A 280,420-nucleotide genomic window follows, 5' to 3' on the forward strand; every position below is an offset into this window, starting at 1 on the left:
CTGGATTGTTTTTCCCCTGTGTGAGTCTGGGTATGGAACCCAGGGTTTTTGCACATGCTAAGCTGAACATCCCCCTAGCACCTACTCTTGAATGTTTAGGCTCACCCGAGCTCATCATTGAAATGAAAGTACTTAATTCTCATGCATTAAAGAATGTTTGTATCGAAGGTTCTTGGGAACCTACTGCTCCCCAGATCCTCCACAGCACAATGGAAGAAACTGTACTGCAGAGACAATATGCTCACAGATCCTCTTTTGAAATAGTATGCTTCCTAGCACAAGGGCTCACACCTGTAATCCCAGCACATAAGAGGTAGAGGCAAGAGAGACAGGATTCCACCTACATAGCAAGTTTGACACCAGCTTAGGCTACAGGAAACTGTCTAAAACAAATAACCAAGCAAAAACATATTAGGAGTGAGGAAAAAGTTGCCGGCCCATAATGGCACACACATTAACACAGCACTAGGGAGGCAGAGGCAGGCAGATCTCTGAGTTCTAGGCCAACCTGGTCTACAGAGTGAGTTCCAGGACAGCCAGGGCTACACAGAGAAACCCTGTCTCAGAGAGAGACAGAGACAGAGACAGAGACAGACAGAGAGAGAGATTGCTGATCGTGGTGACTCACGCCTGTAATTCTAGCACTTGATAGACTGAGACAAGATGATCACAAATTTGAATCCTGGGCTACATTGTGAGTTGGAAACTAGATTTGGCTACATGAGACCCTGACTCGAACAAAACAAAGCAAAAAAACTCCAAAACAACAGCAACATAACAAATGCTATGGCCTCTCTACCATTGTTTTTCTGCTGTTTTGTTCGTTCATCTTCATCTCCCGTGAAGGAACAGTGAGAAGCAGATGGGTTGAAGGAGCTCTGGGAACCTTTAAGTATATTTTTGCATGAGGTGGGTGTTATGGGTTGAATTATGTTACCTAAAATTCATAGACTGAAGTCTTAATTCCCACCCCCTAGGAATGTGACCGAATGAAGAAATAGGGTCACTGCAGATACAATTGCTTAAAATGAGAACATCAGGGAGGAGAAGGGACCCTAATCCAATATGACTGCTGTCTTTATAAGAAGGGGTAATTTGGACACAGACAGGAGCGCAGAAAGAACAGCATGCCAAGATGAAGGCAGAGACTGAAATAAAGTGTTCACATGCCAAGAAATGCCAGATTGCCAGTAAGCGACCGGAAGCTAGGAGAGAAGCTTGGAACAGATTCTCCCTATCAACCTTGGAAAGAATCAGTGCTGCCCTTAACCTTCAAGTTAGACTCTGGCCTCAAGAACTGAAAGATTGGGTTGGGGTTGTAGTTCTATGGCACAGTGCTTGCCTGGTATGCATGAACCCCTAGGTTCAATTCTTAGCAACACACACACACACACACACACACACACACGATTCTCAGGGGCTGTTGAGATGGTAAATATGTCTGTCATCAACACTGAGGATCAGAATTAAATCCCTGGAAATCCACATGATGAAAGATGACAAGTGACTTGCACAGTTTGTTTGTCCTCTAACCCCTTAATGCACACCTTGGTATGCACTTTCTTTTTGTTGTTGCTTTGTTTGTTTGTTTGTTGTTTTTTACATTAATTATAAACTGATTGGCCTATTAGCTCAGGCTTTTTATTAACTCCTTCTTACATCTTATATTAACCCATCATTCTTGTCTGCGTTAACCACATGGCTTGGTACCTTTTTTGGTGAGGCAGTCACATCTTGCTTGCTCTGTGTCTGACTTCCTCTGTGTCTGGCTGATGACTGCAAACTGAAACTTCCCTCTTCCCAGAATTCTCGTTGCCCCACCTATACTTCCTGCCTGGCTACTGACCAATCAGCATTTATTTAAAATAAAAGTGACAGGGTACAGACCCAAATTGTTCCACAGCACTCCACCCCCCTTTTTTAAAAACAAGAACTCTGAATCGAATCTCCTTTATTTAGCTTTTCTACTGACCATTATCCGTAACAACTTATAACCAACATTCTAAACAAAGGCAAATATCCATAATCCATTTTTTGGGAATGTGGGTGTAGTTTTCCAGGATACTTCTTGCTGAGTGGAGGCACTGATAATCTTACGGAAACCTAAAGAAAATTTAGAATTATGATCAAGTCCTGACTGGAATATCCTCTGAGGCTTGATCATCTCAGGCAGCAGTCTTTGAACTTTTCTGGATGTAGAATTCGGACATCTGGGTCATCCTCCTATTGGAGATTTCTCAGGGAGTCTTCCTTGGTCAAACCTGAATTTTCTTAATGAATCCACAGTCCCTCATTTCCTGTGGAAACAAAAGCAAAACCTCTTCTCCAAAGTAACATATCTTTTGAATTAAATTTTAAATACAAAGCATTTTCACCATATATATATATATATATATATATATATATATATATATATATATATTGGATTAATCCAGCAGCATTTATAATCAAATGTCTTTTAGAAGCTTTGGCTCCTTCTTCAGTCATCAAACAATTTAAAGACAACACAATAACATATAGTATTCAGGATCTCTGTGTATTTTTCATCTTTATGTGGCTTTATTTTAAACTCTATTTCTTTTATTTTTATTTTTAATTTTTGGCTTTTTGAGACAGGGTTTTTCTGTGTATCTTTGGCTGTCCTGGAATTCACTCAGTAGAACAAGTTGTTCTTGAACTCAAAGAGATCCATCTGCCTCTGCCTCTCAAGTGTTGGGATTAAAGGCCTCTGTCTCCCAAGTGTTGGATTTAAAGGTGTGTGTCACTACACCCAACTACTCTCTTTTTTTATTTTAAGGACTTTATCATTTTTTTTCTCCCAAGCCTACACATATTTTTAAACACACAGTAAACCATTTAGAGGTTTTCTTCATCTCTGAATCTATTTTTACTGTATATCTCTCTTTTTCTGGCTACATGAGTCTTTAATTTGCTAAGCAATATGGCTAGGATTAAAGGCGTGGCTTTGACAGCTGGATCCAGCCCATTCTTTAGTTTATTCCTGAGAGTCTCTAGCTTTATGGCAGAAGTACTGCCTGGAGCCATGTTTATTGCCACAGCTCTATGACATTTCAAGATCCATGCCACCACCAAGAAGCATGCTGTAAGCTATTCATGAACACCATTTAAGTGTTTTGTGGCAGAGAATCTTAAAAGGGTTGCAAATTTTTGCAGGTAAAGCTAAGTCAGGAAGCCTCTCTTAAATAAGACACATTTGTCTCTAGCACACAGAGCCCACCAGAGAAAATGCTGTTATCTATAAGCCATGCTTGACTCTATTCTTTTCTGCCTAGAATTACTTCCCAAGCTCTCTCAGGCTTTCTGTGGATGCAGTTGCCCACATGTTGGGCACCATTTGTTGACTGAGATTTCTGTTCCACCCAGTCCTGCAGCTGTTCAGTCCCAAAGAAATACACAGAGGTCTACATTAATTATAAACTGATTGGTCTATTAGCTCAGGCTTCTTATTAACTCTTTCTTACATCTTATTTTAGCCCATTATTTTTGTCTGTGTTAGCCACATGGCTTGGTAGCTTTTTTGGAGAGGTAGTCACATCTTGCTTGTTCTGTGTCTGGCTTCCTCCATGTCTGGCTGATGACACGATATTCACTTTCACACATACAATTTTTTTAAAAATTTATTTAAAAGGTACTCAGAGGGTGGTAGTTACTTTGTTACAGTTACCTAAACAGGGTAAAACAGTGAAAGAGTGTCCTCTCCCCCACTTCTTTGTTTGGGATGTGCCCAAGCACAGAGGGACTGCAGGTTTTACAGGGAAGTGCCCTTCCTGTTCAAGCCTTTCTTTGATGGAGGGGAAGAAACAAGAAGTGCATGGAAATAGACTGGTCCAGGCCAGCTGGCTCTGACCAAAGGGAGCAGGCAGTAAGATTGTTTGTTTTTAGGACTGAGCAGGCTTAGGAGCTGGGAAATAATGAGAAATGAGGTCACAGAATGGAACAGAAAAATAACTCAAAGTAAATGAAATTGGCTTCTGATGGATTTAGTTATGGAAAGAGGAATGTGGGCATAGGGAAGACTAGTACATCATATGTAACCTCATCAGGGTTTACCTCCATGCAAGCTACTTTAAATAGCCATACACTGTAAATAAAATTGATTGATATGAACATACAGTATTTAGAAGAGGCAACCAGTTTGTTGCCCTCAGTTCCTTGCATTGTTTTGCTGGTGCCACAGAAATAAAATACTGCAGGCTGGGAAGCCTTGACAGCGAAAGCATATTTTCTCACAGTTCTGGAAGCTAGAAAGGCAAGATCATGACGTTTGTAAGTTTTGTCTCTCTTGAGGCCTCTCTGTTTGGATTGCAAATGGCCTTCCTCTTCCTGGATCCTTACATGACCTTTTATATGTTAGCACATCCCTGGGGACTCCATCTATGGATGAAGATACCAGTCATATCTGATGAGAGATTCACCAGAAAGTGACTCATTGAATCGTACTTACTTTCTTTGTACAATAAAATTTTTAGATTTATCTTATTTTATATGTATAAACATTTTGCCTTCACAGGCACTACATGTGCATGGCAGAGGTCAGGCAGAGGAACTGTAGTTACAGATGGCTGTAAACTACTGTGTGAATTCAAGGAACTAAACCCAGGTCCCCTGTGAGAGCAACAAGTACTCTTAACACATGAACCATCTCTCCAGCTCCCAAGTTATTCCTTTACAGGCCCAATCTCCAAATACAATTACAGTGATGAATAAGGCTTCAACATACAAATTTAGAGACAGCACAATATGATCTAAAACACGTTTCCTGTGAAAACCGTGGAACCCACCTTTGTAGTAAAGTATGAAAAATTGTTAGAAACACATCTGGCTTATAAAACAGCTGGTAAGAGAGAACAAGAATTGCTAACAGGTGGAACTATGTGGGACAGTTTAAAGGGGAGAAAACCAGCCTGGAAACGTTACTCATTTGGTAGAGTACTTGCCTAGCATGCACAAGATCCAGGGTTTGATCTGCAGCACCATGTAAACTGAACATCATGACTCATTCCTGTAATTCCAGCACCAAGAAGTGGAGAGGAGGATCAGGAGTTCAGGATCATCCTTAACTATATAGGGACCACCCTGGGCTATGTGAGACCCTGAAGAAATAAGAAAAGGAAGGAAAGAAAGAAGGAAGGAAGGAAGGAGGGAGGGAAGAAAAGGAAGGAAGGAAGGAAGGGAGGGAGGGAGGGAGGGAGGGAGGGAGGAAGAGAGAGAGAGAGAGAGAGAGAGAGAGAGAGAGAGAGAGAGAGAGAATTAAGATTGATTGCTTTTGTAGATATTTTATTTTGAAGGAGAGGTTAACTGTGTAGACCAGGCTGGGCTCCAAGTCTCAAGCCTCCAACCTTGGTCTCCTGAGTTCTGGGATCACAGGTCTGTACCACCACTTCTAGCTTGTGAAATTTATACATATATATTTAATATTAATCATATATGCATTAAATATACATACAAAGAATGTGGGATTTAAAGTTTTCCTTTATGTTTTAGGGACTTAAAAGTGAGAAATCTGTTGCAAGTTAGAAAGTAGAGAAAAGTGGGCTCTAAGAAGTATTATGAGGGTTACAAACTGGGCCTCCCCGACACCCCCTCAGGGAGGCCAGGCGGTGCCTTGTGGAGGCCCGATGGGTTGTGGGAATGATTTTCCACATGCAGAATGGATTGCATAGAGAACCACTTTCTCTCTGGGTTTGCAAGTGAAGTGCTCTGAACTGGAAAGGGAGCATGTGTCAAGGGTATACATTCTTACAACTCAGGTTTGTGAGGAACAGGTACCAGTGCAGCTGGATACTTTTGATAGAACAAAACGGAAAGCAAAACTAAAAGAATATTTCAAGCGGTGAAGTATAAACAAGGGATTGTCCAACAGCTGTCAATATGGCACCTTTGTTTCTTGAAATTATACTCTCTCTCTCTCTCTCTCTCTCTCTCTCTCTCTCTCTGTGTGTGTGTGTGTGTGTGTGTGTGTGTGTGTGTGCGTGTGTGTGTGTGTGTGTGTTTGTGGGGGGGACAGAGGTTTAGGCTGTTTTTTTCCTTTCTTTGGTTACTGGCAACCTTACTTTTTGAGACAGGGCCTCTCTCATTGAACCCAGAGTTCTCTGAGTGATTCGGGTGATTTTCCAGTGAGCTCTTTGGATCTTCTTAGTTCTGTTCCCAGCCTGCACTCCACCAGAATCAATCTAGTCCTGGAATTACAGATGTTTATCACCACACCTGGCTTTTATGTGGGTGTTGGGGGATCTGAATTCAGGAACTCATGCTTATTCAGCAGGCTCTATACTGACTGAACCATCTCCTCAACCCAGGGTCTCAGTTTGTGAGTAGTATGTGTGCTTCTTTAAGACTGGATGGAACAGTTTAGACTTGCCTTTTACTCCGACCACAGCTGAAGATGGCCTTCAACTTCTGATAAGGCTGCCTCCACCTCCAGAGAGCTGGAATTAAACGCATGCGTCACCACACCAGATTTATTCAGTGTTGGGCCTTGAACTCAAGGCTTTTAGAATGCTACACAAGTTCTCTAACAGCTAAACCACATTCTCATCTCTAACTCTGACTAATTCTTTCCCAGCTGAGTATCACAAAACAAACCTTTTGAAACAATGGTAGAAGGACAAGGAAACCTTTTGATTTCTGAATAAATATAGGCCTATATGCATTCGTTTGTCATTGTGGTAACACAGTCTCCCACTTTGTGAGCTCTAACTAATCTTGAAGAAGTCAAGATTCGACACTGTGAACATAAGAGGCTGGAGGTACAGCACACGGTGTAAATCACTTGTCCTTGCCACGCCTGATGTCCTGAGCTCAGTCCCTGAAAGCCACATGATGGAAGGAGAGAACCAACTCCCTCAGGTTGTCTGCTGACCTCCACTTGCACACTATGGCATATATGTACCCTGCTCCACACCCTACATACACCATAAATAAAAGATTATTTGAAAATATAACCCCCCCTTTTTTTAAAAAAAAAAAAGGAGGGGTAAAGATAACAAGGTATAGTGGCACATGTCCACAATTCTAGCACATTGGGAGGTGAAGGCAATTAGAATCAGAAGTTCAGGGTCATGTTCGGCTATACAATAAGTGTATTGGTTGTTCTGTCTCTTTAAGAGACAAGCCACGCCCACTCTGCTGGGCAGGCAGGTCTTCCTGTTTGCAGCCTTAGTCTCTCTCCTTTCTGTCTCCCTCTTGGAGAGGCAGCTTCAGTCTCTGTCTCTGTCTCTGTCTCTCTCTTTCTCTTTCTCTCCCTCTCTGCTCTTCTCCCCTTCTCCCTTCCCTTCCATAACCACTAAATAAATATCCAACCCCATTCTGCATGGCATGCCTATCCATGTCTCTGTCTCTCACCACCTCGGCCACCATGTGTCTCCCTGTCCTGGACCAGCCACCGCTCGGGGACCTGCAGTCTTCCCTGCCTGGGACTGGCTGCTCTCAGGGTCCACTGCCTGCTGCCACGTGGCCCGCTACCACTGCTTGGGGACCTGCAGCGTTTCTGCTGCCTGCTGCCACCAGAGATCCTTCAGCATTTTTAATTTTTCCATTACAATAAGTAAATTTGAGTCTAGCCTAGAATACATGAGACCTACTTTAAAAGGAGAGAGAGAGAAAGAGAGAGAGAGATGAAGTTGTTATTAGAAGCAAAATCTGAACAAGGCATGCCTGTAGCAATCAGGACAACTTTTGGGAATTGGTTCTCTCCTTCCACTATGTGGATCCTGGGAACCAAACTAAAGTTGTTAGGGTTGGCAATAGGTATCCTTGACCTGATGAGCCATTCTGCCAGCCCAGGAATTCTTTTCATTTTTTCATTTTTTAAATTGTTTCTTCCTAGATAGTTAATGGAAAATAATTATCTATCTATAGTTATTGAAAACCTTTCCCTGAAGACATTCATGCAAGTAGCAATTATATGGACTGAGCAGGACATATTTATGTATATAAATATATATATATATTAATATATGTGTGTATGTATGTATCACATGTATATGCATGCAATAACTTTTTTTAAAAAAAAGGAGGCCATGAATCTGCAGGAGAATGAGGAAAGGTATATAGGAGGGTTTGGAGGGAATGAAAGGAAGGGAGAGATGCAGTGATTATATTATAATCTAACAATTAAATTAAAAGGCCTTCTAATCCTTATTTTCTCTGATAGTTCCTTTTTCTGTTGAATGTAAAATGAAATTATAGTGAAAATTAAAATAAGAATTTTGGGTTGGAGTAGGCTACAACTTCAAAATGAGTCTGGAATATATGAAACTCTGTCTTAAAAGGGATGTGTTTGTGGAGAGATCGTTCAGTGATTAAGAGCAATAGTTGCTCTTTCAGAGAACCCATGTTTGAATTCCAGCATCTACATGGAGGCTCACAAACACCTGTAGCTCCAGTTCCCAGGAGCCCTCTTCTGACCTCCACTGGCATTGCATACATAAGTGGTATACAAACATTCAGACAAAACACCCATATCATAAAGAATAAAAACAAATAAGGAGACAGACAGACAGAAAGAGGAAGAAGGAGGAAAGGAGAGAGGGGGGGAAGAAGAGAGAAGAGGGAGAAGGAGAGGGAGAGAGAGGTGAATTGAGCTTGTCTCAGGTTGGCTTTCCCAGAATGCAGACCCTAACACAAGCACAGGATGTTTATTATTAGCAGTGCCCTTAGGGTCAACACCTGTGGAGGAAAGAAGAGCAGTGCAGGAGGAGCAGGAGCGGGAAGCTGCCACGCAGGTCCAACTACAGCCTCCAGGAAGTTCGCTTTTAGCAAGAGTTGGCCCTTCCGACCTTTATTGCCTCTTATCTTAATTATCAAGGATGCAGGTCCTCAGGGCCCAGCTCCTCTTTGCAGCTGAGCCAGCTTTTGAAAAGACTCCTTGCTGCGGGGGAAACAAGCCTTTCACCAAACCTGGCTCAAGATTATGCATCAAAATATCTAGCTCAACACTTAAAAATGAATGACAAATACAAATTGACTGTGTAAAAAAAAAAGGGGTGGACTTTCTTAAATTATTATTCCTGGTTTCCCTGATTCTTACTCAGCAAGATTTTATAAAGAACCCCAAATCCGTCACTGATCTCTCTTCGATTCTTCCCAACCCTAGGCCATGATCAGTTTACTCTCTCTGTCACTGTGGATTTGCTTATCCTGGCTATTTTATACAAATGAAATCATATAGTATGTGACCTTTTATGTCTAACTTCCTTTATTTAGAATAATGCCAAGGTTGATTCATACTGTAGAATGTATTACATGGGGGTGATGTTTGTGGCAGAGCAGTGACACCCTGGATTCAATCCTCAGCATTGTAATTGTTATTCCTTTGCGGTCACTTTAAGAGCTAGCCACGCCCACCCCCAGCCACTTCTGACCTCCCTCGTCTCCATTCCGTTGTCTTGTGTTTGTCTCCTGTCGTGTGTACATGTGTCTTTGTTTTTCTCTATGTTTTTCTTATGTCTCTCTGTTTTCCTCTTCTTTAAGCAATAAATGTCTCCCTCTTCTTTAAATAATACTATGTCCTGTGAGCCTTTTATCCACCGTAACCGCCCGCCTGACTCCCCCGGCCGCATGGCACTGCCACCCTGGAGATCTTGTAGGGACCCACAGTGATCCTTGTCGAACTAGAAGCTGCTCTGCGAGCTGCCTGGGGCATCCCATCATCATATTCTTTTTAAAGAACAATAGTAATAACAAAACAAAACCAAATACTTGGTTGTATTGCCTAGTGATATTTCATTGAAGGGATAGACCACATTTTGTTTAGCCGTCCATTAATTAATTTATAGGCATTTAGGCCAGGCAATTGTGGTGCACACCTTTAATCCCAGCACTCTGAAGGCAGAAGCAGGCGGATCTCTGAGTTCGAGGCCAGCCTGGTCTACTTCCAGGATAGGCTCCAAAGCTACCGAGAAACCCTTTCTCAAAGAACTAAAAACCCAAAACAAAACAAAAAAACCTTTAGGCATTTGAATTGTTCCTGCTTTTTTACTGGTATATATAATGCTAAATGTTGGATTATTGTAATGGAATTTTTCTTATTTTACTGATTAATTGGTCACTTTGCTGTTAAAGAGTCAACTGTCAAGAAACATTACACACATGACATAAACACTAATGGTTGGCTTCAATGAGTCTTTTAAGTATTTTTCTCTGAATTACTTTTGAAAGAGAAAATATCAAATCAACAATGAAAAAGTGGGTAGTGGGTAGAAAGAGAGTCTGGGACCCCTAAAATAAACACCATTGCCTAGACTTTGCCTGGTGTCAATGAATCCATTGGTCAGACTTCTAAAGGCATCTAAGACATTGCAGTCATTTAACCTTTGTGTTTAGTTAGGCATTCTTTTACTTGGACACTGGTGAAAACACATGAAGCTTTGAAATATCTTATCCACAAAGTTCTTTGCTCTGTTTTGTATTATTTGGGTTTTTTTGAGACAGGGTTGTACTATGTAGCACTGACTCGCTTGAGATTTTCTATGTGGACCAGACTGGCCTCCAAATTGTTGATTATTCTGCTATGCCTGCTTCCTAAGTGATAGGATTATAGGCATGAACCACTATAACTGATTTGTATACACAAATTTAGAAGTTACTTACTTTATGCTAGTGCAGTTAATTCCTAAGGAAACAAATTTTTTATTTTTTTATTTGGTTAGTCTATATAATGTTTCATGAGTTTATTGCCCTATTTACAAATGATAAAGTAACCAGGTTCCCTTGCCCCTTGGTGTTTCATGATTACTTTTTGATTGTGTCTATGTGTGAGCATTTTAGAAGAGAACTAATCAGGAAAATATAGCTTAAGATGATTGGCTGCTCTTTTCCTGCATCTCCACTGTGATAAATACAGTGTTCTCTATGGAAAAAGTACTTATTAGTCTTTGTTGGATGGGTGAACTCAAGCCAACCTGGCCATTTGCTAGAGATTCTTGTTGGGGAAGAAAAATTTAATATGCAAGAGACTAACAAAATTGGTTTTAGTGAAATGGTTGTATTGTTGATGTCAATTGGTTTGAAATTCTTTGTTTCCTACTTGGACAATAAGCACGGCTTTTCTTTTGATTTTGGAAACTGGAATGTGCAAATGAAAGGTTTTGTTCTAAATATTGTTAGCAATTACCTTAAAAGAACAATTCATGTATGGGTGTATGAAGTTCAAGTGGGCGAGCGCAGGTGTATGCCTGTGGAGGTCAGAGAACAATTCTAAGTTTCTGCCTTTGCCTTCCACCCTGTCTGAGACAGGAGGTCTTTGTTGTTCACTGCTGCATAGGCCAGACTAACTGGTCCATGAGCCTCCAGAGATTTTTCACCCTCATCTCACTTCAAAGTGAGATTACTAAAGATGTGTGCTGCTATGTTCCATTTTACATGGGTTCCAGGGATCTAAACACAGGTTCTCATGCTTGTGTGACATGTGTTTTACTTGCAAAACCATCTCCCCAGCCCTTGGAGCAGCTGTCTACCACTACATAACAAACTCCCTCTAAAGTATAGTGGCTTCCAATTGTTTAATTAGGAGCCTGAAATGTGAGCAGGTCTTGTATACAGAGCTCATTCTATTCCAGGAAGCACCAGCTAGGGTGGCTGGACAAGGGTTGGCAGATACACTTCCAAAAGTGGCTCTTTCACCTGGCTGGTAAATTGGGAGTAGTTGTCAGCTTAAGCTTCCACATGACCAAATAACTTTATAAAATAATGAGCATCCCAAGAGAATCAAGTGGAAGTTAAGCTGTCTTTTATATCTTAGACTTGGAAGTCAATGTCATTTTTTTTTTTACTTCAGGCACAACATATCCAGATGCAAGAGGAAGGAACTCAGATACTCATCACCGGATGGGAGTGATTTGGACATTAGTTGTTCATTGTACAAAAGACTTGTGTGATGAAATGTATTGTTCTGGCTATTTTGGTGAAAATAAAGTCTGTCATAGGGCTTATTTATAATAATTACCCCATGTTCCTATTTGCTAGTTATAAAGTTTTTTCCAACAAAATTTCATGTTTTCTTGGCTGACCTCAAACAACTTACATAGCTGAGGATTATTTTGAACTTCTCGTCCTCCTGCCTCCACCACTCATGTGCTGGGATTGCCAGTGTGTGCCACCAGGTTGGGATTATGCAGTGCTGGGGATCAAACTCAGGGCCTCATTTATGCCAGACAAGCACACTGCTAACTTAGCCACATTCCCCAGCCTCATAAAGATGTTTTGTTATTGTATTGTCATTTAATACTTTTTCTTAGTATACAAGGAAATTCATTTAGCTGTGACATTTTCATACATGTAATTGTCTTGCTGATATTTTTTCGAAGTTGTCTCCAAACTTACTAGTTATAATATGTGGAAGGTATTTATTTACTGGCTTATTTATTTATTAAGATCTAGATATTGAATCTAGAGCCCTGTGCATTGTAGTCAACTGTTCAATTACTGAGCTACATCTCCAGCCCTGAAGCTAATGTTCTTCGAAATAATTTATATTTGGCAAGATTGTTCTTACAATGCACTAAAAGTTCCAGCTGAGCAGCTTTCTCGGGTGGAAAAAAAAGGAGTATGTCTTGCTAGGTTTGTTTAATTATTTTTTTAATGAGAGACAGGATCACATACCGTGCAGGCTGGCCTCAAGCTTGTTATACAGCCATGTGGCAGAGGCTGATACACCTGAACTCTTTGTTGCGCCTCTACCTCCCAAGTGCTGGGATTGAAGATATGCACCACCATGCTCTGTACCAACTAAGGTTTTCAATCCATATAATTCTAGCTTTCCTGTGCTGTGGAGAAGAGAATACAGATAAGCATGGATATAAATAGAATACACAAGAAAAAGTCTGTAAGTATATACATATGTAGAGGTATTTTTAAGTTAGTCGTGGAGAAGTATATATTCTATACTATAAGTAATGATGAGCGCAAAGGTGAAATCAGATAGGATACATAGATAGCTTTAGCACAAATCTTACAGGCATGTGGGGAATAGTAAGTGATCTCTGTTTCAGGATTGTCCTCATAAATTATGAATGTTAGAAGAGTTATGCTTTGAGCACCCATGTACCATCCACCCAGATCCTACAGATCCCACAATTGTCATTTGATTTGCTGCATCATGTATCTATTCATTCATCAAATTCTGTCAATCAATATGTGCACGTGTGTGTGTTTCAAAGTAACTTGTAGTAATTGATAAGAGTGTGTTTTAGTTCAGTTTTGCAATGTAGAGAGCCTTCAATTGTAATCTATCTCAAAAAATGTATATTTAACAATTTATAAAATCAGGTATTGGGTGGACCCAATATTTTCTTATTACACTAAAATTGAAATGTTTGAGAATTTAATGGATAAATTTCTGGAGAAACCTATTCTGTAAAGAGAATTCTCTGTGGTAATACTTAATGTGCTTCAGATCACATATTTTTAAGGACTTCTTTTTTATTATTTAATTTTTTTTATATTCTGATCACAGTTCCCCCTCACCCATCTCCTCCCAAATTCTATCTACTCATTCAATTTCATGCCTTCTTTCTCTCTCTCCCTTTTGAAAATAAGTAGGCAAATTAAAAAAAAAAAACAAACTAGTAGGAAAAAAGACAAAAATGGGTAAAAGAAAAGAAAAATACTAGAAGCATATATACACATAGAGACAATTGAACACATAAAAGATCCATAAAAATACAAAATTGGAAATCGTAATATATAAACAAAAGACTAGTAAGATAAAATGCCCAGACAAAACAATATGAAACATAAATATCCTAAAATGCCTTTGATTTCATTTTGTGTTGACCGTCTATTACTGGGCATGGGGGCTACTATTAACTGTGATTTGTACACAGTGAGACTACTTTGAGGAAAATTTTTTCCTTTATGAGTAGTTGTGAATTGAAGATAGTGTTTTGGTTTGGGTTGGAAGATCAGGTTCCTTTTTCAGTGCTGGGACCCCATCTGGCAGGCCTGCATATTCTGCCACAATCTTTGTTAGTATATGTGCTAAATCCTGATGTATTTGGAAAACACAAAAAGACAAATATTGTACCATTCTGCCTGTATACCATGGGATGGTTAGTGAGTCAGGCAAGGGGCTGAAGATTGAAACACACACACACACACACACACACACACACACACACACACACACACAGAGAGAGAGAGAGAGAGAGAGAGAGAGAGAGAGAGAGAGAGAGATCATCCTTGAAACAAGAATGCCCCCCTTATTGTGTTCCAGAGCAGCTTATATAGGCCTCTCCTTGACTAATGGCCATGCACTAGCTCTTGGGATTTTTCAGCTGCAAGCCCACCAGAAACCACTCCCCGGACATCAAGGAACTCACGAGGGTCTTGTACCCAGGGCAGCTGCAAGCACAGGAAAACAAGTTGTTTACTCTGGAAGGCAAGGGGTCGCAGAAAATTCAGGGTCTGAGGGTTGGCAGTTCCCCAAAAATATGGTATGCATTTGTTTATGTGTGAATGTATGGATGTTAGCTTTTAACATTTGTTATGCCATTCCATAGGCATGCTACCTACTATCTACCCATATAATCACAGAGATTAAGTATAGAATAAGGGACTAGGGACAAGGGAAAGATTTTCCAAGAAGGAGAAATAGAATATACTGTTTTAAGGATTTCTTTGGGGGGAGATTTATTTATTTATTTTAAAAAACTATCTTTTTTCATTTTACATACAAATCCCAGTTCCCATTCCCTCCTCTCCTTCCATTCCCTCCCCTCTCCTCCATCCCACCCTTCATCCACTCCTCGGGAGGGTAAGGCTTCCCATGGGGAGTCAACAAAGTCTAACACATTGTTTTGAGGAAGAATCAATGCCCTCTCCACTATATCTAGGCTGAGCAAGGTATCCATCCAAAGAGAATGGGTTCCAAAAACAGTAGGGATAAATCCTGGTCTCACTGCCAGTGATGCCACAGTCTGCCCCAGCCATACAACTGACACCCACATTCAGAGGTCCTAGTTTGGTTGTATGTTGGTTCCTTTTCTGTATGCTTAGAGGTTTTGAGCTCCCATTAGCTCAGGTAACCTGTTTCAGTGGGTATTCCCATCATGACCTTGACCTCTTTTCTCATATTCTCACTCCTCCCACTCTTTGACTGGACTTTGCGAGCTCAGTCCAGTGCTCTGCTGTGGGTCTCTGCCTCTGTTTCCATCAGCTGCTGGATGAAGGTTCTATGATGGCATTTAAGACAGTCATCAATCTGACTACAGGGCAAGGCCAGTTCGGGCACCCTCTCCTCTATTGCTTAGGGTCCTAGCTGGGGTCATCCTTGTGGATTCCTGGGAATTTCCCTAGTGCCAGGTTTCCTGCTAGCCCCATAATGGCTCCCTCAATCAAGATCACAGTACTTGAGTATTTCTTGATGTGTGAGTGCATTGCATGAGCAGGTGCTCCTATCTGTACAGATTGAGAGGACAAGAGGAGGGTAACGATCCCTCAGTGTTGGAGTTACAAGCTTTTGTAAGACATCTAGTTTGTCAGATTGGTCCTAGGATTTGAACTCTGATCGTCATCACTGCATAGCAAGCCTTTAACTTCATAGTCATTTATTCAATATCTTATCTTTTTTATTTTTATATATAAATTTTATTTCTTGAGTTTCTAATTATATCATCCCTTTCCTTTTCCTCCCTCCAATCCTTCCCTTATACCCCTCTTTTCTGTCTTTCAAATTCATAGCCTCTTTTTTTCATTATTTGTTTTTATATACATATACATATATATTCTTAAATATAACCTGGTCAGTCTATATAACATTACTTGTGTATGTTTTCAGGGCTGATAATTTGGTATTGGATACCAATTAATGTGCTTTCCCTCCCCAGGAAGACTATTTGTCTTGATCTCAGCATTCCTTAGTTACTTGTAGTCCTTTATATAGGGTTGAGGTCTCCTGGCTTTTCCCGTCCACTTTGACACATCTATTGCTGTTGTTCTTCTTCAGTTCATGTTTAGGTAATCATGTTGGGGAAACTTGATGGGTGTGACTTCTGACATTCCTAGGAGAAACATTCTTAGAAAACTCCCTGATTCTTGGGTTCTTACAATCTTTCCACCCCCTCCCACAATGATCCCTGAGCCTTAAGTCTAGAAATTGTATTGTAGATAAACTTGTTAGGACTGGCTTCTACAACTCTGCATTGATTTGTTGTGGTTTGGGTTTCTCTAGTGGTCTCTGTTGCCAAGTGAAGTTTCCTTAATTAGGGTTGAGGACTACACTTATCTGTGGGTGTAAGGACAAATATTTAGAATGTACTTAGGGAATCTGTTGCTTTAGTAAGGTGGAGATTGTAGGCTCTCCTCCAAAATCCATGACTGTACTAGGTCTGGGCTAGATTGGCCATGTTTCCAATACCAGGCATGATTTTCCTATTGTTGAACAGGTCTTAAATACAATTAGGGAGCTGTTAGTTACTGCCAAGGGTGCCACTACTGCACCCTTGGATTTATGATGCCATGTTGGTTGTTGATGTGGTTTATAAGCATCATAGCTGGGTAGGACTGTTGGTTGCCTCCTTCGTTGGAAGCTTGCATGGCATCTTCTTGGACAGACTGTACTAACAACTTCAAAGAGCTTTTCATGTCTGGTGTTGGGGTTTTTGTTAGACGGTCTTTGACCCTTGGAGGGAATATCAGCACACATGAGAAAATTCTATTTAAACATTTTTTTGCCTGTTTATACATAAAACCACATGAATTATAGGGTTGTTTAAAAGATTAATAGCTAGCAGTATGATTATTTATGACTTTTCAGATATTCGTATTGCTATTTTAGCTTCCTCCATCCTTATTATGATTTTTCCTCTCTTCTCCTCCCTAAAGAGCCCCCCTTTTCCCAATCAGATCACTGGTACCCTACTACTCCCTTTCTATTGCCACCTCAGTCCCCCACCCTAGCAATGGTCCATTTAAAAAATTCTTGTCTCTCTCAGAAAGACAGTTATCACATGTATTCACTCATAAGTGGTTTTAAACATAAAGCAAACAAAACCAGCCTACAAAGCACAATTCCAGAGAACCTAGACAACAATGAGGACCCTAAGAGAGACATACAGAGATCTAATCTACATGGGAAGTAGAAAAAGACAAGATCTCCTGAGTAAATTGGGAGCATGGGGACCTTGGGGGTGGGTTGAAAGGGGAGGGGAGAGGCGGGGGGAGCAGAGAAAAATGTAGAGCTCAATAAAAATCAATTTTAAAAAAATGCTGGTCTCTACAGTTACTCCAGGGTATATACTCAGACCTGAGGATTTTGAGTTAGGTATCTCAGATAACAGAGAACATGTAAGATTTGTCTCTCTAGGTCTGGGTCACCTCACATAATATAATCTCTTCTAGTTTCTTCCATTTATCTGTAAAGTTCATGATTTCATATTTCTTTACAACTGAATAGTAGTCCTCAGTATATATTGCCAGATTTTCATCATCCATTCATCAGTTGAAGGATTTTAAGGTTGTATCCATTTCCCAGCTGTTTTCTGATGCTTTTGCTCTTTTGGCTTTTGGGGGGAACTGCCACCCAGTTCCCAAATAAATCACACATGGAGCCTTATTCTTAGTTATGAATGCCTGGTCTTAGCTTGGCTTGTTTCTTGCCATTTTTATTTATAGTGTTCTAAAGGTTTTATTGTTTAAGCTGCTTTCATTGCTATTTCATTTTTCAGACAGTGTCCATTAAAAACAGGTGTGCTTTTGAAATGCAAAGCCTATGAGAATTTGAAGGTATCTCAAGAGAATGCCCCCAAATTCTGTCCTTCAGTCTTATGACATACTTCAATGACTTTATAAATTTTCCTTTTTAAAAACATTTTCTTCTATTTTATTTTTTAAAAAAGAAAACAAACTAACTTTTTCATTTCAAATGCCATCTCAGTTCCCACTCCCTCCTCACCTCCCATCCCCATCACCTTCGGCCCACCCCATCCCCATCCACTCCTCAGAGAGAATAAGGCACATTGCTTTGAGGAAGGACCAACATCCTCCCTACTATAGCTAAGCTGAGCATGGTATCCATCCAAAGAGAATGGGTTCCAAAAAGCCAGTACAAGCAGTAGGGATAAATGCCAGCGGCCCCGCAGTTTGCCCCATCCATACAACTGTCACTCACATTCAGACAGTCTAGTTTGGTCCTATGCTGGTTCTTTCCCTGTCCAGCTGGAGTTAGTGAGCTCCCGTTAGCTCAGGTAACCTGTTTTAGTGAGTGTCCCCATCATGGTCTTGACCTTTTTGCTCATATTCTCACTCCTCCCATTCTGCAATTGGACTTTGAGAGCTCAGTCCAGTGCTCTGCTGCTGGTCTCTGCCTCTGTTTCTATCAGTTGCCGAATGAAGGTTCTATGGTGAGATTTAAGATATTTATCAGTCTTACTAGAGGGCAAGGTCAGTTCGGGCACCCTCTCCACAATTGCTTAGGGTCTTAGCTGAGGTCATCCTTGTGGATTCCTGGGAATTTCTCTAGTGCCAGGTTTCCTGCAAGTCCCATAATGGCTCCCTCAGTCAAAATATCTATTTCCTTGCTCTCATCTCTGTACTTCCTCCATCTTGACTATCCTGTTCCCTCTAGTTCTTCTCCCTCCTCTTGCCCCCTCCTCCTCTTCTTATGCTCTCCCTTCTCCCCCTACCCCCATGTTCCCAGTTTTGTCAGGAGGTCTTGTCTATTTCTCCTTCCCAGGTTGATCTATATATGTTTCTCTTAGGGTTCATCTTGTTACTTAGTTTCTTTAGGGTCATGGACTATAGGCTTGTTATCCTTTGCTTTACAGCTACTATCCACCTATGAGTGAGTACATACCCTGTTCACCTTTCTGGGTCTGGATTACCTCATTCAGAATGGTGTTTTCTAGTTCCATCCATTTGTTTTTTACTGCTGAGTAGTACTCCCTTGTGTAAATTACCATATTTGTTTATCCATTTTTCCGTTTGGGGGGCATCTAGGTTGTTTCCAGGTTCTGGCTATTATTAATATTACTGCTATGAACATAGTTGAACCAATATCCTTGTAGTATGACTGAACACACTTTGGGTATATGCCCAAGAGTAATATTGCTGAATCCTGAGGTAGGTTAATTCCCAATTTTCTGAGACACCACCATACTGATTTCAAAAAGTGGCTGTACAAGTTTGTACTCCCACCAGCAATGGAGGAATGTTCCCCTTACTCCATATTCTCTCCAGCATAAGCTATCATTGGTGTTTTTTGATCTTAGCCATTCTGACTGGTATAAGATGATATCTTAGAGTCATTTTGATTTGTATTTCCCTGATGGATAAGGATGTTGAACATTTCCTTAAGTATTTTCCAGTCATTTGAGATTCTTCTGTTGAGAGTTCTCTGTTTAGACCTGTACCCCATTTTTAAGTGGATTATTTGAAATTTTGATGTGTAATTTCTTGAGTTGTTTATATATTTTGTAGGTAAATCCTCTGTTTGATGTGGGGTTTTGTGAAGATCTTTTCCCATTTAGTCGGCTGCCTTTTTGTCTTATTGACTGTTTCCTTTGCTTTACAGAAGCTTCTCAGTTTCAGTAGGTCCCATTTATTAATGGTTGCTCTTATTGTCTGTGCTACAGGGATTATATGTAGGAAGTGGTCTCCTGTGCCCATGTGTTGCAGACTACTTCCCACTTTCTCTTCTATCAGGTTCAGTGTGGTCACATTTATATTGAGGTCTTTAATACATTTGAACTTGAGTTTTGTGCATGGTGATAGGTATGGAACTATTTTCATTCTTCTACATGTTGACATCTGGTTATGCCAGCATCATTCATTGAAGATGCTTTTTTTAATTGTATAATTTTAGCTTCTTCGTCAAAAATCAGGTGTTCAGAGGTGTTTGGATTAATATCCGTGTCTTTGATTCGATTCCATTGGTCAACCTGTATGTTTTTATGTCAATACCAAGCTGTTTTCATTACTGTAGCTCTATAAAAGAGCTTGATGTCAGGGATGGTGATGCCTCTGGAAGTTCCTTTATTGTACAGGATTGTTTTGGCTATCCTGGGTTTTTGTTTCTTTCATATGAAGTTGAGTACTATTCTTTCAAGATCTGTGAAGAATTAAGTTTGGATTATGATGGGGATTGCATTGAATCTATAGATTGTATTTAGTAGGATTGCTATTTTTATTATGTTGATTCTACCTATCCAAGAGCATGGGAGATATTTCCTTTTTCTGGTATCTTCTTCAAATTCTTTCTTTGAAGACTTAAAGTCTTTGATGAACAGGTCTTTCAATTCTTTGGTTAGTGTTACCCCAAGATATGTTATGCTATTTGTGGCTGTTGTGAATGGTGATGTCTCTCTGATTTCTTTCTTAGCTTCCTTATCATTTGTATATAGGAGAGCTACTGATTTTTTGAGTTGATCTTGTATTCTGCCATGTTACTGAAGGTATTTGACAGCTGTAGGAATTCCGTGGTCACTTATGTATACTGTCATATCATTTTGCCAACTTTTCTTAATTATCCCAACTACCTTTTGCCTCTGGGATTTTATCTTTATTTCTGTATACGTTTCTTTCCTTCTTACTCTGTGACTTGCTGTGTGTAGCTGGGTGGCTCACCTCTGATGTCTTCCCTTCCTTGTTCTTTCGTTGTTCCTCATTCTCCCTCCTGCAAGAGTTCTCCTTCTATTTATACTCTCTCCTGCCAGCCATGCTTATCCTTGGCTCCTGCCTCACTATTGCCTGTTCATCTCTTTATTAGGACCATCAGGTGTTTTAGACAGGCACAGTAACACAGCTTCACAGAGTTACACAAATGCAGCAGAAACAAAAGTCACACGCCTGAAAATAATATTCCCCAAAACCTAGTTGTTGCCAATATAGCAGCAATAAACATGACTGGGCAAGCGTCTTTGGAATAGGATGTTGAGTCCTTTAAGCACATGCCTCGATCTGGTATAGCAGGGTCATATGGCAGCTTTAATTTTAACTTTTTGACAATTCTCCACACTACAGTGACTGCACCAGTTTGCAATCCTACCTTTCCCCTGTCCCCCTTCAGCATTTTCATTCAGTTGCTTTGTTGATCTTCCCCATTCTGAATCGTGTAAAATGAAATCTCAAAGATGTTTTGTTTTCCATTTAGTTTGTGGCCATTTTTTTCTTTTAAGAACATGCTGTTCAGGTCGCAGGGCTATTTTACTTTTTAAATGAGTTGTTTGGTTTTTTTTAGTTCCTTATATAATATGGATATTAATTCTCTGTCAGATGTATAGTTGGCTCAGATCCTCTCCCATTCTGTGAACTTCCTCTCCACCCTGTTGATTGTTTCTTCAGCTGTGCAGAAGTTTCTTAGCTTCATAAAGTCCCACTTCTTGGTTGTTGGCTTTAATTCTTAGGCAAATAGTCTCCTACTCAGAAAGTCCTTTCCTAAACCTGTCATTTAGGGTAACCATTTGTGTTTTTTCTAGTAGGTTCAATGTCTTAGGTTTTACCATTTAGGTACTGGGGTTATTAGGAATTAGGTTTTGCACAAGGTATAAATATGTGTCTATTTCATTCTTCTGCAGATGGACTTCCAGGTTATTTTCAGCACTGTTTGTTGAAGATGTTTCTATTCTCCAGCATATTTTTCTGAATTTTTGTCAAATATTATGTGGCTGATGTTGTATGTACAAATGCTTTGGTCTCTGATTTTGTTTCATTGGTCTACATGTTTGTCTTTGTGCCAGTACCATATTGTTTTTATTGTGGTAGCGTTGCAATATATCTTAAGATCTAAAATGGTAATTCCTTTATGGTCATTCCTCCAGCATTATACTTTTTGTTAAGCATTGCTTTGGCTATTTGGGGTCTTTTTTGGTCCCATATAAATTTTAGTATATTTTTTCTATTTCTATAAATAATAAGAGGGAGATTTTGATCGAGATTGCACTGAATCTGTAAAAAGCTTCTCCTAGATGTTAATTTTCTCCAGATTAACTTTACCAGTCCATGAGCATAGGATATCTTTCTAGTGTATTTCTTTATCCCCTTTTTTAGAGGTTTAAAGTTTGCATTGGAGAGGACATACACTTCCTTGGTTAGGCTTTTCCCGAGAATCTAGGAATCTAGGACCTAGATATTTACTTTACTTTGAGACTATTATGAATGGGAGTTTGTCCATAATCTCTTTCTCTGAATGTTTGTTATTGGTTTATAGAAAAGCTATTGATTCATGCAAATTAAAACTGTATCCCACCATGTTGCTGAAATTGTTTATTATTTCTAGAAATTTCTGGAGTCTCTATTGTATACTATCACGTTATCTTCAAACAAGGACAGTTTAACTTCGTCTTTACCTATTTGTATCCTTTTAATTTCCTTCTCTTGCTTTACTGTTCTATCTAGTGTATCAAGCACAATATTGTAAAGGAGTGGGGATAGTAGTCATTCTTGTTTCATTTGTCACTTCAGTAGGATTGCTTCAAGCTTTTCTCTATTTAGAGTTTTGTTAGCTGTGATGCTGATGTTGAAGTATGTCTCTTGTAGTCCATATGTAGGACACTTATTATGAAGGCAAGTTGAATTTTGTCAATATCTTTTTCTGTATCATTGAGATGATAATGTGGTTCATATCTTTATGTCCATTTATGTAGTTTATTTCATTTATTGACTTGCATATGTTGAACCATCCCTGCATTTCAGGGATTAAGTCAAGTTGGTCATAGTAGATAATCTTTTTTGATGTGTCTGTATTATGGTTGCAAGCACATTAGTAGGTATTTTGAGTCTATGCCAATCAGAAACATTGGCCTGTAATTTTCTTTTCTGGTTGTTATCATGTATTTTCTGGTTTTGATATTAGAATGATACTGGTTTCATAGGAGGAGTTTGGGAATGTTCCATTTCTTTTTTTTAATTTTTTTTTTTTAGTTTTAAAAGGATTGACTGTAGGTCTTCTTTGAATGTCTGGTAGAATTCTGCTGTGAATCCATCTGGCCCATCTGGCACTGGAGGTTTTTTTTTTTTTAAGTTGGAATGCTTTTTATTACTATTTCAATCTCCTCATTTGTTATGGGTCTGTTTAAGTTGTTGATTTCTTCTTGGTTTAATTTTCATGGTTTGGCCAAATCTAGAAATTCATCTTATTTTAAAGGTTTTCCAGTGTAATGGAGTACAAGTTTTTAAAGTATCCTCTTGTAATATCCTCAATTCCTTTGGGGTCTGTTGTAATATTTCCCTATTCATTTCTGATTCAATAAATTTGGGTCCTTCCTTCCTTCCTTTCTTCCTTCCTACTTTCCTTCCTTTCTTTCTTTTGATTAGTTTCACAAAGACTCTGCCAATCTTGTTTATCATCTCAAAGAATCAGCTCTTAGATTTGTTGATATATTGTATTGTTTTCTTTCTTCCAATTTCACTAATTTTGACTCTGATTTTTATTATTTCTTGCCATCTACTAGGTTTGAATTTGTTTTGTTTTTCCAACTTTTGGAGTTGCATCATTAAGTCATTTATTAGTGCTCTTTATGGTTTTTAAAATGTAGGCACATAGGAGTATAAGTTTTTCTCATAGGATTGCTTTCAAAGTTTTCCAGAGGGTTTGTTGTATTGTCTTTTCATTTTCATTTAGTTCCAGGACTTTTTAAGATTTCTTTCTTGATTTCTTCTTTGACTCATTTATTCTTCATTCAGTAATGAGTTGTCTAATACTCATAAGCTTTGTATTTAGTAGAGATTTCTTTGCTGTCAATTTTGAATTTTATTGCTTTGTGGTCAAAGGGATATGAGTAGTTATTTCAGTGTTTTTGTATTTCTATGATTTGTTTTGTGTGCCAGGATATAGTATATTTTAGGTAAGCTTCTGCATGCTGCTTAATAGAATGTTCATTCTTTGGAGTTTATATATATATGTTAAGTTCATTTTAAAGAAGAGCTAATTACTAATTCTCCTCAAATTATTCCACAAAATAGAAACAGAGGGAATGTTGTCAAATTCATCTCATGAGGCCACAATCACCCTGATACCAAAACCACACAAAGATTCAACAAAGAAAGAAAATATAGACAAATTTCACTCATTAATGCTGATGCAAAAATACTCACCAAAATGCTCACAAATTGAATCCAAGAACACATTAAATAGATCATCTACCATCATCAAGTAGACTTCATCCCAGAGATGCAGATACATTTCAACATATGAAAATCTGTGAATGTAATCTACCATATAAACAAGCTAAAGGAAAAAAAACTCAACATGTTCATCTCATTAGATGCTGAAAAGTCTTTGACAAAAATCCAACACCCTTTTATGATAAAGGTCTTAGAGAGATTAGGGATACAAGGGACATACCTCAACACAATCAAGGCAATTTATAACAAGCTTATATTCTCCGTCAAATTATATGGAGAGAAACTCAAATCAATTTCATTGAAATAAGGAACAAGACAAGGCTGTTCATTCTCTCCATATCTATTTAATATAGTACTTGAAGTTCTATCTAGAGCAATAAGACAACTGAAGGAGATAAAGAGGATAGAAATTGGAAAGGAAGAAGTCAAAGCATCACTATTCACAGATAATATGATGGTATATATAAGTAACCATAAAAATTCTACCAGGAAACCCCTACAGCTGATAAACACATTCAGAGAAGTGGCTAGATACAAGATTAACTAAAAAAAAATCAGTAGCCCTCCTTTATACAAATGACCAATAGGCTGAGGAAAAAATCAGAGAAATATCACCCTTCACAATAAACACAAATAATATAAAATATTTTGGGGTGATTCAAACCAAGCAAGTAAAAGACCTGTGTGATAAGAACTTCAAGTCTATGAAGAATGAAATTGGAGAAGATATCAGAAGATGGAAAGATCTCCCATGCTCAAGGATTGGTAAGATTAGCATAGTAAAAATGACCATTTTACCAAAGCAATCCACAGATTCAATGAAATCCCCATCAAAATTTCAACACAATTCTTTACAAGCCTTGAAAGAACAACACTCAACTTCATATGGAAAAACAAAAAATCCAGGATAGCAAAGAGCCCTGTACAGTAAAAGAACTCCAAAATGTATTACCTTCCCTGACTTTAAGCGCTGCTACAGAGATATAGTAATTAAAAACAGCTTGGTATTGGCATAAAAATAGAGAAATTGATCAATGGATTCAAATCAAAGACCCTGACATAAATCCAAGCACATATGGACACCTGATTTTTGAGAAAGAAGCTAGAAATATACAATGAAAAAAGAAAGCATCTTTAACAAATGGTTCTGGTCTAACTGGATATCAGCATATAGAAGAACACAAATAGATCCTTGTCTACCACCCTGCACAAACCTCAAGTCCAAGTAGACCAAAAATCGCAAAATAAAACTACATACACTGAACCTGGCAGAAGAGAGAAATAGATTTGAATGCATTATTGGCACAGGAGACAACTTCCTGAACAGAATACCAGTAGTGCAGCTGCTAAAATTAACAGGTAATAAATGGGACCTTGTGAAACTGAAAAGCTTCTGTAAAGGCAAAGGACACAATCAATAGGACAAAATGGAAGCCTATAGAAGAGGAAAAGATCTTCACTAAACTCATATCTGACAGAGGGCTAATTTCGAAAATATATAAACAACTGAAGAAGCTACACACTACAAAACCCCCCAAAAATCCAATTAAAAAAGTGGGTTACGTATCTAAACAGAGAAGTCTCAATAGACGAATCTCAAATGGCCAAGAAACATCAAATGTCCAACATCCTTAGCCATCAGAGAAATGCAAATCAAAACAACTCTGAGATTCCATCTTATGCCTTTCAGAATTGGCTAAGATCATAAACACATGTGACAGCTTATGCTGGCGAGGATGTGGAGCAAGAGGAACACTCCTCCATTGCTGGTGGGAGTGCAAAATGCACAGTCACTTTGGAAACAATATGGTGGTTTCTCAGAAAACTCGGAATCCACCTACCTCAAGACCCAGTTATACCATCACTGGGCACAAAACAAAAGGGCACTCCACACTACCACAAGGACACTTGCTCAAATATGTTCACAGTAGCTTTATTTGTTGTAACCAAAAACTGAAAATAACCTACATGGCCCTCAAATAAAGAACGAATAAAGAAAATGTGGTACATTTACACAATGGAGTATTACTCAGCTGTTAAAAGGTAACATTCTGCTGGGCATTGGTGGCACACACCTTTATCCCAGAACTCAGGAGGCAGAGGCAGCGGGATCTCTGAGTCTGAGGCCAGCCTGGTCTACAGTGTGAGCTCCAGGACAGGCAAGGCTTCAGAGAAACTCTATCTCAAAAAACAAACAAACAAAAACCCCCAAATCAAAATTTGTAGGCAAATGAATGGAAGTAGAAAAAGCATCCTGAGTGAGGTAACCTAGACCCAGAAAGACAAACATGGTGTGTACTCACTTACAAGTAGACATTCCCTTTAAAGTAAAGGATAATCATGCTGTCATCCACAGACCCAGAGAGGCTAGGTGGAAAGTAGGGCTCAAGGGGGAACACTGGAGTCTCCCTAGGAAGCGGAAATAGAAGAGATTTCTCAGGTGGACTGAGAGTGGATGAGGATGGAAACCAGAGGGATCAGGTAGGGTAGTGGAGAGTGAGAGTATTAGGATAGGTGACTGGAATTAAGGGGCATTTTGGAGGTGAGGTAGAAACCCATTGCAAGGGAAACTCCCAGAAATCCACCAGGGTGACTCTTTTGAAGACTCCCAGTATTGGGGGATATGGATCCTAAACTGGCCATCTCTTATAAGCAGGCAAGACTTCCAGTGGAAGAACTGGGACACTAGCCCAGCCACAAAACCTTCAACCCACAATGTGTCCTGCTTGCAAGATGTGCTGGGGTAAAGGTGATGCAGAACTTGTGGGAGCAGAAGGCCAGTGACTGGTCCAGCTTGAGACCCACGCCACAAGAGGGAGCCCACACCTGACACTGCCTGGAGGGCCAGGAACCAGAGTCTGGACAGCCCAGATAACTAGAATGAAACCAAATAAGACCAGCAAATAGAAAAAAAAAAGGCAATGAAATATTTCCTGAAGTTGCTCTATTATACTTATAGACTGGAGCCTAGCATAATCCTCACCCGAGAATTCATGCAACAACTGATGGAAACAGATGCAGAAATCCACAGCCAAACATTAGGTGGAGCGTGGGGAATCTTGCAGAAAGAAGGCAAGGAAGAATTGTAGGAGTCAGTGGAGTCAAGGACACCACTGAATAGGGCCACGGAATACAGCCCACAGAATCAGCTAAGCTGAACTCATAGGGGCTCATAGAGATTCAAACGACAGGAATGGTAACAGTATAATTTAGTTAGGGCCCACTAGTGTGTGTTTCAGACTCCATAGGACCAAGCTCTAGTGTCTAAGGGCAAAACTTGAGTACTTCAGTCGGGGACAAAGACTGAAAGTTCTCCCTTCCTCTCTCATTGTGTTCTATCTGGACTCTCAACAGATTAGATGTTGCCCACTCCTATTAGGGAGGGTAGGTTGTCTTCCTTCAGTCTAGTGATTCAAATGCTAATCTTGTCTGGAAAACACTCTTACATACCCACAAATACTGCTTTACCAGATATCTTGGCATTCTTTTGGCTGTTCAAGATGACACATGAAATGAGTCATCACATTTGAGGCAGCTGCACAGAAGGGTCAGGTTTGTTCCGCAACTCTCATGCCTTTTGTTGTGATATGCTTCCTGTCACTGTGATGAACATCACAAGTAAATAGAATGTGGGGAGCACAAGATTCATTTCATTTTACTCTTCTAGGTAACAATTTACCACGGAGGCAAATCAGGGCAGGAATCTGGAATCAGGAACGGAAGCAGAGGCACAGGAGGAAGGCTGCTTACAGGCTTGTTCCCAGGCTCATGTTCAGCTACCTTTCCTATACAGCCCAGGCCCATGTGCCTAGGAATGGAACTGTGCACACAATGACCTGGGCTTTCCTACATCGGTTAACAATCAAGAAATTGTCCCACAGACATGTCCTTATGCCAATATGGAGCAAGAAATCATTCAATTGAGTTTTCCTCTTCCCAGCTATGTCGAACTGACATCCAAGATCAGTCATTGCATGTTTTGGAATAGAATATTTGCTTAACTATGTAAAGATGTGTTACATTTGTTTATGCTATATATTTGTTTAACTATATAAAGATGTATTGCTCTTTTATCTTGCCTACCTAAGATACCTGATTGGTCTACTAAAAAGTAGAATGGCCAATAGCTAGACAGAGGAATGATAGGTAGGGCTGCTGGGCAAAGAGTAAAGGGGAGCCAGCCAGCCAGCCAGCCAGCCAGTCAGCCAGCCAGCCGGGGCAACCAGCTGGGGACCAGCCAGCTAGTCATGGAAGAAGCAGAAAAGCAGAATGAACAATATGTAGATTGAGGTAAAGGAGCCTTGAGCCATCACATAGATGAATAGGAACAAGTTAAAAAAAAGGCTAGCTAGAAACAAGCCTAAGCTAATGCTGAGCATTCATAATTAAAAAGTCTCTGTCATGATTTGGGGGCTGATGGTCCAAGAAATCTGACTACAATTCCACCTTTTCATTCCAATCTATTTCCCACAAGTGGGATGACCCCAAATTGTATTTATCTTTCTTTAACTTTTTTTTTGTTTGTTAACATATATTTCTCAGTCCATTGCCTGGATCCCTGACTTTCCTTTGTGTATGCCAACATAGCCTGAAATGAATGAATGTGTGGGAATACAGATGAGCTAATTAATGGATTAATTCAGCAGATGCTTATTGATTGTCATGTCCCATGCTAGGCATCAGGAAAACAACTCAAAACGAATAAAGCTCAACTCATACTCTTTTTTTCCCCCAATTTGTACTTGTTGTTTATTAAGGATTTCCCTGGCCGGGCTGGAACTTGTGGGCAGTCCTCCTGCCTCTGCCCCTGCAAACTTGTACATGGGTGTGTATCACTACATAGGGCTACTTTTTGTTGATGCCGCTCTTTTTTTTTTTTTTTTTTTTTGTAGTCCAGGATGGCTTTTCATTTGCTATGTATCTGAGAATGATTTTGAACTTCTGATCATTCTGCCCCCACCCTCCCCACCCTGAGTGCTAAGATTACTGGGGTATGGTGCCATGAGCAGTTTATGAACTTCTGGGGATTAAACTAAGGTCTTTGTGTGTGGTAAGAAAACGTTCTACCAACTGAGCTACATTCCCATGCCCATTGTATGTGCTTTTATATAACTGTCCTGGAATTCTAACATGCCTTACAAAGAGCATGTAAAAGTGCATTGAGTCATGTCTGTTATTAAAACGAGAAAAGAAAAGGCATAGCCATTTTATTAATTTTTGCACTTAAAATGGGTGGCTTCAAACAACAAATGTGTGTCATCTCATAGTTTCTGTGGGTTATAAATTCGTTAGTGGCTTAGTGGAATGGTTCTGGCCTGGGCCTTTTGTGAGGGTGTAATCTAGACAGGCTGGAACATCTACTTCCAAGATGGCTACTCTCATGCCCTCTGGCAAAGGCTTCAGTTCCTCACCCCATGGGCATCTTGAGTGTCCTAGTGACATGCTCCTGCCTTCCCCCATAGCGAACAATTTAACAGATTGAAAAAGAACACTGTTTATGACCTAGAGTTCCATCAGGACCACACATGACTACCACTTCTGCCATATTTTATTAGGTGAGATCAAGTATATTATAGCCTAACCAAAGGGAAACCCTCTTTGTGGATTATTTTTTATATTAATAAAATGATGTGTGTGTGATAAAGAACAGCTAGTAGGAACTGGTCTTTCATTCCATCAGATCGATCATGGAACTTGAACTCAAGACATCAGGCTTGGCAGCCAATGCCTTTACCAGCTGAGCTAATTTACCAAGTCTCTTTTGTGTGTTCTTAAAGGCCAGTGACTCTTTCTTCCCTTTTCTTCCTACAAATTCTCTCGTCAGAGACATTAGGTATGGCGAGGGAACTGAAAATACACTTTAAGGAGCTGGTGTACAAAGGAAAGACCGATCACAGCTCCTGATCACTTCATTTGCCTTTAGTCACAAGCCTGGTGGGGCGGTGATGGGGAGGGGGAAGGGGACATTTTTGTTGTTGTTTACTTACGATTTAAAAAATGTCTCTGTATGTTTGAAATTTGTAAAACAAGCTTTTCAGGACAGGGTTTCTCCATGTAGCCTTGACTGTCCTGGAACTCACTTTGTAAACCAGGCTGGCCTCAAACTCATTGAGATCCACCTGTCTCTGCCTCCCCAGTGCTGGGATCAAAAGCACCACTATGATTTTTTTTTTTTTGAGACAGGCTCTGTTGTATTGTGAAGCTGTCAAACTTGACGTGTAGCCAAGGATAACCTTGAGTTTCTGATCCTCCTGTCTTCCCTCCTGGGGGATGGGATTCCCGGTGTGCAGCACTACATCCTAGTTATGCAGGGCTAGGAATCAGATGCAAGGCTCCGAGCAAGCTAGGCAAGCACTCCAAGTGAGGGATAGCTCTGGCTTCCAAAGATTACTTTTTAAAGTAATTGTTTCCTGCATTATGGCATTTTCATAGTATATGTATAATTTGTTCTCACTTAGCCCCTTCTCCAACTGTCTCTACCACCTCCATTTGCCACCATGAGCTGTTTCCCTCTAAGTGGTTCCCTTCCTCCCCCCAGAGATTCTTCCTTCTCCTCTCATGCCACACTGGGGGTTTCGATCCAATGCAGCATTCTAATATTAAGTTGGATTGATGTTTTCATTGTTGTTTCTGTTGTTGTTGTTGTTGCTTGTTTTGATTTTTGAAACAGGGTTTTTCTGTGTAGCCCTGGCTGTCCTGGAACTTGCTCTGTGGACCAAGCTGACCTCGAACTCAGAAATTTGCCTGCCTCTGCCTCCCTAGTGCTGGGATTAAAGGCGTGTGCCACTACTGCCTGGCTAAATAGGATTGATTTTTTTAAGATCTGAAAAAGACCCAAAAGTCAGAAAAATCAGCCAAGATGTACAGGGACACAAAAGGCAAATCTGTCATAAAATAGGGCTCAAAGTATTAATTATGGCAGAAAAATGCTCCAAGTTTATATATAGCCCACAGAATGGAGTCTGTTGAAGAGCAACTAAAGCTTACAAAATTCTTATTTTGGGCCAGGTAATTTGCTAGGCATTTCCTAGTTACCCACCTACATGTGAGACAGGCACAGATATTGTATTCATTTTCTAGAAGAGGAAACTGGGGGCACACAGGCACCGAGTAACTTAAAACGCTGTAATTGAAGCTAGAATTCAAACCCAGGAAAACTTTCCTTCCACAGTTTTAGCTAAGGTGGCACTCTGTTCTGAGGTTTGCTTTTACTCTCTCCAGCCCTTTCTTCCTTCTGATTTTAATCTTAGCTCAGGCAGGCCTGGAACTAGCTATATAGCCAAGGACGACTTTAAACTCCTGATCATCTGGCTTTTCCCTCCAGCGTGCTGGAATCACAGGTGTGCGCATCAGCCCTAATTTATTTGGTGCTGGGGATCCAGCCCAGGGCTTCATATATGCCAGGCAAATTCAACTCCAACTGCATTACATTCTCAGCCCATTTTTAAATTGCTTTTCTTTTTAGACAAGCTCTCCCGCTATAACCCAAGCTGGCCTCAAACTGTTAAGTCCTTTGCCTGTAGCACGAATTCTAATTGGCATTAATAATAAAAACTAGAAGTCAGCTATAGGGGTTAATGCTGCAGATCGGAGGAGCAGAGTTGGCCAGTTTTTACCTCTACCAGTGCTCAGGCCAGACAGGCCATCCTATCTCTACAAATCCCCAGACTGCTCTCCAGACCACAATGAGCTCCTGTCTCTTCGCACCTTATATTCTTCTCTCCGCTCAGCTATATCACTCCTGTCTCTACCTCCCCAGTGCTGGGATTACAGATTTGAGCCACCACCACTTGCCTTTGTTTCTCTTTTAGACTGACTGAATCTCGTGTAGATCACGATGGCCTTGAACTCAGAGGTCCGTCTGCCTCTGTCTCCCGAGTCCTGGGATCAAAGATGTGTGCCACCACTGTAGAGCCTTAAGTAGCTTAGCTTTGCACTCAGATCTTCAGGAAAGCTTTATTTGTTAAAACACAAACAAAACATTACTATATTCATCAATCCTCACAAGTGAAAGGATTATAGTCGAGAAGGTCATCTTTTCATTTTTAATTTAGAACAGGTGACAATGTTTTTACTTCCTCTGACATCAGCATAACTCTCTGGTCAACTTTCACTATCTGTGGTAATTAAGGCAGAGTATACAGACACAGCTCAGAAAAGCTAAATCTTAAAACATTTTCTTCTTGTTGTTTAATTTTTTTTTTTTTGAGACAGAATCAACTATGTAGCTCTGGCTGTCCTGGAACCAAGGTGGTCCTGAAAAGCAGAGATTTGCCTGTCTCTGCTTCCCAAGCACTGTGCTTAAAGGCATGTGCCACCATGAACTGCCTGTTTCATTTTTGAAGTAGAGTTGGAATTTATTTAAAGGGGATATTTTCAGTGTGAGTGTATGAATACATGTGTGTGCACATGTGTAGAGGCAAGGGTATTGTTAATCAGGAGTCAGGAGATGTGCACGTTTTTTGAGCCTAGGACTTGCAAATTAGGCTAGGTTGGCTAGCTAATCAGCACAGGGATCCATGTGTCTCTGCCTTCCCAGCCCAGGACTACAAACCCTTGTCACCAAGCTTGGTTTTTTTATGTTGTTACTGGGAATGAACTCAGCCCCTCATGCTTCAGCAGTAAGCAATTTACATACTGAGCAATTTACCACCTTCCCAGTCCCAAAAGGAGATCTGAAAGATAAATTTAAACACAGATGTTAAAATAAAGAGAGAAAGAATAAGACCCACCCAGAAATGTGAACTTGGGCTTCTCAGAGGAAAGTTGGTTCTTGAATTTTTTTCTTGAAGACGTAATCACAATTTAAGATGATGTGTTAAAGGTACAGAAGAACATCAGGGTGTTGAGGCTGGCATTCATGTTCTTTCCACACTATTTGTGGCTAAACTTAGTGCCTAGAGAACAAAGATGGAGACTTCAAAAGCTTAAAGTATTGAACTTGGATTTCTAAAACGACATCTAAATAGCATAAACTTTATATTTAGTTTTTGTTTCGTTTGTTGAGACAAGGTCTCATCTGTGTAGCCTCAGCTGACCTGGAACTCCCTATGTAGATGGTGAGTGGCCTTGAACTTGTGATCTTCCTGCTCCTGCTTTTCAAATGCTGGCATTGCCCAGATGTGCTACCATACCCTATTTTGTTTATGTGTCATAAACTTTGAAGAAATCGATGTAAGATTTGGCATGATTTGCACTCTGAACAGTGTGCCCTTCTGCCTACGAGCACTACCAATTCAGCCATTGGGTTGATTCTTCTGCCTTGCAACAGACCTAGGCTGTATCATGAAGCTTAGGCCCAGATGGGTAGTTCATAAATGTTCGTGTTGTTAAGAACCTACTTTTTAATTTCCCTGTGTGTCTTTTGTAAACTTTACCTTAATTAGTATGTAGGCTTTGGTTTAAGGGTGGCTTTCAAAATGGCTGCCTGTGGTATTTGGGGTATTTAAGTTTGTTGTTCATCCAGAAGGTATAAGGGGGAAAATCTTTCTTTCAAACCATGGGATGCTAAGCTTTATTCTTTGAGGCTAATCAAGCCACATATGGATTGACTGAGACAAATTTGGACTCAGCCTCTCTGTGTGTGGAGGGGCTGGATATCTGCAAACAGTGGGGGTTCCTTTAGTAGGGAGAGCGAACAATTAGATGCTGAGGAGGCTCTGAAGCTGGTTCTCCATCTGGAAGTGGGGAGACTCTTGCTGAGATATGTGAGAATTAGACATAATGTGTCTAACAGTATTGGGTTGTCCAGTGTAGCAAATAAAAACAGAGGATACCCACTGTGATGTGAATTTCAGATAAACAGCAACTTATTTTTCAGTTTCTACAAAGCCTACAAATTTGTTTAGTTTGCATAGAAGGGCATTTCATAAGATTCCTTTTGGACAGGGATTAAAAGGCTTACTCATTCTTCTAGCCTTGTCCTGAATGTATTTGGGATAAAAAATAGACGTATCAAAAGTTATTTATTGTTTATCTAAAATTCAAATTTATGGGAGGTAGCCTCTATTTTCTCTGTCAGCTTTAAATATCTGTAGAATTTTTAACATAGCAGCAGGCATTCGCAGGGAACTATTACTGCTCTTTTAACATAAGAAAAGACCTCAGGTAAATGACAGCATGGTATTTCTGAAAAACACTTAAAATGTCTAGTTTTCTCTCAAAAGAAGAATTAACTGAACTGGATGTGCTGCCATAAACCAGTGCTGAAAACCAGATCGAAACAAATGCTCCGCAGTGAAAGGCCGTGTTTGCCCATGGTATCACACATTGGAAAACATCTAATATAGCTACATAAAATGACACTGAACTTAAATCTGTTGGCATTCTGCCTTTTTTTCTTGCCTTCTTCTCAGTCTATTCAGATAAACCATCCTATATTTGATTCCAAGGCACTGCTACTGAAATTTCTAGTACAAAGGCATTGACAGGGGGTGATAATGCAGCGATTGTCCCAGGAATTCTGGCTCCACGTGGGTGAAAGTGAAGCATGAGGTCACAGCACTGTTATTTTGCAACTGGAGGAGGCAGGAGCCTCTGCAGAGCCTGACTCCATTTTCACCTCATTGTTAATCCACCGCTCCTACCTGGAAAATTGGCTAATATGCTTCCTGAGAAAGTAGATGCCTTCAATTGCTTATGAAATATTCACCATGTTATGAAAAAGGAAATCTTATTGACTTGGAATCGAGTGGATAAATCCATTACATAGCTACCTGTCATTACCAGATTCAAGACAAGAGTAGATTAAATAGATTTTATCCAATATATCTATTTCCTGTTACAAACTGCTATTTCGTATTTGGTGGCATCTTCGACCTCATACACTACTTATTTTCTGTCCCTTCCTAAAACCCAGAAAACCCTTATCCTTACTCTCTTCTTTTAAAAAGTGTTTCAAAATCATCATGCAGCTTTTCGTAGATTTGTCTGCAACGTCTTTAACAAAATCATTTCTTCTTTTTTTATTTTTTAAAAGTGCACTGGGACTATATTTGTATCTCATCCCCTATTCATCCTCATTGGAAACCTTATCCACAGTGGGTATTAAGATTTTTACATTTCTACTGGCCCGACAATGACTTCATTGCATTTTTACCAGCTGGGGAATCTTGTAAGGCAGAGCATCGGACCGGAGTAGAGTTGTGGGTTGATGCCGCAGCCGCTGCCGCCGCGGTTTGCACACGTCCAGCTGCTGTGTAAGGAATCCTCTGGCTGCCAGTTCTTTGCTCTTAAGTCACCCCAGGGGATCGCAGGCTGCTAGATGAACGTGCATAAGAATGTGTTTGCGCGCGCGTGCACGCACGGCTGCAACAGTTAGGGAGCAGCAATAGACTTCGTTACCATTTTTTTTTCTAAACCAACGACCGAGATGAGCCAACCTTCGTCCTTTATTTTCAAGCAGTGCCCGGGCTCCCGCCCGAAATGCGCTCCCCGCCCTCCGCCCACTCCGCGCACGGGTCTCCAGGGAGGGAGGCGAGGATAACTGCGCTGCAGGCAGGATTCCCCCTTTCTTTTTCCACTGCAGTGACAGGTGGATTCCCGAGCCTCCTCACCCCGCCTCAACCCCTCTCTCAGTCACGATTCCGCCCCCCCACCATTCCTCCCTCACTTCCCCCTCCCCAAGTAAGCTCCTAGCTCGAGCACCGCCCCTCCTATTCTCGCAGCCCAGGTTGTAATGGTCTGGCTGAGCAACCAAACCTGGTGCGCCAGGAGGAGCGTCGCGAGCGCGCAAAAGCGCGTTCGTGTAGCAGAGAACAAGTACAAGAAACTCGCGGTCTAGGATTTCGGGGATTCGAGAACGAGCGGCGTGGGCGGGGCGCGCGAGCCCGAGCCCGAGCACGAGCGCTTTCTCTTCATTGGCGCCTATCAGAAGTAGGCGGGGCCAAGGCGGGACCTAGCGGGATGAGCAGAACTTGTCCATTGGTTCGAATGGGCAGACCGGGGGCGTGGTAAACAGCAAATTAGGCTGCGCGTTCGCTCCGGCAAGAGGGCGGGGCCGGAGGTTTCGATTACTTGTCGCTGCCGCTAGGGAAGGTAAAGCGGTGACGGCTGCCGCGGGAGTGGAGGCTTCCCCAGTAGTGGTGGGGGACTCAGCACGGTGAGTAGTTTTGTCCGCCCGTCAGGTCGTCTCACATTGGCGGTGTGTCTACCAATTTGTCCCTAGAGAGAACCCAGTTGGTCCACTCAAGAGAGTGATAGAAGGGGCACCGGCGCCGGTCCCTCCACAACGGGGCGACGAGCCGAGGGCGTCCCAAGCTGGAGTCTCTCTAGACGACCCACCACGCGTCTCGAGGGGCTTCCCGGTAGGGCTGGGGCTGCGATTTTTTGGAGCTGGGAGACAGAGGGGCTATGCTAGAGGGACAGTGAGTCGAGGCTGGACCCGGCGGAGCTCCCCTCTGCTGCAGGTCTGCGGTGTCCCCACCCCACTATCCCCGTGGCCAGGGCTCTCCGGGGCTTGCAGCGAGGGGAAACCCTTTTGCGCTAGCACTGAAAAGGGCCCCGAACCCCCGCCCAAGTTCCTAAAGAGCCGGGACCCGCCAGCAGCTGCGACTCGTAACCCCGGTCCTTCTGACCTTGGCTGCCCGGGAGGGTGGGCGAGCGCCCTGCCTGCAGCCCCGCAGGTTTCTGCCACCTTCCACGGGACAAGTTTTTCAGGCGTTGCTGTGAAGTTCACGGCTGGCGTGCTGGCAGGGAAGCAGAAATTGACCCCTTCTCAGACCTTCCTACCCTTTGGACCTTAATAGAAATTGAATCCTGGGGTTTGAAACCATCTGCCAAAATGAACAGGTCTTTCTCAAATTGACACGTTTTTTTTCTTTTTCTTTCTTCTTTCTTTTCTTTCTTTTTTCCCTTCTTTCTATCTTTCTTTCTTTCTTCTTCTTCTTCTTTTTTTTTTTTGTGCCCACGTTGGGATAAAAAATAACCTGGGCAGATTTCAGTGTTAAAGCAGATCTTTCTTGAGGGTTTTGTTTTTTCGCTTCACTTGAGTGGTATGGCACAGATGCTTGAATAAGAAAAGCCTGACCTTATATCTCTCCAGACAGACTAGAAGGATGCTGTGATATTTAAATAGTTGCAGATCAGTATTCTGTTAACACAATTTATTTTTAATTGGCTGAAATTTAAGCTGATTTTAGAAAGTATTGACACAGAATAATTTCTTTCCGCGCATCTGATTTAGGCTTGTTTGAATGTAATGGTTATGTAGGCAGTATAAAAGATTACACAAATTAATTTGTCTGAGAGCATTTGAGTGAAAACAGGAGGCATAAATATGTATAGGATATAGGATTAGGGTTTTAGGTAACATCTGCTGGAACACTTCCAGCTAATTTCTTTCTTGCTGTAGGGTTACAGAGAGAGAGAAAAAGAGAAAGAGAGAGAGAGAGAGAGAAAGAGAGAGAGAGAGAGAGAGAGAGAGAGAGAGAGAGAGAGAGAGATTTTTACCGGTGACACTTTGGAATTACAAAATGCATAATATTTGAATGTAAATTCATTTTTAATTCTTTTAAGTATTTTAAAATATTTTCTTAAACTGTGAAGAGGCTATGTTTCCTTATCCCTGTATATCTGGTCTTGAAAGGGAGAGTATGATCTTACATTTAACAACCCAACTAGGATTCATTAATAATAAAAACATAAAAGGCCTCCATCTTCCGAGAAGATGGTATTTGAGTACCTAGGAAGCATTTTCAATTCTTTATTAAAAGTACTATTTTAGGTTGGTGCATTTTTGGCATTGATGCTAGAACGGGAGTAAGGAAGCCTGCAGCAGTATTACCAGTTTGACACCGCCAGTGGGTGTTTCTGTTGACAAATGCAGAGAGGAGAACATTTGGGAAGGAGATTTTTTTTTGGGGGGGTGGGATGGGGTGGGGTAAGGAGGGTAGGTGAGGGGAAAAGGAGCCAGAAGAGAGAAGCTGTAGAATTAACGCTGCCAACATTGTGTGTGCTGGGCATTGCACAAGTACAGGGGAACCTAATTAGGGAGAAAAATACCATTTGGCTGCATTAAAGAATAGAACTCCAAAAGAGGCATACTAAATAAAGTTAACCATTCCAAGAGTGATTAATAACCCGCCATTTCTGAGTACTTGGGAAGAGGGCTTCTCTCTTGAAAAGGGCATCAAATCCTTTTGAGTTGGCTTGCCTTTTAAACATAATCAGTGCAATGGTTCATTTGATAGGTAGAAATAGAAACAGTTTACTGTTCTTATTGTGTTGATTTAGCATAGCCCCTAAGCCTAATTTTTTAAATGAAAATAACTTGATGTTATTTTATAATTAGAAAAATTATTCAGAAATAAAATCCCTTTCACTGGAAGCATTGCTTTTGTCATTGCTCAGTCTTATAATTTATTAAAGATTAGGGACTTCTTAAAGCCCCCCCCCCCCCGTGGTTTTGATTCTTTTCTTGTTTATGCAAGGGTCCTAATTAAATCTACCATTATATGTTCTTGGAGTTATTTAAGTCACAGACATCTACTCTGCTCCCTGGGGTTTTATAAAGGAAAGGTTTCTATTGAGAGAAGTTGCAGGGCCATCTCACATAAATAATAGAAGGTTGACTGATTGCGAATTAAATGTATTCTGTTCCAGATATTCTACAGTTGAGAAGAATCAGACTTTACGAGGCATTTTCTGTTTCAAAGGTGCAGTATTCTTATACTACAAACCTTAACTACAGAGGTGGAGAAATTCCTATCAGTATGCATTTCCCCCAACTTGTTTCTTCACAGTGGCTAAAAACCTATGAGAGATTCTCAGCCACAGTTGAATTATTGGAAATGACAGCAGCTCCTCTTACAGAAAGTTAGCCTTTCAGTAGAATTTGCATTTCAGTTTTCTTAATAATAGGAAGTTGAGGCATAGCTGGGAAATCATCTGGTAGAAAATTTGTAAAGAATCAAGCATGGGAATATTTTCTTACCTGCTTAAAATTTCATCTTTTTCCTTCTTCCATTTTGACAGTTTTGGTGGTTATTTCCTTCATTTTAGTAGAATTTTTAGTGTTTGACTATTTAAAGGTGTGCTAATATAAAATCGCATTTTTTGGCAGTTATTGTGAGAGTATGATACTCCAGTATAACAAATTGATGTCAGATAATAGCATGAGGCATTTACAATGAACAAAGCAATCAACTTGCATGGATCTGAAACAGGAGGGAGATCTTTTATATAATCCTTAACTTTAGTACAAAAGCAGCAAGATTTGAAGTATTTGGTTGTTTTCTGATTAGAAAAGATTTCACTCAGAATCAGATAATTTTGGATCTTAAGGTTTTATTCTTGGCAACATCAAATTCCTTGACAGAGGAGAAGATAAAATGTCAGAGGTTGTCTGGTAATTGTGTCAGTTCGGACAATAATGCCATCAAAAGACAGTATTTAGAGCTGGGGATGTGACTCAGAAGAAGAGTACATGGCCCGGTGTTGGATCCAAGTGGAGTAGGACAATAGTCAGCATTTCAGCTCTCTGTAGAGTATCCACTCTGCTTTCAATCTGAAACTCAACATTGATTTTTTTTTTGATTATTCACACTTTTGGCATTTGGATTTTTTGTTTGTTTGTTTTTAGATAGGGTCTCATTTTTAGTCCAGGTTGGCTTAGAACTAACTCACTATGTATTCCAGGCTGGCCTGGAACTTGTAGCAATACCCTGCCTCAGCTTCCTGGGTGCTGGAATTGCTGGCATGAGCTACTATGTTTGATCTAGATTTAATTTTTTATATTTTTGAGAATTTTTTCTTTATATGGGGCAGTGAATGTGTCAGTGAATTACTCAAAGATTGGGTCTCATTTCTGTTAGAGTTTATACATTTCTTAATTCGGAGATAGGAATTTGGGAGGCAGTTCTGTCTGTGGATATGAAAACCGGGACCAAGGACTTTCAATCTTAAAGAGATGTTTATCAGTTAAACATTTCAGATTTGGGGATTAACAGAAAATTATTTATTGGGTTAAATGGACCAGGCTCTTGGAAATTTGTTAACACTTCAAATTAAGGTTTTTACATAAAGACATTTGTTTTGGGGGGTCGTTCTCATCAGAGTCAAGTTTGGGGTGCAGTCTTTGTTTTGTATAGTCTGCTCTATAATTCTCACAGTGCTATGCCTATTGAACCTTTCTGCATACCAGATGCTGTGGCAAATTATTTATTCACACACATGCACGTGTGCTCACAGCCTTTCTCCAAGGTAGATATTTTCCTTATTTCTCATGTACATGTCAGACGGGGCGCAAAAATAATTTGCACATATTAGCTAGCTAGTCAGCAGAAGAGGCAAAATTGCCATCCAAACCGGTCTGACTTGAAATTGTACTTTCCCAAGCCCTGTTTTCTGCTTCTCTATAAGAGTGTGGTTCCTAAAGCCTGTTTTGAGTTCATTCTTTATGTTGTGCCTGGGGAGTCCTGGATGTATAAATTTGTTTTCTGGGTTTGATGGGCCTCATTGGCAAGGATGCCTGGTGTTTTGTCACGTAGGGGACTGGATCTATCAAAGCTGCTGGTTAGGACAACCGTAAGTATCGGGTTTTTGCAACACAGCCTCATTGGTTTGATTCCTTCATAAATGAAAGTCGTATATGTAATTATATATGTCCAAAATGAGATAATTGTTTCAGTTAAACACTGGGTGCTTCATGTTTATGCATATTCATTGTAGCTTTTCACTGTCTGATTAAATTTACTATACTAATAAAGGCTTTGAGGATACCCACTGAATTCAGTTTTGTCTTTATGTGTATGTGTTGCTAGGGATTGAACCCAGGGTATTGCACATTCTAAGCAAGTACTCTACAACTAGCTGTAATCCTAGTAGTATCCTCCCAGTCTCCCTTTCCTTCCCCAGTGCAGGTTCCCAGTAAGTTACCCAGGTGATCCTTGCAGTCACCCTTTGTATCCCAGGCAGAACTTGACCAATCTTTTCTTGCCTTGATGCAGAATTCTGCCCATAGCTGCAATTACAGGCTCGAACCACCAGAGGCCTGGCTAGATGTACTTTTGAAGTGGCAGCTGTTAGAATTTACAAATGTACATCTTTTTAGGAATTATAATGACTTAAAGTAAAATAAAATTGAGAGGTAAAGTTTAAAGAGGTGCATTATTCTTGTTTAACTTTTTTTATTTATGTGTATGTGTCTGTGGATATCCAAGAGGCCAGAAGAAGGTTTCCAGATCTCTGGAGCTAGAGTTAGAGGAAGTTTGGAATTGGCTGAACTGCCTGATATGGTGCTGGGAACTGAACTCTGGTCCTCTGGAAGAACAGAGCAGCAAGCCCTTCCAACCACTGAGCCATCTTTCTGGGCCCTTATTCTTGTTTCTTTTTTCTTTTTCCTTTTTTTTTTCCTGAGACAGGGTTTCCCTGTGTAACAGTTCTGGCTGATGTGAAACTCTCTCAGTATACCCTGCCAGCCTTGAACTCACAGAGATCCACAAGCCTCTGCCTTCTGAATGCTGGGGTTAAAGGCATGCGCCATCACTCCTGGAGTAATTCTTGTTCCTTAATAAAAAAAAAACCAATAGTAAACAGATATTGAACTCTAATGAAATCTTTTCTGTTGAAAATAGAATTTTGGGCCTGAGATGTAGCAATTTCGGTAGAATTCTTGCCAGATTTTCCAAAAGTGCTAGGTTGGATCCCCAGCACCACGTAAACAGGAGGTGGTGGCATAGATCTGTATTCTCTAGCTTTCAGGAAGCTCCAAGTTCTAACCCTCCATAAACTGTGCATGGTGGCATATGCCTGTAATCCCAGGACTTGGGAAACATGCACATTAAATCATCAAGGTCCTTAGCTACATAGTGAGTTTAAAACCAGCCATATGACCTTTTTAAAAGGTAGTTTTAGTTTTTTTGGGTTTTTTTGAAAGATTTATTTATTATGTATACAATATTCCTCTTGCATGTATACCTCCATGCCAGAAGAGGGCACCATATCTCATTACAGATGGTTTTGAGCCATCATGTGGCTGCTGGGAATTGAACTCAGGACCTCTGGAAGAGCAGCCAGTGCGCCCAACCTCTGAACCACCTCTCCATCCCTAACAGATAGTTTTTTTACTTAAAACTTTGTGGTGGTGATAATAGTGGTGATGATGATGAGGAAGAGGATTATTGATGATGGTGATTTTTCTTTACATTTTTATTACATTTATTTAATGGGGGGGAGTAGGTAGTCATACACATTCCATGGCATTTGTGTGTAGGTTGAAGGAAACTTGGCAGGAGTCTCTTTTCTACTTGTACCATGTAGGCCCCAGGAATTGAACTCAGGTGGTCAGGCTTGGTGGCCAGTACCTTCATGGGCTGAGCCATCTCACCAGCTACATTATTTTTAAATCAAGACCCATCAATCATTATGAGAGCCAAATTGTTGAAGCGTAGTTTCAAAGAATAGTTAGAGGTTCATGTGAAAGAATAAAACATGCCATCTTTGTTTTTCAGTTGATAAAAATCACTTTTGTCATTTAGAGATGAATATTATAGAGTCTCAGGACCAGAAATCTGCTTGGCCAAAGCAAAGGGATGTTGTGCATACATGGAGCCTTGACTTTTTTTTTTTTTTTTGATTTCTCTACAGAGTACAGCTTTCCAACATACAGTTTAACACTTTTGTTTTTGGAAGGCAGACTTTTTCTGTGTAACTCTGGCTATCCTAGAACTATCTCTGTCGACCAGGCTGACCTTGAACTCACAGAGGTGCATCTGCCTCTGTCTCCCAAGTGCTGGAATTAAGGGCATGAACAACCACCCCAGCAAATTTGTCTCCTGTAAAAGTATGCTAGTAAACATTTTAAAACCAACTCTCCTTCAAATATGGTTTTTGTAACCTCATTTACCTGCTTCAATGTCACCAGACACCAGTAACCTCTTAAAGATACCTTCAAAACATAACTTCTTACACATCACAATTCTTGTGTTTCAGTTGTAAATTTTTATTACATTTATTTATTTCGTGTGTGTGTGTGTTTCTGTGTATTTGTGAATATGTGAACATGCATGTGAAGGTCAGAGGACAACCTTCAGCAATCATTTCACTCCTCCACTGTGTGGGTCTTGGGGATTGAATTCATTAGGCTTAGTGGCAAATACCTTTACCTACTGAGCCACCTGTCAGACCTTTTTCTAGTTTTTGCCCAAGCATGATCCTTAGTAGACTATGAAGGACCATATTATAAATGGCACAAGTTGCCTTGTGTTTGTGGTTTTATTTTATTAATGATTTTTTGAGATAGGATATCATGTAGTCCAGGCTGGATACTAAATCTCTATGTAGCCAAAGCTGGCCTTCAATTCTTTTTCTTCTGGGTGCTGGGATTACAGATGTGCACCACCCTATTTATGTGGTGCTGGGGATCAAATCTTGGGTCTCAACAAGCTGGGGAAGCATTCTACCTGCTAATGAATAAAATAACATTGTTCTTAGTGGTAATATTAGAGATACATAGAAAATAAATTGGGGGAAATCGTACAGTTATTGTATAAAGAAAAATCATTTTCGGATTATAAGATATATGGGCAAAATAATTGGTTTTCTTGATACTGAGCAGTGATATTGTTGAGTTTACCATTTGAGATCTTGAGCTCCGATTGTCCTTGACAGATCGTCTCTGCTGTGCTTGCTGTAGCGCAGCCATCATTGTATTCAGATACACAAACATTTTCTACTTTCTGCGTTGCTCCACACTGGGTCGTGGTGGAATTTAGACATGGTTTTCTTACTTGCATCATTGTCTTCTCAGTTATCATTTATGTGAACTGGAGAGTAAAGCCAGGTTGGGAGCATCGATTATGGTAAAATTGTACAGCATGGCTACCTTCGGCCACATTGTGAGGTACTGGTTTTTGCGTAGTGTGTTGATGTAGGTGGGGACTGCTCGTGGGATAGTTTATATGTTATCTTTTGCGTACCCATAATAAAGAGTAATGGTTTGGTTGAAAGTATTTAGAAAATGGTGTCTAAGTTTTAAATAAACAGTTCTTGTGGGAAAGTGACCCTCAGAAGTGCTAGGCAGGTAAATCAGTAACTCTGTATGGTAGGTTGTGTCTGGATTTGAAATAATATATTAGACAAACAATGCTGGCCTGGTATTAATAGCCTACTGTCAGTTCAGTCATAACTGGTTTGAAATAGTATTGATTTTTGTTTTTGACAGTTATGAATATGTTTCTTTTTGATATCTAATATCAAATAGTAACATGTGAAGTGAATTCTGGAAATAACTTGTTTTATGTTTTGTATGTGTGTGTATGGGGGTTTCTAGGTGTGCCCTGTTTATACGGTGGCTGCAGAATCCAGAAGAGGGCATCAGATCCTCTAGAACTGGAGTTGCAAGCAGCTGTGAGTCATCTAATATAGGTGCTGGAAAAGGACCCTGGGTCCTCTGCAGGAGCATCAACAAGTGTTCTTAACTGCTGAGCCAATTCTCCAGCTGTGCAATAGATTTAGATAACTAGTGATTTTTGAGAGCAAGAAAACAGGTTTCTGGGAGCTAATAAAATATAGATGAACATGTTTTAAAATTATTTATTCTTGAAATATATATGTATATATATTACTTTTCAATTTTGTGTGTGTGTGTGTATCAGTACATGAATATAGATGCCCGAAAAAGCCAGAGGAATTGGTTTCCTAGGGCTAGAATGTAGGTGCTGGGAATTGAACCCATGTTCTGTGCAAGAGCAGCACTGCCTCTTAACCACGAAGCTATCTCTCCAGCCCTTATTTATTTATCAATACATAAATATTTATAAAGATTCTGCGTGACTGTGTGTATGCATGCACATCAAATGTGTAGAGGTCAAGGAGCAGTTTCCCGGGGTTGGTTCCTCACTCTACTGTGTGGGTTTTGGAGATTGAACTCAGGTTGTTAGGCTTGGTGGAAAGCACTTAGACAGGCTGAGCCATCTCACTGGCCCACTTAAGAAAAAAAAAAGATTGCCTGAAATTATTTTAGGTAAGTTGCAGTTACAGATCTTTGTATTGTGCCTAAAGGTTAGATCCTTGGCAAAGTGAAGTTAAGTTACAGTAATCAGATTAGACATACAGGAAGATATGGCAGATAAAAATGGTGATAAATGGAGCTAGGGAGATGGTCAGTTGGTAAAATACTTGCCATACAGGCATGAGAATCTGAGATCAGTCTCTAGCAAAAAAAAAAAAAAAATGAGTTTTTTTTTTAATGAACTCAATTGTAGTTTCTAGAGGGTTTTTTGGTGTGATAATGCTGTCTGTTCCCATTCATTCATTCATTCATTCATTCATTCATTTTTACTGTATAAGGTCTTTTGGTTTCCAATTTTGTTTTTATGGGTTTTCAAATGTGTGTGACTTTGTGTGTTACTTGTGATTTTTTTCTTTGGCTTCTTTTCTGTTTGTTTTTGCCCTAATCTGGTTTTTATTTTGTTTTATTATTATTATTAGATGTTTGTTTTCTAATGAGAGAAAGGTATGGAGTTGAGTGGTAGGGAGGTAGGGGGGATCTGGGAGGAGCTCAGGGAGAGGAGACTGTAATCAGAATATATTATATGGCCGGGTGGTGGTGGTGCACACCTTTAATCCCAGCACTCAGAAGGCAGAGGCAGATGGATCTCTGAGTTTGAGGCCAGCCTGGTCTACAGAGCTAGTTCCAGGACAGCTAGGGCTGTTACAGAGAGAAACCCTGTCTCGAAAAGAAAAAAAAGAAGAATATATTGTATGAAAAAAATCTATTTTCAATTAAAAATATAAATTTAATGAAGAACTTAGAGTAGTGTTGGGGTAGAGACAGGTTGATCCCAGATGTTTTTGGCCAGCTAGTCTAGTTGAATCAATGATCTCCTAATTCAATGAAAGACTTTTCTCATAAAGTCCCGAATGGTAAAGAAAATCACCAGATTTCGACCTCTGGCTTCCATACATATGTGAACACTGAAGTGAACACATGTATACACAAGAACATGTACATATGCATATCCCCTACCAAAATGGTGACAGATGAGAGCTGAAGAAAACTTGTTGGATTGGATTTGCCCAATTACCCTGACATTGGTTAAGTAGACTCTTTCAGAGATTGGTCAGTTGATTCAGATGTAACATACCCTAGAATTTACCCACAATTCCCAGAAACTACCCTGCTTTCTCAGCTTCTTGTGGGACATATAGATTTAATTGCTAGTCATTATTAGTAATAATATCACAACTGGATTCAAAATTAAAGTCGCACAATCCACACATGAAAAGGGTTTTCTTTAGAAATAGAGCTGGAGTTTATTTAAAGGAATGTAAAAGAAGATATATTTTTATGTGTGTGGTTATTTTGTTTACTGATATGTCTGTGCATCACATGCATGCTGGTAGAGACCAGAAAACGGCAGCAGATCCCCTGCAGCTGGAGTTCCAGATTTGCACCCAGGTCTTCTGGAAGAACAGCCAGTGCTCTTAATCGCTCAGCCATCTCTGCAGCCTCCAAAGGTATTTTTAAGCATAGACTTAAGTGTGGTGGTGGTGGTGGGTGGCGGGTGTCTAGGGAGTGCTTAACAGAAAGGCACTCATGGAAAAAAATAAGATATGTACCAGTGAGGGTCTTGGCTTCTCAAGGGAGCGTCGCTGAAAAGACTGATCCTAATTGTGCTTATTGAAATTGATTGAGGTAAACAAAAGTTAATTTTGTGCAAATTGGTATTTCATACTACTTCAGTTGTTCGTAAAATAACCTATCTTACATCCTGAAGTCTGTCTTTGCTTCATTTAACAAATGCTTAATGAGCACCCACAGTGCCCCTGCCCTCTAATTAAGTGTTTCGTCTTGAGCTGGAGACAGAGGTGTGAAGAAGTCACCTATAGGAACACATAGCATGGGTAAGGTGGACAGTCTATTCTGAGAGTTGCTAGGAAGGCCACTCTGAGGTGACTTTTAAGTGAGTTTAACGATAAGAAGGATTATTAATTGGGGGACTAGTTTTCCAGAAGAGTAGGTGCAAATACCCTGAGGCACAGTGAGAGACTTTGAGGCTCTTGAAAAACAAGGTCTTTGAATCCTAGCTTGTTATGTGCATATGTATGGAAATAAATGGATAAATGGGTAAAACTAGAAAGGAGACCTGGCAAGGTAAAAAGGTGCTGATGAGGGGGTAGTAAAGGGGGTAGTGAAGGGGGTAGTGAAGGAGGTAGTGAAGGGGGTAGTGAAGGGCAAAAGGACACATGTGACCTGACAGCTGAAAGGAGACGGTGGGGTGGGGGAGGGGATGTAGAAAGAGGGTGAGAAGGAGAAGGGGAGACGGGGGAAGAGAATATACTAAAAAGACTGTATTGCTTGAAAATACCATAAAATGAGGGGCTGGAGAGATGGCTCAGTGGTTAAGAGTACATAGCACTCCAGTTCAGTTCCTAACACTGATGTCAGGTGACTCCAAACAGCCTGTAACGCTAGCTCCAGGGGATCCCATTCCTTCTTCTGGAATCCTGGGCACTCATGTACACATGCCCCCATGTATGTAATTAAAATAAAATTTAAAACATCTCAAAGGAAAGCAACATAATGATATCTAATGCCCTTGCATGCTAATTTTTTGTTTTATTTATTTTATATGTATGTTTGTTTTTGCATGTATGTGCACCACATTCGTGCCTGGTGCCAGAAGAGAGCTTCAGATTCCCCGAATCTGGAGTTACAGATGGTTGTGAGACACCATACTAGGAAGGAATCCAGGTCCTTTGCAAGATCAACAGAGGGCCTTAACTGTTTGGCCATCTTTCCAGCCTATTTTTATGCTAATTAAAGGTAATTTTGAAAGGAAGAATTCTAGCCAGGTGCACCCCTTTAATCCCAGCACCAGGGAAGGCAGTGGCAGGTGGGTCTCTGTGAGTTTGTGGTCAGTCTGGTCTACAGAGTGAGTTCCAGGACAGCCAGGACTGTTACACACAGAGAAACCCTGTCTCAACCCCCTTTCACCCCCCAAAATGAAGAATTCTAAGATGGCTAGAAAGGAGAAAAGCCAAAGCTTAAGTAGGCAGAGGTGAGACCTTGAAGATTTTAGTCGTTCCGCTCCTCCTGCCCTGTCTCCTGGGAAACTATTGAAGTTTAAGCAGGGGTGTGATGTGAAATGCAGGGCTGCCAAAAGCCCAGAATTTCAGCTCAATGGAGTCTTAGCAGTTTGTCAAAAAGGTCATAATCTCTGCAAGGTAAAATATTCTTCTCATCTCATTAAAACTTTTGCAACTGCTTCCTTGATTGATTGTCATCTGTGGTACTCTTTTCCTTGTTTTTTTAGAAACTACCTTTACTTTCCTTCCTCACCATGCTGTTAACCTTATATAGGAATGTCGTTTCTATTTATAACTGAATTAAAATATTTTTTTTTTAACAGTTTCCTCTCTCCCTTGTTTAAACTTAAAACTCTCCTGGTTCTCCTTCATCCCATTTATCTGCTGAAGATATTTAATGTCTTAATGAAGCATTTTTATTAAATACCAACATTAAATTAGAATTCTTTTGTCTTTCCAAATACAACGTCTTGGATCTGGCTTAATATTTCTCAACACGTATGCTGTTTTTTTTTTCCTAGTTCATGTTTTTTTAATGCACTTATAGTGTCTTTAGGTAATTTTGTTCATGTTGTTTAAGGGCATCTGACTTCAGAAGAATACCATTTCAAACCTGGTTCCTTTGTGACCTTGTCTTTTCTATTAAACTCTTCTGTGCCAGACTTTTATTCTTCTTTACTTTCTGTGTGTATACATCTGTGTAAGTATGTGATGTAAGCCAGAGGAGAATTTCTGGCATCCTGCTTTATCACTCTCTACCTTAACCATGGCTGGCCAGCACCCCTGATCCAGTCTTCTTATCTATGATCTCAGATCCCCACCCAGCAGCAGTGAAGTTAGGGACAAGAAGGGTTACCTCTGGCCTTTTTACAGGGATGCTGGGAATCTGAACTTAGGCCATCCCCCAGGTCCATGTTGTTATGATTATGCTGGCCTTCCCAGTCAGTACACTGTCCCTTTAAAAGACAGGCTCCACCAACTCCTAATCTCTCCCTTCTGCAGAGGCAGGCTGGTCTAGGCTCTCTCTTCCCTGCTCTTGTTCTGAAGAGGCTGCTCTCTGCCTCTCCCTCCCCTCTCCTCTCTCTTCTCTCTCCTTCTTTCTCTCTGTCCTTCTCTCTTCCTCTTCCTCTGTCTCTATCTCTGCCTCTCCAGCTCTCCCTTCCTCCCTATACTCTAAATAAAACTTCATACTCTCTGTATGGCACATTCTGTGTCTCGCAGAGTCTCCCACCCTCCATGGGGCCACGGGTCATTCGCACTGTATCGTTCATTGGTGCCATATAACACGTGTCCGACTTTATGTGTTCAGGTTAGTTTAGGCAGGCACAAGCTCTGTAGAGGTACTATGTTGAGTATCCTGATTTATTCCATTCGCCTACAGTAAGCATCCTAACATGTTTAGGAGATGTTTTTTGAGACAAAGTCTCAAGTAGCCTTGCTTTTAGCAGAAGATGACTTTGAGCTACAGGAATGTACTGCTATGCCCGACATTTTTTTTTTTAAAGGATATCTTCAGCCATGCAAAAAATTTTGTTTGCCTTGCTGACTGCATAAGGTTCAGGTCTTCCTTAGTTTAGAATTGTTAGCTCCTTTATGTATTGAATGGTGTTATTGCCCCCTTCCCCCTTCTACATATGCAAAGAATAACCACAGCATAATCACCTCCTCCTAGGATTTCCTTTGCAACCTACATTTCAATGTAGCCTTAAACTTAGCTTACTTTTGGCGTGAGTTCTTAGACTTTATTGAACTGTCTTATACCTGCTCAGTCTGCCTGCCTGCCTTCCCTCCCACGTTGATTGGTGGCCCTCCCTTGCTCCTTTTCTTGGTGGTGTTGAAGAGCTGGAAAATGGTTTATGTCATTTTTTTCCAGTTTCGTTCAGCCCACGGCATGTACTTGAAAATAATTGCCTCTTTTCCAAATTAAGGGCATGAAACCAATGTTTTTGTCCCAGTGGTTTCTCTAGTCTCCAGAATTAATATCCTTGATTTAGAGGTGTGTTTTGAAGTCTCTCTATGTGCTGGGTTGGTAAAAGAAATGGAGATTTTCTTGGATGACCTTATGCTAGAGTAACAGTTTGAGTATTTTAATGTCATTGTTCTTGTTCGGGCAACTGAGGGAGTGTTGACATCAATCTAAGCAATGGTGACGTTCTGTAAGCCAGCAGGAGAGGCCAGATGCAGTGACCAAAGCACTGGGTTACAGCACATTCAAATGGAAAGGCAGGGTACAAGTGGCCTAGGCAGACTTAAGGCAAAATAAATAAGGGACAAAGTGGTTTGAGAGTGGGTGCAAAGAATCTTAAGAGAGGCCCAGAAAATGTCAAGTAAAAGGAATGGGCCTTAAGAGGTTATATTCACGACATGGATCTACAAATAGATCTGTAAACCTGGGAGAATTGCAAAAACAGCACCAAAGATGGCAGTTCATGTATTGCAGGCCTGACATTGTCCTAGGATTTGGGTTTTCTTTCAGTTGTGGCTCGGGAATATATGCATATTAAAACTAGTAGTTTAAATAGTGGTGCATCTTCGGGAGGTGGACAAACCCATGGTATGTGTTTTGAGCTGTGAACTCTGGTGGCATAGTGTGGTCTCTGCATGTGGCACATAGGAAATGCTCCAGAGACATTTCTTCTGTGAATGATGATGCTTTTCTGACCTCTCCCATCCTCTCATGCCAGGACCACCTTGGTCGCTGGCTTCTCTGTATTAGGTACCTATCTAGTGACTGTTCCTTTCTGTTCCCCCTGTAGAAATGCCTGATTAGTTATCTGTCTATGGGCATGATTGTGCCATCCTTGGCCCCATGTGTTGGTACATGAGTAGGTGCCAACGGCTCCCTATGGGGTGCTGCAAACTTTTCCACCTGTGTTTATAGTACAGCGTATGGAAAGGCCAAAGCTGATAACTGTAAGAGTGACGTTTAAGAAGTTGTTCATGATTTATTATACTAGTTCATGTAATTGCAGAGCCCTCCTCATTCATAATAAATTTTCTCCGACCCCATCTCTCTCCCTCCTTCCTTCTCCCCCTTCCTCCCCTTTACCATCAAACAAAGCTGGCATTTGTTGAACATATCGCTTATTTATCATGTGTCTTCACACACTTCTAGGCTACTACTTAGGCCTTATAGACTGGCAAACTAGTTTGATGTCTTACCACACTGAGGTAAAATATTGTTACATAAAACCACTCTGAGGCTAGGCGGTGGTGGAGCACGTTTTTAATTACAGCACTCAGGAGGCAGAGTTACGCGGATCTAGAAGCAGGTCAGCCTGGTCTACAGAGCTAGTTCCAGCTAGGGCTGTTACACAAAGAAACCCTGTCTCGGAATGGGGTTGGGGAGGGGGCCGGGGGGAGCCATCACTATAGGAATGTAGTGACTTAACCAAAAAATTAATTTGCTATGATATAAATTAGATGGATTTCTGCCATGCTTTACCAGAAAATGTGCACCCCAGCCTCTCTTGCTGGGGTATAGGCTTGTGACATAGCTAAGTCACTAGTAAGTTACACAGTGGAGACTTGGATGCAGAGTGAGCGTTGTATAATGGTGATCACTGTACAGCAAATTAATAACCTGTAAATCATGTTGATGGAGAACTTTTCCTTTAAAGAAATGCTAATTTTTTAATTTTTGTGTATGCATGCGTGCCTGTGTGAGTTTTTGTGTATCTTGTACATACAGGAGCCCATGGAGGCCATCAGAAAGTGCCAGATCAATTCGGAGCTAGGCCTCCAGGCAATTAGGAACTGTCACGTGGGTCCTGGGAATCCAGCCCAGGTGATTTCCAAGAGCAGGAAGTGCTCTTGGAACCACTGAGCTATCTCTACAGCCTCGGGCTTTGAAGGCATGGCAATGGGAAGGCTTTGGAAATTTAGTCTTTAGTGTTACTAAGTTATGATGCTAATGGAGAAGCGTATGTGATTTATGGCATTTTTAGTTGTTTATCTTTCTTTTCTTGGATTATCTTGAATTTGTGGTTAGATGCCTTCTGATCATTTGGGGGATATTTTTAGCCATTATTTCTTCAAGTACTTCTGTCCTATTCTCTCTTCTTTCCATGATCCTAATTATATTGTGTCAGGGCCTTAGATACTGTCCCATAGACCTTTCTTATTACACCCCCCCCCCCCCCCCCCGCCTCGGCATTACTCTCTCACCTTCAAGTTCACTAATTGCTTTCCCTGGCTGAGTTGAGCCAAGGCTGGAGAGCCTCTTTCAGTGAGCCTTCATCTCTCTTACACGGTAGCATTCCATTGGTGGCAGTTTCAGGTGGATTCCTCTGTCCACTTTCCATTTCTCTGCTGGAATTAACCATCAGATTTTTCATGTTGTTCTTTTTTGGGGGTCAGAGCCCCCAGCATACTGTTTAACAGTGAACCATTCCCAATGTCTCCTAATGTCTGGTTCTTTATGTTTTCTGAGCATTTGTTTCTTTGTGTTCTCTTATGCCTTGTGGTTTAATTTTCTTAGAAATCATTGCAAGCCCGACTTACTGTGTACAATGCTAGAGATGGAGTCTGCTAGGCCTTTAATGCTGGGATCTGAGTTAATCCAGTTAAGAGTTGGGCTGCCCCCCCCCATCATTATGGTTTCTCTCGGAGTACCTCAGGCTTCAAATTCTCTTAGTGATATTTTGCATTTGAGCGGGAGGTAGAACCTATTTCATTCAAAATTTTCAGTCTCCTCTTTGATTTGTGCCTTGGCAAGTTTCTTTTTTACAGGCTCTTGTTTCTCTTTTTCCCTTGAATTTTGCCTTACTGTTCCTGGGAGTTCTTTAGTTTGATGGAGTCGTAGAATATGGTCTCTGTTTGTTTTTTTTTTAATTAAACCTTAGATTTATGTTGAAGTCCTGGGGTCTTGCCTCTCTGACTATTTTATTGGCCTCTTTATGGAATCCTGTCCCGCTCCTGAAGTAGGATATGGTACCCCCTAGCCCCCCCTTGCCGGGAGATTTCACCCAGGTCTTAAGGATAGAAGTGGATAAAGGTAATATTAACTGTCTTTACTTTCTCTGTTGGACATGGGAATGGTCTTGGGGGAGTGCCCTGCTCCCAGGCACTGTCGCTGTGCAGCCTCCATCATAAGACTGCGTCACAATGGGCAACCTCAAGGCTCTTTCTTTTGCCTCAGTGCCTGTGGGATATGGGCCAGGGTTGGTGGCCTGGAGGTGTAAGATCCTGCAGAAGATTGGGGCTCCTCAAACTCTGCAGCCCCCAGTAGTTTCATACTGCCCCTTCAGCAAGCTCCACCAGGCTTTTACAACTTTACCACCTGTTTCAGACTTCCTTTTTGGTCTTCACCTGCAGTCTACTCCAGGTAAACACCATATTGTCTCCTGTCTCCCCATCTCTCCACCTTTTCAGCCAACTGTTCGCTTTGTATTGGGTCAGAAGTGTGGTTACATACATGTTTAGTCAAACCTGAATTAAATTTGTATTCTTATTCTCCTAAATAGGACTGAGATTTTAGAATGCTTAGTCCCAACCCTAGTGGCCTCTTCCACGATAATGTTTCTTTTATGTTAATTTTGCTTCAAACTACCTTAATCCTATAAAAGTAGTGAATATGTTTTCACCAGTATGCTCTTTGCATTTCTTTGTTCAGCATTCTTCATTTACCCCATTTCTTTCCCGTTGGTTCAGTTTCCTTCTGTCAACATGCAAAGCTTTAAGGAAAGGAGCCACATGTGAGTAGCGTGTTCATGTTACTCCAAATGTCCTGTTCTGCTGTAGAAAAGAGGGCATGAACTTTTATAGCCATGGAAAAGAAACTTATGAATTGATTTGCTTATAGAACACATAGGTGGGTCCCCAAGTAGAGGGGGAATTGTAAGCCTTAGATGTATTGCTTACACTCTCAGCTTTACTGTTGAGGACACTAGGCATCGTAGGCTTAGTGATGTATTATAAGCATTTTATCTAAAATTCAAGAAGTTTTAGGTCACAAGCAAGCCATTAAAAAGGGACAAATAGTAACCAAAAATAATTTGATTCTTGACCTGAAATATTCCATCTCTCCAGAAGCCCCGTGTTCTGTTCAGCCAAGGTCAGGCTCTTTATTACACATGCGGCTCCTTCAGAGAACTTCACATTCTGTCTAAGTAATATTCTTAAGTAGTTCTTTCAATAACTGCCCATTAGTAGTAAATCTGTTCTTAACGTTTCCGAAAATGTCCCTACTTCATGTTTTCTCTTGAATGATTGCTAAACAGGGCATAGAATTTCAGGTTGACAGTGGCTTTCCCTCCGCACGTTGATAGCATGAGTCTTTTGTGTTTTGACAAGTCTTGTTAACGGGAAGTCTGTAGTTAGTTCTTTTGTAGTTCCATAGTAGGCAGGCCATTATCTTCTTTTGGGCATCCTTTGAACCTTTTTTTTTTGAGTTTTTGGTTTTGGGTTGTCAGTTTCTATGTACTATCTTTAGCCATGAATTTATTCTTATTTATCTTTCTTATTTATCTTGCATTTATTTGGTGTATTCCATCAGTCTGAGGACTCCTGATATTCTCAGTTACATTTGTGATCTTTAAAAATATTGTTTCTCTTCCATTTTCCCTCTCTGGAGCTATTGTTTAGATATTAGAACTTCATTGTATATTCTCTCCTCCCCGCCCCCGTGTGTGTGTAGGTGCAGTATATGCATGCCTGTGGGGATGCCAAGGACAGCATCGAATAGCATTTCCACATCAACTATTCACCTTGACTTTTAAAACAAATTAACAAATTCTGTTTATTTGTTTTTATTGTAGGTATATGGTGTGTGTGTGTGTGTGTGTGTGTGTGTGTGTGTATGTATGCATGCATGCATGCTGCACACATGTGGAGGTCACTTTCTGGAGTCACTTCTATCCCCTGAAACAGCTTTTTTTTCTGAGAAATATCTCTCATTGGCATGGAGCTTGACAAGGCTGACTGGCAAATCCAAAGGATCCATCCGTTTTCCCTCTCCAGGACCCACTGCTACACCCATATTTTTAATTTGGATACTTGGGTTTTGGGGATTGAACTGAGTTCCTCATACTTAGGGGGCAAGTGCTTTACCAACTGAGCCATCACTCCAGCCAAAATGTTCTTTACTATTTTAATATTTAAAGTTTTCTCTGTTCTGGGTAACTTCTTAGCACCTTTTTTTTTTTTTAAAAAAAAAAGAAGAACGTCAAAGTTTATTGAATATACTGTGGGGGCAGGGGATGGGCAGTAACAAGAGTCCTGGCTGCAGCAAATTTCTTACCAATTTCTTTCCTTTGGACACTTAAAATATAGTTATCTTGAACTTTCCCTTGGATTATTTTCTTATGGATTTCTTGAAGAAGGAAGTCTCATTTATCTTCACTTCCAGCCTTCAATCCATTTGCTGGCTTCTGTATGTGGTTTGCAATATTTGCTAACTGCAGAAGTGTCTGCCTAGGTTGAGAAGTGTGATTATTCCTTAGCTGTCTTTAATATTCTTTGAGGTATTACTCAGAAGAGGGAGTATAAATTCTGCTTCTGAAGACCATCTGGTCCCAGAACTCACTATGTAAATCAGGCTAAACTGGAATTCAAAGGAATCTCCTGGCCTCTTCTCTATAATGTTAGGATTAAAGGTGCAGGCTACCACACTCAGCAAGGTCCCACCTATTAGCACTGTTATAATGAGAACTGCATCTCAACATGAGTTTTGGCGTGAACATTCAAACCATAGTGGTTGATTTTCCTGTTGATTTTTATAGATCCTTCCCTCCAGTTTCCTCCTTGCTACTTACTCATCACTGTGCATGCTGACTTACCATGCTGACATGGTAACCTTGCCTTCTCTTTCCCAAGACTTCACTTTTCTGAGTTTCCTCAGCTCCTGAAACTATCTTCAGATAAATCAGCTTCCTACTTAGACCTGCCCTTCCTTTCCTTCTGTCTTTCTCAGATAACATACTACTTGATGCTTGACTGCTGCTTGAGATTAGGCCCTTCCCAGGGAGCCTCGGCTTCAGTGGAGCTATTTCAGCGGTGGTTTTTAATGGCCTATTCCTTCTCTTTCTCCCTATCTTGTTCTCAATGGGGAGAAGCAATTTTTACTCTCAGGACATGGTGAGGGTAGAGTCCAAGGATGCTGGCAGACATCCTAGTATGTACAAGCTAACTGCCTATGACAGAATTATGTCCCAAATGTCGGCAGTGCTGAGATTGAGTAACCTTGTTGAGTTCTTAGTTTCACTTTTGGCTCTTCTGTTTTCTCTGCCCATATTCTTATTCCCTACGGATCTCATCTTAGCATACCTTTCCTCAGGGTTGGCGAGATGGCTCAGTAGTTATAAGCACCTATTATTCTTGCAGAGGATCCCAGGTGTGTTCTCAGGGCCCACATGATTGACTTGCAACTGCCTGTAGCTCCAGTTCCAGGTGCTCTGATGCTGTCTTCTGGCCTCTGTATACAACTATATTCATGTGCATGTACAGCATACACACACCCCAATTTTTAAAAAAAAACTTACTTCTTAAAAAAGAAAACAAAAACAACTTCATGAGAGCCTCATGTCTACTCTTCTTCTCGCTTCCTAACCCTCTTCTTATCTAAGTGGTTGAAAGAGTAGTCAGTAAATAAGTAGTTTGTCTTTTTTTACTCATTTCTCAAACTTCAACTGTTGCTTCCTAATTTCCCATCTTCATTACCACTTACATTATTTTTTTCTGAGATCATAGTGACTTGTATGTTTCATCTGGTAGACCCCTCTCAGCCTGATGTTACTTGGCATTTCAGTTGCATTTGACAATCACTGTATACTGGCATCTGTGTTCTTCATGTCCTTTTAGATTTAGTTTTCTGACTTCCCCATGGATTCTTATTTGATCCCACTTTTTTGTACCTTTTTGAAACAGGGTTTCACTGTGTATCCTTGGCTAGTCTGGAACTCATAGTGTATCCCAAGCTGGCCCCAAAGTCACAGTGATCCACTTGGCTCCCGCTTCTCAGCGTTAGTTTGAAGCAGGGTCTCATGTAGTTCGTGTGGCTAAGGCTAATCTCGAAGTCATGATCCTCCTGTTTCTACCTCCTGAGTGCTAGGCCATTGACAAGTGCTGCCCTGTCTTGAGCAAACTTGTTTTTGCTAGTTATCCCCTTTGCTTGTTTTTGTAGAGTGTTGCTTTCTTCAATTGGTAGGGTCATAGGGCTCCCATTCCTTAGGGAAGGCACGGTTAATTAGTGCTTTGTTCCAATTCTAAGGCATCGCCATTAGTGAGGACTATTCCTCGTCTTGGATGCCATTTTAGGGAAACAGAACAGGGGAAATGCTACAGCAGCATTAGACCACCTGAAAGAACAGGGAAGGACACTGGCAGTGGTGTTCCCAGCTCTGCATCCATGCAGCTTGCTTGCTTCTTTCATTTACTTAGTCTCTACTGCCTCTAATTGTATTATCTTTCATAGGTTGTTTTGGAAAACATGTCTTTTGAGAGCATGCCTCTTTTCTTTACAAAGCTTTGGGTTCTTTAACTTTGTTGATGTTTTTCAATCTATTCCATCATACTTATTCTCCTTTACTGCTTCTTGTAATTCTTCACTGATCTGTCTGGTACAGTTAAATTTTCAGGACTACTCTGGATTTCTTTTTGCTTATCTCATCGGGGTTTAATGTAGGGAGAGAGGTAAGTCTGTGTTTGTCCAACTATTTATTCTACTATATTTTTTTGAAATTTTTTGAGGCAGAATCTTATGTAGCCTAGACCGGCCTGGGCCTTGTTATGTGACCAAGGATGTCGTTGCATTCCTGCACTTCCTGTTTCCATGTCCTCAGTGCAGGGATTGCAAACTTGAGCTACTATGCCTGGTTTGTGCAGTTCTGGGGATTAACCTAGGACTTTATGCTACACAAGCCCTAGTCAGCCATTTTAAAGTAGAACCTCTGGGCCCCCTACCTCATTGCATTCCCTCTTTTCCTGTATTGTGGACATGGTGGCAGTAGATGCCTTTTAAAGCAAATTCTTGTGTGTAGTTACACTTATTTTTCTTGTCTATGCTTTTAATCCTTTGCTTTCAAGTGTGCCTCTTATATCCTTTAGAATTGCTATGGGCAATGGTCGATGATTCCCATGTGGCTGTGCCACACCTCTGAGAAGTCAGGGAGAAATGTTGCTGAGTTACCTGAACAAAAGCTACCTCTTAAAAATTTGTGTCACATTGGACTGGATGATTGGTTTTTTTTGTTGTTGTTGTATGTTCAGAATTACTAGTCAGATTGAACATTTGCATGGATCATTCATTGACTGTTTATATTTTTCTTTCTGTACTTTCTTTTCTTGTTAATGAAAAGCGTTTTCCCTTTTGCAGGGTTTTGTTAATTCTTTCAATACAGAATAAGCAAATATTTATGTTATATTGATCAGATTTGTTTAACTTTATATTTGTTACAACCTTATTTGTGGAAGATCATAATTCATCTGTACATTTAAAAATAATAATCCCTCACTGGACATAACGACACATACCTCTAATCCTAGTGCTCAAGAGGCTGGGAAGGAGGGTTGCTGCAAGCTTGACACTATTTTTTGCTTTCTGTTGCTGTGATAAAATGTCTGATCAAAACAAAACAACCGAAAAATAACACACACACACACACACACACCAAAACTTCTGACCAAAAGCAACTTGGGGAAGAAAGCATTTATTTTAGTTCCTAGGTTATAGTCCAGATAGGAAGTCAAGATAGGAACTCAAGGCAGAGCTTGGAGAAATGCTACTTCCTGGCTTGCTCAGCTGCCTTTGTTATATAGCCCAGGCTCACATGCCCAGGGTCGGCACAGTCCACAGCAGGCTGGACTCTCCTACATCATTTAGAATGAAGAAAATACCTCACGGACATGCCTAGTTTTTCCTGTTGAGATCCCCTCTTCCCAGGTACGTCTAGGTCTGGGTCAAGTTAACAAAAACCAACTAGCACAGAATCCAACCTGATTCTGTGGTTAGATAGTACACAGCCAGTGTTAGCCACCCCACACAGGGAGACCCTGTCTCAAAAACAAACAAACAAAAACAAAACAAAGCCAGTAGTAGCTCTCAAGGTGATTTTGAAAACTAAGTAACAGTGAAGTGCCCAGCTCAGTAGTGACTGCATAATATGCACTAGTTCATTCTTCCTCTGTTCATTCACATGTTTACTGAAGCCTTGCTTACATGAAGGGGTGCAGAGATATTTAGGGCTGTTTCCTAGCCAAGGATAAACATTAGGTTAGTGTGTGTGTGTGTGTGTGTATGTATGTATGTGTGTATATATATATATATATATATATATGTATGTATATATATTTTTTTCTATTTCTAATTCACCCTTCCTGCCTTTTTGGCATGCTGTTCTGCAACTGTTTCAGGCTTTCAGCTATGTCATTTCATTTGAGCACAGAACACTTTAAAGGTTGATTTGCCACATTTATTCCATTACATCTCTGTAAGAGTAGCTATTAGCTCCATTCTATGTATGGGGGCCTTGAAGGGTGATCTGCCCAGTTTCTAACATGGGTAAAAATAGAATATATAGAAGAATGCTAACCATTATATTTCCAAACTCAGTAGGTGTTGAATAAATATTTGTTGGATGAGTGAATAATATGTTATTAAATGGTACATTAAAAGCTGGTAGGTGGAGGCAGGAGGATCGGAACTTAAAGACTATCCCCAGATATATAGTGCATTTGAGGTTAACCTAGACTACATGAGACCCTATCTTGACACCCAGACAGCCAAACCACTCACCCACATCCAAATCAAGCACAATTCATTACTTTTATTATTTTACTCTATTTTATTTTTGAGATAATTTAATTACAACATTTTTTCTTTTCTTTAATACCTTCAAACCCTCCCATAGACCTCTTCCTGTTCTCCTTGTATATCCACTTCTTCCTACTTTGCTATTTCCCCGCATATATTATTTGCTTAATAGGAACATTAAAGTTCAATGATTAGAGTCAGTCATAGTTGTACACACTTATACTCAGGAAGCTGAGTCAGGAGGATTAGATGTTCCAGACCAGGCTTGACTACATATTGTGAGGGACTTCCCAAGTTTGAGGCCAGGGTAAATGACCAATTTTTTGTACTTTAAAAAAGGAGGGGGGAGTCCTTAAATGACACGGTAGGTAAAAGTGTTTTGCCACCAAACCTGACTGCTTGAGTTCAATCTTGGAGACACACGTGGAAAAAGAGAACTGATGTTTGAAGGTTGCCCTTTGACTGCCACATGTGTGCTGTGGTGTCCAAATGTGAGTCACACACAATAAATCTAATAACACAAAAATACAGAAATGGGGGCCGGAGAGATGGCTTGGTGTCTGGTTTGGTTCATAGTAGTATTTTCTACATCTAGTATAGTGACTAGCATAGAGTATTTTTGTACAGTAAATGTTTATGGAATAAAAAATGAACGGTGAATGTTCCATTTTTGAATTATTGCTAGTATCCTAATTATTATTGGATGTGGATAAATTGTGATGGATTTATTTTTCACTTGTGTATGTATACAAATTATGCCACTGTCCCAAAGTTTACATTCTGGATTCTTTGTGTGTACCTGGCTCTCTTGGTCTCCTTTAAATTTTTTTTTTTTTTTTGTGGAGTGGGGGTGCTGGAGAGAGAGCTCAGTAGTTAAGAGTACTGGCCAATTGCACATAGGACCTGGGCAGTTTGAAGTACTCAGTGGTGGCTCACAACCATCCATAATTCCAGTTCCAGTGATCCAAAATAGTAAACATAAAAGCACTATCGAAATGATGGAATACTATTCTTATCACTATAGTAATCTTTAGGTGTTTTTGTTTTGTTTGCAGTGCTGGGAGTTGAACCTAGGGCCTCATAGTGCTAGACAAATGCTTTAAACACTGATTTATATTCCTAGTCCACTTCCTTTGTCTTTTGAATCAAATTTTGTTACCTCTTGTTTTTGGACACACCCATTTTTTTCAGCCGTGGTTCAAACCCTGTCTCTAGTTGTAAATCATGTTCTTCTTAGTCTGAAATAAATATTCTTTGTTGAATTTTGGTAGCCATTTTATTTGTATAGCTCATTTGATAATTATATGTCTGAATTGTTTCATTTTGCTTGCTGTCTTTCTTCCATTATTTTAGGATCTTGATATGTTTAGTGCAGTCGTTCTCAATGTGTGGGTTGCTACCCCTTTGGCAAACCTCTGTCTCCAGCATATTTATATCATGATTCATAAAGTAGCAAAAATACAATAAAAATCATTTTATGGTGGGGGTCAGCACAGCCTGAGGAAGGTTGAGAACCACTGGTTTAGTGCTTGTTGAAGTCAGCAAACATTTATTGAGCACTTATACTGTCCTAACGGCTGTGAAAAGTTTTCATGTATTCCAGCTATAACAACTGGGCCATGTTGTCACATGTTTAAAAGGCTTCTGGGGCTATCTGTACACATGATTCTTCTGTATGTACTGTATGTGACAGTGGTTATTTGTCGATGTGTCATTACCATGAAAATCAAGTTTTAACATTATTTTATCTTTATTGTTTATCTTTTCTTACACTACTTAGCCTCTTCCCACATCTTTTAGAGAAAGCTACCATTCCAAATGCTGGTTGTCATTATAAGTTGTGTATGTGCAGTAATTTACTGAGGAGAACCTTGTGTTGTTCGCCTTTGCCTGCACGGTGGGGACCAAACCCAGGGACCTGTACATTTCGATGCGTGCATACCTCTGAGGTATGATCTCCAGCTCTGTTTTGTTTTGAGAATTTGATATCAAAAGAAGAAAATAATCATAGACTTTTATTTTCTACAACTAATTTGATTTGAGCGTCAGTTGAGGTCTAAGAAGGAAAACCTTGGTGTATAGCCTTGAAGGAATGAGCACTGAGGATGTAGGATGTTTCTTGTGAGAATCCTATTCATTGGATGGATTGTAGTCAACAATTAGATATTTTTAAAAAGAGAGAATAACAGGATCTAGCCTTGTAACACACAAAGGTAAGTTCTGAGTACTGAGGTTTCAGATGTACACTCCCACATCTGACTAGATTAATCTTTAAGGTTGCTTATGGTCTATGTAACTAAGAATGCATATATAATTATATTGCTATAAAGAATGCTTTTTATTTTTACTCATGTCACTATGTGTGTGTGAGAGGGGAGGAGAGAAAGAGAGAGAGAGAGAGAGAAAGAGAGTGAAGAGAGAGAGAGAGAGAGAGAGAGAGAGAGAGAGAGAGAGAGGGTGTGTAATTGCAGGTGCCTTTTGGAGGCCACAAGAGGGTATTACAACCCCTGGAGCTGGAACTATAGGTGGTTGTGAGCTGCCTGACTCGGGTGCTGAGAACTGAACCCAGATGTTATTTACGAGTGATATGTATTCTTAACCGCTGGGCCATGTCTCCACCCCTCTTCACCAATGTATTGATATACATCCAAGGCCATTTTCAGTTGATCAAAGCTCCATGTCACCTTTGTTGTATGAATTATGTCCACAATCTATTTTGTTGCAGCATTCGATCCAGCTTTAATATGTAAACATGAAACAATGCTCCAGACATTTGAAGACACCATCTAATACAGGTGGATGTTTTTACAGTTCTGTTTTTTAATATTATCTAACCCATAGCTAATTTGACAGCCTCATTTTAAAAGTGATTCATCACCTTTGTTGAATCTTGCCAAAGCATCCAATGCAATTTTTACCGAAAAGGCAATTAATTCTCTTTCAGTTGGTTTTCATACTACTTAATTGAAAAGCATGCAATGATTGTTATAAGACTTGACAGTTTTAGGGAAGAGATTCACCTGACTTGGATGTTAAGCACATAGCTCAATATAAGGGAGCAGTAGTGTGAAGTAAAGCTGGGGGTCGTGTCTCAAGTGTGTAAGCCCAGCACCGGAGAGGCTGAGGAAGGGGGATCACTCTAAGTTACAGACTAGCTTGGACTGCAAAGTAGGTTCCGGGGACAGCTGGGCTACAGAGTGAGACTCTGACTCAAAAAATGAAGGAGGGTTAAAAGCAATGTGAAGGTAGGTTAACTTTTAGTGAAGACACTTAAGTTCTATTGTTCTCGGCCCGTCTGTTTTGTAGAGATTGGTAGCACTTAGGTCAGATCTGTTAGACTTGTGCACAGTGTGCATTGGCCTTTGTGATGCGCTTTATTCTTTTTTAAAGACCCATTAACTATGAATAACTTGCTTAAAAGAATCTAGCCAGAAGGTAACTAGTGTTCAGAACGTCTGGAGAGAATCACCGGGCTCACTTGAGATTTCACTGCGAAGCCTTTTCCCCAAGAAGAGGTTAGCCCATCTTCAACCAACCATGCTGTCTTCCTCTTTGCGTATGGGAAAACATCTTGCATATTCCTTTATTTTTATCACTTTGCAGGGAGAGTTCACTAAATGTTTTGATCTTTTATGAGTTTTTCCTACATGTAGTTTTTGTACCTAATGTTTTCTTCCTTCCTTTCTTTCTTTCTTTCTTTCTTTCTTTCTTTCTTTTTTTTTTTTTTTTTTTTTTTTTGGTTTTTCAAGACAGGGTTTCTCTGTGACTTTGGAGCCTGTCCTGGAACTAGCTCTTGTAGACCAGGTTCGCCTCAAACTCACAGAGATCTGCCTTCCTCTGCCTCCCAAGAGCTGGGATTAAAGGCGTGTGCCACCACCACCCAGCCATACGTAATGTTTTATACATGGTTGGTCTAGCGCCCCCCCCCCCAAAAAAACTGAATGAAAAATACTTTTTTGTGGATGTGTCACGATTCTAATCTTGCTGAGCTAGCACTTCTATTGAAGAACCATAGAAAAATAAGTCGTTGTTACGTATACATTTAGGACAGGATATATTTGATGTAATTACACTTAATTTGATATGTTCAATTCTATATATGTAAGATATTCTGCTGTCTGTAGAATCCTGAGTTGGTTCTTGTCTGTGGACACATTTATAACTAGTTCAGTGGAACTGTATGAAGAGGAGAGGTTAATTAGAGCCCGGAGGAATCCAAGAGGAGTTAGTAAGGATAAGGATAGGACCTGAACAGGGCTGAGAAGAATAATGGCAGTTCACTTTTGGGGGTAGCAACTCAGATCCTTACTGCTTTGTAACATTTCACAATCACTGCACACACACTCATAGTATTGTTACTCCATTCCTAGCCTCTTTCCCCCTCTTGATTTTTTTTATAAATGATATTCTTTCTGTTCTTGGTAGAATACTTTATTGTTCTAACCAAGTGACTCAATCTGTGGGTTGTGACCATCAGTAAACATATTTCCGATGGTCTTAGGAACTGAGACACTGCTCAGTAACAAAATAAGTTACAAAGTAGCAACATAAAGAATTTTCTGTTAGGAGTGACCATAAGATGAGGAATTATAGTAAAAGGTTGCAGCATTAGGAAGGTTGAGAACCACTGTACTAACCCTATCCTTATGCTTCTGGAATATGCTTCTGTCATTTCTGCACATCACAACTCTTCATTCATAGACCTCCTAAGAATACTCTGGTTAATCAGATAACGTATCTTTGCTGGACAGCAACTTCTGGAAGGTGGGTCATATCCTTGTAGGTCTTAAGACAGACAGCGTATCATTTCCTAAGAGTAGGAGCTGCATATTATTTTTCTGAAATTTAGCTTCATTCCCTAAACTTAGCTCATCTTCCAGACTTTCCTTTTTCTGTTTGTGGTACTGGAGTTTTCTCTTCAAGTCCACATTTAGTTGTTAAGTTTTGCTTTGTCTTTGTGATGTGTTTGTAGCCGTAGCATTCTCACCACTGTCATCAAACCCAAGGATTTAGTGCATAGTGTATTCTAACCATTCAGTGCGTGATCAAATAATCAAATAATACAAATAATCAGATTCAAGCTCTTGTTCTTGGAATAGCAGGCAGGGATGCAGCGAGATAGGGAAAGAGAGTGAGAGACTGAGACTGACTTATTTTGGCATTTTATTGCCTGATTTCTCTATGTACTATCATGGACAAGCTATAGTCAGTCAGTTCCCTTTAACTTTAAGAAGCAGCTTAGAGAACAGTTACTAGGTTTCTTTTCTCTGAAGGAGTATTTTCTTCCCTGTGTTTTAGCATTACTGAAACCCAGAAGAGTTTAAACTCTGACATGTATGTTTAATACAGTTTTCAGTTATCTCTTCAAGAACTGTTAATGCTTTATTTTCTTTTTTTATTAAGAAAATTTTAAACACAACCTTTTCTCATTTTACACAGCTATCCCTGTTTCCACTTCCTCCCCACCTCCTGCTCCCTCTGCCTGCTCCCTACTCCACCTCCCCATCAACTCCTCAGGAAGGGTAAAGCTTTCCATGGGGAGTCAACAAAGTCTGGCTCATCACTTGAGGCAGCACCAAGGGGCCCCTTATATCTAGGCTGAGCAAGGTATCCCTCCATAGGGAATGGGCTCCTAGATACCAGTTCAAGCACTAGGGATAAACACTGGCCCCACTGCCAGTGGCCCCACAGACTGCCCAAGTCTCACAACTGTCCCTCACATTCAGTGGGCCTAATTTGGTCCTATGCAGGTTCGCCCACTATCAGTCCAGAGTCAGTGAGCTTCCACTAGCTCAAGTCAGTGGTTTCTCTGAATATTACCATCATGATATTGACCCCCCCTTTAAAAAAAAGAAAAGAAAAGAAATCAACTGTTAAACTGGTGTTGCTTATCACTAGTGGAAGCTCCTAACTGGGGAGCTGTAGTATATATCCATGACAAGTATTATGGTAAAAGTATGTATAGTAGTGTACTAGCAAATGTGGTAGCTGTAGCCACATATGGCTATTTAAATATAACTTAATTAGACATTAAATTTAAACCTAAATTACTTAAAATTAAAAGATTTAGTTCCTCAGCTTCACTAGGCACAATTCATGTTGCCAGTAGCAACATTTGACTAGTGGTTGCCACATTTATTGGACAGCATAGATAGAGCGTTGCCACTAATACCGAATGTCCATTTAGAGCAGTGGTTCCCAACATTTTTAATGCTGCGACCCTTTAATAGAGTTCCTAATGTTGTGGTGATCCCCAACCATAAAATGATTTCACTGCTACCTCATAACTGTAATTTTTGCTACTGTTATAAATTGTAATGTAAATGTCTGATATGCAACCCCCCAGGTTGACAACCATTACTTTGGATATTGCTGGTCTTGAATGTGCTTCTACACTTGTACCTGGAGGGTTGGAAAAAGCATTAGTTCCTTGCTCCCTGGTGTTATTACTACATGTATTTCTTCCTTTAAGCATGTAAGCATCTTTGGTTTTACCATTGCAGGTAGTAATATCAAACAGTAGGTACCAGGGGAGGGAAAAAAGACGGAAGAGCAATGAGCTCAGATGGAAAGGAGGAAAAGCTCTGCATTTCATACCTTCGCCAAATTGGTGTCCCTTTCCTTTGTTTCTTTTTTATTACAATATATCAAGGCATCCTTTCCTTTCCTTTTCTCCCTCTATCCCCTCTTTAATTACACACACACACACACACACACACACACACACACACACACACACACTCCTTGCATAGTCTGTATGATGTTACTCATGCTTCTTTCCAATTTATTTTTGGAGACAGGTCCCTGTGTAGCATGGAATTTACAATCCTTTTGCCTCAACTTCCTGAGTGTTGAGATTATGGGTGTGGGCCATTGTGCCTGTGCTGGTATCCTTTTTAACGGAGGTTAATTTCTTTTTTTGTAACAAATTTCATTACATTAAATGTTTAAGAATTTTTTTCTACCCTTGCCAAGTTAAAGAATTTTTTTCATAGGCTCTTATCACTTTTAGAATGGGATGCAAGGAAGCCTATTATGTTAGAAGGTTATAGTTTGATGAGATGTTGACCACAGTGAAATTTTTCAAATTAGGTATTAGTAGTCCTCCATGCATTTTCTTAGAGAAATAGCTGGGGTTGATGTATGGAAATAATTACATGAACCATTAAGTCCCATGGATTTATTTCTCATTTGGTGAGTGTGGTTTGCAATGCTTTGCAGCAAAGTGCTCCTAAATTTTTTTCTTGTTTCTATTGCATTTAGTCTGCCAATTCTCCAGCTAATGATTGTCTAGGTAGCTTCTCTCGTTTGGTTAGCAAAAGGTGGGCTTTCATTGCTATGTTTTCATTGCTTTCATTGATCTGCGTTACATACCCAAGAAGGAAGTTGCTAAGCTCAGAGGGACTTAAGGCTAAACAGTTTTCAAGGTAGCCAAACTAATTCATGTTGCTTTCTTTTTGATTCCAAGAGATTAAGGTTTAGTCACGTATGGATTTTTATATCTGTTTATTTTCCCACATGACCCATACCTGTGGAATCACAAATAAACCTAGAAATAAATGCAGCCCTATTCTGTTGTTTGAATTGCCCTTAAACAGTACAAACACCAAGGACATTCTTTTCTTCTATGAGCAATCTTGATTAACCTTCAAACCACATGGCCTGGTGAAACTCCTTTCTCTCTTGGTAATTCAATTGTGTTGAATGTTGGATTTCTATTACTTTCTGCTGTGGGAGTAATATAGTGTACTTTGCTTATTGTTGGTATCAGTGGTAAGGGTTTGGGGACTTATGATGTGAAGTATATAAGAAAATGAAGAATAAAAGTATTCTGAAAGTTTTCTATTAATTAATTTTGTGATGCTGGGACCAAACTCAGAACTTCACATATGCTAGATAAAGTCTCTACTACTGAACTATACCTCCAACCTCTTCTGTAAGTTTATTTCAATCAACTTCAGTATAGTAGATTGGCAAGTTTCAAGCTGAATTCTTGGTATTTACAAGATTCTGCCTTACGTATTTCTACATCTAATGATTGATAAGAAAAAACTTCCTAACCTCATAATCTTGCCTAGTCGGGATAGGAGACACATAATGCTTAGAAGAACAGCAATCATTGTCACTAGGATTCCAAGTATCCTGTATCTTCTGTATCATATCTGATTTGAGTTGTAGAGATGGTATCCTGTAAGGCTTCATGTGAGAGGGACAGTATATGAGGTCACTTTGGAGAGGATTTTGGTTAAGGTTGTGTTATATGCTAGGTGAAGGGAACTGTTTGATGGACACATGAGACAGAAAGTATTGATCTAGACCAAATTTTTCTCGAGTGTGTGGTCCCAGATTAGAAGCATGAGCATCCTCCTGCAAACTTGTTAGAAGTGCAGATTCTTGGTACCCATTGCAATCCTCCTGATCCATAAAATCTGAGTTTTAACACCTCCTTTAGTTAATTGTGTTGTACTCAAATTTGAGAACCATTCCCATTGGTCTATACTTACATGGACAGAGAACAATAAACTGCCCTTTGTAGAAGAGTAAGGCCTGATGAAGGGAGAGACGAAGGTAAAGGGAAAAGCTTTAATGGGGATCTGGAGTGTCGGGGTATGAGAACATAGATGTGAGCAAAGGAAAGACAGCCCAGGAGGTACGTTAGGAACCTGAGACTTTTGTGGAGTCATAACTGAGGGTTCTTAAACTGGGCATGGTAGAGGCTCATGCCTCCTATCCAGCAGTAAGGGAGCTGAGGCACGGGGATCATTAAGTGAGGCCTGACTAGGCTACAAAATGAGACTATCTCCCAAATCAGACCAAACCAAATCAACCAACCAACCAAATCCCCAAGGGCTACCGACAGTAATAAAGGTAAGTTAGGGGCACAGGATCCGTGGGACTTGAAAGGAGACCACTGCAAAGGAGCAGCACGGGGCAGTCTGGAGGCTGCTGGCTCGGTGTCAGAAAACAGACAACCTTAAACGCTGAGTCCTTGAACCTGGGTGTTGAGACAGGACTGTGGGACCTGCAGAAGCCACACAGGCAGAAGGCAAGATGTCACATGGTCTAGAAAGTGGGCTATGGAGGAAAAGAATGTTTTCTACAAGTAAAGATACCTCCCTACCTCCATGATACAATCTCAGTGTAGGAAGTATAGGGACTTGGGAGCGGGTGAAAAGGAAACCAGAGTTGCCTTAAATCCCACTTTACTGAGATAAGCAAAACATGCTTCTGTTTAAATATTTATGAATTCGCATTTGTTTATTTAAATTCAGTTTGGTGTACATGGAATTATACAGTTCTGCAACCAAAATTTCTTAGACAAGTGATCTTAAACGCATGTCAGTGTTCCACACGTGAGAGTATACCCAGGTCAGTGTGTGTTTGGAAATTGGTGGATTTTATATTTGAGAGACAGGATGTTTATACAAGCAGCTAATTGGTAAAGATTGCAATTTCATTTGGCGTGATTACAAAATGTCCTGTCTGCATCCATTTTACATGAAATCTGGAGCAACACATTCTGAGATGCATGGTGTGCTAGCTGCTGGGCTGAGGACATCTCCCAGCTATAAAGAAGGAAAAGATAAACCATGTAGCTTTTATTAGAATTTCAAGGTTATTCTTCTGTCTTATAAGAACCAATGAAAGCAGATGTGGTAGCAAGCACCTACATCCCAGCACCAGGGAGGCAGAGGTGGGAGGAGTATCCACAGAGGCCAGTCTGGGTCTATATTGTGCGTGCCAGACCAGCCAGGATTTCATAGAAAATCCCTTTTTCCTTCCTTCCTTCCTTCCTTCCTTCCTTCCTTCCTTCCTTCCTTCCTTCCTTCCTTCCTTCCTCCCTCCCTCCCTCCCTCCCACCCTCCCTCCCTCCCTTCCTTCCTTCTTCTCTCTACCTCTCTCCCTCCCCTCTCCTTTCTTTCTAGAACTCACTCTGTAGACCATGCTAGCCTTGAACTCAGAGATCACCTGCCTCAACCTCCCTAGTGCGCCACTGTGCCTGGCTGAGAAATTCTTAAAGAAAGATGGAATAAACAAAACAAACAAAAACCCAATTAATACTGGTCATAATACTGTTTACCAAGTTTTAAAATTCTACCTTTGAATAGGCAGTTGCTAGCGGGGATTTAAAAAAGCAAGAAAAAATGTGTAATAGTTTGCACATTTCTTAGTTTTGTAAGATTTTTGTTCACTGATAAAATATGCCGTCTTCTGTAACAAGTCTCCCCACTTAAGATGTATGGTCACTCCGCGGCCTGTCCTACTTCCCCTTCCTGAAACAATCTTCTTGCCATAGCCACCCAAGTGCTGGAATTGATTGCAGGCCTGTACTAGTTAGCGAACATTCTTCTATATCAGTAAATATAGATTTAGACTTCTGTGTTTGTTTTTGAAACAAGCTCTCACTATGTAGCTCGGGCTGGTCTTGGTATTGAACTCACTATCCTCTTGCGTCTGCCTGCCAAGTGCTGAGATTACAGGTATAAGGAAACATATCTGGCTAAGTCACGACAATGCATTCATTTATGTGATATTTATCCAACCCTACCTTAACTGATACTAGGTTGGTTTTTGTTGTTGATTTTATGAATAGCACCATACTACCAATCTTTGGATATATGTCAGATAATCCCCTGGGGATAAATCTCTGGAAGTACAATAAAAAAAAATGATTTCAGCCAGACATGATGGCACACACCTTTAATTCTGGCACTTAGAGGCAGAGGCAGGGGTAGCTGTGAGTTCGAGGCCAGCCTGGTGTACAGAGCTAGTTCCAGGACAGCCAGGACTACAACAGAGAAACCCTGTTTCAAAAACTCAAAATATAGTTTCTTATGTTTGAAAAAAAATCTTTATTTTTATGTATGGGCATTTCCCCACATGTATGTCTACACCATATGTATACTTGATGCCTGTGGAGGCCAGAAAAGGGTATTGGATCTTCTGGAACTGGAATTAACAGACTGGCTGTTGGAAATCGAATCCAGGTCCTCTGGAAGAGCAGCCAAGTGCTTTTAGTTGTTAAGCCATCCCTCCTGTCCGGTAGAAGTACATTTGTTTTAAAATCAGGTGGTATGTTTACATTTAAAATGTTTAGTACCTGTTGCTGATTATTCTCCAGAATTTTTTATATTCCTACCTACTGTGAGTATGAACTCAAGTGTTCTGGCACCTGCTGGAGCACTAGATAGTTTTCAGTTACTTTAATTATTACCAGTTTGACAGGTTAAGCATGATTTTCTTTAAAACTTATTTAGACAAGCATGGTAACACATACCTTTAATTCCAACACTGAGAATCAGGGTGGAGGGGCTGAGGCAAGCAGAGCTCTGTGAGTTCAAGGCTAGCCTGGTCTACATACTTAATCCCAAGACAGCCAGTAAGCTACATAGTTAAATCCTGTCTCAAAAGCTGCTTTCTCTGGGGCTGGAGAGATGGCTCAATGGTTAAGAGCACTGGCTGCTCTTCTGGAGGACCCGGGTTCAATTCCCAGCACCCACATGGCAGCTCACAACTACCTGTAGCTTCAGCTCCCTGGAAACTGACACCTTTACACCAATGCACATAAAATAAAATTAAAATAAATTATAAAGACTGCTTTCTCTTTCTTATTCTTAGTTATATTATTAGTATTATTATTACCATCATTGTTTTTGCAGGTGATTATGTGCATGTGCCACAGTACCTGTGTGTCCTGATGTGCATGCAGAGAGTGGAGGAAAATTTGGGGGGAGTCGGTTGTCTTTCGACTCTATTCTCTAGAGATATAGGACTCAGGTCACTTGTCAGGCTTTTGTGGAAAGTACTTTTAACTGCTGTCCCATCTTGTCTGCTTTCATATTTGTATCATACTTATATTTCTTTTTCTGACATGGTTTCATGTAGCCTGGGTTGGTTTTGAAGCAAACTCCTGATTCTTCTGCCTTTGTCTTCCACGTTCTGGGGTCCGAGCTGGTTTATCTTTTGTTTAAGTGGCTACTGGTGAGCTTGGATCACTGTTCATTGATTTTTAAGATAAAGGTTTCTTTTTTTAGATAGGCCTGCTCATGTGGCTGTTCTTTATCTGTTTTCTTTAGCTGACACAATAAAGATATTCAGTATGTCTCTCAGTTTGTAAATCATTTGTTGACTTCTTTGTAAGCTTCCTTAGAGTGATTCGTGAGGAGCGGAAAGTATCAGGCTATGTGAGACATCATTGAATTGTCACCAAGCCAATACTAAAGTGACTTTACCCACCTGAGCACGTGAACATGGACAAAGTTCTGAATCAGTGGTGTGCTAAAAGTGGATGTACTTTTGAATGACAGGCGATGGGTGAGACCTCCCTAGGTTCAGGTAGTGTGAGTACATTTTATACAGAGAATTTAAAATCAATATAATAATTGAGTAACAGTTGGTCGTCTTCTTATCACCGTATGGAGGTCCTTTAAAAATATGACCATCCATAATATCTACTTTCTTTGTGGCTTACCTATTCACTTTCTTTTGACAAACAGGTGTGTGTAACCTTAATGTTATTCAGTGTTTTATGTCTTTTGGGCTTGTTGCTCATGATATCACAAAGAGCTGTTGTATATTATCTGTAAGAGCTTCAGCTTTTAGCCAGGCATGGTGGTGCATGCTTTTAATCCCAGCACTCGGGAGACAGAGGGAGGAGGATCTCCAAGTTCAAGGACAACCTGATCTACAGAGCTATAGCCAGGGCTACCCAGAGAAACTGTGCCTCCACCCCCCCCCCAAAAAAAAGCCAAAACAAAGCCAATAAAAGCCCCGCAGTTTTTTTCATTTAGATTTAAAAAATTAATATTAATGCTTTGTATGACTTGGAGGTTGTTTATTTTTCTTTTCCCTTATGGACATCGCTTATTGGGAAGATCTGCTCTGCAGTGCCAGCATCCATGTCATGTGTGAACCATGTCTGACCTTTCCTTTCTGTTCTTTCATCTGCTTGTCTCATTTTACTGTCTTCATGGTTGAGCTGTATAATACATCTTGATAATCTGGAGAAAAAGTCCTTTTGTTCTTTTACAAGGGTGTCCTGTTTACCACGACAATTTGCTTCCTGTAGACATTTTCAAATTAGTCTGTAAATCTCCCTAACAAATTGCTAGAATTGATTAGGATTGTATTGGGTGTATAGCTCAACTTAAATATAGTTGACATCTTAAAGTTGGTAAAGTTTAGCATGGAAAAAACCTTTTTATTTTTTAAGTCTCCTTTAATTTTTAAAAGTATTGATTTCGTGTTATTATGTAACTTTATTTACTTATTTAATTTTAAATTTTTCCTTATTTTACATTTAAAAGTGTTTGGGTGTTTTGTCTACATTATGTCTGTGTTTTTTTCCATGGATGTGTTTTTTTCCGCGTATGTGTTTTTTTCCATGGATGCCAGAAGGAGTTGGATCCCCTGGAACTGGAGTTACAGAAAGTTGTGAACTTACATGTGGGTTTGGGGACTCAAACCTGGGTCCTCTGGAAGAACAACTAATGTCCTTAATCACTTAGCCATCTCTCTAGCCCCTTGTTTATTTTGTGTGTGCGTGTGGTGGCATGCCTGTGGTCAGAGGACAGCTTGTGCGAGTCCTTTCCTTCCACCATGTAGCTTCCAGGGATCAAACTCGAATTTTCTGTGTTGGAGGCAGGTTTCTTTACCCAATGAGCTATCTCTCTGCCTCCCTTATTTATTTATTTTAAGACAAAGCTTTGTTATGCATTTCTGAATGGTCTGGCACCATGCAGCTGTTCTTGTGCTTCAGGTTGAATTGTAGGCATGTGCCACCATCCGTGATACATTTTAGTGTTTTAAAAAATCAGTTGAATTTTTTGGCAGTTTTATCCATGTATATGATGAGTTTAGTCTTTTTCACTGGAATCCCAGACCGGCCTCAAACTTTCTGTGTGGCGGAGAATGCTGTTGAACTTCTGATTAACCTGCCTTCACCACCTGCGCTCTTGGATTCCAAATGTATAACACCTTGTCCACTTAAAATTCTAAACTAGAATTTTAACACCTTGTCCACTTAAAATTCTAGTTTTTAACCTTATCACTGGCATATAGAAATTCATACTAACTTATGTGTCCCTTATAATGATAACATTCATTTTTCCCCATAATTTGTAAGCTAGTTTTTTTTGTCTCTGTAATTTATGAGTAGTTATACTTCATTTTCCTCCACAGTTTGTATCTTATATTTTCTTTCTAGGTATTGTTATAGAGGAAGGGAAATGTTTTTCTTATATTAAAAACATACCCACGTCATATCCCTTTTCTTTGCAAAATGCAGAAATTAAATAAATTAAGGTAAGAAAAATATCGGTAATATTATGCCAGTACTAACCCCAAAGGGCATCATGCTGTGGTGGCCACTTTCTTAGGACTCCAGTCTGGGCTAAGCTACCCTTGACCTTGCTCTGTAGTCCCATGGTGAGCTGCACAAACAGAGGACACTATCATTACTTGAGATTACAGGTATTGGTTTTGGGTGGGCTTTGTGTGTGTGTGTGTGTGTGTGTGTGTAGAGCTTGGCTATGTTTATATAACCAATACTGGCCTGGAACTACTATGTTGTCCAAGCTGGCATTGAACATGTGATTCTTTGCCGAAATCAGTCTCCAGAGTGCTGGGATTATAGACCCGTATCACCATGCTCAGCTACGTAGCTTTTTCTTCATTCCCTGCCCTCATGTTTTGCCCAGCTTTTTGCTTGTCTGAATTACCTAGTTAGCATTATTAGAAACTAAAATTATTTCTGAATGAAAAAGTAAAACTGTGTTCTATTTTCATTTCTGAATTATTATTGACTATAAAGCCAATTCTTTAGGGACCTCAAGAGCCTTGAGACTCAGTTAAAGCTCATAATGCCACAAATGTTAACAGTAATGCCACAAATACTCCTAAAGGCTGTTTAAACAAATCATGCAAAATATTTTTAATGTTTAAAATTTCAATGTGAGAGCACTCTGAAGGTAAGGGAGTTAAAGATTAAAAGGGTTGCTAGTAGTTACAAAACTCCCTCCAAGTATTGGAGAAACTAGTAAAGCCACAGAGCAAGTCCAGTGAATTCTTTCTTAGTCGTTATTCTTAGTAGTCTCCTGCAGGAGCTGTCCCAGGGAGGTTTTCATATTTGCGGGAGACATTGCTTTGCTCTTGCAGTGCTGCATGGTGCCAAAAGAAACAGGGACCACAGGAACTCTAGAAACTGCGTGGAGAGAGAAGTAGCTTACATGTGTCAGTGTGGGCAATGGCAGGTACCGTTTGCAGAGGAAAAAACTCCAAGTTGGCTAGTAATTTGTTCAGTTACAGTTGACGGATCAAGTATTACTCTAGGTTGCCCTCTGGCAATGTCATCCTAGTGAGCAAAAGAAGTCTGTGGGCCGTTGTGGCCTGCCAGAGTCAAGTCAATGGAGCGGGCTATGGTGTTGTACCTGGAAGACTGAAGGGTGATTGCTACCAGTTCCATACAAGCCTGGGCCACAGAGTGAGTTACAGGCCAGCCAGGGATCACAGAGTTCGACCCTGTCTAAAAATGCCACAGTAGAAAAAAAGCAGTGGGTATTACGTAGTCGCAAGAACCAGATGGGGAACTTAAGGTAGATGATTGCTGTAGTGTCATCTCCACGGGAGGAGTTCCTGGCCATCTTTGAGGCCTTTCAACGAAGACATAATGTAGGTATATAGATGGGGTAGCAAATGACAACTTATGAGACTCATGAGCTACGCACTACACTGAAAAGGTCCTTATGTGATGATGGTGTAAAACTAACTGTAGTTTTGTGGAAGGATAATATTGTTTCTTTCCCCTCCCTTTATTGTCTTTCGCAGCCCTTTACCTGTGATATGTGCTTGGTGAATGTCAGTGGTATGTGTGACTCATCATTATGACTTCAGAAGACGTCTAGAGACGCTTAAATGTTACTCAGATGAGCCCAGTTAAAGTTTAGCTTTGACCAAACTAGTTGGTTAAGTAATTTTATTCCTCTAGAATAAAATATTTTAATAAGCTTAGAGTAAAATCTTATTCTAATTTTAGAGCATGATGTATTTGAATTCAATTTGCAGATTTCAAGTTTGAAGAAAAGTGGTGATGGCTGTAATTATAATCAGCAGATGAATGGGTTGTGAGACCCATCTAAGCAAAAAAAGGACCTTAAATTAATTAATTCAGAATATGCTGGATGTTCTTCAGACTGTGCTGATGTTTTCACTAGAAATTTCCTTCACAGGAAATATAAAATGAATCTATGCAGTAGTAAACTGAAGGCGTCTAAAGGAAGCCGATGGAGTGAGCGGCTTTTTGTTTGCCCAGAAGCGTCTTACTGGACCGTTTTATTAGTTGTGTGTGCCTTTCTAGAGTTGTGAGTTTATGCAGTGAGCTAGAGGAATCCTTTCTGCCCTGACCATACATTTTCTGCTGTCTCAGAGGAAGGGGTCAAAAAGTGGGCCTTCAGGAAGCACAGCTGCTTGTACACTTTGTACATGTTTCTATAGAATAGCACCTTCTTCCAAAATTGTTTCTTCTCAGCCTCTCTACAGAGACCAATTTCAAATATATCTTAGAATGATTTCTTTTAAATAAAGGATGGAAAAAAATCTACTTAATCATTAGCATGAATATCTTCTCCCAATCATCTTCTCCCCTACCCTGAATACATATTTTATAGGGAGGGATTTTAATAGACAATAAATTTTCTCACTTACAAGTAGTATGTCAGAAATTAGCACCTGAATCTGGTATTTACTAATTGTTCTTAGTTATGACAGATGTCTTTTCAATTTTGAATTTTTTTTATGTTCTTTAACATGGTAGGCTAACTAGGGAATGCCTAGTGTTACAATTGTGGAGGAAATAGTTGGTAACTTAATATGTTTCTGAAAATGTATTAGGCAGTTATATAAGATCCAAATAGAGGGGATGGGATAGAGCATTGTTCAGAGCATTGCTGTTCTTGTTGTGGGTCAGGGTTCAGGTCCCAGCACACACATGGTAGCTCACAATCATCCCTAACTTTGGTTACTGGGGATCCAATGGCTTTTTCTGACCTTGGGCACCAGCATACATGTAGGTAGATATACACACAGGCAAAACATTCATACACATAAAATAACATAAAATAAAATAAGTAAATCTAAAAAAATCCAAATCGACCCTGAGGGAGCTTTAGAAAAAAGTGACTTAAGACAAGTTAAGACCATGGAAGTGGCTCAGTAGATAAAGCACTTGCCCCAGAAGCATGAGGATTGGAGTTTGAATCCCAAGAACCTATGTAAAAAGTGAGGCAGGTGTGGCAGCCACCTGCAATTCCAGCACTCAGGAGGCAGAGATAGGCTCCCTGGGGCAAAGCTGGCTAGCTAAACTGAGTCCAGTGAGAAACCCTGCCTTAATAAATAGTTATCAAACAAGACACTTAAGGCCAGCTTTAGGCCTCTAGGTACATGTACTCACATGTGTACCAGCACACATCTGCATACATTTGGCTGTGCACATAACATACACATGCAAACCACACACGCACACAATCAATGATCCAGACATTTCAGTGTCGAGTTCAGCATTTAGTTGGTTAGTACATGCTCATTTCTTTTGAAGAGGGAAAATATTTCTCATGGCTTCATGTTTTGCTGGCCTTGAACTCATGATCTTCCTACCTCAGCTTTCTGAGGACTGTTGGGATTATAGACATGTGCCACCAAGCTCAACCTCATTTTTATAGTTTTTATAGTTAGAATTCTTAAGCTCACTAAATTCTTTAGAGAACACTTATTTAAAACCATTATTTTTAATCCATTTCTTTTATCAAGTCTTCAAAAGAAAAAAAATGGCTCAAATAGCACTTAAAAACTGAATTGCTAACACATTATTCTTCTTAAAACCACTTAGAATAAATATGGTTAGATTATGTAATAGGTATTTTTATGTGCTGCATATGAGGAAGTAATTAAAGATAAAAATAATAGAGCAGGGCTGGACAGATGACTCAGTGGGTAAAGGTGCTGATAACGTGAATTTGAGTTCTAGAACCCACAGAGTAGAAGGGGCGAACTGACCCTTGCAAGGTGTTCTCTGACCTCCACATGTGTACCCCCTACACATACACTTATTCATACACGTAAATAAATGTTAAAAAAGAAGTAAATGGATGAAGTGAAACTAGTTATTTCTGGAAAAAGTGAGCTGAGCAGAAACAGAAATGGGACTTTCAGTGTTTAAACTCATTTTCTCAGTATGGCTAGATTATAAATTATATGCCTAATATTGAGTATATGGGGATTCAATTAGATAAATAGAACCACTGTGAGCATTGTGGGCGAAGGTCATGTTATTACTGTAATCTGCTTATATTATATTATTATTTTTGTCAGTGTTATTATTATAAATAGAGATAGGTTGGAAATATGTGGGAAACAGACAGTAGCACTAATAGATCCTCTAATAGTGCAGGTGAAGATTGATAAATGATGGTTTGCTCAGAAAATTTTTAGAAACCAAATATGTACAGCCATGAAAGTACTATCGCAATGTGTCTTTTTGCCGAGATGTCTGTGGGAGGTATTGCCTCTCTGAGTTCACAGCCCACAGCCAAGCATATGTTGTTGGGTCCTTGGCTCCTGTTGGCCAACTCAGAGGAAGGACTGAGCGCAGAGGGGATAAGAAGGGAATCACCATGTACCATATACATTTGATTTGTCTGTGTGATGATTAAGGCTTTCCAAGACTGGTTGTCTGTATCTTCATGTGTATCCTATAGGGAAGGCAATGTGAGGAAGTAGTTGCCAGTTTGACCCACCTCTCCGTAAAATGATCAGTACATCGAGCTTATTTTGCGCATATCTTCTGCTTTCCTCTCATCAGTGGATGCAAATGGTTTCCATTTCTGGCTCCAGGGTATACCTCAGTGGTAGTTGGAACACTTGACAAGCATGGACAAGGCCCTGAGTTATATCCCCAGCAACAACCAAAAAAGGAAAACATTTTCTTATGTTCTTTCGGTGTTTATTGAGAAAACGTTCATAAGCTGTCATCATCACTGGAGAATTTAAAATGCTGTATTTTGAGTGTCTTTTCTTTTTTATCAACAGCAGTCTTTTCCGAATGCATTTCACTATGTAATTTAACTCCATTTTATGTACTGATTTTTCCCTCATTGTTGTTGAAGCTTTACAGTGCCACCAAGCAATTTTCCACATAGGTAATAGTGTTCTAATTGTGGAGAGAAATCAGATAGAAGATTAAATATGATTAACTTTGAATGGTCTTTGGTGGATTTGGGGTTAAAAATAACAAAACATTCTTTCTGGAATGCTAAGCTTCAGCTGTAAATAAAAGGAGATGGTCTTTTGCAAAGATTTTCATTTGAGGACATTGAGGCTCTTTGAATTACAGAACCTCATAATTTTTTTCAACTGTGTTTATATATTCATCCAGCAAAATTTAAGTAGTTGCCTGTTCTTGGACACTCACAATATGGCTCATGTTCTGGGTTGGCCTTCTGTCTTCTCCAACATGAGCACAATATGCATTCCTACTAATTTTTTAAATGGATTATAGAGGGGGTAAGTGTATGATAAAATAGAAGGTTTTGAAATAATTGCCATTTATTACTTTCCTGCAGTCTATAATGAGTCATTTTGCAGTAGGAATAATAAAAACCCAGAAACAGATATTGGGGTTCAAGCTGAAGACCAGAAAAGCAAAGCAGCCAAGGCACTAGAGAGATTTTGCCTCTACCAAGGGTCAGACAAACAAAGGGGAGATCCTGCAATGCTCTCCGCCAACCTCAGACTCCACACTCTCCTGAGTTCCTGTCTCTTCCCCTTTATATTCCTATCTGCCGAGCTATATTGCTCCTGTCTCTACCCCCTAGTGCTGGAATTAAAGGTGTGTGATCCCAACTGCTGGGATCACCTTTGTGTGAGCTGTTTTTCTTTTAGATAGATTCCATAGTGTGTAGCTCAGGGTGGCCTTGAACTCTCAGAGATCCATCTGCCTCTGTCTCCTGAGTCCTGGGATTAGAGGTGTGTGCCACCACTCCCTGGCCTGTATGGTTAACTAGTATGGCTGCTTTGCCCTCTGATCTTCAGGCAAGCCTTATTTACTAAAACATAAATAATATACCACTATATAAATTTGTTTCCTTTTCATTTAATCTTTTACCCCCACCCTACATAATGAATCCTTTCTAGTTTTGTTAAAGAATATTTGTTGGAGTTGGGTGCTGGTGGTACCAGGTGGTACCGGGTAATTGGGAGTAGAGGCAGGCGGATCTCTGTGAGTTCGAGGCCAGCCTGGTCTACAAGAACTATTTCCAGGACAGGCTCCAAAGCTACAGAGAAACCCTATCTCAAAAAAAAAAAAAAAACAACAAAACAAAACAAAAAACCAAAAAACAAACAAACAAACAAAAAAAAACGGGAAAAAAATGTTCCAGCGTCTGTTTGCTTTTAGTATAGTAATTGACAAGCAGACATTCATCATCCAGGTTAAAAAAAATACATTTCCTGGTATACTTTGCAGGCAGGTGCAGGCACAGGAATAAGTCTTGGCTAGTAGGATATGAATGGAAGTGTGGGGGACCTCATCTGTGTTTCCCCTAACAGGTAAGGAGTTATAGCTCCCCCTGGATCCCAGTTCTTTTTTTTTTTTTTTTTTTTCTGTGACTGGGATGCAGACAAAATGGTGAAAGCTGGTTTTGGACTATGAGCTGGAAAACTCAGGAACCACTTGCCCAGATGTTAACATGAAAGAGATACTGATAACCTAATTTGAGTATTAGTACGTATTTAACAAGGTGTGGTGGCAACATGCCTGTAATCCCCAGTACTCGAGTATGCTTAGGCAGGAGGGTTGCTGCCAATTAACAGGAATGAAACTGAGACAGTAGTAGTTCAGGTTGGCCTCCATTGTGACAAAAATACCCTGACAGAAAACAACTTCAGGGAGAAAGGATTTATTTTAGCTTACAGTTCCAGAGGGTTACAGTTCCCATGGTGGTGAAGAAAAGCATCAGGAACACGAATCAGCTTGTCACACTGCATCAGGAACCAGATGAATGCATGCTAGTATTAGCTAGCTTTCTCTGTTTTGTATCATCTAGGACCCTCTACCCAGGAATAGTCTCGCCTGCATTTAAAATGGTCCCTCCGCCCCGAACCCCCCCCCCCATCAGTCAAGATAATCCCTCAAGGACAGGCTTGCAGACCCATCCCCTAGGTCATTCTAGATCTGTCAGGTTGACAGCACTAACCATCACAGCTATATAGTGATTTAGAGTGTTACGACTTGCTCCCCAAAACAAAACAACCCCTCTCAAATATCATATACTTCGTAATATGATTAGACATTTGTCTAGAAGAATAGAAATTTGCTTAAATAGCATAAGGACAAAGAGATTTTTGTGCTAACTCAGTTCGTCATCTGAAAACAATTCAGAAAACAGATCGGGACCTCCTTTGCTGATTTCCTTTAAGGGTCGCCCCATCTCCAGGCCATTTCCAAATGTCTAACTCTGCCAGTTGCAGGTATTTTGTTACTACCACCTCAAGATAGCAACCTAAAGCCCAACATCTGCTCGACCTTCTGATGAACTCTCAAGATAATTACTGTCTTGGTCTAGGCCAGTGGTTCTCAACCTTCCTAAGGCTGTGACCCTTTAATATAGTTCCTCATGTTGTGGTGATCCTCAGTCATTAAATTATTTCATTGCCACTTCCTAACTGTAATTTTGTTACTGTTATGAATTGTAATGTAAATATCTGATATGTGACCCCCCAAAGGGGTTGTGACCTACAGGTTGAGAATCATTGTTCTAGGTGCTGAATCCCTGTCTCCCAGAAAGGAGAATGTTCTCTTTCCAACTTTGGCCAGGGGTTTAACTCTAGTTTAATAAACCATGGCCCAGGGGCAGGGCCGTGTAATATCATAAACTGGCATCTAAGACTGTGGGTGGAATCTTATTCTTTTCCTAAAGTGTGGCTAAGATGGAAATGATAGCATCTTTTTTGGGCAAGAGCTCATGACAAAGATTTTTGAAATGTGTTAATATTTTCTTTTTTATGTTCAAGGGGTTCTTTAACTTTTGTAACATTTGAAAAGGCAAAAGATTGCCTGACAATGTAGCCTGGTTGGAAAAATGCTTACCTGGCTTGCACAAAGCATTGGATTCAAATCACAGGCACTGTGACACACATACGTGTAATCCCAGAAATTGGAAGTGGGGGCAGGAGGATCAGGGGTTTGCATCATTAGCTACAACATAGCAAGTCTAGACTGGCTTACATCCTGTCTCCAAAAAAGCCAGTTAAGAAAAGTCAAGACACTTGAACGATTTCAGGAGGCCTCGTTGTGTGTGTCAGTTTGTAAGCCCTAAAGTAAAACATTACTCACAGCATATCATGTGACTCTACAAATCAGAATATATACCATGTAATTTGAAAAATGTAAGTTCTATTATTTCTAAGAGAAAAGAATGATACAAACTGAAGAATGAGTAGTTAACTCCTTTTATAGTACTTATTATGTAATATAGCTTTTTATTTGATATCTTAATATGAAATAATTTAGAGTTGTAATAAAGTAAGGTTCCATATTAAATTTGTTGTCTGAATTTTGGAATATTATTTGGCCTGTGGCTATATAGTACATATGATTAGGATTAAGGTTGCTTATTTGGAGATGTAGTTGTTATGAAAATGAACATTATTCATTTTGCTGGAAAATTTTCTCTAAATGCAAATCAAAATGGAATTAATATGATAGGTGGTTTTAGATGTTTTCATGATAAACTGTACATATAGCCCCCTTTATGTTTATATGATGTATGTGTATGACAATGCATGTGTTCCAGAATGTACACCTCATGTGTTAGTCCTTACTGTCCTCCTTATTTGAGAGGAAGGCCCGCTGATTATTACCGTATATACCTATACCAGGCTTGCTGGCCCCCAACCTTCAGTGTTTCTTCTAGTCTACTTTTCCATCTTTTAGTAAGGTAGCTGGGATTCCAGATACCTTGTGCTGTTGTGGCTGGCTTTTTATGTAGGTTCAGGGAATCTGACCTTAAGTCAACAAGCTTAGGCAGTAAGTACTGTCCACTGAGTATTTATCATTTACTTCTCTTCATTTCTTCCTCTCTTTGAGTTGCTCTCTGTTGGCATTTCCTTATTACAATACAGCTTTGCTCCCATTCACCTCCTTTGTGCTTCAGTAGCCCTTAAAGAAATACGGGGATCAACATGATTGCCTTGTGCCTCTTGCTTCCAGCATAATTTCCTTTCATATTTTTTGTACATTATATCTTGTAGATGTGAAGTATCTCAAGTTTTTACTTAGGAAAATACGTGTATTTTGCCTTTCCACTTGGAACAGTTGACGGGTTTCTCTTTCCGTCAGCATTTTGAATGGTGACTCTGTCACACTGATGTCACTCTGCTGCCTCCTTTTCTTCCCTCCTTCCTTCACTTCCTCCCTGCCTTCTTTGACCTGGTCTTGCTGTGTGTCCCTACATGGTTTGGAAGTCATTATATAGACCAGGTTGACCTTAAACATGGAGTGATTCCCCCTGCCTTCAGCATCCCGGAGTGCTGGGACTCTACATATGTGCCTACCAACTCTTGATTTCTCTTACATCTAACCCAAATTCAGCGATTAACCTTGCCGAGGGTACCTTGTCTGTAACAAGTTGCTTTTCCTTTTACAGCTTTCACCACTTTCTGTTTGCAATACTTTGAGTGTGTGTCTTGGTGTGGATCTCATATCCCATTTGAAGTTTGTTGAGGTTCTTGGACATTGTTTTAGTCACTGTTCTCTTGTTGTGAAGAGAGACCATGACACTCCTGCTCTGGAGCAGTAGCTGGCATGACCACAGTGTTTCAACAAATAGCTAGGATTTTTGTAACATGGCCAAAGTATGGTTAAACAAATATCTGGGATTTTTGCGGTCCAGTGAAGTTGACAGATACAATTATCTAACACAGTATGCTCAAAGGTAGCCCATATTTTCTGTGGTTGCTTAATTTTTATTCTTATCTCATTCTTATCCATAGGCAGAGAGGAGGTAGGGAGGGAAGGAGGAAGAAAGAGAAGGAGAGGAGAGAGGAAAGGAAGGATGAGAGAGAAGAGAGAGAGCAGAGGAAACTCCCTGGCATGGGCTTTTGAAAACACAAAGCCAACCCCAGTGACACACTTCTTCCAACAAGGCCATACCTCCTAATCCTTCTCAAATAGTTGGTGACTAAGCATTCAAGTCTATGAGCCTATGGGGACCATTCTTACTCAAACCACCACACGTGTGTAGACAAATATTTTTATGAAATTTGTGAAATTCTCAATCTCCTTTTTTTCAACGTATTTTTTCTGTTTATTTCTTCGTCTGGCATCACTTCTTATGGATATGTTGTTGTATGTGTTAGTGTTCATAGAAAGAAAGAGCCAGTAAGGGTGTGTATGAGTGGGAGTATACCTTTTCAAAGAAGGAAATAACTGTGTGATTTTAGAAGCCTATATGTCTCAAGATCTATAGTATGAAAGACTGAGAACCAGGTTAGCTAATGATGGTAAGATTCATTTTTTTTCTAAAATTAGGAGAAGACCCATGTTCCTCGCTACTTCATGGTCCAACTGTCAGAATTCTTTTTTATATAATTAATCTTTTATTCTATTTAGGCCTTCAATAGACTGAATAGGATGTGCCCATGTTTGGGAATGCAATCTGCTTTACTAAATGTATGTATGTGTATATGTATATATACAAGCAAGTTCACTGATTCATCAGCCAGATAAAATATGTGGAGCCTTACCTTTAGTGAGTTTTCAAAATAGTTAAGTCCAAAATTTAGGGTAGTTTTCAATTTAAAGAAATAAAGTGTTAGAGTTCCCATACGCCTTTGCCATTACCATCTTATATTAGTAGTATATATTAATTGCACTTTATAAACCATTATTGGTGTTGCTAATAAAATTTTCAGACTTCATTCAGACCTCCTCATTTGTAATGTGACCTGAGAATTCAGGAGAGGTGATAGTCATATCCTACTAAGAAAAAAAAAGTGCTAGCATTTCTAAAAAACTCACCCTCTCTGTTTATTAAAGGAACACATTGGAATTCTTTTCTGTTTTTTAATTTACACTTAGACATTTCTTTTGTGGGTGTGTGTGGACACGTATGTATATGGAAGTCAGAGGACAGCTTCTGGAGACTGAATTTGCTCTTTAAGCGTGTGGCTTCCAGAGACTGAACTCCGTTTGTCAAGATAGCAGCAAGCAAGCTTTACCTGCTGAGTCATCTCGCCATCTTTCCTTTCTGTTCTGTACATTGGATGTTGCCCAGTTCATAAAGAACTAATAATTAAGTGACAACGAAGCAATAAGAGTAAATTATAACTTCTCCGCACAATTAAAAATTGTTCTCTCAAAGCCCAATTTCTTTCTTTATTTTTCAAGTTTTATTAATTCTAATGAATAAAAAAGGCAAAAGGGTATAAATTCTTACCCTTGGCTCTTACAGGATTTTCCTTATATACTTATTTAGATGTTTATTTTTTGTCTACATAATCTATTTCCCTTAGGCAAATTACAATTTCCTGAAAGGTAGATATCATACCCCAGAGCCTAATCCATACATAAAAAGTAGGCACTAGATTAAAAGAAATAGATAACAAAATATGTTAAGAAATATATTAAGAATTTTCAAGGTTTTGTCATAGGATAGATAGATCTTAGTTTCATTATCTTTCTTGTCAAAACTCTCTGTGCTCAAAAAAATCGATTTCAGCTCTTTTCTGCCTGTTAACTGAAGAAGAATTTAACAGCCCATATTTGTGAAGGGATGATAAAAACCAAAGAAAAGTTACAGGCTTGGAATAAGGTGTTTTAACAATTCATAAATGAGAATTGACCATGCATGTTTATAATAACAGTAACTGGCAAGGAATAAACTTGTAAGCAATATTACTCTCTATGTGTAGATTATCCACAATACATTTTAGAGCAGTACAAATGTAATTATTTGTGATTTTAATTTTATACAGAAAATGTGGTAAAGCTCTTTGAAATACCAGTCATGACTTTTCTGTTCAGGGGCTCACAGAATCTGAAAGCTGGAACAAATCCTATACATTCATTCCAAACAACGAGGAGAGAGTTTCTATGCAGGCCTTATAATCAGCTTTGAAGAGGGTACTTTATAGCAGAGTGGGTGAGGTACACACAGCACAACTTCGTGATGACCAAGGAGCTCGTGTCTCATCATGGGATCATCATTTTCTCAAAGTAACTTCTACTTTATTTAACCATAGCTTCCAAAAAGACCCACACACATTCCAAATGTAAATACGATCTTATCTGCTGTTTCAGTTAGTCAGGTTAACATAGTCTAATAATTTTAAATACCACAAGTGACTCCTTACTTTCCTCATGTTGGTAAGTCTCCCATAGAAGATGAGACATGATTATTTCAACAGTTGAAGGCCTATTAAGATGACAGACAGACAGTCCCCATGCACTGCTTGTTGGCTTAAACTCTTCTTAACAGAACTCTTGTCTATTCTTCAGAGTACTGACAAATCTGAGTACTGTCTTTCACCAATTATGTGACCAAAACCAAGTCCTTTTTTACCTCTTTCAGCCTGTTTTTTCATTCACTAAGAGAAAATAATAGTGTCGGTACATAGACTAATATGGAAGATTGAGGTGTTTATATATATGTAATATATATGTGTGTGTGTATATATATATACATATAAAACCTCTGATTCATGGTAGCCATATATAAAAGAACAATTGTTATCATTAATTGACTAATGACAGCAGTATACCATGGTAAATGACAGACATAAAGCAAATATCTCTATAAAATGAGATTTATCATCCTTTGGTTTTTCGAGACAGGGTTTCTCTGTGTAGCCTTGACTGACCTGGGACTCACTCTCTAGATCAGGCTGACCTTGAACTCACAGAGATCCGCCTGCCTTTACTTCCCCAGTGCTACCGCCTCCTGGCTGGATGTATCTCTTAATTAGAAGTTTGCACTTAAAGGGTTTTCCCAAATGACTCAAGTACTTTATGTCGAGACACAAAAGAGATAACAAATTCATAAAAATATATCATTGACACTTAGGGGGTGTGGGGAAAGGGGTCAGTCTTGATATGTAGACCTAGGCTGGATTTGAACTTTGTGCTAAATGTTGGGATTACAGACATGGCAAGCTCATTAGCTTTTAAGTGTGTGTTTGGGCAGGGGGTGGGGAAACTTTACAAGAAAAAACAAACTTTAAACCCAAGCAATATTTTAGCCTTGCCACTTCTATAACTCATTAATTTATTTATAAGGCACTGTTATTAAACTGAACAACATTGAAAATTTTGGGCCTGGAGAGATGATAGGTCAGTGGTTAAGAATACTTGTTACTCTTCCAGAGGACCTGGGTTCAATTCCCAACACCCACATAGTATTTCACAACTGAGTACGATGATTAATGTTTTATTCATCATTCCTGTATCATCACCCCTACTGCTTGCATGTGTGCATACACATGTGCATGTGTGTGTGTTTGTGTGTGTGACAGCCTCCCTTGTCATTAGTGCCATCCACATTTTTATTGTCATTTAATCTGTCATTGGCCTGGAGTCTGTCAAATTTTTCAGATCTTGTAATTCTTGCATTTCCAAGGTAAACAGTTTACTGGTTAAGCCCCACCAAAGTTTAAAACAAGCAAACACTATTTTATGTGTAAATGTGTCTTGCCCACTTTTGTGTCTGCACACAAGTGTGTATAGTGCTTATGGAGGCCAGAAGAGTGTTGAATTCCCTGGAGTTGGACTCATAGATGGTCTTGAACCACCATGTAGGTTCTGGGAATTGAACTCGGGTCCTCTGCAAGAGCATCCCGTGCTCTAAGTTCTTAAATAACTTGCTTGGGAGTTCTAACTTGGCAAAGAGACTCTAAGAACACAGAGGTTCTAAGGGGAGGCATGCCCTGAGAAGTCATGCAAGCTCTGCAGTCCCCTGCCTCACTGGTCCTTGCCCTGTGCGGATTGTCTTTCAAGCTGTTTCATGGTTATATTATTATATAGCCTTTACTAAGAAAGCATCAAATGTAAGTAACATCTTCTTGAGTCTTGAGCAGTATGAACCCAAGGAGAAGGTGTGGAAACCCTTGAATTTGTAGTCATGTCATGTAACCAGCCTGGGGCCAGAGACTTGTGACTGGTGTTTGCAATGGGGGCAGTCTTGTTGGACTAAGCCCTCCAACCTGTGGATTGGATTGGATGGTAGCCAGCTGGTGTTAGAATCGGAGATCTGGTATCAGATGGTATTGGAAAAGATGCCCTGAAGATGCACAGTCGGGAAAACCCCGCAGGTCAGCACAGCTATCTCTGGTATACAAATGAAAACAAACTCCAGCTCCAGAGACTGCTCAGCTCCACATCAGGCTGGTGTGTGGGAGGATAGGAACTCCAGACTGCTCTTAGTCTTGTTTTGGCCTTTCTTGAAATTGTTATCTGTTTGAAGGAAAGAACTGATCTTTTCTCTCATAAGGTTTTATCTTTTGAATTTAATTGCTTACATCATTTCATTATTTATTGTTCTTAAAGAAATGGCTTGTCTTTTTTCTTACTGTTTGTTTGTTCAAAGTCATTTTACTTACTAAAGTTAGCAGCACAAAAAACTGAAGAAGTGTAAGGGTTTTTTTTCTGCTTGATTCTCTTCAATTTTTTTTTAAGAAATAGGACACAAGTATCTTTAAGTAAAAATAACTTTCAGTCAATTTGGAAAATATCCCAGGCTTCTTCTTGATGCCTTGCAAAGTTGCTGCTGTTTCGTTATTATTGCCACTTGTTTTTCATCTTTAACATAAGTGACCCTCACAGGACTAGCTTCATCACCAGCTGTTTGGACAGCAGTATTCTATTTATTCTGAATGTTTTGCTGCTTTTCTGACACATTCTGAAAGGTAATCACCACTTTCCTTCCCTTGTTTTAAAGTGAATTGTACTCGATTGCTCCAAAGATTTACCTTGTAAGTGATTTAGAATCGTAATGAAAAGAGATGGGGGGGTGGTTAGACTTTATTGATTTCATATTGGTCCCTTATGAATTGATATTTATTATTTGAGGATTTTAGTAGTCATTCTCAATTTGCAAGGCTCCAAGTACATTAGGAATGAATTTATGGGCTTGAAAAGAAGAAGGAACCTCAGAGGTCATCTAGCAGAGATTAGATTTCAACTAAGAGATTAAAATTAGTCAACGTCAGGCACAAATCTGATCATTTATCTTGATGAGAAAAATCTAGGTTTCAGAATGTATTATGTGTGACTACAAGGACCAGGAGTGTGGAGATTAAATGAGAATGGCCGTTTGTCAATGTATTAACATTGTAGCCTGGAAGCTTTCAGAGTTTTCTGTGTTGTTGATTTTGAAATTGGATGGTGTCTTCAGAACTAGTAACTTTCTTGTTGGGACCACAAGCCTGCAAATAACAACACAGAGACTTCTTATTAATTATGAAGGCTTGGCCACTAACTTAGGCTTGCCCCACTAGCTCATATAACTTAAGTTAATCTGCTTTTATTAATCTACATTCTACCGTGTGGCTCCTCAGTATGGCATGTCCGACTTGTTCGGAGTCTGCTGCCTAAATCCGCATGCCTAGATTCTTCCTCCTCTTCCTCTCTCTCCCCAGAAATCCTGCCTATTCTCTCCTGACTAGCAGTTGGCCATTCAGCTCCTTATTAAAGCAATCTGAAAGCACCTTAGGCAGAGATACATCTTTATAGTGTAGATAAATATTCTGTGTATGTGTGAACAGCAGATGCAAGTGCTTGCAAGTAAACTCATGTCCTCTACAAGAGCAGCAAGCTCTCTTAACAGGTGAGCCATCTCTCCATCCCTTTTCAGCCTCTACTGTGTAGATTTTTGTTTGTTGGTTAGTAGATTTGCAAAGTTTTAAAATCAGCGTGATTCCTCCTTTGTCAATATAATCTTAGAACTGCAGCATATAAAACGCCAATGGCATTTACACACATGCATGTGCACCTACACAGAGAGGTTAAAGGGTAACTATTGGGTTTGATTCCCAGGACCCACTCAGTTTGTCAGCCTTAACAGCAAGAGTCTTTGCCCACTTAGCAATTTCCCTGGCCCTAAATTTCTGTTTTTATTGTATATATAGCCACATAACATTTTAAATATTGAAGAGCCAGTTCTGTTTTCTTTCTGCGACTGCTCATTTCTTCATTATTTCAGGTGATCTTAAATATTTATTTTGTGTATGTGTGCACACACATGCATACATGCAAGCATGCATCTGTATGTAAAAATCCGAGGAGCACTTTCAGTAGTTCGTTCTGTCGTTCTACTATGTGAGTTCTAGGGATTAAATTCAAATAGGGGGTTGGATTTAGGTCATTGGTCTTAACAACTGGTGCCTCCCCCTGCAGAGCCATTTCACAGGCTCAGCACTAGTTGTACACTATTCAGTATTATGTTATTCAATACTAAATGATCGGCCCTGGAAACATACATACATACATATTATACAGACTGGACATGCTGTTAGTTATGTATTTAGGAGTGTGTGTGTGTGTGTGTGTGTGTGGTAACAATTAATGAAAAAAGAGATCATGAATTTGAAAGAGAGCAAGGAGCAATCTATGGTAGGATTTGGAGGAAGGAAATGGAAGGGGTAATGATTTAATTATATTAATCTCAAAATAAATTGGGTTTCTACTAGGAGCTTTTTATTTGTTGGGATACTGACTCTGAAATATAAGTAGATTTTCTCTCTCATGTTTTTACTTCTATTTTTCTCCTTTTCGTTTTTATGGATAATTAAACTCAGATGGAACGTGGACAAAATGGAGTCCTGTATTGTCTTTCTTTTCAAAATATGAATAATTAAATTGTTTTATCACCCCTGTCCCATGATAAAAATCATAGCATTTAAAATAAGTAGTTTTGGGCCAGTGAGTAAAGGTGCTTGTTGACAACCTTGATGACCTCACTGTGAAAGAGAGGTAGAAAGAGAGAACCTGCCCCTGAATGTTGTTCCCTGACCTCAACACACACACACACACACACACACACACACACACACGCACGCGTGGGCAACTGAGGCAACGATATCCTAGAGCTGAAGTTGTGGGGTTGTGAGCCACCTAACATGGGTGCTAGAACTGAACTCAGCTCCTCTGGAAGAACAGCAAATTTCCTTAACCACTGAGCTACCTCTCCATCCCCCAAACTCAGTATTTTTTAAGCAGTCTTAGACTTCAGTTCCTTCCATCCTTTTTGAATCATTTGTTGTTGTTGTTTGAGGGTTTTGTTTGTTTGTTTGTTTGCTTGGTTGGTTGGTTTGTTGGTTGGTTGGTTTCATTTTTTGAAACAGGGTTTCTCTGCGCAACAGCCCTGGCTGTCCTAGAACTCGCTCTGCAGACCAGGTTGGCCTCAAACTCACAGAGCTCCACCTGCCTCTGCCTCCTGAGATCTGGAATTAAAGGTGTGTGCCAGGCTTCCTTTCTCTAACTTAAAGCTGTTGTTGTTTTCTGTTCTATTTTGTTTTGTTTTCCTGGAGTAGGTGTCACAGTAGCTTGGATCACATTTTCTGATGCATACCAATCTAGGAAATTCCCAGCTTTGTAAGTTTTTAAAAATTTAGTTGTTTACGATTTGGAGTTCAGCGTCTATTGTTTGATGCTAACCTTTCTAAAATTCATCTTTACACTTTTTATATAAGTACCTTCAAAAATAATTTTTACTTGTAAGATGCCTTAGTTGGTCGGTATAGTATTAGTACAGTGTCTAAGTTGCTCCTGCCCTATTTTAGCTCCCTTTTTTCAGTCTGATCTCCAGATCCTGCTCTGGAAGGTCTTAGAGTTTAGTAGTATTGGCAGTGCTGGGAAGATGAAGATCAAATTGCTAGTGGATTGTTGCATTTCCTTCCTTGTAGAAAGATTGTAAAGGGCAAAGCAAGATACGTGTTTGTTAGTTTGAAATTTCTACTCCAGCAAGTTATATGTAACTCATGCTTACTAAGTATCTGGTTGATGTAATAATAGAAACTGCATGTTAAAGTGTAGATTAATAAATCAGATTCCTTCCTGCTACTGAGAGAGTAAAGCAGACCCTATTAGTTGAGGGTCAGGTGGTCCTGTCTCGGAGAAAAACTAAATAAAGTGCACTACCCTTTTCCCACTTAGATGTGAAAAGCCCCCACAAGAAGGTAATTAGGATGGTTTTCACAGGTTTGCGTTTTCTGTAGAAATGGTTTCCTTCTATCCACGGATTCTGAGTTTTAAGGCGCTTTCAAATCATTTGAAATCTCCTATTATAACAAATTTAGTCATGTACCAAATTTATTCCTGTGCAGTCTTCACTGAAAAAATGGTTTCCTCATTTGTATGTATAAAAACAATGCCAGGAACAAAAACAAAACTCATGATTCAACTGATTTTGTACTCTCTTTGAAAAGAAGAAAAGATGTGTTGAGCTGAAGATTATAATTTCGGCAATGAAGGAAACAGTCAAGGCCCAGGCAGCTTTTAAATTCGGTGCTGGTAATTTAGGAAATAAACCCTAAGCCTGAACGTTCTGTCAGTCTTTGTAGCTAGCTACCTGCTTACTTGTAAATGCAGGAGTAAGATTGTTTAATTCTAGGGCTGATGAGATAGCTCAGCGAGTAAAGGCACTTGTCACACAAGCCTGATTCCTGTGTTTGGTCCCCCAAACCCACACAGTGGAGGGAGAGAACAGAATTCTGTAACTTGCTGTCTGATCTCCACACACGTGCCCTGACATGCACGCACATGTGTATTCTCTCTCTCTCTGTCACTGAATAAATGTAATTTTTAAATTCTCATTTTTTTTTCTAGGTGTTATTTGTTACTGTGAGCCATTTGGTTATTTATTAATAAAGTGGATGGTTAGTAACCTAAAGTCTTTACTTTGGAAGGTGCTGTAGAGGACATCTAGTTCAGGGCAAGAGTCTTTTTTGTCAGGACAAACTGTTTCTGGCCACCCCTTCCTGCCACCTGCTGGTCTCCTCCGTGTTGCTTCTGCCTTAGCTATACAGGGCCTTCTCTGTTCTCTGGCTTCTCACGCTCTCCTTTGTGTTGCCTTCAATGCTCTTCTCACAGCCCTGCGCCCATGGCTCGCTGCTTGCCATGGACCAGAGTGAGATTTCTCATTCTCTGACCACCTGGCTCGAGGACCCTTCCCTGTCATTCGCCGTAACTTTCATTGTTTATAATATTTGTCCCTCTAAATTTTCCTGTTTGTTTGTTGCCCACATCCCCCTAGCGTCGTGAGAGCCAGAGGCAGGGCAGCATTCACTGGTGTATCCTGAAGCCTTCCTAGCATCAGCTGCCTTTTCGCAGGCATCTGACAATATGACCAGTGTGAACAGATGAATATTTATGACCAATCCTTGCCTAATCACTACTGAGCTGAAATCTGTTTCTTTTTTCACTTCTACTCCCTGAACTCTCCAGATCAACTCCTCCTTTCTCGACAAGTTCAGACAGGAGGTCAGTTGTTTTTCTTAGAAGGCAAGCTCAGTTTCTTCATTGGCTCCTCATCTGATTGATTTTAGGAGTGGTCACTCTCGGATTTATCTACCCTTGAGGGTATTTTGGCTTTATTTCGGTATCTAGCACTAGTCATAGTACAATATGTGGAGCCTAAGCCTCAGTGAGAGAAGACATAAGCCCTTTGTTTATGTTATTACTGCAGTGCACCATGCCTTGTCTTTAATCAGAATTTGCTTTTGCCTCCATATAAATAGCTAAGAAACTAAACATATATGGTATCTTAATTAGTCATTGTGAACTCTTAAAACATGTTTTATTATTGAATATCGCTGCATAAAAATTCCTAGAACACAAATCTATAATAGTGAATAATTTTAAGTGAATTGTTAATTAAACCAGCAATTAAGAAACAGACATGACATCTCCAAAAAACCATCTTGGTATGTGTTTCTTCTCCATTTTACTGTTCCCCAGAGGTAATTAGTATCCTGCTGCTTGTAGCAAACATAACCACATATATGCCTACTTAATGTGCTTTGTAGTTTAGGGTTTTTTTTTGTTTTAAAATTGTACATAAAAGAACAAATGATTTTTTAATTAGTTTTCTGTTGTATAACAAGTTGCCTCAAGATCACCTCTAGAAATGACCCATATGTGTAATCTCATAGTTCTGTGGGGCAGGAGTGTACCCTGGATTATTTGAGTTTTCTGTTCAGGATATTATGAGGCTGATACTCTGCCTCTTGTATATTTTTCTTTTTATAAATAGGTTCTCTCTATGTAGTTCCAGACTGGCCTCAGGCTCAATTCTCTCAGCCTCCCAAATGCTGGAATTCCAGGCATATTCATATTTTACCATGTCCGTCTGTCTGTGTCTTTCTTTCTTTCTTTCTTTCTTTCTTTCTTTCTTTCTTTCTTTCTTTCTTTCTTTCTGCAAGAAGTGAATTGTAATTTTGATTTCCAAGGTCCAACTTTGCCTTTTTAAAAACTGTTTTAAATGTGTTTTCTATTTCAGGAATTTCTGGCATGAATGATTTTTCTATATTTATCATGTATCTTCATTTTGATATTAGTATTTAGTTCATTTATTGTAAGTTTTTGCATTTTCTGATGTATGTATATCAAATTCTGTTTCCTCTCTTCTTTAAATAAACTAGCACTTGTTTTGCGCATGTGTCACATGTGGAGGTCAGAGGACAAGCAATCTGAAAAAGCTGGTTCTCTCCTACAATGTGGGTCCCGGGGATCAAACTCAGGTTGTCAGGCTTGGTGCCAAGTGTCTTTACCTGCTAAGCCATCTCATTGTCTGGCCTCTAGCAGTTTCCTTTTTAAGTATTGATTTAACTTCTTCCCATAAATTTGTGGTTTTGTAATTTTTAAGTATTATGACTTCTTCTTGATTCAGTAATGGAACTTTTGGGAAATGTATTAATTTCTAAACATATTAGTATTTCCTAATTATTTTCTTTGTATTTGATTTCTCATATATTTTTGCTGTGAAAGGAGATTAGCCTGATTTCAGCCCTCATAATTTGGTTTGAATTACATTATGGCATAGCATGCCATCAGTTTTATTAATGTGTATGTACTGAAGAATTAGAAAAAAATATTATGTAGTCAACATGGTGTTTTTAGAAACCATTCAAGATCTTCTGAATGCCGACACTTTTCCTTTTCATTGAGTTCTTTTTGTGTTAGTCTGTTGTTTTAATATTCTAATTTGTTGTTCCAATTTTGTCTGTCACTCTTTGGACCATCCAGTTCTCCAAATGCAAAATACTTGACCTTTTTTTTCTTTTGTTTTCCTACTTTAATCTTGCAGTTATTTCATGGGCTATTCTTGATCATTTGAATATGAATAATCCCGATCCTTATGAGTCACTTTCTGTTTTGATTGTTTCTCATGGGCTCTCACCCTGCATTTCTGGCCATCTTTGTTCCTATTCTGTACACTATAAATGAGAAACGATGTGTGACATTATTATGAGGTCTAGCTTGGTACTGTCTTTCCCTCCCCCCAAAAATCCCCCCTTTTACTTTTTCTAAAACAAGTAGTGACCCCATCAATCTGAATGTGGAATCATTTTAGGCCAAGGTACATTTAGAGGTTTTCTGTAGAACACTGGGATGGTATAAGGGCACAGTTCTGGTCTGTCCAAGTTTCTGACATATTTCTGGTTTCCTTTGTCCTGAGACTGTAGCTAGCTCTTTTGGGCTTCAGTTTCAAATGAGTGGTGATGTGCCAAGCTTTTCCTTTTGAAACACCCTTGTCTTTGATTTTCGTGCCCCTATATCTGTAAGGATTTCATAAGCACCCTGTTTTCCTTTTTTTTTCCCCCAGTATCTTCAAATTCCAAAAGGGATCAAAACAGTTTAGAGTGGTTTAGGCTACCTCTCCAGGTTCTATTTTTTGCCTTGATTTGAGCCAGATACTTCTTTATAATCTTGTTACCTATCAGAGCAAAAAAACTATTTTCCCCAGCATTTGTATTTGGCCTCAAAGAGACATTTCATTCAAGTTATATAATTTGCCGTTAACAGAAGATAAAGTGTCTTTGTTTTCATACCATTTTTTTTCTCTTTCAAGATTAATCAGTATTATTCAGTTAAATTTGGCTCAGGTTTTTTTGTCTCTATGAATACTGGTAGTTAAAGCACAGGGTTTGACACCTGTGCTTTATGTTATGTAGTCACTGGCACATTTAAATTGAGATTTCTCAGTTTAGCTTCTTTGGGTTGCCACAAGGATTAGGTGCTAACAAATCTTTCCTGTGTTTATTGCTGCCATCCTACCTGCTTTGGGTGTTGTGTTTTCTTAGTGGAAATCATTTAATTTTACCTCGGTTCCTTTGAAATGAACTACAGCATAATTGTCCGAAGAGAAGATGTTTAGGTATTTCCTGGTTCCTTCAAACCAGCCTTGGAAAGTGAAGACCAACTCTTAGAAACACCCTGAGCATCTTTGATCTGAAGATGATTGTCGTGCATCTCCATCTGGTTGGTTTCTTATCGTTGCAATCTCAAACGCCGCATTTTTAGAAAAGCTCCCCGTTTGAGTAAACAGTTCAGTTTTCGTCCTTTGCTACTTATATCATTATCTGATGGTAATCTTGAAATTTTCCTCCCCTTGTATAATGAAAAGTTCTATGAGGGGGAGGGTCTGTCTTGTTTTATTCACTATGGCCTCGCGTATCTTTCCAATCAACCAGTTAATTATTATTGTGTCTGTCTGTATGATGTATATATATGTGTGTTTACTGTGCTGACTTGAGAGTAGAGGGCAGAGGTCTGATCTGTCTTTCACCGTGGGCTCAAGGGATCTGAGCGCAGGTTGTCAAGCCTGTGTAGCAAGTTCTTTCCCTTCACCCTCCCTTGTGGGTCCCATCCTCTGGAACATGGGAGACGGTCTGGGAATGAATTGTTAAACGAATCAATAGAAGATTTGGGTTTTTTCAAACTGGAACACTGTAAGACAGATATCCCAACACATACCTGTAATCCCAGCACTTGAGAGACCGAGGAAGGAGGATTGCCGTGAGTTTGAGTCCAGCCTAGGCTATAGATTTTGTGACCCCCATCTCAAAAACAACAGCAACAAATGATTGTAACATTTTTTTAAACTGACTATTATTGCAAAACCCTTAAAGCAGTGGTTCTCAGCCTGTAGGTTGCAGCCCCTTTGGCAAAACTCTGTCTACAAAAATACATTGCAATTGATAACAGTAGCAACATTGCAGTAGCAGTGAACATAATTATATGGTTGGGGATCACCACAACATGAAGAACTGTGTTAAAGGGCTGCAGCCTTAGGAGGGTTGAGAACCACTCACTTATAGGGCTGTGCTTAGATGGAGGAGACATGCTTTAGTTTTCTGAAGAAAGTGTAGTGAAAGGGGTCAGTGTGATTGGAGCCAAGCAAGCCAACTTGGGAGCTAGTGGATGTTTCCGAAGACAGGAGGGCAAGGTGTGTGCCTGTAGGTGGACTTCGCCTTTCCTTTTAATGGTGTGCGAAGTCATTCTAAAGATTTTAGTGAGAAGAAACGTGATCTGACTTAACTATAAAATGTTACTCTGAGTCCTATCAGGGTTGGGCGAAATTGTAGGGATATTGTCTTATTGTTGATACTGCTTTTTCTTTGTGTTTGCCTCTGTTGCACTGCCTTACCTTGCCAGTCTGGTGCCAGGAGCACCTTCTTAGTTTCCATAGCCCTGTTAGAACGCTCCGTATATTCTGCAGAGTATTCAGTCATGCCCTCCTGCCTAGGCCTGACTTTCATTCTTTTCTCCTCTTCTCCTTATAAAAAGGGGTAGTTGCTTCTTCTTGTAACTCTGCTCTTCTATGTAGACTTTGAAATCAGCTTGCTTTGATGAGAATTGCACTGACTATATGGATTAACATGAGATGAGTTGTCATTTTTGTAGCATTGAACCATGTTAGTCTTAAAATTTGAATAATTTTTATTTATTTAGGTTTTCTTTAATGCCTTTGAAAAAGGTTTTATGCATTTGCATTAGAGATCTTAAATATCTTTTGTCATGTGAAATCCTAAATTTTTCTTTCTGTTCTTGTAAATGTGATTTACTTAGATGTTTACAACTATAATTGATATTTATGTATGAAGTCTATGTTCCGCTCCCTTGTTAGCTTCTGAACTTCTAACAGTTTGCCAGTTACTATCCTGTCATGTTTTTTTCCTTCCTTCCTTCCTTCCTTCCTTCCTTCCTTCCTTCCTTCCTTCCTTCCTTCCTTCCCTCCCTCCTTCCTTCCTTCCCCCCTTCCCCTTCCTTCCTTCCTTCCCCCCTTCCCCTTCCTTCCTTCCCCCCTTCCCCTTCCTTCCTATCCTACTTCTGCAAACAATAACTGTTTTAGAAGGAAGAAATGAATATAAACAAAGAAATTACCTTTGCTGCCTGTGAGATCTGAAACTTGTGAAAAGTAAGGGTCCCATGTAGGGTAGGTAAGAAGACAGGACTCGCCTTCTTAGACATGATGGTGAGAATGTATGTGGGGGCAATGTAAACTAACTTTCCCCTTCCTTTCCCTTCCTTTCCCCTCCCCTCCCTCCCTCCTTTCCCTTTCCATTTCCCTATCTCTCTTTTTCATATTTTACTTTTTATTTATCATTTCTGTGTATGTATATGTGTGTGGAGAGGACATCCCTTGGTAGTTGGTTCTTTCCTCTCATCATGAAATCCCAGGAGTTGACCTCAAGTTGCAAAATTCAAAAGTTCTTTTTACTATCTGAGCTGTCCTCAGCCCCTCTTATTTGTTTGTTATCATAGGGTGTCATTTTGTCGTCCAGGCTTGCCTCCTGTGACTACCTTCTTTCTGAATGTTGGGGTCATAGGTGTGCATCACCATTTCTGATTTCTTTTATATTTATGGATAATATCTATAGTTCTCTCTTTTGAATCCTCTACATTTTATAAATTTATGTGTGTACATGTACCCCATACTTTGCTGAAAAGCCTAGAACCTAACACATTGTTTTAATAATGTTTAGAAAATAAGTATGAATAGGTAGAGTTCAATGTTATATTTTTAATATTTATTTTCTATCTGTCTGTCTGTCTGTCTGTCTATCTATCTATCTATCTATTTTGGTTTTTCAAGACAGGATTTCTCAGTGTAACAGCTCTAGTTGTCCTGGAACTAGCTCTGTACACCAGGATGGCCTCAAACACAGAGATCTGCCTGCATCTGCGTCCTGAGTGCTGGGATTAAAGGCATGCACCACCTCTGCCCAGCTTAATATTTATTTTTAAAAATTTTAGTTTTAATTGTGAACATGAGTACAGTACCCCAGAAGACCAGAAGAGGGTGGTGGATCCCTCGGAACTGGAGTTATAAGCACTTGTGGGCAGCCTATGTAGGTGCTGCGAACCAAACTTGGATCCTTTGTAAGAACAAAGTTCTCTGAACCACTGAGCAATCTCTCCAGCCACAATGGATTTAATTAAAACAAAACAAAAACTGCCTGATAATTTACATTTAAGATGATTTGTTGCAGGTTTTTTTCTTTCTTTCTTTCTTTTTGTGATAACATCTGACTGTGTAGACCTGACTGGCCTTGAACACACAGAAACCCTTCTGCCTCTGCCTTCTGAGTGTTGGGATTAAAGGGGCGTTTCACTATGCCTAGCTGTTGCAGGTTCTGTGTGGTCACACATTTTTATTAGGATAAGGACATTTAAAAATCATTTCATTATGAACATGCTAATTCTGTGGAAGTCTTGTCCTAGTTGCATTCCCACCATCATGTCTGAGAGAATACTTCCTGTCTGCATAGTACGTAGGGTACTCTTACATTTTTTAAGTTTGAGATTCTACAGACAACAAAAAATTTCTTAGTTTAGATTTTTCTTACTTTTATAACATTTTTAAACTTAGTTATTATTTGTAAAAGAAACAGGGCAAAGTTATTTTTTTAAATAAAAGAACTATAAAAAACTAGAGCATTGTTTTCTAGAACGTCAGTATTGTCACACTCAGTACTGGCTAATGTGTAAGCATGCCAATTTTGTCTGTTTTGTTTTGACCTTGAACTCACAATTTGACTGAGGCTAGGTATGGACTGCTGATCCTCCTGCCTCAGCATTCCAAGTGCTGAAATGACAGTCATATACCACCCCGTCTGGCTCGATTTTGGCTTTACATTTCTGGTAGAATTGCCACAGAAGTTACGATATGATGTGTTCTCTCAGGAGACATAATGTTGATTTCTTCCATTATTGACCATATACTTTGATTGCTTATCTATGGTTGTGTCTGGCAGGATTCTTCACTATTAAAATTACACCTTGTCTTTTTGCAAGTAATAGGTGCTTTATCGGTGGATCCTTTGAGATAAGATATATCGCTTTTCCTGTAACTTTCACCTGTAAGTTTTAGCACATATTGATGACACTTGCCCAAAGTCATTATTAGCAGAGCTATTGCCAAATGCAGATTTTGTAATTCCATCACTAACTTTATTATTTGTTAGAAAGCTTCATAAAAAGCTTTGCCTGCATTTATTTATAATCACATTTTACTTTTAGTCTGCAGATTATAATTTATTAATATCTTCATTATTTTTTACTTTTGAGATATTACCCATATGGCCAGTATGAGTCAGTTTAGCTTGGCTCCTGAGTCCACTTGATATGCCCCAGTTGTTCTTTGAGCTCTTCCTTACGTCCTGGCTCTGCACTTTTTCTGCTTTAGTCTTGTTAGTCACTTCTTCAAAGAACCTGAAGTCCTTTCCCTAGAATATGCACTGTGCTCAGAGCTGTTGCCGTGCTACTACCTGGAAGTGCCCCCATGGCACAGAGGTAGGGCATATATGTAGGCAAGGACATAAACATTTATGTCATTTTCTTGCCCGTTATTTGTATTTCTCTTTTGTGAGGGTAAGAAACGAAAGTCTCAGTTCAGCACGGGGAAGGTAGGCCTCATAAGGCCCTACCTTGAGCAGAGAGACTATTGACAGTTAACAGACACTGTCAGTGTTCTTCAGGGATGTGGCCCAGGGTAGGTTGTCCATGCTCCAGTGGATGGCGCCCTATACCCATGCACATCCTGACTACACTAACTGGACTCTGTATGTTTTACAAAAAAAAAAAAAAAAAGAAGGTACGAAGTTAGGAAGGGGAAGTGGTGGTAGGTGTCTAGGAGGAGTTCGAGGTTCGGGTTGAGGGAAGCAAGGTGTGTGTGTGTCTGTGTGTCTATGTATGTGTGTGTGTGATATATGAAATCCCAAAGAATAAAAATAATTCAAAACAGAAACAGATGTCTCATTAGTCACTATATACTTACCTGTTCAGTTCTAGAATATAGATGAGATGTTTCTTGTCGTCTAGGTGTGATGGCACACAACTTTAGTCTCAGCACTCCAGGACACGGCTGTCAGAGGCACACATATGTCTTGAGTTCCAGCCAGGGCTACATAGTGAGACTCTGGCTTTAAAAAATTATCCTATCACCGTTAAAGAAAACATCTACAGTCTGAGTGGTTGAGTACAACGTTGTTTTTATTAGATTGAGGATATTAGGTAAAGTACCATGTTCAAAACTTAACTGGTCCTCCTTAATTGTGGTCATGGTATTAATTTTAAGTTATAGGAGATTCATTTCATTTGAGGTTCTTTCTCCCTAATTTTTTTTACAGCATATGAAAGAAACATTAACATGGTTTAGAAAACGTTTTACAATGCTATAATAAGTTGAGTATTGTAACATAATGCTAACAGTGTTTCATTGTGTTTGTTCTTTCAGGGACACGTTTAATACTTCACCATTGAATAAATGTATGAAAGTTCCTTGTCAAGCCTTCTTCGTTCGGACCTTTGTTTTTCTGCTTACTGAATAATTTTTTTCAAAAGTTCGATTTTTTTGGTGCCATGTTCGGTGGCGTACATCAAAAAAGGAGTTTGTCTTCATGAAGATTCCTAACATTGGTAATGTGATGAATAAATTTGAGATCCTTGGGGTTGTAGGTGAAGGTAAGTTAGAATTTCACCTTTGAACTTTGGAACATTTTATCATTTCATTCATCACCAAAAACTTCATTCAGATCCTCTTAATTTATCATATCAATTCAGATGTGCACCTAAGTGTACAGTAGTAAAAATAAAACTGCTCTTCTTATTCCAAGTGAAAACCAATAACATTAAAAAAACATTAAAGTTTAATAGATTTTTTTGAGACCAAGTCTCTTTGTGTAGCTTTTGATGTCCTGGAACTTGCTCTTTAGTCTAGGCTGGTCATGAACTCGGAGTTCTGCCTCTGTCTCTGGAGTGTTGGGATTAAAGGCATGAGCCATCATCCCTGGCAATCAGGGATATTTTAAAACTGCCCTGATTTTATTCTTTTCACTAGTATTGTTTCCTTAGTCTATGTATTTTTGTTATTTTTACATTGTATATCATTTAAGCTTATATGAAGTAACAAATTTTATTTGTATATGCTAACTTTAATTCACTATATGGTAAACAGAGAAATAACTTCCCTTTATTTGAGAATAACAGACCATGTTTGCAAGCTTTCAGGTGCACAGTTTGGTTGTACTTTATAACATCTTAAATCAGCATGAATGTTAAGGTTTAATGCTATAAATTTTTCTTTATTGTAGTGCATAGCATGATGCGTTTATGATCAAAGACACTATTGATTTGATAAAGTATAATTAGTTTTTCAAAAATAGAATTCTAGAAAAAGATAATTACCCTATTTTTCTTGCTTAGCCATCTTGACTCTTAGAAATAAATTTGCAGAAATTTATAAAAATTATTTTAATACATTATCAGTGAAAATGTGGTTTCTTAGCATTTATAAAAAGCAAATATTACAAAATTTTGTATTTTAGGTTTTTAAAATAAAATTTGAATTTCAAAAATTTAAAAATTTTACAGAGCTCTTCAAGATTTTAATATTATGTTGCCAAATCCTTCACAAATAAAGAGAAGCTATGAGAGTCTGATTGTTAATTAGGTGCTTGATTCAAGGCCTAAAGTTCAGACCACACCATTTGGTTCTTCTTCCTTCACTAGCCACCTCCTCTTCTTCTCTTCATTGATACTGTGTAGGAAAATTCACTCTTAATTGTTGACCTGTTTTATAAAATTTGCCTTTTCAGGCCAGCAAAGATGCTTGCCGCCAATGCTGAGAACCTGAGTTCTGTCCCAGAACCACAGGTCAAAGGAGCTGTCCTCTCCTTCCACATGCACCGTGGCATGTGTGCACTCCCGTATACGTAAATGAATGTAGAAAATAAGTTTTCAACACTGCTTGTCCAAATTTTATTTTTCAAAGCTATCGCAGCTAAAGATGTATGCAATAAAGGGAGAAGGGCGTGTAGAGTATAGCAAAGTGAATGTTCCAGAGTTTGGGTCTGACTGCCTATTATAACCTTCTCTTTCTAAGTGTCAGTTAATGATAATCTTCTTAGGTATTGGTTCAGATTAGCCAAAATTGCAAGGCTATTTGTTTAAGCCAGACATTGTTGCTCCACTTTTTCTTAGTAAACTCACTCAGTTGGGCTTGGGGTAGGAAGTGCATCTGTCTGGCATTCACATTCCTGTGGCCTAGATGATGTATTTTCACCTTATAGAAAAGTTTCTGTGGAGTGCCTATTTCCTGCTAACTGTGGAGTTCCTTTGGATGGTTCTAATTGCTGCTTCCATCTTAACTATGATTCTAAGATTCATGCCTCTTCAGCAAAATAAAGGAGCCACGTTAAGGTGTGCTGGACTCTTAGAGACATATTTCCCGGTTTCATATCACTCAAATCCACCCCTTCTCGTAGTTGCATTCAGCAATTACCTGTTTGATAACAAACATGTTTGTCATGGTTCTTCAGAGCTCCATCATATATGTTATGTCTTGATTCTTTTTGTTTGTTTGTTTGTTTTGAGGCAGGGTTTCTCTGTCTGTAGCTCTGACTATCCTAGAACTCACTCTGTAGACCAAGCTGGCTTTGAACTCACAGAGATCTGCCTATCTCTGCCTCCTGAGTGCTAGGATTAAAGGTGTGCAGCACCCCCCCCCTTCTCCCCGCACTGTCTTGATTCTTTTAATTAGATTTTTCATATTGTAACTTTAACCTTAGTTTTCTGGGTACTTTCCTGCCAAGATACTGCTTCTTTGTTTTGCCTCTAGTCAGGTGAGTTTACTGCCTACGTAATAGGATGGCTAACTCAGGAGCTAGGAAGAGATCATGTCAGAGTAAACCAAAGAAAGTGGGAGTTCTCGGGGCCTATGTTCCTAAGCTGACTTAGAAGGGTAGAAACTCTTACTATTTAATGGGATTACTGACTCTGGTCATTTTGTGGGGCATGTGTGTATGTGTGATACTGAACATAGGACCCAGGACCTCATGCATGGAAGGCAAGCACTCTACCACTGAACCTCACCCCTAGCCCCAACATATAATATTCTGCCCGTTAGGAAATATATTACAGTATTCCAGAAGATGTATTACATGATTCCTAGGACAAAATTTATATGGGTAAGCTCTGCGTTTGACCTTACCTTTAGTTTTAAGTTCCCTAGAACCTACTGAGTTGATTTTTATTTGAGATGTTGACTTGTTGTGTATCCCTGACTGTCTTGGCTGTATAGTCCATGATAGCCTCAGGCTGATGGCAGCCATCTTGCCTCAGACTTCCAAGTTCTGTGCCTACAATGTGCACCACTATGCCCAGTTCACACAGCCTCACAGTCCTATGATCTATTTGTTTATTTTATTTATTTATTTGGCCCCTTCTTGCCTAAAATAACAAATGTGTGTAGTGAATATTTATTTTTTTTGAGACAAGGTTTGTGAAGATTTTTTTAAAAAAAGAAGCATTTCAAGATACTTATTGAAAGCAATGACTTGTCTATACTCTTGGTTTATAAAAATACATAACTAACAGATCCATACTCTATTTGTATGTCTCATGATTTTGTCACTCTAGAATATTGTCATAGGTGTTGTTTTTCTAACATATGCTCATAAGCAATATAAATATAGAACTATAGTTTGCATGTCTCTGATTGCTTTCTTCTCTTTAATTATAGGAGCCTATGGAGTTGTGCTTAAATGCAGACACAAGGCAAGTACATGATTTTTACAAGGAAAAATATGTATTATTAAAACTGTTTTGAAACTAACGCAATATTCTTTACACGTGGGCATGTAATTAAAATTGTCTGGTTCAGTAATGCCTCTTAATGAAATAGAATTGATATGTTAACCCAGAGAAAAAGGCAACTTTGGGGATAAGCATCACCATGGTAAGTGATCATTAGCGTTTATTTTTCCAGCCACATGCTATTTTTTAAAGCCAGTCTATTCGTGAAAAGTTATATAATGGGAAGAAAAAGGTTGGATGGAAAGAAGGAAGATAGTGACATATTAAATTTACAATTAACTACTCAGGAGCAAGGAGGAGTCTTGTGTGATTTTCATGGAGACCCAGTTGATTACGAATGGGTCCCCATCTGGGTTTTGAAAGGTAGTGAGTTGGTAGATGTTTGGCTGTGCACTGGGATTTGGGATAATAGTATATGATTATGCGTACTGGCTCTAGTTGGTCACTCTCAAAATCAATCTTATTATAGGTTTCTTACTACAGCAACCATAAATTATTCATAAAGTCATTTGAAGTTTCCTAGCTGTTACTTACTGAATGCGTCTTGCTCGGAGGCTTAATTTAAGATGGCAAGTATTGAAATTGCAACAATTTTAAACATGTAGTTAAATATTTTTCTATTTGAATGTATCGGTCAAAGTAGTGGTATTTGGCCTCATGTTATTTTGTTTTAATTTTAAGATCAAGGCTTTAATATTTTGTGATTTTTTTTTTTTGGTGATACAGTTTGGGTCTGAAATGAATTCAACTATTGGACTCAAAACATTTAATCATTTGAATCTATCATCCATCAATAGTAATATTTAATCTATAAATAATGAAAATTTTCCTACTGACTTTTTCTTATAAGTACTTGCTATCTTTTGACTTTAGATCCATGACAGTATGGTTTTGTGTTTTATATCACAGATCTATTTTGATACAGTGACTTTCCAATTCTTGAATTTGGATGTTTGAATTATTTTTATGTTGAAAAATAATCTGTAGCTCTTTGTCAGTAACTAATCCTCAAAAATTGAATGCTACTGGCTCTTAATTAAGGATGATTAAGAATTTAAAATAAATGCAATCAAAAATAAATTTAGTACCTTGAATACCTCGTTAAGAAGTATTACTGTAGTTTGAAATTAAACAAATGGAAGTTCCCTAATGAAATGCTCTTCTTTTAATGAGTTTCCTTGAGTTCTAATACATTTCTAAAGCTTCAAGAAGCAGAATTCCTGGCGGGGGGTGGAGCTGGGGTATTACTTGTGAAAAATGGGGTGTTAGTTTCCAAGTTAAATTTGACTCTTGTGAACGTAATACCTTTCTGCGATGACACTATTTTGTCCAGCATTGTATATAGATGCTTCAGTTCTTATTTGTGGGCTTTACTTTTTTATTATTTTTTGAGACATGGCCTCAACCATTCAGGCTGTCCTCCAAGTCACTGTGTAGTCTGCAGCGGATGACACTGAACTTCTAATCTCTTGCCTCTACTACTAGAGTGCTAGGATTAACAGTTGTGTGCCCCTGCAGCCCAGTTGTATGGTGTTGGGGATTTAACCCAGGGCTCTTGTGAGTATGGGACAAGTACTCTATGAAGTGAGCTCCGTCTGTACTCAGTCCTAATGGTGGGTTTTGGAGCATAGGGAACTGGGAGATACAGACAGGTCTAGCATGCATATACATGCGTATGTGTTATTTGCTTTTCTAATATATTAAATGTGTGGGGGAGTGTGGGTGTGGTTTAGATATTTTCTGCTAGTCTTTATTATTCATTGACCTTTACTCTTTCCTTTGTCTTTTGATTTTTTTTTTCACGGTGGGGAGTGGTGGTTTGAGATTAGGTCTCATGTAGTGTAAACTGTCGTCACACTTCCTATTGAAGTGAGAATGACTTGGAACTCCTTATCCTTCTGCCTCTACCTTCACTGAAGTTACAAAGTATGCACCATCACACCTAGCAAGACGCAATCTCATTTGCAGAAAACTAAAAATAGATAGTTTTTAAACTAATTCATATAGACCACAAGGGCAAGAAAACTATGATATATTGCCCCTTGTAAATAAAAATGCTGTACATATAGTTACTAGGAATTAGAGTTCACATTCAAAATGGGTTTCTCAAGAACAGAGGATGCCCACTCCCATCCACTTTCCTTTAGGCCCATCTTGCTGGTACTATGTAGTATCAAAACCAAGTATATATAAAGACACTATTCTAACAAACAAGTAAATGGAAAGATAAAAGCAAAATACTTCAGTTGGAGGTGTAGCTCATTTAATAGAATCTTACCTGGCGTACAGGAACACCTAGATTCATTTCACAGTATAGCATAAATCAGGCATGGTGACACATACCTGTGAGGTCCGTCCCAGCACTTGGGAGATAGAGGTAGGAAGATGAGGGATTCCAGGTTCAAACCAGTCAGCCTGGACTAGGATCTAAAATTCATCTTTTCCTGCTCTTCACTAAATGAGAAACTCAGATCAGCATTCAAAGTATTGTTGCTTTTCCCTTTCATGCATCTAAAAAGATTATCACAGGATGGAAAATTTAAAGCATAAATTAGTGCCTAACTCAGAATAATATGAAACTCTTTTTAGCATCGGCAGCTGTTTAGTCGCTTGACTTGTTAGAGTATATCCTTTTCCCAGCTAAAATCAGACCTTCAAATCTAGGCTCCATTATATAAAAATAGAGAATCTGATGCGCCTCATAGGATTTATGCTTTAGAATCAAGTGAACAGATTACTATAGAGTTCGTGTTACAGGTAAAATAAATGTGATCCTCCGTATTGAGTTCAGTATGTGAAAAATAATTGTGCTAATATCTTTGCAAACCTAACATTTTAGTGAGATGCTTAAAATAGAGATAGAGACACACATTGGAACACTGGACTTAACTCCCTAGGTCCAAATGTGAAGCAGAAGGAGGGAGAACGTGAGCAAGAAAGGCAGGACTAGAGGGAACCTTCATCTGACAATAGATGGAGATAGAGACAGAGACCCACATTGGAGCACTGGACTGAGCCCCCAAGGTCCAAATGAGGAGCAGAAGGAGGGAGACCATGAAAAAGGAAATCAGAACCGTGTGGGATGCGTTCACCCTAGGATACAAGGGGACTGACCGAATGAGAGCTCACCAAGGCCAGCTGGACTGGGACTGAACGAGCATGTGATCAAACCGGAGTCTCTAAATGTGACTGACATGGGGGCTGACTGAGAAGCCATTGTCAATGGCACGGGTCTTGTTTTGTCTGCATGGACTGGCTTTCTGGGATCCTAGTCTGTTTGGATGCTCACCTTCCTAGACCTGGAGGGATAGGGGAGGAACTTGAACTTCCCACAGGGCAGGAAACCCTGACTGCTCTTAGGACTGGAGAGGAAGGAGGAGAGGGAGTGGGGAGAATGGGAGGGTATGGGGAGGAGGGGAGGAAGTGGAAATTTTTATAAACAAATAAATTAATTAATAAAAAAAAATGTGCATTGCTTCTATATTATTTTTTATACAGTAGGCCTGTTTCTTAAGCATAGATCAGCTATTGTTAGGTATATATATATATAATTATTAAAAATAAACATTATGATAATGTTCCATATAATTAAATAATTTATTGTATATCCAAGCAAATATGAAAAAAGTCACTTTAGATCTGTATACTGATGAGGTTCAGAGGTCAAGTATGCCTTGTCTTTTCTGAACATAGTATGATAGACTATTTCAATCCAAAGACTATATTTGGTTTTTTAAAAACTGTTTCTTTTTGAGATTATAATTACATCATATTCCACTTTCTCATTCCTCCCTTCAAGCCCTCCCATATACCCCTCCTCCTTTTCTTTCAAATTTCTGGTCCCTTTTTTCATTAATTGTTTTTACATACATACATGTGTGTGCATGCATGCATACATAAATACAACCTGTTAAGTCTGTATAATGTTTATTGTATGTTGGTTTTCAGGGCTAATCATTTAGTATTGAATAACCAATTAGTGTACTCTGCTCTAGACTTCACCACCTAGACAGGAGACTATACTTGGCTTGCTTGCTTGCTTGATTGTAGTGTGGTACAACATGGTATACATGTGGACGTCAGAGGTCAGTTTTCAGCAGTGGGTTTTCTCTTTCCACCACATGGGTTCTGGGGATTAAACTCAGGTTCGGTGGTAAATGCTTTTACATGCTGTGCTATCTCACACTCTGAAGACTCTCTATTTTTTAGTTTATTCAGATAAATGGTGTCCAATTAAAAAATGAACAGCTTGTGCTTTCTTGATAGTTTCTATTTATTTTTATGTATACACATTGCCATGTATCTGAAATACTGTAAGATTTTCATTAAGCTCTTACTTCTTTGTAGTTATGTTTTGTATTTCATAATCCGCTCATCTTTATTATTTACTTGTGTTTTTGAGACGACGTGATGTACTGGAACTCACTATGTAGTACAGAATGGCCTTGAACTTGTGACATTCTTTCTACTCTAGTTACTGTTGTATAAGAATTACAGACATGAAACCCTGTCTTAGTTAGGGATTTTATTACTGTGAAGAAACACCATAACCAAGACAACACTTCTAAGGAAAGCATTTAATTGGGATGACTAGCTTACAGTTTCAGCGGTTTATCCCATTATCATCATGGTGGGGAACATGGTGACATGCAGACAGACATGATGCTAGAGGAGCTGAGGAAGTTGCCTGACTGTCCAGCTGAGTGAATCTTGAAAAAAGAGACCCCAAAGCCTGCCCCACACTTCCTCCAACAAGACTACACCTACTCCAACAAAGCTACACTTCCTAACAGTGCCACTCCCTTTGGGGGCCACTTTCTTCTAAACCACCGCAGCCACCACGCCCTCCTACTAATCTGTTGATAGGAAAAACTAACCATATTTCTATTGTTTGCCAACAAAAAGAATAATTAGTGGTGTGTTATTTTGCAGGCAGATCTGACTTCTTGTTTTAAGGCCTGTACCAACATGCCTGGTCCTGACTCAGTTTCTAAAGCATCATTTCCATTGAGGATTTATTCCCCAGGCTACTTTTCCAATTAACCACATTCAAATCATCAGGATTATGTTGGATCCCTTGTTAGGGACCAAGTCCAGTTTTTTGTACTACCTCTCTTCTATATGCTTCATTCAGTTTTCTCATTTCAATCAATATTATTCTTTATTGAGCACTTATAGGTTGAGTTTTAAGTTGCCTTTTTTGTTTTTTTGTTTGTTTGTTTGTTTTGGTTTTTTTTTCTTTTTGGTTTTTCAAGACAGGATTTCTCTGTAGCTTTGGTGCCTGTCCTGGAACTAGCTCTTGTAGACCAGGCTGGCCTCGAACTCAGAGATCCACACGCCTCTGCCTCCCGAGTGCTGGGATTAAAGGCGTGCGCCACCACCGCCCGGCTTTAAGTTGCCTTTTATGCAAATCATAACATAATTAATTCAAAGACAAGAACATTCTTTGTATATCTCCTTCAAATGAGTGATTTCAAGCTAAGTGGTGGTGGGGCATGCTTTCAATCCCAGCACATGGGAAGCAGAGACAAGTAGCTTTCTTTGAGTTTGAAACCAACCTGGTTTAAACAGTAGATACTCGAGCCACAGGCTCTAGTCATTTCCTTTACGTTTAATGCCACCATATTAGGATGGGTGAACAAGTTTGTCCAGAGGGTGTTGATCTGGGGCTTGTGAACTACCACTTTTGAGCAAAATCAAGCCTACAATCTATTTCATAAATAAATAAGGTTTTCTTGGAACACAGCCTTACTCATCCATGTGTGCTATTTCTGTGGATGCTTTTGCGATACATTTAAAGAGCTGAGTAGTTAGTTGCAGTATATGACCCGTGAAGCTCAAAACCGTTATCGTCTGACCTTTACAGAGGAATTTGCTTATTTCTGTTGTTAAGCAGTAGAATAGTGGCCTCAGTCAACCAACAATCTCAGTTTCTATCTGTTTCTTGGAGTCTAAGGAAGTCATGTTAATAAGGTAGGGGATTTCCACTGAAAATTACTTTTCCTTTCATTTGGATTTGGGTAAATTCTTTAAATGGTGACATCGCAAGTTTTGTGTAGTTACCTCTTTCATATATTAATGTCAAGCAGAGGAGTAGAATGTTCAGGAATCAGGCATACAGAAACATACCCACACTATTCATGCTTGTCCAATCTGTGGCTTGGAATAGCTGTGGTTCCTCCCGAAGATGAACAATGCACAATGCTGTCTCTTCTTGAGAACGATGAGCGGAGCCTTTGGTTTAAACGGAGGGCAGGCATTCTCACACTGTGAAGAATAACACTCAAGAAAAAAATTGAATATCTTTCTTGTGTAAGTCAAGTTGAAATAAATACATTAATAAGACAACAATACCTCTTGTTTAAAGTCTCTCACCCATGTATTATTTAGCTGCTTTACCTCCTACGTTAGAAAGAATTGTCTTTTCTGTGGGGGGAACTGATGCTTAAATAGTTGAATTTCCTAAGTTCCATAGAAGTTGATTCTTGGTAGAACTGGTATACAATTCACATTACATAAATCAGTCATTTTCAAATGCACATTTCAGTGGCATGTAATACATTCACAGCCTTTCAAGTTTCAAAGTATTTTATATCCCTAAAAGAAAACTCCATATTTATTAAGTGCAAGCTCTCCATTTCAACCCTTGTCCTGGCGTTTGCATTTGGTTTTTGTGTTCATGGGTGTAGATACTCTCGATATTTGATATATGGGAAAATGTATGGCATGTGGCTTTTAACTTTGGTTTCGTTCGCTTAAGAAAATTTGGGGAGGTTTGTTCACATTGTACCATGTATCAGTGTTTCATTCTTTATCATTCCTGAATGACATTTTGTTCTATTGCTTGCATCTGCCGTGTTTTGCTTATGGACTTTTAGTGGATGAATGTCTGGTCATCTCTTCCTGCTGGCTATTGTGAACAGTGTTGCTGTGAACAGTCATGTGTAAGCACTAGAGGTCTTGTTTTCAGTTCTGTAGGGTATGTACCTAGCAGTGGAAAGAATATCACATGGAAATTCTATGTTTAACTTTTCGGAGGAACTGCCTAACTGGTTTCCATAGCAGCAGCACCGCTCTATATTCCCACCAGCAATGTAGGCAGGCTCCCGTTTTTCCACATCTTTACTTTATTTAAATACCCGTTTTAAATACTGCAGCCATCCCAGTGGATGTAAAGTAGTCCTTCGTTGTTGTTTTCATTTACACTCACCTATGATTGGTTATGTTGAACAACTTTTTAAGAACATTTTGACCATTTGTATACTGTCTTCTTTTTCAAAGATTTATGTTGATTTATTTACATTTGTGGGGGGGATGTATGCATATAAATGTGTGCATTGTTCATGCCTATAGATACACAGAAGCCTGGAGAAGGTATTAAGCACCCTCCTTAATTATTTTCTATTTCTTTAAGGCAGGAGCCCTTCCTGAACTTGGGTGCTGTGTCTTACCTAGGCTGGAAGCCAGCAAGCCTCAGTGATCCTCCCGTTTCTGTCTCTCTAGAGTTGGAGTGTTCCAGACTTTTACAGGGATGTCTGTTTGGTACATGGTGGTAGGAAACTGAACTCTGGTCCTTATAATTGCACGGCAAGTGTTCTTAACTACTAAGCCTTCTGTCCAGCCACTTGTGTATTTTATTTAGGGAATTGTCTGTTCCGCTCTTTTTAAAGATAAGATCACTGTAAGATCACTGTGTAGCTCAGGCTGCCCTGGAACTTACAGAGATCTGCCTATAAAAGCCCATTTCTAAATCTATTCTTTTGTCGTTGTTGTTGTTGTTGAATTTGAGTATAAGTTTCTCATCAGGTATGTGGTTTGCAAGTATTTTCTCTCATTCTGTAGGTAGCTTTTTTATATTCTTTTTTTGTGTTTTAAAATTTTTTATTGATTTTATTGAGCTATACATTTTCTCTGCTCCCCCTTTCCTCTCCCCTCCCCTTCTCCCCTCTCCCATGGTCCCCATGATCCCAGAAGATATTGTCACATTCTTATTGATGTCTTTGATGCACAAAAATTTTAATTTTGATGACATATTATTTACTTTTCCTTTAATAATCACATTTTTAAAAACCACTGAAATTCAAGAACATGAAAGTTTAGATGTGTTTATATGTATTTAATAGAATACTAGTATAATTTTAGCTTTTATACTTATTGGGTCCTTGATCTATTTTGAGTTAATATTTGTATAATTTTCCTATAGTGTAATATAGAGATCAAACTTATTTTCATTTTTAATGAATTAGTTAATTAATTTAATGTACATGTCTCTGCACCACATGCATGCAATCTGCACAGAGGCCAAAAGGGGGCATTGGATCCCCTGGAATGGGAAATCTAGATGGTTGTGAGTCATCATGTGGTTGTTGGGAATCCAACCCTGAACTTCTAGAAGCGCTGCTAGTATTCTTAACTACTGAGCTGTCCCTCTAATCCCTGTTTTTAAGACAGGATCTCACTGTGCAGCCCTAGAACTCACTATGTAGACCAGGTTGCCTTGGAAATTACAGAGATCTGTCAGGCACTGCCTCCCTAGTGCTATGATTAAAAGTATGCACCACCATGCATCGTCTCTTCCTGAACTTGGTGTTCCTCAGTTGACTAGACTGGCCAGCCAGCAAGCTTCAGGGATAGCCTTATCCCCCATGTACATGTTTGTATGTACTAATGTTAATCAGTTGTACAACTATGCTTGGCTTTATGTGGGTGTTGAAGATCTGAAATAGGACTGTCCTTATGCTTCCAAGGCCAGACACTTTACTCCCAGTGCAAAATCCCCAGCCATGTTTTTCTTTTCTTTTCTTTTCTTTTCTTTTCTTTTCTTTTCTTTTCTTTTCGATTGGGTCTCAAATAGTTCAGGTTGCCTTCCAACTCAGCTTTGACTAAGGATGACTTCAAACGTCTGATCTCCCTGCTTCCACATCCTACATGCTGGGGTTACATGAGCCACCATATCTGGCTCTTATTTTTGTTCTTTTACATGTAACTATCCAGTTGTCCTAGTACCTTTTGTTGAGCAGTTCTTCCACTGACTCGTAGTGGCACCTTTGCTGAAAATCACCTGGCCATAGGTATAAGTGTGTGTGGGAGGGGTGGTGGTTGGGTACATTTCATTTTGTCCAATGGGCTTTGTGCCTGTCTTCATGTCAATACCAAATTGTCTTGATTATTACAACTGTGTAACAAAATTTGAAATCAGAAAATCTGAGTCTTACAATTATTTTCATTTCAATGTTCTTTTTGTATATTAAAGCATCTTGTGCTGCCATATTGATTTTAAGATCAGCTGAAGGTGGGGAAGCCATTGGAATTTTGATAGGAGTTGCATAGAATCTCAAATTTATCCCCAAGTATCTCGTCCATTTATTCATTCATTGTCATGCTTTTGTAACTAAAATTGATCTCTTAGTTTCCATTGTTTGTTGGTAGTATCTAGCAGTACTCCTGCTTATTTTTAATTGTGATGAAAGTTGTATAACAGAATTTAGCATTTTAAGTTGAGTGTTACAGTTCAGTGATATTAGCTGCATTCTCAGTGATGTGAAAACAGCCCTATTGTTTGTTTTCGATCTCTTTCATTAGCTTAAATAGAAGCTTGGAACTAATTCAGCACTATCTCCTATATTTTCCTTACTGCACCCTAATACTTAGTAACTTCAAACTTCTTTAACTTTCCTGTGACTTTTGTCTATTATAGATATTATGTATTTCTGGAATAGTGCAGTATTTATCATTTTTTATAAAATCTGGCTTATTCCATTAAATATTTTTGAGGCTCATCCATGTTGTACATATGAGAACTTCATTTTTGTAGTGTTCCATTGTATTATCATATATGTGTACATATTGTGTATGTATCCTATATATGATACATATATATTGTATATCATGTATGCCTCACATTTTCCAATCCATTAATATGCTATAGACACTTAAGTTGTTTCCATCATTGGCTATTATGAACACTGCTTCACAAACAAGGATCCAAGTACTTGTTCTCAGTACTTTTGGATGTATACCTAGTAGCAGAATTCCTTGGTCATATGGTAACTACATATGACTTTGAGGCTTGCTTTTTTTGTGTTTTGATCTTATTTTCTACAACTTTGCTAACTTTGTTAGCTCTAATAGATTTTTTGTTTTGTTTTTTTTTTTAGTAAATTTTATTAAATTATAAAAGTTTCCATTTCCGCCCCCCCTCCCAACACCCTCCCACTCCCCCCACTCCCCCCCTCCTTCCCCTCCATCCCCCAGGGCAGTCAGGGTTTCCTGCCCTGTGGGAAGCTCCAGCTCCCTCCCCCTCCCTCCAGGTCCAGGAAGGCAAGCGTCCAAACAGACTGGATCCCCAAAATCCAGCATATGCAGAGGAAACAGGTCCCAGTGTCATAGTCAATGGCTTTTCAGAAAGACCCCGGGCCAGCCACAGTCAGAGAATCCGGCCAAATTCCGAGAATCTGGCTAGATCACGTCCTCGTTCAGTCCCAGTCCGACTGGCCCTGGTAAATTCTCATCAGATCCGTTCCCTTGTATCAGTGGGTGATAGCATCCCTCGCAGTACTGATTTCGTCTTTCATGTTCCTCCTCCTTCCGCTCCCCCTCCGGACCTCGGGGGGGCTCAATCCGTTGCTCCAATGTGGGCCTCCGACTGCATAGCCGTCCTTCGCCAGACGAAGGATCTATGGTGATAAGCAAAATATACATCAGTATGGTCATGGGCCACAGCTGATTCAGGCACCCTCTTCTCTGTCCAGAGAGCAATCTGGGGGATTTCTCCTTGGACCTGGGATCCCATATATAATCAAGTCTCCTGTAAACCCTAAAATGGCTCCCTTAGTTGAAATATATTGTTCTCTGATCCCATATTCATCCTACCTCCCTCCCCCCTCATCCCCGGCCACCAAGCTTTCCCCGTTCCTCCCCTACTCCCTTCTCTCTAGCCCTCTCCCCCTCCATCGACCCTCCCACCCCCCCCATGCACCCGAGGTTACCTGGGACTCTTGTCTATTTCCTACCTCTTGGTGGATAGCTAAATAATCTTCATCAGGTTCATCTTCTTATTTAGCTTCTCTAGGATCACGAATAATAGGCTCAAAGACCTTTAATTATGGTTAGAATCCACTTATGAGTGAATACATACCGTGTTCCTCTTTTTGGGTCTGGCTTACCTCACTCAGTAAAGCGTTTTCTATTTCCATCCATTTGCATGCAAAATTCAAGATGTCATTGTTTTTAACCGCCGAGTAAAACTCTAATGTATATATGTTCCACACCTTTTTTAACCATTCTTCTATTGAGGGGCACCTAGGTTGTTTCCATGTTCTGGCTATTACAAATAGTGCAGCTATGAACATAGTTGAACAAATGCTTTTGTAGTATGTTAGGGAATCTTTAGGGTATATTCCCAAGAGTGGTATTGCTGGGTCCTGAGGGAGGTTGACTCCCAGTTTCCTGAGAAACCGCCACACTGATTTCCACAGTGGCTGCACGAGTTTGCATTTTCACCAACAATGGATGAGTGTTCCCCTCACCCCAAGAAAGAGAATTACAGGCCAATCTCACTCATGAACATCGACGCGAAAATTCTCAATAAAATACTGGCAAACCGAATCCAAGAGCACATTAGAAAAATTATCCATTATGATCAAGTCGGCTTCATTCCAGAGATGCAGGGCTGGTTCAACATACGCAAATCTATCAATGTAATCCATCATATAAATAAACTGAAAGAAAAAAACCATATGATCATCTCACTAGATGCTGAAAAAGCATTTGACAAAATTCAACACCCATTTATGATAAAGGTGTTGGAGAGACTGGGGATACAAGGATCATACCTAAATATAATAAAAGCAATATACACCAAGCCGACAGCTAACATCAAACTGAATGGAGAGAAACTCAAAGCCTTTCCACTAAAATCAGGAACGCGACAAGGCTGTCCACTCTCTCCATACCTCTTCAATATAGTGCTTGAAGTTCTAGCAATAGCAATAAGACAACATAAGGGGATCACGGGGATTCGAATTGGAAAGGATGAAGTTAAACTTTCGTTATTTGCTGACGATATGATAGTGTACATAAGCGACCCCAAAAACTCTACCAAAGAACTCCTACAGCTGATAAACACCTTTTTGTTTTGTTTTTGTCGATTCTTTAGGATTTCATCTGTGAAGATGGATAGTTTTCCTTATTCATTTCCAAGCTGGATGTCTTCATTTCTTTGTCTAGCCTAATTGATCTAGCTAGAACTTCAAGTATAAAGTTGTGAAAGTGACCAAAACAGGTGGTCTTGTCTTGTTCCTGATGTTTAAAGAAAGATTTCTAGTTACCATTAGCTTTCCAGTGCATGGTGTTAGCTACAATGTTCAAAAATAATCTTGAGCAAGCATGGTGGTAAATGCTTTCAATTCACTCAAGACCCAGCTCCTCTGGAGGCCAAGGTGAAAGAATCCTTTGAGTTTCAGACCAGCCGTGGCAACATAGCAAGATTTTCTCAAAAGACAAAACAACAAAAAAGCAAAAATCCCAGAGCCTTTTATCAGCAGACAGAAGTTGTTTTCTGCATTCTGTTTCTCTTTGTGAGCTAGAGTGGGAGGGGGAGGGAGGTGAAAGCTCAGCTTTCTTACCACAACCAATTCTTCTACGTATTGTTCTAAGTCTTTGAGTAGTTGTAGAGGGTCAGGAAAGTTGATTTCTCCACCTCCTTTCTTTCTTAACATTTTTATTTCTTTTCAAGGTATAGTGCCTTACTGTGTATCCCCAACTGGCCTCAGACTCATAGATCCATCTGCCTACCTTTTCCTCTCAAGTGCTGGCTGGCATTAAAGGCATACTTTTTGAGTTCTTTTTTTTAAAATTTATTTTTATTTTTTTGTGATTTGGTGTTTTGCCTGCTTGTATGTCTGTGTGAGGGTGTTGGGTCCCCTAGAACTGAAGTTGCAGACAGTTCTAAGTTGCCATGTGGGTGCTGGGAATTGAACCCAGGTCTGCTGGTAGAGCAGTCAGTGCTCTTAATCACTGAGCCATCTCTCCAGCCCCACTTTTTGAGTTCTTAATGCACTGATCACAGTTTGTTTTTGTTTGACATAGTGTCTCACTATGCAACTTTAGTTGGCCTTAAACTAGTAGTCCTTCTTAGTGCCAGGATTACAGGCTTGTACTATAATGCCCAGTTTATTCATAGTTATTTTAAATTCCTTATGTAATAATTCTCAAGTCTCAAGGCTTGTCTTCATCTGGTTCTGATACTTCTCTATCTTTTCAGATAGGCTTTCTCACCTTTTTGTATGCCTTGTGTTCTCTGTGTGTTCACTGGATATGGTCTATTGGGTGATACAAACTGAAATAAATAGGCCTTTAGTAAAGGGTTTATTTTCCTTGGGCAGGAACTGAGCCATTACATTTTTTCATTCATTCATTCAGTTTATATGTGTGCATTCATGCAAGTGTGTGGCTGCATACATGGAGGACATAGGATAGTTTGCAGGGATTGAACTTTCATTCAAACATGTGAGCTTTGCGAGTGGAACTCGGGTCCTTAGGGTTGGCACATGGAATTTGGATCCTTAGGGTTGGCACATGGAACTTGCGTCCTTAGGGTTGGCGACATGGAACTGGCGTCCTCAGGGTTGGCGGCATGGAGCTCAGATTCTTAGGGTTGGCAGCATGGAACTCAGGTTCCTGGGGTTGGCAGCAAGCACCCATACCTCCTGAGTGTGTCACTTCACTAGCCCCATTTCTATTGGTAGAAGTTTAGTTGCTACTCCCTGCAGTTTTCTCTAGAGCAGTGGTTCTCAACCTTCCTAGCTGTGACCCTTTAATACAGTTCCTCATGATTGTTGACCCCCCAGCCACAAAGTGATTTTCATTGCTACTTCATAACTATAATTTTACTACTGTTAGGAATTGTAATATAAATATCTGATATGCAGAACCGCTGATATGCGATGCCCGAAGGGGTTGTGACCCACAGGTTGAGAACCACTGCTCTTGTTCCTTTTTGTTTGTTTTTTCTACCCTTTGGTTCTTTCTTTTTCCTAAGAACTTTAAATAGAGACTGTCTTGCTTGCACCACTTTTTAGTGATGATCCATTGTTCTGTACTGGAAAGCTGTTGAAATGTTGGAAAGAATAAGATGGAGAAAGTGCTTTGTAATGTAGGCCTTCAGTTGGGTACAAGTCCTTGGCTGTATCCTTTACAAATATGGCTAGAGAGCTGCTGCTTCTTTTTTTCCCTTGTGTTAGGTGAAATAGAAGGAACACTTGGACTAGAGCTAGTTAATTCCTCTTCTTCCAGGATATATGTTTCTGATATTTTGTTCGGAGTGTTAGCCTTTGTTACTGAAGAACATTCTGAACTTATTTGAACTCGGCTAAATGGTACAGACTTGTAATCCTAGCTGTTGGAGAGGCTGAGGCAGGAGATTCTGAGTACATGTGTACATGTTGGCCTAGGCAACGAGAGGGAATTTACTTGAAAGCTGTTCCCTTTTTCCAGTGTACATTTCAAAAATGCTTCCATTCACCTTCCCCAAAGAAGAGGGTTTGTTGTTTTATTTTTGTTTTCGTTTTTTTTGTTTTTTGGGTTTTTTTTTTGTTTTGCTTTTCTGAGACAGAGTCTCTGTGTAGCTTTGGCTGTCCTAGAACTCCAAAGATGGCTTCAAACTGCTTCTGTCTCAAGGGCTGGCATTAAAAGCAGGCGCCATCATGCCTAGCAAGGAAGAGATTCTTATTGGCTCTTACTTCTGGGGTGATTTCAGAATGGTTACTTTTTCTCTCCTACAGAGGGGAGGAGATTTCAGAGTCAGAACCTGGTGAGATTCCTGGAGGCAAAGCTGTGGAGTGGGAGGGTCTCTTCTCCTGGGAGCTCTCAGTCCACAAGCTTGTCGCACTCCGCGTTTGTCAGCTTGATTTTCTTTACTAATATTTTATCCTAGTGCCTTCCACTTCGGGTAAGTATCTTGAGTATGATTGTGTGTATCTGCCCATCTAGAGAGAGGGGCTGTCTTGCCCTGTGTCCTCAGTTCTTTGGTGGGTTGGAGAAAACTTGGCAATTTTAAATCCGTTAGGGCTTTCTTGCTGTAGTGACAGGAATGATGATATGGCTAAGCCCCGCGTGTGTTGAGCTGAAACTGGAATTCCTACGTTTTATATTTTAAAATTAGAAAGATCTTGTCCAGTTTAAAAATAATGTTCTGCAAGAGGGTTTTAAACTTTCCTGTGAAGCATTTGCTTAGCTAAGATGACTCATTCTCGGTTATTTTCATCCTTTTGAATCTTAGATCTCTATTTTCATATGTTTAGTAAGAACTTTTTCAGAACAGAATATCTGAAAAGCTTAAAAACTTCATATAGTTCTTGAAAATTGCTAAGAACTGTACCCTGAATTAGTTAAAAATATTATGACTCGTTTGCCCCCAGCATTGTTTTTTGATTTGTCAGCTATGTTTTATAGACTAGACTACAGAAGTTCTGGGAATTTTTCTTTACTATTTCACCCTATGTGGTTTGCAAAAGGAGCTCATTTTCTAAGGCACCTTCAAATCTCTAGCGACTGAGCCCTGTTTAAATGTGACAAATGATTGAGAAGAAATATGGAAGTCTTATACTGCCAATGACTTGTTTTCAATTAGCCTTGAGGAATGAACTAATTATAAACTCTAGATCTTGGTGACTTTAGCTTAATAGGACTACTTTTGTAATCTGTGCGACAGAGGAAAGTTCATCTAAAATGTGTTATTTATCCAGCTGAGAAAGTACTTTGTGTACTTTGAAGCCTCATAATTTGATAACTCGCTAACAATTTTAATTTGGAGAAGCTTCAGTTCTTATTCTTGGATAACAGTTGCAACCAATCTCAGGTGATTGGCACACTGTAAATTTCGTTAACCCTTCCCTTTTTCTAGGGTTCATTTTAATTTTTTTTCCACAGTACTGAAAGTACTCTGCAGAATGGCCATTAAAACAAGAAACAAATTAATTGTATGGCCTAGCGTCAAAAATTGATTATTAATTGGCAAAGTCTTACTGTGCTTGTGTTAAGAATCTTTTTCTATTTTATTATACTCATTTGCTTACAATGACTGTTTGGATTCAAATGTTAAGTATGATTTTAATGCAGCAGATGAAAAATTACTTTGTAAATGATTTGCTGCATTGAAAGTATTTAATTAAAAATGATAGTTGTTAGTTAGTTATGTTGAAATTATCTGTGGCCCATCCATGGTAAGATCATTTACTGTCCTCTGAATTGGAAGCAGAAAGCACCTCACTCTGCTTTTGCTTTGAGGCCTTTTTCATGAAGAAACAGGGCCTCTAGGGAAGAAATGAGTGAAGACTAGCAAGTCTTCAGAACTGCTTAGCTCATATTTTGTATCATGCCCGGTTCCACCCACACTCCGTAGGCTAGGGGATGGCATCATTGTTCCTTCTGGAAGTTTTTCCCCTTAAGTTCTTCATATAGCATAATTATGGCCTCCTAACTGCGAATCCCTCTCGCCAGGCCCCCAGCGTTCTTGATATCATCCTCTTCATATTTTGTTTCCACCGAAGCTCACTTGCTATCCGTTAGCACAGAGTTCCCATCCTTTGCCTGATCTCTGTGTCCCTTGCTCTAATCCTGCCCCGCCTGTCCTGCCAGCCCTCCCACTCACCCCACAAGCCTCAGACAAACATTTGTACTTTCTCCCATGGCCTTAGCCTTGGCCTGGTTTCACAGTGTGATCTTTGTTCCAGCATCCAGGCTTTGCTGCTGCTAGGTGGTGTCTGATGTAACTCTTCTGTGACTCTCGCTCATCCCCGACACTGCCCACTTCCTCAACAGCTACCTCAACTTCTGCCTTTTACTTCTTTGAATATAGCAAGTTCTTTCCTTTTCGAATCTCTGTTGTTTCTTTCACATCTGGCAATTATTTTCTTGCTTCTTGTCCGACTATCTCTAATCAGTCTGGCTGGAGCTTTCCTACCTCATTTTTTTGTCAGTGTGTCCTGGTTATTTTCTTCTCAGCATCTATTTAAATTTGCAACTGTTGTGCATTCATTTGCTCACTGAGACACACACACACACACACACACACCTGTTTCTGAAATTAAGGTGTAAGCCATATCTTGCACTGGATTTCTTCATTCCTTCTCTTATAAATTATATTATGTATTTAATAAAATGTTATACTTTTTGAGGCAAGTTCTCATTCTGTAGCTCAAGATAACTCAGTGGGTATCCCAGGGTCATCTGGAATTCACTAGGTAGCAAAGGTAGGCCTAGAACTCTGAATGATCCTTCCATTTCAGTATTCTGAGGGCTGGAGATTACTGGCATATACCAGCAAAACTCCATATTTGAAATGAGCGATTTTCCCCAGTTGATTGTACATTCCACAAGTATATTCTCTTTTACTCACCAGTGAGAGCCCGTGCCTGTTTCAGTACATTTCACCTAGTAGACACTGAATAAATAACGGATGAATGAATATCATTGTCTCTCTTTGGGAAATGTTGGCCCAACTTCTAAAACTGCATCAATCAGTGTATGAGTATATGAATTGTTAATATGCTAAAGAGTTGACTCATTATTTTTGGAGATGGTTTTATACTGAAATGAAGAAGACCTTTAAATTTATCTGCTTCCCATTTATGTAACTTGTTTCATTATAGATGCACATATGTTCTTGTGTAGGAACACTTGCCATTTATAAAAAAGGATTCACAGAAGCTTTTGCCTGTTGTCAGCAATTCTCTTTTATTAGGAGATGGCGTGAGGAAGGGGCCGAACAGCGGTAGGCTTGTAAACTTGAGGCAGGTGTGACTCTTGCACTTACTTTGTCATTTACTTCATCCTCCAAGGGGTGGCATCACTTGCTGTGTCCGCTTCCCGTTTAAGTGCAAGAACGGCGAGAGGGCACCATGGGTGACTGGAGTGCCTTAGCCAAGCTCCTCAAAAAGGTTCAGCCCTACTCCACAGCTGGAGGAAAGGTATGGCTCAAGGTCCTTTTCATTTTCCGCATCCTGCTCCTGGGGACCGCCATCGAGTCAGCCTGGAGCGATGAGCAACTCAAGTTCCGTTGCAACACCCAGCAACCCGGCTGTGAAAATGTCTGCTACGACCAAGCTTTCCCCATCTCTCACGTGCGCCTCTGGGTCCTCCAGATCATATTCGTGTGTGTGCCTACACTCTTATACCTGGCACATGTGTTCTGTGAGACTCGGCGGAAAGAGAAGCTGAAGACGCAAGAGAAGGAGCTTGGAGTGGTTCATGTGAATGGTGCCTGTGTGGAGCCGCACCTGCAGCCAAGTGAAGAGAAGAAGTTCGAACGTGGCAGTGAAGAACATGCTAAGGTGGAAAGGAAAGGCCAGCTGCTGCTAACCTACATGCTCAGTATCTTCTTCAAGTCTGTCTTTGAGGTGGTCTTCCTGCTGGTCCAGTGGTACCTTTATGGATTTACCCTGAGAGCAGTTTACATTTGTGAGCAGTCTCCTTGCCCACATCAGGTGGACTGCTTCATCTCCCGTCCCACAGAGAAAAGCATCTTCATCCTCTTCATGCTGGTGGTGTCCCTGGCGTCTTTAGCCTTGAATATCATTGAGCTGTCCTATGTCCTCTTTAAGGTCATTAAGAATTACGTGAGAAAGGAGAATGAGGTTTACTATAGTATAGCTGATCTCCAGAGCCTTTCCCATGTCTCCTCACCAAATGTTCTCACTAACGTGTTTCCTGAGGGTCGGGGGGCTCCTGCGGAACATTGTCAGTTACAGTATGAAACAGAGTCAAGGCGGGGACGGCAGGCAAACAGTAGCCTTTCTGGCCTGCACTCAGCCTTTTCTTCACCCTGACGATAAGCAGGATTCCCAGAAGGTTGGGTGGAGAGAAAAGCAGATCAAAGCTACTGAACACGAGCGTTGCACAGTAGCAGCTATCCACCAATAGTAGTGGTCATTACAACAGCAGCCTGATAGCTTAGATACTGCAAATCAGATAGTGCCTGAAAGCATTGTGATTTTCCTTGGTTGCTAAAGAGAATCAAAGTGTGGTAGAAAGTGTACCCAAGTTTCAGTACAGATAATGTTCAATGACCTCATTTGTGAGAACTAGCAAGCAGAAAGATAATAGACCACAAGGGTCTAGGAGAGGAAGTGGAAGAGACATGTGTTGGGATTTAAAGTTCTTGATGCATTGGTAGATGGTTTGTCTAGTATGTGTAAGACCTCAAGTAACATAAGAATAAAAAGATAGTAACTTGAACAAATGAACTAACTGAATAAAATGGTTGACTCAAAGAACTTTTAGTCCAACTATAACTTGTATTAGGCAATGTATAAGAACCTTTCCTCTCCCATATTACCCTAAAATGGTTCTGTGTGTGGGGAAGAGTGATTTTATTATTTATCCACAGACACAGACATAGTGTAAATTCCCAATCCTGCATTTTAAAATAATACAAACATACCATTGAAAGTTGAGCCTTTCCCTTGGATTTCATTGTTTGGGCCCATACTATGTTTATACTGTTTAATTCCTAACGTAAAAGTAAATTATGTTTTCCCTTAAAATGCATCCCCCAATTTATGATATGTCATAGTTCTGTTAGTTGTGATGAGTTTTCTTTTTCTCTTATATACTATAGCAGCAATCTTATCACTGATGCAAACAATTTATTTTTCTTTTCCAAGATAGAGTCAGAGCCCTTAAAGAAACAGTTGTACTGAAAACAATAATTGTGAACACGACAAACTTAAAGAAATGCTTAGAAGTGAATTATGAAATGTGCCTACATGAATTTGGCAATAGTGGGCATTCTTGGCTTTGTTTTACATAATACATATTAATTCAGATGTTACCTTCTGCTGTGAGTTTGGCAGTCTCTTGTGATTACTGGCATTTTTCATGTTCATATTAAAATTTTATTTGGAAAGCAGGAGAGGGTGAGGGCGATTTGTGAAATACCTGTGTAATTGACTTGAAACATAAAAGAAATGCTACTCATTTCTTCTCATGCCTTTTGAAACATTCCACAGATTGAAAAATACTGAGCTGCAGACTTTTGTTTTCCCATGACAGCTACACACACAATTTTATTCAAGAAATGTTAATTTGCTTACCATTTGATGTTAAACTACCATGTTCAGCTTTGTTTCATGCAATGCAGGCCTATCATATGTTATTCTAGAGAATTCTTTATTCAATAAAGTAGTAAGAGAGTGGTCCATGCATATTCCTTCTCTGATAATTTCTGACTGGTCTTTTGAACTCTTCACTGGTGCATCTTCATTAAAGCACACTAAGCTGGTTATGGTGGCTCATGGAGGCCAAGACAATTGCAGTGGACTAGAGTGTGAGACGCTCCCCACCTCCTGCCCATGAAGCAGAATCCAGTGCAATCACAGTTTTTGAAAGTCAGGTGGGGTGACTCTGCGACATGATTCTAGAATCAGCATCCTTCATTTCATGTACTAGAACCATGGAGAGATTCATGAGCTCCAGATATGCTAAAAGAATGTAGTTGGGTTTTTTCCCTTCCCCTTTAAGGGATGTACTCTCAATCATTAAGCGTCTTCCCATCCCAGGGAACCGAGGGAAATGGAGAACACAAGAAACATCAAACCTGTAGTTTCTAAAGTCTGGTTCTGACCATTGACACAGTGTCATTTGGAAAATCTAGTCTCTTAAGTAAATGATGAGTTTCAGGGGTTTTTTAGAAGTGGCTTATGAAGATTAATCAGTTATTTAGTAAGGGGGCACTTTTGGATACTGCAGAATTTCTGAGGCCTTGGGATCAGATTGGGCACTGCCACTGTTGCTCCCTGTTCCTGTTACATTCATTTTCACGTGTAGCTTGCTTGTTTTCTTCACACTTTTTACCCTGAGATAATTGCAGATTCAACCGTGATTGTAAGAAATAGTAGATTCTGTATATCTTTATATTCAATAGTAACTTTTTTTAGTCAGGGTCTCTCTAAGTAGCCCTGTTTTGAAATTTGCCTTTAAGCAACTTGCTCTGTAGATAAGACTGGCCTTGAACTCAGAGAGTTCCACCTGACTTTTCCTCCACAGTGTTGGGAATAAAAGCGTGTACTACTACCTCTGGCCAAATAATTATTTTTTAAGGAAGTTATAGACCCAGGTGTCATATATTCCAATCTGGTTTTGAAGCTGTGGTGCTTTACTCTGAAGCTGAAGATGACCTTGCACTTCTGATCCTCATGCCTTTACCTCCTTAGTGCTGGAATTACAAGAGTGTGCCCCCATGCCTGGTTTATATAGGGCTGCAGATTGGGCCCATGGCTTTGTGCACGTCAAGCAAGCACTCTGTCACTGAGCTATCCCCCCAACTTTTACTGTTTACTTTTTGCCTGTTTGTATTTTTAAAACAGAATCTCTTATAACCCATGCAGGTCTTGAGCTCAATATGTAGCCAAAGGTGACTTTGAATTTCTGATTTTTATTTCTGCCTCTACGTCCCATCTACTAGAATTACAATGCACACCTTTATACCTCTTAACTTTTGAAGCATAATTTCATAGGTAGAAAGTTGACATTGACATAATCCATTAACCTTCAGTTTCACCAATTTTATATTGTGTTTAGTTATATATAACTTTATAATTTGTGTAGAGTTTTGTGTTCACTATAGTCAAAATACACAGTAGTTTTAGCAATATTACCTTTTTATAGTCTTAGCCACATCTTTTCCTTATCCCTGACCCTAGGCAACTCCTAATCTTTACTTAACCTGTCTAGTTTTGTCATTTCAAGGATGCTATTCAAACAAATTATATAGGCCACAACACATTTAAAGTTGGGTGTGGTTTCTTTTGCTGTTCTTTGTACTATCGGTGGTATGTATGTATATAGGTGTGCCTGCCTGTGCGAGCACATGTGGAGGCCAGAGACTGATACCAGCTGGGGAACCAGCTGGGGAACCTGGGAGGAATGAGGCTATCCTTTCTGGGCCAGAACTAGAAGTGTGTGTGTGTGTGTGTGTGTGTGTGTGTGAGAGAGAGAGAGAGAGAGAGAGAGAGAGAGAGAGAGAGAGAGAGAGAGAGAGAAAGAGAGAGAGAGAGAGAGAGAGAGAGAGAGAAAGAGAGAGAGAGAGAGAGAGAGAGAGAGAGAGAGAGAGAGAGACTGTGTCCGTGTGTTACAATAAAGATCTACAAATAAAATCTATAAGCAACACTTATAAATTATTTTTGAAACAGGGTCTTGTTGTAAAACTGTGAGACTCAGGCTTGCCTTGAATGTACTGTGTAGCACAGAGTACCTTCAATCTCATAATCTTTTTGCTCCAGCCTCCCAAGTGCTAGAGTTACAGGTGTATACTAGCATGCCTGGCTATAAGCAATATTTTATATGATAATACTAGTTTATTCTTCAGACTTTTATTAGGCGACTGCAGTGGATCCTTGATTATCGATAGTCCTTGCTTTGAAATAGCTTGTAGTTTTGTGGAGTTCAGAGACCTGTGAAATAAATTAATTTTTTCCTTGACCTTAGTGAACAACTGTCATTTCCTTCTTTTTGGTTTTTGGGTCATTCTGGTGCTTGAAGTCATGCAGAATTGATTGATTGCTTATGACAAGGTCTTGCTTGTGTCCTGAGCTGTTACTAAACTCTCGGTCTGCCTTCTCACTTTCCCACGTGCTAGTATTGCAGCATGCACTGCCACAGTCCACTTACAATCCTTTAGTCTTAAAATAAAATTAAGTTTTCACTCCCTGGCTTATGATGTTGTTGAAGCTCTTCCCCTTCTTACTAGCTGGCTGAGTGTTAGACACACGTTGAGGAGACTTGTGCCTAGTGACTTGTAGTTATCTTGGTCATCGTTATGTTTTACTTGGGTTCCCATTAAGCCCTTTGCTGACTGCTGCTGTCTAGCAAACAGAACATTCCTAGCTTCAGCTTCTCGGACCATGTGCTTAGAGATCAGATGAAACAAGTACCTGCAGTCAGTAGTCCTTGAGCCCTACTGTGGCATGCAGGTATGCCATGCAAGCGTTATTTATAGTCCAATGGCCTGCCCAGTCCTGGGGCAGCTCTTGACTCTGTTAGACAGGGATGTTCAGTTCCACTACTGTAGTGAGACTCCCGCTTACTAATAACAGCAAGGACTGGCAGTCTCTGTAAGGCAAAGAGGAGCTAGACCTTAGACGTAGCTCCAGGTCCTCTGTACTCACTTGGGAGTCTACTTCTCGTGTTTGGGAATGGCTCCAAGCAGAGCATTTTAACTTAGGTCGACGCTGTACTTTCTTTGTCTTTTCGTTGAATCCTAATAGTGCTCCCAGGAATATGAGCTGTCATTAGATACCGTTTTCTTTCTTTTTGGAGGCGGTGGGGGAGGGGAGAGGTACGTTGTTTTTTGTTTTTCAAAACAAGGTTTCTTTATGTAGACTTGGCTGTCTTGGAACTAACTGTGTAGACTAGACTGGCCTTGAACCCACAGAGATCAGCTTGTCTCTGCCTCCTGACTGCTGAGATTAAAGGTGTGTGGCACCACCACCGGCTTAGACCCAGTTTTCTTTCTTTTTTAACTTGTTTTTTTTTATTAAATTTTTAAATTTATTTTACATACCAACCACAGTTTCCCCTCCCTCCTCTCCTCTTGTTTCCTCCCCCACCTCCTTTCTCCCCCCCCATCCACTCCTCAGCAAGGGTAAGGTCTCCCATGGGAGTCAACAAAGCCTAGCATATCAAATTGAGGTAAGACCAAGCTCCTCCCGCTGCAACAAGACTGAGCAAGGTATCCCACCGTAGGGAATAGGTTAAAAAAAGCCAGCTCATGCACCAGGGACAGATCCTGGTCCCACTGCTAGAGACCCCACAAACAGGCCAAGGTACACAAATGTCACCCACATGCAATGGACCTAGTTCAGTCATATGCAGACTCCCTAGCTGTCAGTATAGAGTCTGTGAGCTCTCATGAACTCAGGTCAGTTGTCTCTGTGGATGTCCCCATCATGATCTTGACCCCCTTGGCTCACACAATCCCAACACCTGCAGCTTGACCTGGGATCTCTGCATCTGCTTCTATCAGTTACTGAATGAAGGTCAATTAGGCTGGTCACCAATCTGATTATAGAAGAAGGCCAGTTCACGCACCCTCTCCACTGTTGCTACGAGTCTTGGTTGTGGTCATACTTGTGGATTCCTGGGAGTTTCCCTGGTACCAGGTTTCTCCCTAACCCCATAATGGCCCCATCTATCAAGATATCTCTTTCATTACTCTCCCTCTCAGTCTCTTCCCCAACTGCACCATCCTGATCCCTCATGTTCCCACTCCCCATCCCTCCCCTCCCCCAGTTTACTCAGGAGGTCTCATCTATTTTCCCTTCCCAGAGCCATCCATGCTTCCCTCTTAGGGTCCTCCTTGTTACCTAGTTTCTATAGGACTGTGAATTTTAGACTGGTTATCCTTTGCTTTACTTATGAGTGAATACATACTGTGTTTGTCTTTGGAGGTCTGTTACCTCACTCAGGATGATTTTATCTAGTTTCTTTCATTCACCTGCAAATTTCACAATGTCATTGCTTTTTTTACCACTGAGTAGTACTCCATTGTGTAAGTGTACCACATTTCCTTCACCCATTCTTTGGTTGAGGGGCATCTAAGTTGTTTCCAGGTTCTGGCTATCATGAATAATGCTACTATGAACATGGTTGAGCAAGTGTCCTTGTGGTATGATTATGTATCCGTTAGGCATATGCCCAAGAGTGTTTTGCTGGGTCTTGAGGTAGATTGGTTCCCTTTTCTGAGAGACTGCCATACTGATTTCTGAAGTGGCTGTACAAGTTTTCATGCCCACCAACAGTGGAGGAGTGTTCCCCTTTCTTTACATCCTCTCCAGCATAAGCTATCATTGGTGTTTTTGATTTTAGCCATTCTGAGAGTTGTAAGATGGACTCTCAGAGTCATTTTGATTTGCATTTCCCTGATGACTAAGAATGCTGAGCAATTCCTTAAATGCCTTTTGGTCATTTGAGATTCTTCTGTTGAGAGTTCTCTGTTTAGATCTGTACCCCATTTTTAATTTGATTATTTGGTATTTTGATGTCTAGTATCTTGAGTTCCTTATATATTTTGGAGATCAGTCCTCTGTCAGATGTGGGGTTGGTGAAGAGCTTTTCCCATTCTGTAGGCTGCCATTTTGTCTAATTTACCATGTCCTTTGCCTTACAGAAGCTTTTCAGTTTCAGGAGGTCCCATTTGTTAATTGTTTCTCTCAGTGTCTGTGTTACTAGTGTTTTATTTAGGAAGTGGTCTCCTCTGCCAGTACCTTCAAGGCTGCTTCCCACTTTCTCTTCCTTTGTGTTCAGTGTAACTGGATTTATGTTGAAGTCTTTGATCCTCTGGGACTTGATTTTTGTGCATGGGGACAGATATGTATCTATTTGCATTCTTCTACATGTTGACATCCAGTTATGAGAGCACCATTTGTTGAACATGCTTTCTATTTTCTGTTGTACAATTTTGGCTTCTTTGCCAAAAATCAGGTGTTCATAAGTGTGTGGATTTATATAAGGGTCTTTGATTCTATTCCATTGAGCAGTGGGCCTGTTTTTATGCAAATACCAACCTGTTTTTATTTCTATAGCTATATAGTAGCACTTGAATCACCATCAGGGGTGGTGATGCCTCCAGAAGTTCCTTTATTGTACAGAATTGTTTTAGATATCCTGAGACCCAGTTCTCTTGACAAGGTACCAAGAGGTAAGTAATGCTCCTCAGGCCACACTCAATTGGGTAGAATGTGCTAGAGTCAGGATTTAAACTCATGCAGCCTAGCTCTCAAACTGAAGTTCTCATCCTTTTTTGGAGGCGTAACGGCCTTTGAGTTTTATGTCACCATTTTCGTTTGCTTGAAATCAGGAGTGATAGTTATATGTGAAATAAGATGCTACACAGGTCAGTATCGCTAAAGAATGTTACCAATGAGAAAGATTGGGCTTGTTTTTCTTCAGCCTCTCGGGAAACCTTGTAGATAGACTTGGCAACATTAGCGTGAGAAAGGACCTGGGGCATAGCCTACACTTTGAACTGTTTACAATATGGCCCTTTATAAGGAGACTTTTCTTTTTGGTTTGTTTTGTGAGTAGGAAACAATTTTTTTTTTTTTAGAAATATGATGTGTGACTGTTTAGCTCTCAGTATGGGGTCTCTTATGTATATTTATTCTATATATTATTTCTTTATATCTTCTGATCAATTCTACCACTTTAGCTTCGTTTTTGTCCTATGAATACAGAGTAACTAGAAGGATATAATTCAAAGCCGGTTTGTCAATATTATCCATGCTGAATTTAGATTCTAGCTCAGGACTTCTGTGAAGCAGTTATAAGTCGGCAGGTTTCTCTGTTAGAAAAGACCCATCCTCGCCTTTACCTTGCCTTTCAGCAGAAGTATTTCATTTTCCCCATTTACATACACACCCCATGTACTTGGTACAATTTCTTAACAGTTTGTTTTGTTCCACATAAATACAGAGTCGTGAATATACAATGTCTACTGATTTCTAAGAAATAATGTATATTTTCTTCTACAGTCATCTGTTTATTTTTCTTCCAAAATTTCTTATTTTTTTTCTCTTAAATATCTTGAAACACATTGCCCATTGTGATATCTGAAGCAGATATTTTTGCAATTCGTATAGCTTCATTGACCATGCAATTTGAATATAATTTATTGATGTAAGGAGAGGCTTTGTCCTAGTTAAAGATAAACCATAAGAATGAACTTTCAAACTTCAAATTAATTCATTCAGCAGACATCTTGCTGTGGATTTAGGCCAAAGGGCACAAAGGGCATCATCCAGCATCTATAGAAAGCTTACTGTGTGGAAGCAAAAGGCTCACAACAACACAGTAATGGGCTGTGCTCTGTGTCCTTGAGGAATCCAGTCCGTCAGAGAATGAACAATGTACAAAAAGAAGTTATTGTCCTTTAAGCTGAGATTTAGTTCATCCCTTTAACAAAGTAACAGTTCGGTCTTTGCCTCTTTTAACGTTTTTAGTTAAAATTAAAATTTCTTGCCTCATTTTCTTGTCCAAGCTGTCCTTTGTCTCATTTCTTCATGATTCCTGAAAATTTCATCAGAGGTACTGAAAACGTACTAGCCAATTGCAGTGGCTCACACCTGCAATCCCAGCACATGGGAGGCTGGGGTAGGATGATTGCAGCAAAGTGGGGGCTAGCCTGGACTACAAAGTAGGCCTTCGTCTCAAAAAAAAAATTAATATAACAACAAAACTGGCATATCCAACTGGTTCATCTCATCCTTTCAGAGGGCCTTTCTGCCAACCTTTGTGGTGCAGAGTTAAAATAAGGCCCCTGTTCTCACAAATGTTAATTGTTGCCTAGCCACATGGCCAGCCATAGCCAAGTTCTTGACTGGAGGTGTAGATAGAACACCGGAAATCATGAAAACAGAAGTCACAGAATAAGATAGAAGGCCCTGCAATGCTTCCCAGAGAAAGGATGTGAAGGTTGAAAGAGAAATGGATTGGCAGTGGAGCTGGCTTAACGTCTTTTAAGTAAAGCTAAAATGTGTCACTTCCTCGAGATCCCCCGCCTGCGCAGATACAGATGGAGTTGTCCCATCTCTGTGTTCTCTCAGAAGCTGTTGCCATAATCTACATTTTTGTGGTATTAGGGGTCGAATTAGGCATTCTGGACAAGCATTCTACTACTAAACAACATCCCCAGCCCTGGTCTTCTTGTTTTGCCTTTCGCTTTTCCTTCCAGAATGTAACCTCCATGAGAAAAGAGCCCCCTTGCACTGTTAGCGCAGTGCCTACCTATCACACAGTAGAAGCTTGAAAAAAAATGGATGTCAGTGAAAGGAGTGAATGAAGATTGGATGGATACTTGAAGCAAAGTCTGAGAAGATAGAAACAAGTATATATAAAGACTCAGTTGAGAATCTCCAAGTAATTAGATGTGGCAGAAGAGGCGCTTTAAAAGACAAAAACTTGTGATTCTCATTGAGGCCTTTGATAATAGTTTTTGAAGAGAATTTTTAATAATATTACTGGTATTTTTCTTATAAGGTCCAGAGTTTTATATCCAACTATGAATGCAACTATATAGTACTTTCTATGCCTCTCTTATTTCACTTAGCACAATGACTTTTAATTCCTTATAGGTTGTTTCAAATGGCAAGATTCCTTCTCTTCATGGCTACATACTATTTTATTATGTATCTGTAGATTTTTATTTCCTGTCCATCCATTTAAGCACATTTACCTTCCCTATTGCAAATAGTGTTGCTCTAAACATGAGAGTGCAGATGTCTGTATTCCACATTGGTTTCATTTCTTTTATATATGTAGCCAGTAGTGGGGCTGCTAGGCCATGTGGAAGATCTGTTTTTATTTTTTCTTGAGGAATCTTCATTCTTTTTTCTATGATTTTTTTTACATTTCTACCAACTTTATGTGTGTTTTCCTTTTTCTCCATGTTGCTCCTAGCACTTTTATGTCTTTTGTCTTTTTGTTTCATGCTTTTTTGTGTTTTTCGAGACAGGGTTTCTCTGTAGCTTTGGAGCCTGTTCTGTAGACTAGGCTGACCTTGAACTCACAGTGATCTGCCTGCCTCTGCCTCCCAAGTGCTGGGATTAAAGGCATGTGCCACCACCGACTGGCTTGCCTTTTGTCTTTTTGATGATAGCAATTCTTCCTTGAGGAAGGTGATAATTTCATTGTAGTTTTTAAATTTTATAAAATTATTTTATGTGTATGGGTGATTGTCTGTGTGTATGTATGTCTGTATACCACATGCATTCCTGGTGCCTTCAGAGGCCAGAAGAGGGCAATGGATTCCACTGGGACTGGAGTTTTGAAGAGTTATTAGCCACCGTGTGAGTGCTGGGAATCAAACCCAGGTTCTCTAGAAAAGCAGCCACAGCATTCCTAACCACTGAACCATCTCTCCAGCTCCTTCCTTGTAATTTTGATTGACATTCCCCTGGGGAGTAGTGCTGTTAAGCATTTTTCATATTCCTTTTTGCCATTTATGGTGTCCTCTTTTGAGAGATGTCTGTCAAAGTCTATTGCCCATATTTAAAAATTCAATTACTTGTTTAGGTGTGCTATTATTGTTTGTTTTACTGTTAGGTTGGATTCTTATATATTCAGTGATATTCTTCACATTAGATAACAAGACACAAAATTTTTATTTAAATTTATAGTGTTATTTGGCTGTTTCTTTAACGTCATAGAACTACTAAAGACTTACAGGCCACTATTGTTTCATTAGTATTGTCTCATTGGGGAATTTGTCTCCCACTTTTATCTTTGGTGCTTACAATGAAATGACTAGGTCATTAAACTTCCATATGTGATTATGATAAACAGTTCATCTTCCAGATCTTTAATATGATATAGTTGATATGTATGATAAAATAATGGGGAGTTAGATATTAAGACCAAATGGTTTCTAAAAAAATACCACACTCTGTTGCTTTATATTTGATACTCTTTTTGTTGTAAGAGAATGCAAGGCTGGGATTTTCTAATGTTTTCCACAATGCATAATAAGTCATGAAGAGTTTTCACTAAAAAAGACACTTTTAAAAAGTAGGTTTGTTTGTTTGTTTGTTTGTTTGATGTATACGGGTGCTTTGCATGCATGTATATATGTACACATGAGTGCTGGCACCTGAGGAGACCAGAAGGCACCTGAGGAGACCAGGAGGCACCTGAGAAGACCACAAGAGAGCATAGGGCCTGGAACTAAAAGCGACCCTTCATGTCAGTGTTGGGAGTCGAACCCAGGTCCTTCACAAGAGAAACAAGTGCTCTTAACCACTGAACAATCTTTCCACCCCCTGAAAAGTTTTAGGAAAATAAAAATTGTTAATGTTAATTAAAATTTGTGTGTGTGCGTGTGCGCACGTACAGCTATGGCAAAAATCAGTGGTTTTGTACTTTAATCAGATTTGGGTTAAATTATTTCTTCATCATGCCTGCTTGTTGTGTGCAAACATGTCTGTCAGAGCACGAGACTGCACTGTCCTTAGAGGAATTCACTGCAGTGCTCACATAGGCTCTTCCCACATTTCTTCTGCTAGACCTCGCAGTCTTTCGCATCTTGGTACTGTCACGGCACTGTGTACCTGAGGACCCTGGACCCTAGGTACTCTGAAGAATAAGCTTATTTCATTTGAACTTGAGAATGTCATTACACATACTTAATTTTTTTTATTTGTGTATATTGTATATAAGAAGGAGCTTTATAATCAGAGACGCTTTCTCCTGCAGCAGATGGGAACAAATAGAGACCTATAGCCAGGCATTATGCAGAGAGTGAGATGCCTTGGAAACCTCGACCCTAAAACTAATGTCTCCATCAAATCCCTCCCCTCAGAGCTCAGGGAGCCCTGCAGAAGAGGAGGCAGAAAGAATGTAAGAACCATAGGGGATGAAGGACACTAGGTCAATATGAGCAGAGCTCATATGAACTCACAGAGACCAGCATGCACAGGGCCTACACGGGTCTGCACCAGGTCCTCTGTGTAGAAACTATAGCTTCCAGTTTAGTGTTTTTGTGGGGATTCCTGAGTGTGTGAATAAGTGGGTCTCTGATTCTTGTGCCTTCTCTTGGGCTCTTTCCTTCTATTGTTTTTTTTTCTTGATCTACTTCGATGTGATAGGTTTTTTTAATCTTATTATATTTTCTTTTATTATATTTTATTATTATCCCTTAGAAGCTTGTTTGTTTTCTAATGAGAGACGGAAATGGAGTAATCTAGATGGGGAGAGGAGGTGGGGAGGAACTGGGAGGAGTAGAGGGAGGCAAAACAATAATCAGGACATATTATGTGAAGAAAAAAATCTATTTTCAATAAAAGGGGAAAAGGAAGTGGCTTCAACATATCATATGTATATATAATACATATTTATCATTCACCCTTCCATAACTCTCTCTTATTCCCACTCTACTCCACTGTTAGCCTTCTTTCTGTTTTCGTTTTCTGTCTCACTGTATTTTCTTAGGGTTTCTTAGAAGATCCTGGGTAGGGAACTATTTAAAAGAGCATGGGCTCTCTACCAATGATAATACCACCAATAAATGTCTCTTCTTTCCCCAGAAACTATTTACTTTCTAGACATACTCAGGTAGAGATGAGTCTTCTTGACTGCCCTCCCCCACCAAGTAGCTTCCATTATCTGCCTGTAGATCCTCCTGTGTGGGACCTTGGCCCTATGTATCTGCTGCCTGAAGCAGGATGTTGACGTGCCCAGTCTTGCACAGATAAGCACAACTGTTTGGAGGTCAAGAGTTCAACTGCATTATTGTGCTCCAGAGATAGCCTTCACCTCATTCCGCTCCTTCATTCATTTGGCTCTTATAGCTCCCCCTTTATTCCCTGCTGTGTTCCTTGAGTCTTAGAGGGGGTGTTGATGTCACTTATGGCTGAGTCCTTTGTTCTTATTACCTTGGTCACCTATGAGTCTCTGCAATTATCACTGCCCGTCCTAAATGGAACTTCTCTGACCAGAGTTGATGGCAGCATTAAAAAATAAAAATTCTTTAGAGGACAGTTTCACGGTCACATCTTGTTTATTTTGTGGAACAATAGCAATAGCTTCCTACCCAGGGTCTATGACATCCCAAGCCACCCATATTTCCAATGAGATGAAGAAAAATAACCAATGATATGTTAGCCTTATTTAAGAGAATTCAGTATTCATATTATTGTATTTTATAGGATAATATAAACCTAGGGTAGTTTGATATTTTCCCAAATCCAGACTGAATCTCAAGCTCTCTCTCTCTCTCTCTCTCTCTCTCTCTCTCTCTCTCTCTCTCTCTCTCTCACACACACACACACACACAGAGTGAGAGGGGGGATATATCAGAGTGTTGATGAACAATTGCAAAACAGACATTAATTTGTAAATATGTAACCATTTTAGCTCTTCTGCCTCTAGCTTCAGCAGAAGGTGTGAATGTGTGGGTACCCCTGGTTATTTTTTGTTGTTAGTATTCCCCCAGAAACAGTCAGCCACTTGCTCCATACTAACTACCTATTCTATTGCTAGCTTTCTATACATTGTTTGCTCACAAACAACTGCAAATATTAAGACTTCAGTGTTCCCCACACAATACATGGGAGAAGTATCACAAGAAAGTAAGTCCTCTTTATAAAGGAATCTGTAGAAAGCTATTCTCACTAGTTTAACAGAGAAATAATGTTTTCTCTTTATTTGTACCATTTTTAAATTTTCATTTTAAATTGTGTGTATGTATGCGTACCTGTCTATGTAAAATATGCAAATAAATACAGTGCCCACAGAGGTCAGGAGAAGGCCTCAAATCCCCTGGAGCTCAAGTTATAGGCAATTGTGTACCAACCTTGGGTCCTTTGCAAGAACAGCCTGAGCTCTTAACCACTGAATCAGCATCTCTCCAGCCCCAAGGACCATGTATTTTTTATATTGATCATCTGTCCTTAATTTAAGATTTCAAAGGAATTTGGTTGTTGTTCTATCGGTATACCTAAAAATTTCTGTATTTAGTATAGTAAATTTTAAATATCTGCTACTATATCCATGGTCAGTGTGGTTGTTTGAAAGAAAATGGCCCCTAAAGGGAGTGCCACTATTAGAAGGTATGGTTTTGTTGGAGTAGGTGTGGTCTTTTTGGAAGAAGTGTGTCACGGTGGGGGCAGACTTTGAGGTCTCCTATGCTCAAGATACTGCCCAGTGTGTTAGTCTATTTCCTGTTGCCTGTGGATCAACAAGTATCAGCTCCTTCTCCTGTACCATGTCTGCCTACATGCCGCTGTGTCCCACCATGATGATAATGGACTAAACCTCTGTACTGTAAGCCTGCCCATTAAATGTTTTTCTTTATAAGAATTTCCATGGTCATGGCATCTTTTCACAGTCATAGAAACCCTAACTAAGACAATCACTATGTTGGAATTTCTCTCCTGGCTTTGTTTTTAAATTTTTTACTTATTTTTAATTTTATTTTACATTCCACCATCCTCCTGTCCCTTCTCACCTCCCCAACAGCCCACACCCCCCATATACTTCTCCCAATGGGTAAGGGCTCCCATGGAGAGTCAACAAAGGCTGGCACATTAAGTTGGGGCAAGATCAAGCCCCACCCCCACCCCACATCAGGCTGAGCATGGCATTCCAGCATAGGGGATGGGCTCCAACAATCTAGCTCATAGTCCAGGAATAGATCCTGGTCCTACTGCTTGATCTTTGCTTTTTATCATAGCCCTAGGGGAGAGAAGGGTTAGGGTGGGGAGAAAAGCGTGGATGCTACTTTCTAAGAAACTTTTCCTTTGAAAATTAAAAAAGTGAAAGATTGTTCTTTCAAATGATAAAACAATGTAGAAAGAAGAGGCAAGTTAGGGTAGGTAAGTATATCCTGACATTTTTAGCATTCCCACTTCAGAAAAATTGATGTATCGAGTTTATTCCCCAAAGGGAAGGAAGCTTGTCTCTTATTCCCCTCTTGGAAAGTGCACCCTCCAAAGTTGCCTCATCAGAACTGGAACAGCAACAAGAAAAAAAAAAGCTAGTGCAGTTAAGTGGAGAGAGACCTCCTGGCTCTCCTTTAGCTTGTGAGCAGTTTCTAAGGATCTCAGAAGAACACATATTATATATCTGGGTTGAAAGCCAGCAGCACCATCAGTGGGGATGTTGTGTTTGAGGCACAGGCTGATAGCTCATAGCATTTGGTGATCAAGGGTACATGTAAATGAGATTGCAGTCTAGATGTCTTTAGCATTAACAAAGCTAACCAACTGGACCAAACTCCCATGCTGGGAACTAAGAGATAGTTGATATGTATTCCTTGGGGTTCAACAGAGGCATCAGGGGTTCAAACCCAGAAAGAAACTCCTTAGAGACCAGAGAGCCCCTGTCTTACTCCAGTGAGTTTCTTCTACTTCTCCCACTCTATATAAACAAGCTCCTGTCTTGGTAGAAGCAGGGAGAACAATCTGAAAGATCTGAGCATTTACCTAAAGGACTCTATAAACTAGGAAGGACCAAGTCACTACCACGCAAGTTTAAGGTAAGGCGTGTACTTTAAAAAGTCAACTTTAACTACTAACAGAAAATTGAAATACTACATTTTCTTGGCACAACTTGGATTTACTGTGTTGCAAGCTACTGTTGCTGCCACAGCAAGGTAATCTTTGATGAAATATATTCTGCATTTAAATTTAAATTTTGTATTCACCCACCGCAATTGCATGTCGTTTAAGTCTGGTGATTGATTGAGATTGTAGACTGCCTGCGTTGGGCTTGCCTAATTAATGCCATCTTGGTTTCAATTATTTGTTCTCTAGAAGTGGGACTTCATTTTCTCATTACCTCCTATTGTTATAAAAATAAGGGTGCCATGAAATATTCCCCCAGTTGCACGACAGCTGCAGTGCAGGCAGAGGTGGTTAATACCCCTGAACTGAAGGCAGCCTGGCAGGCTTCACTACCTCTCGATGTTTGAAATTTCCATTCATCTGCTGACACCAAAGTCTGTATTTGCTATATACAGAGTTGTTTGGGGACATCTGTATATAGTGTAGAAAGGTAAGGACGGTATGAAGAGCAAATCTATCTCGTTTTACCCAGTCTTTTACTGCAGAGCTAGATGGTGTTGAAAGGACATTTATTTCTTTTGTCACCATCCCCTTCTCAGATGGGGTCTTGCTGTGTATCTCAGGCTGATGTCAAACTGTCAATCCTTCCTCTGCAGCCTCCTGACTAGCTAGGATTACAGGCCACTACACCTAGCTTATTGCTTTCTCTTTCTATTTCAAGAAATGCTCTTTTCTGTTGGGGGAGGGTGTTAGTAAAAAATTGTTTGTGTAGCTTATTTTTCATCTTGATAGCTAGATTTCGGTTTTGGAACATTTTATTTATTACCTTCTCTATATAACCATATGTTATTTACATTATCTGTAGCCATTAGGTGAATTCTTTTTAAACTTGTTTTGCTTTGTTTGTTTGTTAATGGTACTAGAGATTGAACCTAGAGCCCCTTGCATGCTGGGAAAGCACTCCCAATGAGCTGCACATCTCTCCAACTCTAAGCCATTCATTTTAGATCTCCTCTTTGGAGGTGTAATCTGCATTCAAAAGCATACCCACTAGGGCTGTGACTGTAGCTCAGGGGTAGAGCACTTGCCTAGCTTGTGAAAGGCCTCCAGTTTCATCTCTAGCCCACAGAAACAACAACAATAAAAAAGACATGTCTACTTGTTTATACACAGCAAGGTGGATCTGTTTTTAGTGCATTGTTTCCCTGTAAACACGCATCCTTTGACATTACCAGGTGCAGCGTCTGGTCACGTTGATACTGGCCCACTGTGACAGTAAACATTGGGTCATAGTAGAAGTGCTCCCAGACGCTTCCTTTGGTGTGTGGGTGTGAGTGCATCTTCCAATTAAGCAGTCTAAGACTTTTATTTGTTCCATTCTGATATTTTTTTTGGCACTTAAATATCAACCAGCTTTCTCAGAAACTTTGATTTTTATTGTAGAAATAAAAATAGTTCAGCTTCATTCTAAGTACCGTGAGATGCCTGATACCCCAAGGATTTAGAGATGCCATACTGTATAAGTCCATAACTGTTAGCCAGCTAGCAATCTTACGTCTGTTCCAGTACTGGTAACGTCTCAGATGGTACAAGTGTGCAATGTCAATAGTTATGTGTTTTTCAACTTGACAGTCTAAAGCATATTGCACAACTTTGCCACAGACTAGAATAATGGTGGCTGTGGAAGAAAACCTTTAAAAAAAAATCAATCCCAATATGGTGGCACGTACCTTTAATCCCAGCACTTTGGAGGAAGAGGCAGGAACTCTGTGAGTTCCAGGACAGCCTGGTCTACATAGCAAGTTTCAGAACAGTCAGGGATATATATATAGAGACCCTGACTTTTAAAAGATTATTTTTAATTTTTTATTTGTGTGGGAATATATGGGGGGGGCGTGCTTGTGTGCCATGGCGCTTATGTGAAGGTCAGAGGGCCACCTTGGGCCATTGACTGTCTTCTTTCACTTTTACATGAGTATTGAACTCTGGTCACTAGGCTGTGTAGCAAGTACCTTTACCCACTAAGTCAGCTCACTGGCTCAAAAACCCATTTTATTGTCTCAGGGAGAGAAATACATCATCGAATAATGCCTTTTTGGTGAGTATTTCAAGACAGGGTTCCTCTGTATAGCCCTGGCTGACCTGGAACTCACTCTGTAGACTAGGCTGGCCTCAGACTCAGAGATATGCCTGTCTCTACCCATTGTGTACTGTGATTAAAGGCGTGAACCCCCATGCCCAGCCAAAAGTCTTAATTTATGTTTTCCATTTTATTTTAAAGCAGTTTCACTGTGTCACTCTGGATGTCCTGGAACTCACTCTGTAGACCAGGCCGGCCTCAAACTCACAGAGAGCCCCCTGCCTCTTCCTCCCAAGTGCTGGGATTACAGGCATGTGCCACCACCAACAGGCTTTGAGTAATAATTTTTAAATAGTAAACCTGATATATCAGCAACATAGGACATTCAGCCATTTCACAAGCCTGATGTGAAAGCAATATTGACAGAGGAAAGCAAGGGCAGCTTTGAAGTGCATTTGGAGGCCCTTCAGGAGGTCAGGGCAGTGGAGTAGCAAAGGAGGCATTTACTGAGGCATTGTCATTTTTATTTTTTCACTTTAAGAGCTAATTTAAATTCCTGCCCTTTACAGGACTTCTGGTGAGAGCCAGGGCCGGGTATGAGGGATCTTACATTATGCCTCTTTGAATTATCTTCATTTTTTTAAAACATTCTAAAGACCAGAAGAACAGATCTGCATTCCTGTCTTTTGTTAGAAGTACTGTGTCTTAAAAATCAAAACAAACAAAGCCAGAAATGGAGTTGGGGTATAAAGCTTAGAGGTAGGGAATTTATTTAGTGTGTTTAAGACCCTGGGTTTGATCCTAAGTATCAACAAGAAAAGGAAAAGAAAGACAGAAAGACAGACAGACAGAAAGAAGGAAAGAAAAAGAAAGAAAGAAAGAAAAATTCAGAAGTGTGTGCATTTCTTTAGTGTTCTTGGTTCATTGGTTTGCTTTTCATTGTGTGCAAGACATACCTCTTTTTCTTTTTTTAATCATTGCAGGAAAAAGCATTTCTTCTTTAAACTTGTAAGTTTAATCATCCAATAAGAAGGATGATCCGGGTCATCAGGATCTGTGTTTTCAATACACTCGGTATAGTTAAACGTTTGCAGTCCTTCAGTATTTGCCCTTGGTTACTGAATGTCTGTTAAGAATTGTGCAGTTTTTTTATCACTTACAAAATTGCTCCAGTGAAGAATCAGGCCTTGACAGTGTGCTGGAAACCTGTAAATGTGAACATTTCACCTGGGAGATGAATAAAAGACATGTTCCAAGAGAATACCTGGGTTTCAGACATTCCCGGGGCTGTGAAGCATGCGTGAGGACTTGAGTGGGGTGGGAGCAAGAGGAACAGCTATGCAGTGGGAGAGGGGTCGAAAATGGCTGCAGCTTGGCAAGCCTGTGAGAGCAGAGAAAGGAGACCAGAGGGTTGTCCCATGTTCTGATCACTAAGTGGTCCTTGCCCACCATGGGGAGAGGTGATAAAATATTAAGTCAGTGGAGGTTGGGGAACATTTTAAGGGGAACATCATTAAATTGGATTTCTTTTTCCAAACGAAGTCCTGGTTGCTGGGAGTAAACATGCGAGAATGGATTGAGGATGCTGAAGGCTTGACCTGTGATGGGAGCATTCATAGACATTTGGAGAGATTTAGATGATATAAGCAGTTGTCACTTGATGAGAAACTATATCTATTTGGAGGTACAGATGTAGGAGATGGGAAAATGGATCCTAACGTTCTGGCTAGCATTCACTGAGATTTGGAATTGGGAACAGGCCCAGGTTTAGTAGAGGAACACTGAGAATGATTAGGCATTCTGTCTGAATAAATTATACTTTTGTACTCCCATTTTATGTCTCAGCTAAATATTCATGGAGGCCCTATATGGCTTACTGAGGGTAGAAGATATTCTATGTTTTATAGAACTAAAAGAAAAATTGGAATTTGTTACATAGGAATTTTATCACTGACTTGGCTTGAAGACAGTTTTTCTCTGGAGGAAGTGTCACTTTAGGGTGCCATTTCTCAGTTTGAGATGTGGTTCAGTTGGTAGAGTACTTGTTTAGCATGCACAGAGCTCTGAGTTTCATCACTAGCACCTCATTTAAAAAAGAACATGGGTGTTGGGATGTGGAAATGGATTAGTTGATAACGTACCTGCCTTGCAATCATGAACACCTTAGTTTGAATCCTCAGAACCTACATAAAAATGAAGGGCTTAGTGACTGTACCTATAACCTCAGCACTGTGTGTAGGCTTAGGGAGTAGAGACAGTTATATTCCTGAAGCTTATTGATCAGTCAGCCCAGCCAAATTGATGAGTTTCAATTTCTGTAACAGACCCTATCTAAAAAATGGTGGGGGTTAGAGAGATGGCTCAGTAGTCAAGAGCATGTACTCTTGCAGTGGACCAGTATCTACATGGTGGCTTACAACTGTATATAACTCCAGTTTCAGGTGATCTGATGCCTTCTTGTAGCATCCAGAGGCATTGCATATATGTGGTGTACATAAAACTTAGTGTACTCGTACATGTCCATGTTCCTTGCACTTTGGAGGTAGAGGCAAGGGGATCAGAAGTTCAAAGTTATATTCACCTACACAGCATGTTTGAGGCCAGCATGTGTTGTCTGGGTTTCTATCCTGCCCAGTTCCCACAATTGTTAAGTCCCAAAGAAATCACACAGAGGTCTACATTAGTTATAAACTGATTGACTCATTAGCTCAGGCTTCTTATTAACTCTTACAACTTATATAGCCCATTATTAGCCCATTATTCTTATCTGTGTTAGCCATGTGGCTCAGTACCTTATTAAGTAGGGCAGTCACATCTTGTTTCTTTTGTAGTTGGGTCAGAACTACGTCCTCTTCCCAGAATTCTCCTGTTCTTCTGGACCCGCCTCTACTTCCTGTCTGGTTGTCCCACCTATACTTCCTGCCTGGCTGCTGGCCAATCAACATTTATTTAAAATATAATTGATAGAATGCAGACCATGGTCCCACACCAATATGGGCTACCATGAGACCTTTCCTACAGGGATCAAATGATCAAATGTAAAAGAAAAAAACAAAACAAAAAACCAAAAAAAAATGTGGAAACTTTTCTTCATATCTATTTTGGTTGTTAATGAAGTATTAATACTTTCATAAGACTGTGCTCATTTTAGAGTCTGAGCATGAAATAATAAATACATTGAATTTTTCTTATATTTCTTACTAAATATTAAGGTTTTCCTGAAATTGTTCTTAGCATATAAATAAATTCAAATTGAGACCAATGCTTCTTGTGGTAGTAGCTCAACAACATGAGCCTTAGTAGCAGTTTGGCTGGCTTTTGGTGTAGATGGTGGTTCTTAGTTTAATTGATTTGGCCAAATGAAAAGCATGTCTGAATTTTTAACAGAAAAGTAAATAATATATTCTAATAGCTTTATATATATATGCACATATATTTACATTACGTAATATGTGTACATGAGTGTATATGTATGTTCCATGTTCATGTGTGTGCATCACATGTATACAGTGCCCATGGAAACCAGAAGAGGGCTTTAAATCCCTTGGAACTTGTATTATAGATAATTGTAAACCACTGTGTTGGTGCTGGAAACTAAGCTTTGATCCTACCCACTGAACTCTCTCCAGCCTCACTTTTGGTATAATTTTGTCATACAACATTTTAATGGAGTCATTGTAAAAGTTGAAGTAACCATTATTTTATTAAAATGAGTGTAGATCTTTTAGTGGCATGATTAATAGTTTTAATATTTTTTTTGAAAATTGATCTTTTAAGTTTTTCATTTCCAATTAAAATTTCATGGGGTCCTACCTCCTAAACAAAGAACTATAGAAAACTATTGGCTGTGGGGAGGAAAATTATCCTCTCCCAGAGATGAGTCACTTTATTGGTTCACACACACATGCACACTTATGCTATTTGCACGCGTGCACACACACACACACACAAACACACACACACACATATATGTAACAATATAAGAAAAAGAGGCTATCAGCTTGAGAATGGGAAAAATGTGAGAGGAGTTTTGAGGGAAGGGCTGGAGGGGAAGTAATGTAATTCTATTTCAATTATAACATTGAAAAATAAAATAAAAAATTTTAAATCCCCTTATAATATATTAAATATATTAATTATTACATTAAATATAGTAATTGGTATATTAAATCTGTCAGGAAAAATTGACCTGACATCAGATGATTCCAAGGCTTTCCAGGTGACAGACAGTTCTTTAAAAAGTCATCAGTTTATAAAGTAGGTTGGTTTTTTTGTTTGTTTGTCTGGTTGGCTTAGGGTTTAGGGTTTGGGTTTGAGGTATTTTGTTTTTTGTTTTTGTTATCATTTTTGAGACCTGGTCTTACTGTTGTAGCCCTGACTGTCATGGAACCCACTGTGTAGGCCAAACTGGCCTCAAACTCACAGAGATTGGCCTGCCTCTGCCTTCCAAGTGCTGGGATTAAAAGTGTGCGCCACCACGTCTGCTAGGTGACCAGTTTTTGGTTTTGATTTTTTAAAAAAGAATATCTACAAGAGAACACCACAAAATTATTAAAAATAAATGAACAAAAGTTATGAATAAACTATTGTAAAATGAATATTTAAAATGAGCAGTAATAGTATCAGCATTTGGTGCTGGATAATTTCGTGTTGTAAGGACTGTCCTATGCACTGTAGAATGTATAGCAGCCTGTGTGTCTCTTCTCCCGTATGACAGATAGAAGCAGTCCAGATGTTTGGGGGCATACATTTTTTTATTGTACAGACAATAGTTGTAGAAAAATATCTGTGGTAGCAATGACGCATTCCAACCTCAGATTAGAAGTTACCTCTGGTAGAGGACCAGTGATACAGCTCAGTAGATAGAGGCATCTGCCAGCAAGCCTGATCTTCTGAGTTCAGTCCTCAGGACTCAACATGGTAGGAGGAGAGAACTGACTCCTACAAGTTGTCTCTGACCTTCATACACTCAGCACCACCACCACCACCACCACCGATACCAACATCACAATAAGTAAATGAACAGCAAAAATGTTTTGTTTTGCTTTAAAAAATTACCTCTGAAGAGAGGCAATTGGGAATGAGCGAAGTTAAATTTGTGATGTTTTACATTTCAAGAGGCAAGGGTGAAATGAAAGGCAAAAAGCCCAATATGTGATCGACTGCCAAATCTGAAAGGAGTGTACATTTCTGTCTGTACATTTGCATGATTAACCTGTTTTCAGTTCCTGTGCTATATCTCATACAACATCTGTTGCATTTTTCAACTTCTCTCCTGCATTTTCAACTAACTCTCATGCACTGTTAAACAGCATGTTATAAGCTTCTTACATGAGCCAGCCTCATTTACTCCCCTCATGCCAAACATGGATGCAGCAGACAGCCTTACCGATAGCAGAGACCCAGCAGGCATTTGTTAATTGACAGATTCAGATGTCTTCATTCCTGCCTATACTCGATTGTTTCCTTCCTGATTTAGTCTCAGATAGTTAAACTTAGTGGTAAATTCAGCTTTTCATACAAACAAGCAATGGTAGAACTCTAATACGTTTCATATATTCTAGCTTTTATCATTGTATATAATGGATAATATTTTATATCTCTGTGGAAGAGACATTACGCATGTAGTCCGCCTGCTGTGGAATTCATCTCATACCTTAGTTTACTTCCATTTTATAATTTTACTCATTATGTAAAAACACATTTTCAGTGTTATTTTTGAAGGTTTTCATAAAAGTGAAAGAATAATGATGGAAATAATGAAGTATTTATATATTTACTTTAATATAAATATATGTATATATAAATATAGATAATAACAGCTATGGTTGGAAAACTATCTGAAAATACTTGTTAGTGCTAAGATGCTTTTCAGACAAACATAGAATTGAATGAGATAATGATCCATCCTTGGCAAGTGGTAGGTGTAGTGTGTGTGTGTGTGTGTGTGTGTGTGTGTGTGTGTTAGAACTTACCCATTTTTACACCACATGTTCATTTGATGTTTGAAAAGACTGTATAACACTACCATACTTCCAAAATGACATCCAGAATCAATTGAGTTTGAAATTGAATTTCTTCTCTTAGCTCTGTGTTCTTGGTACTCTTAGCTTATACTTTTATACCATGAAACTCGACACCCTCATCTGTCTTCCTTAGCTTAGCATGCATAGTTGTGGGTTTCTGATTGGCTTCTTCATGCTTATGTCATTATTTTTGTCTCATTTGTTCCCTTCAGCATCTTCATCTCTAAAGTGGGCAGGGCAAGCTCCTCAGAATAGTGATTTGAGGATTGCATGAAATAATTCTTGGGGAATGTTTACCATGGGGCCTGACACACAAAAAAAAATTATTTAAAATGGTAATCTAAAATAAAGCTTATCTTGGCCTTGTATTATGGCACATACTTATAATCGCATAATTTGAGAGGTAAAGTCAGGATGATCCGAAGTTCAAGGCTAGCCTTGACCACATGAGCTCCTGCCTTTAAGAAAAAGTAAGTAAATTTGCTTTTTTTTCAGGTCCCATTCTGGTCAATAAAATAAGTATATCTTTGATTAGAAGGTTTTGATTCTACTGAATGGGCATGTGAGTGTGAACACAGACTAATGGATCTCTTTGCATATAAAATGTAGAATGACTTAAAATACCTTGGTTATCAAATTGTATTACTTATATTTGGCTCTTTGAAGAAAAGCATTTCTCCTAAGAAAGGGCTTCCTCGGAGAATAGTTAGAAAATTAATTAGAGTATAAGCTTTGCAATAGCTTAATCCATGACTGTTGTGTCATGCTGCATGGTGTGTATTTTAACCTAGATAGCAAACTGACTCGGGAGCTTTAGACACTCAGTAATGTGAGTGAATTCATAGTCACAAGTCTCTCTGTCCAGTATGACTGGAAGCTTGTTTGTTTTCTGAATGGAGTTGAGATCTTAATGCAAGAATAGCTACAGGTCTTCCAGGTACTTTTCCATTAGTTCCTACTCATAGCATACATTTTTTCATGCCTGTTTTCTTTCAGAGTCTCATGTAAGCCAGACTGGTCTCTGAACTCCTGCCTCTAAGTCCTAAATGCTGAAACCAGAAGCCTGTTGCACCACACCCTGCTTGATTTTTTTTTCCTTTCACTGAAGAAAACTTATTCTAGGAAACATTAAATGCCTCAATATAGAGTTAGTGTAATCCAGAAACACTTATCTAAAAATTATCTCATCTTTCTTTTTTTGCACTCCAAAGTAATCTTTAAGTCCAATTTTGAGATAGAATAGAGGATGCAATATGGAATTACCATTAATGAATCGTTGATATATTTTATCTCATTCTTAGTTTACTGCTTTAAATGTCTGCTTCGCACCGCCTCATTTTAAAAATAGAGCAGGACACTGAAACAAGAAACAGATTATGTCTATCTTGCTAACTACAGCTGGTGACATTCTGTTGCAGACGTTGTGGGGGCAATGGCATGCTTTGGGAATAAACTGAATTTAAACCACAAGTTCTTCCGTCATTTCCATGCCTTTTCTTCATTGCCCACACCTCTATTATGTATACCATCACAGGATAGTGATAGAAATAGTAATAACAATTGACATGTCACCTCCTGCCTCTCCATTAAGAACTGATGAAATATTTTCAGAGAAAAACAGAAACTTTTAATAGTTCTGTAAATTAAAGAAAAAAATCCAAAGATTGGTGACAAACTCCAGGGAGAATTTCATTAGCAAGAGTAGATTAAAAAGCAGTCTTGAATGTCATGTTATTTATTCCACTTTCTGAAACTAGCGGAAGCAAAAAATAGCCAAAGGGAGGAGGAAAAGACCTGCACCTATGTCTAAAGAGACTTGCCGACAGGCAGCCATCTCATCAAGCAACCGGAGTTCTCAGTTTCCCAGTAGCCCACTTAACGTCCATCTTCCCAGATCAAATCAGAGACTAGTGGGTCCCAAATACATAAAGTAAGGCAAGAAATAGAGAAGGCTTGGAAGAGACATATAGTAACATCCACAGAGAAGTGGGGGAGCCGCCAATACCAAGATGGCTGAAACCTACACAGGAAAGAGCTAATGACACATGTTCCTTTGGCTTCTTGTTCAGAGAACCCTTCCGAGATAGTCTGAGTTCAAACCCGCTAAGCCCAATGAGGAGGGTGTTTGTTAGGCATCGCTTTTGAAATCAAGCTCTGAGTACATTCATCTTTATTTGAAGTTCAGGTGGCTGAAAAACCCATCTACCCAGTTTGCTGCCAGGTGCCAGTCGTGTTGAGTTTCTTTCCATCTTGGTAATGAGTATGAGGTTAAAAACAGGCTGTGGGTAGAGGAGGGCTGTGAAAAGAGGAGTCAAAATAAAATGTTCTCTTGAGATTTAGAAGCAACACCCAGTTTTGAAAGTGACTGCTGCCTAACAAGCAGATGAAGTCAAGGCATCTGCTTTGTCACCTGAAAGGGAACAGTCAAGATTGGCCCTGAATAGTGTAGAACAAACTGAACCAAGGCAATAAATTCAGGACTTGACTGACATAAGGAAAGATTAAGAAACCTAGAATGGAACATATGAAGAGCAAATTGATTACATTTGAATAATCCACAGCTTTTGAATAATTCACTCACTGAATGGTCACTAAATAGCAAATATCTACTGTGTGCCTGATCCGGTAGGTATTGGTGACATAATGCTGAGCCAAACTGATTAAGCAGTTATGAAAGGTACACCTGGAAGATTCAAGGTTTACAGTGGAAATTACTAGAAAGGTTAGAGTAGAAACAGTATTTAAGGTTATTAGAAGAAATTCTGAACATCAGTACTTTTCAGATATTAATTCAGACCTCAAACACATGGATTTCTTCTAGAATATAGACAGATGATTTCATTCTTTTTTACTTCAAGGAAAAGAAATGATCTAAGAAAATTAAGGTATAAAAAATAAGGTATCTAGTTATCTAAGGTATAAAAACTATATTGGACATAGGCTTCTTTTCTCAAAACCAGAGACCACTGTGGCATTCTTTGCTCCCTGTTTAGAGCCTTCTGTGCTGTCAGTATAATTTATGTTAGAAAACAGCAGGCCTTCATGGGACGGGGGAAATGCACGTGTTTGGGATATAGGGAGAGAGGCCAGGTGACAACCTCAGGTGTCATTCAATCAGATGCCATCCATTTTGTTTACTGTAGAGAGGTTCTCTCACTGGCATGGAGTCTTCACGTAGGCTAGGCTGGCCTCAGAGATATGCCTGTCTCCACCTCCCTAGTGTGAGCTTCCAAGCTCATGCCACCACACCTTACTTTTTGCCATGGGTTATGAGGACCGAATTCAAGGCCTCCCTCATACTTGAGTGGCAAAGCACTTTATCAACTAAGCTATCTCCCCAGCGTGAGCAAGCCTTCTTTTAAATCCTCTCATATTTTTTTCTCTTGAAAAAAAAATAGCTATTATATGGATTTCTTGCAAGACATTTCAGTCTTAATAAGCATATAGATTTCCAATGCTGTTGATGTGAGTGGCACCTTCTGCGTTTTGCTACAAGCATACAGAAAATCTGTAAGAATGCAAGATTCGCTTCCCCCAACTTAATTGATCCTCCCTTCTTCTCTCCATCTCTCCCTCCCTTCCTTCTTTCTCACATTTTTCTTTTAGTCTCACACATGCTAAGCTTGCTCTCTACCACTAAGCCACATCTCAAGCCATCCCATAAATTTGTGTCTGCCCACTTGCTGCATGGCTGAGGGTGTTCACATAATAGGAAAATAGGTTAGTGTCTCACAGAGATAGATTTGTGAAGGAACCAAAACTAATGCAAATCAAGTATTTAAATACATGAAAACCATTGTAGAAAAGGGCTTTTAGTAAATGTGAAGCCACTGAATATGTAAATAAGTTGACATAATAGCCTGTGTGCATATAAGCTGTGTTAGGCTTAACAGCCAAAACCTGTTCTTAGTTTTGTTCAGCCAAGTAACAAGAAAGCCAGGATTTGGAACTTCATATTAATGTGAAAGTTTAAGGTACCAGTAATTTAAAGTAGTTCTGGCATAAGAATAGATAGGTCAATAGCCTACACCAGACAAGAAAGCTCTGAAAGTAACTTCAGAATTTGTAAGGATGCTAAAATACAACAGTTACAAATCATCACTAAAGGGGACTGGGAAAATTGATTCAGCATTTAGAAATTATATTAAATCTGAAGCTGCTCACTTTCACGTTTACTAAAGTAAATTAGAATTGGTTAAAGATTTATGGAATGAAATCATTAAAATATCAAAATGCATAAATATGAATGAATAACCATGTTTGAGTATGGACTTATGGCACAAAAATGATGAACATAACTTACAAAGGCCAGTTATATCAGAATTGATCTTGTATTATACTTTACAATAATAACCTTCAGTTTGGCAACAAGTTTTCACCCATGCATCAGTAGAAACAAACAGACAACAAATAAATATCCTTGGTAGAGTTCATTTTATTTAACAGATAATAGAAAATTTTTCTAGTGAGGGCCAGCAAGATGACCTAATGAATAAAGATCCTTGTTGCCAAACTGAACAAGCTGAGTTTGGTCCTTGGCACCTCCGTGATGAAAATAGAGAACCAGCCCTCATGAGTTGTCTGATCTGCACATGTGTTGTGGTATGCATCCCCATCCCCAACTCCCAGTGGATAACCAAATGTAGTTAAAAACCTTACCTGCTGTTAACATTGCATTAAAAATAGATTCGTTTAAGTAATGATAAACTGTTTTGGCCCTGGCTGTGAGCTGGACATTATACATTGCTTAAGGGAACTGTGAAAGTGATATGTGTGATTGGGTATGTCATGTTGGCAGTATGTCTTAGAAACCTTCAGCATGCGGGGCCTTTGAGCCATATATAACACTATATCCAGAGCATTTGCTCTGGAAGTGAAGATGCCCCTATTGGAGGATGTTCATTGATAGCCTGTTTAAATAACCATCTATTACAAATGGAGCTTAAACAGTTATTTACCAACAGATATGAATGTTACTTATGCAATATGAAGTGACATGCACAATATATAACAAACCATACACTATTATGATTCCAAGTTGGGAAAAAAATTCTGAAGGGAATATACCAAACTGTTATATTAATAGTTCTGGATGTCTTCTTTGTTTTATTTCTTTTACAACCTGTATTTTGAAGACATTAACAGTTCAGATTTATGCTTCCTGCATATCATGGTAGTGTCTGTTCTTTACCTCTTATCACTCCCCTTTCTTCTCTATCCTTGACAATGTCTTCAGGGTGATAAGAGAGGATTTTGAAACAAAGAAATAGTGGATGGAGATGGTGATGTGTGTCTTTGCCCTGCTTTCTCCAGATAATTGGGATCCCCAGCTGGGACTGGGGAATGATTCTTACCTCTGCTTCTTTTTCCTTTCCAGGAAACACATGAAATTGTGGCAATCAAGAAATTCAAGGACAGTGAAGGTATGTATGCAATTTTACATCTGTAATTCTTTTGTAAATACAATGTGGGACAGGTAGGATTTAGTTGGTTAGACCCTAGTCTTGTGATTTTAATATCATAATCTCAGGAGTGACTGTAACTTATTTATCAGCCTGCTTTACTTTGAAATACATGGCATTAGAACATCTATTTTAATTTACAATCAGGGTTGGACATTTTGCTCCAAAGGCTAGACAGACATCTTCTTAACCACGTTTGCCTGTAATCTATGTAGATTCCAATGGAATGCTGAGTAAAAGCAAATGCATCTGGAGTTTGCACAAGTAGTGAGTGCTGAAAAAGATTCAGCATGTGGTCACCATGTTCTCCAACTCCTAGGCACAGCAAGAAATACAAGGCTAAGTGGGAGGTGGTATAGAGATGAGAACGTTTTATATTTAGGACCATTTATTGAGAGAATAAAAGCTTTTCAATAAGAAATACCATATTTGGGGGTCTTGAACACACTTCTAGAGTGTTTCAAATGGAGTTTTAAAATTCTCTGCTGGGCAAGAAAGTTTCAAATAAAATACTTTACTAGTGCATTAGTTTGGAAACCTTAGCTGTTAACTCTCATCCAGACAAAGAAAGGCTGGTAATGAAAGTCCACATGGCTTTTGAGGAGCTTTAGGCAGCAGTTCTTTACAATTTTTAGTACAGAGACCCCAGTAAAAATACTTTCTAAATCCTAGCCCAGTTTCCATATACATATAATGAAGCAAAACTCTCACAGAAATCTTGTGTTAATGAGATTTTCTGTTTTCTGCTTTCCCTGGCTTATGGAAAATCTTGAAAAAAGTGCATTGTGACATTGAGTTGCAACCTACCATATGAAAAACAGATAAAAAGTACCAGCGTTAGCCTCTATCTAATGTGAAACCTGAAGATAGACAACATAGCCTGGCTTCCTTGGTGCACATTGACTACGCACTTTAAACACGTGCTTCTATATTTAGGGAGAGTCACATCACCTTCACCTCAGATATTTAGAAAGCATGAAATAACAAAGAGGGCTTGCTCACAAAAGCCTCCTAGGATAGCTTCCACAGCATTATGGTTAGAACTGGACTATGATGGTTTACTGATGTGGAGCGCATGCGTATTACCCAGGACCCTGAGCAGCCATTGTGAGGACATTCTTAAAGGAAGGCACTGGGAAGTGCTTCGTAGCTTGGAACTATGTGCCTGGGATCTAATGGAAGCAGTTGCCAATGTCTGACCCACTGTGAGACCATTGGAAATAGGCTCGTTGAGCAGTGACTTTAGACTAATGACAAGCAATCCAGAGACGAATGATGGATGATCTAAAAAGAGTGCCTGCAGCGGAAGATCCAAGCACCACCTTTGCATGTGTGCGGAGACTTCTGACTCTGTATTCACCTTTAAGGTTGCATTGGCAAGCTGAAAGATAGAAATTGTCAGCTGATCTTCAAAAACAAATGTTTTTTGTCATAATGTCTCATGTAGCCTAAGCTTTCTTTAGCCTTTAAGAGAGCCTAGGCATCTCTTAAAGCCCTGAGAGATGTAGTACTGTCTTCTGTGTATGGCTTTGCCCTGTTCCTCTAGCAAGAATACTGCCTTACTTAATAGAAAGAAATGGTACATGTCTGGTGACCAACTTTTTGGAGTCTGAATTATACATAAATAGTTTCATATAGATAAGATTGTCTTTTGAGCTCCTTTGTAAACTACTATAATTCAAAATTTCTTTTATTATATAAATTTCAACCAGGTCTATTATAATAAAAAATGAGTGTTCAGATAATATTGTTCTCATTGTCTCGTAGCCCTCAACCATCCTTTTTATTAGTTACTAAGAAAATTAGTATTATAATTATTCTAAATTATTCTAAAGCAAACATTTCCAAATCTTTGAGAAAATAAATGAAGTAATTCTATAAAAAGCAATGTTAAACTTTAGTTGAAATGGGACCTGTGCTTGGTCTGACTACCATTCACATTAATGTTTCTTAATAGTCTCTAGCTGATGATATACAGGGAGTATGTTTGAGAATATGTACCACCCTCTGGTTGCTTTAAAGAGTTTAATAATGTTTTACTGTCCTGTTAAGATGATATGGATCCAAAAATTTGTGTATATTTTTGAAATATTTTCTTTTTAAATTTAATTTAAATAAATGTTTAATTTAATTAATTTACTAATTAATTAAATAAAAATGTATTTAATTTCAAATTTAAGTTAAAAATAAAGTATATTATTGTTTTATTTTGAAACATATTTTCAAGTAGACCACTTTTCGTGCAAAAGATCTTCATTGTTCCAGAAAAACTGATTGCTATTTAAAATAAGACCCAAATTTTCATCATAAATAAAAGACTGAATTTATGAAAATAAGTTTGCTTTATAGTAAATAAAATTTTAATCACAATAGCAGCTGCATGCTAGTTTTTAATATCTTAGAATTGGATATCATCTTTAAAGCAGGAAAGTCAGTTTTTAGAGTAAAATTGCATTCTAGCTCAAAATATAGCAAAAGGCTGTGTCAATTTTCACCCTTTTAATATGTCTGTCTTCATGTTTCAGTTTTTAAAATTGTTTTAGGATTATTTTTACTTTGTATCTACGAGAGCTTTGTCTACATGTATGAATGTATACTATGTATGTGTCCAGTGCCCATGGAGATAGGAACAGGACATTGGATCCCCTAGAACTGGAGTTATGGGTAGTTGTGAACTACCATGTGGGTGCTGGGAATCAAACTGGGGTCCTTCAAGAACAGTAAATGTTCTTAACCTCTGAGCCATCTCTCCATCCCGCACACGCGCACACAGACACATACACACTTTGTCAAATCTTAGAGCCTAGCACCTTTACCAACCCTGAGGCATCTCACTGGTCTTGGGTCATCATTCTTATATAATTACATAAACCAAGTTTATTGAGCAATCCAGGCGTACCAATTTAAACTAGATGGTTTTGGAATATCTATAATAACAAATACTGTCTATTAAAACTTAAGGAGAACATGTAGTCAGAATTTATTTTTATTACTTATATTTTGACCCTCCTTTTAATTCTTTGGACTGTGACCTTTCTTTGATGAATGAAAAATTCTCCTTACTTCCCACGTGGCCTCAGTACATTACTAACTCCACTGAACTGTGCAGCTCTCCATGTTTAATTGCGGGGCAGGGTGAGGTGGTACTAAGTCATTTCTCTGCTTTTATATCAAATAAGATTGCTGGCATTTTGTTTTTTGTTGCTTCTTTCCTATAGATAAATGTTTTTCTCTTGAAATGAGTGTATTTATTTCTTTAATTATTATGAAATGTTTAGGTAATCATCTAGTCTTCCCTCCAGTTGATTCCATTCTTATTTTTACTTAGAGACTCGAAAACTTTACACTGCTCTCGCATTTTGTTGGATGCTATACAAAAAAGAATTCATGGATTCTCAAATTCAAGACCCTGAATTCTGTATATGAGAGGGCTTGAAACAAAATTTCCAGTATTTATTCTATAAAGAATGTGATGAAATGAGCTGCGCACCCTAGCTACTCTGGGTCTATCACACTTCCTTTTAATGCCCAAACCAGAGCTCTTTCAAACCTCAGGGATTCTTGCAAGATTTGGCTACATTTCTGCACTTTTTGTGATTTCATAAATTTTCTCTGTTCTTTACCTTGTCCTCCATCTCTAAAGACTGAAGGGGCTTTATCTTTTTTGGTACATAAAACAGTAACATCGCCATTCAAACCTCTGTGGCCACATTGATTGTCCTGCTGCTGCTGTCCTGTCTTCAATCAGAGCAACCAGAATCAAACATGGTGCCCCTATGGTTTTGTTCAAGGATGGATTGACTTTTCTTTTTTAATACATCTGCTTAAAGGTCTGTTTTGGGGGCCTCTTTAGCTATACAAAGATGTCAGGTTTGTGATTTCATAAAGTAGGTTACAGCTATTCCTGGATTTCTTTTCCAAACCCACGGTTCTTTAAAAATAGGGTTACAATAGAGTTTCTGCTGATCTTTAGATTTTTCTTTTCATCGCTGACTTATCTTTGAATTTCTTTTGCCCCTGTGAGCTTTCTTCTTAAAAAAACTGCTTTTATTTTAGTGACTCTCCTGATTTTTAGGTGTGTTAACTCGACTCAATGGTAAGCCTACAGAAGTAGGTCAGATTTTTGTTTGTTCTTACTTGGCATCTTTTTTGTTCATGTCACTTTGTCCTTACTAGGTTGGATTGTATACTTACTGCACATAACTTTTCCATAGTTGCTCTTGACTTTGACAACCCCCTCCAATGGTAAATGTTTTTGTTTTGTTTGAGACAGGATATTGCTATGTAGTCCAGGATAGCCTGAAATTAAATTTTCATCTTCATCTTTTTTTCGTTCAGTCTCCAGTCTCTCTTTCTCTCTCTCTCTCTCTCTCTCTCTCTCTCTCTCTCTCTCTCTCTCTCTCTCTCTCTCTCTCTCTCCTCCTTCCTCCCTCTCTCTTCCCTATCCCTGTCTTTTTCCTCTTCTCTATATTTTGATAAAGGATCTTGCTCTGTAGTCAAAGCTGACCTAGAACTCACTGTTTAGCCAAGGGTGCCTTTCAACTTGTAGCAGTCCTCCTGCCTCAACCTTCTGAGTGCTAGGATTCCAGATGTGAACCACTTTGCTTGGCATTCTTTGGTCGTGCCTAATGATGAGATTGGTTAGCATTCCTATAAACAGGTATAGAAACATTGACTTTTAGAACTAGGAGAAGCCTTTAGAATAAACCAATGTAACCACAGTCTGAATTTATAGGTCAAGAGCTGGCATGTGTTTCTGAAGACCCGGGAGCTGCACTGACTGTTTCTCCCAGCATACTATGTTCTTTGGCTGTGTGGCTTTAGCAGCCAAATAGTTGGGTCAGAGAACAAAGGCTAAGTGTCAGCCTAGATGTCTTGAGTCACTCTCCAAAGCTCACTGTGATTTCCATACCATCGAAGTCCCGATGTTCAACACAGGACATGAGGTTGAATGTGACTCTACTCTGTGCGTCCTGAGAGTTACCTATCCTTTTTTAGCATTAAGTTCTCTACTTATGAACTGGAGAAAATAGCATATGTAGCACATTAGGATTATCTTAGCTAGTGATTTGGGGACGGGAGGGTGGAGGATGTTGATTTTTCATGGATTGTGCTGTGATTTTTAATGCTTTGCTACTTTCTGCTTGTTTTAGAAGAAGGCCAAGTGTCGGTAGACTGTACATTACCTTTCTCTATCCTCTCGTCATGCATTTCCGCAATTTTCACCATCAAGTGTAAGGCAGGTTAGAAACCTTAAAAGTACTCACAGAAACAAAATTATAGGACGTTCCAGGTAATGATGAGTGCACAGTTTGCGTGCACTTTGGGAATTAATAACTCCATTTCCTGCCTCTTCCCAATCATTACTGTATGAATGCTCAGGTACTTGCTTATGGCTGCCATAAAGGAGCCTCATTTCCTCAAAAGGCAGCTCAAATGAGGTTACTTTTGCACAGTACGCCACATGTGATATTCTCATGTGCCTCCCCACCCCCAATCTCTCTCTCTCTCTCTCTCTCTCTCTCTCTCTCTCTCTCTGTGTGTGTGTGTGTGTGTGTGTGTGTGTCTGTGTCTCTGTCTGTCTATCTTTCTCTCTCTCTCTCTCTCTCTCTCTCTCTCTCTCTCTCTCTCTCTGTGTGTGTGTGTGTGTGTGTGTGTGTGTGTGTGTATGTTAGGTATTGGGAATTGAACTAAGGGCTTACACTTGCTCAGAAAGCACTTTTACCACCAAGCTATATCCCAGCCCCTCTTTTTACTTTTATTTATGTTTGTTTGTTTGTTTATTATTTTTACTTTTTATTTAGAGACAGGGTCTCAGGAAGTTGCCCAGGCTGGCCTTGAACTTAGAAATTTCCTGCTTTAGCCTTCCAAGTAGCCAGGATTATAAGTTGGTGCCACTGGGCCTGGTTTATTGTATGCTGCTCCTTCTTGAGAAATGAACCTCTTTCTCTTTCTCTCTTTATAAACATTCAGAATATAACCTTTATCTTTTCATAAGTCCACTTAAGTGGAGCAAGTATAAATGAGTGATACCTTTACCAATTACCAAAATTCGGTGAGTTTTGGGTTTAAAAAGACTTTGTCTGGAGACATGGCTCAGCTGGTAAAGGCTAGGCTCACAACCAAAAATAACCAGAAAGACTTTAATGAAAAAAAAACACATATTATTAGATTTATTTGCTGATGAAAAGTTTATAATGAGTATAAATACTATATATAAAGTTTATAATCAGAAATACTTTAATAAAAATCACAAAGTATTAGATTTATTTGCTGATGAAACTGTAAGTGCCTTGGCCATAATTGCATGTTACAGCATAAATTGCTTAAAAGGCAGAATCTAAATCTAGAACTGCATAATTCTCTTCCAGTGTTCCTTCTATCATCGCTCATTTTATCTATTAGCACAAGGAAACTGCCCCAGCTTGATAATAATGCACAGCACCCTCTTTTTGCTTGCCCTTTAAATACCAAGCGTTCCCAAGCATTTGATTAGGGAAGAAACACCAGCTGTATTTACTTAGCAACTTTGTACCCGGCTCCAGTATAGCTTGTTGATCCTCTTGAGGATTTTGTATATGGACGTACACACTGTTGACCCTAAGTACTATTAGTTTTCTGCATTCCCCATTTTTTATATTCTAGAAAAAAAAATCAGCGTCAGAAATGAGAAAGGGAAAATAAATTCTGTCTTCCACACTACCTCACAAGTAGGCCTTTCAAAGTCCTCAAAAGAAAGACTGAAAGCACTCTACTCAAGATTGAGTGGACAATTGTTGGCCATCTCTCCCTTCCCTACTTCCCACATCTGAAGTTCGGGAGAGCTAGGCATATATGCTCAGAGATCTCTTCACAGGCCCAGCTTGAGCATTTATGCTAGGAAGTTCTCATTGTTCACAGTTCTGCAAAGTCGAATGTATATTGGACGGAAGAGCTTAATCAGTAAGCAGTTGGTAGCATGTTGAACAGTCTCAGTCCCAAAACCTTAAATGTGAAATGTATTCAGATTTACAACTCATTGAGTGCTTGACTGGTGCTGTAAGTGGGAAATTTCATACTTGAACTCATATGATATGTTGCAGTCAAAACATAAGCACACTGAAAACATGGTATAAAGTTGCATTCAGGATACAGATATATGAAACATAAATGAATTTTGTATTTGCATTTGAGTCCAAATCCCAAGAAATCTTATTACCCACACACCACGACACAGACACAGACATACACCACATACACACACACACACACACACACACACACACACACACACACACACACACACATCAAAAATATCTAAACTTTGAAATACTTCTTGGTCATAAGCATTCCAGGTCAGGGATCCTCCACTCATATCTAGAAAAATGATGAACTGGTCCATGAGAAGAAAGCCCTCCATGTAGTGATACAGAATGTTAGCCTGAGGAGTCATCTTACTTGAGGATCTGGGAAATCCTCTGGAGGAATGAAATTCTACTAAAAACCCTGAAAGAACCAGCACTGTCACGAACCAGGGTAGAAGACTGAACATTCTGGGTCCAGAGAGCAGATGAAATGCCGCATGCTAACAAAAGTTAGGGCTGTTAGGGCAACTAAAAGACTAAGGTGAGGGGAACATGAAATTGGAGAGCCTGGTTAAGTTTCTCATGGAGGCTGGAGGCTGTCCCCAGGTCTCAGTGGCTGGGGCCGCGGTAGTACTTAACAGTATTGAGGACCACGGACTTATCCAACAGCTTCGCTGCTTCCCGATTCAACAAGTTCCCAATTGCATGTCTCCCATCCTTCCTGTCGTGTGTGATTCACTCTCCGGTTCTTCACTCACGATACTGCTTCTGCCACTGTTGGCCTTCTCTAGTGCCGCTGCTTATTTCTGCCCAGGCGGCATCCGTGTCCCTTACTAACCTGCATTCCAGCAAGCTCCAACCATTTCCTAACTTACAGAACCAGGTCACAACGAAGTATTGGCTTTATGTTTCCTGATTGTCACAGGTTCACCACTTCGACAAAGCCCTGTTTCTATTACCCTCTTCTTAAAACACATTTTGGAGAAGGCCTGGATGAGGGGCTGGACAGAAAATCAGCTGATAAACATTCTTCTTTCTGCACTTAGAATCTTTCCCTGTCTCCATCACAGCCTCCAGCCAGCTTTCCCCCTCTCTGGTACCTTGTGTACACAGTGTGTCTTCCTGAAAGCCATTAGGTTTTCTTGTCCCTTTCCTGAAATTTCAGTTTCTTTCTCTTCAGACTTAAAGACATGCCTGAAATTGAGGTCCCCACAACATAATCTCACAAGTTTGGCTGCTGGCCCCTAACCAAAGCCTTGAGGCCAAATGCGTTTTTTTTTTAATTCATAATTTGGAAGTTTTAGAATGGAAATATGGCATGCTACATAGCTCCCTGTAATCAAGGCATATTTCTATAGCCTAGACTATGAATATTCATATTAAGTGGGTTAAACAAATACCATAAAGAGTCTCATATCAGTTCCGTTTTACTTCTGAATGAATTTGTCACAAACATAGAAGAGGCTCAGTTTTCCATGTAGGGATTTGGGAATTATGAACCTGTATTCTTGAACATACATATTAAAAGAACAATACTTAGAATATCCCTGTCACTTCCGAAACTATCATAAGCATATATTTAAAGTGAAAATATTAGCTCCCTGTTTGTCTACCCATTAATCCATTACCACTAATGTAACTTCTGTCCTTCCTCCATGTCTGTGAAGGTTATTACAAGTGAAGTTGATGGTATGGAAGGGCAGATACTGGTACAGCAGAAGTTCTCCATCCCAGAACAGCTACACCATCTGGGATGGACAGATGGACATGCCATGGGAAGGCAGCAGGAACCCACAGCAGCTGCTGTTCAGAGAAATAAGACACTCTTAAGAGTACCCTGTGATTTGGCCATGAACTGTGTCGTGAATGCCTGATGTACAACCTGTACTCATGGAGGTGATTCACAAGCAGCCTAAAGAATAAAATGCTCTTATAAGCTAAAACTTGAAGCCAGCCTTAAGATATCAACTACTACATGTTCTGGACACAGTGTCTCCTCTGTACACTGATAGGGTTGACTCTCATAACCATTGTAAACATTTTCTTCCGCAATACAGAATGTTAGGGCTAAAATAATGATAAATTTGTATGCTATGTCTATAAATCTCTGGTTTGGTACAACAAAAAGAAAATGCGAGCAAAAAAAAAAAAAAAACGGGTTTGAGCTGTTTGAGGAAGCCTTTTCTTTGTTGTTCATTTTGTTTTGGGCTCTTTTTTGGTACCACATAGACCAGGCTCACCTGAAACTTACCATCCTCCAGCCTCAGCCTCCTAAGTGCTGGGAATACATGTGTACACCATAAGATCCAACTAAGTCTTTTCTTTAAGTTTCTTATTTTCTTTGTCTCACCAAGAAAATGTGTTAATATTCTATCTGTGGACTTCTTTTTTATCTGTGGACTTCTTATATAGAAGATGTCAGTGCTCTTAAAATTCTTTGAATGGTAGCTCTGAAAGCTTTAATGTATTTGCCTGTATTCTAGAAAATGAAGAAGTCAAGGAAACGACTTTACGAGAGCTTAAAATGCTTCGCACTCTCAAGCAGGAAAACATTGTGGAACTGAAGGAAGCCTTTCGCCGGAGAGGGAAGCTGTACCTGGTGTTTGAATATGTTGAGAAAGTAAGTCATGAGTTACCAGTGTGCAGATTACATTGTCTTTTGTTTTTGACACTATTGAAGAAAGTAGGATAAATTAGTATGACCTATCCATGTATTTATAATCTGAGGGTCTTAAAAATGAAACTATCTCCTACAGTCACTAGATGTCCTGAAGTAGATTTAGTGTAATATGAAGGGGCTGGCTTGTTGGGGTTTCTGTCCTACCTGGTACCCCACAGTCGGCAAGTCCCAAAGAAAATCACACAGAGTCTACATTAGGTTATAAACTGATTGGCCCATTAGCTCAGTCTTCTTATTAGCTCTTGTAGCTTATATTAACCCATTGTTCTTATCTATGCTAGCCACAGGCTCGGTACCTTTCTCAGCAGGGCAGGTCACATGTTGCTTCTTCCGTGGTCTGGGCTGGACTGGTTAAAGTTAAAGACTTCCTTTTCGTTTAAACAGAAAAATGGGAAATGGAGTAGGTAGGCCTTCTGTCTATGTGTTACTTTCATTGGTTAAATAAAGAAGCTGCCTTGGCCTTTTGATAGGCCAGCCCTTGGGTGGGTGAAGTAGACAGAACAGGATGCTGGGAGAAAAAAGCAGAGTCAGCCATGAAGCTCCTCTCTGAGATGGACGCTGGTTAAACTCATGCCGGTAAGCCAGTCAAGTGGCAATACAGATTATTAGAAATGGGTTAAAAGAAAATGTAAGAGTTAGCCAATAAGGGGTTAGAACTAATGGGCCAGGCAGTGTTTAAAGGAATACAGTTTCCGTGTAATTATTTCGGGTAAAGCTAGCTGCTCCTTTTAGTACAATTTAGGGATTTTATACAGTGTAGAAGCTTTCAGATGATCTTAAGTTTAAACAGCATAGTGGTGTGGCTTCTGGAGTTAGAATCTATGTACAAGTGGTTTTCAGCTTCGTTTTATTTCAATTTAATGTGAACAAAAGCTCTGCAGGAGAAATAAGTGAGTGGGCAGTATGAAAAAGGATGATAGAGGCACAGTTCTCATCAGGTCCATTGAGCAGTAGCTGGGTCCTGCAGTCAGACCTAGGGTAATGGATAAGCAAAGCAGAAACAGTGTTTTGTGAACTACCAGTACCCTGGCTCTCTTGAGGGAATTGTAAAGGAAGGCCTGAAGCTGCTCTTAAGATCACTAGTAACACCTTGTAAAGAAGGTTAACTCATTACTGAATGGTTTAATACTGTTACCTAAGGGCGAAAGGTTAGCTGTCTCCAAATTTCTTAGAGAGCAACTGACCGAGGAGTTAGTTGGTTTCAACTGATTACAGTAGGAGAAACTCGGAGCAGAGGAAGGAGCCTGTTAAAGGTTTGGCTGCTGTGTAGAAAGCAACTGAGGAGCAGTTCATTGGCCATTCCCTAAGACAGATTAAGACTGGAAAGACTGCCGTTGGCTGATAGGTCAATTCCCTGGTGTTCATTGTGACATAAGTGACAAGAAAGCAATGTTTTCAGGAAGACCTGACTTGGTAATGTTACTTTGAGTTCTTTCAGCATTTACAATGTATTTCTTGAAATAAGACATAGAACCTAATTCTTATTAGCATAATTTAAAATATACAAGACTATCGTTTTATTTTAATATATATTTTTATTGAAAATATTTTTCACATATGATCTGATAATGGGTTTTCCCTTCTCCAACTCCACCCAGCTTCTCCCCGCCCCCTGATCCACCCAACTCTATGCCCTTTCTTTCTTTTTCTCTCTAGAAAGGAAACAGGCAAATGACAACAAAAATAGAATTTAAAAAAAGAAGAAATGCATACACCACATACATACACAAAACCAAGACTCATAAAAACATAAAATTGGAAATCATAATATATAGACAAATGACTAGTAAAATAAAGAATGGCCAAACAAAGCAATATGAGACAAAAGTCTACAAAAATATCATTGAGTTGATTTTGTGTTGGCCATCTACTGCTGTGCATGGGGCCTACCATTAACTGTGGGTAATATCCCCAGTGAAGGCCCTGTCATTTTAAATCAGTTATTATAAGTTATTTTCCCAAAATCTTTTTTCTGTGTTAGTTTTGGTATTTCTTTATCTAAATAAAACTAAATTTTTTTTGTTTTAAGAAAAATATTGCTGTACTAGGATTATGGAAAAACAGATTGTTTATTTTCTAGTTTTCACAAATACTTGCTCGGTCTTCATCTTTCACTGCCCAATAATGAAATTTGACACATCTGGTATTTCAGTCTTGCTTTTTTTATTTGTGTTGTATTCATGGTGGTGATTTACAATAAATAACAATTTAGTATATCAAATAGAGATATCTCTTCTGCATATCTGTTTTCTCTCTGGGAAAAGCAATTTGACATGCCTGAGATCTCTCTGCTCCCAAGTGACAGTACTGTGACCAATATTGCAATCTTCTGACACTGAGGCCTGGCCTTCTTTCCCTACCCCTGTGATTCTTGGATGGAAGTTAACCATTACACCTGCCCACCAGCGACAGTGCCTGGCAATCTGCAGTGAGTCTGTGGAGCATAGAGAAAGATGCTCAAACAGGATAGGGAGTCGTTAGCTCAGACCCACAATTACAATGCCCTAAACAAAATTGGGAATCTCTTTCTTCCTCACAAACATATACAACGGAGATAGCACAGGACTGAAGGGCATGCTCCGCTTCCTGGTCTTTAGTGTCAGCTCCAGCTGTCACATCCTGTTAGCTAGTATATAGTTACATGGGTCACACTTGCTGCAAGGCAGAGAGGAATGTACTCAGCATTCAGAGTATCTGAGGCTGTGGCTGAAAATTGTATTCCCTACAGAGTAAGGGAAAATGGCTGTGGAGAGTGATAGTATCTGCCGCTTAGGAAGCGTGAGTAAAACACGAACTGAGAGATAGACATCTTTTCTGTACTGAAGAGTACAGCTCTCCTATGCCTCCTTGTTCTTGGCATCTCCTGTGTATTTGTTAGTTGGAAAAAAGGCAATAGAGTTTTTTTTTTAAGCTGCAAACATTCTTTCGACATTTTTAACTGAAACCATAAATATACATTGAATCCTCTACAGAAGTAGGTTGAGGTGTTTTGCATATTGATCTTCTGATTAAAGTTCTTATTGGTCTTTGTTGCATACAACATACCCATAAATGCATCTTTAAATGGAAGCAAAGGTTCAAAAGACTAGAGAGCAATCTCCGTGCAGAACCTGTCAGTATTTATGATTATCAGCTCCCAGCACCTGTTCCTTGCCCATGCTTATGCATGTCTGTCACCATTGACTAGACAGTAGCGCATTTTGTGGCTCTCTTTTGTTAGATATTTTCAAACTATTATAAACATGATTTTCATATGCGCAGCAGCTCTCTTTTTAAAGAAACATTATTTCAGTGGTTGATAATGATATTTAATTATGTTAAGATTGTTGAGAGCCTTCACAACTTTTATGTGGGTTTTATCTAGTAGTGTTTCTCATATTAGACAAAACTGAGCAATGTAAAACTGTTTGAGGCTAGAGTAGGAGCTCAGTGGTAGAGTGCTTAGGTAGCAATGCAAAAATAAAATAAAATTAACAACATACTCAACAATGTTAACACAAGTGGCTTGCATTTCAGTTGTTCTTTAAGATAGAAAATGGTACAGCACAAAAAGTGGCTAGTGCAGCCTGCACGTACACTCAGCTCCCAGTGAGGACAGCCGTGGTTCAGATGCATCTTAGCATCCGGGGAGGACAGCCGTGGTTCAGATGTATCTCAGCATCCAGGGAGGACAGCTGTGGTTCAGATGCATCTCAGCATCCAGGGAGGACAGCTGTGGTTCAGATGCATCTCAGCATCCAGGGAGGACAGCCGTGGTTCATATGCATCTCAGTATGCAGTGAGGACAGCTGTGGTTCAGATGCATCTCAGTATCCAGGGAGGACAGCTGTGGTTCAGATGCATCTCAGCATCCAGGGAGGACAGCCGTGGTTCAGATGCATCTCAGTATGCAGTGAGGACAGCCGTGGTTCAGATGCATCTCAGCATCCAGGGAGGACAGCTGTGGTTCAGATGCATCTCAGTCCAGGGAGGACAGCTGTGGTTCAGATGCATCTCAGCATCCAGGGAGGACAGCCGTGGTTCAGATGCATCTCAGCATCCAGGGAGGACAGCTGTGGTTCAGATGCATCTCAGCATCCAGGGAGGACAGCCGTGGTTCATATGCATCTCAGTATGCAGTGAGGACAGCCGTGGTTCAGATGCATCTCAGCATCCAGGGAGGACAGCTGTGGTTCAGATGCATCTCAGTATCCAGGGAGGACAGCTGTGGTTCAGATGCATCTCAGCATCCAGGGAGGACAGCCGTGGTTCATATGCATCTCAGTATGCAGTGAGGACAGCCGTGGTTCATATGCATCTCAGTATGCAGTGAGGACAGCTGTGGTTCAGATGCATCTCAGTATGCAGTGAGGACAGCTGTGGTTCAGATGCATCTCAGCATCCAGGGAGGACAGCTGTGGTTCAGATGCATCTCAGCATCCAGGGAGGACAGCCGTGGTTTCGATGGCATGTGTGCAGCAGAAGTGCTTTGTGTAGATTCTTCAGTTGACAAGTAGATTCTTAAAAAGACATGTCTTAGTTTCATTTGTGTTGCAGTGACAACATATCCTGAAAAAAAAAAAAGCAACTTAGAGAAGAAAGGGGTTTATTTTAGCTTACAGGTCCAGGTTATAGTCTGCCAGTGGAGGAAAATCACAACAAGAGCTTGAAGCAACTAGTCATATCATATCCACAACTATGATCAAAGAAAAAGGAACGCATGTATGCATTCTATTGCATAGCCAAGTCTAGCTTTTCTGTACTTTTTCTACAGTTCAGAGCTCTAAACCAAGGAACTGTGCACACACTTTCAAGCTGGGTCTGCCCACATCAATGAAGGCAGTTATGACAATTCCCCCCACATCTGCTCACAGGCCATCTAGGCAATCCCTCATTGACACCCCCTTTTCATTGTGTCAATTTGACAATCAAAAGTTAACTGTTACAACATGTCCAATAAAATTTTATAAAAGCAATGCTTTTCTACTGCTTCATCAAGGACATCTTTAGCTAACTGCTTTTTTGTTTAATAGTTTAATAGCATTAATTTAATTTAATAGAATGTCCAGGGTCAGTTGGATTGAAAATTCCATTGTTTTGATTCCTGTTAGTGTTCTAGCAATTTACCTATTGTTGCTATGTACCATCAGTGCACATGCCAATAGTGAAAAAGGCAAACATCTGAGCATTGTGTTGAAGATGATGTGATTTCCTGAGCCTGTGAGCAGCATCTGAGCCTCTATGTATCCCCAGGTTTCCCTTCGTGAACTGTTTCTCTATGTGGGTACCTTCAAGCAATAAGCTAAGGTGTACTGTGAACCCTCTTGATTGTGTTTTGCAAAAGAAATGGAGAATCTTTGGTTAATGTGGTAATACAATGGAGACTGGCTAAGTTAAGTTTAGGCTTAGCATTTCTGGTGTTTTGGGAGACAGGGTCTCACTATGTAATGTCTCCTAAGTACTGGGCTGACAGACATGCACTGAAATATCTGATTTACCAGAAAATATTGCGTGAACTTTGTGCAAACTAGTCTCTGACTCCAGATTGACAATTTTGAATTGTCAATTGTCTGGGCTTTATGTGTTTCTTTAACAATATTTTTGTCTGTAACATTTTTATTCCATTTATGTGAGGAGGAACCATGCCAAAGTGCATATGTAGAGGTCAAAGGAAAATTTTGTGGAGTTAGTTGTCACCTTCCATCTTTACGTGAGTTTCAGGATCAAATTCAGGTTGTCAGGTTTGCATCCATTAAGTAGTACGTGTCTTACCTGCTGAGCTATCCCACTGGCCCTCAATGGGATTTTCTAGTCTGTTTCAATTTTTATACCAAATGTATAAATCTAATCATTCTTCTCTCTCTTTTTCATCCTTCCCTCTTTTTTTTCCTCCCTTCCCCCTCTCAGAATTAGAGGCAGCAGTAAGGATTTTTAAAAAGTAATGTAAAGGAGAATTTTTATTTAATGCACTATCCTGATCCTCCACAAACTAAGTTGAATATTAACTACAAAATGAAAAATGCATGCTTTACATTGGATGAATCCTTATCTAAGGTGCTATAGATTGTTTGTTACATAATTGATAGGTTTTTTTTAATTTTTAAGATAAATGACTCTGTATTTACTTTTAGAATATGCTTGAATTGCTGGAAGAAATGCCAAATGGAGTTCCACCTGAAAAAGTGAAAAGCTACATCTACCAACTAATCAAAGCTATTCATTGGTGCCACAAGAATGACATTGTCCATAGAGGTGAGTATGGGACTCTTGAAATGGAGACTACTAAATAAATTGGCTAATTAAAGATTGATCTGTTTTAAGACTATTTCTATTTTGAAAGTAAACATATGAGAAGTCTTTTGCTCTATACCCACCAAAGGGCAGCATCCAGGTTTATTCGGATATTGTGGTGATATCTCTATTTGTATAACCAAGCCTGCTATGATTGTTGCAATACTAATGAGTCAGCAGATGCAAAATTTGCAGCTTATTCTGGGTGGAATCAAAGAGGCAGATAGACAGTTTCCATAGCCTTTGTGTCTTACAGATAGACCAGGGCATGTGAACCAACTCAGATTATAAGTGGTCTCTTAAGTCACTGATCCGCCAGTACAGCTTTCCTTTCGTTCTGTCTTAGACCAGCACACATCTCTAATACACATCTTTACGTGCTGATTTCTGCTCCCTATTGGTGAAAAGTGCCCCTTGTCTATAGATACAAAGTATAATTGGTCTTGTATGGCCCATGGTTATACTTCTCTAAACTATATCACTTTTTCTTTAGCACTACAAAGTCAGTGGTTTCAGCAGTAAGGGGAATTATTTGCTTGGTGTCATTTTGACTAATATTTATTTTCTAATAATCTCACTTACACTGGAAAGCTTACAGCAATGGATAATAATAATGTTTGATAATAATAATGAAGCTAAAATGTTTATCAGAAATGTTGGCATATCTACTTCTTTTCTTTGTATTATTGTTAATTATTATTATACTAAATTTATCTGTACAAATGTACAAGGATAATTACCTTTAAAGTAGTCTTACTTTTAAGAAAGAGTAGCTGAAGATTTCCAACTTCTACTATTTGACTCTCGTAGTAGTTACCCTATTAGCAAGACTGTACACAGCCCCAAGTTAACTGGCCATCTAGTATCTTAGATAATGGTTGAAAACCAGCCTGTGTTACACGTTAGGATGTTAATGAGGAGCTGAGTTAAGTGTATTTCCGTTATAGGACTGTGATTTGATTAAGTGATAGGAAGTCTGACTCTGAGCTGGGTCTGTAAATGGTAGAGTGCTTGACTAGCCTTTGGTTCGATCTCCAGGATCAGAAAACACAATCCCATAACTGGAAAGTCTTTCGATTCCACTCCCTCTGTAATCACCTTATTTTCATCTCTACCACGTAATATAGATGGTAACTATTGTTCTCTAAAAATACAGTTGTAGCTGGGCATGGCAGTATATACCTGTATTCTCAGCATTTGGGAAGTAGAGACAGGAGGATTGGGAATTCAATGCCATCTTTGAATACATAGGCAGGCGTTGGAGGCCAGTCTGAGATACATGAGATCCTATGTCAACAAATAAGATTGTAAGGTGCCTCTCAGTGGAATAGTTCAACTTCATTTTCTGAAATTTCTGCTCCTTAACCCTTATCACATCTTTACATGACCTATTGGGGAAAACATGACAGTCTTGACTGTTATGAACCACACGAAAAAACAAAATAGGTGTGTGAATATAGGAATTATACAGAGAACCTTTTTAGAGTTTTCCTCTAGTAAACTGTTTAACCATTAATGGGTATGTTTTTAAAGATATCATGGAGATATAAACATTTTAGGTTCAATCTCCAAAAATTTGTATTACTAACATTTTATGAAGCAAAAATAGTTCCTTTAAGTATATTGGCCTAAGTTTAATCATTTTAAAATTCCTCACAGAATTAAGTAAGTTGTGTCCTCGACATGCTTTAGGCTCTAGGGCCAATCCTTAGCAGGGAAAGGGAGAGAGATAGTTATATTTTGGGTTTTTTTTTGGGGGGGGGGAATCTCCTTCGCAATTATGGTCTGCATACCTCTTTAAAAAAATGGAGCCTTTTTGTAGCAGCAGAAAATGTCTTTTCTCTTCTTCGCACTGCACAGTTTTCTAGTCAAATCCTGCTTAGATGATTTTAAATAGATGCCATTGCAGTACTGTGTCAATCAGCAAAAAATAGGACGTCTTTACTTACTGTTTTTTAATCTTGGTATTCTAGATATAAAGCCTGAAAATCTCTTAATCAGCCACAATGATGTCCTGAAACTATGTGACTTCGGTAAGTTAAAAAGAAATTGAGCCCCAATATTGAGAGGATTAATTTAATGTACTACGTGGGTAGCATTTAAAGGTATATTAAAAGTAATCTTATATTTTGATTTAAATTAGTAGAGGAGCATTTAGTTGAGTCATATACTGACAGCTGGTGGCTGGTATAGCTTTGCTTTCTCTTTGTTGTATGGTATATTATCTGCAATTTTAACAAATTATGCAAGTTATTTGTTTAATGAAAGTTAATTTGGAACAAATACTTGGTTGTCATGTAGGAGTAATGTACCAAATGACCCAGTATCAAATGATCCCAGAATTAGAGTTTTCTGTGAACCATCAGTATAGATTCCTGGTTAGAGTAGGATAAAATGTTTTGTATATTGATAGAAATTGTTCTACATTTAGTCATAACCACTAGCTACCCATCTTCACACTAGTGCCCATCTTCACACTTATGTATGGTATACATACAGTGGTTGTACCGGTAAGGTCAAAGCCATTTTGAGAACACATCTATTTGTTCTTGTTAAATGTTTAATGAATAAAATGGGTAATTGGTGTACAATACTCCTTATTTCTCAAATATACAGAAAAACTTCTAAAAATTATACTTCTAGTAAAATCTGTGTTGTTTTTCATGTGGATAATTCTATTTTAAATGCTGTTAAATATTTTAAATAATATAGAAAACTTAATAGTGTTTAGGTTATGGCTCAATAAAAATATCAGAAAGGAGCATTTACAAAAAGAAGCAGACAATTAAAATTTTTGAGTTTTCTTTACTACTCAAGAGTTGATTTAAATACTTAAATTATTTTGTTCTGAAATAGGATTTCATGTATCTCAGGCTGACTTCCAACTCATTTGTAGCTAAGGATGGCCCTAAGCATCTGATCCATCTGCCTCCACCTCTTGAGTGTTGGGATTATAATCATGTGCCACCAATCCAAGTTTATGCGATGTTAGAGGTAGAACCCAGGGGCTCCTGCATGCTAGGAAGAGACTACCAACTGAACATACTCCAAGCCCCAGGGTCACATGCACTGATTTTAAGTCAAATGTTGCCATTTCAGCTTTTGAAATTTTCCTTTTACCTGATCTACATTGCAAAAAAAAAAAAATGGCAACTCTTTAAAATATTATTGGGAGCTGGAGAAATGGCTCAGTGGTTAAGAAAACTTATTGCTCTTGAAAAGGACCTGGGTTCAGTTCCCAGTACCCACAAAGTAGCTCAGAACTGGCTGTAACTCCAGTTCCAAGGGATCTGACTTCCCTCTTCTGGCCTCCACTGATTTCCAAGAATATTGTCTATGAGCTCCCGTCTGTAATTATGACTACCTCCCAAGATGTCAGCAGACTCTATGTCCCTCGCACTCTTATTTACTATGCCTACCCATGATTCTACATTAAGGTTCAAAGTGACTGAAGATTTTAAAACAGGTATAAATACAAAAGAAATGCCCGCAGTGTGGTTAGCAATAGGAAAAGTGTACTATTTCTCTAGCATTGTTGCTTTAAAAAGTGGTCAGGAAGTTCCTTCTGGCAGCACTCCATGTGGCATCCTATGTCCTGTGGGTCCCATCAAGGACTTCCTAATTAATTGCCTTCCCTAGCAGAGAGGCAACTCCTTTGTCTGGCTTGGAGAGCCCCATTCAGGATTGCACATAGTTATTCAGCGAATGCTCCAGTAGGGAGAATTGATTAGCTGAAGTTAGGGGCTTTGTCTTTTGTTGCTGTTGTTTCATTTCTCTTTTTTACTGTTTCACTTTAAGAAACACTAAGTTTTGCCTCTCAAGCTGACACAAGCCTTAATTTTTACTCCAGTTTTAATGTTTTCCTGACCCTGGTGGTGAACCTCTATTGCATTTGGTGGGTTAGATGGGTAATTGATTTACCTTCCTGCTTCATTTTTTGGTCCTAAACCTTTGGAAAGAGTGGGGACAAAAACAATGCTAGTGCCTAGAAGGTGATTAAGATACCCTCGTCGCTTCTACAGCATTAAGGGCTAAGAGTAATTTTCAGCCTACTCGTTTCTATCAGTGCCAACTGTTAATTGTTTACTTAATGACTGGAGCTGCGCAGCAACAGTAAATACACAGTATTGTGTAGGTCTCACACAGCAGAATTAATGCTCATGTGACTTGGACTCCTGGCCCTAGTGAGCTCTCAATTTTAAATTGAAAATTTTAGGAGAGTCTATTTGGAAATCTGGCTCCACATACTGACCAAAAAAAAAAAAAAAAAAAAAAAAAAAAAAAAAAAAAAAAAAAAAGACTGGGTGAATTTGAAAACACAGCTCTTTAGCATAGAAGAAAGACTGAGTCTATAGCAAATTCATCATGTGCTTTAACATAGGAACACTTAACTATTTCAAATAAAGATGTTCTTAATAAAGTCTATTTAATGTTAGTCATTATACTCTTTTGGTCTTCCTTAAAAGTATTACTAGATGTGAACGATTTTGCCAACAGGAAATTGCTATTCTTTCAGGTTTTGCTCGGAATCTCTCAGAGGGCAATAATGCGAATTACACAGAGTATGTGGCTACAAGGTGGTACCGATCGCCAGAGCTATTACTCGGGTGAGTTACTTTTCTAATAGTGTGGCCTATACACACTTGCTGTTTCTTTGTCATTTGTATTGGGATCACTTATGGAAAATAAAAACTTGGGTTACTTAAATATATCAGTTGCATATTCAGTGTGAAAAAATACCCCTAAGGACGTCATGCTGCTGAGAAACAAGCTGCATTGCCTTTATCTCAGTTCTGAGCTCCTGTGGCTTGAGTTCAGCCCAGTAGCCTCTCTTGGAGTCACTCCGATGGTTGACTGGCAAATGGACTGGGAACGCGTTGATGTAGATGTCCTTTGGCTGGTGTCTGATAGACATTCTCTCTCTCTCTCTCTCTCTCTCTCTCTCTCTCTCTCTCTGTGTGTGTGTGTGTGTGTGTGTGTGTGTGTGTGTCAGGGGAGGGGCACTGTATGTGCATGTAGAGACCAGAATCTCATTCTTCAGTCACTTTTGTAAGACAGGGTCTCTCACTGGCCTGTATCTAGGCTGAGCAAGGTATCCCTCCATAGGGAATGGACTCAAAAAGCCAGTTCATGCACTAGGGATAAACCCTGGCCCCACTGCCAGTGGCCCTACAGTCTGCCCCAGCCACACAACTGTCACCCACATTCAAGGGGCCTAGTTGGGTTCTATGCAGGTCACCCTGCTGCCAGTCTGCTCCTCATTTCTTTGAGACAGGATCTTTTGCTGAGCCTGGAGCTCATTTAGTTGGCTACACTGACTGGCCAGTGAGTCCCCAGGGTCCTTTTGTCTCTGCTTCCCAGCGCTGGCATTACAAGTATCCACTGCCATACCCAGATGTTTCTGTGGGTACTAGAGATCAAAACTCACATTCTCATGCTTATTAAGCTGAGCTATCGCCCCAGCTTCTTGGGCTAATTTTTGATCCTGGAGTTAAGATTGTTTTTCGTTGTATCCATCTGTGTTTCTCCTGGTCTATTTGTGCATCACTGGGCTTTATTATACTCTTTTGAGGATTTGTAATTTGAATTTATAGGACACTATTTGCTAATGAAGAGTAGCAAGCAGATCATTCTTAGAACTGCAACCAAGAGCCCAAGTATGGCAGAAGAAGTCTTTAAAATGTGACTTTTATCTAGAAAATAGACCCATGGAGTGTCTTGTGGGGATAGCATTATTATGAATTTTTAGAGGACATTTATTCTCTCGTGGCACCCATTGGAAAACTGAGGTTATGTTTAGAGATGTTCGATAGTTGCTAAACGCAGATGAGCACAGCACAGCCAACGTAAGCACAGTTGAATTGATTGTCAGGTTCTAGTTGAAGTACCATACTATTTGTGTAAAAATTTCATTGAAATCAGTCGGTATTTGGTTTTATATTGAGTCTACACGTTTATACATTCCGAGGACTTTGTCCTTGATATCCAAAATAGTTTCAGCTGCATAAAGTATTCAAATTAGATGATAGGATTAAAATAGCTTGTCATGAGTGTGAGATTTTTCCATAGGTTTTTCAATCTAGTACCATATGACAGGTTTTCTTTATCTCAAATAGTAGTTTTAAAATCAGTATGCTTAATTGCCCAGAAAGCTCCCAAAATTGTTTAAATGAGCTTTCCTCATGGTTTTAGATTTTGGGGGAGTAGGGGAAGGAAATGAGATAAATGAAACACTGAGTTATTGTTGCAGTAACTTGTATTAACCTAAATTATTCTGTATGCTAATAGTGCTTTAGTTTAAATTTTTTATATTAGCATTATGGCATTCTAGAATTTCATTTGAGATTATTTTTCACATATTTTATTTTGGCTTTCCCTTTTTAAGGCTTGGATTATTTGTTTGAAGCTGTATATAAGCTTTGTTTAAACTGTCACAAATAATTTTATTTTACGTTTTAGGTACCAAGCTATAAGCTAAATGGGGAGCCTTAGATTTTCATTTATGGCCTCCATTTGTAGCAAATTCTCTTCGTCAAGCTCTCTAGTGATTTAGGTCCTAAAAGAGAGCTACAAATCCTTATATAGATTAAAACATTTTTTTACTAGAACTAGTTATCAGAATGCCTCGTATAAAATACAATTATATCTAAATAAGTCATCTTAGCTGTTAGGAATTGTGGTTCTAAGCAATCAGAAGCTAAATAACATTCAGTATTTGTTTAAGGTACATAAGGCAATGGCACATTATTAGACAATGGTACATTTTATCAGACTAAAGCTTAAAGTAGTAATTATTTGAAAATACATTTCTTGGGAATATTTCTTTGTCTAAGTGAGGTGTTCTTATTCAATATGTACATTACATTAGTTTATTTAAGTCATTCGTGTTCAAGATATATCTGTATTTCAAATAAGTAAATCCTAACTCCATTGTGCTTAAACTGATTTCTTTTAGCGTGTGGGTTATGGACTTGTATTCTAAATTTTTATGTAGGTGGCTCTAATTTATTTCCAGTCTCGCTTTTGCTAGTGGCCCTTTTAAATTTCTTAAGTGCATGCATGTCTTAAATCATAAATTGGTCCAAATTAAGTTGGGAATTATTAAACATTTTGTGTCTTCAGTTATTAAAATTGTCTCTTCTTTTGCTTTTCAGAGCTCCCTATGGAAAGTCCGTAGACATGTGGTCGGTGGGCTGTATTCTTGGGGAGCTTAGTGATGGACAGCCCTTATTTCCTGGAGAAAGTGAAATTGACCAACTCTTTACTATTCAGAAGGTGCTAGGACCACTTCCATCTGAGCAGATGAAGCTCTTCTACAGTAATCCTCGTTTCCATGGGCTCCGGGTAAGAGGCTTTGCTAAAATCCAAAATGGAATCAATCTGGCAGCATTTAACGTGCTGTTCATTGCACAATAGAATGCTAAGCTTCCCATTGCACACTCTCCCCTTCCCATCACTGCGTTTTTAATTCTCACTATAATATTTTATTTCTGAATCTTACATAGTATTTGTGAAATTAAAAATAGCCACAGTTGGGAAGCAGGAGCTGCTAATGTCTTTTTTTCTAAACTGTAAAGTTTGATTTTTCAGTATCTTTTTAGCATGTACATTATTTTGTTCCAAACCTTTATCTTACACTGTCTCTTTATTCAAAATATTAAGCATCTCTGAAAGACAGACGTATGCTGCTGTTGACTTAGGTGAATATATTTGTGGTGTCTTGAAGACGGCCATGAGTGCCTGCGTTCTACAAACTTAGAGGTTCTGCTTCACAGATCTTTCCTGGACACTGGCAGGGGAACATCAGATCCCGATAGAAGTCAGAGCCTTGGGCATATTTTCCTAGGCTTGCTGCCTTTGTGTAAGACTTGTCTGCTGAGACTATAATAAAAAATATTTTCAAAACCATAAACTTTATCCAAATGAGGACCTTGTAACTGCCAGTGCTACCTCATGAGAATCAGCGTTTTATAGACTACTCTTTGTTTCCGTCTACCCACAATGCAACTTTTTAAGTGTTTAAGACTCCTTTAAGCCAATGTGTCAGTTTGTAGTCATTGTAGAAACTATTAAACAATTTCATCATTCCTTGCTTTATTTTATTTTCCAGTGCAAATGTATAAATCTCAAACCATGCTATTATGTTTATTAGATATTTTTTTATTCTTTGAAAATGTTGTATATTCATACAATGTATTTCAGTCATGCCCCTCTAACTCACCCTAGGGTCCCCCAATCTCACCTCCCTCTGAACTTCATGTCTTCCATGTTTTTTGCCCTTGTTTGTTAATGATAACCCGAGTCCAGTTAGTGCTTCCCATGTATGTATGAGTGACCTACTTGCATCTATGTCCCCAAAGGAAAATGACTTTTCTTCCCTCGCAACCATCAGCTATCATGAAATGACAAATTCATGATGTCACTTGCCATTTGTAAAGTGCTTTGTTTTTTTTCCTTTGACTTTCTGGACCTCAGTTAGTTTCTCCTGCTCACATATGAATGTACAACACAGTCCCAGCTCCTACTGGGGTCAGCACACTTGGAAGGCATGAACAAAGTGAGCTGTGTATACTTTTTCATTCCTCTCTCTGTTTTCTTTTTTCACTTCCTCCCCCAAAGATGCCTGTTCCTTTAGACTATTTTCTCCTTTTATTTTTGCTTATATTAGCCAAATTGTGACCATTGATTAGTTTACAAAATAGTATGTAGTTCAAAATTAATTTAGCGGTTATGGAACATTTCTCGTACTAGAGGCTGAAAATGTGGCAATAAATAAGACCTGTTCTTGGTCTCACAGAGAGGCAAATATTATATTCACAAATACTGAATTTCTGTTTTCACTGAGGATCATTCCATGCTCTCTGCCATAGCCTGTGAGGTCTCGCATGATGGGGTCTTTGGTTCCCTGACCTTGTCTCATACTTGTCTCCATTTGCCTCCCTCCAAATTCTCACCACACTTGCCTGTTCTTTTACCTCTGTGGGCATCCTGAGATGTTGGTACTTCATGAACCTGGAACTAGTGGTTCCTTCTCCTGGGAACAGTCTTGCCTTGCATGTCCTCTTCTCGTTTGTAATTTCAACCCAAAGAGTCTCTCCTCTTTCTGATGATTCTCCCATACAGTCCCCTCTCTTCCTATGGTACCTTTCTTTACCCCCATCATACCACTGAACATGGCATGGGATTATTTCACCTGGTTGTTTAATTGTTCCTTATCAATGTCAGAGTTGCTGTGTTTTCAGTTTAGCATTTGGTGTTATGCTAGATGCTGCCATACTAAACATAGAACCTAGTACACATTGCCTTGGGTTCTTTTCCTGTGGCAGTGATAAAATCCCCTGACAGAAGCAATTTAAGGGAGAAAGGGTTCGTTTTGGCTCACAGTTTTGATTACGGTCCGTAGTGGTAGGGAAGTCACAACTGGAGGAGCTTGAGGGAGCTGGTCACATTGCATCTTTAGTCAAGAAGCAGAGAGAGGCCAACTATGACTCAGTTCCCTTTCTCCACGTTATATAGTCCAGGAATGGTCCTGCCCACAATTAAAATGGGCCTTTCTGGATCAACTAAGGCAATCAAGATAACCCACACAGGCATGCCCACAGGCCCCTCTTCCAGGAAATTGTAGATTTCGGTCAAGTTGACAACACTGAACCATCCTGTATGTGGTAGACACTCACTGAATAACTGAATGAGTCTGTGCCATCAGCAATCAAATTCAATTGCATTTCCTTTCTCTCTGCCCCTAATGCTGCCTTCCCCGATCGACCTTACCTGAACTTTGAGTTATTTTCAAACTGATCTCTTAAACTTTCTCTCCAACTATGCTTTTAAATCTGTCTCCGTTTTTCTTACCATTTCCTATGATTTCTGTTAAAGTTTAAACTCCTAAGGGTAGCATTCAGGACCCTCTGGCCTCATCATCCCCTGTCTGCTCTCTTTCCTGTGTTCTCAGGCCACCAGGAACCTCCCACCATGTGTTTGGCATGGCCCAAGTCTTCCCTAGTGCTACACGGTCAGATCTCCAGTGCTCCAAGCACAGCCTAGAGCCTGTGAAGCCCTTCTAGAGTGTGCATCTAGGCTATTTTACTTTCCTATAGCACTCTGATCACATTTTTCTTTGCTGTTATACCTGTTAATACTCAATTAAATAGCTGTTCGCAAATATGCCTCCTTACCAGGCTCATGACTTTGTCAAGGAAAGAAACTGCTCTATTTATATAGCACACCTAAGGTGGTATCTCCTAGATTGCATAGTGTTGAATAAATAGTTGGCTGCAGGATCGTACCGTCATTAAACTTGGTCTGCTAGTTGATTTATTACAGGCCTCGTTAGAAGGCCTCTGCCACAGAATCTGAATGGTGAGCAGATTTTGGCATTTCTAGGCCTACTCAGTAACTTAGAAACTCAGGAATTAAAATGTTTTCTTTATTTCTCAACTTTATTTTTTCTATTCTTTAGTTAGCATGCAAAATAATTTTCTTTGTATTCATGTATGTGTATATCTTTGTATCTTGCTCTTATTCACCACCCTCACTACCTTCCCACATCCTTCCTCTTCTCCTCTCTAGCTGGTCCCTTTGACCTGCCCTGCAAATAGTACTTTTCTTTCTTTCTGAACGTGCACGCACTCACACACGTGCACACATACACACCCCTAGATTCTGCATATGAGAGAAAACATGTGATATACTCTTTCTTTCTCCACTATCCTGGCTTCTCTCATCTTCCACTCTGTCCAGACCTCTTTCTTCTTCCACCTATAGTGAAATTCACATTCCACATGTGAAAGGAAAAGTTATATTTGCTTTCTTGAATGTGGCTTCTTTTGTCCCACATGATTATCTTCCAGGCATCCTTTCTCTACAGCTGACATGGTTTCGGTTTGCTGCATGACTGTATAAGAGTCCATTGTTCATGTATGTCATCTCTTCATCTTTGATAAGCATCTAGACTGGATCTGTGGCTTAGCTATTGTGAGTAGGGCTGCCTTCAGTATGGACATTCTGGTAACTCTGTGGTATGCCCTTGTCAATTCCTTTTGGGTAGACACCCAAGAGTGGTATAGCTCAGAGATCAGATGGTAGTTTTCAGCTTTTCTGAGGGCCCTCTACACTCAGTTCTATAGTGGCTGCACATGTTTGCATTCCTATTAGCAGTGAATATGGATTCCTCTTTCCCGCATCCTCACCAGTGTTTGCTGCTTTCTCAGTTTTGACTGGAGTAAGAGAATCTTAAGGCAGGTTTCATTGGCATTTCCCTCATGCTAAGGCTGTTGAAGATTTTTTTCAAATATTTTATTGGCTTTCTATGTATCTTCTTTTGAGGAACGTGTTCAGTTCATTCACTCATTTGCTGACTGAGTGGTCTGGGGTTTGGGTGTCTCGTGCTTTTGGTTGTTGTTTTGTTTTGTTTTCTTAGTTCATAGATGCTCTGTTTTCGTTTTTTGGTTTTTAGAGACAGGGTCTTACTAGATTGCCAAGGCTGGTCTGAAACTCCATGTAGCTGAGACTGCCTTGCCCGCATGATTTCAACATCATGCAGGTGTTATAGCCTATGCTTTTGTCAGACAGATATGAGAATTGCATAGAGAAAAACCAGACAAAAACAGAACTACTAGTATAAAGCACAAAAATAATTTCATACTAAATTAATTAGTAAACTATAAATTTAGAGGAACGCATGATGCACTGCATTCCATTTCATTGTTCTGCTTCTAACATATTTCATTGTGATTTGGACCAGGAGCATGTCACACTTTCTGGCAAGTTGGAAATCATATCTGGTGTTTTATTAGAACAGCTTTATGGGCAGATTTGAAATTTAAGGTGTATCTTTGAAGAATAAATCACATTTGAATTAGAGGCCACATCCAAATTTATAGGACCCACAAAAATCACCTTTTTCTCTTTTGTCTGTGGTCCTGTCTGTTCCCAGGCCTCCTCACCACACAACAGGGTCTATAGAATGCTCGCTAGGATGTGAGAGCTCTGTAAATATCCTTCAGGGAGATTGCTGCTTCTGGGACAGTTAGATTTTTATAGACTTTACTGTATTTGCATTTTAGTCTGAAGTGTTCATGGTGGCTTAACGAAATTAGTGCAGTCTTTCTTTAGAGGCTTAACAATGTCTTTTGAGGGGAAAGTTTTTCTTTTATGATATACTCTGAGACTGTCTGTGATAGATAACTGAGCACACAGGGCCCATGAACTGCATTTGCTACAAAGCATGCACAAGCCAGTAACAAGTCCAGCATGCTGTGTATTTGGATCCACTGGTGTAGAGAACTGAAAAATCCACAGCATGCCATTCTACTTTTATTCATTATTTGGAAAAAATAATTATTAGTGTACCACCGTGGGATTAGATCATTAGAGTCCTCATATTTACTACCTTCCAGAAGCTTTTTTGTGTCTTTGTTTTCTTCACATGTGAAATAGTGACAGATTGTGATGAAGGTGAATGATCTATGAGAATTACTCTGTAGGGCCAGGGTGTACCTACATAGTAGAGTGCTTGCCTAACATGCCCACAGACCTGAGTTCCATCCCTAGCACTGGAAATGAACAAAATGCCAAGGCCAGGTCATAGTGTATAGCTCGTGCTCAGTAAAGAGGTACTCAAATGATTAAGAAAGGAACAACCCTATGCTTAGTTTTAAATTGTATGTTCCAGCTTTGGCTCTTTGTTGAATTATCTCATATTAGGATAACATATTTCATTTAATAGCATATACATTATGTTTTTAAATTGGGAGTTTGCCTGATCATTCTTAAATGTTTTATATATTTTAAGATTATAATGCAATTGCATCATTTTTCCCTTCCCTTTCCTGTCTCTCTCTTTCCTCCATCCAAACCATCCTGTGTGCCAGTCTGTGCTCTCTTTCCAATTAATGGCCTCTTTTCCCATTAATTGTTGGTATGTATGTGTGTGTGTGTGTGTGTGTATAATTGTGTGTATATTCTTATTTATAACCTGTTCAATCTATCTATTGTTCCTTGTATGTATGTTTTCAGGACTGATCAAAGTTTGGTACGGTATAACTAATTTGTGTGCTCTTTGCTGGGAAAAACTATTTCTCGCGCTCTCAACATTTCTTAGTTGCCTCTAGTTCCTTGTACAGGGTTGAAGCCATGTGAGCTTTCCTTGTCCACATTAGCATGTCTATCAGTGTCCTCCTTGTTCAACTCATGTTCAGTCAGTCACGTTGATGAGACTTTATGCATATAGCTTCTTCTGACATTTCTAGGAGACATGATCTCACAGAAAACTCCCTGTCCTGGTCACTTTTCTTTGTTGTGATCCTTCGAAGACCTTTTAACTTTCAGAATTAATTTTCTTATCAATGAAATGTCATTCCCAAGGAAAGAAAAGAAGGGTATGTGATACAATAATATAGACCTTAGAAGAAAGGTCTTTATTAAATTTTACTAGTGGAGAGTCTTCTGTCATTGTGTGACAGGCGCCCCTCCCTTTAGTCTGATAGCTAATGCTGCAGTAGCACCAAAAGGAACTTGGGAGAAGTACTTTGTGTTAGAAAGAGGGAGGGTTTAGATCACAGGCTTAGATGCAGATAGTACTTCTGTTCATTAATTATGTAGCGTTCCTCGAGCCAGTTATTTGAACTTTCTGATCACCATTTTTCTCTTCTCTAAAATGTGAGTTTAAATAATACTTAAAAATCTTTGCACAGCATTACTTCCCTGTCTTTCTTTCAAAGTTGAGTTCAAGATGTCCACGGGTTCTTCTACAGCCGCAGGTTCTCACTATGTATCCCAGGCTGGCCTCAAACCCAAGCTCGTCCTGCCGCAACCGCTCTCTTGAGTGCTGAGACTACAGGTGTATGCCACCATGACCGCCCTTAGCTTCTCATTTACAGATGCACACTAATTCCTTTTCAACCAGACAACAAATTTCTCAAGTGTATCTCTTACCCTCCAGAATGTAGTGTTGAGATGGTAGATAAATATTTCTTAATACTTTGTTTGATGTTACCTTTCATTCAGCATGTTTAAGGATTTCTACACCTTGAAATGTTCCTATGTTGGTATAAAGGAATTAAGTATTACAGACGAACTATTTCTCAACATTTGGAGGCTTGGGTTCTGCCAGTGTCTTACTCAATGCTTCAGTACCACTCAAGATATTGCCGAGTGTAAATTGGTAGAAGAAAGGGTACAACATCAAAATAAACTTCAATACCTCTTACTTTATATAGAAATTAATTTGTTGATCTAGGTGCCCATGTTTGCCCTGTTAGAACTTTAAAGTAAGATTTTAAAATAGATCACTAGAAGAGTATATTAAGAACAATAATAGGACATGTGCCTAAATTTACAATTTCAAAATGAGCTTTTGAGGTTCTGGCCTCTTGCTGCCTTTTTTCCTTTCTTATGTCTCCATTTTCAGGAGTAAATTACATATTCTTGTGGAAAAGCCAAGACATCTTTCTATGATACCATATCATGGCCCTTCTGTTAGTTCTCCAGTCTGTCAGTATTGAGAACTGTCTGTTGAAACAGACAGTTTGTCTATAAATTGTTTTAGAAGCAAGCTGTATAAGCAGGCAGAATTCTATTAAATATACAGCCAAGACTTTTATTCTCTTTGCGAGCTTCAATATTGTCTAACTAGCTTTAGATATCACCTGTAAGTTTTCCCAATATTTAATATTTGGCCCTATTAATGAATATTTAAAATATACAAACACGAAAAGTAATGTAACAAATAGTAATTTGACTTGAATTACACTAGGGTAATGATTTCCATCCAAATGCTGCCTTGTGTAACCCCCCAAAAATGTATGTACACATACCCTTCCCCAAATGCTGACATCCCTGCTGTGTTGTCCTTCCAGTTTCCGGCTGTTAACCATCCTCAGTCATTAGAGAGAAGATACCTTGGAATCTTAAATAGTGTTTTACTTGACCTTATGAAGGTAAGAAAAGTAAATTTTTCTATAAAAAGAAGTCCTTTGGTTCCCTGCCTACTTGGGACCATACCCTGCTTTTATGAATTAAATGTTTTGTTAGTAGATGATTAATGGGGAGTATGTCATGTTAAAAGGCATGTAATTTGTTTATAATTGCAACAGGAATCTGGTGTTGTCTCAGTCCATGTAGAGAGGAGCATGTAATCCCTAAATTGCTTTCCTAAAATGGGCAGAATAATGAAAATCTGTTGGCACTCAAGAGCTACTCACACTTACATTTGAAAACAAATCTTAAAGTGAATGTTGTAAGACAAAAGATTTTACAATTATTTGTATACAACATTGAAGGCTACTCATGATTTATGCAGATTTAATCAGTGATTCTAATTCTGTTTTTTTTTCCCTCTAACTGGGCCTCTTTTTGCCTACGCAGATTACTCTTTCTGATTTTCTTTAGATGTGTCAGGATCACAGCTAACATCATGACCTGAGCGTTCCTCCTGTCAAAAGACATCCCACTCCAAACTAATAAAAGCGTCCTCAATTTTAAAATTTATTTTATTATGTGTATGCCTTTTGTCTGCATGTCATGCAGTGCCTGCAGAGGTCCAAAGAAGGCATCGGATCTCCTGGGCCTGGAGTTCCAGGCTGTTGTGAGCCGCCATGTGAGTGCTGGGAATCAAACCTCTGGAAGAGGAGCCAGTGCTCTTAACCACTGAGCCACCCAAAATTATTTATTAAAGATTTTCTTACTGGGCATAGTAGTACATGCTTGTAGTCTCAGAATTTGGGAGGCTGAGACAGGAAGACCTCTCTAAGTTTGAGGCTAGCTTGAGTTACAAAGACCCTGTCTCAAAAATGAGCAAGCAAAGGTTTTTCCACCTCAGCAAACAGTAGTCTCCTAAGTGAAAGCTCTTTATCGTATTTTCCAAGTTTTTGTTTCAGGCAGTAAATGTGCAGGCAAACATCAGTTGTTTCAGAATAGAGCTTCAATGCTTGATTATGAATCAGTTTTGGTTTATGGCCATCTATTCAGCTGTCAGAATGTGGAGGCTCCACTGTGTGCAGAAACTTCAAGCTCAACAAGTCGCTGAGCTGTGTTCTTAGAACTTGGCTGTGCTTTAGGGTGTGTTCAACTCTGTCCCAAGGAACAGTGTGAGTAGGTGTAGGGGCAGATGTGGAGAAGGGGCTCTGGCATTAGGGAGAGGCCACATAGCATATAATGTTTCTAGAGATAGATGCATAGTGTTCATTAACCCATAGAGGAGTTCAGGAATCTCACAGTAAAGCATTTCTGTCTTAACATTTTACAAATTTAATTAAATACCAAGTACCGTGTTCTATAAAACTCTAATAAAGCACTGATGGTATTAACACAGATTGAGAACTGCTATTTTTTTCTAATGAACCCTCAACACTCATTCAATTTAATTAGACAAATTATTAGGTAAATCTGTTGGATTTTGCCAATACTTTCTTTCATGTAGCCAATACTTGTTAAATTGGGCCTTACTCATTTAGTAACTTTTAAAATAGAAATAGAACAGAATAGAAAAAATTGAATTAAATACAATCTTATGTTTCCTGACTTTTTTTCTCTCTTTTTCTTTAGTTAAAACTGTAATGATGATTAGTGAGAAAAAGAGGCTATGAATTTGAAGGAGAGTGGAGAGGGCTACACGGAAGGGTTTGGAGGGAGGAAAGGGCTTGGAAAGTAAACATTCTAATTCCTATCATTTAATATGTATATTGTTACTGTTCTCTAAAAGTAAGCAAGTATTTTTATTGAAATACAAATTCAGTTCAGTGACTACTCTTCCCGAGGACCCAGGTTCAGTTTCCAGCATTCACATGGTAGCTCATAACCACTTTTAACTTCAGTTCTGGGGGATCAGAGGCCCTTTTCTGGCCAGTGTAGGCACTGTATGAATACGTGTGCAGACATATATATTCATGCGAAACACACATACACAGGTACACACACACACAGACATATGAATTGCACATTTGAATGTATTTAAATTATGTCTACATCTCTGAGATTTTATAAATATAAGCATATTTTTGTTACATTACCTGTATTAAGACATTAAAAACTTAGTCAATATGCAAGAAACCTCCTTTGGATCTTTCCTAGGTCTTACCCTCTTGGCCCACTCTGCCTCCTTCAGAAGCCATAATTTTGATTTCTGTCACTGATTAATATTGCCTAATAATTATTGAATTATATACATACACACATATCACCATTCCTTTTATGTGTTTTTGAAGATTTTAAAAGTGAAAAGCCTTCGTTGTCCTTTCGGTCAGCCTCTTTGCTGCTCCCTAAATGTGTGCTAATTGTATCCACATCTAATAATTAAAATGTTTATCTCATCTTGTACCTCTTTAGAGCTGCTATTTTAGTAAAGATACAATCACTAGAATTAATGCACACCCATGCCCTTAATAGTTTTAAAAATAACTACAATAATTATATTTGCTTTGCATTAGTTTTAAAAAATGATGATGCCTCCCCCAATACATACTCAATTTTTTAAACTGTTAACTAAGTAAATTTCATACTATGCTTATATGGTCTTCATGCTTTAAAGTAATTGTATTCATAGCATATGAAAATAGTTTTGTATGTACAGTAACTTCTACAAGATATCAAGTAAGTTAAAATAGCACCAACTCTTCTGAAAGGTCATAGGTGTATTTAATTTAGAAAGATTTCTTGGGGGGAGGTTCTTCTTAATGAGCATTTTATTTAATGGTAGCTGTTTGAAATACTAGTTAAAACTATCATAGTTTTTGTTCTATAATAAGGGAGAAAAATAAGGGAGAAATGAGACAAGTTCTCAGTTGTGTTTGAATTAATATGGATATAAATCCACTTGCATGTAATTAGTGGTTGAGTTTCAATAATTAGAATCTTTGTATCAAAATGAATATATCAGTGTCTGGTAGGACCAGAATTGAAATGTATGTGGTGCAATGTTAAAACTCAAGTCTGGCTTATTGGAAGCAAATTTGCTCTCACTAGTTAACTATATATATATATATATATATATATATATATATATATATATATATATATATATATATTATGGATCAGACCGAACTGAGCTGTAAGTGCATTTGTTGATGTTGGAATTTTACCCATCTTCCTTTTTCTGAGATAACAAATACCTAAAAAAGTGAATGTCGGCACTTTATTGCCCTGTGTTAGGGTTTGTTGGTTATTTTTTTATGATATTTGATCATTTTATAAATCAAAATAAAAAATTCTGTCCAGCTAAAATAAACAATTTTGGTGAAAACATTTCGGTTAGTGCATTCCACATAACACAGAGGGTTAGTACCTTAATGAACAAAGAACACTTAAAGCTAAGTAGGGATGCCTGCAGAACCAGGAAAATGAGTGAGGAGACTCTGTCAGTGACTGGTAAGCAGCCTTGCTAACAGCAAAGGTACGAGGTAAAACATCTGTAAGAGGGAGTGAAGCAGTGACTCAGTGGTTAAAGCCACTTGCTGCCCCTGCAGTGCACCCATATTTGGTTCCTAGCACCTATATTGGATGACTCATAGCCACATGTAACTCCAGTGGCAGGGAATTCATGTCCTTTTCCAGCCTCTGAGAGCAACTGCATACACGTGGTGCATGCATATGCGTGTGCACGCACACATACATACACAATAATAATAACTTTAAACCAACAGCTGGGATATGGCAGCTTTTATAATACCTGATTTGCAACCCCTAAGAAAAATGAGAATGCCTATTGTTGGTGAGGGTCCCTAGAAACCGGTAGACTCCTACATTTCCTGAGAGGATTATAGACAACCTTCCTAATTGGCAATTTGGCAGCATGGAGAAACAATCCCTACCAGTGCCACCTTTAGGAATCCATTAGATTTCAAGTGTTTTGTCATAGCATTAATCATAATAGTGAAAGGTGACTATCATTCAAATATCTAGTAGTAGTATGCTTGCTAAGTAAATCATGATAGACTTATACCACAAGCTTCTGCACAATCATTTAAAGCCTTATTAAGACGGGAGGAGACAGAGGCGAGGGGCTCAGCCTGCAGTTGCCCAGTTACACCTTGTTGTAAGGTTGAGGATGTAGCTTGATTGTAATGCACTTGCTTAGTATGCACAAGGCCTTCCCTTCAAGCCCCACCCTTCCCAAAAAGCATATTGTAAGACGGTGTATTGCCACGTGCTTCAGAACAAGGAAACTGTTGGAAACAATGTGACCTATTAGTCATCGGGGAATTCTAAAAACAAAGTATGAAGTATACACATAGAGTTAAAGCTCTGTACTTTATGGAATGATCTCAACGTTGCATGTTAAGTGGAAGGGAAACTAAATACATACAGTTGTGTGCTTACAACTATTGGGGTAAAATGAAAAGAGTCAGAGGAAACTATGTGCAGATTATACCTCATGTATATATAATATGCCTTATATATAATGCACGGGGAACTGGTGCTCTGTCTCCAGAGAGAATAACTGGGTATCTTAAAGACAGTAGAAAGATGAAGAATGCAAATATATGCATATTAAAAAGGTTTTTAAATGTTTAAGTTATACTGCAAAAAAATGTTTTTTATAAGTAAGTGAAAAGAATGGGATATAAAGGCAAGTGTATATCGTGAGCCAGGTATTATAGCAGAAAGATTGTATGTGGTACTTATAAGCACGGCTATAAAGATTTCTACCAAGAGGACTATAATTGTGAGGTTGTGGGTGATCTGGTTGATTTTTTTCATTCCTTGAGCTATTATTGTTGCTAGGTATTTTGCAGTGACCACATATTTCTTTTCTAGGAAGAAAGGATAAGGTAATTGGTAGAGTTTAAATTCAACTTTGTTCTTTCCATTCCTAAACTTTTATTTCCCAAGAATTTACTGAAGTTGGACCCAGCTGACAGATATTTGACAGAGCAGTGTTTGAATCACCCTACATTTCAAACCCAGAGACTTTTGGATCGGTCTCCTTCAAGGTCAACGAAAAGGAAACCTTACCATGTGGAAAGCAGCACACTGTCTAATAGGTAAATATTCCCTTCTAAGGAAATACAAATGCAGTCGTGGTCTTATAAGTAGGTGGAAGAGGCGGCTGCTAAAATTATGCAATTAGAGAAAAGAAGGAAAGCCCCCTTTATTCAAAAATATCTTCTGCATGCTTATTACATGATTCAGAACTATAATTAAAGAGTTGTGTAGGACTCTTAAAGACTTTCTTGTATTTAACAAGTATATGATGAAAACCTATGCGTTCACTTGGAAGGTAGCATTGAATTAGAAACTCAGGAGGTTTCCAGCATCTCAGACAGCATTAAGACCTAGCTGATGTTGTGTAAATGACAGGGGAAGGGGGTTCCTGAAAGGTAAAGAAGACACTGAGCATGTGTGGGACTAAACTAAACTAGGAAGCCGCTTTAAGAAGGGTTTTGTGATTTTATTGTACTTGACTTTCAATCATTGAGAAATGAGGGTTTTTTTTATAAAAATAAGCATATGAAAATAGTGAAGTAAATAATTAAAAGTTGTACGTTTTAAAAACACTTTTTGAGCATTAAAATATTTGTTTCTTGCCTGGGCATTCCTGTAATCCTAGCCCTGAGAAACCATTAGGGAGTCAAACAGGCTTCAGGCTTCCTGAGTTCCCCTGCCCCTCCCTCCTGAATACCAGGATTGCAGGCTTGTGCCATATCTGTCTGAAAACTTGTTTCTTCCCCCTCCCTCCCTCCTTCCTTCCCTCCCCTCTATTGGATCAGTCAGATTACCTTTCCTGTCCTGACACTCCCCAATTCTGTAGCTGCATTTCTAGGAAAATGGTGTTCTGCGCAACCTCCCCTGTCTTCCTTCGTTCTCTAGAACCCAATTTTGGCATCTGAGAATTTTTATGTATGGGATATAGAAGTAATTTATTTCTCTTTTTTTCATTGATTTTTATTGAGCTCTACATTTTTCTCTGCTCCCCTCCCTACCAATCCCCTCCCCTTCAACCCTCTCTTAAGGTCCCTATGCTCCCAGTTTACTCAGGAGATTGTTTCTTTTTCTTCTTCCCATGTCGATTAGATCCATGTATATCTGTTTCTTTTAGGGTCCTCATTGTTGTCTAGGTTCTCTGGGATTGTGATTTGTTGACTGGCTTTCTTTGCTTTGTGTGTAAAAACCACTTACGAGTGAGTACATGTGATAATTGTCTTTCTGGGTCTGGATTATCTCACTCAAAATGATGTTTTCTAGCTTCATACATTTTCCTGCAAAATTCAAGGTGTCATTATTTTTTTTTCTTCTGTGTAGTACTCCATTGTGTAAATGTACCACATTTTCCTTATCCATTCTTCGGTCGAGGGGCATTTAGGTTGTTTCCAGGTTCAGCCTATGACAGACAATGCTGCTATAAACATAGTTGAGCACATGGCCTTGTGGCATGATTGAGCATCCTTTGGATATATGCCCAAAAGCGGTAATACTGGGTTTTGAGGAAGGTTGTTTCCTAATTTTCTGAGAAATCGCCACACTGACATCCAAAGAGGCTGTACCAGCTTGCATTCCCACCAGCAATGTAGGAGTGTTCTCTTTTCCCCATAACCTCTCCAGCATAAGTTGTCATCAGTGTTTTTGGTCTTGGCCATTCTTTAAGATGGAATCTCAGAGTTGTTTTGATTTGCATTTCTCTGATGACTAAGGATGTTGAGCATTTCCTTAAGTGTCTTTCAGCCATTTCAGATTCCTCTGTTGAGAGTTCTCTGTTTAGGTCTGTACTCCATTTTTAATGGATTATTTGTTCTTTTTATGACCAATTTCTTGAGTTCTTTGTATATTTTGGAGATCAGACCTCTGTGGGGTTAGTGAAGATCTTTTCCCATTCTATAGGATTTTGTTTTGTCTTGTTGACTGTGTCCTTTGCTTTACAGAAGCTTTTCAGTTTCAGGAGGTCCCATTTATTAATTGTTTCTCTCAGTGTCTGTGCTACTGGGGTTATATTTAGGAAGTGGTCTCCTGTGCCAATGTGTTCAAGTGTACTTCCCACTTTCTCTTCTATGAGGTTCAGTGTGGCTGGCTTTATGTTGAAGTCTTTGATTCATACGAAATCAAAAACAATGAAGCTTTTAAAATTTGAATATTAGCCCCCCCACGCACACAAATTTTCCTACTGTATATGGAAAATTATTCTTAATAGAGTGGAATTTTGAAAGATCAAAACCCAGCACTTTGAGGCCTGGGAGGCATCCATCAACTAGGAGAAGCATTGGTCCTGAATTTGCTCTCCTAAGCTGTGCATGCGGAGCTGTTGTGGAGCTCTTTGCTCGTCGGGACAGTAGCTTGTTCTAGCCCAGCTCTGAGCTGTTCTTAGGTGGTCTGTTCACTGTTCCCATCCTCAGGATTTTGCTATATCAAACCCCGAAGTAACTGTCAGCATTTGGTTGCTCCATTGCACTTGACTGACTAAAATCATTCTTGTATGTTCTCTGGGATCATGCCTGGCTTGGTTGGCGGCTTTTAGTCCGCCTTCTACTTGAACTGACACACAACTTCTCTGATTTACATGTACAAAGAAAATTCTCCCAATGACGTAAAGTTTGGTAGACCAGTGATAAATTTGGGAGTGGTACTGTACTCATCAGTGGTATAATCTGGAGTCTGAAAGGAAGCCTCTATATTAGCCTTGAAAACACTATGTTGACAGTGGCAGTTGTAAGTAGATAACAATTTCTGGGCGAGTTCATTTTGGGGTCTTGATGATATGTTGAATATATCAAAAGGAACAGTCCTCCGTGGTTTCTCTTTTCGTAGTCTTACATCATCTGATGCCTTTCTCACACTCTTGTCTGTGGTCCATACATACTCCACAGAAGCCTAGCTTGCCAGGGATATACATTCTAGCTGGTGTCTCAACAGAGGCTTTCTAAGACCATTTTAGTGTGTTCATAAAACTATATCTGTCAGTTGTCTCTCACATGCTCCTCTGTCCTGTGCCTGGAGATGTTCTGTCACCCTGTTGTTTGATGCTTTACCTTTATCTCTTTTGGCTTTTTTAGGGGCTCGCCACCCAGCTCCCAAATAAATCACAGAGAGGCTTATTCTTAATTATAAGTGCCCAGCCTTAGCTTGTCTTGCTTCTAGCCAGCTTTTTTTTTCTTATCTTAAATTATTCCATCTACGTTTTCCCTCTGAGCTTTTATCTTTCTGACGTCTGTATACTTACTTTTCTTTTACTCCATGGCTGGCTGTGTGACTAGGTGGCTGCCCCTAGCATCCTCCTCTTTTTGTTCTCTTGCACTTCCTTGCTCTTAGATTTCTCCTTCTATTTCTTCTTTCTGCCTGGCAGCCCCTCCTATCCTTTCTCCTGCCTGGCTATTGGTCATTCAGCTCTTTGTTAGACCATCAAGTGTTTTAGACAGGCAAAGTATCACAGCTTCACAGCGGTCGACAAATGCAACATAAGCAAAAGCATATTTACATCATTAAACAAATTTTCCGCAGCATAAACAAAAGCAGCACACTTTAAAATAATATTTTACATCACCCCATATCCCGAGTCATTTTCTCTCTAGGAGGCAGTGGACCCAGTCATTATTCAGTCACTGCCTGTCACCTTCAGACTCTTCTAAGCTTCCTCTCACCTTATGCATGGTGTGATGTCATTTTGACTGCGCTTAGCCTCTCAATGGGCCTGCTTTACACCTGCCCCTATTAATACAGTGTTGTGCCTCTGTCTCTGCTTGTTTGTCTATGGAATGTACAAGTCTGGCCTTGAACTTGTAGCTATCCTTCAGCCTCGTAAGTGCTGGAGTTATAGGTTTATATCACCATGCCCAGATATTTTTGCTTTTAAACTTATTTTAAGTAAGCGCATTAACTGTCTGTTCATTTATCTATCCTGCCAACCATTTGAGAGTGATTTATAGCCAGACAGTAGTGCACACATGTAATTCCAGCGCTCCACAAGTGGAAGCAGGAGAACGGTGAATCCAGGGCCAGCCTTGAGCAGTTTAAGGCTAATGTAGACAAGGCGAGGCCCCTGCCTTGAAAACAAGCAAGTGACTGAGTGATTTATACGTTAAATCTTTTTAAGTGACTGCCAGTTTAAAACAGACTCTTTGCAGTTGTGTGTCGATGAGATCTATGGAATTTTCAAAGCTGTTCTTTATTGTTGTGCTTTGCCAGAGCTCCAGTGTGAAGATAATGTGGTGCCCTCTCTACATAGAAATGACTGGATATCTAAAGCTCAGTAGCTTCCAATTCATCCTGACATGGAAACATGCAGCGTAGCTGTTTCTTTAGGATGGATCTGGATCTTTGACAGCCGCTTCTGCCTTTCCTTTACAGCTTCCTTTCTCTTATATTGTTGTGAATGTGTGTAAGATCACATGTAGACTTGCGTAGTCGTAATTCTAAGGGTTCTAGCAGCTCTAACAGACGTCTTTCCTGTTCTTCATCCCTTCCTGGTCCTGTTTTGAAGTTAAAACCCTTCTGCCATTGCTCTATGCTCTCCTGAAGGGAAAGGGAGAAACTATGATTCCAGGGAGGGCTAGAGTTTTTGACACAAGGAGCCCTGTGGAAGGACTGAACTAGGACCTGAGTCGGCGCCTGGCTAGGAAGAAACAGGAATGTCTGCCTCCATCCCCAGCCTCCCATCTCCCTTTTCCTGTGATACATCCTTCCGCTGCTCAGCCCTGCCAGTAGGTAGCCAGCTAGGACCCGAGGGACCTGATCTCCAGTGCTGTGCTCTTGAGGCTAAGACTGGGTAAAGACGTGGAGTATAGTCAACACACTTACTCAGACTTATCTCTCGATAAGACATCTACCGTAATTGAGGTTTTGAAAAGTTACTGAGATATTCTGGTTACCAAGGTTTAAGTAATCAGACAACTCTGGTAGTTTACGCCCTGATACCTTTAGGGTGCATACTGACTGGATGCTGTTGTTGGATAGAGCACACTGCTGAGCCATTATAACCGCCAAGCAGGTGGAGCTCAGAAGAAGACTGTTGTCTGTCTCCAAGAAGAATTATTATCTTGTCAGAGTTAACCATAATAAGTCCTAGTTACACTCTGTCTTAGAGCAAACTGTCTAGAGCCTGGCTTCTAGTAACTCACAATGTCTTTACACAAGTAACCAATATGAAGGAGAAGGAGCAGCCAGACTAGAGAGATGGCTTGGCTGTTAAGGGCTGGACTCAAAGTAAAAGGCACAATTTATTCCTTAGCCAAGTAATGACATGTCCACTAATCATCTAGATATGGCACAGATGCATCATCCAATAAGACTTTCATTTTGACTGCTACAAAAAGAACTTATCCTTTATTCCAATACTAGATCTTCTCTGTCCCAGAGCTTGCCCAGGGCACTTTTTGTAATGCATCTCAGTAAACCCCCCCCCCATTTCTTCCTTTCTATCCCCCATACTTTGTTAGTGTGTGTGTGTGTGTGTGTGTGTGTGTGTGAGAGAGAGAGAGAGAGAGAGAGAGAGAGAGAGAGAGAGAGAGAGAAAGAGAGAGAGAAATTCCTTGACCATCCCTGTAATCAGTCTTGTGGACATATTCTATGGCATTGCACTTTATTGATCTGAAGATAGGTTCTGTACATCATTTAACAGAAAATAAAACTTAACTTTCCTTTGTAATTCCTTTCTAAATCTGGGGAAATAAGAAGACATAGTTTTGTGGCTTGCTATTCCTATAAAATAGCAACAGCCCAAAAGAACGTTTCTTCCAATTAGTGTCTGATAGGAAAAAAATCTTCCAAATCAGTCCATCTTCACCAGTAGCAACACTTGTAACATTTTCTGGATTCACAGTAAAAAAAAATGGAATTGTGTAAAGCATTACTAACTTTGGAACCTATCTCAAATCTGCAAGCTCATCCTTTGATTAGCTATAATAGAACAAAGTGACTTGTAGAATGTCAATCTCGGCTTTCAAACAGAGGACAAGGGTTCTCTCTGGGTGACTATTTGTATATATTACACTAGGTAGGAAATGAAGCTTCGAGTCCTAAAGAAGGGCTCAGTCACTTTGGAATAATGAAGTGTGAAATGAAGAAGAGACTAAATTGTGTCTTTTACCAAGCAATTAGCACTTAAGACCCTGTGTTCCAGTATAGGATCCGTGTTTAGTTTACACAGAGATATCTAAACAGTTACTGATGCATTTCTGTTAAATGTACAAGGAGCCATCTCAAGAGCCCCAAGTAATTGCCACTTCTCTAAAACATAAACACAGATCATCGTGTTTTCCAACAAACCTCACTAGTCAGTTCACATTTCTTTCAGAGTGTCATTTTTTTTCTTCTACATCATTAGAATTCCCATTCACGGACTCTACAGGCTGAAGATGAGATGCTGGCATATGTGTGTAGGGACTGTGAGTGTGCATCTGACACAGCCTACAGGTTTTACAAACAAAATGAAGTTCACGGTAACCTTCAAGTCTGAGTGTTGCCTTCTCCCCATCAAGCGGATGAAAGACTTTTCAGCAGTCTGCTTGCTGTCTTATTCTTACTAGCTGTACTGTACCAGACAGCTGTAGCCAAAGCATATTTTAGCTGACTCTTTCTCAGTGACTGTGTTGGCAGCCAGCAAGTTAGACAAACATTTAAGGATGCCAAAACATCGTCACAGGAAGTGCTTTATTGTTGAGTGACTTAGTATGAGACACTTGCTTGCTATTGATAGAGACATATTTGAGAGGGTTAGTGATTGTAGTCAATTTTTGCCTCTTTAGAAAAGTTATTCTTGTACAATCTTTCTCACACACACACACACAGTATTTTTTGATCAAAATGTTCCTATTACCATCTCATCCTCTTACTTCTTCCAACAAATCCCCTCCTCCCAAGTCCCTGTCTGACTTTCATGCCAGAAAGTCAGGTGTGTGTGCCCCGCCTGCTGCATTTAATTAGGGTTGCCTTCATGAACATGGTAAGGGGTTGTTTGATTGAGTGGGAACAATGCACCAGCGGCTCCACCACCAAAGACTATGACTCCCATCTCCCTTTACCCTCTCTGGGTGAAGATTACAGGGCAACAGCCATGTCTGATCCAGAAAGCAGCTCTCCTTCCCACCCTCCAGCCCTTAACTTCTTTCCTCTCCTTCCTTTGGGCATTTTTAGAATGTTCTCTTATGATTTACTGTTCGCTTGCTTATTTGCTTTCAACATTATATGCTCTGTCTGCCCCCACTGAAGGAAACTGATCTCCCTCTTTTGTTTTAAACATAGAAACCAATCCAGCAAGGGTGCCGCTTTACAGACTCACCACAGATCCAACAGCAAGGACATTCAGAACCTGGGCGTGGGTCTGCCCCGGGCTGATGAAGGCCTCCCAGCAAATGAAAGCTTCCTGAATGGAAACCTTGCCGGGGCTACTCTCAGTCCAATGCATACCAAGACCTACCAAGCAAGCACCCAGCCTGGGTCTTCCAGCAAAGATCTCACAAACAACAACATACCACACCTTCTCAGCCCAAAAGAAGCCAAGTCCAAAACAGAGTTTGACTTCAATATCGACCCAAAGCCTTCAGAAGGTCCAGGCACTAAGTACCTCAAGTCCAGCAGCAGATCTCAACAGAACAGGCACTCATTCATGGAAAGCTCCCAGAGTAAAGCCGGGACGCTGCAGCCTAGTGAGAAGCAAAGTCGGCACAGCTATATCGACACCATTCCCCAGTCCTCCAGGAGTCCGTCTTACAGGACGAAGGCCAAAAGCCATGGGGCGTTGAGTGACTCCAAGTCTGTGAGCAACCTTTCAGAAGCCAGAGCCCAAATCACAGAGACTAATACCAGTAGATACTTCCCATCCAGTTGCTTGGACTTGAACTCTCCCACCAGCCCAACCCCCACCAGGCACAGTGACACGAGAACTTTGCTCAGCCCTTCCGGTAGAAATAACCGAAATGAGGGCACTCTGGACTCACGCCGAACTACTACCAGACACTCGAAAACCATGGAAGAGTTGAAGCTGCCTGAACACATGGACAGCAGCCATTCACACTCGCTGTCCGCGCCTCATGAGTCGTTTTCTTACGGGCTAGGCTACACCAGCCCCTTCTCCTCTCAGCAGCGCCCCCACAGGCATTCCATGTACGTGACCCGGGACAAAGTGAGAGCTAAAGGCCTTGATGGAAGCCTGAGCATAGGGCAAGGCATGGCGGCCAGAGCAAACAGCTTACAGCTCTTATCACCCCAGGTACCTCTTTCATCTGTCTGGTGGCTTATCTTGGGAAAGTATTACAAGGAATATTTATAAGGTTGCTATACAGTTTTTCCTACTACAGTCAGCCCTGCTTTCATTGGGACAATGAATGAAAGCAATTTTTGGATCATTTCTGTTAAAAAAAAAAAAGTAACAATTTAGTTGTGTGTAGTGGCACATACAACGGCACATCCCAGCACTTGGGAACTTGGGAGACATAGGCAGGTGGATCTTTGTGAGTTTGAGGCTAGCCTGGTCTACATAGTGAGTCCCAAGCCAGCCAGAGCTATACAGTGAAACCCTGTCTCAAAAATAATAGTTATTATTTAAATGTTTAAATCAGTTGTTGAGTGCTCAAGACATCTCAAGTTTGGTTTTAGTAATCTATATTTTTAATGTTCCTTTCTGACCTATTTTGCTGACAGATCATTTTTTATTGAAATTAGAAATATGGATTAGCTTTTAGTTATTTCAACTTTGGGGGTATTTTTCTCTAATCTTTTTAAACCACATTTGTTTAAACATTTTTACTAATACCAAGTATCTTAACTGAATTTTAAATTTATCTTAAGCTAGATAAATTTAACTTCAGGCTAGGGTAAATAATTCCCCAGCCTTTTGGATTTTTAAAAGAGTTTTTAAATTATGTATGTGTGCCTGTCTATTTCTAGGTATGTGCACATAACTGCAGGTACCTATAGAGGTCACACAGCCTTGGACCTGGAGATAGAGGAAGTTGTGAACTGCTAGTCATGGGTCCTCGGATCCAAACTCAGTTGCTCTGTAAGGGCAGTTCATGCACTTAATTGCTGAGCCATCTCTCTGGCTCCTTGTTTTTTTAATTATGTATTTTTCATTATTGTGTATATGTATATGACATGGGGCAAGGAATGTATGTATGACATGCCTGGGAAAGCCATGTGCAGTTGGCTTTGTGCAGCTGCTTCTCTTCGACCATTTTTATGAGGGTTCTAGGTATGTAACTCAGGTCATTGGGTTTGCATGACAAGCATTTGACCTGCTAAATTATGAAATCACAAAGGCCTACATTAATAGAGCACGGGCTAAGAATAGGCATAGAAACAGGGAAAAAAAAATCACTGAGCAGGAACAGTCGGAAATGGCTTCAGTGCGGCTAACAATCCGCCCTGTGTAGACAGTCAAAGGGCTGAAGAGTGAAGCTGAGCTAGGCACCACAGGAAGCCCTGATTGGAAAGATGAAATTAAAGTGCCCCGTCATTTTGAAGTATATTAAATGACAGGGGACATTTGGCAACAGATGATTTGTTCTAATACTGTAAAATGTCATTACAGTAGCCATGCAGAAGTGTGCTTGTGTAGCAAAAGAAAGATGGAAACAGTTCTGTCCATCCAGCCTGAGCCCCGTTGGAGGTTCCCAGGGGAGGTAGAATTCTGAACAGATACTTGTGGCGAGGTTGAGATTTCGCTTAGGGAAGAAAGTGATAGTCACAGGAAAGAGGATTGACAGGAGGGAAAATGTTCCAAGAAGACTTGGTGCTGCATGGATCCCAACTGGCTCCACAATGTTGGAATGAAAATGTAAGAGTTGAACAATTCTCACATGAGGTGGAGAGAGCATTCAGGCTTGGGTGCCAGGACGAAAGCAGACTGGATCTCAAGGACTGTACAAAAGTGGACACAACAGGACTTGTCCACCGCAGTGTTGAAGGAAGCCTTCAGGGTTTCTTTCCTAGGAGCTCCGGTTCAGAGTTGGAACAGGGATTGATAAACTCCTTAATCCAGCATTTGTTTCCTCTCAGATGAGGCTCACAGTCGGTGGGTGAGCTGCCCAACTTTCCCTAACTCAAAGTAGAGCTGCGATTCTGAGGCCGTCTCCAGGTCCCCAAGTGTAAAATGTTGGCAGCTTGGCCTGATGCCCGGTTAAGGGTGGGCAGGAGGTAAATATTTGCAGAGGCTTTAAATGGAGTTAAGGGAATGGACAAAGAGGCCTTGAGAGCTCACTGTAGAGATAAGAGTACCCGGAGTATCGAGAAAGATCTCTAGGACCTGGCCACTGCCCATAGAATGGAGTTGGAGGTCAAAGACAAGCTAATTGTGTTGGTATCAAGGCGAGTGTCAAACAGAAGAGAAAAACAAAAGGCAGTCTCCCTTGGAAAAATGAACAAATGACTGGCTCTCTGAGTGTTCAGCGAAAAGAATTCCTGTGAACATAGTGGTCATAAGCTAATTATAAACAATTGCTGCGACTTAGCGTGGCTCCAGCTGTTACTTAAGCCCGCTCAGGAGGTGCTATGCCAAGCCTTAAGAAAGGCCACAATTAAAAGCTAGAAGGTGGCTGGAAGGCTTGAAAGGTAGCAGGAATGCTGAGTAAATCGTGGCACTTGTTCTCATGTAAAGTATTATAGCCACTTTCAAAAGCATGAGGACCCTCACTGAGCTTAGTTTAAAAGTAAATAACTCATTCCCTTAAAAAAAAATCTTCCTCTGGGCCTTTGTCAACAGTACAGGTGGCAAAGTAGAAAGAAGAAAGGCTGTCCCAAATGAGTTTCTTTTCAGAATTCTCTAAATATGGTGGTGAGAAGGAAGGGGGAGAAATACCAATCTTATTTCAGTTTTAACTTAAAATATTTCTATGTACATCATCTAGGCTTGAGATACTTTTTGTGCATAATATGCTGAATGCATCTAACTCCTTCTAATTGTGTTCCTTAATCCTCCCACCCCAGGGTGGAAAATGTGATGTATTTTCTTTCCCCTTGGGCAACTGTTAAGGACCCACTGCTGTGCTGGGGTTGTGACTCACCTACTTGAGAGGGCTCTAGGTAGTGGGAGCATCTCTAGAGACAGGCACCAGCATGATCATTCCTAAGAAATGCATTGAACAGGTGAGCAATGTCCTGGAGAAGACGAAGGAGCAGGAAGCGCCGTAGACTGTGGGAATTAGGGACTCTTAGGATAAAACTCATTAAGAGAGACTTCTTTTTTGCATTCATCAAACATTTCCTTTCCTCTGCATCTACTGTGTTAGTCTCTTAGGAAAGTAGTTTTGCCTCTGTATCTTTCCTTTTGGAGAACTCTGCCTAAAATCTATAAGAGCAATTTTAGAGCGACTGATAGAATCTCTAAGCATAATGCTGCTCGGAGCTGTAACTGTCTAGATAGAAAGGTGATTTCTCTTGTTGTTTTAAATAATTAATTGAACTATTTTCAGACTAATGGATTCCTTACTTGCCTTAACTTTAATGAGAATCTCACTTTCTATCTGTTGGCCTTATTTTACATTCATCAGGTACTTTCCTTTCTTTGAGATGAGTGATGTTGCAGCCACCCCATGGTCTTTCTTTTAGCTGCTTAAGGTCCTCATTATTTTAAGTGATGACCATGATGAGTTTTCATCCCTAAGAGGAGGAAGTTTCTATAGATCTTTTTGTGTTTGCCTTGCAGCCTGGAGAACAGCTCCCTCCAGAGATGACCGTGACGAGACCTTCTGTTAAAGAGTCCTCCAGAGAAGGCGCCACTTCATTCCACACCCGTCAGAAGTCTGAGGTCTGAGCTCTAGAGATGCTACATCTTAGAGTGTTTTATAAGGGCCATTCGCTCAGCAGCACTGCAGCCTAGCTTTGAAACTTTATCTGTACCCAATTTCCCATAAATTAGTTGAACTGACTTAGAAAGTAAGTCGTTTTCTCCATGCCATAGGCCCGAGTTTTCCTTTAAAATGATCAGAAAAAAAATATTAGACACTGGTTAGACTGTACCAAGCAGCACCATCATCAAGCCACGGTTTAACTTTTATCACCTTGTTTCCGGCCTCAGGGTGGAGTGTACCATGACCCCCACTCTGATGATGGCACGGCTCCCAAAGAAAATCGGCACCTGTACAATGATCCTGTCCCAAGGAGAGTTGGTAGCTTCTATAGAGGTAAGCCACCCCCCCACACACACCATATTTACTAGAATCTTCCTCTATTTTCTGCTGAATACACCTCTTTCCTTGTCCACCACTGTGTTTTCATTGCCCCGTCGGACTTCAGACCAACAGCATTCTTGTTTTGTTTTGTTTGTTTGTCTGTTTATTTATTTCTCTGTGTCAGTCCTGGCTGTCCTGGAACTCACTCCTTGGGAACTCACTTCCAGGCTGGCCTTAAACTCACAGAGATCCACCCACCTCTGCCTCCCAAGTGCTGTGGTTTAAAGGTATGAGGCACAACCACCCAGCCAGACCAACAGCAGTCTTGCCTGTGTCGCCACCATCTACCCAGTTCTCTTTGTTACTGGTCTCACCATCTTCATCTAGTCCCCTGTCTCGTCTGTCTGAGCCCCTGACTACTGTCTGTCTCCATGCAGCCATCCAGACAGTTCTCAGAATGATCCTTCTGAAAGTAGATATTGACCATACCAACTCATTCATGTGACATTTACCCATGTCACTTTGTGCCCAGCACAATTTGGCCGCCCATCTGCATAGTGTGGCTACATGTAGATGATAGTGTTGAACACAGCTCAGCACTAAAACTATAAACTTACACAAAACATGAGGATTTTTAAAATTACATGTATTTATTTTGGGACTGGTGGCACTTATGCCATAGTATAACTGTAGAAGTCAGAGGTCAGAGGACAATTTGTAGAACTCAGTTTTTTTTTTCCACCATGTAGGTCCTGGGATCAATCTCAGGCTACTACTTTGTAGACCTGGATTAGCCTAGAACTATATATGTAGACCAGACTGGCTTCACACTCAAAGAGGTGCGCTTGTCTCTGCCTCCTGAATGTTACATGTAAGGGTGTATGCCAACATATACCCAGTTTGAGATCTTTAAAGATAATTTGATTGTACATTTCTAGAGTATAAATTTTATAGACGACAATGTGATGTTCTAATACCAGAAATTTTAACATGCCTAGAACATGTTAGTAGATAAAACAGAGAAAAATATCTGCCTTCATTCTCACTGTTATAAAAGAAATCACCAGTAAGTGTAATAATTCTATAGAGCAGTCAGATAATGGCAGTACGGGAGAAAGAAATAGATCAGACATCCATTGCCCTCACTACCCCAAAACTGTGTCCCAATACTTTAGCTTCTATTGATAGCAAGGTAAACTCTGAATTCCTTGAGATGACATTCCGGGTGGTTTATGGTCACATCCTTGTTGTCCCCTCTGGCTGCCACCCATGTACCTCCACACACAAGTTCCCATTCGTACCTGAATTTCTCATGCCCTGAAACACACTACTGTCTTACTGGAACCAGTTGTTCTTTCTAGTTTTCTTCTGATCCCTTCCACTGTGGCAGTCTTCCCTGTCCCTACTCCAGAAGTATTTCTTCTCTGTTAGTCATGGTTCCTTGTCTATATCTGCAATCCAATGCAAACCACATTGTACTTGTTTTCTGTGTTTGTCTGCAAGGTTCTGAACCTCTCAAATATTCTGGGTTCTCAGGATGGAGATCAGTGATGGAATGCTTGCCTAGTGTGTGTGTGAAGCCCTGGGTTTGGTCCCCAGATGGAGGGGAGGAGGAAAGGAAAGCTGGAGGCATGGATTGCCTCACACAGCTTCATAAATATTTATCAATTGATTTAAAGAACAAAATTCAAGAATATTTACATAGCTTTAAAACTATACTTTGTTGTTGAACAGATGGCTGAGACAGATGTTTTCGAGGTGCTGGGAATTTAGGAGACAGTTAATAGAAAAAGGCAACCCCTTTGGGGTGTAACTGTGTGATGATAATGTACCAAATATTTGAGAATCCCGGTGCCTTGGTGGAGGGAGGAATGGACAGGAGGCTCAGCCGTTCAAAGCCTGCAAGACTCACCACAGCCTTGAATTTTAAGTCCACATTCCCTGACTTCCTGCTCCTTCTGTTGTTTTATATAAACAGCTGGAGAAGTTCAGAAATTAGAGTCAGGGGACACAGACAGTTGTTTGGTTGTTAAAATTAGGAATCTGAGCTGAATGAATACACAGAAGTGTTACTCAGGAAGATATGTATATTGAATGATTAGGCTACTATGGTCCCTCCCATCTCTACCTTTGGAAAAGCACAAGGCATCAAATATGCTTCTTAATGACTGCCCGATTCCATGACGATTTTATAATCTTATAAGGCTAAACTTTTAATTCAGATTAAAGTTAATTAAATATTTTTGTCTTGTACATGAGTAAGAATATCTTCAGTGTAAATTTTTTCTTATAAAGTGTCCCATACTTTGTTGTTTCTACAGATGATTAGAGAAAATAGCCTTCTTTGTGGGGGAGGGTCTAACAATGTAGACCAGGTTGGCCTCCAGCTGACTTCTCTCTCTGTTTCAAGTGCTGGAATTATAGGTGTGTGCTATCATGCCCAGTAGAGGAAATACTTTAAAATAAAATGGAAATAGAGTTTTAAATCAATGAATTAGTCTTTGACTTCTGAAAAATACTATTTTGATTACAAAGGGATTGAATTGGTTAACATGGGGAAAATACCTCCTCCTTTATTTCTCTTGTAATCTACTTGGAGATTTAGCAAATAGAACATTTTAATTTGTAGAAGTTCAGAAATAGAAGGGAAAGTTTCAACTAAATGAAACACCTGGAAACATCTGTTATTTCAATGATACTGGGAAGTCCTAGAGAAAAATAGTAGTTTAAAAAATGACAGATATTTCCAGATCTATCTAGACAGATGTTTCTAGAATAGATTCATTCTTTCTTATCCAGAGGCAAATGAAATGGTGTCACTTTTTGTTGTTTTAATTTTAATTTTTGATATTATAATTACATTTCTCCCTTCTCTTTCCTCCTTCCAATCCCTCCCATATGCTCCACCTTGTTCTCATTCAAATTTATGATCTTTTTTCCACTAATTTTATTGTATGCATATATGTATGTATATATACACATATATTCATAAATAAAACCTGCTCAGTCTGTATAATGTTACTTGTATGTATGTTTTCATACAACTGACCTTTTGGCACCTCTCTTGTTCCTAGCTTTTCTCAGTTGCCTATAGTTCTTTGTGTAAGGTTGAGGCCTCCTGGGCTTTTTCTTGTCCACTTTGTTATGTCCTTTGATGTTGTCATTGCTCAACCTATGTTTGGGCACACTGGTGAGACTTTAGGGGTATAGCTTCATATGTTCCTACGAACCACAATATCACAGCAAATTTCCTAATTCTCTGCCTTTTAAAATCTCACTCTCTCTTCCACAATATTTCCAAAGCATCGGGTTCAGGAGTATATTATAGATATAGCCATTAAGACCACACTTCACAACTCTGTATTTTGATTTTTGGTTGTGGTTTTCTTAGTGGTCTCCAGCTATTGCAAAAAGAAGTTTCTTTGATGAGGGGTAAAAACTGCACTGATCTGTGGGTATAAAAACAAATGTTTATAGATTGTTGTTAGGGGTTGTAATGATTTAGTAAATAACCTCCAATAACCATGACTTCACCAGCACTGAGTAGTTAGCTAGAAATTTTAGTGCCAGGTATGGTTTCCCTCTTGTTGAACCATTCTTCAGTGTAATTAGAGAGCTGGTGGTTACTGGCAATGTATCCATACCACTATGCATCCTTGGGGTTACTGTGCCATGCTGGTTGTTGATGTAGTTCATAGGCATTATAGCTGGGTAACTGTTGCAGGATTTTATTACTGTGAAAAGATACCATGACCACAGCAACTCTCATAAAGGAAAACATTTAATTGGAACTTGTTTACAGTTCAGAGGTTTAGTCCGTTGTCATCATGGTAGGAAACATGGTAGCATTCAGGCAGACATGGTGCTGGAGAAGTAGCCGAGAGTTCTACATTCAGATCTGTAGGCAGCAGGAAGAGAGAAAAATGGGCCTGGTTTGAGCATCTAAAACCTTCAAAGTCCATTACCCAGTGACATACTTCCTCCAACAAAGCCATACCTAACTCCAAGGCCTCACCTTCTAATAGTGCCACTTCCTGGAGACCAAGCATTCAAATCTACAAGCCATTCTTATTCAAACCACTACAATAGGGCCATTAGTGTTTCCCGCCTTTGGAAACTTGGATGACACCTTCTGGTACCATGAAAGCTAGTCATCAGGGAGGGGGCATTTAGGTCAGCTCCAGCTCACAGATCTCTGTGCTCGCTCTGGTCAGCAACCAGGAAATTAAAATAGAATCATTGTCAAGATAGGGGATTAGAGAGCAGTAGAGAAGGGAATAGCAGGGTACAAGTGATCTTGATCAGGGAAATGTAAAAGGGGGCCTCTTTAAGGAGGGAGACTTGAAATAAATACAGAAGAAGGTGAGTAAAATAATAGTTATAATGTCTGAAAAAGCAAGAAGGAATCATACTATTTACCTAAAAAACTATAATACATGTATGTAATTCGCCATATAAATACACATATATATTGTTGTTGTTTTGAGACAACATCCCATATTGTAACCCAGTCAGGATGACCTAGAACTCAGTGTAACCTAGTCTGGCCTTGAACTCATGTCAGTCCTCCTGCCTCAGCCTCGAGTACTGTAATTACATACAGCACTCCTTACTTGGTGTCACTGGTCTTGATATACACTGTGCATATATTAATTTTGTGGTGAAATTTACAGAACAGCCAACTTTAGAAATTGACAAAAACATGGTTACTGCTCTCCCCAAAGCAAAACTACTCAATGTATTATAGTTTATATTTCTGTTCATTTTTACATGAGAATGTATAGAAAATTAGTAGTTTTATGCAAATGGCCAATTTTCCTTATAATTAAAGATCTAAGCAGCACACTATTGCATTGTCATGGCTTAAACTGTAATTTGTGTGTCTCAGTACAAATATTGTTAAGGATGATATTGGGTTAAGAATAGATTTTGCAGGCTGGGTGGTGGTGGCACATGCATTTCTTTAATCCCAGCACTAGGGAGGCAGAGACAGGTGGATCTCAGTGAGTTTGAGGCCAGTCTGGTCTACAAAGAGGGTTCCAAGGCTAGACAAACAAACTCTATCTCAAAAAATAGAAAAAGAATAGATTTTGCATAGTTGGAACTGTTATAAGAAAGATTCAACTTCAAAGAATGTCAAAAACCATGGAGTGGGGGTGGGGTGGCTACAATAATCATACTTTAAAGGATGTCCCATTTTCTAAAAAATGTCCTCAAATTCTCTGCAGTGCATCAGCTGACAGCCCAGGTTTCTGTTTGGAAATCTTTGTAACTGAACCCTGCAGGTTACCATGTAAGGAGTTGAGGAGGGAAACGTGTCTGGACCACTGCCACCCTCAGGAAATAAGTTCTGGAAAGGCAGTTGAGGACTTTGATTTTGTTTGTGTGAAAGAAAATGCAGTGGAATAGCATTAGAAGCACTGCGAGCAGAAAAGCACTTCAGTAACTCTTTCTTCTTCCTTCAGTGCCATCTCCACGACCAGACAATTCTTTCCATGAAAATAATGTGTCCACCCGAGTTTCTTCTTTGCCATCTGACAGCAGTTCTGGTACCAATCATTCAAAAAGACAACCAGGATTTGATCCATGGTGAGTGTTTTGGTTTGTTCTTACTCTTCTTTTTACTAATTGTAGATTTGGGAATTCAAAGACATGCAGGATAAACTTTTTAATGTTCTTCTTCCCACGAGGCCTTTCTTTCTTAAGAATAAGGAAAACACGATCTGTTGGGAGGGTTGTATTTTTTTTTCAAGTTCACAATTTCTATTAAATAGCATGTAAAAGGAAAGCTCTAGTTGTCAGATAGGTCTGTGATCATACTCATTCTTTTACTGACAGTGAACTTGGTACTGTCACTTTGCCTAGTTAGCTCTCAGTTGTCATAGTTGCCCTTTCTGAGGTAGGGGCTGTTCCCACTGCATACACACTGAAGCTTGAATGTTACAGAACTTACCTGGTGCTAAACAGCTGTAACCTGGATCAGGGACATCGGACACTATCACTTCCTGCATAGAATTATGATGATAATTAAGTGATATAAAAATTTAAGTGTATAAAAAAGGCACCTAAAACAGTGCCTGACACTGTAAGGGATCGTTATGTTAGTAGCTATGGTTATTAGACTTAATGTCATTTAATCTTTCCATGGTTTGTTGGCTGTTTGACTTCTAACTTTGCTCATAAACGTCCATGCCTCTTTGTGAGTGGGTTTTACTCCCTAGTGTGTAGAAAACATAAACAAACAGGTATAGCTTTTGTTAGTTTTCAGTGTTGACCATTTTCAGGTGTGACTTGGACAAGCCATGAGAATGGTATCTAAAGTGTCAGAATGCAGATGAACAGAGGGAGCTGGTTTTCCATGGTTGTTGCATAATGAAGTGAAGTGGTAACAATCTAAAATGGTATCAGTTAGAGACTAGATAGTCCTTTAAAAATTAGTCTAGTCAGATAAAAATTAAATGAAAGTATGGACTGACCGCATGGTGGTGTTGGCCTTCTCAGCCTGGGAAGATTGACAGTTTAAAGCTAGCCTGAGCTATGTAGTGAGATTCTATCTCAATGCCCTCCCTCTCCAAAAAAAAAAGTAATCCAAAAGTAGGATAGGCCTTGTTAGCAATGCGGTGTTTTTTGGTTCTGTGTGTGTGTTTTAGGGGTTTAATTTGGTTTGGTTGTGGGGACTCAAATGCAGGGCCTAGTGTATGATAACCATGTCTAAATAGAACTTTAGCTGTGATTGTGTGTGTGCATATATGTTGCACGAGGAGGGGTCCCTTTGTTTGTCCTGGCTGCCCAACTAGCTTTCACCTGAAATAAATACTTAGAAACTGTATTCACTGAAACACTGCCTGACCCATTAGCTCTAACTTCTTATTGGCTAACTCTTACATATTAGTTTAACCCATCTCCATTAATGGGTATCACCACGTGACTGTGGCTTACCAGCAAGATTCTAACCAGCGTCCATCTCAGGCAGGAGAACCATTACGTCTGCCACTCTGCCCTTCTCAATATTCAGTTCTGTCTACTCCGCTTACCTAAGTCCTGTCCTATCAACTAGGCCAAGGCAGTCTTTTTATTCAACCAATGAAAGCAACACATAAACAGAAGGACTTCCTACACCACACACACATATATGTGTGTGTATACATATATGTATAGATATATATGTATGTATGTATATATATACATGAAATTGTTTTTGAAAATAATCAGAAGTACATTTTGGATGCTCATCTTTAGCTAAGATGTCATCAAGTCATCCTTACTCTAATATTACTATTCTATAGTTCAAGAAAGTTCCAGAACTCCCAGCTATGAAGTGGCTCTCTACTCCTCCTGATAATGTTTCTATGGCTCGTTTCCTTCACACATCACATCTACCATGATCAAATCTTTAATTAACCTTGACTCATCTTAATTGTTTTCTTAACCAACATCTCTTTGGTTTGCCATATTCTTTATATCTTAGAGAACTATGCAGTTGATAACACAAATATGAAAGTCTTATTAGAGAAACATGGTAAAATTCTGTTCTTAAATTATCACATATCCTCAGGCCAGTCTGTTTCCATGATAGTACCACTTTAAATTTCTTCTGGGAAGAGAATATTTGTACAGTGTACATATGGTCTGCAATAGAAAGATCAAGGTACTATGTCATACTTAAAAGCAATAAATAGATATTGTAGCTTAACACCCAGAGCTGTTATTCTGGTCATCTCGGTTGTCTTGAACCCACTTAAGAAATGGGAGATAAGCCAAAATATCTCAGAACAAGAAAAATAGACTTAACACAGCCAGATACATCATCTTTACTAATAGGATGCCACTTCAGTCCTCACTTGGAAGCTATTTATTCCTCTCTCTGCCCAGTTTTAACCGTTAGTGCCGAGGTCGTTAGGATGAGATGTGGTTCTAGCTAATAACACAGTGTGCAGAAGGGAGAGGGATCACAAGCAATAGCTACGGGGCAAAAGTGGGTGTGTTCTATCATTTCACAGACCTGCAGAATCCTGTACATCTTAGGTATCCATTTAGAGTACATGTGTATAAATTGAATATCATTTACTTTGCTATAAATAAATAATAAAATAAAAGACAAAGTATATGAACAGGTTAGAAAAGCTGCCATCACAATTGGGCTAAAAATTGATACTTTAACTAAGTTCATTCAAAATCCAACTAGTGAAGAACTGTGAAACTCACTTGAATAATGGCAGGCTTTGTTTTTACAGGGTTATGGCTATCTCGTGTCCTTTATAGCTTGTCAGTCTGTCTTACAATTTTTTCTCATAGACTCTTTCACTGACTTTAGTGTGTCACACAAGAGCAATGCCTCCCCACTTCCACTCACTCTCCATGCTGCTCCAGAGGGATTATACTAAAGTCCGAAGACCCTACCGTCTCATCCCCTCCACTCTGCAGTTTGAGTGGGAGGTCAGCCCCTTGATTGATTTCTGTCTCTATTACCTAGTACAGTGCTCAGTAAATGGTGATAACGTTAAGTCAGTTTTGGTTTCAGTTCCTTCATTCCTTGATTACAATGATTCTTTGAACAGCTCTCATTCAACTTGCCTCCCTTAATGGGAATAGTTCTTGGGCTCTATGACATAGGAGTCACAGTTTTGTGTAAGCCCCTGCCTGGTCATCCTTTGGTGTGTGTCCTTCCTCAACCCCATAGCCATACTATTTTGATCAGAGCTGCTACCCAAGGGATGAGCTCAGTCACTGAATCTATAATTCTTCTCAAAGCTTCCTTCTCTGAAATTCATGTGACCCCCCCCCCCAAAGCTGCCCACTGTACTGGGTGAAATTATAGAGGCAACAAATCCAGATAGGGAAATAGTTACCATACTCTTGACTAGTTGACTCAGTGCTGCTTGTCCAAGGCTCCTTCCTTTGTGCACCACACAGCTTCCCAAGTGCCTGTTTTCCATAGCTGCTCTCTCATCCTTGCTCTTCCTCTCTCAGGCTTTTCTCTTTGCGTTTTCTGTGTATGTTTCTGTGTAGTTCTGCATTGTTCTTTCTTTGTGTCTCCCCTTTAGACTCAGTTTCTTCTGTCTGTTGTGATGCAAACATACTCAGGCTCCAATCCTAGTCTTTTTTGTTTTTTTTTTTGGGGGGGGGGGGGGGGTTTGGGACAGGTTTCTCTGTAGCTGTGGAGCCTGTCCTGGAACTAGTTCTTGTAGACCATGCTGCGTGCTGCTGGCCTCGAACTCACAGAGATTTGCCTCTACCTCCCGAGTGCTGGGATTAAAGGCGTGTGCCACCACTGCCTGGCTCAATCCTAGCTTTTGTCTTGGGTAATTTATTTCTCTTTTTCTTTTGACCCCCTAGGAGCTTTCCCTGCCTAGATTTTAGCCCCACCACCTGCTCTGCTTCTGCTTGAAAATGATTAGCTCATCATTCCTCCCGCCCCACCCAGACCGTAGTTTATCCAGTGCCTTTAAGACCCTGGGGAAGGTCTTTGATCCATCTTCTGTTTCCCAGAACCAACTCTCAGTGCCAAAGTGCAAATTCTGAACTGTTTTCCTGCCCCCTTCCTCTTCTTACCCTCACCTTCTCCAGCCTCTCACTTGCATATTATTCTCTGCTTCCTCCTGGCTAGACTTTTGTCTCCCCAGGCAGAATTCTGCTTCCTCCTAAGAGTGGCATCTCCAGCCTTCTTTCCTGTTAGCACTAAAATTCTGCTCTAATGCCAGTTTGCCCTCCTGAGATTGCATTCATGAAGAGAGTATTTTCCCCAGCCATCCAGCAACTGCATCTATAGAACCTGTAACTTTCCACTATCCCATCCACATCCATGCAATCACATCTAAACCTTGTGCCTTTCAAAATGATAAATGCCCTGTTCTGCATTCCTAAAGTAGTTAGAGTCTTACTGGATTAAATCACAGAACTTGTGCTTCAGAACTTGGAACTTACTAAGTGATGCTTACAGTTACAAGTTCTAATGGATTTCAAGAACACCTGGGGTGCTGCTGGGTGCCTGGACTCCTGGTGTGTGCTATCATGTCTGGTTTTTGTGGTTCTGGGGTCAAACCCAGGGCTTTGTGCATGCTAGGTGCACATTCCACCAACTGGGCAGTGTCAGCACCAATTGAGCTATATTCCCAACCCTAAAATAGTCTGTGCTGTATAACACTTTGTTGATGACCTATAGTATGTATTTGTTCTCAGAAATTAAAAAGACTATCAATGATTTTATTCCATAGATAGAGCTTTGGAGGGACTTTTTTGAGAAGGGGGAATCTCGCTTTGTTACCCTCTGTTCTCAAGCGCATGTGCTAAAGTAATCCTCCCACCTTCGTCATAATTAGGAATACAAGTGTATATCATTAGGCCAAGCCTATTTTTGTCCCCCAGTGCTTGCAGTGGAACCCAGGGCCATGTGAATGTAGTGCACGTGCTCTTCCATGCACAGCTCCAGCCAAGATTGCTATTGTAATTTCTCCCTGCATTTTAAAATGTCCATTTAGGGATTGGAGGGATGGCTCAGGAGTTAAGAGCTCTCATTGTTCCTGTAAAGGACCCAGGTTTAGTTCAAATGGTGTCTCACAACCATCCTTAACCCCAGTTCCAAGGAACCTTATACCCTCTTCTCGCCTCCATGGGCTCCAGGCACAGAAATAACATGCATACATACACACCGAATAGACACTCAAGCCCATAAAATAAATAAGTCTTTAAAAATTAAATAATATTGAAAGTGCATGTGTATAACCTATATTGTAATGTAGTTGGACTTATCTGATGTAGAAAACTTGAAATCATTATATTTTTGCTTAATGTTGTAGTTTAAATATTCTTTCATGTCAGTGAATATTCTTTGAAGATGTGATTTATTTTTAATAGCTTCATTGTGTTTTCCACCATGCAACCAGTAATGGTTAATTTATAAGTTTTCTGGCTTACATATTTTAATAAAATAAGCTGGATGCTGCCTTGCTCATATTTTCTTAGATATTATAATCACTTCATCACTGTTAGGTGTTCTGAAACCATGAATATAAATTAACTGTCACTTTTAACAATTCTGCCACTCTTTTAGGGAAATATGTAAATATGTGAGCTTTTTAAAAAAGAATAATACCAGTTGAGTTGCTTTTTAAAGAGCATAAGCCAAAAACCAGGATGTTCTCTGCCATACACCCACCCCCAAGCCACTGCCCCTCTTTTTTCCTCCTTTTTCTTTTTTCTCCCCTTTTAGGATTTTTTTTTTGTAAAGTGGGTTTTTGTTTCAGGGTCAGTCTTGGCAGATAGCCTGACTGGCCTGCAGCTCACTCTCTCTGTGTCAGCCTCCTGAGTGCTGGGGTTACAGGCAATATGCCACTACACCTGCCTTCTTTCCTATTTTGAGTATCTCCTATTTTTATTAGAATACCTAGGTGTTATTTGTGGTATCAATCTTAACATCAGCATTTTCAAGTAGAAGGGCTCCCTTCCCCTCTGATATACTGTGTTAGAGCATTCATTGTGCCTACATTTTTTTCCTTAAGTACTTTTTTTTTATTTAGGTGTAATAGATTAAAGGTTTAATAAATAAATAGGAATTTTCCAGTTCAGGGCAAATTTTACTTCTGTTTATAATGTTTCTATAGCAGCATTGATTTTTTTATGTTTAGTAACTTGGCAAGCTAGTAATAATAAACTTGTTGAGCTTGTTTTTGAAAGGTAAATAGAAAATTGAAGGTATTGAAAATGTTTCTGTTCTTTCCCTTGGAGGGTTACAGAGAAGGCATCCTCTAAGCCATGCATTTTACAGACTCTCTAATTCAGAGACTTCCAGCAGCAGGAAAATGGTCCCACGGTGCAGTTCCAGATCATTTGTAATAGCGCTCAAATTGCTAGTGTGATCAAGCCTGTGCCAAAGAACAGCCATTCCCCATGCTGATTAGATTCGGTTCCTCCTGTGCATTTTAAAGGACCTTTACCTGTGGGCTCCATTTTTCATGGCTGATTGAATCTGGTATCACACATTTTCAGCCGTTATTATGTTTGTCACACATTGGCAAGAGAATGTGATTTAGAGATCTATATGATAAAAATGTCTTCTCATTTAGGAAAAGCCCCGAAAATATTAGTCATTCTGACCAACTCAAAGAAAAGGAGAAGCAAGGTTTTTTCAGGTCAATGAAAAAGAAAAAGAAGAAATCTCAAACAGTAAGTACATGACTATTTTCCATATATGACATCGATTTCTGTATTTTTCTGTGGAGACATTGTACCCTCTCCATGGAGCAATCAGACTTCATTTCTGAATTGACTATGTTATAGATACCTCTTTCGGAAGTCCTACACTACTGTCCTCTCCTAAAGCCTTTTCTAGATTCAGCAGAATCTCCAGGAGTAGAAAAAACTTAATTGGGATGAGAAAATGCTCCCCAAATTATGGAGACATGGGATTTGTTTTTCTCTGGGAGCATAAAGATTTGTAAAAACATAGGAAATGATTTTGGTTTACATTTAAATTGTGAAATTCACAAATAGCCATCATCCCTTATCCTTCCCTAGCTTCTGGGCTATCTGGTCATAGAGATGCAATTTCAGGACTTGCTTTAGTAAGAAAAGGTGTTTCGCTTCTGAGGGCCCTGGGAGACAGGCTGCACCTGAGATCCTGAGGAGCGTCTGAACAACGGGCCAGCTGTACTGACCTGTACTCATCAGTGTTTGGGAGCACATGGGTGAAATTTCTAAGCTGGCTAGTGACAAGAGAAAGTGGAGGAGGAAGAACAAGCCTCCAGAAGAACAGTTGGAGCGGTTCACTCAAAAGAAGCCTGCCTCTCTTCATTTTATGGTACCCTCACAACTGAGTGACATTGAGTTAGCCATGTTCAATGATTTGGATTTGGGTCTTAGCTTTACTTCACACAAGATTTACTCTCATTCTGTTAAAGAAGAAAATTGCCTAATCAGAATGGCCTGTTCACATAGGCTTCATTGACTTTTGCCTATGAGTAAACTAAATGCTTCTGAGTCCCATCATGAAAATTAGAAGTGATAGCTTAGTGATAACTACAGATGTCTTCTTTACTTAATAGTAGGAAAGTATGTAACTCATAGTAAGGATATTGTCTCAGAGATGTTTGAAAGATGTTAAAAGTGGCTTTTTTGTTTGAGACCTTTCTGAGCTGCCAAATGGGTTCTAGGACTCAAACCTAGGTCCTCTGGAAGAGCAGCCAAGTCCTCTTAAAAGCCGGGCCATCTGTCCATCCTAAATATTTTTAGGGGCCCTTAAAATCTAGACCTTTGTAAAGCTTTCTTTCACTTGCTTATTAAATGTCAGTATTTTATTCAAAATAAATGACTTCAAGCCAGGAGCAGGCTTGGGGCATGGTATTGCAAGCCTTTAATCCTATCACTCAGGAGGCATAAGCAGGCAGATCTCTTGAGAGTTTGTGACCAGCCTGGTCTACATAGTGAGGGTCAGGGTAGCCAGAGCTGCATAGTAAAACTGTGTCTCAAACCGCCACCATCAACAGCAACAAAAGATTCCATTATGAAAAAAATGTGAAAAAAGAAAAATCATTCTTAATCTTGCCCAAATCTACCATAAATAATATGAGGATTTTAGTATTTTCCTATAGTTTTTTAGCCTGTGCATACAATTTTAGAGGAAAGGGGTGTGTGTGTGTGTGTGTGTGTGTGTGTGTATTCATTCATATGTTTATGATTTGTCTTAAATAATAGTACCCATCCTAGTGCAATTTTGTATTCTGGCTTTTAACTCGTGTGTGTGTGTGTGTGTGTGTGTGTGTATGTGTGTGTGTGTGTGTTACCTCTTTGTTTTAATGGTTACATGGTATTTCTAAAATGTTCATGGGGGTGGAAAAGGGTACCTATATCTCTTACTGAAACTTGCCTAGATTGAAATGTCAAATTAAAATGTCACTCAACTACATTTGTTGCTGAAACTGGATTAAGAAATGAATAAATAGACTTGACTTTGCTTCAGGATGCTTAAAATGTTTTAAGTGCCAAAACTTTAAACTCTGTCCATTGTCTATAGAACGTATTATCTATCCTAAGTATCACCCTAAGACACTTCTTCCTGGCCACTGTTATAAATTTTGTGGGTTTTTTCAACTATATGCCTACAGTCCTGTGATGTGATTAAGTTGTAGAAAATAATGAGAGAAGAATTGAGGCCGTCTTGTATATAAATTTAGATTTTAATGCTTGTCTGCCTTAGACCAATATTAAACCTAAATCCCTTGCCTGACTGTGGCTAAGCATAGTACATACATCTTGCCTAACTTGATTATTCAATATTTGGTTCAAATTTTAAATGTTTAAATAGATAAGTTAGAATAATAGAAAAATTAGTATTCTCTTGCATCCTCTCCACTTAAACTTTTTATTAAATATTTGTACTAACTGCGGAATAGCTTTCCACAGATCATAATGCCTTAAATTTTCCAAACCAAAAGATTTTTCTATTTCTCCATTTTAATTAAGGGCTTTGGATTCTAGAGTCAGATTTTCAAAGAGCAGTACACACAGAGTGCCAGACCTCAGGAACCGAGGCCTGGCATTAAATTCTCTCTGCTTCCTTTGAATGAACATCCAAATGTAACTAAAGGGAACTTGTTTTTACTTTCTAAAGTTTAGTAAAAAGAAAAGTAAGTAGAGCAAACCAAAATATTTGAAGGCATTGAAACTTTTACATAAGATTCTAAGAAACTGAAATCTGATGCCTGACGAACATGGTATCCTATGTTCATTCTAAATTTAGATGTAACCTAAATCTAGTTTACTAGTATAGGCGCTGAGCCAGGCAAGTGGTGACCTGTCCAAAGTCACACAGTGAGTTGTAAGGACCAAAACTGGGTTCCCCTGTGAAAGGCTTCTGAGAGCTCCTTGCTGGCCTTCTTGACAGTCCAAGTTAACTCCTAGACAGGCTTTCTGTTATTAAAGCCGGAAAACTCAGATATTTACACAAATGCCTTCATACACACACCAATGAAAAGACAATCCTACTGCATCTCTATATATTTTTGTTCTCTGACCATTAAGGCAGCAAAAAGAGAGAAAAGAGGAGCCAAAAATAATTCTGTGTTGTAAAGGTGCCTCCTTTGACTCAAGCAAGTCTGGAAACTGCCTTGGGGAATCTGGCTTCGGTTGTATATCCAGGGAGTTACATAAACCGTCAGAGCATATGGTGAATTGGCCAACTTGGTAATTTGTATCTTCTTTAGTATCTCAACTTGAAATGATACTTCAATTTAAAGATTGAACTTTTAAAGGAATCTTGTGTGCGCGCATGATATGGGGGAGAAAGGTGCAAAGGACCCACAGTCAGAAGGCCCACAGGTCAGAAGACAATTTTATAGAGTTGGTTCTCTCCTTTGACCTTTTTGTGGGCTCTGGGAGTCAAACTCAGGTTGCGAAGTGCCCCACTAATCCTCCTTACCAGCCCTGAAGAGTAAACTGTTGTTACTTTTTTTGAAAACCAGAATTCAGAATTGTGCCAGATGTTTTAAATGAGGTATATATTTCTAACAGTGTAGAAATAGGGCTACTTAATTAACCTTAGTATCCCACACAGTGGTAATCCTCTTCCAAATGATATTTACTAGCTCAAGATAATTGACTAAGAAATTTAAAGTGACTTAAAATATATATTCTTTTGTAATAAGCAAGCCATATGGTAGAATCTTTTAGTTACTGAAGTCCTAACAATTAGGAAATGACTGAAGTTCATCAGTAGTTCATTACACACAATTCTTCATAATAATTTTTGATAATAAATACATTTTTAAGTAAACAGAATGTAAGCAGATGCCTAAAGGTCTCTAGGCATTCCTGGGCTATTGTTCATAATCATAGTATAGACTCTGAAATATTTTGTACTTGCCTAAACTTACGTTATTGTTTCCAGTTGAAAAGTAACAGATGATCTCTCTAGATGCCTAGCCTAGCTCAGACAGTCTTTCCATGGGCGTTACTATTTAATCATTTGAGGACTACCAAGGCCTAGTAGTTTCAATTAAAGCACCTATTTATTTTACTTATTTTTTTTCTTTTTGCAATTAGCTCATTTGTATCTTATATTACAGACAGACTCCACCAACGGGGAGAATCCAAGCATCAAGAAATCCCTCTTTCCTCTTTTTAATTCAAAGAATCATTTAAAGCATAGTTCTTCTTTGAAAAAGCTTCCTGTAGTCACTCCACCCATGGTACCCGTTTTTACGTATCGTAGCCCTGAAACTCCTCCAGTAAACTTGTTTTACTGATGACAACAGCATGTCTTCTTTTCATGGGGTCATATTCTCTTTGTGCTAGTTAAGTGCCTGAGCCAGTTCCATAAATTCACTGGGATATATGGATGTATATAATACATATATTTTATATATAATATATATTATATATTATATATATATATATATCTAGTCTGGGTTTTCTGCATCAGTTAAAGATGTTTAAGCATTAAGCCTACTAAACAAACTAGTAAGGCTGGTTTGGATGGACTGATTAGCCAACTGTTGGCAGACAGCATTCATGAAGTCCTTTAATTCCTGTACAGAATCTGATTAACATTTACAGTCAACAAATGTCTTTGCCCATGACTCACCACATGGACTTTGTTACCATTTGGTTGGTAGTTTGTCTCTTTGAAACCAAGTTTGAACTGACCAAATTGATTGAGCCATCAGGCTCCGGGAAAAAAGCAGCTTGTACTAGTTGATAGCTTGCTCTTTCCTTACCTGCCTCCAGCTTTTGCTGGTCACTAGGTGTAAAGCCATGGCTTTTGCTTGGCATTTGGCACAGCTCTCCTTCGTCCATCAAAGTCATTGAATAGAACAATTGCATTCATTTGAAATTTGTGGCATAAATTTCTAGCAGTTCCTAAGTGTGTAATGCCAGACCCAGATTTACTGGGCAGTTTGGGACTATGATTCAAACCATACCTCCCCACTTCTCTCTCCTTGAAAGCCCCCCTCGACTTCTTTGGCAACATCAAATACAGAGTTTGCATCATATTCCCAGCATGAAATTTTTTTATTGAACTGGTTCATAACCTAACTGTCATATGGGTTGAGGATACAACAGCAGTTCCGGGTCCAGTCCACTTTAACTGCTCTTTCTTCCAGCTCCTGAAACTAACAGCATGGGAATGCTTTAAGGGTTAAGGTTTTAACCAGGCTGCATGACATCTGCCAATTTTTCCTCATGCAGGGAAAATTATTAAGAAGGCAGCAGGATTTAACTAGCACCACTTGCATCATGAACATTTGGAGAGTTTTGGTTTACTTACTGGGTCCTTTTGGTTTTTTCGCCCTCTTTTGAATTTTGGTTTAGTTTAATTTACTTTTCAGTTTGGGCCACCTCTTGGGTGTGGTTGTATATCTTAATCAGGGTTATTGGGATGCTTGTTGAATCTTTCTCCATCTTTCCCTCTAGGTACCCAACACTGATGGTCCCGATCTTCTGACCCTGCAGAAAGCCATTCATTCTTCTAGCACTGCAAGCAGCAGACCAAAGGAGTGGCGGCCAGAGAAGCTCGCAGATCTACAGACCCCGGTGAGTCAGGCTCACCAATATTCAGGCTACAGTGTGTCCTGGGATGGAAGAGCAATGAAGAAAAATTTTGAGCCTCCCCAAAATAGACCCTAACGAGTAGCCTTAATGGTTTTTGGAAGTCAGGATGAATCCTGTCCGTGATTCTTTCCCTATTGGAACAGATCTAGCCCCCACTGTCTTTCATCTAGCATGGAAGGCGGTGGGGCAATGTGGAGAGTTAAAGAAGAAATAGTTCTTGCCCACAAATAGGCCACATCTCAGGAGATAAAGATTCATAAAGATCTTAGTAAAAAGTACGGGATGCCCCGAAATATTGAAGATAAACTGAGGTCGTGAGAGGATTAAGGTTACCTTAAAGATGCTAGCATGTAAATTGGGCCATGAAAACCAGGCCATAGAAGCTTTCTTAAAAGAACATTTTAACTTCTGAAATCCAAACTGGTTTTTATAAAGAGTCAAATACTTATATTAGGAATTACATATTATACAGTAACGTGGGCTTATAGTTCCTTGCCATAATGGAGAACTTGAATTTTTTTGGGGGGGGGGGCAGGTACCATCTGTTTTAAACAGTTACGCTAATTGGAAATGTTTCAGTATTGGATCTCTTCAATTCACTATAATAGACATAGTGACCAGGTCTAGCATGTTTAGTTAACCAAATTGTTTGGGATTTAGAAGCAATGGCTCTTTTTATAGGCTTTGTGTTTTATTCTTTTGTTCTTAAGAAAACATTTTATCAGTTAAATGCAATTTGGCCTGCATTTTGCTGTGTCACCCAAACAGTCCTGGAACTAACAAAACCTCCTGGCTTTATGTCTTACCTACAAGATTATAGAACTGACTTGTTTCACTATAATCTGTTACTTGGAGAGCTATAAACAAGAGTTCTCCAAAACTGCCATTCTCTTTGCCTGACCATATATATTCTGTACCTAGAGCATAATTTATTCTGGGAGGTAAGGGAGCATAGAGAATCAAATATCCTAATTTTTTTGATTATTCAAACTAGGAACACAAAGATCTGAGGGCGTGATGCTAAGGAGCCCTTTTCTGGTAACTTCACATCTCCAGCTGATTCTGAATTATTATGATTGCTTGCTAATTTTATAAAATTCACTAGGAAAGACTCGTTTCATCATTTTAATGAAAAAGAAAAAGTAGTCAGATTGGTGCCACCCAGTAGTCTCATCACTTGGGAGATGGAAACAGGAGTGTGAACAGTTTGAGAGTATCCTGTCTATGTACTGTAGTATGATGTTTTACTCTTTTGGCTTTTTAGAGGACCCACCACCCAGCTCCCAAATCAACCACACACAGAGGCTTATTCTACTTTATGAATGCCTGGCCTTAGCTTGCCTTGTTTCTTGCCAGCTTTTCTTTAACTTATATTATCCCGCCTAGCTTTGGCTTCAGAGCTTTGATCTTTCTCTGTTCCTGTCTACCTTTTCCTTCCCTCTTACTCCTTGTCTGGCTGTGTAGCTGGGTGGCTCGGTGACCGACTGACCCCTGAAGTGCTCCTCCTTCTCTCTCGTTCCCTGATCTCTTTTCTCCAGATCTCTCCTCATATTTATCCTCTCCGCCTGCCAGCCCCACCTGTTTCTCTCTCCTGCCTCACTATTGGCCGTTCAGCTCTTTATTCAGCCATCAGGTGTTTTAGACAGGCACAGTAACTTCACAGAGTTAAACAAATACAACATAAACAAAAGTAACACAGCTTAAAATAACATTTCCCAACAATGTACAGAGATCCAGGCCAGCCTGGGCTACATAAAGGCAAGGAGCAGAGAGAATCAAGAGTTGGAGTCCAAGACCTGGCCTTCTGCTTTCACACCAGTCTCCCTCCACAGCGCTGTACCCTGTGGAGCCTCTGGCCAGCAGCCCTTCTGCAGGCAGGAAGTTCATTAAGCAGTCCTTCTGTGAGCAGCTGAGATAAATGCTTTGTAATTTTAGTGCCCAAACTGTACCCATTCCCACCTCAAAGACATGTAAATGAAAAAGTAAAAGTACGGCATAGAACATGAAGATTTAGTATCAAAAGAGAGGTAACATTAAACAAATAAGTGCTATACAGTTTTTACCTTGCTTCATTGCTACCTAAAACACTACATTTTCCCAGCTTCTCTTGCAGCTAAATATGGTTACATGCCCAAGTTCTATTGAGTTGTAGTAATTACTTTTCCCATTGCTGTGACAAAATATCTTCCCAGGTTGAAGGTACAGTCCATCACAGTGGGGAAGGCACGGCAGCAGGTCACATTATATCCACAGTCAGGAAAAAGTCCTCAATACCAGTGTATTCTTTCTCCTTTTATTCACTCAAGGACACCAGTCGGTGGGATAGTGCTACCCACATTCAGGGTGGACCTTCCCACTTCAATTCAATCTCTTTGGAAACAGCCTCACAAACACACCCAGAGGTGGATTTCCACAGGGATTCTAAATCCATTTAGTTGACAATTAAGATTAATCCTAAAACTGGTGAGATACAAATGGAAGACTTGTTTGGGAAGTCTTCTGAAAAAGGAGAGAGGCATGCCTATATCTCTTGTTACTTCTTCTATCTAGGTAAAGACAGGATGTAGTCAGATCAAAGGAGCCCCAACATTCAGGTGCTACCTTTGAGTAGCTCTCGTTATTTTCTCTAGATTTCTAGGCCTTCGTTTAAAAGGCAGTGACTAAAATTTTGTTTCAGGAAACCCAGAGACCAGATAAAGCTGAACTCACCCCTCCAGCCATATCTTCTCCCTTCCTTGCTGTTTAGTTATCTTGCACCTGAACTCCGTGTCCTCCCAGCTCCCTTGTCTACTCCAAATTAAATCTTGTGCACACCTTAATCTTTCTTTCAGAGCCAACCACTCAAATCCCTTCGCAAGCTGTTGCATCTCTCGTCATCGACCAATCACCCGGCTTCTTCAGATCCTCGTTTCCAGCCCTTAACAGCTCAACAAACCAAAAATTCCTTCTCAGAAATTCGGATTCACCCCCTGAGCCAGGCCTCTGGTGGGAGCAGCAACATCCGGCAGGAGCCTACACCAAAGGGCAGGCCAGCCCTTCAGCTGCCAGGTCAGATGGATCCTGGATGGCACGTGTCCTCTGTGACCAGGAGTGCCACAGAGGGACCTTCCTATTCTGAACAGCTGGGTGCCAAGAGTGGGCCAAACGGGCACCCTTATAACAGAACAAATCGCTCACGAATGCCAAATTTGAATGATTTAAAAGAGACAGCCTTGTAATTTATGCTGGGATGGGGGGGTGGGGGGGGAGACAAGTCAGTTGGGAGGGGAGGGTTCAGGGTGGGCTGGGAAACAGGCTGGGCCAGGGTAGTAAGCCAGTATTTTCAGCTTTATGAAGGTGTGTGCAATATTGTGTCTGAGGGGGGCCATCTGGCTCCTCACAGGCACAAATGCTAGTCAGGGATCTTAGAGCCACAGGAATTCCTTAGGGATCACCACTCCCCACAGGTCTTGTGTGAGAATGGATAGAGTGTGCCATTGAGGAAGAAGAAATTCTTGCCAGTGTCTCCCCGTTACATTCCAGCTTTAGTGCAATCTCTGTTGAACTTGGGGAAGCCAGGGTATGTCCTGGCTGTGTGAGGGATAGAAAATTCATGTTGACCGATGCCCTTACCACATGTTTTTTTCTGACTAGACTAAATGTGGGGTTTATTGTAATCTAGGAGTATCCCTTTGAAGGGTTAGCAGATGAACTGTATGTCTTAAATTGTTTTCTAAGCTTCCATATTTGATAGGATTTGTAACATTTATTTATAATTAATATTGTACTGTTATAATCATACCTTTTATGTTATAATGTAAAGTTATTTTGAGCTGTTTGGAACATTGTGAAGCAGTGGGACAGCTACAGTAGTTTCTATAAAAACTAAACAGTAACATTTATATATTGCATCAGGAGTATTTTATTCTATATATAAATATATATATGGTAAATAACTGTCTGTTTTATAAATATATTCATTTAAAGAAAGTATCATTATGACACTATCTGCCATATTTTTATACATTTGTGATATGAAGTGAGTATTATACTTATAATAAAGGGAGTTGAATTGTGGCTACATGTGACTGTAACAGAATGAGCTTTGCTCAACTTTTTGGCCCCAGCAGTAGCCTCTAGACATGATCCTTGGTAGCAGACGAATGCAGCGTCTCTCTCTAGGCCCACAGGAGAAGAACGTTGGATAAGCCAGTAAGGATCCCAGCAGGCTTCACTTCTGTGCTTAGACACGTGACTCTCATTTGTGTCCAGGGACATTAACTTGCACACGAGAGGCTAGGCAGAAGTGGTGCTCATGGGTCTTTGCAGAGAATGCGCTCTTCCACTTAGCATTAGCGGTAGAGTGTAGACCAAAGATTTGCCGGTGAACATTCCTTGTTGTGAGGTTGTAAGAGGCACCTGTCTGCGGATCGGATCTTGCAAAGCAGCTCTATGCTCCTGAATGCTGTCCGCCCTCCTGGAGATTGTTGCCTCCAGGTGGGGTATGAGCTACATGTACGGCATTTCTTCTTCTAAATGCTTTGTTGTTGTTGTTGTTGTTGCTCTTCTAATGTATTTAAAAGGCTCCTGAAGCAATTCCAGATGTAGAGAAAATTACTACATTCTTTTTTTCCTTCCTGGGACTGTCCGTTTATAATAAGGTCATCATGTACACCTGTATATACATACACCCCATCCATCAGAACAGGACCTATCCTTCCCTCGTTTGATCTCTTTCAACTCGCAAGTTAGTATCGAGTATCATCAAGGCCTGTGGCCAGCATTATACCCACCTGTCTCTGGACCGTCTTTGACAAAAATCAACACCTCAACACCATCATCTATCGATAGTCATAGTGTTTTGAAAGTAGTCTCTTAGCAATAAGACTTTTAGAGATCACTCCCATCCCTCAAAGAGGGAACTTTTCAGTATTTACTACTTGTTCCAGAATTCTGAGAGTGTCAGTCCCCAAATAAAGTCAGCTGTCACTGAAATATGCTGAGTTACTGTTAACCCTTCCCTGAGATTTTGAGAATCATAGCACTGATGATTATGAAGATTATAAAAGTCTTAGATTCTTTGAAGCTTAAATTGTGTGCATATTTCATATTTATATAAATACTATAATGATGTGTATTGATTATATATAGAGGTCATTTTAAGGTGCTTCTACTTAATTTTGATAAGTATATTAGGCACTAAAATGAAACTCAACTGGGTACTATCATGGAAACAATTTGATTCATTTTGCATGCTCTTGAGTTCTTTTCCTATCTCGTTTCTGTTGCCAGTTCAGTACTGTCTGGGTAGCTCTGAATTATGGCTTTTCCCAGGCAACTCTTTGGTTATTCAAGTGAGGCAGACCCTCAACAGTTTTTGCCTGGATCTATAGTGACACTAAAAAGGTGTATATTTAACTCTCCTTTTTCATACTAGATCCCTAGTACCTTGTACACCCCCCACTTCCTCCTGCAAAACAGAAACTACATTTTGTTTCCTCTGGAAAGACTTCTCACTGTGCTGTGTGCTTAGGAATTGTGAGGTCCCATTGCCATGCTGTGGCATTAGTGGCTCGTCATCACCAAGGGGCTGGTTTCTCATGTTGTCATCTTTGCTAACACTGGGATCTCAGATGTTTGTAGAACATTTATATTCATGATGGTTCTTCAAAGAAGGGCTAGAATAATTGCCTTCTACCTAGAGCAAACTAATCCTAACTGATGAAGTCAATACTTACTTTTCCTACATTCCCAGATTTGAGCCAGAAAATAGCTACAATGTTTTCAACTAGTGTTTCTGAGCTAGCTCTTTTATCCTCTTCTTAGCTCTTGTCTGTTCTGACTTTTCCTTGACCCTCAATAAGCTGTAAGTGAATCTACAATCCCATTCATTCTCTTCCTGCTCCCAGATGGGGGCGGTAACATTTCCTCGCGGATCTAATAGGCCCTCTCTTAGCTTTTAACTGTCACTTTCCCCTCTGGTAGGTCGTTCATTGACCTAAAAAAGATACCATTTGTGGCAGGAAGGAGTTGACTGAAAGTCACAAAACCCCCACATTTTCTTTAGAAGGGGGGATTGATGACATCCATGTTCTATTATCTGCCCTGACATCCTAAAGGACACAAAGGTGGAACTGGAGGCTTATGAAGTACTTTGTGTTGGGGAATTACTGCTGATCTCCTTTTGAAAAGAACCTTGGCTCCACAGGTTTTCTATTCTCACTTCTCTATCACCCTCTTTTTCTTCTCTGAAGCTCTAAGTAAACTTTAACTGATCTTTGTTTGGTCTTGACCGAAGTTTAGGACTCTCCCGAGACCCAGACCAGAAGGGAGTGCCCCATGCCAAGATGCTCAAGTGAGCTGTCTCTCCAGCAGCACTTCTCAGCCAAGGGCAGTCTTGTCTCCCAGGGCACAATCGACAATGTCTGGAGGCACTTGGTTGTCTTGGGCTGCTACCAACATCTAGTGAGGATGTTGCTAGACATCCTCGAGAGTGTTCCAGCCCATAACTAGTGCCAGCGTTTAGAAGTCCTGCCCGAGACCATTCCAGGCCAACCACTCCGCAGAACTTGCCTCTGGCCCTGGACTTTCCAGGCTACATAACTGCAGGAGTGAATTCCTCAGCATCGTATTCTCTTTAAGAATCCTCCACCACTGTTCTCAAATCCTTGCAATCCTATTGTTTGTTTCCATTGTCTTGGACCTGCTAAAAGGTGCATACTTTGGGAGGAAACCAGAGTTACTTTATATATGTTTGAGAACTTAAATTCTAGGTTAGCAGCCTTAGGAAATCTTTCTTAGCCATGAGGCTTATATTTAGAAGCAAGCAACAGCCTGGCAGATTGGCATGATTTTTACCAACTGCTCAAAGGCATCATGGCTTTCAGCTGTGTCTGCCGAAAGAAAATGTCTTTGTTATTTATTCAAGTCATTTAATAGATCTTTACAAATATTAGCATATGGCAGACTGATTAGAAGCAAAACTCTTTATTGGTGGTTGTGATGTGGCTATTCTAGAAGTATTGTGCTGTATGCTTTGGTTAAATCTGTTTTAAAACATGCTTTAAGACTCACCATATGCAGTTGTATAATTTAATTCTAAGCAGACCTATGCTGGTCAGTCTCTAGTCATGCTGTGTATTATAAAAGTATGTTGTGGTTGTAGACTTAGCCAGTTTAGCATGTTCCTAATCAGAAAATTAGTGGACTCCACTAGGAAATGCTATCCCATTCTCCCTTCCCAGTACCTCTTAGTTGATATCATAGTATCCTCACTTAAACTAGTCTTTAGAGTAAATAAGGAAAAAAGCCATTTATTTTCTTCTAGCCATGTATTGAGAATAACTCATATGTGTTTAATTTTTTCAAAGGCCAGAGGATTACTTTTCCAGTGTGTAGAAGGCTTTGTCCATTCTGTTCACCTAGGTCTTGGTGGTGACAGAACTTTTGGCAAGGACAACAAGTAACTCATTAGAAGTCACTGCTGGGACTCAGCAAAACTGCGTCTCTTTTATGCTTAGAACCTATGTTCTGAGCGCCATTGCTTTTGCATCTAGAAGTTCATTACCTACCGCATTAGAGCGGGCTACTGAACTCCCCTATATGGGTAAGAAGATTCATAGATGCCTGTTTCTGTGAACTGAGGCAGTGGTATGGTTAACTAATCCAAGTCAGAAAGCAGTAGGCTATTTCCTTGCCTTCTTCAGTTCATCACTAATAAAAGTTCATTGAAGTTCATTTATGGTTTGAGAAATAACAGTGCTGATTTCTTTAAAAGGGACTGCAAAAAAGACAGTACAAATGTCGCTAGTCCCTGGGACCAGAGTCTTAGGAGAAGGTCCCTACCAAGTTATAAAAGGGCAGAAGACCAGAAAATAAAAATCAAACAAATGAAAAATCCAAACTTGTAAGTGGTGGTTTCCCCTTTTGCTTCTTGCACAGCTGAAATCTAGACTATCTTGAGGTCTGGTTCAACTGATTAAAAAAAATCTTGGAAACCATGAATGAGGAGCCATGCAAGAAAATGAAGCCCCTATCTGTTTCTATACACCCGAAGGGAAAAGCCAGGTGGCTAGGAAACTCTGGGCCTATTGCCCATGCAATTCTTTTTTTTTTAATTGAATGTACTATACAAGATGGTAGACTTTGTGCAAACCAGTTACTTACATAAATCATCATTGCCCACAGTGCTTCGTTAATTCATCAGCATTTGGTCTGGTCCCTACTCCACCTTTCTCCTCTCTGGGCATGACCCACCTTTCTTTCTATTTACTGTAGGCTGTTAAATATGATCCTGACCTGCCTTGTATTTTCATTCAACTGTTCACTCCCACATTTAAGGGAGAGTTGTCTCTTGTTTTGCCAGAAAAAATAAAATTGTCCTAGTCTGTACGCTGGATTTGTGGGGCCAGCAGAACCGGCCGAGTGAAAGTGCTTTCACTTCGAAGGCCCTTCATTTCTCACAAGGGTAAGCTCTCTCCGCGCCCTTCGATCCTCGGTCCAATTGATCCTCCTTGGGAATCTGAAATCAGTCTCCGTGTTGTATGCAGATTAGAAGTTGCCTTGTTTGCTGCTCTTCCCAGGCAGAGTATCAGGGAGAAAGAGGCCTTATCTGTCCCTCCGTGTCCCCTCCTGTTTGGCAGACCCGCTGAGAATCCCTCAGGACTTCCTTTGGTTGGGGATTTCCCTTCCCAGAAGGCTGTTGTGAGTCATTTCAGACATAGACAAGCTGGTCCTAGTGCTGTGCTTCAGGTCTCATCCGAAGAAACCCAGGAATCGAAATGCTAGATGCCTTGACTTTTGTCCCTGTTTGGGGATTAAAGTGTTTCTTGCCAGAATCATCAAAAGCTCTGGTTAAATTCAGTAGAGTTTCATGAGAAAGACGATGCTTTTCCTTCTGGAGAATGTGTATTCTCCATACTGGCTTCGATTTTCCAAAAGTGGAAAGTAAAGCTCGCAGAAAATCCATGTTCCCTAGGGGTGATCAGTGGGTTCTAGTCACCAGTCTCTCTCTTCCTCTCCTTGTTTACTCTTAGATCAGTGATGGAGTGGCCTCGGGGAGGAGTAGCGATGTGGCCATAGGAAGAAGTCAATTCTTACTGTAAATTTGCATTGATGAACAGAGACAATTAAGCCAAACAAAATAGTTAACCCAGAGTTCAATCTCCAAGAATTGCTTTGTGCCATTCTGAATTCAGGTAGTTATTCTGTATATACTTAGACAATTATCAGAACTTCTTCAATCTTTACTAAGTTTGAAGGGGGTAATCTGGGAAGGCACAGGACAGGGTGACATTGAAACCCCTGTTCATTTTTAAAAACAAAGACAGGGATAAGCCAGAGGGATATGCCATCCGATGTGTGGTAGATAATCAGTGGACATTCTTAATTGCACAGACTTTATAATCCATTATATAAAGTGTATTCCATACTTTTTACTGTGGCAAGGGTGTGATGTGGTTGTTAATCTTTTTAATTTTTGAATCCAAACTGAATTTAAAGTGTTGAATACTTAAAATTCCTCACAAGCTAATTATGAACCATTTGTAAAGTGTTTCTATAACTCTTTGTATCATGTGTTGGTACATCTTATCAAGTTTTTTCTGGCATGTATTCCATTCTAAACTTCTGTAAACTTTCTATTGTTGCTGTACATATTCTACAAATATCTACTCCGTGGTAACCTCCATTAACAGCATGAAATGGTTCATTTTTACTGAGCACAATGTATTTTTGAATGGATCTTCCCACATGTCTTTAATAAAATGCAGATTTTGCACTGACTCATGTGACTGCCAGGCTTTCCCAATCTTGAGCACTGTGGTCCTTCTTGCCTTTGAACAATCAAGCAGCTCCATTTTAAGGTGTTTTTTTGTAAGCAAGAATGTGTTCGAATTCCAATGAGGGCAATGGGCCTTTGAAGTTGTACTCAGTTTAAAGGAGAGAAATTCATGTAAAGCAAAGCAAAGCCTGTCACTTAATGGGTTTTTTTTTCTATTTATAAAGTTCTTTTCCCCTTATGGCACTGTGAAAACTTTGGTTTCTTTCCCACTTGAGTGTTGTCATCTATATCATGTGGTGCTCACCTGGTAGTTTGAGAATGAAGAGAGATGCTAACCTGGCACGCTTAGCGCTGCAGAGTAAAAATGATCAGCTCTGAAAGGCTGCTTCTCATTGTAGAGCAGGGGTGGGCTAGCACTCTTTCAGAGGGGCCAAATAGGGAAGGGGCTCTATGGGCCTTAGAAGCTTTGTTGCTCCACAGACTGTGCACACAGCACAGAAACAGCTAGATAATACGCACAGGCAGGCTTAACTGATGCCTGGTTTAGGCCGACTGAGCGTACTCTCCTGGAGAAAGTGTAAATACAGGCCCAGTGGCTGCACCCCTTCAGTTTATAGTCCAGTTGGAGGCATAGCTATATACTGCTCGCTAGGGAGATGGGAAACGTCAAATTCATGGTATTTATTTGTCAGTTATTCTCCAATTGTATATGTCTTTCCTTAAAAGGGGGTAAGAGTTGAAACTCAGAACTTCACATTCTATGTGTCTGTCTGTCACTGAGTATAGACATGCATGTGCCCCAGCAAGCATGCGGCGGTCAGAGGACCCTGTTTCATAAGAAATGAAGATTAAGTCAAGTGTATGGGGGGTTTGTTGCTTTGTTTCATCTTGGAAAGATCCTGTGTAGCTCAGGCTAGCTTCCAAGTCAGAATTATCTGAGAACTGCCTTGCCTTCACCTCCTGTGTTTATAGGCATGAGCCACCATGCCCTGTATACCATTTTGTTCACTTTCTTTTTTTTTTCCGTTTGTTTGTTTACATTGTTTTGTGTTTGGTTTGGTTTGGTTTTTTGAGACAGGGTTTCTCAGTGTAACAGTCTTGGCTGTTCTGGCTCTGTAGGCCAGATTGACCTTGAACTTAACAGAGATCCACCTGCCTCTGCCTCCCAAGCGCTGGGATTAAAGGCCTGCATGCGCAGCCACCACCTGGCCCAATTTTTTCTAAAAGCTTACACCAATTCATGTGCCATCTTCTACTACATCTCCCAGCTGGTAGTGACTGATTTAAGAATGGAACAGTTCTTCGGTGAAACAACTTATTGGAAATCTAGGGATGCTGATAAAATAGTTAAATAGACAGATAGCCTTAGTGGATTTATCACTGAACTCCGACATGACTTGCCTCAGCTTCTTTGCCTTTAAATGGAAACGCTGCTAGTGTCTATAACCTAGAGTTGTTGTGAACATCTAATGAGATGCTGCCAAACATTTAACAGGATGTTGGTAAATGTTGGCTAGCATCATATCATGCTGTGCCTTTGTGCCTCAGTTGATAGTTCCCAGAAGCTGGGAAGAGAGGCTCGAGAGATGGCTTACTAGTTATGAGCCCTTGCTGCTGCTCCTCCAGAGGACCCGAGTTCAGGTCAGTTCCTAATACCCACATTGGGTGGTCCACAGCTACCTGTAACTCCAGATCCAGAAGATCCCATGTCTTCTTCTGGCTTCTGTGGATGTGTGCGTGTGCGCACACACACACACTCTCTCTCTCTCTCGCTCTCTCCAATCAATCATCAAACTGGGAAGAAATTTCACTGACTGGAAAGCTGGCCTTCGAGAGCAGCTCTGGCTAGTACATTAGGTGTGTGTTTCTGTTTGCTCTTCATGTAGGGCTGCTGGCCTCACTGGGGAAGCAAAAGTGCTTATGGGGTGTTCTTCAGCTGTCCTCCAACACTGCACTTCATATGGTCAGAGAGGTGTACATCTGTCAGCAGTCATTACTTATGGGATGTAATCTTGGCTCTGAGACCGAATTTATAGCAGTTTCTCTACTTGGAAAAAGTTTGCTTTGTCCATATAACCTCCCACATCACGCACCAGGATCACTTCCATTTTTTTTTCTTAATAGCATCATTTAATGCTTCATGATTAATTAAAAGTATGCAAATGTTGAGTGTTTTGCTACTTTGTTTTGTTTGAATTTGCAGACTACAGATGGACCTTAGTGGTAAAGCATTTGACTAGCATGTATGAGACCTCAAAACCATTAAAAAAATCTTCCACATATAACCCAAAGTCTAATATTAAAAATAAACAAAATGCGCTGATAGGAATGAATTTGCTCTATTATATAATTTTATTGAATTACCCCCTGAAAGAAATGGTATTGCAAGCATACTTTTTTCGTCGAATAGTAAGATTGTTAGGCTTCAGGTTTTCTTCAGTAATAGTTTAGTTTTTAATACATCCTGTCACAAATTTAGTGAAATAAATAATCTGTGTGCTGTTGAAAGCAAATTACCCACAGGTACATGTGTCCCAGATCTTAGTGGCCCCGTTGTCTATTCAATTCTGAAACTGTAAGCATTTTCCATTGTGAAACCCCTGGCTGGCGTCAGATATATTTATTTAGAAATTTAAGGAACCCAGAAGAGCCAAGACAATCTTGAAAAGACCAGAATTGGAAGACTCATATGTCCTAATTTCATAACTTCCTACAGTGCTACAGTAATGAAGACTATGAAAGACTAGAATTATGAGGCCAGAAGAAACCCTCATATTCTAGGCCAACTGGTTTTGGCAAGGGTACAAAGACCATTCATTTGGGGGAAGGGCTTCCACAGAAGGTACCAGGACAACTGCGTATTGACATGCAAAGAATGAAATCAGACTCTTGCTTTAAAACTCTTTTTTGTAAGAATTTTCGAACTTTTTGGAGAAAACAGAGGAGTGAACCTTCTTGACCCTAGACTTGGGAGTAGTTTCTCAGATAGTACATCAAAAGAAGCAGCGGGAAAGTTGGACTTCCTGGAAATCTGGACTTTGCCATGCTTCAAAGGACTTCACCAAGGGAGTTTTAAAAAATGGAAGAAAGGCCAGATGTGATGACCCATAATCCCAGAACTTGAGAGGCAGAGGCAGCAGGATCTCTGAGTTCTAGGCCAGCCTGGTCTACAGAGTGAGTTCCAGGTCAGCCAGGGCTACATAGTGAGACCTTGTCTCAAACAACAACAACAACAACAATTTTGCATAAGAGGATTATATGTAGAATATACAAAGAACTCTTAATGAATCAGTGAATTGAAATTTTAAAATGGGGAAAGGGTTTCAATAGATGGTTCTCCAAAAATATGCAAATTGCCACTTGAAGAAATGCTCAACACCATTGGTTATTAAGGAAATGCAAATCAAAATCACCATGGAATGCCACTTCACACATTCTAGGATGGCTCTAAAGAAAGACAAGAAGCATCACTGATGATGTGGAGAGATTGGAATGCTTTATACATTGCTAGTGGGGACAGAAAACGGTGCAGCCACCTGGGAAAGTAATTCTTCATAAGGATAAGCATGAAGTCACCAAGTGACTCAATAATTCTAAATGTTTGCATGCTCAAGATAAAACATGTCTATGCAAAAATTTGCACATCAATGTTCACAAAACAGCATTATTTGCAACAGCCCCAAAGTGGAAACCACCCAGAAGAATGGATAGATACTAATTGAATATTCCTACATGGAATGATAGTAACAGAAAGGGAAGAGGTACTTCTCCAACACAGAGACTTTAAAAACACAATGATAAGTAGAAGAAACCAGCCACGAACTATTATATATCCTAGGATTCCATTTATGTGGGGAAAGGCCCAGAACATGAAAAATCTACAGGTAGCAAATGGATTACGAGTAACCTAAGGCTGGGGTGGCTGATGGCTCATGCTGGAGGATCCCTCCAGGGGTGATAATAGGCTCAAGTTACTTGTGGTAATGATTGCACAGGTTTTTTATGTGAACTTAATAAAACTCTTGCAAAACAAATTTATGATCTGAACTGTTACTGGATGGATCTTTATCCACACCTCACACTCACAGCCTTTTGTTTATTTTTTTTTTCCCTGATCAGTACTCAAGTTATTTTCTCAGACAATTACTCAGTGTGGTTAAAAAAAAAAGAAGTAATTAAGTTTTCCAAATAAGAGTCTGCTTTCAGGAATTTCATCCAAAATGGATTTGTACATATGCAGTAATTCTAGGAATGTCATTGTGCAGTGTCAGCTCCCCTACACACACACACACACCATGTGGAACTTTAAAACGCTAGGTAGGAAATTGGAGGCTTTTGAGAAGTTGTTCCATTCACTAAGAAGAATGTGACATCCAAGGTCATTTGATTGATTGATTTTTTGAGAGACAGTCTCACTATGTTGCTTTGGCTGACCTGGAGCTTGCTCTGTAGACCTAGCCTTGAACTCACAGAGATCCACCTGTCTGTGTCTCCCAAGTGCTGGGATTAAAGATGTACACCACCAAGTCCAGCCATCTTAGGTCATTTTTGTGTGAGTCCATTCAATTCTTTTAATATCCAGAAATGGAAAGTTATCCCAGAGGAAAAAACCTCTGCTAACCAAGGCTACTCTGGGCGGGGGGCTTGTCTTCGGAGGTGTCCATCCTCTGGACTGTCAGCTTCTCCCCACACACCTCTCCCAGGAAAGGGCCTCAAACACAGCATGAACTCCAGGTGGCAAATGGGACCAAGAGCAGTAGTCATTGTCTCAGGTTCTAAAGCTCCCTGCTAGACGAGCTACTCCAACCAGAAAACCATGAGCCAAGCCCATTCCTACCAGAAGAGGTTTCAGATGCCATGTCAAAGCAAGCATGTTTGAGTAGGCAAGGCCGAGGTCGGAGGGGAGAAGCATCCCACAGAGGAGCAATAGACTCTTCCTGCTCATAATTGACGTATGCACACATATGGGACAGAGGTCCACATCTGGTCTCTTCCTCAATCGCTCCTCACTTTCTTTTTGAGACTGCGTTTCTCAGTGAACCTGGAGCTTACTGATTAGGCTAGACTGACTGACCAGCAAGCTCTAGGAATCCTCCTGTCTCTACCTGATTCATAGTCCTAGGATTTACAGGTATAGCCTTCCATGCCTGGCTTTTTTTTTTTCTTGAGACAGGGTCTCACTGTGTAGCCATGACTGGCTTGGAACTGCTATGTAGACCAGGCTGGCCTTGAACTCACAGAGTTCTGCTTGCTTCTGCCTCTCAAATTGTGAGATTAAGGGCATGTCTACCATACCTGCCTAGCTTTTCACATGGATTCTAGGAATGTAAACTCAAGTCCTTATGCTTGTACAGCAAGCACTTTAGTGAGAGCCATCCCCACATGGTCCTCTATAACAGGAGCTCTGACCCCTTCCCACAAAGCATGGTCTCCTAGGAGCCAGAGCTATGTTTTACCTCAGCTGCGCTTCAAGGTGTGTTCTTTTTGTGGAAAACTGTAGCCATAGAGAACAGAGATGTGATGTAGTCTAGTCATTTGGGCTTCCTCTGTATAAGGGAATCCTCACTACCCACACACACACAGCCTTCTCCTTGCATTCATTTCCTGGTAACCACAGATGGACAGCTGGCTGAATGGGTTCTAGAATGGAGCTAATTGTAAAAGGAACGGCCCTAATTCCCTCGGGCCTATAGCTAAATACCTAAACCCCTTCCAGGCAAAGACAGTTCCAGGAGAGGGGAGCCTTGACTAGTCGGTGGGTTGGTGGGTTGGTTGCTGTTTACAGCCTCTGGGTCCCATGCTACAGGCTCCCCACTGCTTTATTCATGCCTGCCTGCTTGTCTCCAGTCCACTTTAGTCGGGATTTAATGAAAGTTTTAAGGGCAAGCCTTCAGCATTCTTGTGAGGCTTTGCAAAATCGTATGCTCCTGTTCTGAATGTGGTAAGAGCCAAAAAGAATTTTCAAATTATTAGAGCTGCTTTGTGTTCCTCTGGGTCTGCACCTTTGACAGTGTCACTTAGACAAAAAGAAAAAGAGAGAGGGAGCGAGCGAGAGCAGCAAATTACCCCTGCTATTTAGGTTTATGTAAGAAAGTGGTTTGAGGGATATTTTCTTTGTTCTTATTTTCTTTGGCCGAGTTCAAGAAATGCTCATTTTTTTCTTCCATTGAAACTCCAAACTATATCTTTTTAAACGTGAAATATTCTCTACCCAAATCTACATTTTAAAGTACTTAGAAGATACAGCCCTATTCATCACAGTGACATGTCAGGTGCCCCCCCCCCCGCCCCAAGCTCTTCCCACTGTGGCAGGACTGAGCTGAAATGAATGGGCATCAGGCACACTTGCTGGCACACTCAAGCAGCTCCATCCGAATGGCAATTCGGACATGCCAGCCCAGAGGGATCAGTCGGATGAAGCGGGAAATGATGGGGGGCCTCAGTAAATTCTGGACTGTAGAACTCCGGTCTGAATTTCCATAGAAGACCTAAACAGAGGAAGGAGGAAATCTGGTCATATAATATCCACACACAAATTGTGTGTGTATGTGTGTGTGTGCGTGTGTGCGTGCACATGTGCCACAGTATGTGTGTAGAAGTCAGAACACCACTTTCGGAAGTCCAACCAGTTCTCTCCTATATGTGGGTTCTAAGTCTTGAACTCAAGTTGCCATGCTTGGTGGCAAGTACCTTTATCTGTTCAGCCATCTCACTGGCCCTAGCCTCATTTTGGACAAAAGAGAATCTTAGAAAGTGGCTTAACTACAGAAAACTTGCAGCACCCCATAAAAATCTGGCCGGATGATCACAAACAGCTACATGCTCTGAGGACATTGTGCTATCCAAAATGGTAGCCAATAGCCATGTGTGCCCAGTTAAATTTATATGAAGTGAAAGTAAATGGAAATTTAGTTTCTCGTCTGTGTGTGTGTGTGTGTGCATGTGTGCTGTAGGAAGGCCTTGTATGTGCCAAATAAGCACTCTCCCATGGTACCACATGCCCAGCCCACATTAGCTACATTTAAAGTGGTCAGCAGCTGCACATGACCCGCAGTCAGCCTGACAGCCAGTACAGATAAGAGTATTTTTGTCATTACAGAGTCCGATTGAATGGTTGCTAGAATATGCATCTTGTCTCTTCACAAATTTTCCATTTTAATCCTTTACCCTTTGACAAAAAAAAAAAAATTTGAAAGGACTCATCCCACACAAGAGAGGTGTTCACGTGTTCCGAAGACATCCAGGATGCACTCAAGTCAAACCTGCACCTGCCTCTGAAGTTGGAAGGCAAAGCTTAAATGTGTGTTTCTACTGTGTTCCAAGTGACAAGTGCCTTTTAGACTTGGAAGAATATTTTTTACAAACAGACTAAACTAGAGGGAAAATTCTGGAAAGGAGAAGGTGGTGTTGACATAGAGATAAAAGGTTTGCTTAATGTTTTTCAGGAAGCAACATAAAATGTTGTAGGTGCTTGGCACTATTTCTGAATTCTTCATACTCTTTCCAGGGTCACCGTGTTCTGCTCCATGACATAAGAGCATTTCATTTCCTCCTGTAACTTTCTCTTTAAAATATTTAACTACTGCACTTAGCTTTATCTAGCCACAAAGTAGGCGGCCCCTGTTTGCAGTGATCTTGCCTTTCTTTCTAGCAAGAAGGCCTGAGCTGCCTCCTCCTTCAGCTGCTTGTCCTTCAGCATATTCGAGTCAGAAGAAAATGAAGAGGGAGTTGATGGGATATGGCCTGAGACTTCGTGAATGGAGTGGAGTGCCTCCTTCAGAGCATCATCAAGGCCTTCACAAGCCCTAGGCTTACAAAAGAAGTCTAATGTCAACTGGTAAGGCCAGAGAATGAAATTAGGAGGTGCTGGGGGTGTGGCCCAATTGGTAGTGTGCTTGACTAACAAGCACCAAATGCTGGGGTCTGATCCCCAGCATCACATAAACTGTCCATGGTACACAGCTACAATCCCAGTCCTCAGGAGGTGGACAGAAGCAGGAGGAGCAGAAGGCCAAGGTTATCCTCAGCCATATGCAAATTAGAGACCAGCGTGGGATGCCAGAAACCTTGTCTCAAAAGAAGGCATCAAAATGGTTTTTCCCATTGTGTCAGACTCCTCCGAACTTCAACCCATGTTTGTCTTACTGTGCAAACTGCTACCATGGACTATAAGGCCTTCTGATTATCAGTCACACATATCTACATAATCCGATTAAATGTCAAAAATAGTCTGAGGAGAACTGGAAGCGGTGGCACATGCATGTAATCCGAGCATTCAGGAGAGTGAGGCGAGAGGATCAGGACCAGCCTGGGCTGCACATTGAGAGGGCAGGAGAGAGACCGGAAATAACCTGAAGAATTCCTTACTGTTGGGCCAAAAAAAAAAAATGGGTTAGCATTTCCATTTCCAAACAGCTATATATATATATATATATATATATATATATATATATATATATATATATATATATATTACAAAGACAGCCAGGTGCTTAATGTGGTTAGTTCATAGTGAAGATCTAGAACTCAACCTGCAAGGCTTAATAGATTAAGTGTGTCTGTACTGACACCATCTTTTAAATAGCCATTTGGGCAATTAATATGAGTTCATCTTAATATTAGCAATTGCTAATATTTTCAAACTTGTTTTTAGTATTGCTTTTACTGGTATGTGTATTCACACATGCCTGTGTGTGGCTATGTGCCAGGGAGTGCAGATGTCCTTGGAAGCCAGAAGCACCTGGTCCCCTGGAACTGGGCTTACAGAACATTATGATCCGGGTGCTGGGAGCTGGACTCTGCTTCTCTGCAAGAGTAATATGTGTTCTTAACCACTGAGCCATCTCTCGAGCCTCAAAGTGCTAACTTGCTAGGCTTCCTTTGCAGCTGTCAGTCTCGGTCAATAGTAAGAAGAGGCCATAACTATGCAAATGAGTGCTAGCAAGTAAGACAGGCCCATGAAACCCCACAGTCAGTGATCCAGTGAGTTTGGAACAGTCCAGATAGCCAGGGTAGTGTTTTCGAGTGATTATAGGCTGTTAACTGAGAACTAGGAAACCACCTCTTTGGCACGAAAGTGCAGCATTCATTTACAAACTGCTAGTGGCCCCGGGTACGTCTGGGAAAAAGAGCAGATCATACAGTGGAGATGGAACACAAATGACCCGACATGCAGAGGGGTCAGTGTTAGGACACACAGACAGCAGGCTGGGGCAAGTCTCAAGGGATGTGAGCTGGAGCTGACTTGGAGTGAGTCCCACTTACCCGATTGTTTCCAGTCTGGTCCTTGTAGTAAATCCAGTTGAGGCGTTCATCGGTCCTGTACTGCACACTGTACTTCGTCATCCACTCATCTATGTCACAGCGTCCCTGGGTAAGGATACCCGAAATCACCTTGATCTCCTTCAAATCTATCTGTAGCCACTGGCTACTGTCCTGATACTTGGAGAGCCAAGCGCACCTGCCAGGAACACACCAAATTACCAGGAGCCATTCTCTATAAATCTCTACAAAAAGCCAGCAGGTGACAGATTTTTGAGGGACTCCTAGCACCAAGAGGCATCATCCCAACTCGGGGATCCTCGGGGTCTTTCCTCAGGAAAGACTTCCCTGGCATCTTTAGCTGATGAGGTCTTCCTTTCCCCATTTCCCCAGCAGTGTTCATCCCTGGAGCTGAATGAGTGTGCAGGGCTGTGCGTCCAGGCTGTCTCCCCCTTGTCACTGTGTGTCAATGCCAAGGAACTCACCAATGCCACCACTGTACTTGCAGTCCTTGGCACAGCAAGGCACTCAGTTGGGGCTTGTTGAATAAGTGCTTTATGTGCCATCCGTTTGTGAGACGGGCCTAAGTTTTCAAAGCACATCTTTTTATTTTTTTATTTTTAAAGTATGACTCCACCTGGGCTGCGTGCCCTACTTACCCGAAGCCTTGACTGTTGAGCCGGGCCTTGTTTGCTGTCCATGAGGAGTACCAGCCAACATACTGCTCCGGGCTGGAGCAGGTGATCTGATCTGGTGTGACCTCCCCTGACTCGAAACCCAGGGGTTTGTGATAGGGGCATTCTGAGGAGGAAAAAACACAACACACACTCAACCCCCCACAACTCTAACCAGAGTGGCGGCATGTGTATATGTGGGGTCCCAGCTTCTCTGGGCTGCCCTGAGAAAGTTTTGAGATCCCATCTCAAAACTCAAACGCACGAATGAACCCCTTATCCCAGAACTCCGACAGGAAATGGCTTCAAGAACAAAACAGGAACACTGGCACTTTGCAAGTGGAGGACATTTCATGTCTCAGCATGGTACTCGATGCAGCGAGCTGGACCTCCTCCTATTAAGTGCGCACACGGGATGACGGTGAACTGAAGTAAATGGTTTGCCATAGAGACATTCACTCAACATCCATAAAAGCGGGTTCTATGGCAACCCCGTGGGGGGGGTGTGAGAAATGCATTGCCTCCCTCATCCGTTTAGAGACCTAAATGCCAAGAGGTGCTCAGCAAAATAGCATATTGAAATGCCAGGCGGCCAGCTATAGTTCCCTCATTATCACAGGTTGAACTGTGCTGCACACGAACATTAGGGTCTCTAATTGTTCTTGAGCAGCAGATGAAGCCAATTATAGGCGGAAAACAATGGTGAGCAACAGAAATGGCAATTACATACTGAGACTGACTTCCTGCTTGGGAATTGTCATTTTCTCATGTCTGAAGAAAAATAAAGGACGACTATGAATAGGCAACAGCTGAAGGAGACTACTTCCTTTCAGATGGGGACAGCCGAAGTGGTCCTTAGGGGCTAGTTGCCTGCTGCTCCCTTTCTTTTGTAAGTAGTCCTCACATTAAAACCAGCATTGGGTTACCTTGCCAATTGACAACGGAGCATCTATTCTCCCTTTTGTTCTGACAAAAACGAAGCAGTTTTATTAAGGGCAGCGATATCGCTTGCCTTATTTATTTATAAGTAAATAAATAAATGAAACACATACACAATTTTAAAGCCTTTCCCAGAGTTTCTCAAAGTTAGAAGTGACTCCGTGGCATAACGTCTGACAGAGGACATACAAGAGAATGTCTGTGAGAGTTATCTAGTCAAGTTTTCCCTTTGTTCCCTCTTTGTTCCCGCTGCCTAGATAGCAGGAAGTCGTGATAACTGGGGCAACTGTAGGTCATTTGCACTCTGCGGGGACCTGCAGGATCCTCGGCCTCCTATCCTTAGGTAACTCTCTAACCCCCAGTCCTTTCCCTGCACGTCTGTGCAAAAGTAATTCGATAAGCCACTTACATAGGCAACCTCTTACTTGAATCCTAATCCAGTTCCTCACTGGGATGCCATAGAAAACAAAAGATAACCTTATATACATCTATTCACCTCCATTCGCCTAGTTTCCCAAATAAGGCAAAGGCAATTATGTTCTCCATTTGTAAATATAAGTTCAAGCAAAAGATGTGTATATGCTGGGACATCATCTCCTGGAACATTAACTAACAGGGAATGTTTGAGTCTTCTTTGTAGACACCTTCCTAGATTCAGTAAAAAACAGGCCGGGACTGCAGACCAGTGATTGTGGGTTTTTGTAGCATGCCCAAGGTCTAACATGCACACACACACACACACACACCCCACGTTCAGAAACGCCCATGCCCTGCCCCGAGGTGCCATAGACAGAATAGCTGCAGGCTTCAGGCTAGGACCGCTCAGCTTCTTTTCTACCTGTATATACATCTCAGTGGGGCCGGGACTAAGGGGACAGCATTTGGAGTTTATCAAGTGCTCAAGGCCTTGGAGTCTATTAGAATCCTGCCAGCTTTCAGGAGAGAGGATCGGTGCTTTATGAGCCACTCAATCACACCTGGTGTGGCCAAATCATTAGGGGAGCTTGTTAGGAATTCAGTGGCTGGGACTCCGCTCCCGGAGTGGAGTATTTTTAACAAGCATACTTTGAGAGTGCATTTTAAAAGCTTTGGCCTGCCAGAGAAGACATTCTGTGGGCTGGTGGATTGAGAGAGCCAAACACCCAGCCCCCAACATCCCTCCAACCTGCAAAACAGAGTCAAGCTACCAGAAGGTAGGAAAAGATCCCAACAGCAGAAAACAGGGTTTTAATGGGCCTTCACCTGTCACTTATCCTGTTTGGTTTGGTTTGGGGGGGGGGGGGGGACAAGGTCTCATGTAGCCTAGGCTGACCTCAAACTCACTATGAACACTTGCTATAGAGTTAAGTCTGGCCTTGATTTTCCTGCGTTCACCTCCCAAGTGCTGAGATTATAGACGTACGCCCACCTGTCTCCTCAGGTTCTTTAATTTCTCAGATTTTTTTCCCTTTGTTTACCATGAAGGCACTTTACCAAATTAACTACATTTCCAGCCTTACTCTGTCCAATTCTAACTGAATATCTCTAAGTCAATTCTGCTTCCACCATCTAATGACCAAATTCCTTTGCTTTTTGACCCTTTCTCTTCAGGGCCATGGGCTAGAAGGGAAAGAAACTTGGTCTCACTTTCCAGTCCCTGTTCGTGGCCGTTTGCTCTTCCCATTACCTTTCCTGGACTCTGGTGCTTTGTTCCTGCATCGCTCACGTGACAGGAGTAAGCTAAAGACCCACAGTAGCAGCGGCTGTCGTCCAACTTCCTGTCTGGGGCTCTGGCTCTCAGGCCTTGACACCTTCAAGCCACAAAGCAAAGACTGCAGAGCTTCAGGCATGCCAGTGCTGTGCCACATTGCCATAGATGCTCTGCTGGAATTGCAGTGGAGTCCGGCCCCCAGAGCCACGGGCAATTATAATGAGCAGTCAAAAATAAGGTGGCCTGCCCAGTGCCGGTGAACTTAGTTCTTAACGCCCTCTGAGCCTGTTTCCTCACCTTGTGAATGGGTGCCATAGTAATAGTGCCTCAAGCCACTTGGAAAATGATAAAGTGAAATCATGTTTGGCACCTGTAGACTTGGAGTACAGTGCCTAGCTGAAAAGGTGCAGGCTGTAATACTGGTTGGTGTTGTGGGGTAAACTCATGAAGCTCGATGGATTCTTTCTTGGTTTTGCATGTTTTTCTTTGGACTTACCATGGCAGAAATCCAGCCCTGCTGTGCTTGTCTGTCTTCTACTCCACCTACCCAACTGTCAGCATCTTTCAGGATGAGGGACTTGAATGATGAGGCGACAGCCACAGCTTAAGGCAAAAGGAACTTTGTGGAGGCCTGAGTTCACTGGAGACATGATTCCACCGAGGAATGGGACCAAGAATGAGTTAGCCCTCTGGACACCCTCAGGAAACCATCTAGAGATTCTAAGGAAATTTGGCCTACAGAGAGGTTCCACCGTAAACAGCCATATACTTCCTGGGGAGCCCAGACCTCACCCCCAGGCAGTTCTTGCAATCTTCAAAGGGCTGATCCTTCTCGAACCCACAAAGATCATTACCTTCCCAAGTTTTTGCCAGTGATTTTATTGTAAACAGCTACTACACACTATCGTGTGTGTGTGTGTGTGTGTGTGTGTGTGTGTGTTGTATGCATGTGTGCCACAAGTGTACATGCTCAAGTGGAGAGCAGAAGATGGTGTTGGGTGAATTCCTTTATCACTCTCTGCCTTAAGACAGGGTCTCTTCCCGCATTGGAGCACTTGACTGAGCTCCCAAAACCTAGCTCAAGAGTGGGGGAATATAAGCAAAAAGGTCAAGACCATGATGGGTACACCCACTGAAGCAGTCTATCTGAGCTAATGGGAGCTCACCAACTCCAGTCAGACTGGGAAGGAACAAGCATAGGTCCAAACTAGTCCCTCTGAATATGGGTGACAGTTGTATGGCTGGGGCAGACTGAGGGGCCACTGGTAGTGGGACCCGGATTTATCCCTACTGCATGTACTGGGTTTTTGGAACCTATTCTCTTTGGATGGGTACCTTGGTCAGCCTAGATATAGTAGGGAGGGCCTTGGACCTTCCCCAAAGAAATGTACCTACCCTCTCTGAGGAGTGGATGGGGGGGTTGGAGTGGAGGAGAAAGTGCAGGAAATGGGAAGAGGGGAGGGAGTGGTAACTGGGATTGGTATGTATAATGAAAAAAGATTTTTAAAAAAGACAAGAGTCTCTTACTAAACTGAAGCTCAGTGTTTTTTCATGACTGGCTAACTACCAAACTCCCATAATCCACCTGTCTCCATTCACTAATGCTAAGGTCACATACACAGTAATGCCTAGTTTTTGTTTGTTCTTGGTTTTGGTTGTTGTTTTGATCAGGTTTCACCTAGTAGTGCTGGCTAGCCTGGAACTCACTGTGTATACAAGGCTGGCCTCAAACTCATAAACCTGCCTGCTTCTACCTCCTGGGTGCTAGAATTAAAAGTGTGTGCATCCACACCTCGTGATGCCTAGTTTTTGTTGTTGGTGGTGGTGGGGTTTTATGTTTGTTTTGTTTTGTTTTGTTTTTCAAGACAGGGTTTCTCTGCCTAGCTTTGGCATCTGTCCTGGAACTCACTCTGTAGACCAGGCTGGCCTCGAACTCACAGAGATCCACCTGCTTCTGCCTCCCAAGTGCTGAGATTAAAGGTGTGCAATGCAGTGTTTAATGAGGGTGTTGGGAATTGAACCTCGGGTCCTCAAGCTTGCACAGAAAGCTTACTACTGGTCCATCTCAAGTCACCGGGCAGCCCTTAGTACATGTTTCCCATAGTCATTTCACTCTTAAAGGAAAACCTTACATCTTTTATGGCGCAAGTGCCCCTTGATGTGTAAGGGTGCCTGTGAAATGGGTTGCTAAGGTACTTAACAGGGTAGCTTGCTTTATTCTGTCTGTTATTTTGTGGGTCTGTAAACACGAGCCCAGTCTTGTTTATAAAGAATATTCAGGGCTAAAGTCAAAATATGGATGTTGCTCAGTGGTAGAGTTCTCTTTAACATGTACAAAGTCTTGGTGTGTAGTTCACCAAGTACTTTGTGGTGTGAGGCTCTAGGATTAATCCCAAGTACCACAAAAGAGAATAAAGTTAGCTTAAAGAAACCCAAAGAAAACTAATCCAGTGGAACCTGCCTACAACTGTAGCTCTCAGAACAATCAAGAGTTCAAGGTCCTCCTTGGCAACAAGAGATCCTGTCTTTTAAAAGGGAGGACAGGGCAGCTCAGGAACATTTCTGACAAGAAATTCCTGAGACTATGAATACTACTCTGCATTTGTGTGTGTGTTAGAATCGAAAATACAAAATGATAATACAATGTAGAATAATGAAACAGAAAAATATTTATAAAAGATTATATGCATTTGCATAGCCTATAAATCTGGAGCAAAAGTAAATTTCTGAGGAACCACTGGATTATCTTTGTTTTTGTTGTTTGTAGTGCTGAGGATTGAACCTAGGATTTCACGCATGTGAAGCAAGTGTTCCACCACTCAACTATATCCCCAGCCAGAACCCCTGGATTGCTTAGGCTTTCTCGTGCCCCGCCCTGCTATAGCCCATCTTTGAGAGGCCAGGCCGATCTTAGCTCAGCTGGGGGAAAGGCAGAATTGGTATTTGTAACAGTTTTAGCTGCAGCTAAAGGTCCCTGGCCTTCTAGTTTGTGGGTGGAGCCCCGAGGCTTTAACCTAAGTAGCCCTGTGCCCTCTCTGGGCAGCTCTGAGTGACAGCACCCATACTTCTGTGCTTTCTAGGATCTCCCCTCCTGAGGCAGGCCCTGATGGAAGCACTCGACATCAAGATCCAGACGGACGAAGTGGTGTTCTTGGCATTCCACGAGAGACTGAAACTGACCAACGACTGACTCCTGGAAGCCTGAGACTCGTCCTGCTGCCTTGAATCTTTTCCTTCACACAACAGCCAGTTAACACAATGACGTGGGCTTTGCTTTTCCTTTCTGAAAGTATCCGTGGTGTTAGAAAAAAAACGCTACAAAGAGAACACTTATGCCAAGATATAGTAGCAGGTTAGAACGTCAAGGTCATGGCAACTCCATAAGGGACCAAATAGCCAAAGTAGGACCTTCTCAGCTTCTCAGGTGGTTGACTTAATATAGGCAAGCCTCATGAACAATACCTATTCAATTTCTTTTCTGTTTTTTTCTCCTGTAGTTTTAATATATTTACTTATTTGGGGAGGGGTTGAAGGGAGTGTGCCAGCGCACACATGTGGAAATCAGTGTATATCTGGAGGTCAGAGGACAACTCCAAGCAGCCTTCCTCTCCCGCCATTGTGTGAGCCATGGGCCCTCTTCATTTATTTTCGACATAGTTTCTTATGTAATCCAGGTTGGCTTCAAACTCCCTCGATAGCCCTGAGTACAGTCTTGAAATAATGATCCTCCTGCACCTCCAGGGTGCTGGGATCCTGAGCCCCAAAGGTCAAACCCAGGACTTTGTATGTGCTAGGAAGGCCCCCTGCTGACAGAGCTGCATCCCTAGCCCTCTGTCTACTTTCCAAGAAGCTTCTTTGGAATGAAATCCCAGGAGATCTCATATCCCTATGGGAAACGTTTTGGCTAACAAATGTTGGGCTCACAATGGTGAGGTCAGACACTATAAGAAGGAAAGAGTGCTTACGGTAGCGTGGATGATGGTCAAGCCGACCAGGTAGGAGAAGGAAGGGACAGGGCTCTGAGGAAAACAGCAGATCTACTCTTGGCAGGCCCCACCTGGCTTCCAACAAAGCCCCTTCCCCCTCAACAAGGCAGCTACTCACTTTATCCGTGGTTATACCTTCAAACATGTTTCTGCATCTAAGTGTAGCAGATTGAATTGTGGATAAAGACTGCTTCTCATAAAGCTTCCATCTTTGGCAACTTAGAAGTCTAGACACTAGAGACAGCCCTTTGTTACCTCAGGAGATTGTGGGGAGGGGGGTGGACTCACTTCCTGCTTTGCTTCCTCCTCCTCTAAAACCCTTGTGCTTGCTAGGAGAAACAGTGCCCACCTGCACCTTTTACCTGTGCCCCGGTGTGATTCTTCCCCTTCGGGCATAAGAATGGAGAGTTCTGCTGCAGGATTAGTCCAGGGTTCTCAAACTGTGGGTCTCAACCCCTTTGGGGGATCAGACAGCCCTTTCACAGGGGTCGCATATCAGATATTTACATTATGATTCAAGCAGTAACTAAATTATAGTTATGAAGTAGCAACAAAATAGTCTTATGGTTCGGGGACACCACAACTTGAACTGTATTAAAGGGTCGCAGCATCAGTAGGAAGGTTGAGAAGCACTGGATTAGAGGGTATTCCATCGGGAGGAGGCATATCTCCCCATCCGCAGCAGAAAAAAAAATCATTTCCTAAATGGTAACGCTCACCATGGCGGAGCCAAAGCCTTTGTTCCTGACTTCCTACCAGTGCCCAGCACACAGTAGGTGTGCAACTAAAGTCATTGAACAGATTTATACATGCATTACTAGAGAAGGTCCTTTAAGACTGGGTAGATCACACCAGCATTTAACAACTTCATGAGTCCCCACCACCAAACATAATGAGACAACATCCCTAAGGAAAAACCCCGCTTCACTCAACAGCCTTCCTGTCCCCCAGCTCCCCATCCTGACCTCACAGTTCTCTGAAGAGACTAAGTTTCTGATGAGAAAACAAGATTGAAGGGCACTGTCATAACCGGGAGAGGTATGGCCGGGCCAGTTTCATGCACAGTTGGCCCTGGGCCCTGGAAAGGATTAAGCCTCACAAATATTTGCAGAGACAGTGCAAGCCTCTGCAAGTCTGCTCTGATTTCTCAGTGTGAACTCCTAGGAGGTAACAGAACAAAAGAACCAATGTCTAGTGAAGGCTGCAGTTGGCCAAGTTCAACACAATGACGCCTTGTCCTATCTATTCCTCCTAACAGCCCCACAGAGCAGAGTCACCAAACTGTTACCTCTAAACCACGTTCGACTCACCACCTGTTTGTTTTGTTTGTTAGTGACAGTGTCTCACTATGTAGCCCAGGCTTGTCTCAAACTCATGATCTTCCTGCCTCTGCCTCCCAAGTGTTGGGAATCACAAGCTTGTAGCACCATACCTGGGCTCACCAGTGCCTGCTTTATTATAAAATGTTATTGAGACACAGCCATGCTTATGTGTTCACAAAATGTCTGTGGCTACTTCCAAACCCACAATGGCAGAATTTAGTGTTGGCCAGGACTGTACCATTTTGTAGAGCTCCTCCATTTTGGCTGAACTCTGACAATCCAAGAAACAATAATAATTTGGTTTCTAGAACTGAAGCAACTTGTTTTTCCAGATTCTTGCCCTCCCTATCTTCAAAGTTGATTTGGAGACAGCCTGACTCCAAGTGCATACTATGGACTACTCATCAATCACAGGACATAGAACCTGCTCCTTCCTCTGATAGCCATAAGAAGGGGACTCCCCCCACTCTTGAGTTATTTTCAGATTGCCTTGACAGTTGGGTCTCATCTGACCATCTCAGTCAAGCAGAGAGGGAAGGAGCGTGTTGGAGCAGTGGCCAGCGTGAGATGTGACTCCCACAGTGGGCATGGGAGAAAACACAAGCAGAGGAACTGGGCGTTGGAAGGAGAAAGGGGGTGTTGAGCCACTTACCTGGAATACAGTCTAAAGAGGCAGCTCCAGATGACCACAGAGCATTGGCTCCTCCCTGACAATCACACTTGCATGCTTTGTGGTACCAGGGGTCCTCTCCCTCATCCTGCAGGCAGCCAGAGCGATACAAGTCACAGAAGTCACAGTCAAAGGCAACTGGCCAGTGTACCACAAGCAGCTTGTTTGCAAAGGTCAGTTTCACAAATTACAGTGTGTGCCCCTGAACACACACGGTGGCCACTTTTCTTTGATTCCATGTTACTTTGTTTGCTTGGGTTATTCTCACTGCCGCTGTTTTTAGACAAGGTCTCTCTCACGTACCCCAGGCTGACTTTAAACTCACTACATAGCAGAGGATGACCTTGAACCCCCGATTCTCCTGTGAGTGCTGGGTTTATAGATGGATGCTACCTTGCCCAGTTTATATGGTGCTTAGGATCAAATCAAGAGCTTCTTCATGCATGCTAAGCAAACATTCTTCCAATGAAGGTACCCCAGCTCTATATTCCATTTTTTAAAAAAATGTGTATGTGCATGTGCACATGTTCGGGTGCACCTGTGCTTGGATACTCATGTGTGGTGGCTAGAGAACAGCTGGGTGCCTTTCTCGGGAATTCCATCTGCTTCCTTTGAGGCAGAGTCTCTTATCTGCCTGGAGCTCACCATTTAGGCTAGACTGGTTGGCCAGCGTGCCCTGGGATTCTCCTACCTCCACCTCCCCAGCACTGGGATTACAAGCTCCTGCCAACATGCCCAAAATGTTTTCTAAGTTCTATTGAATGAACACAATCCTTGTGCATGAGAGGCGAGCGTTACCAAATGAGCCATCTTCCAATTCCCTTTTTGTTGTGTTTCAAGCTAGGGACAGGCTGACTGACCTCCAACATTCTGTGTAGCCAAGGATGGCCTTGAACCTCCTACTTCTCCTGCTTCTCCATCTCAAATGCTAAGTTTAAAGACGTGTTCCACCATGGCTTTCTCATCTTTGATTCTAAATAAGTAAATGTCTGTCGCCGTAGGCTAATAATGTTCACTTCCTTGGGGATGGAGTTCCAGTACAAGTTGGACTCCTCATGCTCCCTGGAGGGTCCTATCTAGGCATCTGATTTTAAAACTACCTGTGGTGTAAGCACATGACTGTAATCCCAGAGATAGGAGGATCAAGAGTTCAAGGTGATCATCAGCTATATATCAAATTCCAGGTCAGTCTGGGCTACATGAGAATCTGCCTCAAAAAAAAAAAAAAAAAGCAACAGTAACAACAGCAAAACAGATGCCAATCTAACTGGGTATGGTATCTGTGCTACATAGAAAAATCCTAAGAACAAAGAAGCCCCACCAGTCTTATTAGGGGTGTGACCTAGCATGAGCAAAGGTACCTAAAATAGGTCTGGGTAGGGATTTTTTAGATTTTTTGGTTTTGTTATTTGTTTTTCTTATTTCCTTGAGACAGGTTCTCACATATTCCAGGCTGGCCTTGAACTCTCTATGTAGTCAAAGGAGCCCTTGACACCTGGCTTCTACCCTAGAGTTCTGGGATTACAGACCTGCACCACCGCATTCACCGCATCCAGTTTAATGTAGTGCTGGACCATGGATGCTAGTGGATGCTAAACACTCCGACAACTGAGCTATGCTCCTAGCTGCTCCCCGCCCTCACCCTTCCTTCCTTTCTTCTTTTATTTCTTCTTTCTTTCTTTCTTTCTTTCTTTCTTTCTTTCTTTCTTTCTTTCTTTCTTTCTTTCTTTCTTTTGAGTCAGGGTGTCACTTTGTAGCCCAGGCTGGCCTGAAACTCACTGTGCAGCCAGGTTAGCCTTGAGTGTCTCCGATTACCAAGTGCTGGAATGACAGGCCTAATTTTAGTCTAAAACTTTTTTTAGAAATACATTTGAAAAGGTACCGGGAAGATGGCTCAGTGGGTAAGAGGATTCGTTGTGCAAATATGAGGACCTGAGTCCAAATCTGCAGCACCTAGGCAGGACACTGGGTGTGGCTGCATGTGCCTGTAGTTCCAGTTTAGGGGACTAGAGACAGGTGATTCAGGGAGCTCTTGGCCAGCCCACCTAGCCTAAAAGGAAAGCTTCCGGTATAGCGAGAGCACTTGTCTCAAAGCAATAAGGGATAGAACAATAGAGGATGACATCCAAAGTCTTCCCCTCACCTTCAAATGCATGTGCTCGGGTGTGCACACCCTAACACTCATGTACACACACCCCACACACAAATAAAATAGTATGCATTTGAAAAAAACACTCTCAGACTTCAGGTGTGTGTAGCTCAATGCAAATCACTCCCTTAGCTTGCACGAGGCCCTAGGTTTCATGTCTGCATGCTCCCCCAAACAGTGCTAGACTCATACAATTCGTTTAACTTCAAAAGCAATAATGATGGAAATTCCAGTCTTCTTACTGTGACCTACCTCTGTCGATGATAATCCCAATGTGGCTGAGCAAAAGAAAAGGAGAGGAAAATAGAAATTAAGAAAAGAGAGAAATTCCACAGAATCATCAGTCACATGGAAAAGCAAACTGAAAATAATGCCCTGAAAGTTTAGAAGCTCATTCTGGAAGAAGTCCCGGTGAGGGTACATCCACCAGGAGATGCTTCCACCAATGCTGGGAAATGAGGTAAGAAAAGGATGACAGTTATTATTTTTGTTCCTTATAGAATTATGGAAAATACATCAATATGCCAAAGCAGGGCACAATACACCTTTCTTTTTTAAACTACACTTATTTATTTGTTTGTTTGTTTACTTGTTTATGTGTGGGGGTGGGTGAAGTGGGGGAGTAACGCGACCATTGCACCAGTGTGAAGACCAGACAACTTGCAGAAGTCTGGTTCTCTCCTACCACCATGCGGATTCCCAGGATTGAGTTGAGCTCATCAGCCTTGGCTTTACCTGCAGAGCCATCTAACAGCCCCGACATGCTTTATTTCTCACTGTCGTTGTCAACGCCATTCGCATTCTAATATAAATCTTCCCAGTCCCCTCGTTTTTTTTCCAGAAAAGCCTTTTTAAAATTTATTTATTTATTTACCTATTTTTGTTTTTTTTGAAACAGAGTTTTTCTGTGTAACAGCCCTGGCTGACCTAGAACTCACTTTGTAGACCAGGCTGGCCTTGAACTCACAGAGATCTGCCTGCCTCTGCCTGCTGAATGCTGAAATTAAAGGAGTGTACCCCACTGCCTGGTTCATTTTTTTAAGGTAATAATATAATTACATTTCCTCCTTCCCTTTCCTCTCTCCAAACCCTTCCACATACCCATCTGCACTCTCCTTCAAATTCATGGCATTTTTTTCACTAATGATTTTTTGCATGCATAGATGTGTATGTGCATGTGTTTGTGTATACATACATACATATATACACATTCCTAAATATAAACTGATCCATATAATGCTATTTGCATGTATGTTTTCAGGGCCAACTGTTTGACACTGGGCTGTTCTTCCCTGGGGCAGAACACCCACTCCTGGCTGCCTCCAGTCAGTTTTGAGTGCTTGGTTTGTTTTGTGGAACCCAGAGCCTGGAATATGCTAAGCCTCCAATCTACCACTGAATTACACTCTCAGCCCCTTCAGTCACCCTCCGCCTCTTTCTCCCTCTCTTCCTTCATTGTTTTTTTTTTTAAAGACAGTCTTATGTATCACGTGTCATGGCTTGCCTCCAATTTGCTCTTTTGCCAAGAATAATATTGAAATCTTGATCTTCTTGCCTCCACCTTCCCTTTGCTAGGATTAAAGGCATGCACTTCTGTAACACAATAAATAAAAACCCAGAGACAGAAATTGGGGTTCAACCTGAAGGTCAAAAAAGCAAAATAGTCAGTCAGCCACTGGCTCTTACCTCTACCTCAGTCTGAAATGGTGATCCTGCCTCCAAGAATCTCAGAATGAGACTGTGCCTGAGAGCTGTCTCTTCCCATTTTATATTCCTCTCTAGTGCTGAGATTAAAGATGTACACCACTACCTCCTGGATTCTATGGCAAACTGGTGTGGCTAGTTGGGTGAAAGGTGTGTGCCACCACTGCCTGGTCTATAAGTATAAGGCTGACCAGTGTGGCTGTTTTACTCTCTGAACTTCAGGCAAGCTTTATTTATTAGAATACAGATGAAATATCACTACCCACTACCAAACCTGGTTTATACGGTATTGGGGATTTAATTAATTCAAACTAAGCAAGCATTCTACCAACTGAACTACATCCCCAGCCCTTCAGTCATATTCCACGTGCATTTTAAAAAATACATTTGGTGTCGGGAATTAAATGGTGACTCAGAATCAACATGGTTTCAGAAGACATATGGGAACAGAAGAAATTTTGGTTTTTCTTCAGTTGTATAGACCCGTCATTTAACAAACGGGTCTGCATTGTTACTTTCTCACTGGTGACAAGGCACCTGCAGGAAGCGCCCTACGCAAAGCTCTCTCCAGGCTAAGAGTTCCAGGGGGCAGTCTATCATGGCAAGCAAGGCACAGTGGTGGTAAGAGCGGCATAGCTGTGGTAGCAGGATCCTGAGGCAACGGGTGACACCACACACCACAGACACTTCTAGAGTACTAGTTACAGTAACCACAATATGGAACCAGCCTAAATGGTCTTCTACAGAGAAATGGATAAAGAAAATGTGGCACGTGTGCACACTAAATAATGAAGTAACATCATTAAAAAAAACATTTGGGAACTTACTCTCTAAACCGGTGGTTCTCAACCTCCCTAAGGCTCCGGCCTTTAATACAGTTCCTCAGGTTGTGGTGACTCCCCCCACCCAGCCATAAAATTATTTTCGTTGCTACTTCATAACTATAATTTAGCTACTGTTAGGAATCAGAAGGTAAACATCTGTGTTTTCTGATGGTCTTAGGCGACTGGTGTGAAAGAGTCATTTGACCCCCAAAGGTGGGGTGATCCCCTGGTTGAGAGCCTCTTCTCCAAACCAGGTTACACCCCTATTTTCCTTTTCTTTTACTGATTAAGTCTCCTCCTCCACTTTTGTTTCCTCCTCTTCTCCTGCTGCCTTTCTTCCCTTTCCACCCCTTCCTTTCCTCCTCCGCCCAGTGTCTGACTGAACATGCTACCCAGGGATTGATTCCCAGTTCCCTCACACGCCACCCTCATGTTTAGCCCAGCGTGGCAGCACAGGGCTGTAATCTCAGCACTGCAAGAGGAAGAGGCAGGAGGATCGGGAGTCTAAAGCCACCTTTAGCTGCACTGGAAGTTGGAGGCAAGCCTGGGGAATATGAGACCCTGTCTAGTTAAAAAAGAAAGTTTAATACCAGCCTGGACTACCTAGCAAAACCCTGTCTCATAAACGAACAACTGAGGCTGGAATTAAGAACACTGGACACTCTTCCAGAGGACCCAGGTTCAATTCCTAGCACCCACATAGTGGTTCATAGCCATCTATAACTCTTGTCCCAGAAGACCCTAAACCCTCTTCTGGCTTCTGAGGGTACCAGGCATACAAGTGGCACCCAGACATACATACAGACAAAATACCCATACACATAAAAGATAATTAAAATAACAACTGAAAGGTTATTTTGGGTTGACTATTGGTTGAAAGTTCTTCTTGAGGTCTTTCTATATAGTACATAAGAGCTATTGAACCACAATACATATAAATTCCACCTACGTAATCTGGAAATGTCAAAAGTGCAAAATTTGGGGCTGAAGAGATGGCTCAGCGGTTGAGAGCACTGGCTGCTCTTCCAGGGACCCTGAGTTCAATTCCCAGCAACCACGTGGCGGCTCACAACTGCCTATAACTCCAGCTCCAGGGCTTCTGACCCTCACATCAATGCACATAAAATAATAAAATTTCAAAAAAGAAAGTGCAAAATCTAGCAGGAACAGGTTTAATTAAGTCCTTCAGCTACCACTAAAGTCAATTGTAAGCATTAGCGTCCCTCCCTGGCCACCTTCTCTGAGACAGGATCTCACTGCATAACCTTGACTGTCCTGGAACTCACAATGTAGACCAAGCTGCCCTTGAACTCAGAGATCTGCCTGTCTCTGTCTGAAGTGCTGGGATTAAAAGCATGCACCACTATACCTAGCTAGCCCCAAACGTTTTTCTTTTTACCCTCCTTCTTTACTCCCTTCCCCTATTTTCTTTCTGCTCCCCTCATCCTCCTGGTCCATTTTCTACCCTCAAATAACTAACTCCCCTCCTGCTTTCATGTCACATGTATGTTGTTATCCTCGCCCCAAGATCTCTCCTTTTTTCTTCTTCTAGTCCTTTCCTCATGAAAGAAGACATGCAGTATTTGTCTTTCTGAATCTGACATACTTTGCTTAACATGATTTTCAGTTCTATCTATTTTCTTGTAAATGTCATAGTTTCATTTTGAGACAGACTCTCAGTATATCCATGGCTGTCCCGGAACTAGCTCTGTGACCTGGCTGGCCTCGAACTCACAGAGATCCACTTGCCTCTGCCTCCCAAGTACTGGGATTAAAGGCATGCACCACCATGCCCTGCTTGTACATGGTGTCTCTATCACAGGTTGACTTAGAGTCCTTTGGTAAGAAGAGTGGTAGACTAGGATCATATTGTAGTTCTAGTTTAAGATTTTTTTGGGGGGAAACCGCTACACTAATTTCCATAGTAGCTACACCAGTTTACACACCCACTAACAGTGAATAAGTGTTCTTCTCCCTACCTCAACTTACTTAATAAGTGAATTTGCATGCTTGTGTGTGTTCCTGTATGTACTGTGTATGTGACCATGGACAGCCTCAGATTTTTTTTTTTGAGATACGTTCCCTCAGTGGCCTGGAAATGAACAAACAGGCTAGGTTAGCTGTTCAGTAAGCCCCAGGGGGCCTCCTGTCTCCTCTTCCACACGTGCCCAGATTTCTTATTTGATTTATAGGGATTGAACGGAGGTCTTCATACTTGCATATCAGGAACTTTGCCAGCTGAGCTCTCTCATCAGCCCAAATTTGCATGCTTTTATTAATCTGTCATTTGTCATAAGCAGTCTCAGCCTTGAACCTGAGAATGAATAAGTAAAATACATTCCTTTTCTCCTCGTTAGTGCCAAACCCCCCACTTCTTTTCGACAAAACAAACCCCTTTATTTCTGTTCTGACTAGAAAACAATACATACCTTCGGTAAAATCTTCAAAAGAAACCTGAGTGTAGACAATGGGGACCAGAAACCCCTCCTTTAACCTCTTTGCTTTTTAACAATAGACTCTGATGCCCCCGAGAAGCTTACAACTTGAGAGAAGACACTCGTCTTTTTTCATCAAGAGTGTAAAGGCTACCGGCTCATGAATACACATTTCCTTGTTCTGTGGCCATATTGGTGCACTCACTGTGAACCTGGCACTGGAGCATAGGAAGCTTGATACAGTGGAGCAAGGTCCTAGCAGAGTTAGCAGGGAAAATCGCTGACCCTGACTCTTACTAAAGAGATATGCCTCCTTTACTTCCGTTACCACCTCCGCATCAAAGTACACACCATGGGTACTGCCCAGTGGTATGTCTTCTTCCAGGTCTTCAAGTCTTCCATTGTTAGTCACCTGATACAGGCAGAATTGACCCTCTGCGGTAGCAGTGGAAGCGGAGGAATGCCATTGTTTGTTGTTTCTGTGGTGCTTTTTTTGATGCAGGATCTCATATAGCCCAGGCTAGTATCATCACACTTATTATGTAACCAAAGCTGGCCTTGACATCTTCATTATTCATCTACCTCCTGAGAGAGCTGAGATTAAAGACAATGAGGCTCCATGCTGGGTTTGGGAAGACCATTTTTGTAGGCATTCACCTAGTACTTACTCACTGTGTTCTAATTGTTTGGATCCCCCCTCCCCCAGCTCAATTCCCATGTTGAAATCTGTTCACCAATGCAATAGCATCAGGAGATGGAGACTTTGGGGGGGGGAGGTGATTAAATCACCCTGGGGCTGTGGTTAAACTGTCTGACTTCATCAACGGGATGTGTGCGTTAATATGAGATCCCAGAAAGCTAGATACCCCTAGGCTTTGACCTCCAGCACCACACAAACAAGTCACGGTGGCATTCACTCCTATAATTCTGGCACTTGAGAGATGGAAGCAGGACGAAGACGCTCAGGGCCATTCCCGCTTCACAGTGAGTTCAAAACCAGCCTGCAACCAGACCACTGAGCTATATCCTTAGACCTGGAGAATGAGCAATTTGTGTCTGTCTGACTTTGGGGTTGTTAATCACGAGGCATTTATTCTTTACCTCCCACCCTCAAATGAAGCTGGGATAGCTAAGAGACAACTTCCCAGAGGTCCTACTGCTTACAGAAGCATCAGTTTGCCAAGACTTTTGCGGTGAGATAAAAGAGGAGGGATAGAAGCCCAAATCTGTCACTGAAAAACATCTACTAAACTTCAAGTGAGCCAGCCAACAGTTCACATGAGGTTCAGCAAATCACCTCCAGGGACTTCCACATCCTTCCCTATTCCTGAAGGGATAGGGATGGGACCCGACTACTAGGCAGACGTGGTGTCAGAACATATTCCTATGCTTCATTAAATTTGGAGCTGATTTCTTGCAGGTTCCCCCACCCACTGGCTCCCCTCCCTAGCAAGCATTTGTCTGCAGGCAGCCTGGGATTTTAAGGTGCCAGATTCCTATGAAAATGAGCAGAGAAAGAAGGAACAGCAGGCATTTTACAGAAAACGCTGTCACCAAGGGAGCAAGGAACGAAAGTAGCTGTTGCAGCCCCCCCCCCATGATTTAATCACCAAAACAACTGGGGAATAAAAGCATAAGGCTTTCTCTTTTTGTCTACAATGTACACCAGAATCTAACATTGTTTGGAAAGAGAGAAAGGCGGCGGGGAGGCAACCTTTAGAAGAAAACTCATCAATGATTTCGACCGTGTAGCTGCATCTTTTTCTGCCTACTCAGGTTGTTCTCATGCCCCCAGCACATGTTTCAAGGTGTTGTCTGCCACTTGTTCATCCTAGATTTGTGCAATATGGGCTCGTGTGCCCTTTTTAATCCAAAGGAGAAGCCCTTGTTACCACAGGGGAAAAAAGGATAATAAGAAGAAGTAAATCAAGGCATGCTTATTTCTCTGCACACCTCTGGACCTTGCAAGCCCACGAGGAAAGGTGTACATTAGAGACATAGAGGTCATTTTGGCCTTTTTGATTGAGTATCACCAAATACAGTATTCACTCCCGTAGAAACAGACAAAGCAGTGGAGAAAGGCGTAAAACTATGAATGATTAAAAAAAAGCAACCAGTCCCTTAATCTACTTTAGAAACACGAATAAAGACACCAGAGAAAACCAGCAGGCTGCAATAATGTCCCTCTTGGGAAGAAGAAAGAAGGAAATTGCTTCTGGGTGTGAAAGTGTTGCTATTTTAGGCGACAGGCATATTCATGGGTAAATCTGTTATCCTTTCATGCTTCAACACAGATGAACCCCACAGACACACGGCAAGCAAAAGACAAAAGACCACATGTCGTGTAACACCATTTCAGTGTAAAGTCTAGAAGAGGCAAATCTATAGACACAAAGGGAATTTGTGGATGCCAGGGGCTGGGGCTGGGGGATGGGGAGAATAGGCAGTGAGTATTTAATATGTGTAGTGACGAAAAGGTTCTAATATTAGATCGTATGTGCCACAAACCTGTAAGTTATGTTAAAACTATTGAATTGTACACCCTTTAAGTGGATGGATTAAATGGCACATAAACCACATCTCAAAAAAAAAAAGTTGCTTCTGGCTGGAGAGATGACTCAGAGGTTAAGAGTCTGCTTTTGCAGGAACTAAAGCTCTCTTCTCAGCACCTGTGTCATAACTGCCTGTAACTCCAGCTCCGAGTGATCCTATGCCTCTGGCCTCTACAGGCATCTGCATACATATGCACGTACTGCTCCCCGTTCACATAACCAAAATAATTCTGTAAAAAACGTTGGTGTTTACAAAAATCTGCTGTTGGCTGTTACACCTGTAAGATGGGGCAAGATCGCTCCCTCTGCCTTTATACGATAAATATAATCCAAGAATGGACTAACACACCTTATTAGGATGGATGTTTTAGTAATCATGAATAGCATAGGATCCACGATGCACAGTGGAAGATAAGTGGAACCCCAACTTAGTTCTATGACGTTGGTGGTTGTCTAAATGTGATCGCATGTGGGGTTCCAAACCACCCTTCATCCAGTGCAGAAACAAAGCCCATCCACTGATCTTATTTCACATTATGCTGCTGCTGTCAGCAATGAATAGAAACAACAACGACTAAATGAGCCAAATAACCATTGCGCTTGGGTTCCCACTGCCCAACAGAATGTGTCTTCCCCATGTGCGTGGGCTTATGTCTCCATCTGGACTCTAAACTGATTAAATGCAGCCATTGTGTCCTGTATTTGCCCTGTTTCCCACAATAACTACATTGGCTCTGGGTAGCATACACAGAAGGTCACCAGGTCACATTGTCCATTTTGGACTGGCTTGTTTCCAAGTTGGGGGAGGGGTAGAGGGTCTGGGTTAGGTGGGTAAGAAAATGTATACTTCCCAACACTTCCCACTCAGTCCTTCGACTTGGACAGATGGTTTCTATGGTCTTTGTAGATATATCTGGAGCTCCTCAGCCATGCACAAGAATTAGTAATCATAGGACATGAAAAAAGTCCTGTCCTCTTCTGCTGTCGACAGTTTGTCTTTTGTGACTGATCATGGGAGGGTGGATCTAATTTAAAGATGCATTAAGGAGCTTAGGTGGTTAAGAGCATTTGCTGCGCAGCCATGAAGCCTGCAGCTTGGATCCTTGTATCTATGTAAAAAGCTGGGCCTGCAACACCAGTGCTGATGGAGCTAGGAAGATCAGATCACTGAAACACACACACACACACACACACACACACACACACGCTTGTGCACACACGTGTAAACATTTAGAGGACTTCTACCCATGGGGCAGTGTGGTGGTTTGAATGAGAATGGCCCCCATGGACTCATATATTTGAATTCTTGGTTCCCAATTGGTGGAACTGTTTGGGGGGGGGGGGCTTAGGAGGTGTTGCCTTGCTGGAGCTGGCATGTCACTGGAAAAGGCTTTGAGGTTTCAAAAGCTCACACCAGGCCCAGTTAGGTATCCCTCAGCTGTATGACTGTCTCAAGAGATAAGCTCTCAGTTACTGTTCCAGCACTCTGCCTGTCTGCTGCCAAGTCCTTGCCATGACGGTCATTTACTCACGCTCTATAAACGTAAGCCCTCAATAAACTGTTTCTTCTATAGGTTGCCTTGGTCATGGTACATTAACCCAGCAATAGAAAAGTAACTTGGGGCCAGGCAGTGGTGGCACACGCCTTTAATCCCAGCACTTGGGAAACAGAGGCAGGAAGATCTCTGTGAGTTCGAGGCCAGCCTGGTCTACAGGAGCTAGATCCAGGACAGGCACCAAAGCTACAGAGAAACTGTGTCTTGAAAAAAACCAAAGGGAAAAAAAAAGAAAAGTAACTTAGACAGACAGGCAGGGAGGGCAATGAGCAGTGTTGTTAGATGAGGGGACCTATTCTGCTTCTGAGTGCCAAGTTCTAATGTTTACCCTGCTGCAGATATTCAGATATGGGTCTGTATTGCACAGGTGGAGGCCAAGGGACAATACTGGCCGCCATTCCTCAGGAGCCATCTTTTCCTTTTCACACTGTGTTTTTGAAACAGGGACTCTGCAGAGTGGCCTGGAGCTCACGCAGTAGGCCAGGCTGGCAGACCAACAAGGCTCAGGCACCTGTCTCTCCAGCACTGGGATTATAAGCCTGTATCCTATGTTCAGCTTATTTTAGACTTATTTATTTTTCATTTTATGTATATTGATGTTTGGCTTGCATGCATATACACCGTGCCTGGTGCCTGAGGAGGTTAGAATAAACTGTCTGAGCCTCAGAAACTGGAGTTAGAGCACACTGGGATCCAAACCTAGGTACTCTTCAACAAGTGTTCTCAACTGCTAAGCCACCTCTTCAGCTCCCATGCCTGGTTTTTTTTTTTTTTCAACAAGGGTTCTGGGGATCGAACCCTTCGTGTGTGAGCTGGAAGCACTTTACAGACTAAGCTCTCTCTCCAAGCCCAGACAAAGGGCTCTCAAAAGAACAGAGCAGTGACCAAATGAATCTCAACAGCGACCATCTGAAAGAGAAATGAAGTGTGATCTCCGTGCATTTCTGTCTGGGAGCCAGGGGTGTCTGGATCAAAGACTTTGCTTACAGCTTTTTGTGTGTGACGAAAGGACGAGGAACAAAAGGGAAGCAACAAAATCCGCAAATAACAGAAAGCCTGGGGAAATTTGTGGGGAGAGTGGGCTCTATGTCTCAGGGATAGAGCCATTGTTCAGCATGCACAGGGCCCTGGGTTCCATCTCCAGGCCTGACCAAATAAATGAATGAATAAACAAATAAATAAATAAACAAATAAAAGGCAGAATTTTCTGACTCTTAATTGCAAAGGGCAAGGATGAAATTCTGACAACCGGTTGCATGACTCCTCCTTACAAACCTATCTTAGAAATTGGGTGTGGTGGCTCATGTCTGTAATTTTAGCACTCGGGAGATGGAGGCAGGCTGATTACTATGACGTCACACCCAGCCTGAACTGCACAGTGAGTTGAAGACTAGCCTGGGCTTCAGTATGGTATCTTGCCTCAAAATAATGACAACGCAAAGAATTTAAAAAGAAAACTAAGAAAAATCCCCATATCTTAGGATTTGCAGTATGACCTTGAGATTTTATTTTTATGAGTCTTTCTAAACACTAGAAATATGACTATATAATGAAAGTCACAAGACTGATAGATCATGAAAATGGGTATTATATATTATATATAATGGTTATATAATTATAGTCAAATTCATATAATTATATATTGTGTTATATTGTGTATTATAGTTATAATTATATTTTATAATTATAAGATATTTATATATATTATATATATTTATTTATATTTGGAGAAAACAGAAGAGAATGGCATAAGTCAGGAATTCTGACCCTTATGCGTATTCATGTTGTATGATTGACAGGTCACACCCTCTAACACTCATAAACATGCAATGTCCACAAGAGTAATTCAACCTCTTTCCTCCTTCCCTCCCTCCCCCCTTCATTCCTTCCTTCTTTTTTTTTCTCTCTCCCTGACAAGATCTTCCTATATAGCCTAGACTTCCTTCCTGTTTTGAGACAGGGTCTTAGGTTGCCCAGGTTGGCCTCAAACTTAAATAGCTGAGGTTGTCACTGAATTCATTACCTTCCTGCTTTAGTTTGCCCAGTACTAGGATTGCAGGTATGCGTAGCTACCCCAGATAAAGGATAAAATAGGGCTTTTGTTTGTTTGCTTTATAATACTTCTGGGGATTGAACCCAGGGCCTCAGGAAGACTGGGCAGGGCTGTACCACTGAGCTACATCCCAGCCCTTCAACTAAATTTTAGTGTTTGAAAGTATGAACTTTAGAAGGAATTCTGATTTGATGAGAGTAGAGAACATCATGAACGACTATGATTTCTAAGATTGAGAGGGAATTTAAAATTTATTTCATGGACATTTTAGAGATTTGGCTTTAATCTATCCTTATTTAAGTATATTATGCCCGCTAGGGCCACATTTAGAAATTGAAAAGTGGCAGAGTATATGAGTGTTTAGGTTTTATTGACTCTCTTTGGATTATTTTATTAGACTTCTATTAGACTCCAGTGGTACTTGGCCTTATGCTAATCCATATTTAAACTAGGGTGACCCTTTGTCCTGATTTGCCTAGGACAGGCCTCGTTTACACTTGTCCCAGCGGATCTATTAATAGCTTCATCCTTAACCCTCAGTAATAGTCGGGTTTAGAATAGGAAATTCTACAATTGCTCAAACTTCGCCTCCTAAACTTTCCAAGAACACATGATCTCTCATTAATTGTTGCAGTTTACACTAGCTTTATAGAAATTTTGAGGCCTTTCTTTCTGTGGGATTATAAACGCCATTTGAACTTTAGAAGACTCCTCACGGAAGCAGCACGCTAGTAGTAAGACAGCGACAAAATTGCCACAGAAAAATGACTTTTAAAATTAATAACCTGTTAACTAATTAACACGGTACTATCCAATAATTTCTATTTTTCAGGTTGTATTTCAATTTTTCAACTATTTTCTTAATTAAATAACATTATTAAATATTAAATAAATGTCAATGGCAGTGACACATACCTTCATAGCCAAAGAGAAGTAATAAGAAGAAACCTTTGATCTTGTGTGGCATTTTCCCCTTGTCCTTGGCCACAGCTCTGCCTAACTGAAGTGGGGAGCTGGCCTAGGCGCAGGCGATTAACTTGAGCCACTGGCCCCACTAAGCATCTTATTCCAGTTAGGTCTTAGGTCTTCCACTCAGCCCACCTCTAATTAACCCCCACAGTTCCCTGCCTCAACAGGAAGCCTTAGAAGATACTGTTGAACCACAGGTTGGTTTAGCAAAAAAAAGGACTGGTGTTCGTAAAGCAAGCAAGGGAAGGAAATAGAATTAGAATCGAACCTCGGTCCCTAGTTCTTTCTCCAGCATCATTTTCTAGGGAGTGACCTTGAAGAGTTTCACAGGCTCTGTTTGTGTCCTAATGTTCTCTCCCAGAAGAAACTGGTGCTAGGCTGACATCTGCTCACTCAGGAAAACACTATATTTGGTGGTGGTGGCTCATGTATACATAAGGATGTGCAGTGTTGAGTTACTTATGACAATGACAGCATGGGGACAATCAGAATGTCCAAGGTTCGGAAGCTGGCTAAGTGTAAAGATGCCCAAGATGAGCTGGGAGGAAATTCTATAGCATCCACTTGTAACTGAGAGATTTGATGGCAAATTTGCTGCCTGTAAAATGATGGCAATAATAGCTACTTCCCAGAATTCTACTGAGGTTGAGATGGGATGATGTCACAAAGCACATAGTAAGGCTGAAGGGTGGAGCTTAGCTTAGGATAGCGAGCCTTGCTTTGAATATGGGGGCAGGAGGCTCGCATTTGATTCTGAGCATAACTAAACAAAACAAGTATCTAGGTCAATGTCTGGTGTACTTCGCCACCATTATTACATGGCCATTAAAAATCAAATTGATGGGAGGAACAAGGTGAATGGGATGTAGAGTTTCAGTTTTGCAAGAGAAAATTCTGGAAATGTGTTCACAGCAATGTGAATACTTAACAGTTCCTCACTGCATTTTACTGGATGAGGTTTAAAAAAGAGTAAATTTACTGTTAACAGGATAATCATCACATACTTTTGAGTTAGAAAAATATGCAAATTTATATACTGTATAATCGAAACTAGGGGTGGGAGAAGGCAAGAAAAAAACAACCCTAAAGTGTCCTTTCCTCATTTAGTTCTCTCCTACCGTCACCTCACACTTGACCCCCAGGACCCCAGAAACCTTTCTCTCATACTTTTGTCAAAGATAAAAACATCCCTTCACCCCTCGAAAGTTCTTCTCCCTGCAACAGAACCCTAATAATAGGAGCAAAAACGAACTGAAGAAACATTTAGTCATCCATCAACATGGGTGGGGAGAGAGACTGGTCAGGATGCATTCATTATATGCATGTATGAAACTGTCAAAGACCACATTTAATTAATAAATTTGAAATCATCACGCTTATTCTAAACTGTATGTCAATTCTTATTTAAAGAGAGGAAAATTCGTTCCACTAACCCTTCAGCTACATGGGAAGGGAGGATGCTTTTGTTCTTGCTCCGTATTTTAGAGTTGAATAAGCTACCAAAAAGTTGAGTCAGATCTTAAATCCTTAATCATAGTCAACCTTTAAAAACTTAGCTGCAGTCCAAGAGTTCTATGTTGATGTATTTTCGTGGGAAGTTTTGGGGGTCAACTTGTTCTGGCTCGGGGGAAGGGCTGCTGCATCTCGGAGCACCTAGGAGGTGGAGTAAAACAACAGCGAAGGCTCCAACCCGCCCTGCTTCCACTCTGGGTTATTTCTCCGACCTGGCAATAGTGGCTGCGACCTTGGTTGAGAGGAAGGAGGTGTCTGTCGTTTCGCTTCTGAGATAGAAAGGTGTCAGGAAAAATATAGGTAGAAGAAAGAAAAATATTGTTCCAGGCTTTTGGTTTTATGCTGACTATTTAGAGAGAAAAAAAAGTGGAGCTGTGGTTCCACTGGGGCTCGAACCCAGGACCTTCTGCGTGTAAAGCAGACGTGATAACCGCTACACTATGGAACCCTTGCGCCTCCTTCACCGATAACAAGCCTTTTCAGAGGGTGCAGCCAGCAGCCAGCCGCAGAGGCGCTACAGGAAACCTTTCCCTCCGTGGCTCCGCCCCTTCTCAGAGGCGCGGAGTTCAAAGCCGGATTTTGACCCTTTGGCTCAGGAGAAGAATCTAGCAGATAGCCCACCTCGTGACCCCAGAGTCGCGGCCACCTGAAACCCGGGGCCCCCTAACTTCCTGACCCCAAACTTTTCCTCAACAGTGGCGAGGTCGTCTGAAGGATGAGGTTTGTCCTGTTTAGGCACCGCTGCCTCTGGTACCTTTCTTCCCTCGGCTGTGTCTTCCCTTCCCACTTAAAGCGGCTGGCCTGATCGGCGCTGTCGGAAGGAAGTCCTGAAAAAAGTCGCCGCGCGCGGCAGCATCTAGGCTCTTAGCAAGGAGATTTAGAACGGGACTGCCCAAGCTGAAGAATCGGGCACTGCAGAGTGTGGTTGGGGTCATGTTTATGATGACATCTGATTTGCCAGGATTGAAAAGGGACCAAGGCTGCAGCCCTCTTACCTCTCTCAGCATGTTCCCCTTTCTGAAGTCACCAAGGGGATAGGATTCTCGGGGCTTTTCCTTCAGTCCCATTTGTCTAGGGCTAGAAGTAGTGGTTGTGGTATGCAGGCCAACTCTTGGTTGTTGTCACAAACTAGCACCAGCCACATAACTCGAGAGGTTTGGTGCAAAATGAAAACGATCGTCTCGTGTTTGTGAGGTTATGAATGAATGATTTAAATGGTGGCCGCAGTGCCTTACATCCAGTGCGCTGACCCTGCTTCAAGGAATGTAAGATTTGGGGACTCTCCATCACCAAGGGCTCTCAGGTTGCTTGCTTGCTTTGTATTGTGTCCTTTTGCCTTCTCTAGGGCTTCTGAATAGATCTTTGTCACCATCCTAGGATTGCCCACCATCAAGCTTTAAAACCTACTTTAAAAACCATTTATACCATCATGGTGGACACAACCTGGACATGGCAGTTGTTTCTCCTGGCATCTTCCTCAGAGGCTGGCAGGATAATGGAGCTATCATACTGATTATAAATAAGACCCTTCTACCAACCCCTATTTTGTTGCTAACACTGAGGGAAGAAACGGGGTAGGGTGGGAATGAGGGTAGGATGAACACAACCGTGGAGGTGGGTGCAATTTTTAGTACCGTTGTTGCTCTTCACCAGCTGTGTGCCCAAGCTGGTCAGTTCAGCATGCTAATCCTCATCTCCTTTAGGAAGTACAAGGGCTGGACTACACATCTCTACTCTCACGCTGTATCTAAATATTAGCTTCTTTTTCCAGACAGAAAAATAAAGACGGTTGTTATCTTTTGTTTCTCCACAGATCTAGTTGAAGGCAAGCTTACAGTTCGTGAAATTATCTGAGTGTGTTGTGTTTTAAAGGCCGGATCTCATGTAGTTCAGATTGTCCTCAAACTGGCTCCGTAGCCAAGGACTGACTTCAGATCCGCCTCCCTCTACATCCTGAGGTCTATGATTGCAGGCACATGCCACCATGACCAGTTTTAAGAGGTGGAGTGTCCATATTGGAACACCGAACTGAGTACTCCACAGTCCAAATGAGGAACAGAAGGATGAAGAAAATAAAAAAAGTAATCAGGACTGCGAGGGATGCGAGCACCCACTGATACAAGGGGACTGATATAATGAGAGTTCACCAAGGCCTGTTGGACTGGGACTGAACGAGGACGTGATCCAACCAGATTCTCTGAATGTGGCTGGCCCGGAGCCTTTTTGAAAAGCCATTGACAATGACACTGGGACTTGCTTCCTCTGCATATACTGGATTTTGGCGCTCCAGTCTGTTTGGACTCTCACCTTCCCTGGACCTGGAGGGAGGGGGGAGGAACTTGAACTTCCCACAAGGCAGGAAACCCTGACTGCTCTAGGGGATGGAGAGGGAGGAGGAGAGGGAGTGGGGGGAGTGGGAGGGTGTTGGGAGGAGGGGCTGAAATGGAAACTTTTATAATTTAATAAAAATAAAATAAAATAATGACCCGGAACTACTCCCATAATAAAATCTAAACCTTCAAAAAAAAAAAAAAAAGAGGTGGAGTGTGAGCCCAGGGCTTTATGGATACTAGGCAAGCACACTACCAACTAAGCTATGCCCTCTGCTCCAGCCTGTCTTTTCTTTGATAGATTTTTTGAGCCGCCTTCTGAGTATTTGATGCCTAGTTATTAGCTATGAAACAGTCCTGAGTGGCCAACCACCAGGTATAGGATGAATTTGCAAAAGCTGTGCTTCCTGCTGGCCAGTGGCTAGACCCCACCTATTTCTAAACCCACTATTAATCCAAAACAACTGCTCAAGAATCGGCCCTAAAATTATACCTACCAGCCGTGTTTCGGGCTGTGGCTCTAGGGAACGCTTTGCTTTGCCCCAGATTTCCAACTCTGCCCTTGGCTATAAGGGTCATTTGCCAGGGGCAAGTTTCAACCATGTCCTCACACTTACACTTACTTGGCGGACAAATGAGCCTGGAGCTCCACTAATGCGCGTAACAGAGATTCCTGCTGCTCGGAAGAAAATGCTTTTTCTTCCTTTTCTCCATTCTAACCAGAAGGGGAGACTCCCTGTCCCTCTCAAAGTACAGTCATCGTACTTACGAAGGACTCTTGGGTAATAGCCCTGTGAGGCGGCCAGACATTGCTAGCTCTGATTTTACATTGAAGAAACTGAAGCTGAGCAGTTGAAGTACCTTGTCCATGACCTTGCAGCTGATGAGTGGTAGGGCTTGGTTGGTACTCACATTGCTGATGCTTAAGAGATCATGCCCATACAGGGACCAAGTCCATAAAGGCTACATATTCTCCTAAGGGTGGTTTGACCTCTTGTATATTTTCTCCGTGTGAAAGTAGGGAAGTGGATATACATATCTTAATCTTTTGCAATTTTCAAACAAGATTCCAAAAATTTAGAAACTATGAGCATGCTAGAAACAATTGCTGATGATGTTCAACTTGATGAAGTCTCCGGGGATGATAGTTTTGCCTGGAGTTTCCGTTTTCTAGGTTAAATATGTGAGGCCTGGCACCTCCCCCCACCATGTGTACTTATAAGTATCTGAACAGCTATAGGAACACTATGTAAATAAATTAATAATGAAGGCTAGAAGTCACCTCAGAGGTTTGAAGTTCCCTGTTTTCTCAGACGGTTTGTGTTGCTTCCCTAGTGTCTGGCTTTACTGATGGAAAACAATTTCATTTAAGAAACTCTAGCCCCAGTTAGAATGCCTAGTTTATCAGATTGCCTTTGCAGATTGTCCCACTCCATCCTTAGTGAAAACTGAGAATTTTGTTGGGAAAGCAAATCACTGCTACAGCATGGCAGAGCTTACCTTGCCTCTTCTAGTTTGCCATGTTCAAACCACTTCGAAACTATCTGCTGTTATATAGTCTTGTTGCTTTTAAGTCTTATTTTTCCACAGTCCCTTATTATCTGTCTTCTCATTCAACTCAGATTCTCTAACCATTTTTATCACTTCTTGCCTGCTTCATTACTTCCAGATATGTGTGTGTGTGTGTGTGTGTGTGTGTGTTTTCATTTTATTAGTGTTTTGAGACTGGGTCTCTCTATGTAAACTTGGCTGGCCTGAAATTTGCTGTGCAGACCAGGCTGACCTTGAACTCAGAGACCACCTGACTCTGCCTCCTGAGTGCTGGGATTAAAGTCCTGCACCACCTTGCCTGACTGTTTTTAGTTTTGAGACAGGCCCTCACTGTGAAGCTATGGCTGGGCTGGAACTTGGCACAAAGACCAGCTGGCCTTGAACTTAACTTGATACACCTGCCTCTGCCTCCCAAACATTGAGATTCCAGGTGCATACCACCCCACTGGGCTGCTTCCTTAAACTGTTGACAAAAGCAGAATCTCTTCAATTCAACTTGATCCACTGCCTCTGGCCGAAGAAAAACATAAACTCAGGCCAAGTGGTTTTCTACTGAACTCATTACTACATAGCTCAAACAAGCCCTGTAGCACAGCATGGTGGCTACTTCTGGTATTCATTCTCTACCTCCCTATGGTGGTTTGAATGAGAAAGGCCCCCAGAGGCTCGTCTATGTGAATGCTTGGGCTCCAGTTAGTGGAACTGTTTGAGAAGGATGAGGAGGTGTGGCCTTGATGGAAGAGGTGTGTCACTGAGTGTGGGCTTTGAGGTTTCAAAAGCTCACACCAGGCCTAGTGTCTCTCTCTACCTGCTACCTGTGGATAAGGATGTAAAGCTCTCAGCTACAGCTCTGGTGCCATGCCTGTGTGGTCCCCACCATGATGATCATGGACTAACCCCCTGTCCCACCTCCTTCCCAAATCTGAAGAGAAAAAATGGAAAACAATCTGAAGAGAACTACAAGGAACACCTGCCCCTGTCTTTGGTCTCATCCGCTTCTTTCTTTAGCGCTGTGCACTGGACTGTGTAATAAGCATTTATGTGCTTTGTGTCATCCTCGCCCTCTATTCACTAAATGCCTACAGCACCCATCCTCAGCTCCTGATTGTGATGATTCAAAGAGCCCTGAGGGAGGGGATGTCTCATAAGGCCTCTTTGATAATGCTCGGGATCCTCCTGTTTGTCATGACTGGGAGAACAATGCTGTTGACACCCAGTGGATAAAGGACAAGGGTGCTGGTGAATATCCTCCAAAACACAGAAGATCTTCTCACTAGAGACAGTTACCTGGCCTCGATGACAGCAGTGGCATGGTTGAAAACCCCACTCAAGATCAACATTATGGAGAAAGAGAGAAAGAAGGGGAGGGACAGAGGTCAGAATAAATTAGCTCCTTTAATCCTTGCAACAGCCCCAGAAAAAACAACCATTAAGTCTGGTTTACAGGGAGCAACTCAACTCAGCCACACAGTGAGTAAATAAATGAGCAGGGTTTGAAAACCAGGCCATGTTTAAGCTCCCTAAGATGTGTTTAACTTCTACATTACACAGTTTAATTTTGATCTTGCAATGTTTCACTAAAAGTGGTTGATTTCCCACGTCCCTCACAGCTGGGAGAGATGAGGTGACACAATTCTGGCCAATAGCAGGTCTGTGGGCATCTGAAACCTTTTCTTTGGAAGGAAGTAGACTGTTGACATGGGCCTCTTTTGCATTAGCTCTGCACACTGAGCTTGCTGCATCTGAGAACTGCCGTGAACTAAAACATTATCCTCCTAAAAGTGGCCATTCTCATTCTGGCCAGAATGCGCATGTCATGCTGCCAGTGGATGGGCCATTGTGATCATGTGTGGACAAGTATTAAGAAGCAAACTACGTGGTTTGGTCAAAAGAAGGGAAGTCGCTGCATCTCCCACTATCAGACTCCTTGTTAGACAATGAAAGATAAAAGCTCCTCATTTGCAGTTTCGCGGTTCGGTGGGAGTTTCAATTATACGAGGGAAAATCCAAGCCCTACTGATTGACGATCCCCACGTTTCCCACTGGCAGCTCTTTCCTACATCACTTTGACAATGCCTTTAATCCGCTCTCCAGCTGTTGCTGGACTGTTTTGCTTATGTAGGGAAGATGTCTTGCATCACAGTGCTGGATGGTGTGGGAGGTCTTTTTTTTTTTTTAAGCCTAAGACATGGCCCATTTCAAGAAGTTTAAAGAACATTTGTTAATTCAAAGGACTAATTTGTTCTAAGATGTTAATGGAAGATAATGATTTGTATGGGTTTCCTAATTTAGGATGATAAATTGATTTTGTTAATGAATGATTAGGGTCATGTGTCCTTTCTCTTCAAGAAGAAATGCAAAGAGAAAAAGGCCGATGGGCTCGGAGACAGCGTGACTGGTCGACAAGAGCCTGTCTTAATAGTCAAGTACTCTGCATCGTATTCCTCTCAAGACTAGCCATCTATAATCTTCAAATTATCTACAATCACACACCGTGTGATGAGATTATATATAAACAGCCATTCTAGAAAAAGATCATGTCCAAATACTTTACCGCCCCCCTTCTCACTTGTCTTGATCTACCTCTAATGCCTAGGGTGGCTCCCTGGGACCATGTAAGTAGACACAAGAAAAACTGGCTACTTCCCACTTCCATAGTGCATGATTTAAAGGGAAACATCTGGAAATGTGCTGGTCCCTCTACTTCCTCAACATTCGCTGCCTTGTTCAAGTGTCCACATGAGTTCAACTGTGCACACACTCGAAACGGCCGCTGAGCTGTTCTCCACAGCCTGATGGAAAGATTTCAAGAGTGGTGCAGGTATTTCCCAACCCAAATCATATGTGTATTTTTATTAGTGATTTAAAATATTTGGGATTTTAAAAATATAATTAGAGCATAGTCTGAAGGCTATGTACAATAATAATAAAACCAAGATCAATGGATAGATTTTAAAAAACCTCAGTTAAAGGCTGTCTTCAGGGTAGCAGTTTTCTCTGTTAAAGCCTGCTAAAATGCAATGGGTTCTATTTTGTGCAAAATGAGCCAGCTGCCATGACAACTGTCTGTGAATATTATTTTACTATTCATCATTAGTTTCCAGTAGCTGCCTCTGGGTCCAATGTTCATTCTAAAACCCAGATGCACATCTTAATGGAGTTCTCCTGAACATGTTTACCAAAAACAAAACCACACTTGCAACTGGCTGACTCTGTCTTTTCAAAGAGAACTTTGAATGAATATATACAATTGAAAATTGATTATGGATTTGTATTGCTGATTTTTACCTTTCTCCTGGAAAAGGTGATTTGGACATAAATTTATATTGAGCTCACCAGTAAATTTCATTAAATAGATGCACTCAATCAAAGTTAAGGAAGGAGTTTCCCTTTAGAGAAGCAGTTCATATGTTTAAAAACTGTATTTTGGGGATGAGGAGATGGTTCAGTTGGTAAAGTATAAGGAGCTGAGTTTGGATCCCTAGCACCTGTCTAAACAGGTGTGGTGTGGTGGTGTGCTCCTGGAATCTCAGCGCTGGGAGACAGAGACACTCTCAAAAGATAAGGTGGAAGGCTGGCGAGAGTTTAACAGGTACAGACACTTGCTTGTAGGCCTGACAACTTGAGTTTGACCCCTGGAGCCCATATAAAGGTAGAAGAACTCCACACAGCTGTCCTCTGCTCCACACATGCACCATGGCACATGGAAGTCCACACACTTACCACACACACTCACTACACATACACCACACTCACCAAACACACACCACACTCACCACACACACTCACCATACACACACACCACACACACACTCACCACACACACCACACACACACCACACACGCCACACTCACCACACGCCACACTCACCACACACACACCATACACACACACCAGACACCCCACACACACCATACACACTCACCACACACACATCACACTTACCACACACACCATCCACACACTCACCACACACACTCACAATACACACACACCACACACACACCACACTCACCACACACACTCACCACACACACCACACACACACACCACACACACGCCACACTCACCACACGCCACACTCACCACACACACACCACACACACCATACACACTCACCACACACACATCACACTCACCACACACACCATCCACACACTCACCACACACACTCAGCATACACACACACCACACACACACCACACTCACCACACACACACACTACACACACACCATACACACTCACTACACACACACCACACTCACCACACACACCATCCACACACACACCACACAATACACCACACACTCACCACACATGCACACACACCACACACACACCACACACACCATACACACTCACTACACATACACCACACTCACTACACACACCCACACACCTCATACACACCATACACACTCACCACACACACACTACACACACACCATACACACTCACTACACACACACCACACTCACCACACACACCATCCACACACACACCACACAATACACCACACACTCACCACACATGCACACACACCACACACACACCACACACACACCATACACACTCACTACACATACACCACACTCACTACACACACCCACACACCTCATACACACCATACACACTCACCACACACACACTACACACACACCATACACACTCACTACACACACACCACACTCACCACACACACCATCCACACACACACCACATAATACACCACACAGTCACCACACATGCACACACACCACACAGTCACCACACACAGACCACACACATCATACACACTCACTACACACACCATACACACTCACCACACACACACCACACACACACCATACACACTCACTACACATACACCACACTCACTACACACACCCACACACCTCATACACACCATACACACTCACCACACACACACCACACACACACCATACACACTCACTACACATACACCACTCACCATGCACACTCACCACACATGCACACACACTCACCACACACAGTCACCAAACACAGACCACACACATCATACACACACCACATACACCACACACTCACCACATACACAACCATACACACTCACCACACACACCACACACACACCACACATGCACACACACTCACCACATACACACCATACACACTCACCACACACACACATTCACCATACACAGACCACACACATCATACATACTCATTACACACACATCACACACACTACACACTCACCACACACACCACACACACACTCACCACACATACCACACACACCATACACAATCACCACACACACCACACACTCACCACACATACACCACACATGCACACACATACTAAAGAAGACATTTTAGAAAATTTATTATGGAAAAATGTTTAAGACACCTGATGTTTGACTTTGACCCTCAATTACACATATGTACATGCATGATCTTAAACATATAAGTACAGCAATTTCTGTAGTTCCAAATGACTAGATATCCCATCCCCAACTGACTTTGCAAAACAAAGTTCAAACAAGTCTGTTTTGAAATTCCCAAAGTAAGATTTGATACAGAGATTGAAGATCTGACTCCATTTCTCTGACCTTCTTTTGGTCTTCCCTTCCCCACGTACCAAGTTCACCCTCTCAGTAGACTGTGCTTATAGTGACAGCATTGCTCCAAGCACCATACTGGGCTGAGTACACTGAGTCTTTGTCCCAATTCTCTTTCCTGGAGCCCTGAGATTTACTCATGTTCCCTCTCTAGTTACGTGTCTTGCTCAAATCCTCTAGCAGGAGAAGAGCATGTACTAACTGCCTTAGGTCTGAGATATATGCCCAGCCATGAACAATCACCATTGCTTGATAAGTGGACAATATTAATTAGCATAAGTCATCAGATACCACAGTTAGTGTGGAGTGGCATTAATCTCATGCAAAAGCACACATCTGAGAAACTGGAGGTTGGCTTCAAAAAGGAAAGAGGTTCTACTGCGAGGTGGTCAAGGGAATATTTGCTGGTCTTATTAACAATAATTGTAGTTATGGACTAATATAAACCAGGTGCTACTTATACTATTTTGCAAATATATTGGTTAGAAAAAGTATATGGCTTCAAATAGTTAAATGGCAGAAGTTGAACACTGAAAGATTGTATTTTTAATCTTATGTTATATGAAGTCAAGAAATAGGCAATTTCACTTTGTCCTCCATATTTCAGGCATACATAGCACTTTATAATTTATAATAAGTTTCTACTGAAATTTTTTCTTTAAATATTATTTTTATTTAAATTTTTTTATTTTATGCATATATTTAAAGAAAAAAATCAGTAGAAATTTATTATAAGACTTGAGTTTGATCCCAGGGAACCACATTGAAGGACAAAACAGACCCTAGCAAGTTGTCTTCTGACCTCCACACTCGTGCTGTGGCACATGACACCCCCCGCCCCCACTTCTCCACCCACTAAGTGTAACAATGTTTAGAGGAATCCAGGCAGTTAGCTCCCTCAAGGTCTTCAGGCTTGTAGGGAGGTACCTTAAATCACTGCGCTATCTCTTGGGGCTTTCACCTCCCTTTTAAATCTCTGTTGCTTACCACTGAACACAATCCCTGCTGATATGCCATGTTCCTGCTAGTGTGGCAACATGAGAAGGACACTATGCAATCAAGTTGGTAAAAAGATTCAAGATTTTTTCTTAATTGCTTTTTTGGCTAGGACGATCGTGAAGTTAATATAAGGCCTAGAACAAAATGCTGTCTTATTTTTTTTAATTAAAAATGAAGCTCTCAGTACATGAACAAGTGGGAAGATTAAGAAAGAGAATTAGGACGAAGTTTTAATAATTTCAAAACAGGATTGGTTCTGTCACTTATAACCTTTAACAACTTACATAGTCCCCTCTGGGGCTCTGCTTCCTCATTTGAAAAGTGAGCATTGGCTGTCCATGCAGAAGGCCTGGGTTCTATTTCCAGCATCCACATGGCAGTTCACAGTCATCTGTGACTCCAGCTCTAGGGAATGCTTCGCTATCATCTGGCCTCTGCAGGTACTGTATGCACAAGGAAAACTATAACTATCTATCTATTCCTCAACTGCATCAAAGACTCCAGAAGGATATAATATTACCTAAGTTAACAATAAGTTCATTGTAAACAACTTCCAAAACTCTAGAACTGACAGAGACATCTCACTGCCTGGATAATCACCCAAAGTTCTTCTGCACCATTGGGGTATCCATCTTCAGTCTACAGGCCCATAGTATCTGGCAGCCTTTTCCATGAAGCAGGAAATTTCAAAGACAGTTCTGCCTATATTAACAGTTTGTCAGTAACTTTCTTCTGTGTCCCACAGAATATCTAGCAGACTCTTTCATGAAGCAGGAACCCTGAAGGATCATCTCACCTTTAGGCAAGACCAGCATCCCAAAAAGCCAGTACATGCAGACGAAACAAGACCCAGTGCCATTGTCAATGGCTTCTTAGTCAGTCCCCATGTCAGCCACATTCAGAGAATTCTGTTTGATCACATGCTCGTTCAGTCCCAGTCCAGCTGGCCTTGGTGAGCTCTCATTCGATCAGTCCCCTTGTATCAGTGGGTGAACGCACCCTTCGCGGTCCTGATTTCCTTTTTCATGTTCTCCTTCCTTCTGCTCCTCATTTGGACCTTGGGGGCTCAGTCCAGTGCTCCAATGTGGGTCTCTGTCTCTATCTCCATCCATCGTCGGATGAAGGTTCCCTCTGGTTCTGCCTTCCTTGCTCATGTTCCCCCTCCCTCTGCTTCTCATTTGGACCTAGGGAGTTAAGTCCAGTGTTCCATTATGTGTCTCTGTCTCTATCTCCATCCTTCGCCAGATGCAGGTTCTGTGGTGACATGCAAAATATTCATCAGTATGGTTATGGGCCAAGGCCAGTTCAGGCACCCTCTCCTCTACTGCCCAGGGAACAATCTGGGGACCTCTCCTTGGGCCTGGGAACCCCTCCAGAATCAAGTCTCTTGCAAACCCTAAAATGGCTTCCTTAGTTGAGATATAAATTTCCCTGCTCCCATAACCATCCTTCCTCCCTCCCCCTCCCATTCCCCCAAGCCATCCCCAATCCTCCCCCTCTTCCCTGTCCCTAACCATCTCTCCTTACTTCCACCCCCACCCCCCGTGCACCCAAGTTTGCCTGGCAATCTTGTCTGCTTCTAATATACAGAAGGATAACTATATGGTTTTCTTCAGGTTCACCTTCTTATTTAGCTTCTCTAGAATTATAATTCTAGAATTATAGACTCAAAGACCTTTAACTATGGCTAGAAACCACTTATGAGTGAGTATATACCATATTCCTCTTTTTGGGTCTGGGTTACCTCACTCAGTAAAGTGTTTTCTATTTCCATCCATTTGCATGCAAAATTCAAGATGTCATTGTTTTTTACTGCTGAGTAAAACTCTAATGTGTATATGTTCCACACCTTCTTTAACCATTCTTCTATTGAGGGGCACCTAGGTTGTTTCCAGGTTCTGGCTATTACAAATAGTGCTGCTATGAACATAGTTGAACAAATACTTTTGTAGTATGATAGGGCATCTCTTGGGTATATTCCCAAGAGTGGAATTGCTGGGTCCTGAGGGAAGTTGACTCCCAGTTTCCTGAGAAACCGCCACATTGATTTCCACAGTGGCTGCACAAGTTTGCATTCCCACCAACAATGGATGAATGTTCCCCTCACTCCACATCCTCTCCAACATAGGCTATCATTGGTGGTTTTGACTTTAGCTATTCTGACAGGTGTAAGATGGTATCTCAAAGTGGTTTTGATATGCATTTCCCTGATCGCTAAGGAGGTTGAGCATGACCTTAAATGTCTTTTGGCCATTTGAAGTTCATCTGTTGTGAATTCTCTGTTCAGATCAGTACCCCATTTTTTAATTGGGTTAATTAGAGTTTTAGTGTCTAGTTTCTTGAGTTCTTTGTATATTTTTGAGATCAGACCTTTGCCTGATGAGGGGTTGGTGAAGATCTTCTCCCAGTCAGAAGGCAGCCTTTTTGTCTTACTGACAGTGTCCTTTGCTTTACAGAAGCTTCTCAGTTTCAGGAGGTCCCATTTATTCATTGATTCTCTTATTGTCTGTGCTACTGGGGTTCTACTTAGGAAGTGGTCTCCTGTGCCTACATCTTGTAGACTACTTCCCACTTTCTCTTCTATCAGGTTCAAAGTGGACAGATTAATGTTGATGTCTTTAATCCATTTGGACTTGAGTTTTGTGCATGGTGATAGATATGGATCTATTTTCATTCTTCTACAGGTTGACATCCAGTTATGCCAGCACCATTTGTTAAAGATGCTTTCCTTCTTCCATTGTATACCTTTAGCTCCCTTGTCGAAAATTAGGTGTTCATAGGTTTGTGGGTTAATATCCGGGTCTTCTATTCGATTCCATAGGTCGACTTCTCTGTTCTTATGCCAATACCAAGCTGTTTTCAATACTGTAGCTCTGTAATAGAGTTTGAAGTCAGGGATGGTAATGCCTTCAGAAGTCCCTTTATTGTATAAGATTGTTTTGGCTATCCTGGGTTTTTTGTTTTTCCTTACAAACTTGATTATTGTTCTCTCAAGGTCTGTGAAGAAATTTGATGGGATTTTGATGGGAATTGCATTGAATCTATAGATTGCTTTTGGTAGAATTGCCATTTTTACTATGTTGATTCTCCCAATCCAAGAGCAGGGGAGGTCTTTCCATTTTCTGGTATCCTCCTCAATTTCTTTCTTCAAAGGCTTAAAGTTCTTGTCAAATAGGTCTTTCACTTCCTTGGTTAGAGTTACCCCAAGATATTTTATGCTATTTGTGACTATCGTGAAAGGTGATGTTTCTCTGATTTCCCTCTCTGCTTCTTTCTTTATCCTTTGTGTATAGGAGGGAAACCGATTTTTTTGGAGTTGATCTTGTATCCTGCCACATTACTAAAGGTGTTTATCAGCTGTAGGAGTTCTTTGGTAGAGTTTTTGGGGTCGCTTATGTACACTATCATATCATCTGCAAATAACGAAAGTTCAACTTCATCCTTTCCAATTCAAATCCACTTGATTCCCCTATGTTGTCTTATTGCTATTGCTAGAACTTCAAGCACTATATTGAAGAGGTATGGAGAGAGTGGACAGCCTTGCCGTGTTCCTGATTTTAGTGGAAAGGCTTTGAGTTTCTCTCCATTCAATTTGATGTTAGCTGTCGGCTTGCTGTATATTGCTTTTATTATATTTAGGTATGATCCTTGTATCCCCAGTCTCTCCAACACCTTTATCATAAATGGGTGTTGAATTTTGTCAAATGCTTTTTCAGCATCCAGTGAAATGATCATATGGTTTTTTCTTTCAGTTTATTTATATGATGGATTACATTGATAGATTTGCGTATGTTGAACCAGCCCTGCATCTCTGGGATGAAGCCTACTTGATCATAATGGATAATTTTTCTAATGTGTTCTTGGATTCGGTTTGCCAGTATTTTATTGAGAATTTTCGCATCGATGTTCATGAGTGAGATTGGCTTGTAATTCTCTTTCTTGGTTGTGTTTTTGTGTGGTTTTGGTATTAGGGTGACTGTAGCTTCATAAAAGGAGTTTGGCAGTGACTCTTCAGTTTCTATATTGTGGAATACATTAAGGAGTATAGGTATTAGCTCTTCCTTGAAGTTCTGGTAGAATTCTGCATTGAAACCATCTGGTCCTGGGCTTTTTTTGGTAGGGAGATTTTTGATAACAGCTTCTAATTCTTCGCGACTAACAGGTCTATTTAGATTGTTCACCTGGTCTTGGATCAACTTTGGTATATGATACTTATCTAGAAAAATGTCCATTTCTTTTACATTTTCCTACTTTGTGGCATATAAACTTTCGTAGTAAGATCTAATGATTCTCTGAATTTCCTCTGTGTCTGTGGTTATGTCCCCCTTTTCATTTCTGATCCTATTAATTTGCAAGTTCTCTCTCTGCCGTTTGATTAGTTTGGATAGGGGTTTGTCAATCTTGTTGATTTTCTCCAAGAACCAGCTTTTTGTATTTTCTGTGTTTCTATTTTGTTGATTTCAGACCTCTGTTTGATTATTTCCAGTCTTCTACTCCTCCTGGGTAAATCAGCTTCTTTTTTTTCTAGAGCTTTCAAGTGTGCTGTTAAGTCTCCAATGTGTGCTTTCTCCATTTTCTTTAATTGGGCACTTAGTGCTATGAACTTTTCTCTTAGCACTGCTTTCATCGTGTCCCATAGGTTTGAATACGTTGTGTCTTTGTTTTCATTAAATTCAAGGAAGACTTTAATTTCTTTCTTTATTTCTTCCTTGACCCAGGGGTGATTTAGTAGTTGACTGTTCAACTTCCAAGAGTTTGTTGGCTTCCTGGGGGTAGCATTGTTGTTGAATTCTAACTTTAATCCATGGTGATCTGACAGGACACAGGTGGTTACTAATATTTTTTTGTATCTGTGGAAGTTTGCTTTGTTACCGAGTATGTGGTCAATTTTCGAGAAGGTTCCATGAGCTGCAGAGAAGAAGGTATATTCTTTCCTATTTGGGTGGAGTGTTCTATAGACGTCTGTTAAGTCCATTTGATTCAACACCTCCCATAATTCTCTTATTTCTCTGTTAGGTTTCTGTCTGATTGACCTGTCCATTGGTGAGAGAGGTGTGTTGAAGTCTCCTACTATTAGTGTGTGTGTGGTTTGATGACTGCCTTTAGTTCTAGAAGTGTTTCTTTTACATAAGTGGGTACCTTTATATTAGGGGCATAGATATTCAGGATTGAGATTTCTTCCTGATGAATTGTTCCTGTTATGAGTATGAAATATCCATCTCCATCTCTTCTGACTGATTTTAGTTTGAAGTCGATTTTGTTAGATATGAGAATGGCCACACCCGCTTGTTTCTTACTTCCATTTGCTTGGAAAACCTTTTCCCATCCCTTTACTCTGAGTAGGTGTCTGTCTTTGTGGTTGAGGTGTGTTTCTTGTAAACAGCAGAATGTTGGATCCTGTTTTCGTATCCAATCTCTAAGTCTGTGCCTCTTTATAGGTGAGTTGAGTCCATTGATATTAAGTGATATTAATGACCAGTGATTGATGACTCCGGTCATTTTTTTTTGGGTAGTAGAGTGTGTTTTCCTTCTTTGAGTTGTGCTTGTGAAGGGTCGCTAGATGTCTGAGTTATTGTAGGCAGTGTTGGGAATGTTGGATTCCTTGGGTTGTGATTTTCCTTCTAATATTCTCTGTAAGACTGGATTAGTAGCTACGTATTGTTTAAATTTGTTTTTATCCTGGAATATTTTGTTTTCTCCGTTGATAGTGAACAATAGCTTGGCTGGGTATAGTAGTCTGGGCTTGCATCCATGGTCTCTTAGTTTCTGCAGTACCTCTATCCAGGACCTTCTGACTTTCATGGTTTCCATAGAGAAGTCTGGTGTAAGTCTGATAGGTTTACCTTTATAAGTTACTTGTCCTTTTTCCTTTGCAGCTCTCAATATCCTTTCTTTAATCTGAATGCTTTGTGCTTTGATTATTATATGGCGAGGGGATTTTTTTTTTGATCCAGTCTATTCAGTGTTCTGTATGCTTCTTGAACCTTCATAGAAATATCGTTCTTTAGGTTGGGAAAGTTTTCTTCTATAATTTTGTTGAATATATTTTCTGGACCTTTGATCTGCAATTCTTCTCATTCTTCTACCCCTATTATTCTTAGATTTGTTTTTTTTTATTAAGTTCCAGATTTCCTGAATGTTTTGTGATGAGAATTTGTTGGATTTGCTGTTTTCTTTGGTCAGAGCATTTATTTTCTCTATGGTGTCTTCATAATCTGAGATTCGTTCTTCTATCTCTTGTATTCTATTGGTTATGCTTGTTCCTGAAGTCTCTGTTTACCTAGATTTTTCCATATCTAGCAGGCCCTCGGTTTGTGTTTTCTTCATTGTCTTCATTTCAGTTTTTAATTCTTGAACTGATTCCATTACCTGTTTGATTGTTTTTTCTTGGTTTCCCAGGGTATCGTTTACGAATTTACTCATTTCTTCAATCTTTTTGTTATATTTCTCTTCTATTTCTTTAAGTGAGTTATTCATACCCTGTTTAAGAGACTCTATTGCTTTCATAATGACACTGTTTTTCACTTCGTCCGGAATAGGGTGTTCAAGTCCTTCTGTCGTAAGATCGCTGGGATCTGGTGTTTTCATGTTGTTTTTCAGATTGTTGGAGAAATTCTTGCCCTGGTGCCTGCCCATCTCTTCCTTCAGATGCTCTCCAATGGCTCTTCCCTCCGCTGGGTCTTCTGCTACAGGGTCAGTGCCCCTTGTTGGCCAGGAATCTCCTTGCCTGCAGTCCTACTTTGCTGCAGGCAGGCTATTAAAACAAAGGAACTCCCTCCTGCTCGTTTGCACTCACTGCCCCATCTTGGCGGCGCCCACACAGGCTGGGTTGGAGGATTTTATGCCCCTAAAAAGGGAGAGAGGAAGGGAAGGGGTTCCTGGCTGAAAGCGGGGATGGGGTAGGAGGAGAGAGGGTTTAGCTGGGGGCTTTACTGTCTCTTTAAAGACTTTACCTTAAAAAAACATTTAATTCCTTTTATAACTGTCTATATTCTTTTTCCTCTCTCTCCCAAGCCTATGTACTTTTATCCAACACTGTGACCATTTAGAGGTCGTTTATGTCTGAATTTGTCCTATTGTGTATCTGTAATTATTTACTGTCCAGGTGTCCTTCTTAAAATGCTAAGCACTTCTTAAAAACTTAAGCTGTGACATTACTAGGGTATATACAGTACTTTCTGCTTGCTCCGCCCACCCCAGCATAGTGAACCTGCTCACTGCCTCCAAGAGCCATGCACAATGCCCCATTTCTAGGCACACAGCCAGTCCATGTTGCCACCAAGCAAGCCATAGCATGTTGCTCACAAACCTGATTTAAATGTTTTGTCTTCTGACAGAGCCAGAGGTCATGTTGGCAGCAGGGCCCAGAAAGCCGGCATTTTAAAAACTGCTGCTCTTTTTCTGCTACTGCTGAATAAGTAAAACCTCCCTTAAAACTACATGCAAACAGCAAGAAGCTGTGTTAAACTCAGTTATTTTTGTGTTTGTAGAATTCCTTTTCAAGCTATCTCAGATTATAAGGGAATTTTAGTTGGCCACGTGGTTGCCAATTTGTAGTACAGAGGCCGCTTGTTCATTCTGGCCACCCAGAACCAAAATAACCACACAGAAACTGTATTATTTAAATCACTGATTGACCCATTAGTTCTAGCTTCTTATTGGCTAACTCT

The 280,420-nt window shown here is 40.4% G+C and overlaps 3 protein-coding genes and 1 non-coding gene across 8 annotated transcripts; 2 read left to right on the forward strand and 2 right to left on the reverse strand.

Annotated features, from left to right (window-relative positions):
- The first annotated feature begins 36,060 nt into the window (after positions 1-36,060).
- Positions 36,061-221,436, forward strand: Cdkl5 (cyclin dependent kinase like 5). 5 transcript variants are annotated; one of them, XM_085684851.2, is made up of 21 exons: positions 36,095-36,181; positions 38,683-38,735; positions 46,426-46,539; positions 101,644-101,870; positions 104,929-104,963; positions 152,538-152,583; positions 162,170-162,306; positions 168,477-168,597; positions 170,610-170,669; positions 173,153-173,243; positions 175,791-175,980; positions 183,495-183,575; positions 188,464-188,615; positions 195,799-196,765; positions 200,198-200,299; positions 200,570-200,675; positions 206,129-206,252; positions 212,726-212,825; positions 216,722-216,844; positions 218,070-218,189; positions 221,039-221,436. In XM_085684851.2, exons 4-21 carry the CDS (start codon positions 101,807-101,809, stop codon positions 221,423-221,425), a joined length of 3,006 nt encoding a protein of 1,001 aa, XP_085540977.1. In that variant the 5' UTR covers positions 36,095-36,181; positions 38,683-38,735; positions 46,426-46,539; positions 101,644-101,806; the 3' UTR covers positions 221,426-221,436. The 5 variants fall into 5 exon arrangements, with proteins under 5 accessions (XP_085540978.1, XP_085540975.1, XP_048296638.1 ...); XM_085684852.2 differs by lacking the exon at positions 38,683-38,735 and having other exon boundaries at positions 36,061-36,181; XM_085684850.2 differs by lacking the exon at positions 46,426-46,539 and having other exon boundaries at positions 36,089-36,181.
- Positions 119,794-125,206, forward strand: LOC125404646 (gap junction alpha-6 protein-like). Its single transcript, XM_048440685.3, has 2 exons — positions 119,794-119,952; positions 122,843-125,206. Exon 2 carries the CDS (start codon positions 122,903-122,905, stop codon positions 123,827-123,829), a length of 927 nt encoding a protein of 308 aa, XP_048296642.1. The 5' UTR covers positions 119,794-119,952; positions 122,843-122,902; the 3' UTR covers positions 123,830-125,206.
- A 12,844-nt stretch (positions 221,437-234,280) lies between the features above and the next one.
- Rs1 (retinoschisin 1) lies at positions 234,281-249,421 on the reverse strand. Its single transcript, XM_087902565.1, has 6 exons — positions 249,291-249,421; positions 248,911-248,936; positions 246,492-246,647; positions 237,888-238,029; positions 237,232-237,427; positions 234,281-234,455 (listed from the first exon to the last, which is right to left on the reverse strand). The coding sequence occupies exons 1-6, from the start codon at positions 249,419-249,421 to the stop codon at positions 234,303-234,305; spliced, it is 804 nt and encodes a 267-aa protein (XP_087758691.1). The 3' UTR covers positions 234,281-234,302.
- Positions 249,422-262,638: 13,217 nt separating this feature from the next.
- On the reverse strand, positions 262,639-262,711 carry Trnav-uac (transfer RNA valine (anticodon UAC)). The gene has a single exon. It is a non-coding gene; the product is annotated as a tRNA-Val (tRNA).
- Positions 262,712-280,420: the final 17,709 nt, after the last annotated feature.

The sequence above is a fragment of the Myodes glareolus genome, chromosome X (assembly GCF_982192425.1).
Source record: "Myodes glareolus chromosome X, mMyoGla1.1, whole genome shotgun sequence".
NCBI classification, from domain to species: Eukaryota; Metazoa; Chordata; class Mammalia; order Rodentia; family Cricetidae; genus Myodes; species Myodes glareolus.

Coding starts and splice junctions, on each gene's coding strand:
- Cdkl5 (XM_085684852.2), top strand. CDS start 101,807: ATGAAGATTCCTAACATTGGTAATGTGATGAATAAATTTGAGATCCTT. Junction 170,670..173,152: donor CCTGAAACTATGTGACTTCG/GTAAGTTAAAAA, acceptor CTATTCTTTCAG/GTTTTGCTCGGAATCTCTCA. Junction 173,244..175,790: donor TCGCCAGAGCTATTACTCGG/GTGAGTTACTTT, acceptor TTTGCTTTTCAG/AGCTCCCTATGGAAAGTCCG.
- LOC125404646 (XM_048440685.3), top strand. CDS start 122,903: ATGGGTGACTGGAGTGCCTTAGCCAAGCTCCTCAAAAAGGTTCAGCCC.
- Rs1 (XM_087902565.1), bottom strand. CDS start 249,421: ATGTCGGGGCTGTTAGATGGCTCTGCAGGTAAAGCCAAGGCTGATGAG. Junction 246,648..248,910: donor TGGGATTATCATCGACAGAG/GTAGGTCACAGT, acceptor TACACTGGCCAG/TTGCCTTTGACTGTGACTTC. Junction 237,428..237,887: donor CTCAACAGTCAAGGCTTCGG/GTAAGTAGGGCA, acceptor TGTTCCTGGCAG/GTGCGCTTGGCTCTCCAAGT.